Raw genomic sequence first — 227,624 nt, 5'->3', positions numbered from 1 at the left:
GGATCCATGGTAACTCCGGGTAGGGCAGGAACACTTCCTGGCTGAAACCCTGGAGGGTGGCTGCCAGCCCAAGTCAACAATACTGGGCAAGATGGACCAAGGGTCGGACTCAATCTAAGGAAGCTCCTTATTCTCCCTTTACTCTGACAGCTGCTTCAGAACACAGTCCATAAACCAGGAGAATCTATATGGAATCCAACTCCTGGTTTATGGGCTGTGTCCTGAAGTGGCTGTCAGAGTAAAGGGAGAATAAGGAGCTGCCTTAGATTGAGTCCGACCCTTGGTCCATCTTGTTTATACATTCCAATCTATACCCCTCCCATTGTTTATAGATTCCAATCTATACCTCTCCCATTGTTTATAGATTCCAATCTATACCTCTCCCATTGTTTATAGATTCCAATCTATACCCCTCTCATTGTTTATAGATTCCAATCTATACCCCTCCCATCAGATGCTGTTGGATTCCAACTTCCTTCTGCTCCTGTCAGGATGGCTGATGGTCAAGGACTCCAATAACATCTGGAGCACCACTGTGACAAAATGATACTTTATGTTATTGTTTATACTTGTATATTTCAGTGTTTGGTTCAGGTTTGGATTTGCTGTGGCCAATTCTTTTATTTTCAGGAAATGGTAAATAAGGGGGAGGGGGAGTTAGAATGGTGAGCAGTATGAATGGTGTCTGATTGGTTGGTTGATTTGAAGTAAGTGTGTGTGTGTGTGTGTGTGTGTGTGAGAGAGAGAGAGAGAGAGAGAGAGAGAGAGAGAGAGAGTTAAGGAGGTTTTGGGCAGTTAGAGAGAGTCAGTCAGGGTTATGGAGTTAGTGAGAGTAGGAATGAGTGAGATTTAGTAGAGGTTTGTTTCAGGATAGCATAAAGAAAGTGAGGTTATAGGATTTGGAGGTGGTTAGTTGGGAGGCTGAGGGAGGTAGATGTATGTGGATAAAGTATAATAAACTTAAAGTGTTTTTTAAAATGTTTTTTCTATATGAATAAACTTTAATCTTATTTTGTTTAACAACCACGTCTGTTCAGTTATATGCATTACTTCAGGTGGACAATACTCTCTCACTCTCTCTCTCTCTCACACACACACACACACACAGAGAGAGGTTTATTATTCCCTCATTTTAAAATGATAAAGAATGGGGTGGTAGCAGCGAAGGAGAGGTTTAAAAACAACCACCATTTTTCTTCAACCCTGTTATAGATTCTGCCCTCTGGTGATTCTGCCCTCTTGGGGGAGTTGTTGGGTTTGTGTTTTTAACTCCCTAACATTCATTTGAGTTGAAAAGATTAAAGCAATCCAAAAGTCTGAAAACCAGGGAGACGCATACTGACTCTTATTTTTAAACAGACCGTCCCACACTTTCTAAAACAGTAACTTTTTGGATGTTCATAAAATAAATTATTTATTTTGAAGGTGAGGTATTTAATAACAGTTGTAGACCAGACACTAGGGAAAAGTATAACAATTGGAAAGCCAAAATGCAAAGCCTTGCAGAGACGAGATCCATGAAATGAAAGAATCCAGAAACAAGCTAAATATTTAAAACTGAAAATTCTCATTGTTTAAATAAGGCATTGTGCAAATAAATAGAAAACATCTGTTTAAATTGTATTCAGTACAGCTTGAGGGGAGAGCATTTGCTATTGGTATATATTTAAAAGCCACACGCATGCATGTAATACAAGAATCAGCGCTGGATCTAATGCTTCACCCACCCACACAACTATGCATTTGAATGCAGCAGCGTATCATCCTCGAGAAAACTGTTCTTCACAGAACTGTTCTACCAGGTGAGCTGTTAGGTGGTGGATCGGTTTTCATTGGTGTGTAGCATATTGAGGTACCTGGATTCTTAAGTGGTGTTCACACAACCAGAGAGTTCCACTGAACAAATCTGTTACATGTGTGGATTAGGGTTGCCCACTGCCTGGTGGGGTGGGGTAACAGCCAGTCCTGCTCATTTGCCTGGAACAACAGCTGTATCTGTAAAAAAAATATTAATCAGTAAGTAGAATTGTTCACAGCAGAGAACTAGAGACAAGCCAAAAGTTTGATTGATTGATTTTAACTTTCAGACTGAATGGGGGTGGGGTGGGAGCTTTGGAGGGCACTTAATGGCAGTGCTGTATACAGTGGATACATCTTCTTTTTAAAAAAAACAAACTCCACAGTGTCATGCCAGGGACATTTGGATGTGTGTTTGTGGAATCAGTGCTGTCCCCAGGCTTTTGAGGACCTTTGGGTAAGACACCCTCAATTGGCCTCCTCCCTCAGTGAGTCTGCCTTCTCACCACCATGGTCACCAGCAGCTATTGCTCCTCCCCCATTTCCCATGACTGCTACCAGTTGGCGGGCAGAGAGCCAGTGAGCAAGTAGGCAGGGGCATCTAGTGCTCCCTCTTATTACCACCTGCATGGTCTGGGCCAGAGCAAGAAGCAAGTGAACAAGCAGGTTGCAGTGGAGAAGAGGAGGATAAAGTCCAGGGAGTTCTTGGCAGTGGTCTCCTGCTGGGGTGAGGAACCTTGGCAAGGACCCTTGGCTGGCCCTGACGGTAATGTCCTCATAAGTATGTATCCACTGCAACATTTTCCCCAATTGATCTCTCTCTCTCTCTCTCTCTTTCTCCTCTGTGATATGTGTGTCCGGAAGTTCACATACGGAGCATCAAGCTGATGCTCTATTTGTCTCCAGCGCCTGCTATAGAGTGCATCTGAACAGGGATGCCCTTTAATGACGGCTAACAGCTGTTGATACGCCCATCCTCCACAAACTTGTCAAATCAACTTTTTTAAGCCACCTAAGCCATGTTTATCCACTGGTGTTGGTTTGAAGCCTATTGGCCATATCAGTACTATATCAAAAGAAACAGCTGTGAGTTTAGCAAAGCCAAGTGGTGCTCTGCCCCCTGGTGGTGCTGTGGTTTTATTATGTACCAAAACAAAGCCTTGTCAAACCTCTGGTCCACTTTTGTAGAAAAGTCACTTTTCTAATTTGAAGCAAGAAATAAACTTTTTGATGTGTTATTCTGGATCTCTGAACAATCCGCATATCAATGGTAATAATAAAATAAAATAAAATCTAAAGAAATGTTTATATCAAAACAAAAACAACTTTTTTCTATCCTTTCATAGAATCATAGAATAACAGAGTTGGAAGGGGCCTACAAGGCCATCGAGTCCAACCCCCTGTTCAATGCAGGAATCCACCCTAAAGCATCCCCGACAGATGCTTGTCCAGCTGCCTCTTTAAGGCCTCTAGTGTGGGAGAGCCCACAACCTCCCTAGGTAACTGATTCCATTGTCGCACTACTCTAACAGTCAGGAAGTTTTTCCTGATGTCCAGCTGGAATCTGGCTTCCTTTAACTTGAGTCCATTATTCCGTGTCCTGCACTCTGGGAAGATCGAGAAGAGATCCTGGCCCTCCTCTGTGTGACAACCTTTTAAGTATTTGAAGAGTGCTATCATGTCTCCCCTCCATCTTCTCTTCTCCAGGCTAAACATGCCCAGTTCTTTCAGTCTCTCTTCATAGGGCTTCGTTTCCAGACCTCTGATCATCCTGGTTGCCCTCCTCTGAACACGCTCCAGCTTGTCTGCGTCCTTCTTGAATTGTGGAGCCCAGAACTGGACGCAATACTCTAGATGAGGTCTAACCAGGGCCTGTTATTCCATCATCCCCAGCCAGCCTGGTCAATGGTGAGGGAAGATGGGAGCCGCAGCTTATCAACATCTGGAAGGCCAGAGTTCCCCTGGCCTTCCATTACTGCCAGCTCCAGTTTTGAGGACTCCTAGGCAAGATACCCTCAACGGCCTCCCTCAGTGAGTCCACTTTCTCACTGGCGTTGTCATCAGCCACTATTGCTCCTCCTCCTCCTTTTCCTTATCATGGTTCCCACGGCTCGCTTGACAGGTGGAGAGTCAGAGAGCAAGTAGGCAAGGGCAGCTACTGCTCCCCCTTCTCATCACAGAGCGAGAAGCAGGTGAACAAGGAGGTGGCAAGGGTGAAAAGGCAGAGGAGAGGCAACTGCAGGGGGATTCATGTCAGTGAGGTGTAGGCCCTTGGCAGGTGCCCAACCATGCCCACCTTTGATGCCAGCCCTGAGTACAGCTACTCCAATTTATAAGAATGAGGTGCAGAGTACCATGAAAACCTCCTCATGGTACTCTGACACAATACAGTCCCTTGCAATTTTGTTATGACTTTATGGATATTTAAGAAGCACTGTTGCTTTGGTGCCTTTAATGGCGATGTGCAGGGGGTATAACTGAGGGGTAGCCCAGCCTACCTATTTCTTTAAAATGGTAGGCCCAGCTTACCTAATAGTTATTATTTTGGAGTCTCTGTATTTCACTTTTTACTGCTATTAGGTTCTCAGTATTTATTTTTTTACTTGTGTTAGGTTAACAAAAAAGAACAGAAATATTTAGAGCTCCATCAGACAAGTGTTTTATGGCACGCTCGTTACTGGGCACTAACGGATTTTTGCAGGTTCCTCTCATGATGTCATCTGCCTCCCGCATGCCTCACACCCCTTCTAGCCTTCTTTGCACCACAAAAAAACACCCGTCCAACTTATAAGTCCAACTTATTTTTAAAGACAGAAGTTGCTGCAATCTCCTGCTGTGTGCAGAGGAAGAAGCGTGATCAAAACAGCCCACTGAATGGGCCATGTGCACGTTGTTTACTTTCTCTTTCCAAAGAGGAAGTAATGAGGGACAAATGCTCGGGCGGAGAAGCGACGGTAAGCAGTCGTGATTTGCCCCTGTGTGATGATGCTCTTACAAAAGTGTCACTAGTATATTCCATCTGTAAAATGGGTACGTTTTTCTAGCTTGTCTTCCAAGACAGGCTAGAAAAATGTATCTGTCTTACAAATGTGCAATTCACTTGATAATATGTAGTTTATGTGTTTGTGACTTGACATGTAATCCGTGAATGGGATCATGTGCTTGGGTTATTGGCTCTGCACCTAATTCTAGTTCTTGTTTTGTGCTTGTGGCACACTGTACTAGTCAGGAGTATGGCAAATTGAAAGCAGTGGCCTCGTGTCATCTGTGGAGGCCTCCTTTCTTCTTGAGTTAGAAACCCACTCCTGGCTGCCTGCCAGACAGACATTCAACAGGTATTTTCCCCTAGGCATGGAATGATGAGCAAAGGTGCAACTTTAATTTCTGCCGTACACTTACTTGATTAGAGGCAAATGGCTTTTCTCTGGGAGTGGGTAGGGTGGTAAGGTAACAACCTTAGCAGAAAGAGCTAACAATGGGAGGGAGAGGGATGGAAGGAAAGGAACTGAAATGACCGCAAAGCTTTCCCAACCATTCCTTACCTTTTGCAGCGTTCTGAGCCTCCAAAGCTTCTTGCTTTGCCCGGGCTTCCTGGGCTCTTTGTTTGTTCTTCCTCTTGTTTTCATCAGCTTGCTGACCGGCAAGTACAAAAAAATAAACATCCCGGAATTATTCTTGAAAACAATCACTGGCTAATGAGAAAAACAAAACTGACCATCTTTTGCAACATCCTTACATTTTGCAGTTTCTTCTTGAGCTCCAGGTTCATAGCCTGGTACCCTTTGGATGTAGCATTGAGATAGTAGATGCTCAAGCTAAAGGGAAAACAAAAATCACAGAGGATATCTACGTTACAGGATGCTGATAGCAATCAAAGGCCATTGAAAATGTTTGATATAATAGCCAACCATCTTCATTCTCAGAGGCAGATACAAGATAATGGGACCTTATACAGAACTGTGCTTTAAAGTCCACAGAGTGCTTGTAGTAGAACATCAACCACCACCATTATATACACCGTCTTACACACAGGCAAGTGCACACTAGCTGGTGTTTCTTCCTGGATGTACATATCTCCCCAGCTCAGCCCAGCCCACCCAGTTCTTTGCATTGACTGTGCTGTGAGAGGAAGCTGGCAATAAAGTATTTATTACTGATCTGGTGGCCAAATTCACCTTAGCTGCCAGTAAAGCGAGAGCTAGACACCAAGACTCCCAACAAATTTCATAATAGAGAGCTGGAGATTTTGTTCTGATAGATGTACTGATCTAGTTCCCCACTCACGAGTTCTTAATGTACATTAATGCAATTTTTATCTTTATATTCCAATTGTGTTCATTGTTTTAATTTTACTTTATATTATCCATTTTTAACCTATTTAACTTATTTATTTTAGCTTAGCTTATTACTTGTTTTTATTATGTCAAATTGTGATGGCTTATCGCTTTTAGCAATAAAATTTCATTCATTCATTCACAGCAATAGCCTTAGAATTCAGAGGACATGACAAGTGAAGAAAGGAGAACACCTCACCCTCATTCTCTTTACCTGCTCTCCAGCATTTCATAGTTATATAGGTTCGTTGTCAAAGAATGGCCAGGGAGGGGGGAGGGAAATTCATACTTTCTTTGAAGCATGGAAGAGCCATGCAGTCTACCTGTAAAAGTGTCGGACTGGGATCAGGGAAACAAGCTCAGCCATGAAACTCACTGGGTGACTTCAGGCCAGTCATGGACTCTTGGCCCAACCTACCTCTCAGGGTTGTTGTGAGTATAAATTGGAGCAGGATAGGACCAAGTATGATGCCTTGAGCTCCTTGGAGGAAGGGTGGGGTTTAAGTGTCATAAATAAATAATTATAAATAATATTATAGATATAATATTCCCACAGAAAGCTAAGCATGAATGCTGTACATACACCATCAGCAGTATGAAGGGTAGGATCACGCCGGGGTTTGAGGCAAGATTAAAAAATTTCCGAAACCATGAAGGGAAATCATGCTCCAGGGTTTCTCCAATGACCTCAAACATTCTGTTTTTTCCACTGTCAACACACAGAAAGAAAGAAAGAACTTTTGTAAGAACAGCATTAATATGAAATAAATAATATCAATAGCAATGCCAGAATATAATTTCATCAGACTGTACTGTTACCAGATTTATTACAGGATAAGACTCATGCAGGTGCAATGTAAGATAGGGTAGAAGGAAGAATTCTAGCACATACAGTTTCTCCTCACTTCAGGGCTGGTCCACTGCTGGTAGGGTGGCCACATGTCCTCTTTTACAGAGGACAGTCCATTTGAAGGGCTGCTGGAGGACTTCCCGCTAGTTTGAAGGTGTTCTCTATTTGAAAGACAGTCCTGCCCAAGTCCAGTATAAAGGTAAAGAACCCTGGAAGAGAGAGCTGTGCTTTGAGGTTGCCTCCAACAGCACCTGGACAGCGGACTAAGCAAGGCACGTAGGTCACCTGGTCACAGTTGTCCACACTGTGGTGAGACGAACTCTGTTTCTATTATAATAACTATTTCTAAATTTACATGTATTCATATAAATTAGTATATGCAAATGGATGTCCTCTTTTTGGGTGATTCACAAGTGGCCATGTTATGTAGGGGGCACTGTCTGTGTGAGCTTGCATCTTCTCCCCATGGCTGGAAAACGTATGCAGCCATCCCAAATCCCAAAGTCAGGACAACCACATAAGCACCAACGGTTGTGGAGACATTGATTCTCTTGTAAGCCTGCCCATACGCCAGGCCACCACCCTTGGAAGTTTGCTTCCCAGGAGATTGCCTGGGAGCAGCTATAATATGCCTGGACAGGTCCTAAGTGCTCCAGTGGTGGAAAATCTTTCCCATGCCACCATTTATCCACGTTGTTGGCAATAGTTATTCACCCATGAAGAAAGTATACATTCATTGATAACAGTTTATTACTCTGTCTTCATCTATACTCAGGCAGTTCTAGGAGTGCACTTACAGAGATTCACCTTTAGATGTCACCCATGGTTTTCTGTCATTGTAAGGGGAAAGCTTTCCTCAGCTTTATCTATTTTGCTGGTATGTAACTGGGTTATAGCCAGACTTATTCATACTCAGAGTAGACCCATTGGAATCAATGGGGCATAATTTGTCACAACTAACTGCTCTTAGACCCAGTTCACACATAGATGACAATCATGGTTTAATTAACCCACAAATTGCTGTGGCCAGTGCAGTCTTCCACTTTCAATTATTAACCTATGATCACCCGGTCTGTAGGTTGTTAGTGTAATGAAAAAACACAGACACTCTAGTTATTTATGGGTTAAATAACCCAGAGTTAACACAACAACAAAGTTGTTTAACTCCTAAAACAACCCAGAGTGTCCAAATACATCATGCTAACAACCTATGAACAGTGCAATTGTACGTTGTTGTTAATTGAAAGCAGAAGTGATGAGCGCACCAGAGTCAGCACACTCACTCGATCCTGTTTGTGCCTGATAAACCATGGTTTAAACAACCCATGGGTTGTTATGATGTACAAACCATCACTTAGCATAACTAAGTCTGATTTGATCTCTGAAGCCCTTGGCAGGGGTCACATATACATGGGCAGTATCTACACTACTGCTTTAAAACAGTTTAAAACAGAAGTGACAACTGTTGAGGCCCAGGACACACTCCACATACAGTTTTCAAAACATTTTCAAAGTGTCATATCCTGCTTGGTGTAGATCTGGCCATGGTAAACCACAGAATCACAATAAATGGGTTCTTTTATAGGATTAAAGATAAGGAACATGACTTTCTCCTTCTCTCCTCCCCACTTGAGCCCTCTGCACCACCTGAAAATCTGCTCTGGAGGTTTTCCCAGCCCTCTGGAGCAGATTTTGAGGGTGCAGGAGGGGCTGCAGGGGAAGGGTGAATTCCCCCTCCAGTTCCATCAGCAGAATGACACCACTGGATCTAACCCTTAAAAGATTCCTATAGAATATGCTCCTAATGCCTGTATGGTGAGCAAATAAATCAATGGACAAAATTTTACCCATGACTACATCTCCATCTTCGGAAAACCTTCATGAGTAAAATTTCTGCCTGCCTCTCAGCTGTTAAAGGGGCAAGAACCCTGCCAGAAAAACACCTTACTGAAGAAAGGAGGGAAACAGAAGAAAACAGCTACTTCGTGAACTAGTGAGGACCAAAATTGTCTGGAACATGTTCAAGAAAGAGGCATTTCTGAGACCAAGAAGGAAAGTTGAGGAGAGGGCGTGGGGAGACCCTTTGACAGGCTACAGTGTCAGTTATATACCTGAACTTACCCAAGGTTGTGCACCCATTTTACAAGATAACTCAGAAGTATAATGGGACTTGAGTTCAATGGGATTTACTCCAAGCTTAAGTGTGCATAGGATGCTCAATCCTATGCATGTTTAGACTGGGAAAAAGTCCTACAATTCCCAGCATTCTCCAACCAGCCATGCTGGCTAGGGCATGCTGCGAGTCATAGAACTTTTTTCTGTCAAAACACACATGAGAATGGGCCTTCAGTTGCGTTAATTTTGATGTGAGTTCATTGTGCCTATCTGTTATAGGAGTGCACTGACCCAACATCTATAGTTATCTTTTTGGCAGTCCCACCATCAGTCAGTAAAGAAATGGATATGAAAAGCAATAGACCTGAATGGACCGCAGTCAAAAGATGGTGGAACGGAGACAACAGTGTAGACAACTGGCAGGGTGGAGAGGAAGAGAATAAACAGCAGCATGGCCATGTAGAAGTTGTTCGATCTTGAGGCTTTGAAAACTCGTGCATGGGGGACATTACAGCACATCACAGCCCAACACTGCAGGTACATGGAAGTATGGAGACGAATGACATTGATAGCTGGGAGACAGGGTGCATAAAAAGAGCCCATCCTAGGAACACAGAAGAAGACATACTGTCATTAAAAAAAAGGAAACAAACAGGCGATATGCCAACCACTACTGAGCTTTTGTAGTCCTTTGCTTTCCCAGCCACAAACCCTGATTAGTAACTCAGACCTTATAAAATATTGTTCTTCACCACTCTACTAGTCCACATCATTTGACTCAACAGTATATGGAGATGTGTACACAACCTATTTCCAAAGCATTCACCTTCATAGTGGACCAGTTAATATTCTTATTCTTATTATACCTCATATAAAGAATCATATTTACTTATTTAATAGATTTATATACCACTTACCATGTTTGAAAGTATCTCTAAGTGTTAATATAATATTAATGAGATGCTCTGTACATTCATAATATTTTCTTTTCTTTCTTTTTTACTAATTTCGCTTGAGGTGAAGACCTTTTCCACACACATCCCCCAAGGCCTTTTAGTTCTGCCATTTTATAGTTTTGTCTTATGCTAGCATTTTTCTCTGCTACATGAATTGTATTTCTATTTTTATAGTTTTTTCATCTGTGTTTTTTTAAAAAAAATCTTTTTAATTTCTTTCTGCTCCCAGAGTGCTTGTTGGATTGAAGAGCAGGTATTTTTAAAAAAAAAAAACTTTGAAAACAAAACAGTGCTGGCATAACTTTACAATAAATAATGCGTTTTTAAACCTGCCTGCATAGCCAATCATCTAACTACAAACAGATATTCCAAAAGATCACAGCCATCAATAGAGTTGACAATCTACAATAATGCCTTTATAACAGGGGTGGGCAACCTGTGGCCCCACGGCTGCATGCAACCCTTGGTCTAATTTCTTGCAACCCTTTGCCTAATTTCAAAAGCCCTCAACAAATGATAAGACTTCTGGCAATAGGAATCCGTCCATCCCCCCCAACAACCTGCTGGACAGGGAGGAAGAGGGAAAGAAAGTGGGTAGCAGAAAGAGAGGGGGAGGGAAGAGGTTTTGCTCTGGATTCTGCCCTGCCCAGCTCTGCAGCACCCAAAAGGTTACCCCCAGGGGAATGGAGCCTTTGACGGTTAAAAAGGCTACAATAGCATAGCCTATGCATTGCATTTTTATGTACTACAGTTTTCAGATCATTGGCATTGCTCCCTGATGGGACTTGTATTTCACTTTCCCCTAGTTAGTATGATTCTTTGGCAATCATGATAAGTAGGAGTAATTGATAACTGCAAAATTGTTAGATTAAACTATATGTTGCTGATGGACTTCTGTTTGCTCCATTTCTCTCCTGTGTGATAAAATAATTATCTAAAGTGAACTGGGATCTAGTAAAGCTGAAACTGAATTGCATCAAAAGAAAAGGAAAGGAAAAGGATGAAAACATAGGTTTCAATTAGCAACATGGATTGCGTCTGAGGAGATTCCTCTAAGGGACGGGGTTTGGAGTCTAAGCTTGGCCCCCTGGAGGAACTCTAAGACCCTATTCAGATTATATGATAAACCACAGTGGTTAAATATTTTGAGATAAACATTATGGCTTAGCATGCTGTGTGAACCGTTCTTAACCACGGTAACTACATAGCCATGGTTTAAACATGCTCACTAACTATTTGCTGCAAAAAGGTTAGCGGCCTAACCATGTCTTAGTGTGTTGTCTGAACAGGCCCCAAGAGGCTGCTCAGCTGGATTGGGGGGCACCATGGGCCGGATAAAGCCTGGAAGTTCTGCACCCCTGAAATAGGAATCGTCATAACAATCAGCGTTTTCCCGAAATTTTATGAAATCCTGGCAATTTTCACCTTGCTTTGATAGTTGATCTCCTGATTTCCAGAAATGTATATAAAATCTGATGTCGGAGCTCCCTGATCAATATTTGTATGATGTGGGGTGAGGAGTAATACATTTCAAAAACAATATAAAAATACAAGAAAAAATCATTAAAACCACTATTCCCCCTACCCTGACTATTATAGCTGAAGTGTTAAAATGAAGTCACAAGAGTATACATGTTTATAGTATGGATTGCACTTGAAGCAACAAAGCCTCTGACACTGATTGGCTGAGTGAGTACAGTGGCACATAACTGTTTAGTTGCTCAGTGAACTGAGCAGTTCGTAATACAGCTGCTGTGTGGGATGGGAAAGTTGTCGGTTTGGCTGTGATTAAACTTCACACAGGCTACAGACTAGGAAGAGACTAAGAAGCCAAGGGACAGCAGGGTAGAAGGTGCATTGCTGTGATCCCAACATATATGTATGCAATTGCTTCATTGTGAAATGATGATGTAACATAAACACAGCAAGATAGTAACTTCAGCAGGAATCCAGTACTTCAGGACAGGTCTTATAAACATCAGAGCTTTTGTCTTCCTCCATCAGGAAAAACTTAGGCTTGCAGCCTTTGTATTCTGAAGGCTGCACAGTGGTGCTTGCCAGTGGTAGACTTTAAAGACAGGGATCCTTTTTGAAAGAAAAAAACCAACTCACACAGCCATGAAGTATTATTATTATTATTATTATTATTATTATTATTATTATTATTATTATTATTATTATTATTATTTCCTGAAGTTTGATTTTGCCCTGTAGGGCAAGCTTTTGTCACACTGGAAAGGTGACACCCAACATCCCTATATTGTCAAAGGAAGAGCCTTATTTCTGTTAATCCCAGTTTATACCAGTTTATTTCACAGCATCCAGTCATGGCTTCAGTTGAGTCACGCCACCACAATAAAACTGGTACAATGAAATGGAGCATCAAGACAAGAAATGAAAAGTGTGATTTTTCTGCATTTACATTAGAGGCCTTGTCATGCTGACAAGCCTTATCCCAAGCGGGTTGTACAGGTATGTCTTGTGGTGTTGCTTCAAAACACACTTACCAGATCATGCCTTGATTGAAGATCAGACCCAATACATTTCCACTAATATCAAATTCTGAATATGAAGGCTAAGGGAAAAGCACAGAAGATGCTCTTAGACTCGCAATAAATATTTGAAATGATATGCGACGATTAAAACAGTCATGCTGCAATCATTCTGCATTATGAATTTTGTTTCCTTGAGCATATGAACAAAACCCCAGAATCAGAAGCAATAATTCATATAGTGTGAGACAAATATTAAATTTAATATCCAATTGCCATCTCATTGTAGTTTTATTTTGTATTATGTTTTGTACAATTCTAGGTCCTCACAGTGCTGGTATAGTTATGATTGAATCCAATGTTTGATTTTTTATATAAAAAAATGTTTGTTTTGTTGTTTTAATTAAAGAAACAACATACTACATAAATGTTGAATAACATCAATATCATATCTATATAACATAATCAAACTTAACATATAAGTGCACCCCCCACCTCGGGATCTCATTCCTGATTCCAAAATCTCATACTTTCTTCTGCTGGTGGTTTCCCACTTCCCTTAGAAAACACAAATATTAGGAACCGTTTCCAAATTCCTTCAAAATCATTTGTTTTAGCTATACCTCTTCTCCATTTAATATTACAAGTCAATTTATCATTAATAGCTATTGGTTTGTTTTTTAAAATCACAAAACATGCAATAACAAGCTTTTTTTTACATTTCAAATTACAGACTGTGTTAGAAAGTTCAAGATCAGTTGAAGATTACAATCGCAGAACTGGGTTTTTCCCTCTTCTCTCCTCCCTCTTAACATTGCTACACACAAATCTCACACGCAACAGACTTCTATTTATTATCGTTGCTGAATCCACATAGGTAGTAAAGTACTCCACAAAGAATAGGTTACATGTCCCTTTAATTTGGGTTAAATTAAAGGGACATGACAAATATTCGCAGTGCTGATAGTGTGGAAATGGGGGCAGAGTTCCAACCTAGCACCACTTCTAAAAGTTTTGGTTTTTTAAAGTATGTTAGAACTCAAGAAAGAGGTGTAAACAGCCCTTTCTATAGCTACCAACATTTTTCTGGCATGGATTCCTGTGCATTGATCAACTGCATGATAAGCAAAAAATAAATAAATCAGCAGATGGACTTTTTTCCCTGGCATGCGGATGAAGTCTTGGGGAAAAGTCCATCTGCTGAATCTCTGCTTTTCACACTGCTGCAAATAAACCCACCACAGGAGCCCTGCCAAAAAAGTTATTGTCTGTAATAAACCTAAAATGCCTGCCTGGGCTCAGATGTTCTGTGTTGTTGGACCAGCACAAAGATTGTCAGAATCCCTTGGTGTATAATACTTTCTTAATTGTGATGTTAGAAACTGAGCGAATCATAGAGTCGTTACGCCTCGAATAAGGCATTAATCAATCATTCTGGGCTCATTTGGCGCCATTAAAAGGCAAATGCTTTGTTAGCACTGCACAAATAACAAACAATGTGCTGATAAAGTAAAGGCAAGGTGCTGCCTATCACGGAATCTTTCATGGCTCTCATTAAGAATATTAGCACCAAGAATGGCTTGAGCCAGAAGCAGTGGTGTCCTGGAACAAAGGCTCATAGGGTCGAAGCACCAGGACATTTGGATTAGAAGGGACAATCATGAGGTGGAGGCTGGTGGCTCTGATTTCGGTGAGCTTTGATCCCATCCTGGGCTTTAGTCAGAACCAGCAAAAGCTCTAAAGGAGCTATCCAGGGTGCTGAACCCTTGTGTACGAATGGGACGTGTGAATGGGGCATGGCTGCATGAATGGAAGTGTGTGTGTGTATGTGTATGAATGGGAACTTGCCTCATTCCACCCCAGTGCAACCTGAAATCTCTTCCTGCCCACTCCCATGACTATAACCAGTGGAGGCTGGTGGCTCTGACTTCTGTGGGGCTGTGAATCCATTCTGGGTTTTAATCAGAACCAGCCAGAACTCTAAAGGAGCTATATACGATGCTGAATCCTGTCCCCAAAAGCACCTTGGATGTCTGTTTTGACCCTTAGAGCCTTTCTACCCATGGCATTTACTGTGCACTCATCATTTCTTACACATGGTCATTTCCGAGGAATTTCCTAAACAGGAAAGTCTAGTATTGTTTCTGAACGGCATTATAGAAATGTAGTGTTATTGTGCAATAGGGCTACACCACAGTGGTTGTGTAATGGAACTTATGGAGAGGAAGAGAGGAAACCCCCAGAAAAAAATATATGTAAAGGAGCCAAAGAAGGTGCAGGTTAAAGGCCTCATGTAGAAAATCCCTTAAGTCCCATTCATGACACCATACAATACAAATCTTTTTTGGAGTTGGCTTTTGAACATGGAGTTCTTCCAATAAAGATTTGAATACCAGGCTTTTAACTTTGAAGGAGGTTTTCTCATGCAGTATTATTCCACTAAAGATCAGCTCATAGCATTACATTCCTAAAGAAGGATTGAAGTGCCCAAGTTACATTGCTCAGGGTTGTGAACCTGGCCCATCTCCTATTCATTCAATACAGAACTCTTCACATACTATAGTGCTGCATACAGTAACAATTGATCATAATGATAATTTCAGGACAGATTTCTTAGAATAGTACTAAAAAAGAAAACCAGAAAGTATGAGACAAGAAGAAGTTGAATACTTACAAAGCCATATTCCAAGTCCCAGCACCAACAGTAATTGAAAAACCTGACAAAGACAGCTTTTAGGAAATCTCCAATTAAAATGGTGACGTAGGTCGTCACAGTGTCAGAGACTGTTAGCCGCACAAATTCCTGCAGAAACAATGTTTTCCATTTTTTAGAAGAAGCAGTGCATTGGGTTGTCTTTTCTATTGGCAAACACCAAAAGAACAGCATCACAACTAACTCCCATTCATTTCAATGGGTTTACTCTACATAGGACTAACATTGGATACAACCCATTGTTTCAAACTGGCCATCGGGATATTATAAAAGAACATCAGCTTCTTCATGTAAACTCTTAAAGTATAGTGTTGAAAAGTGTTTTGTCAGCAGAATCATCTTACCAGTTTCTGTAAAATTTCAAAAATATAGAATACATAACATTCTCCATAGCCTTCGCCATTCTATTTTTCAGAAGTGATTAAATTTCTTGTGTGTTGTAGTAGATCACGGGTGTAAAACCTCTTTCTGCACAAGAGCTGAATCCCATTTTGGAGAAACTCTTTGGGGCCGCATTCCAGTGGTGCACAGGACCAAAGGCAAAAGGTGCAGGGCCAAAATGCCCCCAAATACCAGCATATTTTAGCTCAAAGTTTTTGCTGCCAGTAACTAAGCCTTAGGCATAGGTGTGCACACAGGGTGTGCCCAGGCACACTCTAATTTCCCAGGGCCACCTCTGATTTCCCACACACCCCACTGCTTGAATTGGTCTCTTAAGGAGGATGGGAAAGTGTGGCCACTATTAGCATCCCCAGGGAACTACACACTTTCTGGAGGCTCCAGAAAGCATGCTTTCCAACCCCCCATTGTTCGAGTTGGGGCTGGGGGGTGGGGGCGGCGAGAAAGCGTGCTTTTCCCTCCTTTGCTCCAGTTGTGGCTTTTAAAGTGCACACCCTAAGGAAATGAGCTGTGCATGCCTATGGCCATAGGAAAGCCATTCAAAGCTTTCAGAATGGGGGGAAGTGTCACAAAAGCTGGAAAACCACCCAAGAGTATGCAGATAGGGAAAGGGCTGGGGCCTCCAGGAAGGACTGATTGGGACTCTTGGAGGGCCAGATTTGACCCCCAGGCCTGAGGTTCTGCACCCCTTAACGATGTCATGGCCAAGCTGGACACTTGTAAACATTACAGGCAGGGCAGTGGGAATCACGCAACACGGAGAGATTTTTTCAGTAGCATCCCCAGGGGAATTAGAGTGTATGATCTGATCCTGTGCCATGAGCCAAGAAAGCATGACTGGATCACCTCAGTTCAATGTGGGGCTGAGCGCTGTCTGGTGCCCAGTGAGAAGCCATTCCATGTTAACCAGGAGAAAATGTTTGGGCCGGCCCTACCATCAGGCAGAGTGAGATGGGTCAAAAAGGGCTGTGGATTTGGACTGAGAAAGTGGCAAAACATCCTTGCTGCTTTTTTCCAGTTGTGAGGATGAAACAAGAGCCCATGCTGTGCACAGGTTCAGCGCTCTGCAGTTCCAGGCATAACGAAGGATGGTATGAGAAGCTGAGACCACGAGGTCATATTCTTATGAGTATAAGGAAGCAAGCATCATTCCCAAAGTCTCACAGCCTTACCTGACCAACCATGGTTTCCCAACACGGGCCTCTCGGGACATCTGCAAGGTTCACATGGACGGGAGGACCAGTGACGTTTTCTGGAATTGTCCCATTGTACAAGTTGGTTAACCAAATGGTCATGTTCTGCACCACAATCTTCTCTTCTTCCAGCTGGGAAAAATTAAACACGAGTTTTCTCCTTCAGCCCAACAGCACAAACCCAACTAGCTCATATCACACAGAACTAGGATAGGGTTGTAGCAAAGAAACTGACTATAAACTTAGAAGTCCAACGTTTAGTTGATTTCTCTAATGAAGTTCATAGGCTGAATTAAGAAAGCTGGTTTCACTCACCCCTCAGTTCGTCATGTACAACATGGGAACAATAATACTGACCTATCATTGGAGTAATAGTACTGATTATTACCTTAGACAGGTATTGAAAGGATTATTGAGATAATGTATCAAAAGCAACAGAAGAATCTTGTGACCTTTTAAAGACTAACACCTTTATTATGGCATAAGCTAAGCTTTTGTGGATGTGAGTCCACTTCATCAGCTGCATGAATTCCTCCTTCTCTTACTGCAGGGGTGTGTATGTGTGTGTGTGTGTTGTATTATATGTTTGGAGAGGAGAATTGTAGCAGTAAGGTCAGAAGAAAATGAAGTGGAGAAGTACCCCCACCCCCACCCCACTCAGCCATGTCTATCTATCTATCTATCTATCTATCTATCTATCTATCTAAGGGCTCATCTACACCAAGCAGGATATTCCACTATGAAAGTGGTATATAAAAGGCAGGAGCCACACTACTGCTTTGTAGTGGTATTGAAATGCATTGATAACTGTTGGGGCCCATTGAGACATACCATATACCACTTTCATACCAGTATATCCTGCTTGGTGTGGCTCCTGCCTTTTATAAACCGCTTCCAAGCCGCTTTCATAGTGGAATATCCTGCTTGGTGTAGATGAGCCCTAACACACACATCTGCCAACTGAGGATAACATTTCATGCATCTCTTAAAGTGCACTTTGGTCCATAACATGCCATAATAAATGTGTTAGTCTTTAAGGTGCCACAACATACTTGGTCACAACATAGGGCCTTGCTAGACCTGTGTGATAATCCGGAGGAGAGGAGGGGAGATCTCACGTTAGGAATAACGCGAGATCTCGCCCTTATTCAGACGGGAGCCGCGAAGAGCTCTGGAGGAGAACCGTCGCGGCTGCCATTTTTTAATTTTTTTTTAAGCGGCAGGAGCCACAAAAGGTAAGTAGGGTTTTTTGTTTTTTTAATTCTCTGTTCCCATCCACCCCCCCCCCACAAAGTCCAATCCCCGCCCACCCACCCAGGCCCCGTTCTCCGCCCCCACCACCCATGAAGTCCGATCCCACCCATCCTGTGGAGCACTGCGGCCTGTCCGCTGCTTTTCCCGGCTAGTCAGGAGTAAATCTGGTAGCCAGGAAAAGTGGCGGACCTGGCTACATGCCCGCGGTCCTGGCCTCAGCCCGACCTGAGGCCGGGACCACGGGAAGAACCACGCTACCAGCAGTTCCCATTAGCGCGGTGCCAGGGCGGCATGACCCCTGCCTGAGGCCGGGATCCCCTGTGTGTGGTTTGGATGCACAGGGACGAGCACAGTCCTCGCACCGGGCTAACGCCTGGTCTAGCAAGGCCCATAGACTAACATGGATCCCGTCTAGAAACTATGTACATCATCATCATCATCATCATCATCATCATCATCATCATCTCTGGGACATCCCCTGGAAACCATATAATACTGGTTTTAAAATCTTAAAGTGCTGGTTCTCACCCTTAAAGCCCTACATGGTCTTGGTCCACAGTATCTTAGGCAGTGCCTCCTCCCCGGTATTCTAGCCTACCACTGAAGGGCCTTGGGGAGTCATCTGCTGCGACTGCCTAATGTGAGATCGGCACTCACACGCCAGAGGGCCTTTTCCTCTGCCGCTCCTCAGCTGTGGAATGACCTGCCGGTTGAAATGCGCCTGCTGACCTCTTTGAATGTCTTTAAGCAGGCACTGAAGACTGTATGATTCTGGCAGGTCTTCCCTTTTTGGAATCTTATTGCTGACTGTTATATATTGTTCTTTATGCTGAATGGTTTTATTGATTGTTTTATCATTTTAAATTGTTTTCACTATTTTTATGCTACTCATGGTATTTTATTGATTGTTTTTATCATGTTTTAATTGTTTTAATTTTGTATGCTGTCTAGGGTATTTTGTTATATAGGCAGGGTATAAATTGAAATTACTATTACTATTATTATTATTATTATTATTATTATTATTATTATTATTATTATATTTTCTTGCTTGTGGCAGTGTTTCTAGACAGACATGACAGGCTTTGCCAGATCATGCTGTCTTTTACTGATTCAGGAATTTCCTGACTATTGAACAAGTTTTAAGTATGACTGCTTTCTGGATGTTGGTGTGGATGTATTTTGGCAGGCCCAGTTTCTGAAGGCTCTCTATAGTTTTTTGATGGGATGCTAGTGACTGATGTGACTAATTGGATAATTGTGACCTTTTCCTGTTGCCATAGCTCTTTATTGTTCATGGCCAGTGATGCATATTTTTCTCTCTTCTCCTCTTCCTTTTCTAAAGCATTTTTTGTCATTAGGTATTGCTATGTCGATAAGGTATTGTGTTTTTCTTTTCTTTTTTTGTCTATAACTGTTATGTCTGGTCTGTTGCAAGGTGCTGTCTTGTCCGTATGAATTGTTCTGTCCCACTATATTTTATGACCTGCATTTTCCAAGATTGTTTCGGGTGACTATGTATAATATGATGTAGGTCGTTTGATGAGGATGAATTTGATGGCCAGTTGTTGGTGAATTACTTTTGCAGCTATATTGTGTCTGTCCGGTTTTTTTGCAGCTGTATTGTGTCTTTTATTTATTTATTTATTTATTTATTTATTTATTTGGACTCACATCCTCTCCCCCGAAAAAGACTTTTCTTCCTTCTAGGCAGGACACATTGGTGAAGCCTTTCACATTTAGCAACAGAAGAATTCAAAACATGATGTCCCCAATCCAGATGAGCCTTTCATTGTGTCATTGCCCTGCCTCATTCACAGATATATATTTTTCCCCAGGGGCTCCAGACGATGCCATTTTCAATTTGCAACCCTCTCATGCTTTCTCGCCACTTCTTCAATCTTTTTTCCTTACCCTCAAAAAATCCACAAAGGAGGAAAAGACAGAAGAGCTGCACAATGTCTTTGGATTTCTACTGCAAGGAGCCCTCCATCTTGGGAGCAGCCCAGCTAGTCAGAATTGTAACTGAAACAAGTTTGTCTCTACTAATATGTTCTACTGGTTTCACTGGAACGTATTCATAACCTTCTGGAGTTCAAAACATCAGACTGGTGGAACCTGCGTCTTACTTGCCTTGAGATTGATTTCATCCATGAGAGCAATAATGAACGTATATAGGTTGCCCAGGAAAAGAGCGAAGATGCGTCCCAGCTGCCATCGGAGAGCTATTCGAGGGTGATAGTTTTCCAGGGCACTGATGACATCAAATACAGTGGGGCAGAACATTCCCAGAAGGGACATGACCATGTTCACCTGTGGGGATTGCAAACAAGGTTTTTAAAAAATCCCATTACACGCTCATACGTCATTCCACTGCTTTTAACTGATGTAACACAACGGTGATTTTTACTCTAAGATACGCATGTTCAACGGGAATAAAACTATGGCCATCTGTTTTCTTATTTGGTACTTATTTTCATATCTGCAGGATACTTTAGCCCCCTTAACATGTTACATGCCCTGAGGAGGTCCATGCCTAGGCAAGGAGAGGGACTGGATTGCTGACCCTCCCTCAAATGTTGCGCAGCCAGGCTAGCACTGCACTCTGATGTCTACACATTAAGTGCTGACATCTGAAGGAGAGCCCCTGTGTAAGAACAGCTTGCTTTCATGGAGGGGTTACCCTTCATCAAAGGCATGTGCATGGGGTGTGCTGGGTGTACCCAGGCACACCCTAATTTTCTGTGGTTACCTCTGCTTTCCTGAAACCCCCCCTGCTGGAATTGGGGCTTTTAAGGAGGACGGGAAATATGCCTTGGAAAGTGTGCTTTTCCTCCACCCATAGCTCGAATCGATTGGAGCGGGGGGGGGGGGGGAGAAAGCATGTTTTCCCCTCCTCCGCTCCAGTCGGGTCTTTAAGGTACACACTCTAATGAAATGAGCTGCACACGCTTATGCCCTTCATACATCCATCCCCGATGAGTGGACATCCGGGTTTGGGGATAGCCTGACTGTGTGATGTTTTCAAAGCACTTGAAGAAGGCTTATGTGCTATTTTAAAATGTGCAGAAATAAAAACCGAATAAAATGAGCCATGATGACTAGGGGGACTTCAAGCGAATTAATGAGAGCTACTTGTTCTCTGCCTCACTTTCAGCCAGTGACTAAATGAAATGTCTAACGGAGATTATTTTAGTAAGGAGATACTTCAGGGATATGGATTGTTTGGGAGGGAAGCTCAGCTATATAACACAAACAAATAATTTATTGTTTGGAAAATCTCCTTAGTTACAATGCCTGGCCCAAGATGGGGAAAGTAATAATCTGTTTGTGCTTGCTCAGTGTTACCCAAGAGTATGGGATTCAGCCTTGATGGACAAGTTTACTGAACAAGTTCAGGAGTTGGGTGGAAAAACACAGCAGCAGGCCTGGCCCAAGACATTTTGAAGCTTGAAGCAAAGAATAAGATGGCTCCCCTTTCCATCCCATATACAAAAGCCGACTGGACTGGCAGTTGAATCTTACTCCAATACTGACCATGGGACAGTATCCTCCACTGTGAAGGCAGCAAGCTAGCTTAGCAGATGCAGGGAGGCTGCCTGGCACACAACTTTCACCTCCAAGACTTTGCTGCTGCCTCCCAGCATCTGAGGTGACCGTCCCTCTGCCTTGATTAAGGATGTCAGAGGAATCCAATTGTGGGGAGGAGCCACCTGGACTCCGTAATTCCTTCCACAAATTGGCCCATCTAGGTCTACAGCAAGTCGGAATAGCTGGCAGATTTTCTATATAGTATTTATTTATTTATGGAAATAAATAAATAAATAAATAAATAAGTCAAGGCAGATCTTTTGGAAGAACAATTAAGGATTTTGTATAATTATTAATTCAACAAAGATCTGTCTTAATTAATTACAATGTTCAGTTTTTGTTATGCATTTATATTGTACTTTCAGTTCTTCTTTGGATTTATATTTTTATTTTGTTTTATTTGGCTATATTATTTATTTTTTAAAAATGCAATTAAAATATCAAGGGTGGGGGAGATATATATCTGGACACTATCAGAGCTAAACATTCTTCCATATGGAATTACTCTAGACTAAACACCTACATTTTTATCTGTGATGAATGAATTAATAAATGAATTAGTCTCATTAATAATTAGTAATCTAGTCCCTAGTACCAATGAACCAGTAACAATAGCTGAGAATGCATCTTCTGAAAAAGAGGTTAACCACCATCAAGCGAAATCCTTAGCAGCAGACTGTGCAAGCTGGGAAATTATTGTCTATAAAGCCACTGTGATTTCTCAGCTTCGAAGTGACATTACGCTTTTTAATAAACAAGGCTGAGATTACAGCCAAGTCTAAACACTAGCTCTAACCATTCTCCAGCTTGCCAGCTCCATAAAGAATGTTTAATCCTGACTGCTTGCCATTAAAATGATATATTCATTACGAATGAACTGCTTAGTGCATATAAATCATGCTCTCCCTTCCCACGCTATGTGTGCAGTAATAACAGCCTTGTCTAACATCCCTGCTGCAGAAGGCAACTATAAAAGGCTATCTTTCATGCTAACATATTTTCATTTTTACATAATTAGCAGAATAATTAGAGGGAGGGGGTTATTTATTCATTGCAGTTGCAAAGCTTACATAGAATTCAAAATGAGCAGTGGCTAAATAGCTGAAGACCTCAGAATAACACAGTTGTAATACATTATCACTTTGTCTACTGCGAACTCAATGAGGTTTTTAAAGATCTTCTCATGTTATCCGAATTTGTTACCTGGCGTATTTTATTTATTTTCTGAATATAAAAAAAAAACAAAGACAGATCTCTTCCGGCAGGCTTACCCAGTCAAATTTTAAAATGTCTGGCTGTTATTTTAATAATGTATGAGTTTTATATGTTTTAATCAGTTTTATGTATTTTATAATATTTTTGAATTCTATGTTGTTTCCCGCCTCGATCCAGAGGGAGAGGCAGGTAAGAAATAAATTTATTCTTATTATTATTAAGCATTTATATCCTGACTTGGAATAAATATCAATAAATAAAGGCAGCTTACAACAAATTATTGGTTAACAACAATACACTGATAAAAAAATGTAATAAAGCATTTGATAAAATATCAGTAAAACAGCATGCTAAAATAGCAATGCAACAACAAATTAAAATGGAAGGAATCTAAAACAAAAACATAAACACACAGCCTGCATTATGAATGCCCCCCCCCCAAAAAAATTAGCACCCCCCTGGGCCAGATTCCTCTGAAGGATCAGCCTCCTCTATGCCAGGGACCTCTGCAGGCTTCTGGAGATTTGGATCCAGAGGCCTTGTTCTGCTAGCACAGGGATGCCACCTGTGGAATGGGACTTCTGGGTCCTCTTTTTCCCCTCTGCAGTCCCCCCTCCCACGTGCCCTCCAAATCTCCTCCGGAGGGTCCCCTGGAGTAGACACGTATTGGGTCACAGTCTAATTTAGTCCGGTTCCAAACCCAATGAATAACTTGTAATTGTAAATTTCTATATGTCCACTTTGGAAGGGAAGCTGAGTAATTCATAGCAGCCTGGCATAGCTGAGCCTAAAGAAGGACACCCCCCAAAAAATTTGTGATGGAGATTTTCTGTTCCTCGAATTCAGTTTTACACAATCTATGTGCAGCCACTATTCCCCTGATTAATCAAAGTGATTATTGTTGGTAAATTACGCAGACAAAATTTGGAGTTCTCTTTTGATCAATTTGTTTTCCAACTCGTAATTATGGGTACTTCTAAATGAGGCTTTTAGGGTGTCCTTGACCTGCCTCCTTCATGGAGGTTTACAAGGGGTCCAGGCATCGTTGTCTTTTACTCGTGACCCTCCCATGTTTTCTTACCACTTCTTCTGCTTTCCCCCCCTTAATGCAGAAGATCTGTTAAAGAGAAAAAGATGGAACATCTGCACAATGCCTTCCGACTGCTAGCACTAAGAACCCTCCGCCTGGAAGCACCCTGACAACTCTAGGCCCATGTCTTCTAATTACATCTATTTTAGAAAGCAAAGTGTGCTGGAACGAACTTCATTTCTCTCCCACCATCCATAGTTTTCAAGGCCTTCCAAAGCAAATTGTTGGGATCGCCTCACAACAAAGTAGATGAGATAACCACTTCCGGCCAGGGTGCAGAAGGCGAAGAAATTCGCAAGAACCCTCAGGAATCGGGTCAAGTGGATGTTCTCTTCTTTCCGGCTCTCCTGTTCTTCCACAATTGCTTCCTGTACTTATTAGAAACAAACAAGAAACACGTTTCATTGTAAGTGAGCAAACCGAGAAGGATCATGATGGAAGCCTTCATGATCCAGGGCCAAAGTATTTCAATGTCCTCACTGTGGACATTCTTACGAGGATTTGCTCTGTGTCACTTTTGCTTGAGGGGTTTGGCTGGGTGGGATTTGGGACAGAGCCTTATCAGAGCTGGAACCAAGTTTGTAGAACTCTCCCAGTGCCTCATGGAAAGACCACTAGGCTTTGTCTCTTATGGTCTTTAAGCAAATCGTAACAACGTTCCTGTTTGGAAGACATTCTTTAAAGTCTGCTGCTATGGACTGTGTTATGGTTATCTAGCTCTAAGGGCATGTCTACACAACTCGTTATCCTGGGGATTGCCCCTGGATCATCCTTGTGCATCCACATGATGCACAGGGGATCCTGGGGGCAGGTAGGGATGATCCCTCCCTTTCCTCAGGATAACCTGGATGGCTTTAATCCTGACTTTTCCCATAGTTCTGTAAACCGCCCAGAGAGCCCTGGCTATGGGAGCGGTATATAAGTTTAATAAATAAAATAAATAAATAAATAGTCTCAGGATTGTCCCGAGACCGCAGGACGTGTGGGCGGCCATCCCAGTTTCTTCTGGCTCCTTGCAAGTAAATGTGAGGAGCCAGGAACCGGGCACAGGGCTCCTCAGGAGCTCCATGCCCATCGGGGGTGGGAGGGAGGGAGCAGGATACTTTTTTAAAAAAACAACACCCTACCTTTATCGCAGGAGCACTCGTGCACTCTTTTTCGATTAAAAAACACAAAATGGTGAGTGCAACATCCTCTTCCTCCCAGGATGCCACGCACCATGTGTGGACTGAGGAGGAGGATCTAGCCATCACCATATCACGAGATCTTCCCCTTCCCCTCCCTACATCTAGACATGCCCTAAGCCTCTGATATTATTTGCAACTTCATTGTATAGATTTACCATGTTTACAACTCTGTAACCCTGGGGCTGTCTTCATGGTGCTGAGTTGGCACCACCCTCCCCTCAAACCCCATGGTTTTATTTACTGGGGTGGTGTAAGGTAATCCCAATGCCAAGGAGGGAGCATGGGGTTTCCAGCAATCATCTGGGTACTTGAGCCCCCCCTTCCTGGTGGAAGGCAACCAATAACTGGTTGCCTTCCATCAGGACCACCCACCCCCTGGATCGGCCCTGGAGGGAGGTCAGATGACAGAAGAGCTGTACTGACCTCGCTTCCACTGAAAAAGTTGGGCTAAGTCCCTGAGATTTTCAAAGCGCAGCTTCGCGGAAAAGCCCTGTGGTGGCTACGAATCTGCAGCTGCGTCATAGAACTGATGCAGCTCAGATTCACAGACACCATGGAGCTTTTCCCAATGTACACCCCCCCCCATCCCATGACAAGATATTATTAAATGCTTGATATCAGACTGAGCAAGCAGCGGGCCATATATTACCTTAAAGCTCGTTGTAATCGATGCAAACTTGTTATCTGCTGTTTCAGGATTGCCAATCAAGTAATCCCAGCTGGTGAACATTTTCCAGCTGAAGTTAAAACTTGTATCATCTCCACCGCCATCGTCGTGTGCATTCTTTGCCATTCTGAAAAGGCCAAAAACAGGTTTCATAACATGATATTTTAAACAATTTTTTAAAAATATATTAAGCATTCCTGAGAATACCTTAGGAGAGAGTGGAGGAGTAAGGTGTTCTTCAGTTTATAAGGGCTGTCAACTGATTAAAATGTTTGAACTGATTAATCAACTGCCTTTGACTGATTGTTTAATCAATCAATTAAATTTAATTGTATTTGCATATTGCCAGAATTTCAATATATAAGTGCCTTTTTAAGAATTGAATGAAGTATAAGATAAGTTACCATAAACAAATGCCACACCAATTAATTGAGCCCCATCAATCAAAAAGTTTAGTTGATTAATCTATGGATTAAACAGTTTCGTTGATTTATCTAATGGATTAAACTAATATAGGCTGCAATGCTATATTCCCTTTTCTGGGAATAAGCTCTACTGAATACAGTGGAACATACCTCTGAGTAAAAGAACAGAGGAAGCTGTCTTATTCCAGGGCAGAGTTTTTGTCCATCTGGCTCAGTATTGTCTACTCTGGCATGCAGTAGCCCTCCAAGACAGAGCTCTTCCCCATCACTTGCTCCCTGATCCATTTAACTGAAGATACCTGGAATTGAGCCTGGGACCTTCTACATGCAAAACAGATTCTCTACCACTGCACCACAGTCCCTCTGGAATGTATAGGACTGGGTGTCACAGCTTGAAGCCCTTGACAACACCCAGCATTTTTCAAATGTCATTGAAATTAATTGGGTTTGAGCAGGAGAAAATGATGTAACTTCACAAACTGGGACGTATCCCAAAGAGAATGAAAATAATGTCACATCACACCTTGCGTCACCAGAATTAAGACCGAAAGGTAATTCTCTTGGGCTCAGAAATAGAAAGATGGAAATGTTGACGGTTGATTTATACTGTAATGATTTCTGTCCATGTAATGTCAATGCCTTTTCCCTTTGTCTCTCCTGCTATCTATTCAGGCAATTGCAGGGGGGGAAATAACCAAACAAACACAACGCCCGCCATTACATTTGGAGTTTTGCACTGATCATATTGTTTTCTGTGAAATCATCAACCAGCCAAAGAATATAAGAGGATTTACTGTTAAGGTTATCTAAATATAGATCAAGATTATCTTGTGGCCAGATGGAAATTTAGCACATACAGAACATGTTCACCCAAGGGTATTCCTTTTGTTTTGCCCTCCGGGATTGCACTGCAAGGATTAAAAAAAAAATCAAAACAAAACAAAGCTGGGTGACTGGCAGCTACTCAGCAATAATTCCCTGGGAGGATTCTGTAGGAAGAATCTTCACAAATACAGTATCAAAGAAATATTTTTAATGGCTCCATCATAACTGGGTCAGAAATGTGTAACTTCTGCAGTGAATTTATTTATTTACTTATTTAGTCTCTTAATCAAGCATACTTGGGAACATTGGAAGTTGCCTTATACTGAGACAGATCATTGGACCATCTAGCCCAGTATTACGGACACTGACTGGCAGCAGCTCTCCAGGGATTGAACTTGGGACCTTCTGCATACAAAGCAGATGTTCTACCGCTGAGCCAGGGCCCATCCCCTTGGGAAGAGAAGAGACTGCAGGTCTAGTGTCAATGTATTTCAGGGTCATAAACAAAGAGATCCAGTCATATTGTACCCTTTGACCATATTCATTCTCAGTGTGTGTGTGTGTGTGTGTGTGTGTGTGTGTGTGTGTGTAGGGCAGGGGTACATAACCTGTGGCCCACAGCCCATATGTACCCTATAAGGCCTCTCTCAAATTTAAACATGAACTGGAACACAGCTAGACATTGAAATGCAAATGTCCCTGAAGTTGTAATATTTTTACACATCCCCCAAAATGCATATCCAAATTCATGTATTTGGAAGAATGCACACACAAAAATGCATTCGTTGGAAACAGTACATACAAAAAAACAAACCCTGTGTATTTGGGGAAATGCACACAAAAACACTTTATCCAATGGAACAGTTGCTTGCAAAAAAAACCCATACACACTCTTGAAAAAGCGTTTACAAAAATGCGTACATTTGAAATAAAATATGTACAAAATATGTGCATATTTTGAAAATGGCGCATGAAAGTATGTACACATTTTCATGTGGAGTATAAAAAAAGAAGAAGCAATCCGATGTCAACAAAATGGAATGGACCTAAGAAAAACCTAGCTTGATAGATCAGCCCATTCCTAGCTACAGCCCTTTCTCTTATCATGCCCAAAGTGACTATGAAACCAGTCTCTACAGCTTTGAATTTAATATCTTAAGTATGGCTGATATTTTTGGACTTCTAGCAGTGTGTACGGCGGCACTGCATGTGGCAGAATGTATAAATGAGGGAAAGTCCTCTTTAGTTCATACTGTGGCAAAGAATGGTGGGACCAAGCTTTGGGCCATCACAGTAAGCCACCCGTGGGGCCACATTTTAAATATGTCAGTGACGGCTTGTCATATCATGGGAACCCAGACAGCAGAAGCTTCCATATCCAAAATGTTGGCTGGTGTGCATTGTGGTGCCCTGTGGCTGGATTTAATCCATGGTGGCTAACCATGACATGTGAACTGACCAGGTTCAGATGATCGTTGCCACCCACAGTGGCTTAAATAAGCCACTGTGGTTTGTGGCATGTGCCAGTGCCCATGGGAGCCCATTCTGTAACCCACCCACCCCTGTATCATCTGAACATCGTGAAGGGGGGTTGTTGGCATGATTAACAAACCACCCACAACCCTAAATCAGCTCATGGCATCTGGGTGATTTGTTCATCACGACAGCAACCCACCCTCAGTTTGTTTGGCCAACACAATAACCTACGAAAGGGGGTAGGTTACAGAACGGGCACCTGTTGGCACCTGTCACATGCCACAAACCACAGTGGCTTTTTGAAGCCACCCTGGGTGGCAATCAACATCTGAACATGATTTTCAAGGAGAAAGCACATGTGGAGTTTATACTTTCTTCTATAGCACATTAATTCTTTTTACACCTCATGGTACTAATGTTCGAAAACAACTGCTCAAGGAAGCATAAGCTGACCATTTCAATTCTTGCAGATAAGCCATTTACTATTCATTGTGAGTTATGATTCTTCACCATATATTCCTGCCGTTCCTTCCTGCCACCCACCCCATCCCAGCCATCCCACTCCCTGCCTTTGCAAGGGAAGATAAAGAGGAAGGATTGTAATTTCTGGGTGTTACTTGGCACTACAGTAGATAGGAAGCTTTGTCAAAAAAGAAAAGAAACATTGACATCACTACTGCCTTGGTTACACATTTGATTCACACTTTTTTTGCTGTGAGGAAAATGTGAAGCTATTTTAGTAGAAGTTCTTTCCCCCAACTCTCCCAAACTGTGAAATTCTATCCAGTATGAATAAATAAATAGTTTTTGGCTTTAAATGATAAATAACAGCAAAATAAATTCAGGACGTCCTGCTCAGTTTCCATCCCCTCCCACCCACCCCTCTGGCAACCAAGGCTCATCCGTCCTGCTGTTGAAGATGTGACTCAAGGAAAATGTATTAATATAACAATATTCAGGAAAGGCCTTCCACAAATCTTCCTTTTTGGGTTGTCATTAAGCTGACGCTGGGAAATGGTTACATTTGAATTTTAATCTTTTGCGATCTGGTGGGGGGGTCTTTATTAAAAAAAAATTAAAATGCTCAGAGAGAGCTGATTTTATGCATTTAGGTTTAAATCACTGTGAACTGCCAAGAGCCTTAGGGATGGAACAGGAAGGATAGAGTGGTCTAGCAGTTAGGTAAAAGTGCAGTTCGGGGTTATTTGGTGAAAAACAGATTGAGATTAATTCATTTAAATGTGTCCATCAGTTTGAAGACTGAAGTTCCACCTTCATCCCCATCCAGTCCATAGCTTTCCGGTCAAGAGGGTTTGAAGCCAGAGTTATTCCCGCGGAGAACAGAGTGTTCAGACTCCTTCCTCCTTCTAGCGGCTCTAGGGGTGCACCATGGTGGTAGCTGTGCCTAGTAGGGCCAGCAGCTGTGGCTTCACTCAGATGGGTCAACTCTGCTCAGTGCAGAACTTTGCTTGAAGGCTTTGCTGTATCACACTAAGGGTTATTGTAATTCTTGTGAAGCCAGCTACGTCAGCTAGCAATGAATAAACAAACAGGCACAGATCAATCAGACAATATGTTTCTCATTCGTTAGTACAGTCACACCAGAAGAAACTTACGTGCGGATGACAACCATGAAACTGTAGGCGATGCTGCCAACGCCAACCAAAAAGTAGGACAAAGGCATTCGGAACTTCAGCCACCCGATTGTTCTCTGGTTGTTGTAATAGCCATAAAAGAGCACAGAATATTGTGCGAAGCCCTGGAAAGTCAACAGCAAGCAGCAATTTAGGCATCTTTGCTTTGAAAAGCTTCCGTGTGACACTCTGCGGCACCCATGGGCAGACTGCAGCCTTGCAGGAACAACTTGGTTTTTGAGACACCAACCTGAGCCAGGTGGAAAAGAGTGGCCAGGGAGGTGGAATCAGTTACCCGCTGCTGCACCCCATGAGCTGACCTGCATGGGCTGGGGGCCTTTTGTTGTTCTGATTGTTAAACAGTGGGCTGCTGAGCCCCAGATTTTTGGAAGAAGAGAATCAAGCCTCCTCTTGATTCTAGGCTTTATTTGAAAGTACATCTTCACCATTGTCAAGTCTTGTCTCAGGTTTCTCAGCAGGAGCACCAGGAGATGGCAGCACAAATACAACCTAGAGATTGTCAGCGTGTTAAGCACTCAGAGAAGGGGTGCAGAACCTCCAATCTGGTTCAAACCCTCCAAGGTTCCCCATGTTGCCACACACCTTCACTGGAACTTACTAGGGGAGGAGGCATGCCAACACTTTGGTGCCACCACTAAAAACGCCCTGGCCTGTACACCTGCCCATACAACCTCTTTCAGTGACAAGACAACAAGCAGGATTCCGAAGCTTTGGGCTGGTTCATACGGGAGTTAAGCTCTAGATCCCAGGCCATTTAGGCAGTGGTGTAGCAGAGCCAAAGCTTGCAGGGATGAAGACTCAGCATTTTTTTAATAGCACGGACTCTGATGCCATCTGCCACCCACACCTTCCATTTCCCTGATCCCTCTGAGCTTAGCTGCAATCCTCACAGAAGCTGCCAGGAAATGAATTTTCCAAGCATCAATGTATTGTTCCATGTATTGTTCCATGCAAAGTATTTTGAGGTGTCTTAGGCCATAGCTAGACCTAAGGTTCATCCCTGGATTGTCCAGGGGTCAAACCTGTTCATCTAGGTGACCCACAGGGGATCCAGTGCTCAAGCAGGGGCGAACCCTGGATGATCCCAGGATAAACCTTAGGTCTAGCTGTGGCCTTAGTCTCAAATGGGCAATTAAGAACAATTCACTTTACAACTCTGTTGCTGGTGGAGAAAACTCCTAGAACTGGGTTGCTGATATGGATCAACACAGCTGCCTGCAGTTTTGGACTTGCCTTGTGTGGTGTGGCTATGGAGACCATCATGATGAGTGCCTGCACTTATGACTATACCACTCCACCACTGCATTTAGGGCTTTAAGATTAATACCTGCACTTTAAGTTGAGCCCAGAAAAGTTAGGCAGCCAGTGTAGTCAGTAGAAGATCAGAGTTATACAACCCGGTCTCTGGGCTTCAGTCAACCTTGTGACAGATGCATTGTAGCTCCAGTTCCTTGCTGGCTTTAAAGGCAACCAGACAAAGGGAGCACTGTAATCCAGGCTAGGTATAACTGGGGTATAACTGGTCGATGCTAGGTCTGATTTCTCTAGGGAAGCCTGCAGCTGGATAAGAGAAGCTAGCCAAAAGCACTCCTGGCTACCACCCCAGGAACACCCCGAGCATCATACCTGGTCCTTCAGGAGGTGCTTGCCTCCATCCAGAACAGGCTGTACATCTAAACCCAGATCTGTAGAACTCCATCAAAAGCACATCCCTCTTATTTATTTATTACACTTCTATACTGCCCAACAGCTGAAGCTGTCTTGTCCAATGGTCATCGTTTAGTTGGAAGGGGGAAGGAATGAGCAAACATCACCTGAGCTCACCCTAGAGGCAATGCATTGCTTTCTCCATCCTTTATGGATGTTGGGCTTTCAATGCATTTATGCCTCCTGAAGAACAGGAGAGCACATCATTCCATAAGCCCGAAATCAGCAACTTTTGGGAAACTCAAACCAGTATCTGAAAACAGTAATTCAGGGTCAATTAAAACATTGCAATCTCCTACAATTAAAACATTGCAATCTCCTAACATTGCAATCTCCTAGTAGGAAATAATGTATAACGTACTGAGTATGGCATGAATGTGCTTCTTGTCGTGAGTATAGAAATTGAACAGGCTGGGTTGGCATGATAGCGGGGGTAAAAGAAGAACCCATCATTGGTTCTTTCCCTACTCCTGTGCATGCCAGTTGTGTGACAGTGTTTTACGTTATTACTGATGATGCAGTGTGGATTCCTGTGTTGTCCCAATCTGGAACATGGTGTGGAGGGGGGTGACTTCATACTCACTCTACAACCCACAACTTGCAATAGATATAATATGGACGCTACCATCACTGTACCGTTCACCATGTTTGAACAACACAAGCCACACTGCATCATCGGTAATTATGTAAAATTAATCCATACGACTGGTACGCATGAGTAGGGAAAATACCAACAATGGGTTCTTTTGCACCCAGGATTGTGTGAACCCAGTAGATGGAATAGATGCCCCATCTGTGTATTTGTGTAGGATTTCATATTGTTATGCCTACCCTACTTCTCTGAGTGGTGAGGAGATGCAGGGGTAGGGTAGCCACTTAGGCATCAACCCCAAAAAAGCAGAAAGAGGACACAGATGTACATACAATTTGCATCTGCTCTTTTATATGTGCAGATCTGAATTTGGAAATAGTGTCTCTCATTTAAATAGGAACACAGTACAACTCACCTTAGTGCAAAATACTGTGAGCAGGTGACCTGTAGGCCTGCTCAGTCTGCTGCCCAGGTGCTAAGCATTGATGGGCAACTTCAAGACCTCTACTCTTCTGTCTTATGATACGTTATGAATCAAATGGGCTTGGACTGGACATGCACAGGATGCCTTCAAACAGAAGACCTTCCTCTGATAATCCCTTCAAACTGAAGATTGTCCTCTGTAACATAGGACACATGGCTATCCTATGGGTCCAGTGCTTACCCAGGGTTGTCTTCCTTTGGAAGGAGATCACTGGAGAATTATTGGTGTTTTGTCACATTTGCGGGTCAGTTACGTGTAATTTCCCTAACAATGGAAATTGTTAGGGAAATATGCCCTACTACCCCTTAGTAGCTGTGCAGTGGCGCTGCATTGCTTGTATGACGCAGCTGCCAACTCGCAGCCACAGCAGTGTTTTTCCTTCAAACCTGCTCTTTTTCATGATGTCCTTTTACCACGACTTTTGCTGTGAGGCCACCACATTGTTTCTCCCATCTGTCAGTGCTGGCTTCAGTTCGGGGGTCTTCCCAGGAGCGGGTCCCAGTCCAGGGTAAGCCCTGGAATGCAGGGAATTGGGCAGGGGGCAGGCTTGACAAGCAGGAGGGCCTCCGGAAAGCCCATTGTCCCTCCTGCCTTCCAGTTTTAGCATTCGTGCCCTGCAGCACCAATGCTGCAGGGTTTGGGGGAGAAGCAGCTGCAAAGCAACGGAATATAGACACCCCCAATATATCTTTTCTGCAACTTAGCCAGCACCACAGGTCCTTCAGAAATGTTTGCAGTCATCCTGATGCCATTAACCCTTGCGTCTCTCAAATCCCAATCTTACAACAATATGCTTTCAGCAGATGCACTCTTTCCTAAGTGGAGATTAAGCTCTCCATAAGAAATTGTAACATATGCTCTGGGGTTCATTATAAGAACCAGCCACTAGATTTTATTCATGCAGTGGATATAACAGATTAACCCCCACCCTGAGTCGAGGGCACTCTTGATTGATCTGTGCGGCATGGAAGGGCCAAGCCATGCGGGGCTTTATAAATCAAACCCAGCACATAGGCTGGTGTCTGAAAATCAATAGGCATAACTAGATCTACTAAATGATATGCCACTAGGGGATGGATGGGTAGTTAGTTAGATAGCTATCATATATAAATCATTTTATAAATGAAATCGCGGTTGCTTTCCAAAATTAAGGAATAAGCTGAAAATGCCTGGTGAAGGCAAGCAAAAATAATTGACACGACTGGATAAGGATTTCCTCCAGCCCTTTTTGTTGCTGCGTTGTACCAGCGGGAACCGCTCCACCTCTACGGAAGACCACTCCTTGAGGAACATCACATAGTTGCCAGGCTTCCAAGTGGCCATAACAAATTCAAATCAGACAACAGAGTTCAGCGTGTGCCCTCCTAATCTGCCAATGGCCTGAGGATGAATTGGAAAGGGTTTTAATTGACTGTGGCAACGCAGAGGGGCTTAGATCTCTCACAAGCGAAATGCATCCCCTGCCCTTCCCTTCTGCTGTTTAGCTGCTGGTTATTTCTTAAAAGTAAACCATTAGTAGATTAAAATGTCAATAGGCTAACATCCTTCTGTTTCATTTAATCGCCAGCCATGCATTTGATGTATTGTGACTGTCAGGCTGCCTGAGAGGAGTCGCAGGGTTTGCCTGCTAAGCCTCATTTGCAACCCTGGCTGTGGCGAAAATGAAATATTAACACATGACAAGTAAATATGAATAGATTTCTGCTGTGATTATCAATCTGTTTCCTCAGTTACGCTGCTGCTGACAATGTCTCCACTGGGGAATTATGAGACTCTGAGGTCGTCAGTGTTTTAATTATTTGCCGAACATCAACGGTGTGTGAAAGGCATGCCAGAATTGCCACAGAACCAGTATTATTATTTGTCTGGTGCCTGACAGTGCCCTAAACAATCATTACCCCGGATGTATCATGATCGGGATGAACTAGAGGCTGAACTATACATGACATCAAATGCATCTTTACCCTCAGTTCTTTTTTAAATGATCAGCCAGGGGGTGGGGGGTGGGGTGGAGATGGCAGTGTGCTGATATTGTGTTATTTCATAGACACAGAGCATACAGGATTGTGCTTGGCTTGGTTTTAATTGGTCATTTTGGCCTGTAGTTATTTATTTAAGCTCCCTACCTTTCAGTTTCCGAACCTTTCAAGAGAGACTACCATTTCAGAATAACAGCAAAACAACACAGCATTCCAACATTAAAGACTACAAAAATGAAACATGAATAGATGAGACAGTAAGCCTATATACACCAGTTGCTTGGGAACATGGGCAGGAGGGTGCTGTTGCACCCGTGTCCTGCTTTCTTGGTTCCTGGTCCACAGCTGCTTGGCCACTGCATGAACAGAGTGCTGGACTAGATGGACCCTTGGTCTGATCCAGCTCTTCTTATGTTCTTTTGATATGTCCTGCCTTCGAGCCTTCAGATCTAGGTTGTTGCGACCCTCAGGATTTGACTTCTTGCCTGCCTCTGGTCCTTTTGACTAGAAACTGACCTGTGTCCGCCTTGGACCTTACTGTCTACCTTTGGCCCCTTCAATGGACTCCTTGCAGGTCTGAGCTTACTAGGCCTTAACAGTTGGAAGCTTAGAATCTGGCTCTGCTTTCCTTTCCTGGTTCACTAAAAAATATGGCATCCAAAATCACTCTTGCTGGCGCAACTCTCAAAGCTGTGCCTTGCTAAATGATGTGTTGCCAATTCACCAGCTCCCTGGGGCAGGTTTCAAATCCACATCTCCTGTTTGCTTTGTCCCAGGAAGCTACCAGGAAGCCCCTGATGCTGCCTTCTCCTGCAAGTTCCTTGTCCTGGAATAGTAACTGCTGTTTTTTGGAACTAAAGGATTACTCTGTAAATATTGAATGGTAATGTCAGAAACAATGTCTGTAATCAGCCAAGCTTGCTTATGTATGCTTGCACATGGGGTCATGTGTATGCAGTAGATTACAAGCACGCACCCAGTGGTGCTTTCATAGCCCTTTTCCAAATTGCAACCCACACCGGCCATATCACAAATGGTGTTTTAAACTCCCATTGGCCTTAAAAAATCATCTTGCTGTGGAGTGTGCAAGAGCAGCTTTTTCAGGGGGGAATATAAACGAAAGAATGTATGTGCATAGTTCTTCCCATCATGCTTCCTTGGATCACCACTTCTATCTTAAGTCATGATTCTCTGCCAATACCCTTGCTGGCATTTGTCTTTAGTCAATCCCTGTTTAATGTGCAATTAGGAGCCAATTTTGATGTGGTGTTTTTACTCTACTAGGGAACAGATGTGACAGAGATTACATCAGAATGTGGCTTTTATATGAAAGATCTGAGAACGGATTACCACATTCTGGCCAGCTTCTCCTCCCAGATCTTTCCAGCCATAGGAATGTGTTTGTTTGTTTTTCATTTTGACATAACATTTCCTGTGTGAGAGAGAGAGAGTGTGTGTTTGTGTGTATAGTAATTACACAAGCCTTATTCAGGCATGAGTCTGTTTGCGTGTAGGGTTAAACTGGGTAGGGGGATGTGGTGGGGCACAAAAGCCCCTTCCCCAATGTCCCCATGCAGCTGGCTTCTGCGTAGACCTTCTCATGGTAAGCGCAAAAGTCTGAAGAGCATTCAAATGAGTGCACTTACAGAGTTCCTGTGATCAGAAATCCTGATAAGGCATGAATGTGCTTACACAGCCCTCTTCGGACCGTCGTGCTCAACATGCAAAGGAAGCAGGGGGGTGCTGGGGAGGGGCTTTCACGCATACCTACACCCCCCTCCCCAGTTTAGCTACACACAAGTGGGTGCATGCCTGAATAGGACTGCACATACAATACAAAAGCATTATATAGAATATAATTGGCCTTGAGTACATTGTTTTCTGGGCATTACGACTTGGCTCAATATTTAATCATGTCCTGATGGTTTTCTTTGCCCTCTGTTCTCCTTGTTCATTCCAGTTTAACTAGGAAAATGCCTGAACATAATTCAGAGCATCCAAAGTTTGCCTCATAATTAGGTTCCTTGGGTGACCATATGAAAAGGAGGACAGGGCTCCCGTATCTTTAACAGTGGTATAGAAAAGGGAATTTCAGCCGGTGACATTTTTATGCACCTGTTGAAATGCCCTCTTCATCACCACAGTTAAAGTTCCAGGAGCCCTGCCCTCTTTTGCAACTGGTCACACCTGCAGCTTTAACTGTTGTGATGAGGAGGGAAATTCACCAGGTGCTGCATGCATACAAATGACACATGCTGAAATTCCCTTTTCTGTCATCCTATCCAGTTAATTTGTATCTCCTTTACCCTCTACATTCTTGATGCACACATGTGCCCTGATAAAGCACTATCCAGAAATGAAAACAGTCTTCCTTCGTTGCTCATATGATTGCATCGAGGTGCTTTTTGTGCAGTGTTTTACTGATGCACATGTGTGCTCTTTCACACTGGTAAAAAAAAACCCACACAAAAAGAAGACAAAACTCTAAATACAATCACATCACATTGGCTTTAATGCAATGTTTTTCATAACGTATACAAAATATTGAGGGAAAACATGAAAGACCTGAAAGGCATGGTAAACTATGCATGCAAAATTCAGAATTCTTATTCCTGGGGTTTCTAACGTGGTGCCCGTGGACACCAACATGCCTGTGGGCATCTCTCTTGGTGCTTCTCAAGCTCCCTGCTTCTCCTAATGTTTATTTATTTCTTAAGATGTGTTATTTTTTTCCAATTACTGGGAGGCTGGCATGCTGCAAAGCAAAGTGATGTTCTCCAGCACTGTGTTTATTTGTATTCAGAAGCCTGGGTTGTTGTTTTTTTGAACCTCAGACCCTACGCACATCTTGTACTTAGGTTCTTCAGCAATTGACTTTTCCTGTAGCCTCATCAGTTTGCCTTCTGGGAAATAGGTGGTTTGTGACCAGTCATTCCCTCCATGTTCTCCATGTCATAATTCAGCAAGCCCCCCCTCCATGGCAGCCATTTTGTGAAAGTGCCCACAACACTCCCTCAAAATTCCAAATGTGCCTGCCAACCCAAAAAAGTTGGGGATGCCTGTTTTACACACTATTAAAAATGGAAATATTATTACTACTACTACTACTACTACTACTACTATGAAGAAGAAGAAGAAGAATTAAGAATTCCTAGTGCATTGGTTCCACTTCAAAAGCAAAACCAGTAGTGCAGTTAGATAATTTTAAACCCTGGATGTCATGCTGTGATGCCCTTCTCTCCAGACTGAGTGGTCTTATGGGGGAAGGAGGTGCTCTTTAGATGGTAATATGTATTGCTTCACTTACTTCAAAATTTGAAATGCCAGCCCTGCTGTGTTTAGACACCTTTCTGGTTTTTCTGCTGAGTGAAGAAGCCCTGAACATCTGCCCCAAAGTTGGAACATCAATTTCCAAGGACTAAGCTCAGATGAGGAGAAGTTTAGAAGCCTCACTATCCTCAACAAGAGCTCTCTTGCCACCTCAATCCACTGTCACATAAAACTGAGATGAGTTTACACTACTTACAGAGCAATCCTAAAATAGTTTACTTGTAAATTGCATTGTTCTCAAATGGGCTTAATCCCAGGGTTGCCAAGATAGGACTGAGCCATAGTCAAACTTGTGAGTATACCAAGTCTTGGGCTATTATGGCTGCATTGTAGGTTGACTTGATCAGATGTTAAAAATTACATTGAAGGATTTCGATTATTAAAGAAATATTGTACCACAGAAACAACCTTCCACTAGCAACATATTTGATGACTATGAATAAAGCACCCTACTTGACTTTATTAACCACAGATGAATCTACTGAATTCGTAATCTACTGAATTCTGAATTCCTAGGAAAATTAATGATACTTATTTGACAGCAGTTTATGTCTTATCCTCAGGGACAGGGTGGGACTCTCAAAAATATGGATATGATTGTTGATCCTGTATATCTGTTTTGTATAAAGACATTTTTACCGGAGTGTCCAAGCTCTATTATGAAACAATAGTTAGGAATGAAGAACCTCAGATATATAACCTGTTGCTCCTACACACCAACACACACATCCTTGGAAACATCTCCAGTTTTATACAAGATTGCTGGATGCTTACTTGCACTCCTCCTCATCTTTCGCAAACATCTAGATTTCAATAGTGCAACTAAGGTAGGGGTAATAGGGGTGCTTGCCTTGGGCACAACCTGAAGAGAAACACACAATGACCTTTTTGCTAATATTACATTAGGCAATGTTTTCCTTTACAGAACATTTAGGCATGTTTTCAAGTGGTAGATGAAAAAACTAGGAAGCTGTATGTTTGGAAGCTTAGTGAGGGCACACACTAGAGGCTATGGCACTGATCACTTTTACCTGAATTGGCTGCTGAGAGACTTTTCCCAACAACTAAAGCAAGTCCCCTTTGCTATTTGACCTAGCAGTGAAAGCATCAAGTTGGAACCAAAGCTAGCTTTCAGAAGTAAGCCAAGAGATGAAGGCCTGGAACCACAACCAAGATACACACACACACACAACCACACCAGAGCCAGGAAGATATTGTTACTCAGGTAAATTCCCTACCAAACCGAAAGTATTTTATTGCCTTTCTTGTCATTGACCAGCCTGGTCCGTTGGGGCCAATCCAGAACCTAGGAATGTTTGACTTCTAGGAAGATATTCCAGCTACAGTTCTCACTACATGGGGCAGCTGTGTACAGAAGTAAAGGTTCCCCAGTTCTATCCTTGAGTGTGGCCTGCTTTCTCTTTTGCCAACCTGTACAAGCAGCAGGTAGCAATATGTGTAAGTAGCTGCCTCCCCATTCTAAATCCCAGTGGGGGGTATGGACAGAAGCAAACACTTAGTTCTTTTGCAGCTCAGAGCACACTGGTTTCCATCCTGCTTTTCATGTAAAACAGGTTGCAGCAAGTATTTACTGGAGAGTTTACAGGAAATGTGGTTGCACATGTCCTGCAGGAAAATGCTCCCCACAGCACCTTAAACTACTGCAGGAAGTTCCCACAGTAATTTAGCACATCCTGGTAAGTAACTTACTGTAAATCCCACAGTAGTTGTTGTTGTGAACAATATCCTTGACCGCTAAGGGGGGGAGGAGGAGGAGGAGGAGGAGGAGGGGGAGGAGGAGGAGGAGGAGGAGAAGAAGAAGAAGAAGAAGAAGAAGAAGAAGAAGAAGAAGAAGAAGAAGAAGAAGAAGAAGAAGAAGAAGAAGAAGAAGAAGAAGAAGAAGAAGAAGACATGATAGTTGCTCTATCTCCTCATTTATCTGGCTTTCACTCTCTTGCCACTGCCAGTTTTCAGGCTTGTTATTTCATATAGACACAGAGGGGCAAATTCTTCCTGCAGCACAGCTCCACTGAACCAAAGCCACCTACAATGTTTTTGTACATCATGAAATTGGCTCAGAACGGCTCAACATGGCGGCCCTTGGGGGTCTGCTTTATGACACATCAACTCAATAAATATAAGGCAACATGGCAGCTGCTCAGAAGCACACAGAATAATTTGTTGAGCTACTTTCCATCTTGTGCGTGTCAGAAATCCCAGTGGCAAGTCAACATAAGGGTTTAGGGTTTCATCTCTTTTCACAACATGAGTGGGAGTGTATATCTTTTCATTTTATCTACTTAAGTGCTCCATACTAAATGAGTGAACTTGAGCAACGAATTGCTGAGGACTGAAATCAACATTTTAGGGTGCAGATGGAGGGCTCCTAGCACTACCAATCAGAAGAATAGCATAGCTATCCAGCTGTTCTATCTCCACCCCTTGCCTCTCTTTTTTTCCTAGTAAGAAAAAACGATGGAAGAAGTGATGGGGTAACACTGGAGGTTTATGAGTGAAAGACAACAATGTCATTGGGACCTGCCATAAAATTCAATGAATGAGGCGAGGGTGTGGGTGTGGGTGTGTATGGGTGTGATAAATGTCTCATCTGGACCCCCCTTGCAAAGTAAAGCAAACAAACAAAACAAAACACGGTGCATACTTACACTAAAGTCATACAAAGTAGCAAAGTTCATAGCAGTTGCTTCCTCTGCTCTTGGCACAGTTTTTCTGGCTAAAGTCCCATACGGTTTCCCCATCAGTGCCTGTATTCAAACGTAGGGCAAAGCGTTAAAAACGTTAAACACAACCTCAACAAACGAAAGGCCAATATGCAATGTTCAGGGCAAAATATGCTTTCAAGCTCGCTCGGAAATGTTTTATTGTTTTCCTTCTGCTGATTTAACATTAAACTTGATATTGAAATTATTTATATGCGAAATTAGAGCCTACAAAAATCATTAGTCTGTCGAGTCACTGAGATCTCAAATATGCAGACTTTTGCATCTTGGACTATTGATTTTGCATGGGGGGGAATTTACTGAGAATCTTGCAAACCACATTTGTTTCAAGCAGGTTTAAGGATGGATTCATTTGACATGTCATTGAAGAATGGCTGCTTTGATACTTACAGCACACTGGCAGAGTCCAGGTCAGTTGCTGGTCATCTGCAGCAACAGGTCACATGGTGAGGTTGACCTTTCTACGTCCTTGATTCTAACCCATGTTTCCATGCAGTAGTGAAGGAAGGCTCTTGAGTGTAGGCTTAAGGCCTGGATTCATATCTCACTATAGCCTTGGATAGGGTTTTGGCAAGGACAAAGTGCCTCGGACATGTTGCTTTATCTCTTAGCCTCAATTCCATACTGTAGAATGGAAATTATACCTCACAGCTTAGGTCTGTTATGCCCCCCAACATTTCACAGATAAAAATACAGAGAAGCTCATAACACTCCAACTCTCACTGCCAATATTGCTAAAAGCTATACATTACCTTCTGTACTGCTGAGTTAACCTGCAATAGCCTGCCCTGCCCTGATTTAAAAGCCAAGGGATTGTTGTTACTTTGGGTTAAAAGTGCCCTAGAAAAGTATAAGTATTCTACAAGATGTTGACCGAGTCTGCACATGATCAAAATTACTCATGGGTTGTTTATTAATTAATTTATTTGATTTGTACCCCATCTTTCTACCAGGAGAATGGTACTCAAAGTGGTTTAAACCATGGGGATTTTTGAATGAGTGGGAGCTTCTCACCACCTGATTACTCCTGCTGAAACCAAGCAGAGCTAAACAACCTAGGCCTGCCCTATCCCTGGGTTGTTGATCATGCTGTCCAAACTAGGTATGCTGGGTTGTTGGGGGAGAGAGAACCCAGAGTTGTAACCCATGGTTACAACTCTAGCTTGTCTTTTCCCCAACAACCCACAATTCCGGGTTTGGATGTCACAGTCAGCTCAGCAGGGGTGGGCAGAAGCCAGCACACTTGATCATTGCTGCTCATTCAAGATTAGCTGTGGTTGAAACAACCCATGGGTAGTCATGATATGAAAACCAGACCGTTGTCAACACCTCAAAATCTATCTCAGCAGCTACAGTGAGTAACATGGTAAACTGGGACAGATGGAATATATGTTGCATCAATGAACAAGATAAAGGATTGTGGGAACATTGTGCATTAAAGGTGTGATATAATTAATTACCACTATAAAAGCAAAATACATGAAGGCCAGCAAGGGGTTTCTATCATCATTTAAATCCTACTAAATGTCAGTGTTGCAGCTTGGCCTGGAAATAATTTTCTTTGTAGTGAAATCATTTCAACCAGTCTAAAACACCAATGGAGGCTTTCTTTAAATGTATGATTTCAGCAGGGGAAGGGCAATTCCTCCCCCCTCTTTGTTTTTTACATTTTAGAATTTAAATTCACAGTGTTGGGGAGGGGAGGGTTAGCCCTTCCCTCTCCAGCACACACAACCTCCTGGAAAATGCCCCCCTTGCTTCTATTAGCCTTTTTAAAAGCCTCTATTGGCCACATTGGTGGCTTTTAAACAGCCCAAACGCAACATGGGCAAGAGAGCAAGGAAATTGCCTTACCTCCAATCAGAGTTTGGAGATAAGGCAGGGAAGCTGGTGGGCTGGATTGAGATTCCCACAGGCCATGTTAGGCCAACAGGACAGACATTCCCCATCCCTGCTGTATGACATTCAAGCCAACAGTGAAATAACAAAGCAGGCTGGGCCTATTAACTGAGTCATCCTCACCTCAGGCACCATGATGAGACCAAAGGTCAGTCCAAACAAAATTACATTTATTCCATACATCCAGCGCAAAAATATGAAATAGGATGCAACCGAAGAGCCAAAATGACCTATGAAGTCAAATGAAAGGGCAAGTGAATCATTCTTTATTGTTCTCATAGTTCAATAAGAAGAAGCAAAAGGACACAGAATATTTTTGCTTACTTAACATACCATATATCACTGTTTAACCTTTTCTTCCCCATAACTATATATTACCAACTATCTGATCTGCTAAAACTATGGGAAGGTACTAATTATTTCTTACATTGCTATGATATATATATATATATATATATATATATATATATATATATAATTACAAAGGTTTTCCACCATCCTTGACGGCAGTGTATTTGTATTTAACAAAAGTTTGGTTTACGAGAATAATTAAGCCACTTACAAATTTATTCATGCTTCAGAAAGCAACTGCAAGTTAAGGCACTTTCCATAACTTCCACACCTTGGGCCACTATCCAATGGGGAGCTGCACCACCACCTATTCCATTGCAACCCTGCTGCTTCTGTTCTACTTGCACTACGGAGATTTAGGGCTCCATCACACGTAATTCCCCAACCCCCCTGCTTTGTCTTCGCGTTTTTTTTTACCTCTGATGCTTTTTTGCTTGTTTGGTCTTCCACTCCACCCCACCCCTTCTCTTTCTCCCTCCAGTTCATTAGTTGCTCCTCCCTCCCCCCTTTAACAAGACAGGTCCTGTCAGATGAGACCACCTTTCTGCCCAGCAAAATGGAATGACCCTTTAATCTGGCTCTTTGGGGGCATCGAGGGAGTACAATCCTGTCTCTGCAGAGATTTGGGCATTGTACAATTTTAAAAAAATGCTTTCGAGCCTGGGATGAAAGGTTTGTGTTTTCTATTGAGGCTTGGAGCCAGCTGCTGGGAGAGATCGCTTTTCCCTGCCAGGACCTGATGCAATCCATTCAAGCCAACAGCAAGGCTCCCCTCTCAGCACATGCCCCCAACAAAGGAAAACGGACTTAGGGAAAATAATCCAGACTTTAGGTGTTCTAGGAAAATATGGAAAAGGCTGGGGAAGAGGTGGGGTGTCAGCAGGACAGGCATGGCGTCATGCGAGTACCATGCTGCAAATCTGCACACCAGGCATGGCGAGAGTGCACTAAATTGCTGGTGTGATGATGCTCTTGGAGCTTTCAGGAGCAACTGGAAACGAGTGGAAACATTCATTTCTGGAATGGGGCAGGTCAGCAGAGCTTGCATAAGGGAGTTCTGCCAACCTGTCCCAATCCAGGAACCAGAGTTTCCGCTCATTTTGGGGCTTCCTATAGGAAGTGTTAAATCTCCATTGCACAATTGATGGCTCCCACTTGAGCAATGGAATCAGTGGGAGAGGCCACTTGTGTAACAGCCATGTTGGATTCTGCCCTCATGTAATCAGATATTCTACAGTCTCACATAGTCTGCCTACTTACAAGTGAGGCTTGATGTGAACACACTTTTTCCTTTGTCTTCCTGTCCCAATCCTCTTCCCCAGTTCCATTAAAAAAGAAGAAATCCAGTCTCAACCAAGTGAGAGGCAGTAAGCTTCCCAAGATTATTCAGTGAGCATCATGGCTGAGCAAGAATTCGATCTGAGGTCTTGACAATAAAAACTTAACTGTCCTCATTGCACTATGTTGGCTTCTGCATCTTGTACTCTTTTGGGCATCTAAAATTATAGCTATTGAAGATTCTATTTAGTAACTAACTAAGATGGATTTGTAGAAGGCCATCTAATTGGGAAGGACAATAGAAGTGAAGATGCTTTCCACCCAAAAGATACTAGATTCAATCCCTGGGAGGGCTCATGTTGAAACCCTGGAGAGATGCTGCCAGCCAGTGCATCCAGTACCAAACTTGATGGTCTGATTCAGTATAAGGCAGCTTCCTCAATATTAGGGGTGACATATGGTGAACATTTTCTTGGAACTCTGCCTTTTTCATTCAGTCATGATTCCCAGCAACATACCAATTATTTCTTTTTAAAAACAACAACAACACCCTGTCCTGTCCCCCGCAATCACTTACTTTCAATTTCTTTTATTTTCATTTCCCAGGGGATGCAGGCTGTCCTAAAATTCTCAAAATCACGTTGAAATTTCACCCATTTCTGAAAGAGAAATGACCAAAGTTAAATAGGACAATGAGGAAAGCCAAGAAAAACACTTTCAGCTGTAGAAGAGTTTAACCCTCTGCTTGTACAATATCTCTATTTGCAAAATATCCATAAATCTACATGCAATCTAGTTCATAAGTATGGTTTTGGAAGGGATGTTGAAACTGAGGGTACAGGAAATACAAGTATTGTATGTCTTCTGTCTCTGCACTTTTCTGTCTCATTCAAAATAGCATTTCCCCATCTTTACTAGCAAGCAGATACACTAATCACCCAGAGGTGGGGAACATATTACAGTCTAACTTTCATTTTGGAGAGTCTCCCGGGGTGGGGGTGGGGCCATTCTAGTGGTGGCCGGGACTGAAGACAGAAACATATCAACACATTTTAGTTTATAGCTCCCTTGTACTGCCAGTAACAAAGCAGCAGGAGGGGCATTTCAAATGGTGGGGGGGAATTGCAGAAAGGCAGGGAAACAACCAAGTGATCAGTGGTTGGGGGCAGGGGTGGGGGTTGGGGGCAGGGAAAGGGGCCATGTGGCCCTCTGGCAAATCTGGGAGGGCCAGGTTTGGCCTCTGGGTCTGAGATTCCCCACCCTTGCACTAACCATTGCCATATTGTGCATTTTCTTGCTAAGAAATACCTGAGAGAGCGCCTTCTCCCTTACCATCCTGCCTGATCACTGAGGTCATCAGAAGGCATGCTCCTGATGGTTCCACGTGGACCTGTGGCCTGATTGGAATCCACCGGGAGAAGAGCCTTTAGTGTAGTGGCCCCTTCTCTGTGGAACTCCCTGCCCCTCGAGGTTAAGCAGGCATCAACAGTAGGCTGCTTCCAGCACTTCCTGAAAACAACTCTGTTTCGAGAAGCCTTCCTCAACTGACTAGCCACTGTTTCTCTGGTTCCTTTGTTTTTAAATTGAATAATTTTAATTTGCTTTTTTATCTTCTTTTATTGTTTATACCTATGTTCACCGCTCCGGAATCTGTGTTAGATAATTGAGCGGTATATAAATATTGTAAACCACCACCACCACAACAAAATGCTAAGTTAGATGATATGGGGGAGACATGAAGCAGAAGGTTTTCTTGCTTCCACTATTCCTAGGGTGACCAACTGTCAGGATTTCCCTGGATTTGTCCTGGTTTTTGTTCTTTCCATGGTGGCAGGGGGGATTTTCTATAATTTTCAATAATGTCCTGGAATGACACACCTTCCCCTTTAAGGCTGCCATTAGCATGGCAGGAGGGAATGACATGCTTTCTTGAGGCACATCATTCCCCCACCCTGAGCTCCAATTGAGGTCTTAAAGGGGAAAGTGGGTCATTCGTGGACATTATAGAAAAGGCCCCAATTGGAGTGGATGGTGGTGGTGCAGAATGAAATCCTTTCTCCTCCTCCACTCCAATCGGGTTCTTTAAGGTGGCGGGGGAATAACGTACTTTCTGCAGGACTCAGAAAGCTGCTTCCCCACACACACACTAGGTGTCCTCTTTTTTGGTTTCCCAAATATGGTCACCCTAACTATTCCCCATCTATATCCTTCATCAACTGAAGCACTTTGAGTTGTGCTTGAACTCAATCAAAGCAGAAAGACCTGCATCATGGCCCATCCCACACATCTTAACCAAGTGGTTCACCAAGAACTGTTTACGTATTTATTATTTTTATAATGCTTCTAGCCTGCAGACTTCGGGGAAGTGTGCTGAGGACTGCATCTCTAAGGGCACAGTGAAACATTTCATCCCAGTGATTTAAATGAGAACCAACCTGCCACTATGTGGATTTCCTGCAATGTGATTTTCCTAAGCATCATCGGAGTTTAATACTTTCATTTCTTTGCCATTTGTCATTATTCTGAATGCCCATGTGGTGTTCTATGCTCCGCTGACTCCAATCAGCACTTGAGCACTCAGATTTCTTGTATTTATTACTTTTTCATGCTACAGTATGAGAACACAAATGTATTTAATGTTTAATATAAAACTAAAATGGTGTTTTGCAGCATTGGCAGAAGTGACACACCGAGAAAATCGGTGTGCAGGCATGTGCGTGAGTGTGTGTTTAGGACAAGTAAATGTGATCCAAATGAGAGTGAAACCATTCATTTTAGAACAGGTATTTATTTATTTTTATTTACTACATTTCTAACATTTGGAAAGGAGGGGCTGACTTACAGTATAGCTATTGAGCTATTCCACAGAAATAATGCAATGAGCCTTACTTTCATCATCATCACTTTAAATGCATACCACTGCTTCCCTTTGCCTTTGCCAAGAGCTCCTTCAAATTTTTCCACAAACCGTTGAGCTTCTCTGAAATATAAAAACCAAAGGGGGACTTGTGGGTTTATCCTGAAAGCAAGCTTTCTCTGATTGTCTCTTCTGCTGAAAAGTCGAAAAACATTTATGGCATTCATGGGAAATAAAGATGGCAGTGGCTGATGGATCTCACTTTGCTTTGAAGTGATCCCAGTTACTCATTTAAAAAGTGTGGAATTTTTTTTAAGTGGAAAGGGTAGGACTTCCATGTCTGGAGGCACGCTGGTGCCTGCAAGCACCATCTTACCTACCCCTGCTACAGCAGGTAGGTGTGACATCACAGGAAAAGTAGCATCAGGAAGATCAAAGGAAAATAAAATAACAGAATGCCACAGCAATTCAAAATAGTCAATATCAATGAGGAGGAGGAGGAGGAGGAGGAGCTGTTGTTTCATTGGCTGCTATCACAATCAAGCACAAATATTCTCCATCAATATTTGGGTACTATTCATTTGGGCGTTATCATCCATGGGGTGCTATTCATCCACAGCACCCATGGAATATTTGCATGATAAATTCAAATAGGTTATTTAAGAAGGATTTCAGGAAACATCTCAGTAAGCATTTGGTTTTACAACAGGGATCTTTTAAACAAAATATATGAAAAGCAACTCTGCTGCTAGAGTAAAATATCTCAGAAGATGGCCAGTGGGTAATGATGCAAAAAGCCCACATGCTCTCATGTTCAATGAGCTAATTGAAACAGAGTCTTCTGTGCTGCTGCAGCAATCAAGCAACTACTGCAGAGTGCTTCACCTCAAGTTGCCTCCCCTCGATACAGACTGATTTTATATGGCATCGACTTTGTTTGTGTGAATCATATTAACTCTGCTTTTTGCCCATATAGGAATACAAGCTGACTCTGATCTGCGCACAAGAGATATTCCCAGGGCATTTTCCACTTTAAATCCCCAACCCATGGGGGCCTAGATTCGGGGATGCTGCAGTCACATTTAGTTCCCAAACTGCAGCAGAGTAAACAGCCCTCAACAGGAAAGAATCATGGCATTAGTCCTAATCATTCCAGTTCAGTGAGTTTAACATTCTTATTGGCTAAACCAATAACACTTCTCTGCTTAAGAAAATCCATAAAGATGACATTTAGGCTTCACTCCCTGTCTTTGAAGTAGCTGCCAAACCTGTGCGTGCCTGTGCGTGTGTGCGTGTGTGTGGGGCATGTGTGTTTGTTCTTAAGGACTGTTGAGATAGTGGGTTAGATCCAGACTTAGGGCAATATCCCATGGTAGTCCTACTTCAATGTCTCTACTCGATGTAGGACTACCATTGGATACTACCCTTAGTTGTATTTAGTAGGCATGTGCTCCACTCCGATTAGAATCGGAGAATCAGTAGCGAATTGGCCTGCTCTGCCTTGCCCAGAGGTGGAGTAGAAGCGGACCGCGGACCCTTAGAAGCAAGGCAAAGAGAAGCACCCATAGGCGGAGTGCTTCTTTTTTCGCGGAGCGCTCCGATCACCATTTTGAAAAATTTCGCCCATAGGATTGCATTGCAGAAAAGAATAGGGGATAACTGTGTTGTTTTTAAAGCTATCTTTCTGAAATTTCTTGTGCTTAGAGAGTCGTGGCTGGGGGTCATTTTGAGCCTACTCTCAGCTCTCTGCGTGGTGCAGTTCGCTTGCTAGAATTTTTTTAAAAAATTGGGTAAAAAACCCGGGAGATTTACCTTTTTGAAGTGCTATGGGGCAGAGTCAACTCCCAGTCATGATCACATGATCCCAAAGTTGGAGGAGGGGATAGGCAAAACGGGATATTTGGGATACTGGGAACTTCTCTTTCTTAGTCTGAATGGACTTTTCCCAGTGTTTTTTAAAACAGTAGCCCCACCAAATGCACAAACACAACCTGAAATCATATACTAAGCAAATAAATGACAGATAGGAAACACAGCACTGCTACCCACCCTAACCTTGGTGAACAACTGAATAGATGTGGTGCAAGGGGATGAGGTCCCCTAGGGCATGTGGACGTGCCCAGTGCACAAACTCTCCCACCCTTGGAGGGTCATCAGAGCCCTCCAAAGAGTAACCAGTGGAGAAGCAATGCCTATCATGAGTTGAAGTGTAAGTTTGCTTCTTAGACAGGGACAGTCAAACTGGCATTATTTCCCCCTCCCCCTGGGCACGTCCACCTCCCTCTTACTGGTAAAAGACAGATATAGCCTTTTTTTAAAAAATTCTTCTTTTTGTTTATTCAGCAACACTGCTGCTTTTAATTCCATCCCTCCTTTATTTATTTATGTATTTATTTATTCCATTTTATATTATTTACACCCCATAGCCCAAGCTCTCCTGGCTTTTTCTCTTCAGTGAAGTCAGGCAGGCTTTCATTGTGGTTCAACTCCTTATTGTTGTTGTTGTTGTTATTGTTGCTATTAATATTAATTAGTACTGCTATTAACATTATTATTTTGTTGTTTAGTAATGGCTGTGATCACAGTGCAGTCAGAAAAGGCATCTCTCTGTGCTGCTCCCACCTCACAGGGATGGTTTGCATTACTGGCTTTGAAACTATCCTTGGCTCACTTCTTTATGCCCCCAGAAATGTCTGCTGCCTGCCTGCCTTCCCTCCCTCCTCCCCTGCCCGCCTCGCAGGGATGGTTTGTGTGTGTCTTGCTTTGACTCAGGGGTTAAGTCCTTCCTGCGCTCACTTAGACTTTTGGAAGTTCCAAATCAATTTTTCAAGTGTGGAAGAAGATTCATATAGTTTTACCTCTACTCCCCAATTCATGGCATGTTGGGATTTCCTTTGAAATGGCCCCATTGACCTGTCTGCAGCTTTAAATCCCTGAGATACTGGGGTGTCCGATTTTCATAAATTCCCCAAAAATCAGAGGATGATGGGATTGGCTTGAGTCTCGGCATGCCTGTGTATCCATAGATAATCTATCATGGTGCCGGGTTTGAGGTTTCTAACATGAAAATTGACATAGTTCTAGCATGGGACTTGATTTGGGGTGAGTTAAAAGGTTTAAGCCCCGCCAAAAATCAGGGGATGATGGGATTTGCTTGAAACATGGCATGAATGTGGATCTAGATGGCATCTGTGAGGGTGCCTGCTTCCATTTTTTTATCTGTCAAAATGTCAGAGAACAGTCCATGTCTGAAAATGGGGTGTCCGATTTTCATAAATTCCCCAAAACTCAGGGGATGATGGGATTGGCTTGAGTCTCAGCATGCATGTGTATCCATGGATAATCTATCATGGTGCCAAGTTTGAGGTTTCTAACATGAAAATTGACGGAGATATCGAAAGGGGTGTGAATTGGGGTTATGGGTGGTGCGTTAGAGGTTAAAGCCCCGCCAAAAATCAGGGGATGATGGGATTTGCTTGAAACTTGGCATGATTGTGGATCTAGATGGCATCTGTGAGGGTGCCCACTTCAAATTTTTTTATCTGTCAAATTGTCGGAGAACAGTCCATGTCTGAAAATGGGGTGTCCGATTTTCATAAATTCCCCAAAAATCAGGGGATGATGGGATTGGCTTGAGTCTTGGCATGTGTGTGTATACATCCATGAGGTGTCATGGTGCCAAACTTGAGGTTTCTAACTATAACAGAAAAAAAGTTGTAGACTTTTTTGGATTTCAATGCAAGCCTATGGGGGGGGAAAGCGGAGCTCCGATCCAGATCCGGAGCTCCGCAGCAGAGCGGAGCAGACTATAGGCGGAGCGGGGCGGAGCGAAGCGGCCTGATGCACAAATTGCAGATCTGGAAGAGAAGCAGATCGGGGGGGGTCCGTGCACACCCCTAGTATTTAGAGTAGACCCACTGAAATCAATGGAGTTTTAAAGGCTATGTATGGCTAAGTCTGAATCCAACCTAGTGTATCCAGATTTGAAGGGTACCAGGGCTGAAGGCCCTCTAGTCAGTAGAGGCTGGTGGCTCTGGTGTCAGTGGGGCAGTAAATCTGCTCCAGGTTTCAATCAGAACCAGTCAGAAGTCTAAAGGAGCTATCCAAGGTGAATGAAACCCAGAGCAGATTAAATGCCCCGCTGAGATTGGAGCCACTAGCCTCCACTGCCTCTAGTATGCCTCACCACCACCATGTTGGTTTGCCCCCTCCAGCCTACCTGGAGATGGTGACAAGTTTTTGGAGTCACCATTTTAACTTCCCACAATGCACCCATGTAGTGTCGCTCTGAGACACTATGGGAAATTTAAATGACAGGCCCTGTAGCAGCTGGCTATTTTATTTTCCCACAAGGTATCAGGGCAATGTTCTATAAGGGGCTTTATAGGGAGTTAAAAGGGAAGCCCCAAGCTGCATGGCGTAAGGGACCCAGTGGGCTGGAGGAGTTAAGGTAGCGGTGGACCATGGCAGAACACCAAGGCCCCAGCAGCTGTCTAAGGATGCCATCTGAACATACATGAAGTTGAATGTAGCACAATATACAAGCTAGACATTATCCAAAACTGCCTGTCTTTTTACCAAGCAATTCTGATAACGAAAAAACCAAACCTTGGACGTCCTTACTCAAAGATGAGAAAGTGTCAAAAACACAGGAAATACAAAACTGGGTTTTGTAACCAGTCAGATCATGTGTTATAGGTAAATTATCTATAACACAAGTTAGGCCAAAGTGTTGCCTCTTTGCTAACCTGTGAGAGCTTTATTAAATTCAAAGAAACATTAATCTAATTACCAACGTAAGGGGCATCAATGTTTCATGAGCATGGGTATTATTGTTCTTAAATGGCCTGGCTTAATAATTCATGGTGGGTGTGGGGTTGCAGCTCCCAAAGTGCTAGTTGCACTGTCGTTGGCCTGTTTCGAGCTGGCAAAAGGAGGGGGATGAATTACTGAACGTAAAAGGTGGCTGCTGAAGAAGAGGAAGCCGATGGATTGCTCAACTTTTCAGTAACAGGTCAAGATGGTTCCAGGCACCAGCTCCAACCTCATTAAAGAGAAATGTGGTGTTAATATTGATCAGGTTGGACTCCTCCAAGTCGACTCTTTAAAAAGATTGGGTTCTTAAAATGCCAAAAACTCAGTCCTTGCCAGGTTGCAGCTCCATGAGAAGTGAGACAGGAGTGCAGTCCTGGGGGGATGTAAACAATTTGTTCATTTAAATACAGCATCCGTGTGGCCTTGTTCCTACATTAATAAACACAAGACTACCCACCCTAGGCAGCAATCCTATATCTACTTAACTAGGAATAAGCCACACTGAACTTAATGGGACTTACTTCTGAGTCCCTATTCTTGTTTTAGGGCCTTTTCTGGCTTTCTGCTCATAATTACAGGGGCTAAAGATTTTTTAACCAATTACTCTGAGCTGGCTCACCCATGCATTTGCTACCCTAGAGTTTTCAACAGTTTCCCACTCAGAGCTGAATGTATGAACTGGCTTCATTTTTCATTGAAGCAAAATCCACAAGACCTGTGGAACCTGAAGGACTCTCTGCTTTATTGTTAATTGAGCTTTCGTAGCAGTAGCCAACCCCATCCAACACATGTGTTTGAAAGGATGTCAGGTATGATGAATGTTCCATGCAAGTGTGAACCAGTCCTTAGACTGATATATAGGGCCAAAGATGTAAAGAATCAGTAAGACACCATGTTTACTTTCCCCAAGTTAGAAAAGGTCTATCAAATAACACATAAAATGCTCTTATTCCTGAGCCTGGGTTAGCCATAACCTGAGAGAGAAGAAATGTCTATGTACATAGGAACATAGGAAGCTTCCTTATATACTGAGTTAGACCATTGGTCCATTGTTGACATTGACAGGCAGTAGTTCTCTAGGGTTTCAGCAGGACTTTTTCCAGCCCTACCTGGAGATTGAACCTGGGGATTGAACCTGGGACCTTCTGTATGCAACACAGGTGCTCTACCACTAAGTCATGGACCCTCCCTATGTGTATTACCTATGTGTATAATATGAAGGCTGCACCCTGGGTGCCTCGGCCACAAGGAATGGTGGTGACAGAAAGGAGGGCATTTTGGTGGTGACACACTGGGTTGAGTTCAATTATTCTGCATTTTTGTTTTCAGCTTTGACTTTTTATTGTTATTTTATATAACAAGAAAGTTTTGGCTATTGGGCAGCACAGAAATGTAATAAATATATAAATCAATACATCAATTGTTATTTATTGTAGATGATGATGGTGACAATGATGGATGCTGATGATTGTAAATGATATTTGAATCATGTGATGAAGGGTGATCTATTTATTTATGTATTTAATTGATTCATTGATAATATGTAAGTAATATATGATTAATGGTCATAAGGTACAGATATCAGATTATATATGAGCCATCTCTTCAGATACAAATATAGCATCTATATCAATGTGCAGGGCCACCACAAGGCTCATGTCTTAGCAGAATTCACATGGAGACACCATTGATGAGAACCAGCACCTCCGTGCAGGAATTGTGAACAGGACTGCTATGATTTGTATGATCACTGTGACTCAAAAACTGGGCTTTGGCAACTGCTCTGATCATGGCAGCTTTATAGACAACTCCCACATGGAGGCGCCGATTTTCTCTAAGGGCACGTCCACATGTAAGTAGTGCAAGCAATGGCTTGGGTGCATGTATGAATGAATCACCACAGGTCAATCACCAGCAGCAGAACCTGTGATCACGTCCAACACAGTGCTTTTCAGTGAGTGAACAAGTGCTGAATAATCAAGTAGCCACAAGTCCAAGAGATGTGTGTGCATGTGGGAACACACCCTACTTACGACTTATTACATGTTACTTATTGCATGAACAAGATCATACCTCAAGACTTGCAGTTTCTTTTTCATATTCCAGGGCTTGGTTCGTAAAGTGGTGATCAGCTTCTTTTTCTCTTCTAGTGCTTCCTTCAACTTGGCCAGTTCCTCCTCTGTAAGCTCATCTTCTGAACTGGAATCAGAGCTTTAAGGGGGGGAAAGGGGGTGAAAAGGATATGGGAGCGTGGCTGATGGAGTAGCTGATTATTGTTGTTTTCCCTAGAAACATGTATGCTTTATTAACCTTTAAATAAACTTACTATATAATATAGTACAATATCCTCATAACTTGCAGCTTCTGCTTGTGAAACCTGAGTCACCCTGATGCAGTCTAAACTTGGATAATATAACTGAACTTGTTGGGGGGGGGTGTTAAAATGTATTAACTGATATTCTGCTTTTCTTAGAATATGCATAGTGTTTTCAGCATTGCAGTTTCTATTGCAAAAATGCCAATGTGGCTCGCAAAGAATAATAAAGCATAAACCTGGAGAGTTATCCTGAAACCCAAGATCAGCTGAAATTCAAAGGACATATTTTAAACCTTCTCAGCCAGCTATTAAATCTAAACAATGTCAGTCATCCGAGGGCTCCAGGTAGGAAGGAATCCCACAGGATTCATAAGCCCATCTGATGATAAGGTCTTCCCTAGTCAATCAGTGTGTGTGTGTGTGATGTTCTGAGAGGTACTCCCTAGAGCTAGCTGAACTTGCATTTGGCTTTCAAGACTTTAAACCAGGATGCTGAACTGCTTTTGGCCCAAGGGCATAATTCAATTTCAGAGATGTTCTCATGGGCATCATCCCAGTGGTGGGCAGAACCAAAAATGCCAGGATATGGTAGCTTAAAGCTGTTAATGCCAGTAACTAGGCCTTAGGTGAAGCATTTCATCCCCTTAGAATGGGGAAAGTGCACAAAAGCCTGGACACCACCAAAATCAGTGGTTGGGGGAAAGGGGTGGGGAGGGGAACCATCCACTCCCCCTGAGGACCAAAATGGGACCCCAGGCAGGATGGATTTGGCCCGTGGGCCTGAGGATCTACAAGCCTGCTTTAAGATATGCCCAGAAGCTACCAGACATCCAATGGGGTTCATATAGTATTATGTTATGTTATGTTATCTTAGCATCCTCTCCCTATCAAGAAGGAACAAGAAAGCTGTTCTATTCTAATCCTTCTGAAGCTCCATTTCAGAATGAGTAAAAACCCTGACCACAAGAGATTCATTTGCTGCAACATGAATACACAGGAACAAAGGAGTCCCATTCATATCATTCAAAGGTGGGAGTGGCTTAGCTCTCTCTAACAGTGGCAGCAGGAGGTGAATGTGATGGTCATTTATTTATTTATTTATTTATTACATTTTTATACCGCCCAATAGCCGAAGCTCTCTGGGCGGTTCGCAAAAATTAAAACCATGAAGAGCATAAAAGACACATACAGCCACCATCCCCCCTACCCCCCGAACATACCAGGCATTCCGCTCTTTTGGTCATTCTGGGCACTGGGTGTGTTCTCAGAATGCCCCGGAATGATGCAATGTCTGGGGCATTCTGGGAAAAGGAAATGATGGTCACCAGTTCATTCTGCCACTGCAGGCAACAGCGAAAATATGGTTAAAGGAAAGGAGTAGAAAACGGGGATGGATATCCATAATGAAACAAATGTAATCTTAAGGAATCGAGAACAGGGCAAAATGCTTCAATTAAATAACAAACAGAATCTAAGGGTCCACATAGACTTGAGTAAGATTTACTCCAAGAAATCATTGAGGAACCGAATGGTCTTCACACTATGCCTAAAGCTGGCCTGTTGGATTTCCCCAGAGGGGGAGTTCCGCAGTTTTAATGCCACCACTGAAAAGACCTGTGCTTGGTATCTGCCAATTAACTAATGATAGGCCAGAGAGCAGAGTCTCCAAAACCAATCTCATAGCTCTAACGAGTTCATAAGGCTGTGAATGGTCGTTCAGAAGACCCAGTTCCCAGCCCAAGACATTTTGCTTCCTAAAGTGAAGGACAAGACGGCACCCCTTCCATTCCATATACAAAAGTCAACTAGACTGGCACTTGAGCCTTTCTTCAATCTTGGCAATGGGTCAGCATCCTTCACCACACCTGAAGGCAGCAGGCAAGCTTAGCAGGTGCAAGGCAGGCCATATGGCCCACAGCTCTCTCCTGCAACACCTTGCTGTGACCTCCCAGCATCTGCTGCCTGAGGTAACCACCTCATTCAGTCTATGTTAGGGTGCCAGCACTTAAAACTGAGCATGGAAACAGATTGATAAAACAGTATGGTTGATGTAGGATTGGTATAATATGAGCTGACCACCTTCTTCTTAGCAGCATCCTGGTGGCTCTATTCTGGACCACTCGTAATTTCTGAATAGTTTTTAAAGGCAGCCACATGTAAAGAGTACTGCAGTAGTCCAGCTGAGATGTCATCCATACATGGGTGACTGAAGCTAGGCTTGCCCCCCCCCCCACCTCCAGATTGGGTTGTAATTGGAGAACCAGTCAAAGCTGGTAAAAGGCATTCCAGGCCACAATAGAATAGTACCACTATTCTTTAAAATGGAAAAGTAGTCTTTATTGAAACAGGTCTACACAGATTCACAAAAGAGTTTCATCAACTTTGCTGGAGCAATCTCTGAATCACTGCTGTAGTGCTGATCAATGCCTGGATCTTTCTCTATTCTCTGTTTGGGCTGTCCTTAAAAATGCACATTTCTATTCTATATAAAGCTGTCTGTTCCATAATCCATTTCTAAGCTTTTCTTCTCATCCTTTTAACTGTATTATCATTTTAGGCTTCAAGGTGTCATTTTCAGACATACTTTCTGGAGGGAGAGAAAAACTGGTGATGAAAGTTTTTCAGCATCCCACAGATCTTATCTTAGCGATAATATTTTGGTTGTCTAAAAAACCAGGTCAGGGAAAGCCTACAATCTCATTAGCTACCTCACTAATTCTAAGGAGGCCATGTTTCTAGAAGCAACTCAACAGTACTTTGATACCTTTAATAAAAATAATAATAATCTTCAGATAAAATCAAAAGTTATGTTTGGGGATGCTAGAGGTTCTTCATTTAACGAGAGTTCTCACTCTCCTTTTTTAAATCTCAGGCCTTCACAACCCCAGAGAACATAATTCATGACATTTAGATCCATCTTTTACACTTCCATTAGAGCTAGGATAGCCAAGTCTCCTACTTTACACAGGACAGTCCTCTATTTAAAGGGTTGTCGGAAGACATTTGTCTAGCTGAAGGTGTCCTCTGTTTGAAGGGCTGCCCAGTCCAAGTCTTTCTGAAGGTCTGGTGAAGCATTGCCTCTTTTTTGGCCATACTAATTAGAGCTGAGTCTTCTTGCAGGACCAAACTAGACATGGGGCAGTATCCAATGGGGCTCTGTGCCCCCCACCGCTTCTGTGACACCCCCGCTAATTTTGTTCTGCAAGCAGCTCCTCCGGATGATTCTGTTGCATGGGTGGGACCCACTACTTGTGCAACGGAGATTTAACGCTTCTTAGAGGAAGCCCTAAAATGAGCAGAAGCACTCATTTCTGGATCGGTACAGGGGAGCTCCACTGATCCGTCCTATTCCAGAAATGCATGCTTTGGCTCATTTCTGCTCATTTCCAGTTGCTCCCAGACATGCTAAATCTCTGTCATGCAAGTGTTGAGCACTGCAGTGGAATCAACAGGAGCACAGCACTCTACTGGAGACCCCCTTGATGTTAAAGGTGTCATTGCATAAACTGTGCAAGGTATGGGTGTGTGTGTGTTTAAAGCAAACTGCATCAGCTGGGGGACAAGCTCATAATGGCCACGTTCAGAAGTCACTTTAAGCTATGATGGGTTAATAAGCTACTCACAGTAGCTTATTTTTAAAATAAGCTACCAACGTTCCCCAAATGATCAGACAAATAAGCTACCCACTATAGCTTATTAAACTACAGTGCATAATTTGAGCCCCCTGTCCTGCTGCATTTGCCAAGCGACTCTGTAGGCGACCAAATAACCCACTGTAGTTGCCACACAACACAATAACCCATGATGGGTTAAATAACCCACTCTGCAGACCATTGATGATCAGAGTGGGTAATTTTGGCTTAATAAGCCATCATGGGTTAAAAAAATTCCCAACAAGGTGACATAAAAACCCATGAAGGGTTAAATAAGCCATTGTGGCTTATTTCACCCATTGTAGTTTGTTGTGGCATCTGAACCTAGTTAATGAATGGAATCAGAGTAGGCATGGAGGGGCAATTTATTTAACCTTTTCCTCCCCTGCTATGGTGCTGAGGAAAATCCCTCCTCTGAAGCCATTTTTCCCATTGGTATCAAAGATACCTTTAATGTCAAGTGTAATTTGAACCTGAAATGCCACAGCATTGAGGTGTGACTTTCTATGGAGATTTTGGTGCAACTCTCAATTGGGAGCCTAAAAGCAGTCTCCAGTCCACTCACCTCTTGATCATTAACAAGTTAAATAGCATCATTCCTGAAATACAAGACATCTAACCCAAGTGGGGAATTCTGTAGCCAAGTAACTTGTGTGTCTGATTAGCCTGCTGTCCAGGAGATAACTGTGGACATGAACAACTTCAAGGCTCCAGCTCTGCTTTCTAATCATACTTTAGATTTAAAATGGACAGTGAAGAGGACACCTTCGAATAGAGGACTGTCTTCTTTAAAGGAGGACACATGAACACCCTGCCATTCATGCATCTTCTAAACGCCAAATACCTTGACCTAAATGGGACTATAGAGCTCTCTTGGAAATAGTCCATTTTTATGAGTGAAGAAATTTTGTAGAACTGGTCTTCAGAGCTCAAGGAGTCATAGAGCTTTTCTACACAAGACTGTTAATTGGCTGCATCTACTTCAGTTTTGTCACAGAACTGAGATCTGATCACAACATGAGGAGTGTTTCCTTTCCTGCTTTTCCACTACCTCTAGGTGGCACTATGGTATAAAGGAATAGCACAAAAACAGAACAGGAAATTGCTCTTCCTTTCACTTTCACAATGAAATGCCATATTTTCCCTGCTCCAAAGAAAATCTCAGTAAAAGTGTTGGTTAGACACAGAAGCAAAACTGGAAGGTCATGACACTGTCTAAAGCAGTGGTTTTCAACTGGTCTAGACCCAAAACCCACCTCGGCCTCCCAACCTGAAACATGGGACCCACTTTCACAATTTTCTCCATGCACAACATGACAGCAATAGCTTTGCCACGACCCATCTGGACTGATCTTGCAACCCACTATTGGGTCACAACCAACCGGATGAAGACCACTGGTCTAGAGAACCTGTAAACTACCATGATTAGGAAATGACAAGCGCACAATAAATGTCTTATGCTTTTTTATATTGAATTTTGTATTTGTGCTTTTAACCTGTTGGTTGTCTTACTATGGTTTTAATTGTTGTGAACCGCCAGAGAGCTTCGGCTATTGGGTGGTATAGAAATGTAATAAATAAATAAATAAATAAATACTAATTTCAGCTAGCACATTAGCAGAGCTTATAACAAAAAGAAGCAATCATTGCCTTTCAAGAGATCTAAAGAATCTGAGTGCATTACCTTGATCCTTTTCTCTTTTTCTTCCCCTTTCTCCTGCTTCGTCTGGACCCAGAATCATCATCATCTTCTTCACTGGACCCATCCCTGCTCCTCTGATTTACTCTGTTCTTCCTGTTTTTGCAGGCTTCTCCATCAGATCCACTGCCTTCATTTTCATCTTCATTCATCCGACGTCTCTTGTACCTTCGCCTACGTTCTGCAGCAGTCACTTCTTCTTCATCCTCATCCCCTTCCTGTGCTCTATTCTTTCTATTTGATGTTCCTTTCTTCTGCTGAGATTCTTCCTCTTCATAATCAGAAAAGAGAACAAGAATCTGTTCACTCTGGATAAAGGCAACCTTTTCTCCTGCCCCCATGCAACCCACCCAGCCCACACAAAATTATTGTTTGTTTTCATCATTTCAAGGTAAACATGATGAATTAATCTCTGACCAGGACAAAAGAGGATCCAGCCAGTCATGGTGCAATGGCCAAATTTTTGACCATGGAAGTAAGAAATGTAGGCCCCAACTCAGGGCCAGCCCTACCATTAGGCAGAGGGAGGCAATCACCTCAGGTGGCTGATATTGGGGGGCAGCAGTAGCAGCCTCCTGATCTTCCCAGCTGTTCACTTCTGATGGAGAACAGAGGTGTCTAGGACACATAACCTGTCCTGGAGCCCCTAAACTATCCTCAGGTGTGGTGGAGGACATTATCCCATCACAAGGGTTAAGTAAGTTTCAACTGTCACTCCAGCCAACTCCTGTACATGAGATAGGGAGGAGGACACTATATTGTCATAATGTCTTGGCTGGTCCTGCCTTGATCCCTACTTAGCTATGAACCATAACAAGTGACCTTGCATAAGCAACAGCCTAACATGCTTCACAAGGCTATTATGAGGCTAATATTCCACTTTGTGCTCCAGGAGAAAGGATCCTATACAAAAGTAGCAACAACAAAAATAAGGTTTTAATAAGGTTTGTCTCAGGGCCTTGCTAGACGATGGGTTAGCCTGGTGCGAGCCCCGGCTCCGCCCCTGTGCATCCAGATGACGCACAGGGAATCCCGGGCTCAGGCAAGGGTAAACCTCCCTTGGCCCGGGATAACAGGCACCGCTTGCGGCCTGGTATTTCGTGCAGTCTCGGGCTGAGCCCGAGACCGCGGGTGTGTAGACCGGTCCGCCGCTTTCCCCAGCTATCGCAATTACTCGCGAGTAGCCAGGAAAAGCAGCAGATGGGGTGCAGTGCTCTGCAGGAGCACTGGGCCCATCGGGGCAGGGGGAGAGATCGGGGGGAGATCGCAGGGGGGAAGCGGAGATTGCGGGGGGAATTGGGGAACCCTTTTTATTAAAAAAACCCCACCTTACCTTGGTCGTTGTGCGCTCCTGTGTACCCGGCCCTTTAAACAGTAAAACAAAATGGCGGACGTGATGGGGCTTTCCTGCAGCCCATCGCGTCTGACATGTGGATAGGAGCGACAGCCTGCACTACTTGTAGCGCGGGCTGGCCGCTCCACATGCTCAGATTTTCAGGTAGATCTAGCAAAGCTCTAAGTCAGCTAATTGTTGGAGGTGTTTCTTTTAAGCATGTGTTTTGTCAATGTCCATTACTTAGTCCTTTTGGGGAGGAGGTTGTTATATGGATAAATTTTGTATTGGAACACTTCTTAACTTTTGCTGATGTGCATGCTCTTTTAAATTATCTATCTGCTTCCTGGAAATTAAGACATGTCCAGAGCAAATGGATTCTCTGTGCCTTTTTGACAGCTAAAAGGCTGATATTTTATTTATTTAATTAAAATATTTAAATCCCGCCCTATATCACTAAGATCTCAGGGCGGCGTACAGATAAAAACATACAGTATAAAACAATAAATATACACAGTTAAAAACAAAATAAACCATAATCCAAGTTAAAACAATATATAATTTAAAAGCAATAGATGCAGTTAAAAAAATGTGCCAGCGAGTTTAACCATCAAAGGCTTTGTTAAAAAGCCAATTTTTTACTTGGTGTCAAAATGCAATCAGTGTTGGTGCCAATCGGGCCTCCAAGGGGATATTGTAATATTGGAAGGATAAACACTCACCTCCTCTAATGCAATGGATTTAAGGCCTTACAACACTTTCATCATTTGAACGGGTGTCATACAGGCACCACCTGAGAATGGATACGTATTTGAATATATGGCCTGCTTTTGTTGAAGTTTATGTATAGTTCTCAGAAATCTGTATTTTCATATATAATTGTGTACATTTCATATACATGCATTGAAATCTACATATTCTATGTGCCCACATTTTTCCTTTCTTTTTTTCCCCTTTTCTTTTGTATTTTATTTTAAAAATAATAAAAATAAAAGGTGGTAGTTTTCTGGGATACAGTCTTGGGGGTCAGGTACTGTGTACTATGTACACATTGCCTACCTTGTTTTAGAGCATGTCACTTTTATGTGACATTAGAGACTAGTACAATTACCTACATGCCAAGTCTTTTATAATAGCATTGGAATGTCCCAGGTCAATGTTTTCCTCTAGAGTATGGTGACATAATTTCAGCACAATGTTCAATTGTATCAAAGAGGGACCGCTGAGTTGGGAAATCCAAAGCAGAGCATTATCATAACTTTGGCCTCCATCCAAGGAACAGTAAGCACAGCAGAAAGCTGCACATTTGCCTAAGATGTGGTCAATATTCTCAAAGGTAAAAGGTAATATCACCTATTAAGTGACAGAAGAAAGCACCTGGGCTGATTATTGGGCTTCGACCCATTCACTACCACCACCACTATAGGGATCAGAACTATCAGATTTAAAAACAGAAAAAGATACCTGTTGGATCAGACCAAGGGCTGTATTTAATGTTAATCCTACTTAAAGTAGACCCATTGATATGAATGGGGTTTAAGATAAACAAACATTGGATCCAACTCCAAAGGTCTATCTAGTCCAGTATTCTGTTCTCACAGATGCCTACAGGAAACCCACAAGCAGGACATTCCTTTAACACAGTATTTCAAAGCACTAAATTGAAATAATTGATTGCTCCAGTATTTGTTAAGTACCACACCAAAATGAGATGACAGAATCTTTTATGTATGAAGGCCTCTCTGTTCTTTTGCAACATGAATAATTGTGTACGAGGAACTGACCTGTTATCCCTCCTACCTCGTTTTTATGTCTTTAAGAAGGCTTACAGAACTGAACCTGTTCACCCTAGAGTTACTTTGAGGATCCTTACCTTCTTCACTTTCAGCAGCGCTACTTTCTTCATTGTCAACTTCAATGTCCACTGTGGAGGAAACACAAACATTCGGTATGCCATGCCATTAGGGTAGCCACTGACATATTGCCCAAAAAGCGGACAAAAGAGGGAGAGATTTGCATAAAATTTGCATGTGCTAACTTTAGATGTGTAGGTGCAAATTTGGAAATAATGACTATAAATTAAATAGAAAGATAATGCAGATCACCATAGTTGGGAAGGCTGTGATCAGTCTGCTATCCATGGGTTAACTGATGGGCCTTAAGGGCCATCCTTGCCCTATATCCTGGTGGTTCTTCATCTTCTTCTTTTTAAAAATGTTATTATAAATTATACATACAATAAGAGCAATACAATACCTGCTATATAAACAAGAAGAGAATGTTTCTGTAAGAGAATACATACTACAATCGATAAGACATCACTTCTCCGGTTTACTAGATTAAGGTATATACATTTTCACATTCATATTTTATACATTCTATGTTTCATATGCAGAGTCAAAAGAAGGAGGAGGAGGAGGAGGAGGAGGAGGAGGAGGAGGAGGAGGAGGAGGAGGAGGAGAAGAAAGAAAGAAAGAAAGAAAGAAAGAAAGAAAGAAAGAAAGAACGAACAGCTGGAAATTGTCATCCACTAGGATGTTACTAGAGTTTTATTGGAGAAGCTCATTGCAATCAAATCAGGGTCTTGACATCCAATGGCAGATCTTTAAGTGAGAATCCACAAAAGCCAGGATGAGGGTCAGTTATCATTAAAAGAAAAGAAAAATAACCAGAATGGAAAACCGAGCAGTTTTTGGACTGCCTTCTCTTAAAGGAGCATATTCGGTTAACTTGATAATTTCTGCTACCTTCCAGACTTTTTACAACCATTCTTTTAGTGTGGGGATAACATCAGTCCTCCAGTTTCTGGCAACCCAAATTCTAGAAGCAATCAAGAGATTCTGAATCATCTCTCTATATATGGGGTCTATCTGCTCCTCTACATAGCCAAGCAAGACTGTTAGAGGATCACAGGATATGTAAACATGTGTAATTGTAGATATTGTACATACAATTCCCCTCAGAAATAGTTACTTGAAGGGAACTCCCACCAAACAGGTATAAAAGAGTGGCAAAGAGCACCTTTTATCAGCTTAGGCTGATATACCAACTACGCCCTTATCTGGACAGAGATAGCCTAGCTACAGTTATCCATGCTCTGATAACCTCTCGTTTGGATTACTGCAATGCGTTTACGTGGGGCTGCCTTTGAAAACGGTCTGGAAACTTCAGCTGGTACAAAACAGGGCAGCCCATTTACTAACAGGGACTGGCCGGCGAGATCACATCACGCCAGTCCTTTTACAACTTCATTGGCTGCCAGTCCAGGTCCGGGCCTAATTCAGAGTGCTGGTACTAACATACAAAGCCCTAAACGGCTTGGGGCCAGGTTATTTGAAGGAACGCCTCCTCTCATATGTACCTGCCCAGACATTAAGATCATCCACAGGGGTCCTTCTCCGTGAGCCCCTGCCAAAGGAAGTGAGGCAGGTGGCTACTAGGAGGAGGGCTTTCTCTGCTGTGGCACCCCAGCTGTGGAACGAGCTCCCCAGAGAGGTCCGCCTGGTGCCTATACTGTATTCTTTTCGTTGCCAGCTGAAGACCTTTTGATTTTCTCAGTATTTTAACACCTAAATTTAAACTTTGCTGTTTTAATTCTGTATTTTAATGCTATATCAATTTCTGCTGTGTGGTTTTATCCTGGTTGTGCTTTTTATATTGTATTTTGTAATTGAGTTTTTAGATTGTTGGATGTTTTATTATGCTCTTAATGGTTTTAATTTTTGTGAACCGCCCAGAGAGCTTCGTCCATTGGGCGGTATAAAAATATAATAAATAAATAAATAAATAAATAAATAAATAAATTAGTGTTATCATTTCCACATCACCAACACTGGCCTTCACAGTTCCTGTAAATATGACTCAGTCAATGTGGGATCAGATAGTATTGATATAGCATTTTATAATTATTCTTTTTCAGGTTGATACAGGAGGAGCATGCTGGGCCTTGTAAGAATATTTTCCTCCACATCTGTGGTGTAATTGTACAACCTATTGCTCTTTCCCATCTGATTGTGGCTCTATTACCCTGCGACACAGGTCACCTGGACTGTGACCAGGTGGCCTGTGTGGCTGCTCAGTTTGCTGTCCATGTGCTAAGGGATGATGAGTAAGTTGAAGGTCCTCCTTGCTCTCCCTCCTGATGGTTCTTCATTTTCAGTCCAGACTTGGAATGGACAGCCCTTCAAATAGAGTGGGGGGGCAACCTCTATTGGTTTGAGGCCCAATGTCTTCCCAGGGAACCCACTGTGGGGTACATCCCTGCCCCCCCCCCACTGCCATGCTGCTAAAATTCAGCAGTGTGAAAGCAAAAAAGGGTCAAATTTTCTTTAAAATAATGAGAACCAGCACATTTTTGTTGCCATGCTACTGAATTTCAGCAGCAAAACACTGCTTGTTTTCTTAAATTGTGCCCCCCGCCACCATCCAATAGCTGTTTTTAAGTATACATTTTTTTAAAAAAAAAAAAAAGTCAAGAGAGCCAATCACAGATCTACCGAGTCACATCAACTTTGGCACTCAGATTGTTCTCATTACAGAATGACAGATTCATCATTTTCTGGTGGACCTTTTGAGACCCTCCCATATTCCTTCAGTAAGGTCAGATGTACACCAAACACGATATAACACTTTGAAAGCAGTTTGAAAATGGTATATGGAGTGTGTCCTGGGCCCCAACAGTTGTCAAAACCATTCTAAACTATTATAAAGCAGTAGTGTAGATGCTGCCTTGCTCTCTATTTTCACTCATCATTTGGAAGAAATTTGCTCTAAACTCTTTTTTTTAAAAAAGAAAAAAGATGACGTACATGTTAATTGACAAACCTCTAATGGAACCAATACTGCTTTGATAAAGTAAGAGGTTAAAGAACCGTAAAATAGGTAGTGCCATGAAAAGAACAGCAACACCGGATCTTATTTCCTCACTGTGCAAGAGGTTACTCAGCTGCTTTTCAAAAAGTCATGTATGCAAGAAGCAAGAATGCTTTCCACAAAACCAAAAACATGTTCTGTCATTTCCACCGACATCTGCATAATCTTTCCCCTCCCCTAAGGATTATGCAAAAAATGTTATTTAATATCAAGAGTGGAATGCGAAAATGACTGCTCTTTTGTTTGTTCTGGATATATGCTTTCCTTTGGAGGCAGTAACTGGATCCACATTATACAAAGATCATTACAATTGCTCCTGAGCTCTTGCAGTGATGAAGACAAATACTTCTGAAAAGATGCTTTGCATGCTAGATTAGGGCATCATCTTTTATTTGCAAGCAATGCCTTTGATGATCTTCTTTCAGCCAAAGAGAAAATGCCCATGGAAGAATTCTAAAGATATGGGATTGGCGGCAAACTGGATCTGGAGAGGGCAAGAAATAAGTGAACAGCTGGAGGTTTATGATATAGATGGGAAAGTGCATTAAAGCAGAAAGTATATATTCTGCGGAAATCAACATGCTTATAGCTAAACCAAATAAAACCAAGGCACTGTGTGTAACTGGGGCTTAAACACATCATCAGTGTAATTGACTGAATTTAATTAAGCACAGTGGGGCACAATGACTAGCAAGCTAAACAGACTCCAATGGTCAAGATCTTTAAAAAGCAGCATGATTATCCACCTGGTGACCAAATGGGGAGGGAATCCAATTTCTTCCAAGTAATAGAAAGCCAGTGTGTTTGTCTAACCAGCCAACACTTAAATAGCAAAAGAAAGAAAGAACACAGCTAGCAGCAAACAGAATGAAGCTAGCAGCAAACAGAAGTGGATATTGCTCTGGCAAAACAAAAGGCTGAAGAAGAACAGTGGATTAACCCAGAATCATAAAGCCAGAGTGTACAATGTCAAGAACATAAGCTCTAGGCAAACCTAATATTTTCACTTTTCTTTCAAGACATTTGTGATGGTGTCTAACAGATTAGGAACAATTTACAGCCATAGGGGTAGTATGCGTTGGGTACTACCCCTGGCTTGAACTAACATTGGATAGTACCCGTTGAGTAGGGTGACCATATGAAAAGGAAGACAGGGCTCCGGTATCTTTAACAGTTGTATTGAAAAGGGAATTTCAGCAGGTGTCATTTGCATATATGGGGAATCTGGTGGAATTCCCTCTTCATCACAACACTTAAAGCTGCAGGTGCCCTGCCCTCTTTTAAAACTGGTCACTCTGGTATAGCTCCTGCAGCTTTAACTGTTGTGATGAAGAGGGAATTTCAACAGGTTCTCCATATATCCAAATGACACCTGCTGAAATTCCCTCTTCTATGCAACTGTTAAAGATAAAGGAGCCCTGTCCTCCTTTTCGTATGGTCACCCTACTGTTGAATAAAATAAAACTGCTCTCTCCCGTTAGGAGGACATTTATGCTTGTTCTCCTGGAGTTATTTGCAATTGCAAACGTTAATGAAATTGTCCATGAAACACAGTGTTTCATGGACAACTTCATTACTTCTTGTTAGTAATTAAAAAGTTTATTGTTTCTACCCTTGAATTGTTTATTTGTATGGCTCTTCTCTTCTAATGTTCTTAGGGGAATTGATAACGTTATAAAGATGAAACATCGAGAAAATGTGAGACAAGGAATCATATTTATATCTGATATAATTCCTTACCTCATTTTTTCTGATGTTGCATTTCAATTTCTTTTTGAAAATGGTATTGTTTTTTCCCAAAAAAATTGGCAGTATAATCAAACCAGCAATTACAGATACTAAAATAAGTGGATTCGACATATCCTATCCTTCCCCCCAAATCAAACAACTCTTCCCTAGTCCACCTTAACTTGATGTTGAATTTCTTTATATTAAAAGTTGGGGCAGGAGAAGTGAGAGGAGGAAGGAAGGGAAGGTAGAGTCAGTTCACAGCTAAAATAGGTCCACAGGCCAAAGCTATTGCTAAGTTGCTGTAATCTCTTATTCAAAGACCTCTAAATGGTATTTCCAGATTGGTTTGGGTGTTCCAAATTTATTGTAAGCATTTTCCTCCTTTTATTCCTTCATCTAACACATCATTGGTCCAGCAGTCTATAGAAAGAGCTTTCTTAGACTTCAAATCTTACCAAAGCTATATGCAGTGCCATAAAAGACACTGTAGATGTCCATTCCCCATACCATTTTGGGACAATCCATGCTGCTAACACATAGCCTAAAATAAGATAGTTGAAGGAGAAACATATATGGGTTGATAGAACCAGGTTAGCCCTCCATTCCATTTCATACCAGAATGCTGTCATTTGAGGGATTGGTGTCAGGTACGTGCCATATCCCATCTATCTTCTTAACAATCCCAGGAATTAGTATTGTCATTTGGTAGGTAGGGGAATTGAAGCTGGGACTTGTTCTACACTCAAGTGCATCCATGTATATATTGGAATTGTATTCCAACTCTCCCAGTTCTACATAGGGTGGCCATATGAAAAGGAGGACAGGGCTCCTGTATCTTTAACAGTTGTATAGAAAAAGGAATTTCTGCAGGTGTCATTTGTATGCATGCATGGGGAAATTCCCTCTTCATCACAACAGTTAAAGCTTCAGGAGCACTGCTCTCTTTTGTATCTTCTCACTCTAGTATAGCTCCTGCAGCTTTAATTGTATGGGTGGTGGAGGCATCTCAAAGTTCTATAATGAAACCTGGAGCCAAATAATGTAAATATAGAATGTGATGTTTTACATGGAACCCTGTATTCAGGGCTGGCCCAAGACATTTTGCAGCCTGAGGCAAAGGACAAGATGGTGCGACGCGACGCCCCCACCCATTCTAAGTACAGAATTGTTGAATCTTTCATCAATACTGATGAGGGGACAGCATCCGCCACTGCACCTGAGGAAGGAGGTTAGCTTAGGGGACTCAGGGAAGGCCACACATATACACAGCTCCAATCCTTTCCTGCTGCTCTCTGCCCCCAGTATCTGCCAACTGAAGGTGGCAGCCTCAGTCTGCTTCATGGTGGGGTCAGTCTGCTATATTCTACCACTGATGGTTGTCCCAATAAATCATCCATAAAGAGAGTAAGGTGACCTGTGTAGTTCCCTAGGATGCAGTTCAGGGCTGGTATCAGTATGCAAGCATCTTGGGACAGCAGCTGATGTCCAAGCACCCGCCCCCCTCCCCATCAGGGGCCACCATTTCAATTTCCCAGAATTCACAAGGATAGTGCTACTTCAGGACCATTGTGGGATCTTTGAATGGTTGTTCCAAGCCACCCAGTGCCAATCATACTACTGCTACCACCAAATAAGCCTGCTGGGGGCTCTGACACAGGAGGGTAATTTGCCAACAGTCCATCAAACCTGGAGCCAGTCATAGTTCAGCTATCAGGATGGCACAGCAGAAATGGAGAAAGACCTATTTGTGCTTTGGGCTGAGTGCAAGATGAATTTATGATGTCCTGTATGCCACTTGGCAGGGACCAGACATGTCTGCTTTTTGTTTAAGGTTCATATGTAGCATGTAGCTAACATGCGCCATTCTAGTATAGTAGAATTTTAATTGTGATTTCTTTTGATTGTTGTTCAAAAATACAGAAGGAAGGCTGAACATTTCTAAGTCTGCTCAGGTTGCAAAAATACCTAGAGCTCCATCAGACAAGCGGTTTATGGCATGCTTATTACTGGGCACTCATGGATTTTCACGGGTCCCTCTCATGATGTCATCTGCTTCCCACATGCTTCCCGCCCCTTCTAGCTTTCTTTGTACCACAAAAAAAAACCACACTAGTAAGTCTGACTTATTTTTAAAGATGGAACTTGCTGCTATCTCCTGTTGTGTGCAGGAGAAGCAGTGCGATCAAAATGGGCCACTGAATGGGCCACGTACAAGTTGTTTACTTCCTCTTTCAAAAGTGGAAGTATTGTGGAATAAATGCATGGGTGGAGAAGCGATGACAAGCAAGCGCAATTTCCCCCTGTGTGATGACACTCCTAGTTAGAACTGGACCCTTTTAAAACAGCATTGTGTTGGATTTCAAGTGCCATACTCCAATGATGGGGATTGTAATCTAATGCAGCAATTTTAGAACCTGAGTCCCACCATGATGGAAACAAAAAGCCCACTTTTTCTGAGAAAGTAGTAGTATTTCTAAAAAAATTAAAATACAAACAAATAAACAAAATAATTCCCTTAGTAGTTAAAAGGGTTACTACTAGCATGCCAACAGGTCACAGATGGATAATCCATGGCAGGTAGGGTCAGCCAGAGACACAATGTCACACTTGCAGGTGGACATGGGGATTGAGAACGTGCAAATTCTTAGTAATTGTTATGAAAGCTCCAAATCTCATCCAGATGATTTCTATGTCCACCAGAGGTACACATACCACCAATTGAGAACCACTGGTCTAAAACATCTGGAGGGCACCAGCTTGGGTAATACTGAAAAAAGGATTTTAAATCAAAATCAAATATGAAAGTATATAAAACTATAAGGATTTCCTGACCTTAAAATCACAGATAATTTTGTGTGTGTACGAGGCTGCATTTATGCTCTAGAATTAATAGATGGCACAGTTCTGGGAATTCAGAATCTGGTTCAAAATTTACTTTTGAAATTAATTTCATAATATCCACATGACCAATATGTAAATAATAAATTTCTAATTTAATATGAGCCAGATTATTAACCATGCATAGATTAGAAGACCACATAACAATAAGATATGGTACAGTTCCTGGTTCCATGGAAAATTTAAATCAACATTTTGTAAATATTCTTTTTAATAGATTGCAAACTCCTGATGACAACTGGAGAGAATTTCACAAACAAAAAAATGTTAGAAAAGCAGCTCAAGATTCTGCAAAAACAGAAGGCTTTTAGATTAAAATCAATTTTTATCATATCTCTAGTTCATATATTTTTGTGGGCATCAACATGTCCAGAGAATCTCAAGAAATATTCTCACAAAACTACAGAGAAGGAGTTCATTTCCTAAATGTGAGAGTGGTACATTTCCAAAGTTGTGAGGTGAAAATCTTTGAAAACAAGACTTAAAAACAACGGTTTTTGGTACCAGCAGTAATAATGTGGAAGAAGTGCTAAGGTTTCTCCAGAAGACTGAAAACTTAATTGTGTTATAGTAATATATGAAAAAGTAGACAATTTGCTGGAACTGAGTTTCCAAGATTAATCCAAAATTCTGTTTTCTTCTTCTTCTTCTTCTTCTCTCTCTCTCTCTTAGCTGTGATACAAAACAGAGAATGCTGAAACCAGAGGTTTGATTTACAAGTTATTAGTTAGACTGTCAAAACAAAAGGAAAAAACTAAAAGCAAACAAAATGGAAGCAAATTTCAGAGAAAAAGTTGAGTTCTCCCAAGGAGAAATGGTGCCAAAAAGGAGTTCCTGTAAACACTAGAATTCTGCACCCAAAGAATGCAGGAATAAGATGTATAATTAAAATTGTCATTACCATTACTTGGTGATGCAGTTGGCTTTTCACATTTAGGCATCTTGGCTGTCTTTCACAAGGCAGTTTGAGCTCCAGGCAGCATTAGCAATTACCAGGATATGTAGTTTGAGATAAAGTATCTCGCACATCAGCATACTTTTGTCTGTCGGCGAAAGGCTGCTGGTGCAGTTTCATGCTCTGAAACATAAGGAGGTACTAATTTCCTAAGTCATTCATTTTTCATGAATGTTTAGTTTGCCATTTAGGGGTGGCGTAGCAGGGTCAACAGAATTGGAAGTTTTGTTTTGCCCTGTTTCTCCCACCCACCCCTCCTCAAACAGGAACACTTTTTCTAGAATGGGAAATCTTACCAGAAGTTGCCACTCAAGGGGACCAAGGATGAGAGAACCCAGGAAGTTTGAGCTCCTTGCAGTACCCCCCCCCATTTTCAGCTCTGAGCTCAGTCGACCTTATTCCTGTAAAAGTGCACATTTCAGTGTGCACCCAAATGCGCACTTTCCCTCTCACAGGTGTGAAAGGCATTGGGCTTTGCGCAATGTAGGACGTCTCTTGTTGGGGAGCTGGCCCTTTCTGAAGATCTGGGATACATCTACACTAGTGCTTTATAGCGGTATGGAAGTGCACTGCTAACTGTTGGGGCACAATCCACATTCCATAGACTGCTTTCTTAATGCTATATCCTACTTTTTATTCCACATCTGTAATGATTTTACACAAGATGTAGATCTGGCCCCTAATGGTGGGAACTGAATTGGGCTGTCCTTTGAAATGTTTAAGCCATACCTCCACCTATGCACAGCCTCTACATAAACACTTTAAAAAATGGCCTACCCTACCAGTGGCCTCTTTGCAAAGAAACTGAACAAAGCAAAGGGCTGTGCCCCTCAAACTTCTCACCCCTCCAACTTCTCACGAGGGGAGAACATAACCATAAATGATGGTGCTTTCCTTCCCACAGAAGATTGAATTCACTACTTTAATGTACCAACAAAGCTTGGATCTTCTTTTGGTACTAAAAAAAAAACTTCAAAAACAACAACAACAACAACAACCCAACCCTATTCTCTTTTTGGTTAAAAAACAAACAAAAAAATGACTCTCTTCTTTTCTTGATCAAACCAACCTTGAAACCCAATCACTTCATCTCATGTCATCAGCTTTTCCTGCCCCAGCCAGAGAATTTCAACAACTCCTTTTGTCACAAACTGCTGTCGGCTCAGATCTGGTAACGGCAGTGCTCAGGAAGATAGCGGTTTCTCTAGCGCAGCACTTCTTACCCTGTCTCCTTCCAAGGATGATGAATGGGAACTCCCATAATCCCCAGCCAGCAGAGTGATGTCATGCTGGCTGGGGATAATGGGAGTTTTAGTCCAACACATCCAGAGAGACCCAGGTTTGGAAAGACTCGACCAAAAATATGGAGACCATGGCTCTCAGTTAAACAGACAGATGTATTCTATTCTTTATTTGCTTCTTTAGAGCTTTAAAATGACAAGAACACATCATTGGTGAAAAGATGATTTCAAAGGTCTTTTTAAATTCTTACTAATGTATGTTTGTGACAGCTGAATATCTTTTCACTTAAACTGGCAGAATAAATTTGCCAGTCCAAAGCAGGAAGAAATGAAATCCTCAGTCCTGGGTGCCAATTTACCAGAAAAAAAATCCCAGCCTGGCCAGGTCTTGTGCCTTTAACAGCAGCTTGATCTGCTGAAATCAGCAATTGCACTAATTAAAGTGTAGTTCCAGAAGTGTGACAAAAAGTCAGCAACCCTGCTCAGTTGGAATACTATACTTATCAAAGATGGACATAGAATCATAGAATAGCAGAGTTGGAAGGGGCCTACAAGGCCATCGAGTCCCACCCCCTGCTCAATGCAGGAATCCACCCTAAAGCATCCCTGACAGATGATTGTCCAGCTGCTTCTTGAAGGCCTCTAGTGTGGGAGAGCCCACAACCTCCCTAGGTAACTGATTACATTGTCGTACTGCTCTAACAGTCAGGAAGTTTTTCCTGATGTCCAGCTGGAATCTGGCTTCCTTTAACTTGAGCCCGTTATTCCGTGTCCTGCACTCTGGGAGGATCGAGAAGAGATCCTGGCCCTCCTCTGTGTGACAACCTTTTAAATATTTGAAGAGTGCTATCATGTCTCCCCTCAATCTTCTCTTCTCCAGGCTAAACATGCCCAGTTCTTTCAGTCTCTCTTCATAGGGCTTTGTTTCTAGACCCCTGATCATCCTGGTTGCCCTCCTCTGAACATGCTCCAGCTTGTCGGCCTCCTTCTTGAATTGTGGAGCCCAGAACTGGACGCAACACTCTAGATGAGGCCTAACCAGGGCCGAATAGAGAGGAACCAGTACCTCACGTGATTTGGAAGCTATACTTCTATTAATGCAGCCCAAAATAGCATTGGCCTTTCTTGCAGCCATATCGCACTGTTGGTTCATATTCAGCTTGCAATCTACAACAATTCCAAGATCCTTCTCATTAGTAGTATTGCTGAGCCAAGTATCCCCCATCTTGTAACTGTGCATTTGGTTTCTATTTCCTAAATGTAGAACTTGGCATTTATCCCTATTAAATTTCATTCTGTTGTTTTCAGCCCAGCACTCCAGCCTATCAAGATCACTTTGAAGTTTGTTTCTGTCTTCCAGGGTATTGGCTATCCCACCCAATTTTGTGTCATCTGCAAATTTGATCAGCGTTCCCTGCACCTCCTAGTCCAAATCATTAATAAAAATGTTGAAGAGCACTGGGCCCAGGACTGAGCCCTGTGGTACCCCACTCGTTGCCTCTTCCCATTTTGAGAAGGTTCCATTGGTAAGTACTCTTTGAGTCCGATTCTGTAGCCAACTGTGAATCCACCTAATAGTTGTTCCATCTAGCCCACTTTTAGCTAGTTTGTTAATCAGAATGTCATGTGGTACTTTGTCAAAAGCTTTGGTGAAGTCAAGATATATGACGTCCACAGCGTTCCCACGGTCCACAAGGGAGGTTACCTTATCAAAAAATGAGATCAAATTTGTCTGACAGGACTTGTTCTTGACAAATCCATGTTGGCTTCTAGTGATCACCGCATTGATTTCAAGGTGTTTACAGATTGACTTCTTTATAATCTGCTCCAGAATTTTCCCAGGGATGGATGTCAGACTGACTGGTCTGTAGTTTCCAGAGTTGGAAGGGGCCTACAAGGGCCTACAACCCTTTTTGCCCTTTTTGAAGATAGGGACAACGTTAGCCCTCCTCCAATCATCCGGCACCTCACCCGTCTTCCATGATTTTGCAAAGATAATAGACAAAGGTTCTGAGAGTTCTTCCGCTAGCTCCTTCATTACTCTAGGATGCAGTTCATTGGGCCCTGGAGATTTGAACTCATTCAAGGAAATTAGGTGTTCTTTGACCATTTGTTTATCAATCTCAAACTGCAATCCTGCCCCCTCAACTTCTGCTTAACTTTTTCCAGGGGGGTCATAGAGGCAAAGTAGGAATTGAGCACTTCAGCCTTTTCTTTGTCATCTTTTATCAATTTGCCATCCTCATTAAGCAGTTGAACCACCATTTCTTTCCTCTGTCTTTTACTACTCACATATCAGAAGAAAGCCTTTTTATTGCTTTTAGCATCCCTGGCTAATCTCAGCTCATTCTGAGCTTTAGCCTTCCTGATGCCATTTCGGCACTTCTGTGCCACCTGTCTGTACTCTTCTTTTGTAGCCTGGCCTTCCTTCCACTTCCTATATGTATCCCTTTTTGTTTTCATGTCATCTCTAAGCTTTTTGTGGAGCCACATTGGTTTCCTCTGTTGTCTTCTATCTTTTCTCCTTGTTGGAATTGTTTGTAACTGTGCCTTTAAATTTTCCTTTTTTAAATACTCCCACCCATCCTGCACTCCTTTTCTCATTAGGCTCATTTGCCACGGGACCTTACTTATCATAGTTCTGAGTTTATTAAAATCAGCTTTCCTAAAATCCAGAGTACGTGTATGGCTACACTCAACTTTTGTCTCCTTCATAATCAAGAATTCAAGTATGACGTGGTCACTTTCTCCCAGAGTTCCCGTAACTGCCACTTTATCCACTAAGTCATCCCTATTGGTCAATATCAAGTCAAGGATTGCCGATCCTCTAGTTCCTTCCTCCACTTTCTGTAGAAGAAAGTTATCACCCACACATGTCAGGAATTTGTTGGAAGGGCCACTTTTGGCAGTATTGGTCTCCCAACAGATATCAGGGTAGTTGAAGTCCCCCATCACTACTACATCACACTTCCTTGAAACACTGGCAATTTGTTTCTCAAAAGTTTCCTCCTCGTCTTCTCCTTGATTGGATGGTCGGTAGTAGACTCCGATTATCATGTTCTTTTTATTCCTTGCCCCATTTATTTTAATCCAGATGCTCTCGATGGGGTTCCCAGTCTGATCCGCCTGTATTTCTGTGCAGGGATAGGTATTTTTAACATATAGTGCAACTCCACCTCCCTTTCTATTTCTTCTGTTCTTTTTGAACAAGTTATATCCTTCAATTGCTATATTCCAGTCATGGGAGTCATCCCACCAAGTTTCAGTTATACCTATCAGGTCGTATTTGCCTTCATGTAATAAGAGTTCAAGTTCATTCTGTTTGTTTCCCATGCTCTGGGCATTAGTATATAGACATCGAAGACCATGTGTTTTATAGTCTGGCTTTGTTCCTACCTTGTAGGAACATTGTTAGCCCTACTTACAGTAGACCTACTGAAATGACTAGGGATTTTGGCCCTTTCTACACCATCCGTTTTTCAAGGGATCATCCCTGGATCATCCCTGTGTGTCCAAATGACGCACAGGGGATCCCGGGAGCAGGAAGGGATGATCCCTCCATTTCCTCGGGATAACTGAGACCTCAGTTATCCCAGTTTTACCTGCAGTCCTGGGACAATCCCAAGGACTGCATGCAGTGTGGGCACCCATCCCGGCTCCTTCCCTCTTCCCCGTCAGTAGCGGGGGTCATCAGAGGGAAGGAGCCGGGACGGGGGGAGTCCAGGGCCCTCAGGGGTGGGGGGGTTGGGGAGCAGAGTCAGGACTTCTTTTTAAAAATAATCTTAATTTTCGCTGGAGCGCAAGTGTGCTCCAGCTTTTTCTCTTTAAAAAAAATGGCGGCCATGACAGGTGCAACGCCAGTGACATCATGTGGCCCATGTGAACTGAGGGCGACGATCCTGGAAGCAGGTAAGTCTGGGATCTCCCCCTCTGCCTCCCTCTACACCCATAGGTGTAGAAAGAGCCTAAATTAGATTAACTTTGGATACAACGCTATCTCTCAGCTTCACAAACAGGGTAACCACTTAGGTTTCACTAAAAAATAAAGGAGGTCTTGCTGGTCATTCCAAAACAAATGAAGAACTGCTGCTGGGTTTATTTTAGCTTTGTGTGGTATTTTAAAAAAATTAAAACTTTATATTATGTTTTCAACTGCTGTATTTTATGGTTCTAATCGTGAACTGCCTAGAGAACCTCAGCTATTGTGCTGTATAAAAATGTAATAAATCAATAAACAATGACCCTGTTCAGATGACCTGCTCAGCCACAGTAGTTCAGCATCTTGAGCTAAACATTATGGCTTAGCGCGTCATGTGAACCATTCCTAACCATGGTGGCCACATAACCATGATTTAAACACACTCACTAGCCATTTGCTGCAAAAAGGTTAGCGGCCTAACCATGGTTTGGTGTGTTGTCTGAACAAGCCCACTAATAAATAAAAAGAAGAAGAAATGCATCACAAAAAAAGATGACCAAAGAGGCCACAGATTTGCATACAATTTCCATATGCTAATTTACAGAGATGCACATTTGGAAATAATGGCTATCATTTAAATAGGAATACACTACAGTTCACCATAGAGGGGGAAACGGTGCCCATGACCAGATCCACACCAAGCAGATTATATAGCATTATGAATATGAAAGCAATTTGAAAACATAATATGGAATGTGTCCTGGGCTCCGTCAATTTGCAAGTTAGAAACCTCAAACTCGGCACTATGATAGCTTATCCAGGGATACACACGCACGCCAAGACTCAAGGCAATCCCATCATCCCCTGACTTTTGGCGGGGCTCTAACCTTTTAACTCACCCCAAATCAAGTCCCATTTTACAACTACGTCAATTTGCATGTCAGAAACCTCACCTTCGGTCCCATGACAGCTTACCCATGTGTCCACATGGATGCCAAGTTTCAAGCCAATCCCATCATCCCCGGATTTTTGGGGAATTTATGAAAGTTGGACACCCCAGTATCTGCAGACAGCTCAATGGGGCCATTTCAAAGGAAATCCCAACATGCCATGAATTGGGGAGTAGAGATAAACCTAAATATGAATCTTCTTCCACACTTGAAAAATTGATTTGGAACTTGAGCACAGGAAGTACTTCTCCCCTGAATCAAAGCAAGACACACAAAAACCATCCCTGCGAGGTGGGCAGGGCAGGAGGGAGGGAAGGCAGGCAGGCAGCAGACATTTCTGGGGGCACAAGGAAGTGAGCCAAGGATAGTTTCAAAGCCAGTAATGCATATAAAATGGAATAAATAAATAAATAAATAAACAAAGGAGGGGTGGAATTAAAAGCAGCAGTGTTGCTGAATAAACAACAAGAAGAATTTTTTTAAAAGGCTATATCTGTCTTTTACCAGTAAGAGGGGAGTGGACGTGCCCAAGAGAAGGGGGAATCATCTGCCAACTTGACTGGTCCTGGCTAAGTACAAGTCTTTAAGAAGCAAATGATCACTTCAACTCATGATAGGCATTCACTTCAGTGATTTACCTTTGGAGGGCTCTGATGGCCCTCCAAGGACAGGAGAGTGCACAGGGCATGTCCATGCCCTAGGGGAGCTCATCCCCTTGCACCACATCTATTCAGTTGTTCCCCAAAGTTAGGGTGGGTAGCAGTGCTGTGCTTTTTCTATCTCTTATTATTGGCTTAGTATATGATTTCAGGTTGTGTTTGTGCATTTGGTGGGGCTACTGTTTTAAAAAACACTGGGAAAAGTCCGTTCAGACGAAGAAAGAGAAGTTCCCAGAATCCCAAGTTACCCGTTTTGCCTATCCCCTCCTCCAACTTTGGGATCATGACGGGGAGTTGACTCTGCCCCTCAGCCCTTCAAAAAAGGTACATTTTCCCGCTGTTTTACCCGATTTTTCCAAAAATTCTAGCAAGCGAACCGCAGCACGCAGAGAGCTGAGAGTAGGCTCAAAATGACCCCCAGCCACGACTCTCCAAGCACAAGAAGTTTCAGAAAGATAGCTTAAAAAACAACACAGTTATCTGCGATTCTTTTCCGCAATGCAATCCTATGGGCGAAATTTTTCAAAATGGCGTTCGGATCGGTCCGCGGAAAGAGAAGCGCTCCAAAAATGGGCGCTTCTCTTCGCCTTGCTTCTAGGGGTCCCCGGTCCGCTTCTACTCCGCCTCTGGGCAAGGCAGAGCAGGCCAATTCACTTCTGATTCTCCGCTTCTAATTGGAGCGGAGCACATCCCTAGAAATAACCTGTTTAGAGTTGCTAATATAGAGAGGGAGTATTGTGGGGAGAACATGATTTTGGTCTTCTGAAAAACTGATTTATTTATTTTTAAAGGAAGGAAATGGAACACTGAGGTCATCTGAGGCTCAGAACCAATCACTTAAAAGTGTTTGCCTTACAAGTGCTGGAAATACCCAAATTAGCCACCCGTATGAAAATGTACCAGAACTTTCCAAGAATTACTGTACAGCCACGTGATACATTAAGTGTGTTGGATGACTGCAAAGCTCGTATTTCGAAAGAGAAACATGGTTCACCTCTTGTGATCTATGCTGATACTGCTAGTTGGCGCTGGTTGTAGGAAATGGAATAGTCTGATGATGATACAGTTTCGAGAAAGTGCATGTATAACTGCTTCCAGAAGGTGGCAATACACAGCATTTATTTCTCACAGTTCAGGATTAGCACCAATCAAAAATTGGTTTATAATGCAGTATAAATTCACTGCAAGCTAATGTTTGGTGTGAATATAATGCAAATGCATATAATTGGGGAAGTATCAAGGGTTGTGATGATTATGAATTACAGTCCTTTGTTTCTTTCTTTTAACTCTTGTTTATTTTAGGGTATTTTATATCGTTTTATATTTTATATTTTATCATGGGTTCCATCTAACATAATCTTGCCATTCTCAGAAGGGCTTTTGATCTAGCAGAGGCTTCTGCTAATGGAAAAGGAAACCTGCAGCCTCCTACAGTCTCCCAAAATTTTCTCTGGATGCTTGGAGGACTCCCAGAACAACATGGGAGGTGGCACATGGGGCTGCAGGAGGAAGGGGGAATCCAAAAAGCATTGCGTGCACCCCCACTTCCATTAGCAGAGGCCTCCCTTGGATCAAAAGCCCTCTCGTGAATGGAAAGGTCCCTTCGGTTGATGGAAAGGCAACTTTGAATGTAATCCCATGTTTTTATTTATTTATTTATTTATTTATTTATTGTGTTTTTAAAGCATCGTTGTAAGTTCTTGATACTTGTGCCAGATCTACACCAAGTAGGATATAACACATTGAAAACAGTATCTAGAATGTGTCATGGGCCCAACAGTTGTCAATAATGTTATAAAGCAGTAGTGTAGATCCTGCCTAGGATTCCACAGCAAACCCTACTCCCACAGGCAGCCTTAGGTGACTTGTTTCAAGGATGCCTTCCCTGGAGCCCGGGGGATCCCATTCAGCCCCATCTCAAGCTCTGCCTCAGTTCCCGACTCTCCTCGTCACCCTGCAGTTCTCCAGAGCAAAGGGTGACAGACAGTGGAGGCTGGTGGCTCCGATATCAGTGGGTGTGTGAATTTCAGTCAGAACCACCTCCATGTTTCAGTCAGAACCAGTCAGAACTATAAAAGAGCTATCCAAGGTGCAAAGCCATCCATGGTTTCTAACTGAAACCTGAAGTGGATTCATTGCCCCCACTGACATCGGAGCCACCACCCTCCACTGGCAGTGGACCAGGTGGGAGACTTGGAGTTGTCATTGAAGTCAGACTGGAGATCCTTTTGCCCGGGTTCTCTTCAGGAACCAGGATCTATTTGGGAGGAGGGGAGAGTCCAGCTGCGGACAATGAGAAACAGTCCTGGCTGCAACTGCTGAACCAGGAAGAGAGGTAGCTGATGGCATATATATAAGTCTCCACCCAGACTTTTGCTGGGTTAAGAGCTCCTTGCTCATGGACAGGCTCCTGTTGAGGCCCAGCCACAAGGCCTGGGCTGATTCTCAGAGCTCCCTAGCTCCACTCCGCCTCTTCTGCCTCTTCGTCGCTCTTTGTTCAACTGCCTCACCCCAGTATGCAAACAGTGACAGGCGGAAGAGACAGCCTGGGAGTAGGGTTCCTTCCTCTCCTCCATGCCCCTCCCTCCCCCAGCCTGCTTCTGTACTTTAACCTGCAGAAATTAAGCAGGTGGGACTTTTCTTGGGATGGAGATCTAGGCTCCTGCTAATTCCTTTGACATTTCTATTATCACTGAATATTTTCCTAGTATCTGTGTCATCATCACACACTTTGCTGATTCAGCCTGCCGTTTTCTACATTGCTTCACTGCTGAATGCTTACAGGCATCGATTAGGTAAGCCAGGAAGGTTAGCTGGCAGCAATTTGAAACAGAGCTGAGGTGCTAATTGCTGCCTTAGCAATGGAATGAAACTCCATTTCATAGCAACCGTGGCTTCCAGGTACAGCCACGTGTCCCATTTCAAACTCTGCGGCTCCTCCGATTCCTTTTGGAGCGTTGAGCAGAACATGCATTCAAGGTCAACTCCCCAGCTTGTTTTCCTTCTCCTGTTCTACTCAGTCAGTTCTGCTGAAATGGTTAAAGAAGCACTGTGGCGAAGGGGCGATTTATTGGCCACGAAGCTGTGAAACTTGAGAAGTGCAGGTTCCCAGAATCGCAGGGCATATAAGCTCCAGCTACGCAGGATCAGGTAAACTCGTGTGAACTTTAAACCGCTTCAGAACAGCCTTTCGGGTTCATCGGAATCCACCACCGAAACCTCTCTGTGATAATGTCAAGGAAAACCCAGAGCCTTCCCTTAGTCTTAGTCATCATGTGGTAGGTAAAGCAGCCCAGTTTAAACTGCTGGCATTTGAATTCTTTGTTGGAGATCTGATTTCAGCCAGCACTTCTCAACTGTGCTTCCAACACCTCATCTCAAAAACAAAGCAAATAAAAGGAACATTGCACCTCCGCCGAGTATTACAGCTAACACTGTGCACTTGTAGCTGGCTTGAGAAATGTCAATGTGGTCTTCGCCAGTATTTGCTTTACGTTCTTCGATTATTTAAAAAAAAAAAAAGGAGGAGGTTGGGCTCTCTCCATCTTCAAGGCCATGAGGTAGTTAAGGTGGAGATTCCGATCAGTGCTCTTGAAGTGAGATTATGTTCTGTTGCTCTCTGGATGGCTTTCAATAAGTAAGAAGGTCTATTGGCTCAAGTTACTGCCCTCTGATATGTCAGAGGAATGGATGATACTGAAAGACACAACAGTCAATCATAACATTAAGTTGAGGCAAATGGAAGGAGAGCTTCAGGCCTATAAAGCCTTCTCAAGGCAGTTAAAAATAAAAAGGCAGAGGCTGAGTTCAGACGACATGCTAATCAACGGTTGTTTCCCACAGTTCCTATTACCACCACCCCAGTTGATTAGTGTGTTGTCTGAACCCAGCCGGAGAAGGTTAAAAGAAAGATAAACAGACCAGCTATCACAATAGAGGTTTATAAAATTATAAATGATGTGGAGAGAGTGGCTAGAGATACATGTTTCTCTCTTTCTTGCAAATGCTAGAGAACAGAATGTCTTGCTTCTCACATCACAGCAGCCAATCATTCATCGTGGCTGTGGTTATAATTGTTAGATTGGCTTATGTACCCTGGGTGCCTTAGAAAGATTTAAGTGGGAATTTTCTTTTAAAAGGTTTTTTCTCTTCACCTTGAGAATACAGCTGTTAATGATAATTACTAGGCTGATTAGCAATATAAACTGAGTTTCCTTTGAGACTCTTCAACCTAGGCTTGTTGTATGGTATGTTATAACTGAGGCGTAGAACTGTAAGATCTAACTGTAAGTACTCCTTATCTATTTGTTGATATGTGTATACATACCAGTATTGTACATACCAGTATTGTACTTGAAGTGCAGTATGTTGCTCTGAATCTATGACAATCCAGCCTCTCTTCAGATGACTAAGAGCTTCTTTAAATAAGCAACTTACAGCACGCTTGTTACTGGCTACTCACAGATGTTCACAGGTCCTTTTCACAATGCAGTCAGCCTCCTGCACGTCTCCTGCTCCTTTTCTCACTTTTGGCGTCACAAAATAAACCTCAGACAACCCAACTCTTTTGAGGCTGTGCTATAAAATCCCACTAGAGGGTGGTGTCCCATTTAAATATACAGGCCGCATGGCTGTTGCTTTCTTCTCCATGCAATTGTGCTCCTTTCAAAGATGGAAGAGAACCAGGAAGAGAGCAACGGCAAGGAAACGTGATTTTCCCACAGTGTTCCAGGGGCCTATCACATTGTCCCCTCATACCTAGCCTCTAGGGAAAGGGGGTGCAGGGAAAGCTGCTGTTCAAATGTGAAAATGCAGAAGCCCTTCCTAAGCAGGCACACCAACTTCAATGGTGAGATCTCAGTGTTCAAAGGAAGTCACGCATTGATTTTATTTTGTATTCAGCCTCTCATAACACCACCTTTGAAAAAGGATGTTGGGTGGGTGGGGAGTCAAGCTGGTATTTGATATTGAATGTAGAATTCCATTCCAAATGTTTGTGTTAAATTTCATTCTGAAATTTCAGTGTTCAGAGGAATTATCACCTATAAACAGAATGCTGTATGGAGCAGCATTGTATATGAAGGGCAGTTTATAAATTTTTAAAATAAGTAAAAAAAAACCAACTATCTCACTTAGCCACATAGGATCAGATAAAAACAAGAATAGTATTAAAAAAAATAACACTCTATCAGAAAAAAATACATTGTAGACTGCCTCCTAACATTTCTTTTTTTAAAAAAAACAAAAACTTTCTTTTAATTACATTGCTGCAAATCCTTAGAAAGTTATAGTAAAAAAATGGGGCGGGGGGATTCTTCATTTTGGAGAAGGAAAAATACAAAATACAAAACTCTTAAGCTGAACCATTTCTTTAGCTAACAATTTCCCTATATAATCTTAAATTATTGAGAAATAGTATTGTCCATTCGGATAAACCCTCTAACAGTTATAAAACGCAATACAGCATGACCAGTTTCCCATGAATTTGCTTCATCTTTGGGTTTTGTTCAGGAACTCTCATACAATCTGCTTACTGTGCCATAAAGGTTAAACCCCTCATTTTATCTAGCCGTTCACTCACTGAAGGTAATGATTGTGATCTCGCATTCGTTGCATAAAATGAATGGGAGGAAGTCAAAGTTCCTGGTTCAAATCCCACAGACCAGTTTCACCTAAAATAACACCTCTGTCTTCGTAGTTGGGCCTGGGCGCTGGTCCGCTGGCCCTTTGGCCTAAGAAATCTGGCGTCGGCAACTTTTTTGGGTGCTGGCTGCACAGCTGGCACCCAGAAATTGCTCCCCTACACACACACACCAGCAGTCTCCTTACCTGCTGCCTCTGTTGCCATCTTTCTTCTGGTGGCTTCTGGTGCCACTGGCGGAAATGACCGGAAGTAGGCCATGCGATTTTAAGATATTGCGCAGTATGGCCACCGTAGTTTGTGACCATGGAGGTACTAAACTGGTTAATCCCTCTATGGCCACAAACTACGGTGGTCATAGAGGGACTAATCACAGCAGAGGCCATGCGATATCTTAAAATCGCGCAGCCTACTCCCTTTCATTTCTGGCGGTGGCACCGAAAGCTACCAGAACCAAGATGGCAATGACGGCGATGGAGGCAGCAGGGAAGGAGACTGGGAGGGGGGGGCAGCTTCAAAGCGCTGAGGCAGCCTGAAGCTTCACCCAAACTGCCTCGGATCAGTGATTTGGAGGTCTGAATCCCCCCCCCCAATCCACTTTGGATTCGGGATTCAGATCCGAGGTGGTACACAGCCCTAGTTGGAAGCCATCATTTCTTCTCCTGTCAATTGTATGCAGAGCATGGTAGGTTTTGAATGCCCTGTGGGCAAGGCAGACTCCTGGAGCATCAAAGCAGCACACCCACTTGAACAGTGATCCCTTCATTAATGTTGATATTTGCAATTAGATACACAAAATCAGCTGGACAAGGGACAGGTAAGCTGGTACCCTCCAGATGTTTTGGACTACAATTCCCAGCATTCCTGAGCATTAGCTGTGATGGCAGGGGCTGATGGGAGCTGAAGTTCAAAACATCTGGAGGGTACGAGGTTGGGAAAAGCTTTTAGACCATCGCAGAGCTCTTTAAAATCACTTGGCTATGCTGTGGGTTTTGAACAGATGGAATTAATGGTTCAACGGGGGAGATTTGGGGGCATACCAGTTCAGGAAAGATTATACATTTGTGGGGCAGCAATACTGGAGGATTTGCCTCACTACATTTTTGAATGTCATCTATACTCTGATGTTAGAAAAAATTATCGAGAGCCTTTATGTAAGGAAATTTAAGTCCTAGAATGTGAGAGGAAAAATAAGCCTTCTCCTACAAGGAACTAATCAGTACGTAACTTGGGGAGTAGCTTCCTTTGCAATAATGGCTTCCAGACTTAGAAAAAAATATTTGGAATCCATCTCAGTTAACTGTGGTGAAGATTCTGAGCTTTGAGGATATCAACTCATGTTGGTATGTACTTCAATTTTAATTCTTACTCTTTTCAAATATCTTAAGTCATCATTCTTAGTTTTGTTTTAGTCTAATCCAAACACTAAATCCTGTCCTATGTATACTTTTATGTGAAGTATTTTATTTGGGTTGCTTTTAATTTGGTCTATGGTCTTATGTATTATTTTTACATGTAATTTTAAATGTATTTTACTTTTTTCTCTTTTGATATGGTCTGTGGAATAATTCAATAAATTCTATTCTATTTTATTCTGTAGGTTAATTACAACACACTTCACATAAACTATGTTACAATCAGAGATGTCAGTCCACCTTTAGACGTAATATGAAATGCCTTTATGTTCTTGCTTTTAACATACCTTTAGGGAAGATAGTCTGAATCAACCCTGACCTAATTTTATTGGCTTTGTTTTCGGCCTGAGTCAGGAGGGTTGAAACACCTTGCCATGAGAAGGAGCCTACTTTTAATTCTCTTGGATTTTCCAAGGTTGGCAGGTCCTCTCTCCATTCAAATGATGCAAGAGTGGAGTCACCTCACTGAAGGAAGCACGGTTGCTTCTGCAGGCAACTCCTACAATGTCATCAGCATAGTTTCAGAGTAACGGAGGATGCCTGTCCTACCATCTTGATGAAAAATAATAATAATTAGCAATGGATTTTCATTAAAAGCATTTCTTTCTTGTTGCAAGTCGAGTGATGTCAGACATTTAAGCATGGAAAAACTCAAAGGGCATTGATTGAAACAATAATGTGCTTTTCTTTTACAAGTGATGAGGGGGTGTTTAGTCTTTTATGAGTGGTGAGCAGGATTTTGGCATTTTACAAGCAAAAGAAAAGGAAAAAAGAAAAGTTTAACCCAATCTGTTGCAAAACCTGCTAAAGGCATGGATTCACTAAATTCAATTTAATTTTTGTAAAACTGACCTATGAAGGTCTGACCAAGAAGATCTTCTGCTCTGTGTGTAGGTCCCCTACTCAGTTTAGAAACCTGAATGATCAATGTTCTAAATTGCCCAGGGGCCTACGATATCTTATTATGCCAGACTTGATATTTTATGTGAAGGACACATTTCTAGACAAAGTGACCTTAACCTTCTAAAACCATGTCAGTTTTTATATTTCAGATGTTGGGACATTTTTCCAGTCAAAATTTGGGACATTTTTCCAGACAAAATTTGTTGTTTTGTCCCAGACAAAATGGCACTGATACATTATAACATAATATGGAGGTACCTTGGTGCCCTTTAAAGTATCCTAGGAGCTAATTGTTTCATTGCTTGATTATTATTATTTTTAAGAATACTCCTGTTTCTTACATGCACAATAGTTGTTTGTCGAAACAGTTGAAGATGATGCACCTTATGACATCAACAAAGCCATCATGGACTGAGATGGTAGTGGAGCCCTTTCTCTCAAGAAACCCTCCTTTGCCTATTGGAATGATAGGCTTTTCCTGTATGCATAATAATACCCATGTTGCTATTCTCCACCAGGGCCAGGGGCATTTGTTGCAGGCCCGATGCTACGGAATTCTATTTCAGACTGCTTTCTTTCTGGAGGCAGGTAAAGACCTATTTAGGGTGCAGTCCTATGGGATGTGCCCTGGGTACTTGTAAGTTCCAGAACTCAGGGACATATGAGTATCCAATGCAAGTTCCTCTCCTCCATGTTCCATCTGCCCTGCAGTTGTTGCTAGACACTCAGTTCTGAGTCTACCCAGCAAGCTTCGCAGTGGGAGGGGGAAGGCCATGCATTGCATGGGAAGCTGTATAAAGCAGTTTCTGTGCTCTCCTCCCCTGCCCTCCCCTGGGAACGCCCCCTTTTCTCCCTCCCCATGCTCGGTTTTATGAGCACAGAGAGGTGCACTCCACGCTGGCTGAGAGAGAGGCTCCAAACTCGGTGCACTGTCTCTCAGCTGAGCTAGAAAACCGAAAAATCCTGTGTCCCCCCAATTGCTGTCTAGGGGACATAGGATTGCTCCTCTTTTCTGTTGAAAATCTGAAACTGACTACTGGATTGTATTGTTTTTTTGACTATCTTGTTTTGTTTGCTTTAATGAAGTGCTGCTTTATTGTTTGTATTCCTGTATTTTAAATATGTAAAGCACTATGTTTTATGAGCAGTGGTATGTAAACAATCGTAAAAGCAATTGTAACATGAGAATCAGCCAAATTCACATGTTACAAAATCCATGAAACTTTGTACATGAGGCTGTGTATGAAACTGGGACATGAAAAATGGCCTTATGTACTTCTTAGCTTGACAAAATGTGTGTGTGTGTTTTGCAGAAAATGAAGAGAGGACAAGAGGGAGGTGATTAATTGGAGCTACGCTCGCAGAATCCTTCAGGGTCTGTGATGCTTGATTTTCTGGAGCCTTTATGAGACAGGTGAATGCCTGCACAGTGAAAAATTATTGGATCTCTAGTCATGCAACATGAAACCCATCGGAGTAGAAGTCAAAGCTGCAATGTTTACACACACACAAGCTCACAAGTTTTCCCCAACAGTTTCATCTGTCTGAGATAAATATAGCCTGGAGCAGAAGAGTGCATGATTCATGGCATGACATGGAACGCTGGAGTAGCTCTCCTTTTCTAAAACAGCCATGAATCAAAGGGGATTGCCTAATGAAACTAGTAATTAGGGAGTAGCAGTTCAGCATCAGACAGATAGGGGTGAAAGAAGCAGCCTTGGTGATTAAGAGTCCCATTTCCTAGCAAACCTGGCCAGAGTACGCAGAACAATCCAGTTCCTGGAGTGGTTGAAGTGCTTGCTCTGTGCGCCTGACCTTTAAAATGGCAAGAGGGCCAACCTTAGCTGAACTGCATAGCTACACCTAGGGTGTTCGATTGCATTTAGGACCACTCGGAAAGGATGCCAAAAATAGGCTAAGATTACATATTTTGTCTACCTGCACCTTTACCCAGATCCAGGGTTTGCATGCATGCCCAAACAAACAACACTCAAAGACCACAGCATCACTGACCACCACCCCAGCCCAGGTGCACCACTAGGTAGGGATGTACGGATTTAGTAAAATCCATTCCTCTGTGTGTTTGTGGATTGTCAGATGCCTTTTGTTCCATTGTCCACTTATCGGGGGGAATTGGATTTTCTCCAGTTTCCCAAATTTGTGCACATTCGCCTGAGTGCAAATGTCTGCTTGCGAAAATGCACAAATCCCCTCAAATATGCATTTTCATGCTGTAGCCTATAGGGGAAATGTCCATTTGTGGCCAGTGTGCTTTTATTTAATGTGTCTTTCTATGACTAAGTTTGCGCAAAATTCCAGAAAGTTTTTTTTAAAAAAAAATACAATGGTCCGCAAGTCTACGCAATCTGCGTAGACTTGGGCAAAGCTGCGGCATCTATGGGTCATATTCATAGACATCTGAATTCATTTGATTCCATTGCAGATTTCTCTAACATCACTACCACTATGTACCCGCTCTCCCAAGCAGGACATCCAGCCGTGCAAGCCTAGCTGAGACCATGCAAGGCACATCATCCATTCCCTTCTTGGCATTGTGGAAAGACTGGCAAAACGAAAGTCATGGTGGCTGAGTCTGTGGAAGGGGGGGAACATGGTGCGGGAGGGGGGGTTCCCTACAGCCCCTAATATGCCCCATTTGCCTTGCTGAGCCAGGGCTGGGAGAGAGGAGAAAGGAATTGCTGTGTGCATACATCTTTCCCAATGCATACGTAATCAAGGCAGCATAGTAGTTGTTGATAAAAATGCTTCCCTGTAACACAGTGTTGCAGATCCCATAGAGGAAGCTCTCCCCTTCTGACAGTCGCCCTCCACATGTATGGGCTGATGAGAGGGACAGGGCTGGAGTGCTCCCTCTCCTCATGTGTTTAAACAACATGCTTTCCGAATGCCTGAAAACAAATAATATATAAGTGGGGGGAAATAAAACATCACCTTGAGAGACTATAGAATATGTGGTGATAAGAGATGAAAGCTATTATATTTCTCTTCCCATGGAGGCACATTTTAATTAAAAATTAAGGGAATGTCTTGTGATGGGCCTCAAATGGGGGGAAAAACATTTAATCTGGTTTAGGATTTTAGGATAAAGTGATTTGTTCACAGAGACGAGCGTTGTTTCCTGATATCAGAGTAACGCGTTTCCTTAGACAATGAATTTAAGGCATTTGAGATAAACATACTATAAACACAGAGACAACATTGTGGAGCAACTTTGTGAAACCAAGTGTTGTTGATCAGTAATCTTCCTGACTCATCTAAACCCATGTATCACCTGAGGCACACCTTTTGCAATGCTGCAATCAATCAACCTGGTAAGCAACTACTTCCTTTTCCTGCTGCTATAACTGTTGACAACAGCACTGAAGCTTTTATAATACTTAACAATATTTTGGCTTAAAACGTGCATTCCTTATTGGGAAACAAATCCAGCAACAGAGAAGCAGGAGATCGCACAAACCTGCACATCAGCCTCCACTCCAGGTCACATTCAAGTTAACTTCCCAAGGAGGTGTTATGATGCTTAACGTGGGTGAGTTGTGGAAGGTGAATCAGCTAACAACAATACCCTGCTAAGGGGAAGGTCAGGAATTACAAGGGTAGCTATGATCTCCAGAGGAAAAGAGGCAAGTGGGCTTTTTCAAGGCCTTTCCCAGATCGGTTTATCGCACACCAGACGTATGGTCATCACTCATTAATTTATTAACCTGGACATTTTTATCCTGGATTTAAACTAGAGCTGGGCCAAATCCTGCCCTCTATTTTTGGGAACTTTCTCTGTCCCTGCGAAAGAGGCATTATTTTTTCTGCCTCTTTCGCAGGGTGTGGGGGTTGTAATTTGGAGAATTTTCTCCTTGGAGAGATAGGGCCAAGGTTTCCACATACCTTTTTAAAGTGTAGTTGGTTGCTGATTTTTTTTTTAGTTTTTCTTATTTTTCAGTTTAGTTTTTTCCAAAAACACACACACACTTAATTTGGCATTTGGAGGACCCCAGCAGTTCTAAGTAAATGCTATTGGAGACCATGTGACCTTGCTCTCTCCAGTAAGCACTCAGGAAGAACTCCTGGGCTCCTGCAAGTCTTGGGGATGTTTTGAAAAAGAAGAACCCCTCAACAACTGGCTACATTTGAAGAGGTATGTGGAAACCCTGTCCCTTCCCTGAGAAAATTATCTGAAATTCTCACCTCTCCCAGCCTCTTTTGCCTGAGTTTTCTTCCCCCCACACACCAGTCCCACGAAATGCCAAAAATGGAATGGTTGCATTTTTTGTCCCAGTACTAATTTAAACCACAGTGCTTAACCAAAAACAGCTAACAAGGTATAATCATCAGCAACAGCCAAAGTTTGTGGCAAAAATTATATATTTGCAAAACGTTCAAAACTATTGGAGAATCTCATTCCCACACTCATCCTTCTCTTCCTCTCTCCATGATCCTAATCCCCAAACCCTCAAAAGATGACTTTTTGTAATGCATAGGGGACCATATTCATCTTCTCAACCCTTTGTATATTTGTTGCTTGACCTTTAGGCTTTTGATCCCCCAAAGGTAAACAAAGGTAGCGATATTTCAAGATTTTATCAAGAGTCTTGCCACTCTGTTTGTTTTGTTTTTAATCCTAAAACGTATGAGATTTGTGAAATTCACAAGTTACAAAGTGACTCAAATAAGTAAAGAAAATTCAAGTTAATACAAATTCAGTCCATAATGTGGGATATTCATACAGTAGCAACTAAAGAAACCTGCTGGTGGTGTAGGTGGAATGCTGAGTGATATCATAACTCAGTCGGAATCCATTCATTAATCGTGTAATGTAGGAACCTTTAGCAGTTCCAAGGAGGTTTGAAAGGGTAGTCCAGCTAGAACTGTATTTATTTAGATTTGTTTTAGCATACTGTGACCACCCCCACTGCTTATTTAGGCAGGTAACATTTTAGCGGCCACATCAGTGATGCTGCAGTGGGAGAGTGGCAAAGTGCATCTCCTCTTCAAAAACTACTTTACATTTTTCTCCCTAACCCGACTGTACCAGGATGTCATTGCCACATCCCACTGGCTCTTTGGTCCATTTCATGGCATCTTCAATCCCAAATGGATTGTTACTTCATGAAATACTGCAAGCTAAATAGAGTTGATGCTGATTATTTGGAGGGGGGAATCCTTCCCAAGCGCACTCAGTAGGTGACGCTGCTTTGAGTCAATGCTTACAAAACCATGAAAAGGAGGTGGTGATGAATAAAACCATTTTACTGTTGATGAATAAAACCCTATCTGAGAAGTACCCATGAAAGACACTACAGTTAGAAATGTGGAACTGGGCTAATTGCAAGATAATTTGGTTATGTTTAATTGAATGACACATCCATCTCTAATTCCATTTCCAAAACTAGTATTAATTTCATTTGAAAAGTCATGTCAAGCTTCTGTTTATTCCACACGTCCAAAGAACTGTTACACAAGTACATCACTTGGAACTTTGTGTCCTGAGGGGTCTCAGGGGGGATTTAAAAGCAGACAGAGATCTGGAGAGAAATCAGAGATTGGGGGGGGGGAGGGAAGAACCTGGACTGTACGTGATGCAAATGGAGACACCAAACAGAAAATGAAGGCATTCCCAATGGTCAAAGGACACGGCTTCATTGCTGGCATGACCATTTGTGCCTACTCCTTGTCTTAAAGCTTTTTTATTGTATTTTATATTATGGTTTTATACTGTTGTTTTATATTATGAATGGTTTTAATTTTTGTGAACCGCCCAGAGAGCTCTGGCTATTGGGCGGTATAGAAATGTAATAAATAAATAAATAAATAAATAAATAAATAAATTGCCTGTGAATCTTGTTGTCGACCACCTCCCAACTTCTATGCCAGGGGAGGGGAAACAATTTTGGGGTAAGGGGCCACGTTCCCACAGCGATAATCTGTCAGGGCTTCTGAGCCAGCAGTGAATGTGGCCAAAGCTGAAACTGAGCGGTTCTTCTCCAGTGGAGGCGGATGGCTCTGATGTCAGTGGGGCTGTGAATCCGCTGTGGATTTCATTCAGAACCAGCCAGAGCTCTAAAAGAGCTACCGAAGGTGCTTCTGCTGGTCTTCCTTCTCTCTCTCCCCTCACTTTCCCTCCCTGCATAGTGGGTGGCTGCAAAAAGATCAGAGTTCAGAACTCAGAGTTCTGAACGTGGAGAGGAACTTGGAAATGAAGCTGAGGGCCCCAAGTTGCTCAACCTTATTCTGTATCCGTTTTCCTTCCCTCTGTGCTTTCCTTGCCCTTGAGGGAAAGAATAGAATTCCAGATCTACTGGAAATCTATATTTTCTTGAAAGTGCAATAATATATGCAAATAGTTGCATGCCGGAATATATATTCTGATTGGATTGTTTGAACACACAGTTCATGCATGCCAAAATTACTGAAATACTCTGCATCTCGTTTCTGCATGAAACTGATCGGTGTTCCTTTGATTCCATCATTCAAAAGTAGTTTGCTCCCATTCAGGTCTGCTCTTTCTTGATGCCTTGCACCTGGAATTCCCTCTCTAAGTGAACACATCTCGTAATACCTTTCTCCGTCTTTTCTCTCACTTCCTCAAATTCTAAACTCTATTTCCCTCTTACCCAGATGTCTCAAGGAAGACAGAGCTCCCAGCAATTGTGTTCGTTCAGGCCTTATTCGCACATACATGCTCACTGAGTGATGACTGCAACATCAAGTGATGACTTGCAGATCTGAAAGAGCAACGACTGTAGGTCAGTGATAGAGCATACGTGTAGCACGCAAACACGTCTGGTTTTGAGACCTGTCATCTCCAGATAGGGCTGCAAAATATACCTGTCTGAGCTAAATGGATTCTGTAAAAGGTAGCTTCCTATGTTCCTATCACAGATCAAACACTATAGACACAATGGCAGGAATGCTGACATCATGTGACTGGATCTTCACTCATGGGACAAACCCACTGGCAGAAGAGGGAGGAGATTTTGGTCAATTCCCCTTGCGCCCTGCAGCCTCATGTCCCCTGAGAACTCCTCCAGAAGGCTCGAGGATCTTCTGGAACAGGTCGGGGGGGGAAGGGGAGTAGCCATCTGGAGGGCCAGATGGGGACCCAAGGTGGGCTGAATTACTCCTGGTGCAAGGACTAGAGGAGATGGGGGAATTGATCAAAACGGCTTCTTCCTTGCATTAGTGGGAGCCTCCGCAGGATCAAAGACCCTTCTGTGGAGCCCTCGGGCAAGTGCACCACATCAGAACGGAAGATGCCTTTCCAGAAGGGCAACTCAGAAACTCAATTTTCAGAGAAGTCAGCTTGCACACTCAGTTGTGAGTTCTGAAGGAGCAGTCCCCATGTTTATGTGCATCTCTTGATTTCCCCTACATTAGATGACTGTACACTTGATTGCTGGCACTTGAACATGTGAACAGATGTCTTTCTGCTGGGGCTATGTGAAAGGTCTTGGACTGTACATTTGCCCGTGCAAGTCATCCCTTGGTATTGCACTAATCAGGTCATGACCATGCTTCTGTGAACCAGCCCCAAGTGTTGAGTAATGAATGGATGAAGGCATATGCATGCATGCATGTGTGATGCTGTCTTGTTCTGCCTATATCCTGTGTCCTTATCTCCTTTCCAGCACATTGCTGATGTTTCTTCCCTTTTTCTAGGCCTGGGGCACATCTTGCCATGACTCCTGAGTCCAGCAGTGACCTGGACTTGGATTCAGAGGCTGAAGAAGGAGTGGTGACAACACAGGAAGCTCCAGGCCCATGCACCACTGTAGAAACAGAGACCCCGAGCTTGAGATGCCAGAGATCCCTGAGCCTGGACCAACATCTGTGGACCCCGAGCAGTGGAGTCTGGGGGGGGGGGGGAAGGCATAAGAGGCTCCAGTCTGGGCTCCAAACTTGTTGGATCAAGTTGCTCACAAGGCGCCCTCCTGGGTCCTGCAACCTCTGGCTTGCATCCTTACAGCGACACCCAGGAGCTCCAGCTCAGACCAGAACATAGCATGTCTTCACAAATGTTTTGAAAGGGTTCCAAAAGTATCCCAATTTCCATATATATTTTTTACAAATCTTGCAGTACACACACATCTTTGCCAGCTCATATGTTACCAAGGCAGCATAACAGCTGTCCAAACCCCCCCCCCCCACTTCACTGTAAACTAATTCCATATTGCCTAGGTGACCGTTTCGAGGTCCAGTTACACAGAAAACCCTCCTCGTGCTTCTTGCATGAGCATCTCCAGCCCACAGGGGATGTTTGCTTGTTTCTTCCCATGCGATTGTATAGATTGAACCAAAGAGGAAGCAAAAGCCATGGTAAATCTATTGTGATTGTATATCTTTAGCCATAAAAAAAATGCTTTACAGAGTATGGAGCAATGACGAATTAGGCCTGGTGTTGTTTCAGAGCAGGGCTGGGCAACCTATGGCCTCCAGATATTTTAGCCTACAACTCCCATCAGCTCTAACCACCCTAGCCAATGCTGAGGAATGATGGAAATTGTAGGCCAAAACAGCTGGAGGGCCACAAGTCACCTATCCCAGTGATGGGGGGAAAAGGGGGGTGGGGAAAGTAGACCATTGTCTTATGAAACTACCTTCAAATCAGGGCCTAGCTAGCCAGTTGCCTGAAAGGAAAATACAAAGAGTCCAATGCACCAAGCACTGTTCCTTGATACCATATGATGGAAGCTCCGGTTGGGATCCAGGTGAAGACGTAACAAAAATATCTAGTGTGGCAAAGCAGCAAATAAAGCAGAAGAAACCCAAGCTAATATTAGCAACAAGCTGTCCGGGCACCCATTGCTACGAGTATTTGGCAGTATGGTGGGAGGTTGATATGATGGTGACAGTTACCAGACAAATCTTGTTGCTATAATAAGCCCTCTCTGCGAAGATGACTCATTACGAGCATCATCTCCATTACATTTATCCTGTACACAAGGCCACTGGGTCTGTTTATGGCTTGTTGTGCTGGTTCAAGCAATGCCAGCGGCAGCAAAAGAAGTTTCACCTCACATGTCCTGGGCTCCAGTCTCATGTTGGACACTTTGGATTAGAGGTGCACCAAGGAAATCATTTCCCCTCCCCCCATGGAGCTGGAGCTGCAACTTATTTGGGCTTTATTTGATCCAGCTCAAAACCTGGAACATGTGAAATAATGTTTTTTTTTAAAAAAAAGGGGTTCATCTGAGTATGTCCAGACAGAATAATCCTTAACACCAAGAAATAGCCCACCGGCATAACTGGGATTAGGAGATGATGCCTGTCTGGCACAGGAGTAGCTTCAAAGCACACTTGTGTATTATCTCCTTTTAGACCAGGGTACAGAACCTTAGGCCCAGGGGCCAAATCTGGCCATAGGGGGTGGGGGCAGACAAAACTCTCCAGACTTGGCATCTAAATGGCAAATGCTAAATGGTAAAATGATACACATTGGGGGGAAAAAGCCCAGATATAACCTGATAGGAGCTGAGCTAGCAGTGACCAAGAGATCTTGGGGTTATGGTGGGCAACTGGATCCACATCAACATGAAGTGTACAGCTGCTGTAAAGAAGGCAAACTCCATGCTGGGCATAATTAGGAAAGGAATTGTGAATAAAACTGCCAATATCGTACTGCCAGTATATACATCTATTTTGTGACCACACTTGGAATACTATGTACAGTTCTGGTCACTGCAGATACTGTAAAGCTGGAAAAAGTGCAGAAAAGGACAACTTAAATGATCAAAAGGCTGAAGCATCTCCCCTATGAGAGAAGGTTACAGCAGCTGGGATTGTTTAGTTTAGACAAAAAGTGAGTAAGAGGAGACCTGGGCAGAATCTACACTACTGCTTTATGATGGTTTATAATGCTATTATCTACTGTTGGGACCCATGACATTCCATATACCCGTTTCAAACCTCTTTCAAAGTGTTATATCCTCCTCGGTGTAGTTCTGGCCATGATAGAGGTGTACAACATTATGTGTGATGTGTGGAGAATGTGGATAGGGAGACATCTTTTGCATAATACTGGAAACTGGGGTCATCCATGAAGCTGATTGGTGGGCGATTCAGGACAGATAAGAGGAAGTACTTCTTCACACAGTGCATAAGGAATTCACCACCACAAAACGTAGGGATGGCCACTAATTCGGATAGCTTTAAAAGAGGGTTAGACAAATTCCTGGAGAAAAAGACTATCAATGTATATCAGTCCTGATGGCTATATGCTACCTCCAGTATCAGTGGCAATATGCCCATGTACACCAGTTGCTGGGGAACATGGGCAGAATGGTGCTATTGCACTCATGTCCTGTTTATGGGTTTCCTCTGGGCAGTCAGTTGGCCACTGTGTGAACAGAATGCTGGAGTAGATGGACCCTTGGTATGAACCAGCATGGCTCTTCTTACGTTCTTATGTTATGTTCTAAAGTCTGGTAATATTTCGAAATGGTGGAATGAGAGTCTTTTGTAATTTCACAATTCCGCTATACTGCACGCCATACCTAGTGGTTGTATAATGAAACCTATAGAACGGCAGAGAAAGAAAGCTTGAAAAAAAGCACATGTAAAGGAGCTGATCTTAATTCCGCAAAGAATCTGGAAGGTAAAAGCTCCATATAGAAATGCTCGCTGTCTCCCTCATTTAGAAGTGTCCATTAACCACCCATTCATTTCATCACAGGAGAGAAATAGTATGGATGGTCGATGTGCAACTTATGGGGCCATCCAGCTATCATTCCTTCCTGTCTTTTATTGAAATTCCAACCCTGACCACTGCATCGTCAACCTCATTCTACAAAAGATTCCTTTCCTTTACATCAGCTATTCAGTAGAATGATGGGTAGAGGGGACTGCAGATACAGCTCTACTATAAATTTAAAGCGATTTAAATGGCTGATTGATCTGTGATGGCTTCCCACAAAGAATCATGGGGATTATAGCCTTAGAAAGGTGCTTAAGGGCAGTTTTTAAGTAGAGAACTGCAGCCCATCCATGGTGGAATTATAGCTGCCATAGTCCCTCATTCAGTAGCTGTAACAAGGCCACTTCAGTGTGGTATATAGTTTTACAAGGCTGTTGAAGTGTTTCTAGCTGAACCCTTGACTTTAATGGATTAATTGTTTCTAGATACATTTACAAGAAACCAATGAAAGTTAATGCACAGTTTTTATTGTATTTTGTTTTGTATTGTTGATTGTATTAATTTATGGTGGTTTTTTAAACCTTGTATTGTTTGTTATCTTGCTGTCATTTTAGGAAGGTTCCATCCTTAAAGGTGGCCTAAAAGTTATTTTAATTACAATAAATAAAATTAAACAGGGTTGAACTCAGCTGATACCTGCAGTGCATATAGACCTTATGAAAATGGCAAAGTTCATAAAGAACGCACACACACACACACACCCCCCAAAAATTGTTATATTTTCCCATGGTAGATTAAACTTAGAATGGGAACAACAGTCTTTGTAGCTATTTAATAAATTGGAGGCCTCTTGGCAAAACCTCTTGTATAATAGAATTATCAGTGCTATGCATTCTAGTAATGTGAAAACTTGAATGCTGCACATCACAAGAAAATACAAAGGATAAACCCACTGTAGTAAAAATAGGGTGACCATATTTGGGAAACCAAAAAAGAGGACACCTAGTGTGTGTGTGGGGAAGCAGCTTTCTGAGTCCTGCAGAAAGTACGTTATTCCCCCGCCACCTTAAAGACCCGATTGGAGTGGAGGAGGGGAAAGGATTTCATTCTGCACCACCACCATCCACTCCAATTGGGGCCTTTTCTGTAATGTCCACGAATGACACACTTTCCCCTTTAAGACCTCAATTGGAGCTCGGGGTGGGGGAATGATGTGCCTCAAGAAAGCATGTCATTCCCTCCTGCCATGCTAATGGCAGCCTTAAAGGGGAAGGTGTGTCATTCCAGGACATTATTGAAAATATTAGAAAATCCCCCGACACCATGGAAAGAACAAAAACCAGGACAAATCCGGGGAAATCCTGACAGTTGGTCAACCTAGTAAAAAGAAGCCCACAAATTTAAACACTTCTTGTACTTTAAAAAAAACAACCCGCCCTCAACTGACCTAAACTTAGTTATTTAGGAGGTAATTCTCCTACACTAATGCTGTATAACTTTCTAAGATGCTGTATCCTGGTAGCTGTGAGCAATAATAGCCTAGCTGAACAATTCTATCTGGTCCAGGCAGAACTGCCTGCAGTTATTAGGATATATAGCTTAGTGGCACATTATAGAGTCTGGAAATTGTATTACATTTTTTCAGACAGGGATAAGGAATTTATGAAGGCTTTGGTTGGTGAGTACTATTGCTTTTTAATTCTAACAACTTCATTATTTCTCCCCAAAGCATGATTCAGGGTTTAACTTTATAGTTCCCAACGGTAGGCAGGACAAAAATTAAATATGTGAGGCAACTCTTAAAAGGAGCCCGCTGAAAATGGCATTCCCCTGCCCCCACAGTCCATGTATGTAGGCTCTTAGTACGAGCCATTCAGTGCTATGGGCAGTCTGAGGAGCTAATTTCAACACATGAAGCCTGTTCTGGCTCTTCTCCCCAGTAGAGAAAGTGGAGAGACAAAAGCTGTTCAAGAGGAAGCAAGCATCTGAGCAAAGTTTAAAGGACTGTTCCTGAAAACATCCCAGATTAACACTGTAATCCTATTTACTTCCCAGAAGTAAGTGGGTATAGGATTGCAACCTAAATTACAAAACAAAATAAATAAGAGGTGAATATTAAAAGCATTTGCTGCATTTTTTTATATATCTCATGATACCTATAGCAATGTTATCAGCCTTGATTGGCCACTTTATGTAAGCCAGAGGTGGGAACACACAGCCCATGGCCACGTGAGGCACTTGCTGTTGCCAAGTGGTGGCAAAAACAAAGGCAGTTTGCCACTGAGTTTAGGTGGCAAACTGACACAGAAGCCAAACATGGCCAAATCTCTCTTGAACAAGCAAACTTTTACTGTTTTAGGCTTCCATCGCGGTTTGCAACAAAATTCGTCGGCAGCAAATTCCTGATTTTATTTTTATTTTATTTTTTATTTTGTTGCCTCTGCCAAATTTGTTGGTGTGGCAGCAGGAGTGCAGCCTATGGGGAGGATCTGGGGGTAAAAATGCCCCCCGGGCTCCCCAAAGATGCCCACCCCCTATTTAAATGAAAGAAACATTTGATATGCATAGATATTAGTATTTATTGCATTTCTATGCTGCCCAATAGCAGTGCTGATACACATGTAGGTTGGTGTCCATCTCACAGTGCTCCTCCGGGTCCCCTGGCCAGATGAGTGTTTTGATGTGAAAGAATTTCCCTAACTGAGTCAATCCATGGGTGAAGTTAGCTAGACGTATACTGGCTGCCTATTGGCCACAGGGCCAGGTTTAAAGGTTTGGTACTAGTGTTCAAAGCCCTAAACAACTTGGGATCAGGATACTTGAGAGAGCGCCTTCTCCCTTACCATCCTACCCGATCACTGAGGTCGTCGGAGGGCATGCTCCTGGTGGTGCCATGTGGACTTATGGCCCGACTGGAATCCACCAGGAGAAGAGCCTTTAGTGTAGTGGCCCCATCTCTGTGGAACTCTCTGCCCCTGGAGGTCAGGCAGGCACCAACACTAGGCTACTTCTGGTGCCTCCTGAAAACAACTGTTTCAAGAAGCCTTCCTCAACTGACTAGCCACTGTTTCTCTGGTTCCTTTGTTTTAAAATTGAACAATTTTAATTTGCTTTTTAAATCTTCTTTCTTATACTGTTTATACCTATGTTCACCACTCTGGAATCTGTGTTAGATAATTGAGTGGTATATAAATATTGTAAATAAATAAATAAATAACAACAGCTGGATTGGAACCATGCGAACACAGTTAATTAAAAAAGCAGGCCTTCCTTTCTTTACTGATAAGCACTGGTCAACATATTCTTCAAATCTTTGAAAGGATGACCTACTGACTACAGGGAAAGCCCACCATAGACTTCATATAGGCTGAGGTTTTTGGGATTCCTGAATAGTATACCCCAAATGTCCTGAACAGCATACCCCAATCAGCAGAGGTTTCAGAAATAGTTCAGAAAGTTTTTTCTGCTTTTCCCAATTATTTTCTTTCCAAATATACAATGAGTTCATCAGCTGATGACAACAGAAGATACAGGACTAATTCATACATTACATCAGCAGCGTGGAGATTGCTTGTCCATCCCACACCACTCTGGTCAGGTCAGAAAGCTGGAATCACACGGGATAAGCAAGTCACATTGGCTGATATTCAAGAATTGCTGAACACAGGGTAAAAGAATTAAGATGCAACCAGACAGCATTCCTAAAGAACTATTACTCATTATCAGAAACCAAAACAAAATTATTGAGTGCCATGAGGTTTGAAGGAGAGAAAAACAGATTTAGTTGTAAGCAATTTTCTTCTGGAGCAGATGCTGGTACAAACCCTGAATTTACACAGTTCTCATAGGTCCACTGATTTACAGATTTTAATGCAGTTGTAACTTTATATATAACCACCTTTAAAATGCTTCCAGGATTTTTGGTATGTATCACCATCACTTGAGGAGGGACCATATCTCAGCAGTGAAGCAGACTTTGTATGCATGACATCAAAGATTCAATTACTGGCTTCTCTAGCTGAAAGAATCCAGTAGCAGGTGATATGAAAGATCCAGCGCGCAAGATATTTTGTGGTCTGTGTTGAAACACCAAATGCCATCCATCCATCCAAGTCTAGGTTCATAGGGCAGAATCCAATGGAGTGCTCATGCCTCCACTGATTCCTTTCCACAAGTGGTGTCCCACCAATCCCATGGTGCAAGTAGGACCAACCATTTACATTAGGGGTATTTAGCACACTTAGAATCATAGAATCATAGAATAGCAGAGTTGGAAGGGGTCTACAAGACAATCGAGTCCAACCCCCTGCTCAATGCAGGAATCTACCCTAAAGCATCCCTGACAGATGGTTGTCCAGCTGCCTCTTGAATGCCTCTAGTGTGGGAGAGCCCACAACCTCCCTAGGTAACTGATTCCATTGCTGTACTGCTCTAACAGTCAGGAAGTTTTTTCTGTTGTCCAGCTGGAATCTGGCTTCCTTTAACGAGCCCATTATTCCGTGTCCTGCACTCTGGGAGGATCGAGAAGAGATCCTGGCCCTCCTCTGTGTGACAACTTCCTAGGAGAAGCCCTGAAATGCCCATTTCGAGTTGCCCCAGAAGCGCTAAATAGCCATTGCACAAGCGCGGGGGGGGGCACTTACAAAAGAGAATTGGTGGGGGTGGAAGAGAATTGGCAGGGGTATAAACTATGGATTCTGCCCATAGTACCCAAAACCAAGTAAGTTATTTTGGCACGTGAGGCAGAAAATCCCACAAGAGTCTCTCCTCATCCATGGCAGTAAAAATACAGTGGTATCAAATTAAATAACTAATAATTTGCTGCCCTTTCACGACACCCAAAATTGGCTGCCTGGAGTGGCTGCTTAATGGTCAATCTGCCTAATGGTAGGGCTGTAAGCAAGTAATCTTCAACAATAATATTAGTAAAAGTTTTATTAAAGTGCCAGGTGCCTACGCGTTTCAAACACGGTTGTATTCTTCCTCAGGGCTTTATCTAAAAAACAAAGAAGTCCTTTGTATCATAATATTTACAATTAGAGGCATTTTAAAAGTATCTGTACCTTAAAAAATTATACTATATAGTTAGAAAAACTTTAAAACAATATATATAACAAGACATACAAATTGCAATAAAAAATGTGTAATACATCATCATTCAGCCAATTGGAGTATCTATGCAAAATATAACAACCAGGAACAAACCATCTGTGTTACAATAATAAACAACAGTATTTACTTACAACATTCGTGCAGTTGTCTGCAGAAGCTGCTAGGCTAGCATGATACAGGAAGAAGTGAGATATATAGGGAAAAGAGACCTTAACAACTAGTTGGAAACAGCTGTTTCTTATAACAATGCCGATAGTTCCAAAGACTCATTGAGGCCAGAGGGACTGATCGTATTAAGCCTGATGATCCATCTGGCCTCTCTCTCTAAAAGGATCCTATCAGATTTATTCTTGATTATTTCTATAACCCAGAATGATAAATCTTTTAATTGTGATTTCTCTTTCCAACGGTGAACTAATGGTGCTCCTTCTATTCCACATTTGATCTTGCTAATATGCCTACCTATCCTGGTTTTAACACTTCTTGTAGTTTTGCCAATATATAGTTTATTACAGGGACAGATTATGCCATATACTACAAATCCTGTGTTGCACGTGGTAAAATCTTTCAAAGGATACTCTCTGTTATCTGTCGGATTAACAAAGTGCTTTAATTTGAGAGAATGACTGCAATATTTACAATGTCCACACGGAAAATGTCCTGCAGGTGGACCTGATCCTGGTAGGAGGGACTGCGTAGTCAAGGTTGTAATTGTTTTAGTTGTGTTACTTCCAATTATACGGTCCCCTATGCTTTGTGTTCTTTTGTATGCAATATAGGGTTTCTCATGACAACCCATGACATCCTTCACTAAAAACCAGTATTTATTCATAGAGTGTCTTAAAGACATACTAATATTGTTGAATGGTAAACTGCATATCAATCCGTTATTAATCTTTTTTGGTTTAGATCTCAAAAGGGTGCTTCTATCTATATTGTCTACTTTTTCTTTTGCTCTTGATATGCACTTTTCTGAGTAACCTCTCTGTAAACACTGCTGTTGTAAACTCCAAGATTCCTTTTCATAATCAAATTCCCTAGTGCAGTTTCTTCTAATCCTAATCAATTGGCCATATGGGATATTATCCCTAATATGTTTGGGGTGTGAGCTGTCATATCTTAAGAGCTTATTTTTATCTGTGGGCTTTCTATATAGTTTGGTACATAATTTCTCACCTTCTTTTTCTACAGTTATGTCTAAAAAATTAACTTGTTGTACATTACTGTTCATTTCAAATTTAATAGTGTCTGTTCTGTTATTTAACCATTTCCAAAATAGGATCAACTCTTCTCTGTTCCCTTGCCATATAAGAAACACATCATCAATGTAACGACACCAAAACTTGATCTTATCACAAAATGGTTTGAGAAGTATACATATTCCTCTTCATATTTTCCCATATATAGACAAGCGAACTCAGGTGCCATAGGAGAACCCATAGAAATGCCATTGATTTGCCAATAAAACTGAGAGTGAAACTTAAATTTCTAGATAGAACAATTTCAGCTATATCCATAATGTAATGAGTAGGTGGTACCATGTTCTCTCTTGTGTTCATTATTTCCTCTACACATATCAACGACGCCTCCTGTGGGATATTCGTATACAGAGAAGAGACGTCTAGAGTCACCATTATATCATTTGAATCAATATTGTTGAGTGTATTTAACTTATTAATGAAGTCCATTGAATCCTTTATATATGATCTTAACTTGGTTACAAAGGGAGCCAAAAAGAATCTAACATATTTTGATAATGGTTCCATTACTGAATTGCTCCCCGACACTATAGGTCTCCCAGGCGGTGGATAGATATTTTTATGAATCTTGGGTAATATATAGAATAAAGGAATTCTAGGTTCCTTGTTCCACAGAAAATCATATTCCTTTTGAGTCAGGTAACCAAGGCTTATGCCTTCTTCTAACAGGATTCTAATTTCTCTCTGTATCTTCCCTTTAGGATCCCCATCACATGATCTATAAAATTTTTGGTCATTTAATTGTTTATACACCTCTTTTTCATAATCAGTTTGATTCATCAGTACAATTGCTCCACCTTTGTCAGCAGGTTTTATAATAATTGTTTCATCTTTTGCTAAATTGTCTAATGCCTGTCGGTCAGTGTATGTTAGGTTTTGCCATTGTTGTTTATAAGTTTTTTCATAGGCTTCCAAATCTTTTAACAAAAGGTTTTCAAAAACTTGAATACAAGGCTTCACATTACCTGGAGGAATAAATGTAGATTTGGGTCGAAAAGGTGTGATGGAACTATATTCTGATCTAGGATAGTCCTTAAAGAAATCTCTGAGTCTTATATTTCTTATGAGTTTATATAATTCAATTCTAGTGGATAGTGGGTAGTATTTTGGTGTAGGTACAAAAGATAACCCCAGGTTCAAAACATGACGTTCGTTACACGTAAGTACTTCAGTAGATAAATTTACAATTAAGTTTTCCTCCTCCTTCATGGGCATTGATCCATATTCTCCCGTTGTCATGAAGGTCCTCTGCCGAAGACCTTGGAGAATAGCTACCAGTCAGCGAAGAACAATAGGTGGGCAAGTAGTCTGACGTTATATAAGGCAACTTTCAGTGTTCCTTCCCAATTCTGCAATTCAAAAATTATCGACTAGTATCCAATGCTGACATTCCACAAGCACTAATGGCAGGCTGGGGGCCACTGGTGGGCTGGGGGCTGCTGTGGAAAGCTGATGTTTCACTCTGGGGGCTTCCCAGAGAGAAGTACTGGCCCACCAGTGTACCTGGCATGGCTCTCCAGAGAGCCCGTCTGACCCAAACATCAGTAGCACTAGCAGAGCGCCAACATTGGATACTTCCCAGTATTATATATTTTGAAGCATAGAAAAGAAATTGGCAGTGATCCTGACATAATTGGTAAACATTTTAACATTGGTATGTGTGTGTGTGTGTGTGTGTGTGTGTGTGTGTGTGTGTACCCAGATGTAGTGGGCTATGTTAATGATTCTTTCTGTTAGGAAAATAGAAACCTTCTGGAAACTCCCTATCGTTTCTTTTGATTAGGCAGAGCTGAGTGGTTGTTCAAGGTTCAGTATGAAGAAATTCCCTCTGAAAACAGCTCAACAGCTGTGGAAAATGAAACTGCCTCTTTCCTAGCAGGATTGTGTGCCGTGACATGACACTATTTGACCTCACGCTCATTTCTTGCCAAACACAAAAGGCAGGTCACAATGGTATTGGTGTTTTGAGTGCCTCTTTCAGCACTAGCAGAGAAACACCCAGCCATTTCCTGCTTAGGGTCAGGTTTGCATTGAGATTTGTGAAATGAACTGGGGTTGGGGAGGAAAGTGTAGGAAAGGCATAGACTTGTTGCACAGAAAGGAAAGCACTCGTGACTCGGGATGTGTCACGCAGACATCAGAGTGCACATGCAGCGTTGGATTGGGATGACATACTTCAACATTTAAAATCCAGGATGATTCATATAAACCTTTTTACATATCAGTCCTATGGAATACTGGAGAAATGGGATGTTGCTATAATGTTAAAGCCAAGCATATCTCATCCCTGCCAATATCTGTCACATAAAATCATATTCATTAAATAAAAAACCTAGTTTGCAAAACAACATTAAGGCTCAACAGTTTTCAACCAAGCACCAAAAAGCAGGGAAATTGGGAGTTAAGGCTCAAAAGCCTTAACGCCGCATCCTCCCTAAGGAGGCAGAAAGGGCAGTGAAAGTCTCATTCTCCCAAAGCAGATAAACCATGAGGACAGGATGGAGACTAGGTGACAGTGGAGTTGTGGAAAACTAATGATGAACAACTTAGGGCCAACTACTTCTCTTTTTTTGTTTAGAACACCCCTTCCCCATCCTGGTGCCCTCCAAAGTTGTTGGACTACAACTCCCATCATTGCAGATCAGTATGTCCCATAGTCAGGAATGCTGGGACTTGTACTTGGCACCATGGTAGTACCTCTTAAGTAGGGCTTTAGCCATGCCAAGTTTGAAACAGATCCATTCATCCCTTGAACTTTTAAATATTCCTAAAAAATCAAGGCTTGAGCAGATCTGCTTCAAACTTGACATTGGAATAAACAGCCCATTATAGCCTAGGGAAATTAACCTAAATGCTTACAGCTCCATCATTTTAAAGATAAATAGATGAAACTTGGTTCTCCTCTCCTCCCATGTAATTCAGCCCATATCAATTGCACCAAAGAACCAGGAAGCACAACAGCCCCGAGTAAACAACATGATTTCCCTTAATGTAGAGATGCTCAAAAAGGGAGTGAGAAAACCTCCATTGCCACCAGTGGGATTCTGGGAAGGTTTAGAGTCTTATCTCTCACCTTGTACTGGCCACTGGGGAAAGGTCAGAATCAGTGAGAGAGACCTGCACTAATTCAGACTTTCTCCATCTGTTACAAGACCGGGGGTGGGGGCGCAATTATTTTTTCCTCCTGGTGGACCTCTCTGTTAGAAGGGTTCCCCGGTAAAAGAATATCTGATAGGCTGCCACCAATCAGAATGGACCCCTTGACACACTCTCGTCTGTCCAGCCACTTGAGGAGTTTCTGAGCTTTATTGCTAAGGGTTCCTTTCTTCAGCCTAGCCCTAGGGGGGGAAAACAACAAAAAGGTGCTTGGGATTTTCCTTCCTGAACCCTAGACTGAACCTTAGGCTGACCATATGTAACGGAGGACAGAGCTCCTGTATCTTTAACGGTTGTATTGAAAAGAGAATTTCAGCAGGTGTTATTTGTATGCATGCAGCACCTGGTGAAATTCCCATTTGATCACAACAGTTAAAGCTGCCAGAGTATAGCTAGCATGACCAGATACCAAAGAGGGCAGGTCTCCTGCAGATTTAACTGTTATGATGAAGAGAGAATTTCACCAGGTGCTGCGTGCATACAAATGACACCCACTCAAATTTCCTTTTCAATACAGCCATTGAAGATACAGAAGCCCTGTCCTTTTCATATGGTCAGCCCCAGGGTTCAGTCTAGGCTTCAGGAAAGAAAAAGTCAAGCAGAAACATTGCGCGTGTTAAGCACAAACACTGATTGACATCTGGGGATGCTGCTAGTCACTAAAATGAAAAAAAAAGTTTAAAATCAAGTACCATAATAATAATAAAAAGTACTATTGTGGTTTGGTACTATTCTATACATTAGTGGCTCCAGGTTTTTGACGGCCCTTGGGCAAGACACTTTCAATGTTTCCCAACACCTTCAGTGAGTCTACTTTCTCACTGCCATTGTCAACAGTTGCTATTGCTCCTCTTCCTCGTCATTGCTACCACTGGCTTGCATGACAAGCAGAGAGCTAGTAAACAAGTTCACAGTGGCATCTCCTGCTCCTTCTCACCACCATCATGTTCTGGCCCAGAATGAGATCTTAGTGAACAAGCAGGTTGCAACAGTGAAGAAGAGGTGCAAGTTCAAGAGCTCTTGTCAATGGCCCCTGGCTGGGTGTGTGCCCTGGGCAGGTGATCAACCGTGCCTACCCTTGACGGCAGCTCTGGTTCTGTAACCCATTCATTAGGTTGAGCTAAGTAATCTGTCCATTATAAGATTAGCCAATGTGCACCTGACAGCAGTAGGCTATTATTTTGTCTAGCTGCGGACAGAAATGAGTCATCATGATCCCATACATGACGCAACTTCAAAATACTGGCACAATGAAGGAATGGCACAGTTATCCTGAGAGCAGGACATTCGATGTCATGTTTGGCCTAGATCATCTCTAAACAAAACAAGTTGTTCATTCATTGTTGACCTTATTGATTGCAAGAAGGTACATTTATGAAATATCTGTCAATACAAAGTTTCAACACCTGCTTTCAATATCTGCATTTTGGCTGTCTTCCCAACCTAAATCCATATGTTATATTAAATTATACAATTTAAATGCATTTACAACTAATGCTAACATATCGGGTAGTATCCCACACGGGCTGCTATGCGCCTGCTGATTCCGTTGCGCAAGTGGCACTTACCACTTGCGCAATGGGAATTTAGCACTCCATGAAGCAAGCCCCACCCCCAATGAATGAAAATGTTATGTGAGCTCCACTGTTCTGCCCCATTTCCAGTTCCTATCCAAAGCTCTAAATCTCTTTTGTGCAAGCTGTGGGTTCTGCTGGCACTTGGCAATATGGGATACTGCCCATGAAATTAATGCTTTTCAGAGAATATATAAATTAGGGGCAATGTTTTGTAGGTGTAAGGAGGATATAACGAACCAGGCTTTTAACAGCTTCTATCCATAAAGCAATCACTATCATTCTAGTAGTATCATGATTCTAGCTATTTACTTAAATTCACTGGCCATGATGCAACCAAGGCTGAGCACATTTCAGTCTGAAGATTTCTCTGGGAAAGTTAGGCACAGGCTTCAGTCTGTCCCACTGAAACCAATAAGACTTAAAAGTGCTTTGCTTTGGCTGTACCACAGATAAATAATAATAATAATAATAATAATAATAATAATAATAATAATAATAATGTTGCATTCTGTATTCTGAATCCTTAAGGCAAGTGAAGGCAACTGTGGCCCTCCAGATGTTTCAGCTTACAATGCCCATCAGCCCTAGACACCATAGCCAATGGTGAGGGACCATGGGAGCTGTAGGCCAAAATGTCTGGAGGGCCACAAGGTGCAACCTTGGCCTTAAGGTGGAAAAAAAATCTGTTTTCAAAACATCCAGTGCAATCATGATTTCATGATTGTAGAAGAACTGGAACTTTAATGCAAGACATATCCAAGATGTGAACACCAAATGTTCCTGATGTATTTATTTTTATATTTCTATCCCATCTTTCTTCCTGGAAGTACACATACTGTACATGGGTCATCTCACAGGAAGAAGGACAGTGACCTACCCAACTCCACATACTGAGCTGCTTGGCTAAACAGGAACAAGTGGTGCAACTAGGGCTGGACCTTGCAGCCAGAGCCCAGCTTGCACACACACCCCACTACCACTCAGAAAGCAACATGATGAGGGCATCAGAGTAGCAGAAGCAGACTTCAGTTTCTTTCTATAGTCATGATGCATGATCTCAGAGCATTTAATATGCAAAACTGTGCATGCGCAAAGTATTTATTTATCTTTTAATCAGGGTTGACAAACAGTTTTGTTGTTTTTCTAACATATCAGGAGCAGAAGCATTTGTAAAGCGTGGGATGCTGGTTAGGAGTGAAGGGAAATGTTAGCTGTGTGCGTTACAACTGAAGTAACAGGCATAGACCTCTAAAGGGTGCCCACATAAAATCATTTAAGTCCAAGGCCTGAAATTACCTAGCTGCACCACTGAGTGGAATTAGAAACTTGAGGCCCAATTTTATCCAGATAGTTGGCAGCCTCCAAAATTAGAGGCTGCCGAGTATCCAATGCAGACCTGGAGGAGAGTGAAGGCGATCCACACTTCACCTGCCATGCATTTCTGCTAGACAGGTGATTTAGCCCATCTATCAGTGATGCCTCAGTACCAGTGGTGCCACAGAGGAGGTGGGAAAGAGGCTGGTGGCACTGTAGGATATATCATATGTCCACCAACTCCAGCCCTGTCTTGTCCCATCCTCTTCCCTCCCCTCCCCTGGGAATGCCCCTTTTCCCTGTCTCCACACTCAGTTGTCTGAGCACGGAGAGGTAGCTGGTGTGGTTCTTTCCATACCAGATATGAAGGGGAAGGGACAGAAAGCATGGTTTTTGGGTTCCAACCTTGGATCAAGGAAATCGAACTAACCCTATGCCCTCCGAGATGCTGTCGGTGGGGGCATAGGATCACTCTCTAGGTGTTCCACATTAGAGCAAACAAACACTTTTAGCCAACATAGCAAAGAGCTAATGCCAATGTGGCTGTTTGTGCTGTGCATACGAACTGTGGGCTGGATTTTGTGCATTCCTCTTGCCTTTGCCTTCAGAAATCAATTGTAGTTTCATCTTCCAGAAAGGGAGCTGTCATTTTGGCTTTGCAGCCCCAGACGTCCTTGTGTGCCACAGGTTAACAGCTCTATTGAACACTCTTTGGCACATATGAAGTAATTGCTGACAGCAATCCAAGCTTTCAAATGACACCAATTTGGCTGGCACTTGGATTCCTCATCTTGATAGCAAGTTTTGACTGATGAAATATGAATCATAGAAATTAAAGGCAAAGAAGGTCTATTAGCTCATCCACTTCAGCTCCCTGCCAGATCAAAATTGTTCTTTGCAGATAGTTCCCTAGTGCTTGTCTAGACCATTTTCAAAGGGCTCTGAAAGGAGGAACCATCACCTCCTTGGCAGCCTCTCCACTCTCTTAATAGATGTCACTATACGATGCTTCTTCCTTATGATAGTGGCAGCTGGAGCCCTTCGGAGCATCCTAAGCAATGCCTTCACATTCAATTCTGATCTTCATGTCTCGGCCTGCTGCTATTGTAGTTGACTTTCTCATCTCAGTGAAATAGGCAAACTGACTCCTCTTTCAAAATGATTCAGCAAAGGAAAGCACCCACATCTAGCAGCAAATGATATATTTTAACATCTCTAGGCATGGTTAAGACCACGAAGTGCATTTTTTTTTCATTCAGAAAGTAAATTAATATCCATTTGGGGTTAAGCATATGCATGATAACATATGAGTCATGGTGGAAGAGTTTTGCTTTTAATCCAAGCTCAGGGTTTTGTTTTGTTTTCATCGTTTACTGAGTGTGTGGGATATTACTGTATTAGAATTCAAAGTGATCTGATAAAAATTCTTTTAATATTCATAGTTCCATGACATCTTGTAATATATTTCTTCCCTTATTTAGTTGTTGTTTTTAATGATAACTTGGGGGCATTTGGGTGACAAAGATCCTTAGGAAAGGAACAAAATAATTAGCCTTAACAAGTAGTCTGTACAGCACCATGTACATTGATGGTGCTATATAAATAAATAAATAAATAAATAAATAAATAAATAAATAAATAAAAATAATAGTCAAGTTAGAGTGCAATCCTGTACAGCATCTGGGAGACATGGGATAGCACCCTAACTTGACTTTAGGCTTTTTGATTTCTGAGATCTGAGGCCTAGTACTACACATAGTAGCCTGTGTTTTCAGACTCTCCAGAGAGGAAGAAAATTATCCCTCAACTCTCTGGAGCAGATGGGTGTGTGTGTAGGGGATCGAGGGAATTTCTGGAAACCACACTCCATCCCATTCTGTGGAGAGAAATCTTCTGTTGGCAGAGGGAATTAGTTGGATGCTGCCCTGAATTTATAGAGGTTTTAGTAAAGTCTAATGCTGAGGGATTAAATATAAAATCACACCAGTTGGGATCCCTGCACACATGTAAAACATAGGGTCTGCTCTTCGGTATTTCACTAACTGAATTAACTCTGGTGCTAATGTAACCAGATCCCAGGGGGGATCTACACTACTGCTTTTAAAGCGCTTTAAAGCACTTTGAAAACATTTTGAAAACTGTATATGCAGTGTGTCCTAGGCCCCAACAGTTGTCAAAACTGTTATAAAGCGCTTTAAAGCAGTAGTGTAGATCCCCACCCCCCTAGTCTCCTCTGACTTCCCAGCCTAATAATGCAGGAGTCACAAGCGTCCTATATGCACAGAAGGGGTGCATTTTATGAGAAAAGGGCTGTTTTCAGAACTACACAATGTACACAGAGTAAAATGTTTAGCTACATGGAAGCCCCACACGTGTTACAGCCTAGCCCAATGCAACAAGCTCCTGTGTTGACATGACAAAAAAATTGAGCCAGTGTAGGTTACTGAGCCAGAGACACCAGAGTTCAAATTACTGTTAAGTTATGAAGCTCAATGGTTGGCCTTAGGTAGCCATTCCCTCTTGGCCCAAATGGTAATTGTAAAGGGCATAGTCAGAAGGCCCATGAGCCAGCCACCTTACTGAAGCTAAGCAGGCCTGGGTCTGGTCAGTTCTTGGAAGGGAGACCACTTGAGAATCCCACTTGAGGTCCATGATTCCAGAAAGGTGGGATATAAATGTAATCAATAAATAAACCCTGAAACTTCCATGAATTGGGGAAAGGATGTGGAATACAAATATGGAAAATCAAATAAAAGCATATGTATCTCTGCATATGGGAGATACCTGCCATTGCCCCCTTCTCTCTCATGGCAGAGAGTTCTGTATGGCTACACCACAAATAAAAGACTGAACGGAGCAGGTCCTAACAGAGCCTAACAGGGAAAAGGACCATTGCAGCACTGACACCTCACAATTAGAGGCATTGCTCTGCCACCTGGAACCAAGCAATGGCATTATGCTTACTCAGCTGCTTAAGTCCACACTATGGGCTTATTTTTTGGGTTACAAAAAATTGTGAGCTGCTGTGTATACATTTCTTGAGAAATCATTGGAATAAAATTCACACACACACACAAAATCACCAGACACAGCATAGCAGTGGTAAACAAAGTCATTAACTGGCATAGACATGGGTAGTGAGAGAGAGAGAGAGAGAGAGGGGGCATAGGAGGATATGGCAGAAGCATGACTGGAGATGGCTCATATAGCATACTGAAGGCCTTTGGGTCACTGCTATTTGGTTTACCCCTATGATCCTGGTGTCTTATAGTAAACAGATTATAATGGCATAGAAAGTGGCAGGTGGTATAATAGCATAAATAAATACACCCCACCTGGCTCATGTAGTAAAGTAACAGTGAGCCAACCTAGAAGTGATGTTAATCATATGATTGGACCTTGCATGCTTGAATTTTAATTATGAAATAGCACTATGGGAGCTGCCCACAAATCTGTATCAAGACCACAGCATAGAGGGAGAGGGGACTTAACTCTTTCCACCCACCCTATGGTCCCGATCCAGATTGGGGGAGGGGCATGACTAGGGAAGGACCGTAATGGGCTGCCACATTGCCACTGAATAACAAGTGATTATGTATATTGTGTTAAACAAGTCTTTGCTGATATGAGAGGGCCATGGAGTGGGGGCTATTCTGGCTACACATGTAGCTAATAATTGTTGAAAATGAGAGAGATGGTGGGAAAATGAATGATATGTAATTTCTTTGATTCTGAAAGAAATGATCATCCTTATAAATAGGGTTACCTAATATCTGTATATGTTGCAATAAAATAGCAAAGACACAGAATTACAATTAGAAATGTATAAATGAATAAATAAACCGACAGACATATAATCAGGAGAATCTAAATAAATGATTAAGTATATACATACACACGCACACGCACACACACACACACACACACAGTCTTTTCATTAACATTCTGACAGGGAAAAAGAAACCTCTTCTTCAAGGTTAAAGAAAATTAGCATAATCACACCTAATTGATTGCATGTGTTAGAGACAAACATTAGTTACACTTTTCATAAAGGTTCAAGTAATAAACTGAACCTAGACGGAAAGGGTCAATGAAGGACCAATATTGATTTGAATAAGTGGTCCAGTAATTACCACAATCCTTTGCTTCTAAGCAAAGCTTCTTAACAATGAAGTTTTACAGTAGCTTGCTTTCATACATGCTGTTTACAACTATAATATATTCATGTGTAGGGAGCTCTAGGATCCACTATAAAAACTCTTGTTCTGTAACATTTTCTTAAAATCCCCCAGACCAACTACATTTAGAGGAGTTTTGAGCTGCTGGTATCTATGGATCTGAACCACAGGAGCACATGGCACCTGCAAAAGAAATGCCGGTCCATATTCTACTGCAGGAAGAAAGGTGCTGTCCTGGATTTCCAGCTGGAATTCCCAAGCAGTAAGGTCAGCCCTGTCTGGTGGGGTAAGAAGGAATGTGGATGTTTGAAGCTCTTTCACCAATGGTGCAGTGGAGGGGAAATACAGAGGAGTGAAGTTTTGAGACTTCTTTTCAGAGCACGAGAGACCCACAATCAGTGCAACTGACAGATCCTCCTTGCTCTGGCAAGTTAATGAGATGATAACGGCTTTCAAGTTTTACTATTGCTTGTGACAGATTAGCATAGAAGAAGTTAGAGAATGGGGAAAACAATTAAGCATAGGCTTGATATTTCCTTCCTTTTCTTTGAGTTCCTACTTCACACTAGCAGTTTAAATGGCAACACTTCTTTGCAAAATTGTTTGCATTTCTAATTAAAAATGGAAGTTGCGTTCCAGCTGGTTCAAGATCTTTTGCGAAAGTCCAATGGGTTTTACAAAGCGGACCTAATGCAATCAGAGGACTGCCAGGTACTCCCAAGGAGGGTTGGAGAAGAATGTCATTTGATCTGCATTTTTAACCCAACCAATGTAAGTTGCATTTCCCTGACTAATATGTGGATTGGAACACAGCTGTTCTTTGGATTGCACATGCCTCCAAATTTCATGGTGCAGTTCTCAGCTCAGAAATTGCGTATGAAAATGCATATATTAAGAAAAGATGTCTACAAAATACACATATTTGGGGAAATGATTAGAAAATAAAAGCACATTTGCATGTGTTTGTGTTTGTGTTAAAAAAGCAGAATGAATGATGCAGAAATTGGATGGAACAGACTTGTGAACAAATAGATATGAAACTGACAGGGACCCGATATAGACCAATTCATCCATCCCTACTCCCAGGTAATTGTGCATAGGATTACAGCCGTGCCTTGTAAACTCCACTGAGAAATTTTCTTAGTTATTTGTTTTGAACGTTTGTGTTTTATGATTGAGTTTTTAACCAGTACTACCTTCTACAACTATAAAGAACTGATATATCGATATCTATACCGATACATCTAATTATCGGGATTTGGAAATGACTACGGATTTTCCTTAGTGGCTGGCTATGGGGATTGCCATGATGAACTCCTGCAAAGCAAAATCTATCAATACATTTCTGCATACTATACAGTCCTTACATTTCGCTACCCCTGATATTACAGGGAGTAGTCTAAGAAGCTGGAAGAGAGAGATGCAAAGGGGAAAAAACATGTTCTTGCTGCTTCAGGGTATCCCCTACCTATTCCTTCCCCACCCTCCTGTGGTTCTTTTCCAGAGATAAGAGAAAAGCAGTCAGTCTCTTCACAGCCAATTGGCTCTATGGCTACCAATCAGAACAGGATTACCTCAGAAGTGTGTCAAGGTATGTTCACATCAGCCATCGTTTGCAAGTTGTCTTTTCAGATTCCAGTTTGACCCCTGCTTGCACAGACCCTTCCATTCTTATCAGTGTTGTTTGTGCACTGTGGAATTGCTTGCCTGTGGTTGTTATTATTATTATTATTATTATTATTATTATTGACACAGATCCACTCCCCACAAAAGTGTGGAAATCTCCGCAGCCTTTCAAGTATCAGGGTGTTTGACCTATGTTGGATCCTCAGATTATACAAATGTGGACTGAAACATGAGCTTGAGGGAAGAATATCTCTTACAAAATCTTACACATTTCACATGGACATTTGCTGCAAGGGGATACAGTGAATGTGACCATCCACAAAAATGAACACTTGAGGGTTAAAGTGCAGCAAAATATCACACCAAACTGAAACCAGGCTCTGGAAGGCTATTATGATCAATTCAAGCAGCTGTCTTTGGTTCTGGACAGAGCCTTAAATACATCATTCAGCACCCTTTTTATTTGACTATACTGAAACAGACTTAAGAAGAAGATGTATAAACCCAACTTATGGAACTGCATCTCTTAACTTCATACATATTTAGATTTATGGAGTCTTAAAATAGTTCTACATTAAAGATGGTATCAGAATAATTCTGCATAAATAGGGTATATGAGTGCAAGAAGAGTTAAAATAGATTTATAGTTTATTTATTGCCTCATTTTCTCCCTTCTTATTGCAAAGGCAGTTGTTTTCATTTACCCACCTGACTTACCATTACAGAATACCATGAATCTGTAGCCAGGAATGTTAATGACAGGCTGATATTGCATTTATTTTTCTTGTTTCATCCCCACAAAAGGATATCCTAGTACCAATGAGCTAAGATTAGGGGGGGAATTGGCAAATTCTCCATTTCTTCTAATTAAACCTAATCACAGCTGACAAGCAACTGTAGCCCTGTGGGGTTTGCAAAGTCTGTTTGAAAGTCTAATACCAGATTAAATCAAAAGCACAAGCAGCACTGAGAAGCATCAGAGATCATCATTAGATTAGTAAAACATAACAGCCGTCTTATAACCATCGACATATTTCATATCTGCACAGTTTTTCCCTTGCTGAACCCCATGTTCAATGTGTGCCCTCCTGTCTTTTGTGAGGAGGCCGAACAATGTGTTCTTTCTAGGGCTGTGCACAGACACACACACACACGATCCGCTTCTCTTCCAGATTCGCAACTTCTGGATCAGGTCCGCTCCGCCTATGGTCCACTCTGCTTTGCTGCGGAGCTCCGGATCCGGACCAGAGCTCCGCTTTCCCCCCCATAGACTTACACTGAAATCCAAAAACGCCTACAACTTTTTTTCTGTTAAAGTTAGAAACCTCAAAATTGGCACCATGGTAGCTTATCCATGTATACACATGCATACCAAGCCTCAAGCAAATCCAAGCATCCCCTGATTTTGGGGGAATTTTTGAAAATCCGACACCCCATTTTCAGAAATGGGATTTACTCTGACATTTTTACAGCTAAAAACTTTGAAGCAAGCACCCTCACAGAAGTCATCTAGATCCACATTCATGGCAAGTTTCAAGCAAATCCCATCATCCCCTGATTTTTGGCGGGGTTTTCCCCTTTTAACTCACCCCAATTCAAGTCCCATGCTAGAACTCAATCAATTTTCATGTTAGAAACCTCAGATTAGGCACCATGACAGTTGATCCATGTATACACATGCATGCTAAGCCACAAGCAAATCCAAGCATCCCCTGATTTTGGGGGGACTTTTGAAAATCTGACACCCCAGTATCTCAGTGATTTTTAAAGCTGCAGACAGCTCAATGGGCTTTCTTTCTTTATGGCCTTTTCAAAGGAAATCCCAACATGCCATGAATTGGGGAGTAGATAATCATACATATGAATCTTCTTCCACACTTGAAAAATTTATTTGGAACTTCAAAAAGTCTAAGTGAGCGCAAGAAGGACTTATCCCCTGAGTCAAAGCAAGACACACACAAACCATCCCTGCAAGGCGGGCACAGAGAAGGACAGGCAGCACTGGGAGCAAGCATGCCAGAGGCTTGTGGGGTTGAACCACAAAGCCCATCATGTAGTACAGCTCCCAGGCACCAGGTGGGCAGAGAGGCAGGCAGAGATGTACAACTATGCCAAAGATCTATGGGGAAGTCAGTCCCAGCAGATACCCCAAAACAACAGCACCCAGGCAGAGGCGGGAAGGCAGGCATGGGGCAGACATTTCTGGGGGCACAACAAAGTGAGCCAAGGATTGTTTCAAAGCCAGTAATGCAAACCATCCCTGTGAGGCGGAAGCAGCAGAGAGATGCCTTTTCTTTTGCATCCCATAACTAGGAAGCTAGGAGGATAAGAGTAAAGCTTTGTGATCCTTGCTTCAGAGTTGATTGACTGCATTGTGATCACAGCCATTACTAAACAACAACAAAATAATAACATTAATAATAGCAGTACTAATTAATATTAATAGCAATAATAATAACAACAACAATAAGGAGTTGAACCACAATGAAAGCCTGCCTGACTTCACTGAAGAGGAAAAGCCAGGAGAGCTTGGGCTATGGGGTGAAAATATAAAATGTAATAAATAAATAAATAAATAAATAAATAAATAAATAAAGGAGGGGTGGAATTAAAAGCAGCAGTGTTGCTGAATAAACAACAACAAGAATTTTTTTAAAAGGCTATGTCTGTCTTTTACCAGTAAGAGGAAAGTGGACATGCCCAGGGGGAGGGGGAACTATGCCAATTTGACTGGCCCTAAGTAAGTACCAGTCTTTAAGAAGCTACCTGACACTTCAACTCATGACAGGCATAGCTTCTCCACTGGTTAATCTTTGGAGGGTTCTAATGACCCTCCAAGGACAGGAGTGTGTGCACTGGGCACGTCTACATGCCCTAGGGGACATCATCCCCTTGCACCACATCTATTCAGTTGTTCACCAAGGTTAGGGTGGGTAGCAGTGCTGTGTTTCCTATCTTTTATTTATTTGCTTGGTATATGATTTCAGGTTGTGTTTGTGCATTTGGTGGGGCTACTGTTTAAAAAAACACTGGGAAAAGTCCGTTCAGAGACTAAGAAAGAAAAGTTTCCCAGTATCTCAAGGTACTAAGTATCCCATTTTGCTTATCCCCCCCTCCAACTTTGGGATTGGGGGATGCTTCATCAGGTGATCATGACTGGGATTTGAATCTGCCTCTCAGCACTTCAAAAAGGTACCTCTCCCACTTTTTTTACCCTATTTTTTTTAAAAAATAGCAAGCAAACCACAGTACGCAAAGTGCTGAAAATAGGCTCAAAATGACCCACAGCCACTACTCTCTAAGCACAGCGAGTTTCAAATAGATAGCTTGAAAAACAAAAAAGTTATCCACTAATCTTTTCCGCAATGCAATCCTATGGGCGAAAAAATCCAAAATGGCAGGCGGAGCGCTCCGCGAAAAGAGAAGCGATCCGCTTATGGTTGCTTCTCTTCGCCATGCTTCTCCAGCCCCCCGATCCACTTCTCCTCTGCCTGTAGCGGAGGCGGATCACCCCGATCCGCTTCTGCTTCTCCGATCTGAGAAGCGGATCACACCCCTAGTTCTTTCATTAAAAGAAAGCCAAACAAACTAATAAAATTGCTCTTGTTGGAAAACTCTACCCTCCCACTCACTCTGGGTTTCCCTTTTTTCCAACATTTGCTTTGCAATGTATGTTTTTCCTTTTTGCCATTCCCATCATGCTATATTCTCTATTCTCTCTCTTTTCTCTCTCTCACACACAGTTATTTCATATTGTGTCTCACCAACTATTTCTGCTGCCCTGCTACTTTTGCACTGGCTGTTGACTCCACTGAAGAAGATCTTGGCTCTTTGGCTTTTACATCCATGGAAGTTGTCCGGTGCAAAGATATGATCTTCATACTGTAGCCTAGCACAGAGTATGGTAACATTGCTGCCAACGTCACATGAAAAGTTTTCCACTCATGCAATGGGACTTCCCCTACCTCTCCTCCCACCCCACAACACCTGCCCTGCGGAAGGTTTCTCAGTCCTCTGGAGAAGATTGCAGGGGGAGAGAGGAAATCATGTCTGCCAGTGTGTTCATTCCATTAAGGTGGATACAACCCAGTGGGTGGGATTGATGTCACACTAAGCCACTCCGCAAATAAACCATGGTGGGTGGGTTGTTCGGTGAACAACCGATGGTATATGCCCAACAGACAATCAGGCCTGCTGTGGCTTGTTCTTCCCCATCTTCCTCCTCAATCTTCCAGCCTGCTCTGGCATGTATCCCGGGCACCATCATGGCAGAACTCCTCGCCCTGTCTCCCTCCCCCCCTCAGATTGCTACCCCTTTTGATTTGCCACTTTTTAAGTGCTTCAGAAGTATGCAATTGTGTTTGCAATTTTATCTCCCCCCACTCCTTTCTTTCACAAGTGCACAGAAGTGCACTTCCACCTGTCCAATATATGTAGCCTTTCCTTGTCAATTTCCTTGTATGTTTCAGCTGTCAAAGGGAGTGCCTAAATGGAGAAAGTAATGTTCAGGTGTGCAAATGTTTCATCCATGTACGCCCTAGGCCTTTCGATTTGAGCAAATTTCTTCTCCATTTACTTCTTAGCTGTTAAATTTGCGCAAATATCCTTGCCAGTGAAAAAAATCAATAACATCCTTAAAGGGGCGGGCTGAATGGAATGGAGAAAACGGGGCTCCCACACCAGCAGTATTTATACACACACACCGGGCCCCATTCACTCTGTCCCATGCAGTCGCCTTCTCAGGAATTTTTTTTTAAAACTGTCTTGGAGATGTGCACATATCCATTCAAGTGCAGTGAGTGCAGCAGTAACTGCTCTGAAAAGGAGCTGCAAAAAGTGGGGGAGTTAATAACTCCCATTTCTGGACTAGTTGAAGACTTGGAGAAGTATTGAATGGGAGGAGGACACTGGTAAGTGTCAGTTTAACACTTAAAAGTGAGATTAGTTTGACGCCGGGGAGATGTTGTCCTCTCCCCTTTTTCATGCACTTTGTCCATTCACCATTTTTGTCCATTATTGTGCTTCTGAATTACGCTACTGTATTCCTCCTTCCTCTTACTATTATTTCTCTCCTGGTTCTTCACAAATTAGCCTATATGCAGCCTCAGCCTGTCAATTTCCTTGAATGTTACCTACTTGCAAAAGAAGGGGGAATAATAATTTTAAAGATTACAAATACACTTATATTCTCCCAAAGCACCAACATATCATTTTACAAAGGTGGTGAAAAAGTGATGGTCCATACAAAGTGCCATTTTGGCATTGGTGAAAAGTCAGTCACTGATGAGGGAGGCTAGAGGCGGCACTGGCAAGATTGCGAAGAGAGACATAGGCTTTTTTGCTGTTCTTGCCAAGTGGCTTTGTAGCCAATCCCAGCAACCCATGATAAAATTGCTTTCCTGCATTCTAAAGACACAACAACCCTAGATCGCTCACAAAAGTTAAGCCACCCTGTAGAGAACACACTGTGTTCAGATGACACAACAACCTCCCATGACTGGCTGCTCATGGTTATACAAACCCAGTCTGTGTGTCCTTTTAGAGAAGTCAAAACATCAGAGTGCAAAATCACTGAGGACAAGCCTGACACAGTTTAATTGTGTGTCACACATGCAAGTTCATTAAACCCTACGCAGCATGAACTGATATTTTGAATGTGTGAAACAGCTGACACAGAGCAAATACCATGGATGTAACTTACATATCATGTCCAGGAATACTTCACAGTCAAAGCAGTTCACACATTAGGTGCAAACATTGACTAATGAGATTTCACATATATTAATCAGCTCTATGTTTGGGAAATGTTTACCAGAGGAACAACAACAAAAAAGCATTAGCTCCTAACACTGGGGACATGTAGGTTCTGCATGATGCATGAGATATAGGGAAGTCCAGCTTATCAGGTGGTGGACTCCAACCAATGAACAGAGTGGTCCTTTAGTTAAGGTGAGTCACACAAAGAGGAAAAAGGTTCCATTATAAGAGTCAAAATTCTGCTGCTTATTAAAATGACGCCTGTTGAGCTAATAACCTGAAACTTGGCATCCATGATCTACCAGATAGGTCTACTTGTGTGCAATATTTCAAACCAATCCGATAAAAATTGCAACGGGTACAGCAAGCTAAAAAAAAAAAAAAATGCTGAAAATTGACACCTTTTTGCTTTTTCTCTCCAAGCTATTACTTTCAAATTTTGGTGAAAATTACTGATGTTACATTGTAAGCAACCACCTTTACACAACATCATCACTGATCATGTGAGTTAAGGCATCAGCTTCCAATTTCCTGGCTTTGTGGAGCTTGATCCAACATGAGGTAACCTTGTGATCATTGAATATATTATGTAACAGGTTTAAAATGACCAAAAGCTCTGTGTGCCTTGTCAAAATGGCTCTTATTTTTATAGTAATGTGTAACTTGCCTAAATTACAATTTCTATCAAAATTCATGGAACTGTTTTCTGAAACCACTAGATAAACAATGACACTAATTATAAGTTGTAAAACTCAGAAATGTGTTCCATTCCCCCCAAATCAAAATATTTCTTTTCATCTGCATTGGTTTTAACAACACTGCAGTATTGTTTCAGAGAGCTTAGGATGCAGCATTTTACAAAACCAATTATAAACTGTCATATGAATATATTGTGCGATGATCATAATGGCTTTTTGTTGCTGTTTGAAGGAATATAATATATTCATATATGTTAACATATACTGGATAGATCTATTCATTTAAGAAGCATCCTAGATCCTATAATTTCTCACAAATAAACTGATTGTGCAATCCAAGTTTGGGATGTATTATGAATTAGCAGAGGTTATCAGAGATTCCCAAACTATTTTGAAAAGCTCCACTACAGAGGCTTAAGTAATGGGATCTGAGCTGGCGGTGACTGAATAAGAAAAAGATCTTGGGATTGGGATGGATGCTGTAAAGAAGGAAAACTCCATGTTAGGCATTATAAGAAAAAGAATTGAGAATAAAATGGCCAGTATCATACTGCCCTTATACAAATCAATGGTGCGACCACACTTAGAATACTGTGTACAGTTCCGGTCTCCTCACCTAAAAAGGATATTATAGAGCTGGGAAAAGTGCAGAAAACAGCAATTTAAATGATTAAGGGGCTGGAACATCTCCCCTACAAGGGAAGGTTACATCAACTGGGATTGTTTAGCTTGGAAAAAAGAAGGCTAAGGAGAGACATGATAGAGGTGTACAAAATTATGCATGGTATGGAGAATGTGGATAGGGAGACATTTTTCTCCCTCTCTCAAAATACTAGAACCCGGGGTCATCACATGAAGCTGATTGGTGGGCGATCCAGGACAAATAAAAGGAAGTACTTCTTCATACAGCGCATAGTTAAATTATGGAACTCAGTACCACAAGATGTAATGATGGCCACCAATTGGATGGCTTTAAAAGGGGGTTGGATAAATTCCTGGAGGTGAAGGCTATCAATGGCTACCAGCCCTGATGGTCGTGTGCTATCTCCAGTATTCGAGGCAGTAAGCCTGTGTGCACCAGTTTCTGGGGAACATGGGTGGGAAGGTGCTGTTGCACCATGTCCTGCTTGTTCATCCCTGGCCATTGGCTGGAGTGCTGGACTAGACGGACCTTGGTCTGATCCAGCCTGGCACTTCTTATGTTCTTACCTTCCAAACATATATTAGAAGCAACAGGGGGAAAGCTGGTGAGAGAAGAAAACACAGAACAATGCAAGAGTTAAGCACCTCTCACAGTCACACCCATCCAAGTCCCCTTCCTGTGGATGATTTCCCTAGAAAAAGCAGTTGTGATTATTCTGTTGTGCGCAAATGTACAATGTGCTTGTGCTGTAGGAACTATGGCAATTTTCTTCCTCTGAGGGAAATATCCCAACCCAATATCCTCCTAATGTTTCGGAGTACAACCAGCATTCCTGGTCATTGGCCATGCTGGCTGGGGAGGAATTGAAGTCCAAAAAATCTGGAGGGCACCAGGTTGGGAAAGACTACTGTAGGGCATGTGGCGAATAAATGAGACAAAGAAGTTCTACAATACATACTAGTGTGGCCCTGCACCAAATTGTTACAGTGTGGAGTGTTCAGGGTTCCAGCTACTGCATTCCAATCCTACCCCTGCAGTTCTCCTCTTTCCCTCTCTCGTTCTCCAGCTGTTGGTCAACATTCCATGCCCACTGAGTATACCCAGTCCTTAGTTTTAGGGTTTTCTGCTCTCCATTTGTGTGTGTGTGTGTGTGTGTGTTGGGGGCGGTGTTTCGGAGAGGTGGACACACTGGTTCTCAAACCAGCTCCATTAAAATCTTGGATTTCTCTGTTGATTTTTCAGTAATTACATTAATTACATCTGCAGAGGAGGTTATAATAAGTATGAACTTTGTACTGAAACAATCTATAATATGGGATAATGTGCAGGTCCTCCTAAATTACCTACTGGCTTCTGGGAAGTTAACACATGGTCAGCACAGATGATTCTTCAGAGCCCTTATGACAGCTAAAAGACTTATACTATCATATTCGAAGGACAAATCCACACCTCCCATAATGCAATTGATTGAGGACCTAATAACATTATCAACTTTTCACCGGGTGTTATATAGACGCAACTTGCAAGTGGATAAATATACGGATAAATATACTTTTCTTGAAACCTTTGCATAACTCTCTCCCCCCTTTTTTTTTAATGAATGGTACATATGATGGAAAATGACAATAATCTTATATATGCAATGTATGGTTTTCTCCTCATTTTCACAATGTATTTTCTGTTCTGGTTTGTTGATATTCACAATAAAAAAAACACCTCTGCAGAAAATAAGTAGGTCATTCTACCCTTTTAATAGATCTATGTCCCTCTATCCAACTTCCTTTTCAATCTGCAACATTCACTCCCTTCTTCCACCAGGTATACAGACTTTTTCCCATTCAGTCTCTCAACATTCAATGTAACTAAATACTTTGAGGGCTGTTTGGGGAGTCTCCCCACTTTCCCCCCTAAATATATATTTGTTTTTTTACGTTTTTGTACCCCAAAGCCTGCTAATACCTCCCGCTTGTCAATGGGTGATAAGATTTTGGCTTTAGCAACACAAGCAAGGGAAACCACACTTTATTAGTATATATTATTACAGGTACTAGGAATTCCATTATTTAAAGAAATGAAATCAACTGAATATTATAAGACATCTGTACAGTCTGATTGCCTCTAGATTGCAAAGGCTAATCAATGGAGTGTTGATACACAAACAGTCCTCCTTTGCAAAGGATCAAGACATGATGCTAGATGGACTTTGGTCCCTTTCTGCTTTGTAATTGCATCAAGCTGCCTGCCAGGGGCAGGGCATTTTCAAGTAATGTCAATTGTTTCATCAGCAAAACATATACTAAGGCCTTAGCTAGACCTAAGGTTTATCCCGGGGTCATCCCTGCCTGATCTCGGGAGAAACCTTAGGTCTAGCTAAGGCCTAAGATACAACTCAAAGCAATCTCCAAAACAACCCAAAACAAAATGTAATGAAAGTCACTGATATGTAACTGGAACACTTTTGGTTAAATCTGCCCCCTCCTGCCATCACCATAGAAGTAAAAGAGGTGAGAAAATGCAGTCCGTGGAAACTGAACTAAAAGCATGCCTCTTTAAGGGGTACATGCTACAGCACAAGGGCACCGGGCATCATCGGATGAGTGTTTTATTGCACACTCATTACTGAGCACTCACTGATTTTCATGGGTCTCTCTCACGATGACGTCTGCATCCCGCGTGCCTCCCACTATTTCTAGCCTTCTTCGCAGTACAAAAAACCACCCCACTAAGTCTGACTTATTTTTTGAGATGTAACTTACCGCCATCTCCTGCTGTGTGCAGGAGAAGCAGCGCGATCAAAACGGCCCACTGAATGGGCCATGTGCACATTATTTCCTCTTTTGCGAAGCGGTGGTAAGGCGGAAAAGCAACGGTAAGGAAATGTGATCTTCTCCCGTTTGATGATACTCATGTTTACTCATTCACTTCTCATGTGACTCTCCCAAAAAAACAGTGCTGACCAGTGTATTCCTGCATCCAATTAACCTCAACTGTACATGGGCAGCTCCATTTTAGCTGTACAGTCCGAACTTTGTGCTACGTATTAACATCTTTATTGTCTTCTCAGCTATGCCTAGACTATTTAAGAGTGCAATCAAACCTACGCAGTGTATGCAGCAGTGGCCTATTGAGGATAATTGTGAAAAATGCAGGGCGGTATCCAATTAGCCCCCTCTGATGAAACAACTTCCATCAACGAATGGGGTGGTGCAAAATTCCCCATCCCATCTGCAGCCCCCCCCCTGCACCCCTCCAAAATATGCTCTGGAAGCCTGGGGGACCCTGTGGAGCAGTTTGGCAGGGGGGGGGTGTCTGTCCCACATGCACAATATTGGATTTCATCCACAACTGTAATTGTTTCCCTCTTTCCTTTAAGTATAGCCCACCTTTTTCTGTAACAACAGAGGCTAGAAAGTTTTATTTTAAAAAGTTAAACATTTCCCGATTTGAATCAAGAATGTGTTGTACATTAATATATTGGAGCGAGCGGAGTGGGACATGTTCTGGCATACAAAATCCTTGCAGCTACCTCACTGATTTTAATCTAGAACTTCAGAAACATTTGCTCAGGTTAAACATCCTCATTCTTTTAAGATTAGGATGCCACTTTTGCATTTCCAAACCAGGTCTGTCTGTTTCATCTACACCTATCCCTTTCTGAGAGCGAATTCTACGTATTTTCTATTTGTGCAGTGTGGTTAAATCCTCCCTCACCCCAAAAGGTTATACACAATGATTTTACTAGCAGAAATTGTCTTATATTCCTCAGCACTGGCTACCAGAAGATTGCATTAAATTAATGTTAATTCAGATTGTACACATCTCACATGTTTTTTCGTGCCAGGACTCAAGATTGCCTAGAAGCATTACCTTCGAACTTGGCAGCCTGTCCTGCGAAACCCAAATGTATGAGAGCTGGTTGTGCTTGCTCAGTGATCTGGGTGCCTCAAGACACAGTACCTCACATGTTTTAGGACTGAGCTCTAGAATTAACATCAGGTTCTAGAGCTACACGCTACTGAATCCTGAACAAGATTAGCCCCTGGCCTCTTCGCTTTCTATTACCAGACTCCTGAATAGATCTTAGTCATATTCCGTGGGAAACACACTTGTAGGTATATTTAAGAGAAAACAGACCGCATATATTGAAAATGACAAGAGTTGCATCCATTCCTTTTTATTTGCCTTTATAGTACAAAAAACCAGCAGCGCTATGAAGGAAAAGAATGTTGAACATCAGCATTCATGTGCTGAAGAGCCTTATGTCAACACAGAATATTTTCAAATCTGCAGCTATGTAACAGCAGCTTCACAGCCAGGAGGAAAAATGTTGGAGTTATGAATATGATTGTTCTGACTGATTTTTCATGATTAAAGAAAGCAATATATTAATCCTTTCTCCAATAATTCAGGCTTTGAAATTATATACTATGCTGTTAGAAGTGAGTGCTTGATTTCAGGCTGGTGAATTCAAATAGTTTAAAATGACCATTTTCTCCTTTCAGCCAGTGAGTGACAATTTTTTTGTTGCTATTTTTATAATTAAAAAAAACAACTATGGTAGATATGACTGCTGTTTTAAGGTAAGCTAGCTGACAGAAGCAAAGACTAGGCTAGTAGCAAGTGTTAAATATATACTCTTTCCCAAAATAAAGATGATTTAATTCAATTTTCTTCCCAGCAGATTTAACGGGGCTTCACAAAAGCCAGCCTATGTCATAATGTGCATTAACCAGGTGGTGCATTCATCTTAACCTCATTCAGCTAATTCAGTTATAAACAGATGTTCATCCCTACTGCTAGACAAGATGGAATTGCCTTTGTACATATCTCATCACAGTCCAGAAACTGCTTTAGGCTTATCACTCTCAAAATCACTCTGGGGTGACTTTTTCAGTATTCATGAGACACGTTAACCAGATTTCACTCTAGGGTCCAACACAGGCAGCTGCTATCACCTTATTCCTGAACTTCCAGGAAGGTAGAGGCTCTTAGGAATGATCAATCAAAAGTTTAGGTAGTAATGTAGATCTACTTCATTACCTTCCATTTTACCACCTAATGTGGTTCAAATGTTTGAGCAAAGCTTTTGCGGGCTAGCTAAAGCTTTGAACAATCCATGGCAAAGAAGTGTTAAGAGTAAAATGTATACCCTGCTCCCACCTCCCCAACAAAAACCTGTACATAATTTTAGGCCTATCAAAAGGAAATATAGCAGGATGGCAGTGACTCAATCAAGGAGGGAGCCAGGAGGCAAATGACTGGGCCGTGTAAGTCCGCTTATTTATTATTTATTTATTTAAGCCATTTTTATCCTAACCTTCAGCTGAAAAGTGTCCCGGAGTAGCTCTCAGTTTGACATACATAATGAAAGCAAATGCAATAAAGCCAATGATAAAATCAGTGATAAAACACACTCTACGAACAATTTATAGTTCTATAATGCAAAATAATGGAAAGACACATGGAGAAAAGCAAGCATTTCTAGCAGAGTAGTTTCAAATATACTAGCTGTGTTAGGACAATTGCAGTGGGGGAAGAAGCCATTGTCAGTACTCTCTCTGCTCAAGCTTGCCATGCACGCAACCGCCATTTGCATTGGTATGTTGTCCAAATCCAGCACGCAATGTGGTGGGTTGGGCTTTGTACTTACCCTTCAACGTCTACAGCATGTTGTGGGTTGTAGGGTGGATAAAAAAGGATAGACTGCATTGACTCAGTAGTATAAAATCACAGAAATGGGCCACAACAGGCAAAAAAACCCACCTGATCAGGAACCTACAGATCTCTCTATAGGATAGAAACATTTGCATGATCTGTGCATGAGATCCATGCACTGCTCCAATGAAGAGCTAAGGATTCTATATTTTTCACAAAACCAAATAGCTATTTCAAAATCTATTTTGTTTTAGATGCCTAATCATGTGATTAGGAAAGTTTCTTAAGAACACAGTGACCTGGTTTGCACATCATGACAAGAAACCACAGGTTTATTAACACTTAAGGCAATGCAGAATGTGACGGGCACCATTTTGAACATGCAAGCTCCAACCACTGGTTAGTATGTCATGCAAATTTGGGCAGCAGGGACTGTAGGAGGGTTAAACAACCCTCACATAACCCATGGTTCCTTCTAGGGTTATGGGACAGTTGTTTAACCCTCGCACAATCCCTGCTGCCAGGATTTAAACAAACCACAACTGCCGGCTTGGGCTTGCATATTCAAAATGGCAGCCAGCATATATTAAGGCTTTGCAGGGACCCCCCGGATCCACCTCAGAGCCAAAGCCGAGGTGAAATTCAGACCCTCCAAGGCGACTCAAGAGTTTTCTTGGTGCCAGCTGCACAGCCAGCACCCAGAAAACTGTCCCCACTTACCTGGTGCCTCTGCCATCCGCCGCTGCAAATGGCGTAAGCACCAGGTAAGCCCCTTCCCGCCTTACCTGCTCTGCCGTCTGCCGCCGCCACCATCTTTGCGTCCGGCGGCTTCCACTGCCGTCGACGCATAAGACAGGAAGTAGGCTGCGGGGACGTACATAATCCTCCTCCTCTCCACTTTATCCTCACAACAACCACCCTGTGAGGTGGGTTGGGCAGAGAGTCTGTGACTGGCCCAAAGTCACCCAGTGGGTTTTCATGGCTGACTGGGGCCTAGAACCCAGATCTCCTGACTCCCAGTCCGACACTCTAGCCACTACACCACACTGGCTAGTATTAGTGCTGCCTTTTTCAAGATTTATAGTTTACACAAAAATGAATTAGCTCCGTCTGCCAAAACAAAGAGGTAAACAAAAAATGGAAGTTGCTGATCAGTGAGCTTCACCACACCAGGCTTTTTATTTTGCAACTTATCGGGGCTTCTGCTTCCAGATTCTTTGCAGGGTTAAGATCGGTTCTTTACACAGCCTATCTTATCTCTTATCTTTCATTTACATTGGTAGGTGGAGCCTGATGGGATGTTATCAGATGTCAGCAGCGTTATACGCCTTCTGTCCATTATACGCCAGCATTATACGCCTTCTGGACCCTTCCCCTTTTCTGCATGATTTTTTCCATTTCGACATTCTTCCCTCCCCTTTTCACTCCTGCTGCCTCCGAGCCCTACCTTGGCCACAGTACTTTCACAAATTCGGAAGTCTACTTTCCCCCACCCTTCCCCAAGCAAGCAGTTTCACTTTTCTCACTTGTTTGTATGTGGCAAGATTGGGTGGAAAGAGGTTAAACTTCTCTGGGTAGCAACTGCAGAGCAGAGTGATCCCTACGATCCCACTGTGAAGCGCTGAAAGGAGGCATCTGAAAGTGGTTGCATGTATAGGATCCACAGTACTTTCACAACTTCGAAAATCTGATCTACACCTCCCCCACCCACCCACCCAAAACAAGCAGTTACACTTTCCTCATTTGTGTGTAGTAAGGGGTTAAATTTTTCTGGGCAGCAGCTGAAGAGTGGAATGAAGTACCAGCTACTATTCCCTCACATCCCATTATAAAGCGCTTTGGTCTCAGGCATGCCCCATTGCCGCAATGCTGCTCTACTGCGCTTGCAGAGTCCCCCCCCCCCCCGCCCGTGTTGTGTTCTGCAGGACACACAGTAGCAGAATGGCAAAGAGGCAAAAGGGCGCAGGTGCAACAAGGCAAGGCAACACTAGGGTGACCATATGAAAAGGAGGGCAGGGCATCTGCAGTTTAACTGTTGTGATGAAGAGGAAATTTCACCAGGTTCTCCATATATACAAATGACACCTGCAGATGCCCTGTCCTCCTTTTCATATGGTCACCCTAGGCAACGCTCCCACCCTATCGTCACCATTAGTTCCAGGAAGCCTTCCCTTGATGACCAGCCACGGTTCACTTTGTATTTTGCTTTTTTAAAAAGACCTATTTCAATGTGTTTTTATTTATTTTTATCTTGTACATCACTCTGAAATTTTGAATGGGGAGTGGCATCTAAATATTGTAAATAAATAAAGAGTGACATCATCATAACCATGCCCCCCAAGAACCGCTCACACAAAGCGGCGCGTTGCGCAATGGCAGAGGTACACAGGCAGGCAATGGCAGTTTAATAGCGCAGCTCAAAAAATACTGCATTTTCCCCATTCAGAAGTAACACGGGAGAAGCAGGAGGAAGGTGCATGAAAATGACTGGAGGACAACGTCATGTAAATTTCCCAGAAAATACCAAGCATGAGGAATAATGATCACACAACAAAACTCTGGAGTACAGATCCCCAGTGACAGTCCAGGCTTTAGGGAGCTCAGAGCAATTTTGTAATAGTGAAAAATACAGCACTAACTTTCAAAGAATATTCTCTCTGAGCTACCAACTGCCCTCTGCAGCTTTTGACCCTTGGATTATTGAGCAATTAAACCTACCCGATGAAACAGTAAGTAAGCTGCCAGCTGACTAAGGATCAGGGAAGTATTAATAGTGGACCAACATCATCAAAAGACACATTGTGAAAGGCAAACCTGCTTCTCAAGATCTGTATCTGAAAGAGACTACACTATACTATGAATTGGGGACATCTGTACAGATATAAAGTGGTGTGGTGTTTAATTTCTAGAATGAGAGGCACAGAAATCAAGCCTGCATGCCCTAGAAGATCTCCTCCAAATACCAGTTACATGTGGGCTAACTATGGTTACATTATGACGACGGAAAGTACTCTTTACATGCTCAAAGGCACTCTGCTCTTTCTTTGTGAGTTAGTCATGACTAAACTGTCCCATCAACTTCAAAGGATGTCTAACTTTCTTTGGACTGAGGCTGAATTCTTACTAAACGTTAGGAAGTACTAGGGCTAAGCTTTGGCACAAGCTGAACTTCAAGAGAATATAGATGTATATTGTCCATAAATACTCTTAATTCTCCAAGTGACACAATTAATACACTTAAATAAATTATTATAAATCAAACAGTTCAAGGCTAGATGGTAAAAGCCAGTGTGGGGTATTGGTGAGAGTGTTGGACTGGGATTCAGGAGATCTGGGTTCTAGTCCACACTCAGCCAAGCTCAACTGGATGATTTTGGACCAATCAATGACTCTCAGCCTAACCTACCTCACAGAGTTCTTGTGCAGCTAAAATGGGGAGGAGGAAAATCATGTAAGCTGCCTTCAGTTCCTTGAAAGAGGAAAAAAGAGGGATATAAATGTAATAAATAAATTAAAAACTCAAAAACAAGATTTCATATTTAAAGATCGAATGATTTGTCCACACTTAGAACAGTGTCATGGGCCCTCTTAACCATTTTCCAAGTCTACATATGTAGCAACAGGTAAGGTAGGCAGTAAACGGAAGATTGTTTCCTCATTCTGGAATCGGTGGTGTGTAGAATTTTCATCAGCTCTCTTCAACATTCATTTATTTATTTCAGAGAATTTCTATATCAATTTTGATTTTTTTAAAAAATCCCAAATTTGTTTACAAGAGTTTACAAACACGCATGCACACACGCACACATATATACACATACACACACCCCTCACAAAATCATTGCTGAAATTTGGCAAGATTTCAGCAGTGGCAAAAAAAAGCCACATTTTCCCTTTAAAACAAGTTGTTTTAAAGGGTGTGTCATTTTACTCCATAATCACACTCACGAAAGCTGCAGGGTATGTAATGTTGCATTAAACAAGTTGTGTGGTTGCCATGTGGCTTATTTTAGAATAAAAATGTGCCTTTTTTATGCTGGTCGGGAGGGGATGCATGCAGCTCAAGGGCTGTGAGTTGCACATACCTGGAGGCTGTCTAAATGCTCTGAAAGCCCCAGGGTGGGTGCATGGCGATGTCGAGCGAGACGAGGATGTGTACGCCGAAGTTAAGATAGCCCCTTGCCTTGCGGGCCCTTGTGGAAGGTGACCTGGAAGGGGGAGCAGCTCCAGTCCCCAGATGGCCACCCAGAAACCCAGCGCTCCCTCCTCAGTGCCAGGATTACCCGATGTCACCCTGGGGGAGGAAAGCTGCAGGATTTCCTAGGGACATAGCGCCAACCCAGCAATGTCAAAGCACCACCCCCCGGCTCTAAGAAATCAGGCATAACTTCCTACCTGCCACTCCTTTAGGAAATTTCTCCCAATAGGGTGAAGGAATTTAAATTAATTTCACCATCACCCCAAGATTGTAGAATCAAGATTACTATTTTAAATAAATATGTTCCAGCAAGATGGCCTTATTTTCTGTGTCAGGTCACATTCAGGTCACTATGTGCATGCATTGAATACAGATTGCAATAATGAATGTGAAGCACTCTGAACACTCTAAGGTAATAAATGCTTATTATGATTATTAACTCCATCCACCTCTTTAAATCCCAGACAATGACTTTGTTACTGTTTACATGGCCATTTATCAGATGAAACACAGCCAAGCATCTAATTAGCTAATGCAATTTTTCCTTCCTACCAACTTGTTTCAACCTTCTTAGATTAATAACTTCTTCATGTAAGTAAATCAAAGACAACATACAATTTAGAGGGGGATCTATCTCAGAGGTAACTGATTGCATAAAGAAGACCAAAAATACAAATAAAGGATTAACTGAAATTATCCATTATATCATTTAAAAATTATATTATTTGAAATTATATCATTTAAACATTACAAAACACATGAAAAATCAAGTCAAAACCCTAAAAATGAAGGTCGGTAAAATCTGTCAATATCCCCATTCCATTTCCTTCTTTGGAAGTGAAAGCTTTTCAAAGGACCAAACAAAGATAACATTTCTGAAATGATGAATAAAAAGATGCACAATTACATTTCTTAGTAGAGGTCAACAGTGTGACTTCTGCTTAAAATGCATTTTTAAATTAGTTAGGGAAGTTGAAGCATCAAACCAGACTGCCTGAGACAACATTACATTTAAGTATTGTATTCCACATTAACACTATCTTATTGGAGTCAAGCTATTGCTTCTGATCTTTTATAAGGGATATTTAATGTTATGTTTCTTGTACAAAGAGGACAAAAGGCCAAAAAATATGCTAAAGTCATAAAATTATAAAGTGAAGCTTTCAGGCCAGAAAAGAATGGAAGAACAAAGAAATCTCAGACATAATAAATGGTGGCGAGAGAGATAAACTGAAGCGTCTCTGGGTTCACTGTCCCTTTAGAGCATAAGAAGAGAATTGGTTGATCTGGTTCAGTAATTTTACATTCTCATCATCTGTCATACTGTGATCTGGGCAGCTGTGTGTAGGCGCCTTAAATGAGCCCCTTGCTGTAATTTGAACAGTCATATGGGAGCTTAAATACTGTAAACGATGCAAGACTTTTTCATGGTTCTAAGGAAAGAACAAGGATTCCTATAGCTATGTCCAGATGTTGGGTAATCCCAGATTCCATCATCTGGTTAGAAGCCTTTAACGTCTTTGAAACATGCATTTTTAAGGTTCAGAAGGTGATGTTCTAGATAGCAGACTAGTCCTAAGAAAATATTTCACAACAAATTCAGAATTCCACTCAACACCAATAATATTTTCATGTTGCAACCCATCTATATTTTTAGGATATATTCATGTTGCAACCCATCTATATTTTTGATCAAATAAAGAATAAATGTCAATTAACAAAATTAAGGCTGCAATCCCAAACATACATACCTGAGAAAAAGTCCCATTGAACTCAGTGGAGCTTACCTCTGAGTAACACATATAAGACTGGGCTTTAAGCCTCTCTTTAATGTCTGACCAAATCATAGCAGGAATCCAAAGAAGGGTTTTTATTTATTTTATTGAATATATTTCTCAGCTGCATTTCAAGATCATGGTCTCCCCAAGGTGTCTATAAAAGAATAAAATTCGTTATCAAATTATAAAAGCACCTAAAAAATTAACTAGTTTAAAAATAAGCCAGTTAAAATAAAATACAATCTTAAATATCTAACAGCAGCAAACAACATAAACCCTTTTCAGTTAAAAGCCAGAGACAATAAGTATGTTTTTAAAGGCATTCAAAAGCAGTCACAGATGGAGTCAACCAGACATCCCCTAGGCTAGGGGCCACAACTGAGAAGGCCTCTCTCTAGTCCCCACCAAACAGGTTTATATGGACAGGTGCAGAGGCACACAAGAGAAAACAGAAAGCATAGCTGAAGCTGTTGTCAGTTGCAGTTACAGCAGCAAGCAAAGCTGTCTCCTGTGCACAGATGTCACTAACACATAAAAGGGGAAAAGTTCTTGGCCATTCATAATATGTCCTTTGCAAAGTAGAACAGTTTTAAACATCCTCAGCCATGTGCCCCAAACTAGGGTATGAAAACATTTTACAGGGGTGGGGGACATGATAGTAGTAGTAGTAGTAGTAATAATAATAATAATAATAATAATAATAATAATAATAACAACAACAACAACAACAACAACAACAATAATAACAATAATAATAATGTCAGAATAACAAAATATCAAGAGCTAATACAGAATTCATCTCTTAACTACAAAAGCTAATTGGGGGAAAAGATCCCCAGATATAACATCAACAAATATAATGGTCAAAACATGGACCTTTTTTTCTGACATACTTCCATTCTTATTTCATTTTAAAAAAACTAATCACATCTCTAAACCTCACAAAACTTTAAGCAGGCAAAAGAAGAAGAAGAAACTAAATTATCCTGTTAAGACAATACAAATGTCACAGGGACGTTGTGCTAAAGAAGTGACAAATCATATTGTGGAATACCGGTAACGCAATCTATTCTTGTTATTTATTCAAAAAAATTAGTTGTGGCTACAGTTGTGCAGATGTTTCTATCTGCACAATGATTCTATTCAGAAACCATAAAAGACCAACATTTTCTGTCCTTTATGGCATTAGCAAGGCTGCAGAAAATAAATAAAAATGAGAGAAAACAAAAGAGTCAAGAACCAATGAGGACCTTCCACTGTTCCAGTGCGCACGTAGCCCTTATTGTAGCACTACTAGGGGCAAGCCCTGAAATGTTCCCAAACAAGTCCCTTTCAGAAATGAGCATTTCTGCACTTACATCGTGGACATCAGCAGTAGGGGCCATACATAAACACACCGGGACTAGCAGGGTTGGCCATGTGAGGAAGGCTTCTGTTGGATCCTGCCCAATGTTTTCAATATTTGTATTCCAAGAAGAAGCCCCAAAGAATCCAAAGCGTTTCTCACGGAAAGCTATGTATATAGGGGGTATCTATCTTATAAGCAAACACACAAGCTGACATGAAAAAAAGTTTTTATTACTGTCTCTCAATTACGGAACTGCCTCACACTGCAAACTCATCAAAGCACAAGCAAAGTACATTTCAAAAGTATTTTAAGATTCAATTATTTGGGCTGGCCTTTAGAACTCAGGAAAATGTAACTGAATGAGATGATATAGGAGAAAAATTAATTGAATTAGGTCAGATGCATTGTTTGTTCATTTTTGCAGAATTTATATTTTAGGTATAGTGCCACTTCTGCACATGGTACTTTCAGAGTAACAAAGGCAAGAAGACATATATACCTCCTTAAGAGCTTACAGAGGTATATATGTCTTCTTGCCTTTGTTACTCTGAAAGTACCATGTGCAGAAGTGGCACTAGACATATATACCTCCTTAAGAGCTTACACTCCAGCAAAGGAGATCGTTACCTTGTCGTGGTGCTGGAGCTTGAGCACTTCAAGGATGCCATGAGCTAAACCGTGCAGGGACACCCAAGACGGGAAGGTCATGGTAGAGAGGTCAGACTAAATACGATCCCTGGGAAAGGTAATGGCAACCCACCCCAGTATTCTTGCCATGAAAACTAAATGGATCAATACAACCAGAGATATGTCGGTATACCATCGGAAGATAGGACCCCCAGGTCGGAAGATGGTCAAAATGCTACTGGGGAGGAACAGAGGATAAGTTCAACTAGCCCCAGACGTGATGACGCAGCTAGCTCAAAGCCGAAAGGACGACTAGCGGCTGACGGTGCTGGTGGTGAACGACGAATCCGATGTTCTAAAGGTCAACACACCATAGGAACCTGGAATGTAAGATCTATGAGCCAGGGCAAATTGGACGTGGTTATTGGCGAGATGTCAAGATTAAATATAGATATATTGGGTGTCAGTGAATTGAAATGGGCCGGAATGGGCCACTTCACATCAGATCAGCACCAGATCTACTACTGTGGACAAACGGATCACAGAAGAAATGGAGTAGCCTTCATAATTAATAATAAAGTGGCTAAAGCAGTGCTTGGATACAATCCAAAAAACGATAGAATGATCTCAATTCGAATTCAGGGTAAGCCATTTAACATCACAGTGATCCAAATATATGCCCCAACCACAGATGCTGAAGAAGCAGAAGTAGATCAGTTCTATGAGGATCTGCAGCACCTACTGGATAATACACCAAAAAGAGATGTTATTTTCGTTACAGGAGACTGGAACGCCAAGGTGGGTAGTCAAATGACATCTGGAATTACAGGTAAGCATGGTCTAGGAGAACAAAATGAAGCGGGACATAGGCTGATAGAATTCTGCCAGGACAACTCACTGTGCATAACAAACACTCTCTTCCAACAACCAAAAAGACGGCTTTAAACATGGACCTCACCAGATGGCCAACACCGAAATCAGATTGACTACATCCTTTGCAGCCAAAGGTGGCGGACATCTATACAGACAGTAAAAACAAGACCTGGAGCTGACTGTAGTTCAGATCACGAACTTCTTATTGCACAATTTAGAATCAAACTAAAGAGAATAGGGAAGACCCACAGATCAGTTAGATATGAACTCACTAATATTCCTAATGAATATGCAGTGGAAGTGAAGAATAGATTTAAGGGACTAGATTTAGTAGATAGGGTCCCGGAAGAACTATGGACAGAAGTTCGCAACACTGTCCAAGAGGTGGCAACAAAAAACATCCCAAAGAAAAAGAAAACCAAGAAGGCAAGATGGCTGTCTGCTGAGACACTGGAAGTAGCCCAAGAAAGAAGGAAAGCAAAAGGCAACAGTGATAGGGGGAGATATGCCCAATTAAATACAAAATTCCAGAGGTTAGCCAGAAGAGATAAGGAATTATTTTTAAACAAGCAATGCGCGGAAGTGGAAGAAGACAATAGAATAGGAAGGACAAGAGACCTCTTCCAGAAAATTAGAAACATCGGAGGTAAATTCCAGGCAAAAATGGGTATGATCAAAAACAAAGATGGCAAGGACCTAACAGAAACAGAAGAGATCAAGAAAAGGTGGCAAGAATATACGGAAGATCTGTATAGGAAGGATAATAATATCGGGGATAGCTCAGACGGTGTGGTCAGTGAGTTAGAGCCAGACATCCTGAAGAGTGGGGTTGAATGGGCCTTAAGAAGCATTGCTAATAACAAGGCAGCAGGAGACGACGGTATCCCAGCTGCACTGTTTAAAATATTGCAAGATGATGCTGTCAAGGTGATGCATGCCATATGCCAGCAAATTTGGAAAACACAAGAATGGCCATCAGACTGGAAAAAATCAACTTATATCCCCATACCAAAAAAGGGAAACATTAAAGAATGTTCAAACTATCGTACAGTGGCACTTATTTCACATGCCAGCAAGGTAATGCTCAAGATCCTGCAAGGTAGACTCCAGCAATTCATGGAGTGAGAATTGCCAGATGTACAAGCTGGGTTTAGAAAAGGCAGAGGAACTAGAGACCAAATTGCCAATATCCGCTGGATAATGGAGAAACCCAGGGAGTTCCAGAAAAACATCTATTTCTGTTTTATTGACTATTCTAAAGCCTTTGACTGTGTGGATCATAACAAACTGTGGCAAGTTCTTGGTGGTATGGGGATACCAAGTCATCTTGTCTGCCTCCTGAGGAATCTGTATAACGAACAAGTAGCAACGGTAAGAACAGACCACGGAACAACGGACTGGTTTAAGATTGGGAAAGGAGTACGGCAGGGTTGTATACTCTCACCTTATCTATTTAACTTGTATGCAGAACACATCATGCGACGAGCTGGGCTTGACGAATCCAAGGCTGGAGTTAAAATTGCAGGAAGAAACATTAACAACCTCAGATATGCAGATGACACCACTTTGATGGCTGAAAGCGAGGAGGAGCTGAGGAGCCTTATGACAAAGGTGAAAGAAGAAAGTGCAAAAGCCGGGTTGCAGTTAAACCTCAAAAAAACCAAGATTATGGCAACTAGCTTGATTGATAACTGGCAAATAGAGGGAGAAAACGTGGAGGCAGTGACAGACTTTGTATTTCTGGGCGCAAAGATTACTGCAGACGCTGACTGCAGCCAGGAAATCAGAAGACGTTTACTTCTTGGGAGGAGAGCAATGACAAATCTTGATAAAATAGTTAAGAGCAGAGACACCACACTGACAACAAAGGTCCGCATAGTTAAAGCAATGGTATTCCCCGTAGTAACCTATGGCTGCGAGAGCTGGACCATAAGGAAAGCTGAGCGAAGGAAGATAGATGCTTTTGAACTGTGGTGTTGGAGGAAAATCCTGAGAGTGCCTTGGACTGCAAGAAGATCAAACCAGTCCATACTCCAGGAAATAAAGCCAGACTGCTCACTTGAGGGAATGGTATTAAAGGCAAAACTGAAGTACTTTGGACACATAATGAGAAGACAGGATACCCTGGAGAAGAGGCTGATGCTAGGGAAAGTGGAAGGCAAAAGGAAGAGGGGCCGACCAAGGGCAAGATGGATGGATGATATTCTGGAGGTGACAGACTTGACCTTGGGGAAGCTGGGGGTGGCGACAGCCGACAGAAAGCTCTGGCGTGGGCTGGTCCATGAAGTCACGAAGAGTCGGAAACGACTGAACGAATAAACAACAAACAACAAAAGAGCTTACAACCTAAACTTTGACTGAGGGGGAGAAGAGACAATGAAGGGAAGGAAATTCAGAGGCAAGAGTAACAGAGACATAATTTATGGGAAGGTTTAACTGCCTCAAGCTGTTAGGATGGGGTGGGCTAGAAATATACATAAATACTAATTTATGTAATTAAAATAATGAGAAATAAACATGTGATTATAAAATTGGCTTCTTTCCAAATAGTCTCTGTATCTCCAATATATGATCGATATAACAGACACTGTTGCACATATTGGTGTTTTAACTACTATTAAAATACCACCAGAAGCTCTCTTAGGCCTTAGCTAGACCTACCGTAAAATCCGGGGGAGAGGAGGGGAGACCTCATGTTGTGAATAATGTGCGATCTCATCCCAGTTTACACGTAAGGTGTGACGACCTCGAGAGGCGTCGTGCCCGCCATTTTTTTAATTTTTAAAGGGCCAGCAGCACACAAGTGCTCGAGTGACTCAAAGTTTTTTTTTAAAAAAAATCCATGCTCCCCCCACCCTAGCCCTGATGTGTGTAGTGCTCCTCCCAGCTTCATGTGATGAATCGCGCGGAGCCGGCTCAAGCCGCGGCAATGGGCCACACCTTCCGCGGTCCCAGGCTGAGCCAAGGACCGCGGAAAAACCGGGACCAAAGTGTAGGGCTGTATTCCGGGGCCAGGGAGGGATGATCCCTCCCTGATCCCAGGATCCCCTGTGTGTCATTTGGATGCACAGGGATGATCCCGGGACAATCCCGGGATATAGGCCTGGTCTAGCCATGGCCTTAGTCTGCAATCCTATGCATGTTTAGAAAGAAAAAAGTCCTACAACTCCCAGCGCTCCCCAGCTATCCACACACCTTTTTATGTCTAAGCATATATAGGATTGCACCCTTAATTAAATATGGGTGGGGGAAGAAAATACATGATTTTCTTGACCAGAACTGCTTGCACACTAATACGCTTCTCATTTTAAAGGATACATCCCCGATTTCAAGGGACATGCCACTGATTTCAAGGGAATGTGTGGACAAGTGATTGTTTATAAAAATCATAGTTGCTACAGTTTATGATGTAGCAAATAAGTTTACTGTACAGCATCTCAACACAAACATTGGCTGCAACAAGAAATTTAAGCTGTTTATTTTGGGGAAATCTACTACCTATCCATTTTGACCCCATTTTTTAAAAAAACCCACAAATGTATTTCTAGACCAAAACTATATGACATTCTTGCATAAATGAATAACTGGCAATGTGTTCTCAAATGCTTAAATCTCTGTGACTGACCTAAGCACAAACCATGTCTCATTTGTTAGCTCAAGAAAATTTATAGTCATATAATTCTGGAAAGCTAATTTTGTAAACAAAATCAAATCTCTGATCTTAGGAAACAAATCATGAATCACCACAACCTCAAGGAATTGCCCCTCACATCACTTTGCAACATTTAGTCAACACATGGGAGAAAACTGTTTTATCTGACTGTAACCCTGTTGGTGAGCTCATACAGGAAGAAAGAAATGAAGTCATAATCTGGCCAGGAGACTAGGTTAGAGGAAGTAGATTGGGCTATATGATCTACAATGGCTTTCATAATATATCTTTTGTTGTTTACTTCACTCATCTTCATGGATAGCAGCGAAAACATATTCCTTGTTTGCTTCTTGCATTCTGAATTAATGAAACTGGGATGTTCAGTTACGGGATGATGGTCTGTGAACATTTGCTTGCATTAACCCTGATATAAAAGAGCCAGTGTGGTGTAGTTGCTAGAGTGTTGGACTGAGAGTTGGGAGATCTGGGTTCTAGTCCCCACTCGGCCATGGAAACTCACTGTGACTTTGGGCCAGTCACAGACTCTTGGTCTAGCCTACCTCACAGGGTGGTTGTTGTGATGATAAAATGGAGAGGAGGATTATGTATACCGCTTTGGGTTCCTTGAAGGCAAAAAGGTGGGATATAAATGTAATAAATAAATAAATAAAATGGTAAAAGGTCAAAATTGAAGGTCTTTCCTCATGAGCTACTGAGTAACAAAAGAGACAGCCAAGACAGGAGAGAGGACATGAACCCTTGCTAGCAGCATCACTTCTGACAGGTGAAATGTCAGAGAAAAGCTTAGGTGACTGGGAATTTGAATGTAAAGACATAGTAAAACACATGGGGAAAGATAACAAAAGCAGGGGAAAATACAAACACATGCAATCTTATGCATTTTACACAGAAATAAGTTCCATTTAGCTAAGCAGGACTTACTTCTGAGTAAATAGGCATAATAGACTGTGTTTCACAAAATTCAGGTTTGGGTCCAAATACCCTGCTGCGCGAGGTTATTAAAGAGGCAGGGGGGCAACAAGTGGGAGAAGTCACTGCATAAGCAAATACACCTTCTGCTCACACACTGGGATCTTTGGATGCAACCCAGTAAGCTCTAGAAGGCTTTGCCCACAGCTACTTAATCCAAACATGAATGTTACACTCCTAGCTTTGCACAGTCACCGCAGCTGACCTTGGGGAAATAGCTTCTCTCTTATCACTGTTATAGTAAAAGGCGCCCCATTCTGTGAAAATGCCAACTGGCTGAGTGAAAGAACCAACTGGTTTATCCATGTTTACATCTTAGCAGCACAAGCTTACTCACAGAAGTAGGAAGCTGAAGACCCAACACACCTATCCATTGCAACACTTGGCAGTTCCAGGCACTAAAAGTGTACTTACAATGAAACTCTAGCATACTGTGAATATCTGCATCAATTAAACTCACCTCACCCCAGCTAAAAAAAGGATCCCAGTTAAACGAGAATAAAATGAATGAGTTAGGTCCCATCTTGAACATATATACCACGACATATACATGCAGGACAAAGGTCACATCTGTTCAGCAAGCAGGAAACACAAAGCTCCCAACCCAAGTCTATAGATCCTTTTAATTTTCTTTCATTCTTTCACTCTTTCAACACACAAGACACATTTTATCTATTCCACTGGTATTAATAGGCCACCTAAAAGGATTTTACAAAGAGAAAATATATCTAATTATTATTTACCTTGATATTAGTACAGTGACTTGGATTTCTGCTGAAATAACTACAGTAATTAGGAGTTGTGATAGAATCAAACATTAGCAGAGATCAAGAAATGCTCAGCTATGGGCACCAAACAGCAGAATTTTCCTGGGATGAAATATTACCTAGTAAACAACTTCTCCGAAGAAAAACAAACCGCTCATCCTGTTCAGAAGCATTACTCTGGCACAATCATAATTCACATGTCTGAGCCTTGTGCAATAAGAGAGTTGAATGCATTGTGACGATAGTCAACCCACCTTGGAAATTCAGATACTACAAAAACTGAATTTCTGAATATTCTTAATTGTAAGCAATTGGAAAATCAACTATCAAAACGGAGTTATCATCTCTCCGAGAGAAATAAGAGGGCCATAGGGCATTCATATACATATTTAACAGATGCAAATTTAAAATGGCTTTTGGCTCACATGGCATAGAAATTGAGTTGGGGGCGGGGAGGACTTATCAGACCAGTTACGAAACAACAGCTCCAAAACCAATGTTATTATCCCATTCAAATCAACAAGAATAACAGTAGTATAAGGGAACTGTAAGAAATAAGACTGTAAACACTGTCATATCATTATATACACAGAGAGAGAGAGAGAGAAAGCATTTATATCCCATTCTTTAGCCAAAAAGGCTCTGACAGCAGCTTACAAGTAGTATGACAGTCTCTGGCTTACAGTAATATTTAATATTAATACAATTAATAATAATTATGGAAGCTTAAGTCCTTGTGGCCATTCTTCATCAGTATCCTAGATAGATAGATAGATAGATAGATATACAGTTTGAGGCCAACTCTACATTCACTTTTCTTCCATGATCAAAGCTGCAAAATGAGGTGGGGGGAGGTGTGGTTAATGTGACGAAGCTGCATGATAAAACTGGCAACTGGGCACACTCTGTGAACATCATGTAGAATACACAAAAATGAACAGTAGGAATTCAGGATTTTTAGTATTTCTAAGTCAAAGCTCATAGTCTCTGAAGGATGTCACAGTGAGAACATGTAGAATATCCAACAACGGTCTTCCAGCAACCTTCCATCAGGTGCAGAGAAGGAAAGCAAGGGCCACCATCAAGCCCTGCTTAAATGCCAATTCCACCAGGTGTTGTCTACCTCCTAGCCGCGACCCAGCAGCCATTCAGTCAGGCTGTAGAAGAGGGAGAGATAGAAACAAGGCCATTTCCATCAGCTGAAAGGCAAGCAATGTTTTGCTTCTCTTTTTTATTTATTTCTGTTTCATCTGGACAGGATAAGGCGGCCAACAATGTCTCACCGCATTATAGCTGGTTGTTATAAGACACATAAAACAATAAGAACTGGTTCTGGTTCCGGGGACTGTCTTGTTTTCCTTTCCCCTCCTCATTCCTTTTCCCTTGTCTCTTTTTTTAGGTTAAGCCTGAGGGCAGGGACTGTCTTGTTTTTATTGATCTGGGAGCTGCTCTGGGAGCCTTTCCGGCTGTACAGAGGGATTTAAATACTTTCAACAAATAATAAATAAGCCATCAACAAGTTGTTTCAACATACATACATACTGAAAAACAAGGGCCACTTGAACCCCTATCCGCGTTCAGGGACGGTTGTGTGTAACGCTCATCTAGTCCAGCACGACTTGGGAGGTTGTGCATATTGACCAGAAGGGCGTCCCTATAAAGCCGCAACCCCAAGCAACACAAGTGAGTCGCCTGAAAACCAACAGGCCATCCGGATAAACATTCTAAAATCCGTATTAGTGTAATGAGGGCCAACCAAAAGATCGTTAAAAATGCACAAAGCCTTTTTATGATTGTTTGGCTGGCGAGCGAAATGAAGGGATTTGGATTTTTTTTTTCCCCTTAAGGGTCAACACGTGTACCTTGGTTCCTCCTCCCCCCACTAAAAAAAGGGGGGGGTTCTTCATGCCCTTTCCCACTTTCTCTCCGCCTCTAGCACTTGCTCCTCTCTCGGTTTCCGAAACGAATGAAGAAATGCAAGCAAAATTGCACAGCGTACGAACGTAGCCCCACCCTTCGCCCTCGCCCCGCCCCCTTGCCATATTCCCACCCTCCGCGCTCCTCCCTTTCCACAGGACTTGAGCAGAGCAGGGAAAGGAAGGCAAGGAGGCGACGGAGAAAGCGCTGCTGGGGAATGACAGTGACGTTGACGATGACTGTTCAACTGTGAGGCGGCGGCGCCTGCGCCGTCGCTCTCGCACACGTCTCTCTTCCTCTCCGCTCACTTCTTTCCCAACGCGCGAGGGAGGGGCGGGATTGGAATGGTGACGTAGTAGGCCGCCCTTCCTCCTTCCTGCCCCTCCCCCTCGCCCACAACGAGTGCCCCCCATCAGGGCTGAGCGAGCGTGCTCGCGCCACTCAGCGCCAGAGAGCAGCCAGCCAGGCGGGCGGCCTTCCTTCCTTCCTTCAGAGCGTCTCGGCCGTCGACGCGCGCGCGCGCTCTCGCGTTCTCTCGCTACACAAGTGGCGGTTTGTGCGCGTGAGGCCGTATATTCTATCAAGGCCCCGGAGGCCCGTGGCGGCGGCGGCGGCGGCACGACCGCCGCCATTATCACCCGCGCGCGGCAAGGAACCATCTTCCTCTCGCTCCCCCCGCGGCGTGTTTGGCCCCGCGCAGCAGCACCAGGAACTCCTCCTCCTGTTGTTGGAACAAAGGAAGGAAGCGGCGGCTGCGGCTGCAGTAGCAGCAGCTCCGGGACTCCCCTCCCGCTAGAGCCGGGACAGCGGCGCCTCCCCTCCTCTCTCTTTGTCCCCTTCTCCAACAAGCAGGAGCCTCGCCAGGACCCAACGAGCGGGTGAGTCGCCAGGCCGCTTTCCTTTTATCGCCTTGCCCGACTCAAGAGACCTTGGTATGCGGGGTAGGTGGGTGGGATGGCGTGGAGGGGGCGCGACGTCCTTTGTCTTTCCCACGCAGAATGGCGGGGAGAGAGAGACACGCGTGGGCGGGGGCTCGTGGAGGGGTCGGTGCTTCGGGGGCTTGCCTCACGTCGCGCGAGCGAGGGAAAGCTCTTCGTGTGGGGGCGGAGGCGAATGAGAGAGAAGCCTTCCACGTCGTCGTCGTCGTCCTGTCTTCCTCCGCACAGAAGGAAGCTGGGGTGGAGGGGGGCGGAGAGGACAAAGGGCCGCTGGGCCAACTTCGCTTCGTGTTTCCGAGGGGGGGAACACACCCGTGAAATGCCTTTCCTTTCTCCCCACCTCGAACCTCGTTATTGTGGGGTTTCATGACAAATTAAATACTGGGGGGAGGGTGTCGCAAGGAAGGTAAAAATAAGTGAAACATGAAAGTGGCGGAGGAGCAGTGGGGGGGAGAGAGAGGAGGGGAAACAAAGAACTGGAAGCAGACAATGAGCTTCCTCCTCTTCCCGGCTTTGCGTGGGATCGAAGCTTCCCCTTTTTCTTCTTCTTTCTCTCTCCTTCTCTCTCTTCGCCCCACCCCCAGCCCCACAAGCCACCCCTCCCGTGTCCGAACAGAAAAGGCTTTCTGTGTCTTTGTGTCCGGGCGCGCGCGCGCGCGTGTCTGTGTTGACCCGGCGGGTGGGGGCGATGGTATGGCTTTCCTAGGCTGGTTTGGCCTTGCCATGACTCAGTGGTTTTTCTTTCACGAGGCCCCCAGGCCTTGGTGTCTGCTTGTCAGCTGGGTGGATGTGGATCGGCGGAGAGGGAGGGGTAACAACCGGACTCGAGCCCGGCCCTTGCCTCTTCTTTTCCTCTTACAGCCTCCCTCTCTCTAACCAGCAACCCACCCCACCCCCCAGTTTTGCAAAGAGAGTCCGCCCCGACCATCATCGCCTGCCATTTTCTAAATCTTTTTGGCTCAGCGCTTTTTATGTCCCCGAGTCCTTGGCGCTGTAGAGCGGATCTACTTCCTTTCTCAGCTTCCCCCCCCCCCCCCTTTCTTCTCCATACTCTGAGCTGCTGGCAGCTTCTTCTCCTTTGTTTCTCTCACTTGGCTGGTCTCAGTTGTGCCACTATGGAATGTCTATTTCTTGTCCTCTTCTCCCCCCCCCCGCCCCAGAATTTGAGTAGAAATAAGCTACAGCACTGCACTCTTCTTAACACACAACCTTGTTTACCCAACCTCCTTTATTGTGCGGGCCTTGCAGTTAACTATTTAGGTAAAGAAGTATTAAGGTGATAATACTATCATTGGTACAGTTTCCATGGATTTAGTAGTCACTTAAGATTAAAAACTCTTCCTTCCTTTGTCCACTTTTTAAATTCTGTTTTTAAAAATCAACATACAAATAATAGTGACCTGTGAAATTTGCAGTTAGTGAACTCCTTCCTATTGGTAAAAAAAGCTAAGTCTTTTGAGGCTTTATTGTAGCTTTTTTGACATGTAATTGAGTTCAGCATATCCATGCTGAGCTATTATTCCTCCATTCTGTAGCCATGACTTTTGTACAAGTATTGGTGGAGCTGATATGAAGCAGTTGTATAAGACAAGCTACGAAGTTGAACAAGGGCATCTTTATTTTAGGTTGTGCCATCTTTAGGTGGAGAACAGGAATCAAAGTAAACATATTTTAGAAAGAAGCCATCTGGTACTATAGTCTGTAGTGTGTATTTAAGAGTGGCAGAACGGCAGTCATCTGTCCTGTTTTCCTTTGCTGTTTCCACTACTCTTGCTCAGGGTTAAAATTAAAAATCATTGCAACTATCAGCCTTCTCTTTATCAAGCATCCTGTAGTCGTATTCAGCTTTTATATTTTTTCCATTGTAGTGAGTACATATTTTGTTGCTTTAGTACTATGGACTGTGCAGGAGCTGGGCAGCCTTTAGAGATATAAATAGAAGCTGATTTCAGAGGCCCCTGTTGACAAGGTTTTGTGTGAGCCTCTAGCTCAGCCTGTCACATTGCAGCCTTGTGACAAGCGGAAGCTAATGCACTCACCCATGTGACCTTAGCTTCTGAGAAATATTAAAGCAAGCGGACACACATGTGATGGCATTAGAATTTAACATTCCAGTGAAAAGCTAAAAGTGTAAATGCTAGTAGATAACATGAGGTTATAACATTTGATTCCAACTGGCCCATGGGGGCTACCTGGTTTTCTTTCTACAAAGGCCTTTGTTCAGCCATATATGGTTTGTACTTTCCTTACTAAAGTCATTTGCAGATGCAAACTTTTTTCATGATGATAATGGTGATGTCATCTCAGAGTTTTAAACTGAATGGAGCAAATTGCACAAGAACTGAAAATTGCATAGTTTGGCATTTATTGAGGGCAGTTTTGTCTTTATAGAGTATTTCATCAAATACTGTAGTCTGAATAGGCTGCTATTTCTAATTAACTGTAAATATTCTCCTTCAATTAGTTGGGTTTTTATATAGTTTACATGTACGATGTCTGTTTTACATCTGTTTTTAAAAGTTGATAAAATTTTGTGAGCGCACATTCTACCAAACATGGTATTTTAAAACTGCAAGCTGATTTCAATGGGTAGGATGGTCTTAATGATGAAGGTAGTGCTGGAAATCTGACATGATATTATTGGGCAAATTCATTTACTATTTGGGGAAAGGGAACAAATCCTATCTTAAATCCACCTTGAATATGCCTTAAGGCTGTAAATAAACATTCTGGAACAGTGCCCTATTGTATGCATGGTATTCCATACAAGACTCCCTTGCGGCCATGAAGGCCTAATCTACATCAAGCAGGATATTGCACTATGAAAGCGGTATATAAAAGGCAGGAGCCACACTAGTGCTTTATAGCAGTATTGAAGTGCACTGATGCATACCATATGCCGCTTTCATACCCCGAAATCCTGCTTGGTGTGGCTCCTGCCTTTTATATACCGCTTTCATCCTGCTTTGTATACTAGGCCTTAGAGAAAGAATTGCCTCTGATACTGTTTTCAATTGATTTTCTTATGTTTGGTATGAAATTGACTACCACAGTGAAAGCATCTTTAGTTGAAACAGTATGTCTAGCCAAAATACATACATTATGTATTTGCAAGTTGCCTGCTGTTTTACATGTATAATGTATTTAAACATTTGTTTTATTTGATGTTATTCATTTCACAGATTTATATCATACTTTCCCACTAATTAGAACTTCCAAATAGTATTTGTCCACTAGACCAGTATTGCATTGTTATCCAATTAAAGTACAGCCCTTGCTTAACTTAGCAACGACGTTGAAGTGTTTATGTTCCTAAACTGACTCTTGTGGCATGTACAGATGAGGGGAACTCTGCAAGTAGAAAAATATGGGCAGCTTGCTTTGAAAGTTGCAGCATTTTGCTGAACTGCTGTAAGATGAGTAATTTGCTTTCATTAATATATTAAGCAAGGTGTTTTTTTAAAAGGCCTGCTCCAAGTAAACTTCTGAGCTGAGTGGTTCTGGTCTTCAAGTAGTAGCTGATTTTGTATATTGAAGGATTCAAGCATGTGATGTTTTCAGTTAGCAAGATATCATGTTTCCTGCCCAAGTTGTTTAATGCCTTGCACTGTTTTCGGAAGTACTGCTATGGTAGACCTCATTCCTACCAGCTGTGTTGCCCAATCTCCTTTTCTCAATAATTTGTATAAAAACAGACTAGCATGCCACTTGAAACTAAAACTAGTTCCTAACCTGCAGGGCCTATTAAAAAATAATAGCCAGAAGTGACTTGTATACTCAAGTATACACCTATTCTGCAGTTTTGAACTTAATTAGGGTAGATAGTAACTGAAAAGCTGTGTATTCTCAGTGACAACTAAAATTATAGTCAGTAATCTTAAATTCCAGGATTGGTATTTACATATTGTGGCCTGACATATCTACGCAAACATCTATGAATCACACAGGAATATTGATAAACAGGCATGGATGTGCAGGACATTTTCAGTTTCTGTATTTTGTTCCTAGCCTTGTTCTTGTTGCATCTCACTCCGGAAGTAGGGCAGAGCAAAATGGAGGAAATGTTGTTCTTAATTCCCTCTCTGTCCACCCTCTTCCTTCCCAATCCAACAAAGATCATGGTGTGGAGAAACAGCTTTAAGGCCATGTATAATGGTCTCATTCAGAAATTATGGGCCTAATTGAAATAAGCATTTAAGTTCAGATGCTGTCTTTCAGCACTGAAGTGCTTCAATGGAAGAAGGCACTCTGATGCACATCTATGTATACTTTTGCTTGAGAGTAGTGCAGTCTGGGCAGACTACATTGGCACACGGATGTGCATTCAATTTACCCTTGGGTCTTTTAAGCTGCAATGGAGATTCCTTTCTACAGGAATGGTATCTCCTTCCTTATGCCTTAAGCTGAAGAAACCAAGGCAGGATCTACACTACTGCTTTAAAGCGCTTTATAACAGTTATAAAGCGCTTTAACTGCTTTAAAGTGCTATAAAACTGTTATAAAGCACTTTAAAGCAGTAGTGTAGATCCGGCCCAAGTGGTAAGCTGATGACTTCATTTCAGCTCCTGCCAGTTTGACTAGCAAGATAATAGGAGCACTCAATTGCAACTCTCCATCCCATCTGGGGTTTGGGAGGTGCCAGGGTCCTTCTCTCCCCTCCCCTTTTTTTTTTAAAGGATGGAGTGGAGGGGGGAAGCATTTCTCCCCTCAAAATGTCAGTCTTCTGTCTGTAGGGATCTCCTCCAGTTCTAACCCCCAGTTCTAACCCCTTCCATACTCAGAATACCTACTCTACAAATATGGGGAGTGATACTATGTGATGTCAGTATTTTTGATGGCTACTTCATGTGAAGTGATTATGTGCCAGTTTCTAATGCATTTCCTCCTCTATTTACAGAACAAAATGGCTCAGGAGACCAACCAGACCCCAGGGCCCATGCTGTGTAGCACAGGATGTGGATTTTATGGGAATCCTAGAACTAATGGAATGTGTTCAGTCTGCTATAAAGAACATCTTCAAAGACAGCAAAATAGTGGCCGAATCAGTCCAATGGGTATGTGTTGGAAGAACATAACAGCTGAAGTTCTAGTTGTGGATACAATTTCAGTAATAACCATTTGCGTGAACACTTGCATCATACTAGCCTTCCCAACTTTGAGGTATTTTGTGTTCTTATAGTCTGGATTCACTCCCAACTAGTGTGACTTGGAAGCATTTAATAACAACTCTAACTTATTTGTATCTGTTGAAGTGGACCGTGTCCACAAATGTCATAATTAATTTGTTAGTCTTTAAGGTATCAGAAGACTTTTGTTATTCTTGCTACTACAGAGTAATATTGCCACCCTTCTGAAAATTCTAACATTTGTATATTGGGATTTCTACATTTCCAACATATTTGCTTACATTTTTCTTTTTGTTGTTCAGGAACATCAAGTGGTTCCAACAGTCCTACCTCAGACTCTACATCTGTACAGAGAGCAGATACTAGTTTAAACAACTGTGAAGGTGCTGCTGGCAGCACAACAGACAAATCAAGGTAAGAAAAGTATAGAATAACACAGTGATGGTGAAATAAGTTAAATCTGTGAGATTGTGTATAGTAAACTCTTGACCTAATAATAATGCAATAGTTTGCATTAAAGCTAGTCTATAGAGGAAATAACCAGTGTTTGATTATTCCTGAAATTAAGAAATATTTGGGCTTTGCAATGATGGAATGATAAAATCATATCTTGGATTACTGTAAGGTTAGATTAAAAGAGCCCTTGGCTGTTACTAGTCCATTTCATCATATTTTATCACCATTAAATTCAGTAATAGTTATCAAGCGGAGCTTGGAGTTTTTAAATTTTAGCTTTATATTAGTCTTCCTAATAGCACTAACGGATTGCTTTCATTTCACTGAATGCAAGCAGAAATGTGCCTGTTGCCGCCTTGCCTGTAACTCAGCAAATGACAGAAATGAGCATTTCAAGAGAGGAGAAAGTTACTCCGAAAACAGAGACAACAGAGCCAGGTATGCCTTTTTAAAAGTAACTTGAGTGCAGTTAGTTCAGTGGGACCTGGCAGGTCTAAACCTCTTATAACCAGGGAGAAAAAAAATATACTTTGCTATTCTTAAAATACATTTATTCACTTTTTATAAAAATGATCACACTGCTAATCATATCAGCAAAAACAAATAAATTAAGTACTAGGGATGTACTGATTCCTGCATTGAGCAGGGGGTTGGACTCAATGGCCTTTTAGGCCCCTTCCAACTCTACTATTCTATGATTCTATGAATCCATCCATGTGAATCCTGGGAACATCTTCAGCAGCATTTGTGTTACATCACAAAAGTTTACAAGCTATAGAAGCTCCTTTGGGGAATCTAATGATCTTTCAGTAAAGTTTCTTAGCTACACCTTCATTTTTACACCCTTGTTCTACTGAGAAATCAATTTTCTATATAGCGGTCACTCAAATGTTTTTCTGCATACCAATTCCAGTTCATCTAATGTAGAGAAAAATACCTCCATACAATCATTTATCATTGTGAATACTTCCCATAGAGTAAACTCTAGCCCCTCCACCACATGTTTTATTCCCTCTAAATATGGAATGTAAGAAAATACATTCTAAGCAGAAAAACTGAATATATAGAGAAGGGACATTTCCTGCCCACCCTGTGAGATCATTAGCAGTAGAGTGCAACCTGCTGTAACATTGACTGAAGAGTACTTAGATCTGACCTACACATACAGCAGAATAAAGTGGTAGAATAGACTTTACCACTTGTGACTTCGTGAGGGTGATCACATTTCTGAATGTTCCCCTACCTTAAACTTCTTGTAAATTAAAACAAAAGAATATGCAGCATTCAAAGGCTATCTCCTGTTGGCAAGTAGTTGGTTTTTCCCCCTTGAGTCCAGTTTACTACTAATAGTCCAGTGAATAGTCCATTCTACCACAACTATCCTGTATGTACAGTCCACGCCTGAAATTTCTAAGAGAGATGAGTCAGATATTCATTAACCATCACTGAAACTGCGTTTTGGGTGCTAGTGAAGACTTTGTGTTTTGAAAGACCCTGTAGTACTTGTAAAGAGAGGATGTATTACTACTTGCTGCTTAATAAATTCACAGGATTGAAATACACTGGGCATTTTGCATGGATGTTTGTGTATTTATTTACATTCAATACATTCCCATTGAATGCATTGGTTTGTGCTAAAGTGATTAGTGATGTGGACATTTATATTAATATTATGGATTCAACCTCCCCAATCTAATGCCTTCTGGATATTTTGGGCTCATAACCCCCATTATCCCTGACCATTGGCAATGCTGGCTGGGGCTGATGGGAGTTGGATTCCAAAATACCTGGAGGGCACAAGCTTGTGGAAGACTGGATGAACTCCTATTCCAAAAACTCACCAAAAAAGTGGTTTTCAGTAATGCAATCTACTGCATGATTTCATCTCTTAACCCTTCTGATACTATACACAAGGAGGATTACTGGGGAAAGGCTTAGACCTTTCAAATACCAAAAAGTAACTCTAACTCTGAATTTGGGCATGGGGTTCATACAGAATATAAGGTAAAAGGATGCCCCATATACAGACCTATTAATGAACAGCTTTATATAGCAAGGTGACTTTTTTTGTATTTTTGATAAATTTTCAGGTAGAAAGTAAGTTAAAAGTTATTCAAATTGCAGTCACATCCATACTTTGGAATATTGATATGGCTTAGAATCAAGTAACATGATCAAAAGCTCCTCAACCTGAGTAGGAGTAGTAAGAAGAAGCAGTATGCTGCTTAAACACAAATTTTGGAGTGCGTGCAGTCTGTCTCCCCAGTTGATACTTAATGTGCCTTTCGCTAAAATTATTAAAATGCACATTTTAAATATAGGTAGTAAGTGAAAGGGAAATTTTGAATAATATCTCCATCTTTATAGATGTCTTTGTCTTGAATGTGACAAAAGAGCATCTGCAATTTACTACATACAGTAAAATTGTTTTATAGGCTTGCAGTCTTTTGTAGTGAAAGTACAATATCTGAAAGATATACACACAGAGATGAAACACATCACACTAGAATGTTGAGTTAAAAAATGTGTTTCTGCTTATAGTTCTCGACAAGTTGTGAGCTGTTGCAACTGCTGTTTAAAGATGATGTGGTGGAGGGGGGGAAATAGAAGAGAACTCCATTCAAGGGATATATATTTCAGGCAAAGTAGTTTGGGGTTGTTGTTTTTAAGTGATGGCACTTGCTGCAGAATATTAAGTGAGACTACCATAGAATGCAGGGAAATGCCCATCTAAAAATCTACATCTTTACCAACTATGCTCTCAAACGTCTATTGCTGCCCTATTTATTTATTGCATAGCTATACCATCCAGTTAGCTGAAGCTCTCTATGCACAGGCTTTCTGCAATCCACTATTTGTCAACCACTGCAGCATGTTCTGGGTTCTGCTTTTTGGTGCCCCTAACACGGCTCAAATGTAAGAAATGCTTTCTTAGCCAGCTCCAAGAAACTGTTATTCATCTTCTAGAATTCAGTATCATGCTATTGTGCCAGAACTTGTGGCCCTCCTTGCTGCCCAAAAATCTGCAGGGTTTCCCAGCCTATGGAGCATATTGTGAGGTTGTGCAATGGGGTGTAGGTGGTGGTGAGAATTGCCCCCCTCCTGAATCTTCTCATAGAACTGCTTCCGTTGGTGGAATGACATAGTTAGATACAGCTGTGTTAGTTATAAGAGAACCCATTACAGAATATGGGTTCTCTTATAATTAACCATGAGATAGATAAAAGAAAAAGAGATATGGAGGGGAGAGAACATCCTTGAATGTCTGAGGCAGTTTATAAACAAGGTAGCATTAGATGTCTAAGAACTGTTTTCCAGAAACTTACTCAGCTGCTCTTTCTAGAAATGATGATGCCTCAACATTACAATGTATGAAAATCAGTGCAAATTAAAACAGTTTGAAATTAAACAAGCACAGCAAATCTAATCAACTTTTTTTTGGGGGGGGGATGTTCTTTCAGTTGTTACTCAACCAAGTCCTACAGTCACTCAACCTAGTACATCTCAAAATGAAGAGAAAACACCTGAAATGCCCAAACCAAAGAAGAATAGATGTTTTATGTGCAGAAAGAAGGTTGGCCTTACAGGTATGCTGCTGAATTCTGCATTATACACACTTAACCAGTCTTAATCTAGTTGTTTCCTAGATTTTGCTTTGGAAACATTTAAAGCTCTTCAGGGAAAATCTTGGAGTTTAGATTTGTTGTGACCTTATTTACAAGTCTTTACCATATAGTATTTCAAGTGATGCTTCTGTGTCTTCACAGGATTTGACTGTCGATGTGGAAATCTGTTTTGTGGACTTCACCGTTATTCTGACAAGCACAACTGCCCATATGATTACAAAGCAGAAGCTGCAGCAAAAATCAGGAAAGAGAATCCAGTTGTTGTGGCCGAAAAAATCCAGAGAATATAAACTAACCTACTTGCTGAAAAGACTGACTTTCTTTGTTTTTATTTTAAAATATCCTAGGAAAACATTAAAGAGCAGATGCATGGCCATTTTCCTTTGATGTTCTCCAGAGTTTTTCTTTAGTCTGTCTTATTGATTGATATTTTAGGATATTGTGGGTGTTACAGGCAGAATTGGATAGATACAGCCCTTTAAAATGTGTACATGCCCTCCCCAGAATTAATTGAAAGAGTAAGACCTGCACTGGAAAACAGACATGCACAAAGGACAGAGTTGTCTAGTTCACATGTGCCAAACAGATGCATAAAATCTGCATGTTTGCAGCAGATTTGCCTTTTGGGAATGAAATTGAGGTATATCATCCTTGGATAGTGCTACGTGCCTGTTTGATTAAAAGATACACCAGGAAAAAAATGAGTCTACTTTTACCATAGTTAAACTTCGTCCTGTTTTAATTTCCACAATTCATTATTTTGAAGCTGAGTTGCAGAGGAGCCACTTTCCTAATGAGAATGGGTGTTCAGGTGCCATAAGCTGCAATTTAAGGTTACCTGCTAAATGAAAGCAAGAAATCTTGAGTCTGAAGGGTGAAATCCTTGGAACTGATAAAAATTGCTCAACTATTAAAACTGGTTCCCAAAGGAAACTTCATTTTCAGAACTTTATGAACTAGCCTACAACAGAAGACTTGTCTGCTTCTTACTCTTATGTAGCTAAATAAGTTGTGTAGCACAATACTACAAGACTTTGTTTTACAGTTTACAAAAAGGCTACTTTTTAAAATAAACTTAATCACAGCAGCTCTGTTAAGTAACACATGCATCTGATGAACCTAGTTTGCAAATGTATTCAAGCATTTAATTTCTCATATGCATTTTATGTTGAATGTGTTCTGGGTTCAAGAGAATGTTAGCTCTTAATTTTTATAGTTTTCAAATGTAGTGAGATTGCACCATTTTGCATGGAAAAAAATCATACCCAATATGGCTGCTGTAGACTTTAAGTGGTACCTGGAACCACTCTGAGGGCTGCTTTATCATTTTAATAGTACTTGGGTGTAGGACTGTAGTGTTCTTGGGTGTATTGCATGGGCTGCATTATCTACAGCATTGTACAATAACAACTCTAGAAAAGGCAGTATACTTCACTGATGCTTGTCTGGTAATATCACTTCTGTGTTATAATGGAAGGTTTTTTTGTGATGTATGAAACTTGTGTTTTTTATATAAACAAGTACAGTTTAGACTAGTATAGTGGTAATGCCTGTTCTCATCTGTAAATAGTTGTGTATACATAGGGCACTACTTCTGACTTCTATTGCAGTGTTCAGTCTTAGTTTTTCTTCATTAAAAGCATCAGGTTTTTGCTTTAAACTTTGTTCTCAGTTGAGTTATTAGATATACAAATGTGTACAGATAGTTCATATTTATGTATTGCACATAATCATGCTACCCGGCATCTATGCTATATTGTATTATGTAAATAATAAAATCATGTACAGAGGGATATAGTTCCTTTTGTGATGGTTCATTGGGTTTTAAGCTAATTGATTAACCTGAACTTGATGCTATGTGTGAAGAGATGGTTGCAATTAACTATTCAAGAATTCTCGGTTTCTAATCCTGTTCCCTTCACTTCATCCTTTTTCCCTTCACTGGATTTTATTTTTATACATCGACTGAGCATATAAAATGGAATACAAATATGATACCTGGATAGAAGTTCAGCAAACGACAGCAGCATCGTGGTTGAAAAGGGAAAACTTCTGCATACTTGCGGGTCTTAGTTGCTTTGTTCTTCAAATTTCTCCACTTGGAATCTCTTCTACCTGCCACCTTGGCAGCAGTTCTCTGGCCAGATTCATTGGCTTCAACCCTGAGTTATTGCCTGAATGTGGATGCAGGTTGAATGGTTCCTTATGATTTGAAAAAAGGAATAGCAAGACAGCTTATACTATGCACAACTACTGAAGAAAAGTACAGACATCTGGGGGGGGGGGGAGGGGGAGGGACTAAGACAGGAGTGTGATAACTTTCGATGTCCGTTCTACCTGTTGCAACCTTTACACACTCAACAGATAGGGATTAACATTCATTGTAAAGTAAATGTAATCTCCAGTTTTATTTTCATAAATCAACTGTACTTTTAAGGATCTCCCAAATGTGAGAGATCTGGTGGGAAGTAAGATTTGCTGAACTAATGAAGATCAGAACATTTTTTGGCCTGGTGGACATCTTAGATGAATAGCAACTGAGGTTGAGAGAGATTGAATAAGTATGCCAAAACTACCTTTTGGAATAGTTGCTGAATGAATAAGCATGTAGTAAGAACACAACCAGTCAACAAAAGTTTGAGCTCCTAAAAGTACATTAACTCCTCTGTAATACATCTTTTTTTTTCAAAGAATCTGACCTCTCTCAACTCAATATTCTGATGAATGAGGTCAGTGTTCTGTTGCGACATACCTGTTTCCTCCTTGCTGTTACCAGGCCAAACTCTTAAGAGAAAAGCACTGCAACAGTAAAGGATTGCTGTAGCATGGCTGATGGCTATTCCTTATTGATAATACATTAGAACAACAAGTAGAACCTTCCTGTCTCCTTGTGTAGCCAGAAAATCCTTAGCACAGATTCTCTATTTAATCCAAGAAAGCAACTGCATGTCAGTGTTCTGACCAAAAAAAAAAAAAAAAAACCCTGCAAAGCTAGCATGGTTGTTATGTAAGAAGTATAATAGGTATCTTCCTTGTCACCAGTAGTATCAACTGTATCACCTGTTGCTTTATGATACTTTAAATTGTTTGGAAGCAACTCAAGTAGTTGCACAGGTTAAACTAGCTCAGACTTTCTAGTCTTGAGATTTTTTTTCACAATGGCAAAAAGCTAGAAACTGCAAAATTGCCTTCCAAAAAAGTTCTGATTTACTTGACAATACGACCTCATTTAGGCAATACATGTTGATGCATTTAAAACTGCAGGGTGAGAAGGAAACATGTCCTATGACCCCTGAGGGTTCAGTATGTGCTTAGTGCTTCCTCCAAGCCAAGACACTGCTCTTGGCTTTCCTAAAATCTTGAGAGCATTATATCAGCTTCTTTCTAGCTGCCTAACTCAAAAACATGCAAAGATGATATGCAATGAGCAAGCAAAATGTATTAGGAGATGAAATAGTCCTCAAGCCTTTATTGATGTGGAAATCCCACATGTGCATTGAATGGGATGAGAGGACTTACGGTGTAGTTTAAATAGCTAATTATCCTGTTGAAATTATAGGGGTTTTTAAAATTTATTTTTACTGTTAGAATGGAAGAAATATGACACATTCATTATTACCCATCTAAGTAGATGATAGTATCTTACTATTCTAGGAGATCCAGATATAAGCAACATTCATATCTTAACAATATTGTTATGGAAGTAGAAAGTAATGTCAAAGTTGTCTTCGAAAGGAATTAAATAGCAACTTTCTAGTTACAGAAAAGGTGAAATGTGTAATGAGTCTTGATTATAGGAATGAAAATTATTCAGACTAGATCCCTGCACTCCCTAAACAAGTTTTATATTGTGATACAATCAACATAATTCTGGGATTATTTTTTGTATGGGAGACCAGTCATTGGGTCTTAATTAGAAGCCTGGTGCCTGATAAATCACTCGGGGTGGGGGAGGGAGGGAATAAAAAATTATTCACAAGTAGTGTGCCTAGGAATGAGAAGGATAAAATTATTGCAGTAGTCTGTAATGCTTTTGATTGCATTCAGTTTTGTTTGCCTTAAAAGAAAAATATTAAGGCCTATACAATATGGCCAACGCACATGTCGTTTGGAGTACGGCCCTATTGAGCCGCTTGCAGCAGTCCATTGTTTAGGAATCCTTCACAATGAAAGATGTGCCTTTGGACCATTTTTGTCTTCATTGCAGTTGTGAAATACAGTTATCCTGTGGTGGAATATTATTTGCATAGTAAATATCAAGTCATACAGTGTGCAGATTTTCCCTTCGTTTTCTAATTGTGTTTATTCCAGTAGCTTCTAACTAGAGAAGATGTAAACAACCCATTTTTCTGGTTGACTTTTTCATGAGCTTAATTTTCAGTAACCTCTTATGAGGACTATTTTGGCAGCTCTTTCCATGGAATTTGATACCTCTCACTTCTAGCTCTGTTTCCCGTCATATCTTTGTGGCAGTGGGGAGCAGCAGCTGCAAGATGTGGGATAAATGTGTGTAGATCTGCCCTGTTGTAGCTGGCAATGATGATAACTATTTCAGAATTCAATGGGATGTAAAACTAGCACTATTCTCTGTAATACTTAACAGTATTGAAACTTGAATTTCTTACTGTAAAAACAGGTTCATTTTCAAGAACAGATTTTTAAAACTAGCCTGGAACTTCTGGTAGCTTTCTCATTGAAGTTGCAAATTAACCTTTTTCATTAGTTCGTGTGTGTTTAATAAATCATATACCAGTTACAAACATCCCAGGGGGTGGGCTATTAACGACACCCTAATCAAAGCTTAGCTATGCATCTGTCTTGCCTGTGACACTGTAGTTTGAGAACTTGCACTTTCTTTAACAGAGGCCTAAAATTATCTTCAAACAGATGTGCTATAAAACAGTGTTTACAGCCTATTACCTCTATTATTAGGCTCAAATGCCACACGTGTGCAGAGCTGATGCTTATCTTGTTGGTTCTCCCAGTATGGAATCATTTGCTTTGTTTCCTGATGTAATTTTTTCTCTCCCCCTATGCTTAGTATTACTGTGTCTGCATACACTGCCATAGGGTCTTATTTCCCTTTGGGTAGAGAAACTATTGTCAGCTACAAAGCATCAACTGTGAAACTGCAGAAAACATGTTTTATAGAGTGTACTGAAGCATGGGTCCTAGACCAACCATGTTCTCCCTACATTCAGAAAATGTCCGGATACATGAGTCTTGTAATAATTTAACATCCTGACTTCCGCTCAAGATAGGGATGTCCGGATTTTGGGAAATCCATCCCATATGTATTTCATGGGCTGTGTAGTGTTGTTCGTTCCAGCGTCTGTTCACAGATGGATTTGATTTTTTTGCCCATTATGTGGAAAAATACGTAAATAATTCTGTAAGAAAGTTTGCAAAAATTTACTTATTTATGTTAGTAAGTAACGTTTCATGTATTGTCCCCCATTCCATTCGACTTTTGCCACGTATATTTTCTAGCATGACATATGTCTCAGCAGAAACGTGTGTATTCCTGTGTAAATTTTGGGAAGGTGAAAACAAAAATTTGGAAGTCCGCGGACTCCATGTGGTCTGGAGAGGCCAGTCTACAGAGGGTTCCGTAGGTCAGATGCTTAGAAACCTGAACTCATTTTAGTCCCATCTTGAATATCTCCAGCATCCCAAAGTCTGAGGACAGAATAAGCAACATTCTAAACAGTGAGTTGCTGGTCCTTCCCTAGAAAAGAGTGTTTACTGCTTGGTTCATTGAAGCTGGATCTTATGACTTCCATGAAAGGCTATTGTGGTCAATGAGGGTCATATTTGTAATTGGAAAGCTTTGGTACCCAAATGTGCTACTCTTCCCTCCTTTTCTGTAATGTCGCTTAGACTGTAAGCCTGAGGGGCAGGTATTGGGGCTGTTTGTGTATAATGGCAGAAAATCTTGGGTTAATTAACCCACAAGTTGTCACGGTGTGTGCTGGGCACATTCTGCAGCCGGTTTGAATATTCAGTCACCGACGGAGGGTTGCTATGTGACGTGCAAACCCGAACACTCAGTTTTTAGAACATGAAAACTTGATAGGGATGTCAGCTTATGAGTTAGGAGGCAACTAAAAAAGAAGCTCAGCTCATGTTTTCAAATGCTATACAATTCGTGCTGTTGTTTACACATACTGAAGATATATAAAAATACAAAAGTGGAGAACAACTGTTGACTTTTCCCACTTACAGATTTCTACTGCATTTCAAATAATTGTGTTTTGCCTTGCAAGCCCTTTGTTCATTTCCTTTGTAGCTAAACTTAATAAGATAAAAATGTGGAATATCTTATCTGGTTAAAGAAGTTAACCAGATAAGTTTGGAGCTTTGGAAGAAAGGAAGGTGTTTGTGCGAGAATGATTTAAATGCTTCCCTTGGGATTAAAGCCCCAGTGTTGCACACTGGGCCATAGCTAGACCTAAAGTTTATCCCTGGATCGTCCGGGGGTCAAACCTGTTCATCTAGGTGATACACAGGGGATCCAGTGCTCAGGCAGGGGCGAACCGTGGATGATCCCAGGATAAGAACTGGGCATGTTTAGCCTGGAGAAGAGAAGATTGAGGGGAGACATGATAGCACTCTTCAAATACTTAAAAGGTTGTCACACAGAGGAGGGCCAGGATCTCTTCTCGATCCTCCCAGAGTGCAGGACACGGAATAACGGGCTCAAGTTAAAGGAAGCCAGATTCCGGCTGGACATCAGGAAAAACTTCCTGACTGTTAGAGCAGTGCGACAATGGAATCAGCTACCTAGGGAGGTTGTGGGCTCTCCCACACTAGAGGCATTCAAGAGGCAGCTGGACAACCATCTGTCAGGGATGCTTTAGGGTGGATTCCTGCATTGAGCAGGGGGTTGGACTCGATGGCCTTGTAGGCCCCTTCCAACTCTGCTATTCTATGATTCTATAAACCTTAGGTCTAGCTGTGGCCTTGGTGAGCTAAGAAGTGCAGAATAGTGTTTCTCACCAATAAGTTTGAGCTTCTAGGTAATGACTCAGATTTTATTCTGATTGCAAAGACACCATGGACATGTTGACTTCTGAGTAAAATTAAGCAACACTGTTAACAGTAAACAACTGTGCTGACCAATCAAGTAGAACGGCAAGACGTAGGAATGATATTCTGGATGGAAAATGCATTTTTGTGAGTGCCTTTTTAAAGTAGGCTCACTATTACGGTTACTGAAGGTTGTTTGTTTTGTTTTACTGGTCACCACTTTTAAAAGCAAGCCTGTATTTTGTCTCTACATTTGTTTTTGTTTTTTGTTTTAATTGTTGTGACGGCTATTTTGCTATAAAAATAAAATTGACTGGCACAAATCGAGTAGGTGAAGCTTTCCCTAGTGTAAAGACAAGCAGTGAGAAATGCTTCACAGGCGGAATTGCTTTCATGTTGGGGAAGCCATTAAGGACACAGGACCCATGGGATCCCTAACTTAAGTAAAAACAGTAATCAATGGCTTTTCCCCTGTACCTAGATGTTTATGTTTTGGATGGTGGGCAGCAGGTGAAAGGGTCCGAACAGCAGAGGAAGCATAAATGACTGTGCCAATAATTGATATGGAGGGCTTCTCACTCCAAAGTGACTTAACCAAAGGTGCTACTCTTTTGGGTGGGTGTACATATACACAGAGGCATGCATATGTTAGGGTTACCATATGGAAAGGACAGGGCTCTTATAACAGATACAAAAGAGGGCAGGGCTCCTGCAGCTTTAACTGTTGTGACGAAGAGAGAATTTCACCAGGTGCTGCATGCCTACAAATGACACCTGCTGAAATTCCTTTTTCTATACAACTGTTAAAGATACAGGAGCCCAGCCCTCCTTTCCATATGGTCTCCCTAACATACATTTAGCTGCTTCTTTGAAGGTACATGTAGCTTAAGAGTGTAAGGGCCTTGCTAGACCTGGTGGAAAATCCGGGGGAGAGGAGGGGAGACCTCGCATTATAAATAACGCGAGATCTCACCCTTATTCACACGCGAGCTGCATCCGCAATCTCCCCCCTCCCTGGCCCCTTTCTCCTTCCCCCCATCCGCAATCTCCTTCCCCCTGTTATTATTATTATTATTATTATTATTATTATTATTATTATTATTTATTTATATAGCACCATCAATGTACATGGTGCTGTACAGATAACACAGTAAATAGCAAGACCCTGCCGCATAGGCTTACAATCTAATAAGTTGTAGTAAACAATAAAGAGGGAAGGAGAATGCAAACAGGCACAGGGAAGTGTAAACAGGCACAGGGTAGGGCAAAACCAACAGTGTAAAGTCAGAACAAGCACGATCTCCCCTCCCGGACCCGTTCTCCTTCCCCTGCCTGCCCCCCCGCCCGCGATGTCCGATCCCCCGCCCAATGTCCTCCATCTGCAATCCCCCCGATCTCCCCAGCCTCCGTTTCCCGCCCCCCCCATGTCCCCCCCCCCCATAGCCCTGATGGCTGCAGCGCTCATGTGGAGCGCTGCGGCCCATCCACCACTTTCCCAGCTACTCAGGAGTAAATCCGGTAGCCGGGAAAAGCAGTGGACCTGGCTACATGCCTGTGGTCTCGGGCTCAAGTGGTGCCGGTTACCCCAGGCCCAGGGAGGGTTCACCCCTGCCTGAGCCTGGGATACTCTGTGCGTCATCTGGATGCACAGGGGTGAGCCCGGAGCTCGCATCGGGCTAACGCCCCATCTAGCAAGGCCCTTGATGTCAGATATATTACCTGTTGATGGATTCTTCCCAGTCAGCTCTCTTTCAGGTTTATTATACCTTGATGATAGGCCCTTAACTTGCTTCAAAAACCAATGGATTTGTGCAAGCAATAGATTATTCTGAGAGGAGTTTAAAATGAGGACCATAGGGCTGCACTCAATAGTGGGCATGTTCAGAAGGCACCTTAAACCATGGTTTTAACCACAATGGTTAAGCCAGAAAGCCGGGCTGTGTTCAGAAGACACCTTAAACCACAGCTTTAACTATGGTGAATAAGGCTTTTTGCTTTATTCACCATGGTTGAAGCCGTGGTTTAAGGTGTCTTTTGAATGGGGCCAGTGTCTTTCTGCCAGCAGAACAGATACTGCTAGTGGATTGAATTACTGCCTCCTGCAGTCCTCTGCATGCCCACTAGATCTGCTCCGGAGGATTGGGGGATCCTCCAGAGCAGATTTGAGGGGCTTCAGTGGGAAGGAGGACAAGGGGAAACAGCTGCTTGTGTAATGTTGGTTTTAGCCCATAAGGACCCTTGGGGAAGTGGCTTGGTACAGATGATCATTAAAATAGGGTGACCATATTTGGGAAACCAAAAAAGAGGACACCTAGTGTGTGTGTGGGGAAGCAGCTTTCTGAGTCCTGCAGAAAGTACGTTATTCCCCCACCACCTTAAAGAACCCGATTGGAGTGGAGGAGGGGAAAGGATTTCATTCTGCACCACCACCATCCACTCCAATTGGGGCCTTTTCTATAATGTCCACGAATGACCCACTTTCCCCTTTAAGACCTCAATTGGAGCTCGGGGTGGGGGAATGATGTGCCTCAAGACAGCATGTCATTCCCTCCTGCCATGCTAATGGCAGCCTTAAAGGGGAAGGTGTGTCATTCCAGGACATTATTGAAAATTATAGAAAATCCCCCCTGACACCATGGAAAGAACAAAAACCAGGCCAAATCCGGGGAAATCCTGACAGTTGGTCACCCTAATTAAAATAACCGTTGCATTGTTATCACAATGTAGGGCCAGTACATAGAATATAGGTGCAGCCTCATTCCCCCAATAGCCTTCTTCATTAGGCAACCTATTTGTGTGCAGCAGCTTGTGTTGGTCTTGACTCTATGTTAATCTTGGTTGTTAATATCCAGCCTGCCTGACCGAAGTGACTTCCATTAAAAAAAAACACCAACAACTCTGTTTTGGAGAGACAAATGCCTGTCAGCCTCTGGTCTGTGACATTTTAAGTGATTCACATCACTGTTCTTCTGTCTTCACCAATTTTCTAGTCAGCTAAGGGGCAAATGAGACATGATATTAAAAGTGTGAATCTGTGTGTGTGTGTCCCACCTTCCCCCCCGCCCCCAGGAACCCAAGGTGGTGTACATAACCTTCCTGCTTTCCAATTTATCTTCACAACAACAACCCTGCGAGGTAGGTTGGGCTGAGAATCTGTGATTGGCTGAGTGGAAATTAGAACTCAGATCTCCCAACTCCAGTCCAACATTCTAACCTATAAAAATGCTATGGAGATTGGGAGTGATCGGGCTTGTGGTGTGCCGGAACAAGGTGGGGGTTAACTGTTTCCTGCTGAAACCACACATACAGAGCTGCTTTTATTAGGGTGGCCAATTACACACTGCCAAAGAGAAAGAAAAGAGGAAATGAATCACAAAACAGACACAGATTTGCATATAACTTGTATGTGCTGATTTATACAAGTAGATGCAAATTTAAAAATTATAATTTAACTAGAAATGCAATCCAAATCCTGATTAGAGGCACCTTGCAGCTGCTATTAAAGAGGCAGGGGAAACAAGACAAGTTAGATCTGTTTTGGCTCTAACAAGTATAGACCCAAAAAGCTTTTTTCTTGTAGCATTGAAGAGGCCCAAGTCTCACATTTGCTCTGTATGAACTCTGTATGTGCCCCTGTTGCATGTCCCAAACTCCTCTGCACCAAGGATTCCATGACCCTGGCCAATGCTTAGGAATACCTGAGCAGATGATCAGTGATGAAAGTGTGGAGATGCAGCCCAGTTTTCCCAAGTCTTCAGTTTAAAACAGGCAAGATCAACGTTTGATAAGCTTGTCCTTGCTCTGTGCCTTCATATGAGCAGTATGGGTTACCTGTAGATAGGCCCAATTATTTATTTAATTTATTCCATTTCTATAGTCCAATGGCTGAAGCTCTCTGGGCAGTTTATAAAACATGCTAAAGACACAAAATCTAAGAACATCTGCACAGCTGTGGCCAACCCCATGGCTTCCACCTTTTTCACCCGGCTCCAGTTTGTGGACCTCATGGTTGTCATAAAAAATAAAGGAGGTCCCTCTAGTCTCTGGTCTGTGCTTGACAATGAGGAGTTTGCACTTGTATTTCTCTGTGTTATGAAATGTTTGTCTGTGGTATGCAATACTTTATATGAGGGGCAATTCGGTTTCACTTTTTTCAGGACCCTGGTTCTCAGACAAGCCAAGGCGGAGTTGGGGTCTAAGTTCTCAAACACAAATCACACTGTTGAACCCAAAAAAAGATGGTGCTGGTAGATGGTTTGGTTTGCAGCATGGAAACTTCCCAATTAAAACAAATGGGGGGGGACCCATAAAAATTGAGAGGGGCAGGGAGCCTGGTTAGTAGCAAGAGAGGTCTGCATAGGCACTGGTTGAGACTCCAAAGGAACATGGTAGAGGGCTGATGAGGAAATTATCATAACATACAGTTGTGAGATTATAGAAGCTGCTGTCGACCTTATCTTTAAAACTTTTTTTTTCAGAGATGCACCAATTTCCAGTCTTCACTTTTATTGGAGCTGCACATGTTAGTTAATGATTTTGTGCAAATACCCAACCAAGATTTAAATCTCCAGTTCAAACTCCCCTCCCAGTTCATTGGTGGGCCTGACCACAAACACAGACCTGAGAGTTCAGAATTCTTGCATCTGCCACCATGCTGGCTGCACAGATGTGCTGGATTGCATCTCCTTGTATCAGACTTGAGGGAAACTTAAACATCGCTTTTCTTTCCAATTTATATCCAAAGTTGGCACACAATGAAATGAATGAATGAATTTGGAATTCAGGCTGAAATGGTGGCTTACATCTAAAAATAAGAAACAAGATGACCGAAGCCAGACAGCACTCATCTGAAAGCAGTGTCATTATGTTTTATGTCTGGTCTGGATTTTCCACAACAGCGAGTTTGTGTATTTTGTTCGTTTTGAAGCCTGTGTGTGTGTGTGTGTTCGTTCGTGTTCTTATCCTGTGAGAAAATATTCTACAGTCCAACTTTGATGAAGAAAATATTGATGACAGACTTCCCAGCGAGAGATAATTTTATTAAACTAGATCAGGGGTGGTGAAGCTCTTACACCCCAAGGGCCAGTTTCAATTTCTGAGAAGCTTCTAGGGTCTGCATTTCTGTGGTGGGAAAAGCCAAAAGCCACAAGCTGAAAAATACCAGCACATTGTGGCTTAAAGTTCTTACTGCCAATAACTTAGGAGAAGCATATCAACATTTTAGAATGGGGGGGAGGAATCTACACAAAAGCCAGGAAATCACCAAATGATAGCTGTTGGAGGGGGAGAGGCAGATCTGGCCTCAAGGCCTGAGATTCCCCACCCCTGAATTATATGATTATTTAAGAAACTGCCCTTTTCAGGAATCTCCTAAAGGTGAGCCACCAAAGTTTTGCAGTATTGGTTAAGTAAATCTTGACCAATTAATCATTTTAAAGGTATATTTATTATTTCGTTGGCATGCAAGCTTTTATTAGTTAGTCCCACTCAATTATATACATTGGTAAATGTGTGTCTGTGTATGAGGGCAAGAACTATTTGCTTTTGACTTGAAACTTGCAGTGAAAACCTGTGTTGCAACTCATCCCATGGAGTTCCAAACGGTATCCAAGGCAGTAAGCCTGTGTGCACCAGTTGCTGGTGGGTGGGTGCTGTTGCACCATGTCCTGCTTTGTTGGTCCCTGGTCGACAGCTGGTTGGCCACTGTGTGAAGAGAGTGCTAGACTAGATGGACCCTTGGTTCTGATCCAGCATGACGCTTCTTATGTTCTTATGTTCTTAAGTATCATGCAAGAAAAAAGAAGCATATGTTTTGAATGGAAAGAGATTCCAAAGGTGAGGGATGAGAGAGCCAGTTTAAAGTTCTTGGGAAAAGAGATGTTAGAAAGGGCTGCTGATGGAGAGAGCTTGTCTGCGTTATTGGCATTCATATCCCAGAGGCAATGAATCATAGCAATAATCACTTTGGATATTATTATTATTGTTCCTTTTCTCGCTCATGGCGGTTTTTTTAGACAGACATGACAGGTTTGCCAGGTCATGCTGTCTTTCACTGATTCAGGAATTTCCTGACAATTGAGCATGTTTTAAGTATGACTGCATTCTGGATGTTGGTGTGGATGTATTTTGGAAGGCTCGGTTTCTGAAAGTTTTCTGTATAATTTTTTGATGTGATGCTGGTGACTGATGTAGCTAATGGAATTATTTATTTTATTTATTTGCAATATTTATGTACCACTCCCCATTGAAAATTTCGTAGCGGTGTACAAGATAAAATAAAATAAAAACAGAATAAAACACTTTAAAATTGTGACCTTTTCCTGTTGCCATAGTTCTTTAACTTCCATGGCCAGCAGTGTATATTTTTCTCTCTTTACCTCTTCCTTTTCTGCCATATTTTTGTCATTAGGTATTATATTATTATTATTATTATTATTATTATTATTATTATTATTATTATTATTATTTTATTATATCTTTTTCCCAATACTGGGACTCAAGGTGACATTACAAATTTAAACATATACAATTAAAATATATGGAAGGGGAAAGTACAGGGAAATTTAGTGTTTGCATAAATTACCATTTTTATTATATCCCCTCTTCATGTTTGAAAGTAGCACTCTCTCACAATACGCCCCAAGGAAATACAGATTTCAGTGTTCTGATTAAACAGATGACCAAACGAACTTGAATATGATTTCCCCACCTCAGCTACATATCTTTGCACAGATGGGACAAGTATTTCACATCCAGGATTATGGATTTGCAGGTTGAAAATGCAAACAAAACACACTCCAATGTTTTCTAATTTGTAAAGCACACTTCGGTCTCAGCTCTATTCTAGCTTGCATTGGGTTCCACACAGATCTGTTTTGAATCCATGCATCTTACAGTCAGCACTTTCCCTGACCTTGTGTGCCATCTACTAATTTTTTGCATCATTGTTGCTGGGGCCCTTGTCACAGGCCTGCTTGTGTCTTACGATTCTTGGTCCTGCTACTTCCATATATGGTCATGGCTCCACCTTAAACTCTCCTAGAACTGCTTTCTGGACCTTATTCCTAATTGTTACTGCCCTCTCCATCCACAACCTGCCACCTTATTCCCATTTAATGACGCATTAAATCCTTTCCTGCTAATGCCAGCATCTACTGTGCCATTGGCATATCTCATTTTTCATTCATCGGGCAGAGGAACAGCAGCTGCAGGCAGCTTGCTTCTTTCTGTCAGAAAGAATACTCAGCTTCAACTTCCAGCACCCTAAGACTGAGGACTTTTCTATAGGAGTCATTTAACCCACCACTTTTTTTTTTAACCGAGGTTTCTGTTTCTAGATCCTTTGCAGCATTAAGTTTGGCTCCTTTACACATGCCCCACCCACCCCAAGGTTTGAGGTTTTTCTTTCTCTTCCTTTCCTTATGTTTTATTGATGAATTGTGAGGGTTTTGTAAACTGCTTTGAGCATCATACAATCCAAAGACTGGATATACATTTAAATACATAATTTAAACCATGTCTTATTATCAGCCCAATGCTCATATTCTGTGAATCTTTACACTCTCATCCTAGCCTTTGACTACCCAAATACCTCCCTGAATTGTCCTGGACTACTTTCAAATTGCATGATGTCACCTCCTCTCCTACATCATAAACTCAATGTATTTAAATTCATGCAATCCCCACAGTGATTCATTCATTCTCCTCAACTGTTCCCTGCTTTCATATCTTCTCCACAGATAATCTGTTCTGTCTGTTTTATGTTGATTTTTAGTCTATTCTGCTCGAATAATCTCTGCCCCCAGATCATGCAATTCCTCTTGATATTCACTCTACTATTCATTGTTATCAGCAAATAACTACATTACATGGTGTGCTTCTCTGGATCTGTGCAGCCAGCTCAGCCGTTACTTTGAACAGGAATGGAATTGCTGCTCTTCGTTGATGTGCTCCTAGCCCTACCATTCCAGAGAGATATCTTTGTCATTGAACATAATACAATTTCACTTATCCAAAGGCAGGGAGAAGATTCAAAGAGCCAGTGTGGCGTAGTGGCTAAAGTGCTGGACTTGGAGTTGGGAGATCTGGGTTCTAGTCCCACTCAGCCATGGAAACCCACTGGGTGACTTTGGGCCAGTCACAGTCTCTCATCCCAACCCACCTCACAGGGTTGTTGTTGTGAGGATAAAACGGAGAGGAGGAGGATTATGTACGCTGCCTTGGTTCCTTGGAGGGAAAAAGGCGGGATATAAATGCAATAAATAATAAAATGATAAAACTGCTGCTGCCTCTACTACTGCCTGTTGTTACACTGATAGTTATATAGGAAATGCATAACAAGCTGAACAATTGCATTTGTTTTGACTTTTCAAAGGTGACTTTTCTCCAGCATTTGCATGTGGTGATAGGACAGTGAGCAGGCTATAGAAAGGGAATTTCAGCTGGTGTCATTTGTATGCATGCAGCACCTGGTGAAATGCCCTCTTCATCACACAGCTAAAGCTTCAGGAGGCCTGCCCTCTTTTATATCTGGTCACTCTAGTATAGCTCCTGCAGCTTTAACTGTTGTGATGAAGAGGGAATTCAATACCAGGTGCTGCATGCATACCAACGACACCTGCTGAAATTCAACTGTTAAAGATACAGGAGCTCTGTCCTCCTTTTTATATGGTCACACTAAACTGATCCTTGCCCCTGACACTTGAATTTGGAAGCCTTCTGATCTTTTCAACATCCTCTTCTTAGCACACTTGGCACAAGATGCTCAACTGACCACTACAAATGGGTGTTTTTGGATGATTGTTTCATGTCACATACATGCGCTTATTTCCTATTATGCCACCTTTCCCTTTTCTGCATGTGTCACATCTTGGGAACCCTTCTGGGTAGCACTCAATAAACAGATGGTCTTAAATATTAATTGGTAATGAAAATTAAATTTAAGCAAGCTATTCCAGAGTCTCGCACCAGTGAAATGTGTTTGGTTTTATTACAATTATTTATATCTAGACTATCAGGATAAAAATCCTCCCAAGGTGGCTTACAAGTAAGACAACAACATATTAACGAAACCCACTATAAACAATATTTAAAAAATAACAATACATAAGGATCCGTCCCATAGTCCATTGATGGTATAAAGCCCTGTGGGAGAATGGAGGAACACTGGAGCAGGGACCTGAGGAGATCTTTGCCTGCCCGCCTCTCTCTGTGTGTCTTCAAGACCCACTAATTTGTGAATACTTAGATATCTCATATTTCAACCACTTTTCCACCAAGGAGCCCCGAGCAGCACACAAGGTTCATTAGAACATCACAGTTATTTTGTGTGGTAGGTTATGATGAGAGACAGTCTTTAATTGCCTAAGGCCTCCCAGTGAATTTCATTTGAAACTGATTTTCCCATGAATACTCAACCCATTCCACCACACTGGTTCTATGAGGTGGTCTCTGTTGAAATGAAGAATTAAAGTAAGGTAGACAACAGTTTTGAGGGAGCCTTCAACATTGTGTGACAACACACACACCCCAAACACCACATTTCCCCTGGAATATTTTGAAGACTCTGGACACAACTGAACACTGAGTTCAGTGTTCTTTATCCCGTTGTTTCAATGGGAATTCAGTGCATCTAACTCTATTTGATTGTGGTCACGTATCTCCACATTCATGGCGGCTAGAAACATGTTTAAAAACCTGATCTTTTAGGAATCCAAATATTGTGATAAATTCCATGAGAACAGAATTGTTGGAAATGAATAGGCCCAACTATAAACCCCAAATGAATAGATCCAAGCTATGTGCCTGCTACACAATGTAATGCCATTGAGATATGGGAAGCTCAGAACACTGCTTTAGACAACTACTTATTCTTCCTGTGTGGGAGAGCTGCTGGTTATTATTTTTTGTCTCTAATGGAAATTGGCTCATTCCAGTCAGTCTTTTTCTCTAATGCCTGAGCTGCCTTCCAAGTTCCAGCTTGAATTGCAAAATAAATATATGAAAATGCCTTTGCTCTGAATTCATCAAGAGGGCCGTGTCCCTGCTATTTTCTTGCAGCTGATTGCTAAAGACTCTGACAACAAAGAGCAAGTTTGCAGCACTTCCTTCCCAGAGGGAATGGTGTGACACTAATGCAATTTGAATCCGTTTTTATATCATGTGAAAAACCGTGACACTCAAGGAGATTGTAAACAGGCTGTTTTCTAAGGAGGCAAGCAGAAGTCCCTTTCCACTGATGGTTAGTCTGGTCTTGTTGTGGTTGTTGTTTTTAAAAAATCATTTAGTGATATCACCAGTGTGTAATTTTTCAGTTGTTCCTAGTAAAGGTGTTGTGATACTGCTCCTATTTGAATTCTTTTGATTGGTTTCCATTCCTATCAAAGCAGACACATTTCTACAAATATTATTTGCATGTGTATCCCATCCTTCCCCTATTGAGCTCATGAAAAGGGGGCAACGGCTGCAGATGTTCCCCCCTCCCCTGACTGGTCAGCTATTCCTTGCTGATCAGCAGAGCAGGGTGGAAGGAAGAGGTTTAACCCTTTCCTCTCCCCACAATTTGGATGAAAATCACCCCACCATCCCCTGGTGCTGCTATAAAGCTTAAGAATTATTATTATTATTATTATTATTATTATTATTATTATTATTATTAGCAACACCAGGGAGGGAAATCTACATCAGGTTTGCAGGAGAAGGAAGGGTTACACAAACACACCACGCTTCTCAGTTGACAGTCAGGAAGCAGAGTGTGTGTATGTGTGTGTGTAAATGTCAGGATGTGTAAAAAAGAAAGGAAAAACCTGTGTGTGAGTGTACCACCATCTTCTCTTTCTCTTCCACACCCACAAGAGGCTTTTATATTGTATTTTATATTATGGTTTTATACTGTTGTTTTATACTATGAATGGTTTTAATTTTTGTGAACTGCCCAGAGAGCTCTGGCTATTGGGCGGTATAGAAATGTAATAAATAAATAAATAAATAAATAAATAAATAAACTTCTCCCTCCCTCTCTCTCTCACACACACAACTCCTCAATCAAACCCCCTATCCATACACAAAGAGTAGCCAAGGCAGTGGAATAGAATGAGGTGGGCAGTTTATTAAGGTTGCAGCCGGTGGGCTGGTTCACACGTCACAATAAGCCACCCTAAAAATAAGCATTGATGAGTTGGTTGGTTGATCGCTAACCCATGCTGCTCCTGACAGGGACAATTAGGTGCTTATTTTGACCATCTTCTTAGGTTTGTCTCCAGGGACTAATTTATTTGTTAGAGGAGGCCACCCTAAATCTAACCATTAGTCCTGGCACATGCCAGGCTCAAAGTTCTCTCTAAAGGTTGTTCAAAGCACAAAACATTTCTGCAGAGGGTGCCACTCCTGGTGGATTTCTCTGGAGGGTTTATTTGCTCCTGCTGAAATTTTCAGAGTCCAGCGCATGATGCTGCAAAGCATAGATGGCAGAAAATTCCTTCATGGTCTGAGAGCATGTATGCAAATCACAGATTCAACCATCCTTCAATTTCCAGAATGCTGGGGAATCTCCCCCCTCCAAAACAGCAAGCATAGAGATGCAAACTAATTAAGGGTCTCCCTAAAGTCTGCTTGGGTTGGAAAGGGCAGCTTTTCTAAGCTTAATGGGAGCCAATGGGGACTTTTTTCCTAAGCGGTATAACTGCATGGCAGGGTCTTAGTTCCTGGTGAAGTGGAGAGAGGAGAAATAAAGCTCCCCTCCCTTCATGCTGCCTCTCTGGTATGGATCATGCCCCTGCATTTCTGCAATTAATAAGGAGACAGAGCTACAGGTTACACATCAAGTGTAATATGTAGTTTAGCCCTCATTTCACCAATATGTAGACGAATAACATTGGGGGAGGGGGAGAGAATTATAACTCATTTGTAATAGCTAGAACCCTCCCCCCTCCATGTCTTCTCCTTCAACAATTACCTTTCCCCATAACCCAACAATGTGTTTCCTATTTTCCCCCAATCAAACAGTCAGATACTGGTTTATGTAAACATGGCCTCTTTATTTTATTACATTAGCACAACAGTGCTCATTTAGCATAACTGACAAGAAAGCAGTCAGAACACAGAGCAACAATCACTATTCCAAATGCATTTCTCATTCTGAAGAAATGGAATCAGAGGAACATAAAGACCTGGCAAGAGAATTTCAAGATGGTTTCTTCAAAAATCGGATTGACTCTTCTACAAAATGAGATTAGAGCACTGTTTCACACCGGCATTGATTGGAGAGAGAGAGAGACGCTGCTCCTCTCCGCATAGTTTACATGAATCCAGCCTCATAAGCATTTTAGTAGCTTGCAAAATCTGTTAGTGGCATGATCAAAACACCTGATGTCCATGTATGAGTTGATTTAAATACATACAAAGTTAAAATGATGGTGTTCTTCGTTTTGTTTTGTTTTTCTTTTATTGACTTCAAGGCTAGACAAAATTCCCCGGTGACAACAAGAGCTGGTTTAATACTGGTTAAACATCCTCCCTTCAAGGCTGACACCAAGGCCCTTTCTACACCTGAGGATTATCCCAGGGAAATGGAGGGATCGTCCCTGCCTGCTCCCGGGATCCCCTGTGTGTCAGGGACGATCCAGGGATATAGGCATGGTGTAGATGTGCCCCATGAAATATGAGGAAGAAACTGCAGGGCACGAAATCAGTAGTGCAGGTTCTTCCCAGGAAATAAAAAGGGAAAAAAATACACTCTTGTTCCAAGTAAATTAAATGAAAAAAGCTATGGCTTTCCAACTCTCTGGCCTGATTTGTATGTCATGGCTACCAAGAGTAAACCCTGGCTAGCTATAGAATGAGTGGGAGCAGCAGGCTGGCTTCCACCCACCCACCAGCCCAGTCCCGCTGAATTAAACAGCTTCATCACTGGGTTCCTTGTGATATCTGAACCTGGAATTGGATGTTGTTGGGAGAAGAACAGCTCAGACTTGAAAAATATGATTTGTTGTTACAAGCTGGGGTTGTTCTTCCCCCAACATCCTCCAATTCTGGTTTTGGATGTCATGATAAACAACCCAGAGATGGAATAGTCAACTCAGCAGGAACAGCCAGGTGGGAGCCAGCACACACTCACATACTTCCACTCATCGCAATAACACTGTTAACAAACTGTGGGTTGTTTTCGATGTGTGAACCAGGCCTCATCCCTGAATTTTGTGGTCTTTATTAACAGGGCTGGCGCTGCCATAGAGGCAGCTAAGGCGGCGGCCTAGGGCGCCAACCAAAGGAGGGCGCTGAATGGCACGCCCAGAAGCTGCTCTCCTAGAGCGGCTTCTAGGCGTGCTATTCTGAAGCCGCCACCCCACCCCCCACCCCCAGCATCATGGCTTTGAAGCCAGCACCCGCTCATGGCTTTGAAGCCAGGACGCTGGGGTTGGGGGGCGGGGTGGCGGTTTCGGAAGGGTGCGCCTGGCTGGAAGCCGCTCACAGCCTAGGTGCACTGAATACTCTGGCACCAGCCCTGTTTATTAAGCAAATCCAATGCTGTTGAGTTTGGGTCATCTCACTACCTTTCCTCCATTTCTGTTGAGGATTTAGACTACTTTTACAATGCAGGAGTTCTACATTTTTGGTATAAACTGACAGGGTGGAGTACTTTAAAAAAAAATTATTATTATTTTGCTTTCTTCTTGTTACAGCAAAAATGTACTGGCTCAGTACCCTGAAAAAGCATCCAGGATAAGTCAATAATGTGAAGCACCTCTCCTTAGTTCACTAAGCTATCTGCTCTCAAATACTGCAGAACATGAATACTAAGCCAGGGTAACATTTTAAAGTGCAAGCTCTACTCACCATGTGGGAATCATTTAAATAACTGTACAAAGCCCAGGCAATACTCAGTTTCATTAACATCTTCAAACAGAAGGTTAACAAGTGGCACACTAAGATAAAGATAGATTTATGCATTTAAATCAATTCCATTTGTAATAAAAAGAAAGTGCTTGTTTCCACAAAGTGCACATTTAAACATTTTACCCGCAATAAGCTTTATTTCCATAATCTACCTTCTTCCTCTCTCTCTCTCTCTCTCTCTCTCTCTCTCTTTTTTTTTGTCTAAATTTCATGCTGACAAAGAACATAAGAAAAAAAAAGACACATCCAGTATCAAACATCCTAACAACGAAAATGGTGGAGAAAGTGAAACTATTCATCAGATACTCTTCCTAAGGTGTTTTTCCAAAGTAGCAATTTGGGGACAGGTCCTTGGCTAAGTGAATGTGGCACCCTTTGTTACACCTTGTGACCAGCCTAACGGTGTGTGTGTGTGTGTGTGTGTGTGTGTGTGTTTTCTGCTCTGCCTATACAACTATGAACAATAGTGAGTGAGGACCTCACCTTTTTCTACTGAGAATCTCCCAGACCATCACTGCACCATAGTAATTAACCTAAAAGTGTCCTACAAGTGTGAGAAGCCCTGTAAGGATCAATAGAAGGCACACATCCTCTGTCCAAGCTGGATACATTTGCACTTGCCAGTCTGTGGGGCAATAACAATTCTTGTAACATTAGTGTTTCTAGAATACTTTTTCTAAGTACTTCACACACATTACACATTATTGCACTAAAACATCTAGGCCAGTACCATTATCCCATAATACGACAGGGGCGGGGAGAGGGGGGTGGACTGAGGTTAAGAAACACTGTTTTGTCCAAAGCCACCTAAGTGAGACCATGGCTGAAATAAACTTGGAACTAAGAACCTGCATCACATTCCTCATGCCCTCATCCTCTATGCCCCATCAGCCATTAAGTGACAGCGCTCTTTCAATGAAGTGCACTTTAGATTGACAAGGAGGTATGCCAATGAAGGTGAAAGCAGCAAGAGATGCTTCTTCCTCCGAACCTGAGAGAGGGAGACTCCTCCCACATAAATGGGTTCCTACCATGCCTGATTTATTTCACCCAGTTATAATTCCAGAGGTAACTTGTTTATTATTTAATTAGAGCATTTTTATTCTGCTCTTCAGACAAGGCTCCCAGAGTGGCTTACAAAGATTAATATTAAGACATTCCAGGTTCTGAAGAATATGGCTAATTCTGGGGCTTGCAAATCCTCCATGCAATTGCGTTCCATAAGCCAGGCTATTGATACCCATCCACCATCTGACTGAATACTTCCTGAGGGCATCGTGAAATCAGTGTATGAGGCTCTAGGAGAACAAGGTGCTTCTTCCCATAGCATTGGGTCTATTATTTTACCTTTCCTGGCAACTTCTATTATTTGGGGGCAGGGTAGATTTGCAAGTAGTGCAGCTTCTGTGTAGATCAAAATTGCAAACCTCTTTTAGAATATTTTACTTTATTGTTTATTTAATGATACTTATGAATTCCTCACATTAAAGGAGTTTCTAACCAATGCACAATGACAACAAAATGTCTTCATGCAGAGGACAAGATTACTTTCATGGGAATGCCTGTTGGAAAACGTATAATTTCAATAGGTGCTGAAAACACAGAAGGGTTCACACCTGCCTAATTTGCAGTGGTAGGGGGTTCATCTAAACCAGGGGTGGAGAATACATGGTCCATGGGCTGCATGTAGCCCCTGCCTGCCAAGCCAAATGTCACCCCTGCTCTCCCCTGTCCTCCCCTCCCCAACTGAGTAAAAAAAGAAAAACATTGGCAGATGAACCACTATGGAGGCTTACTAAAGACAAGTTTAGCTTGATTTCAAGGGGATTTCACCACACCACCACAGCAAGAGTGCAGTCCGGTTTGGGGTCTTGGGCAATTGGCCATCATAGTGCCTGAAGTTGCCCATCTCTGATCTAAACACTCACATTAAAAGTATATTTCCAACCAGGGATCTATACTGTTCTATAAAAATAGAGTGGTCCCCAAAACAATGTATTATAGAGATGTCAAGTGGATCTCCTTCTCTTGCCATCCAACGGAACATGATCCTCTCCTCACAAACTTATGGGACACGTAAGAATGAATTGTCAGGTGCAAACCGAATCAACGAGTGCATGGCCTGTGCCCTAGAACGCTGCTCTTGCAGTCAAAGTAGATGTTGCTTGCAAATGTAGCCATCATCATCCTGAGGCTCTGGAAACTGGGAAATGCTGTTTCCAGAGGGTTAGTGGGAATAAGAGATGCAGCAGGGTAAACCCCTTTCCCCGCCTGCTGTTTCCAAGCAGCAAATCTCCCCCTCGCCAGCAGTGAGTTTAAATGCAAGCAAATATATATCGTCATGGGGGGATTATTTGGAAAGGGGAAATAAATGGTGCCTTAGAATAGAATGAAACAGGTACTTGGATCTGCAGCAATTTGGGGTATGGTGTGTGTGTGTGTGTGTGTGTGTGTGTGTGTGTGTGTGTGTGTGCGTGTGTTCTGCTGCAAATGTCTGTGGAAACAAAATCTATGGTAAATACCTATATCTAGCAGTGCTTATAAGAAGGAAGTAGGACAGCAGAATGTGAACTTACTGTTAACCTTTGAACCTCCCATAAAAATGCTTTTTGTGGGAGGAATGAAATAGACGTTGCAAAAACACAAGAAATGGTTACAAACTGGGATGACTGAATAAAACTGGGATAAAATTGCACCTGTGCTCAATTTTCCCTGGCCAATCTCCCTCTTATGTATCCTTGCCCTATTATTCCTGAGTAGTTTCTATTGTCCTCAGAGGTGAAACTAATGGGCTTAGGTTTCGTTAGCAATTATGTTTTGCTTTGCTCAAACAGAATGTGTAAATAGTGACCAGGGTCCAAAGATGTTTTGTGTACACACACACCAGGGCTTTCCCAGCATCCTTTATTCTTCAGCTCCTTGAGCCCCACGGAAAGCAACAAGTGGGGATTGGGACCCCTCTGGAGTGGCCTGTGATGTCCACAGGGAGAGGGATGCAGGTACGTTGGGGAAATCAGCAACACCCACACACCCAGTACAGAAGTGGTTTGGATCTCAGTCATGAATAAGGATCCCAAAGTTTTGTGGGATAAAAATTTAACATTAGGGCTGTTATTAATATATCTCAAGAGGGCAAATGCATACTATGAATTTACCTGCCAATTCTTCTTTATATGTGCGTGAAGTGCTCCTGCACAGTCAAGTTTGTTCTTATTTTAGATACTGTGGTCTCTCTTCGTCTTGTACAAATAGGATACATTTTGGCACAATATGTGTGTGTGTGTGTGTGTGTGTGTGTGTGTGTGTGTGTGTGTGCATCTGATGAGATTTACAATGTTTTTGTGCAAATTTAAAACCTACTAAACAAACTGAGCATGGCATCATCACAACAAGGCACCGCATTTTCACCCACTTCTTCCAAGCTATAGAGTTACCAGCAGAGCATTTTGCAGAAAGGGGGATCTAATTTTATACAGAACTTGAAAATGGAACCACCAGTTTGCCAGCCACATAAACTTCTTCGATATTCCTGTCGTCACCTAAAATCACAAAGATGAAAGAGATGATTACCCTTTAAGCAATGCATCCTAAAACACTGTTTACCTTGAGATCTGTATTTTCTAAAGGCATGACCACCCTGTTCTCCACAATTGAATTAGGAATTGATTCACCTGCTTACAAGAACTCAGAACTGAATTTGACACCTAGGCCTTGTTTATTCCATTGATTCCCCTAGTGCATAGGGTGACCATATGGAAAGGAGGACATGGCTCCTACATCTTTAACAGTTGTAAAGAAAAGGGAATTTCAGCAAGTGTCATTTGTATGCATGCAGCACCTGGTGAAATTCCCTCTTCATCACAACAGTTAAAGCTGCAGTGTCCTGCCCTCTTTTGTATCTGGTCAATGCAGCTTCAACTGTTGTGATGAAGAAGGCATTTCACCAGGTGCTGCACGCATACAAATGACACCTGCTGAAATTCCCTTTTCTGTACAATTGTTAATGATACAGGAGCTCTGTCCTTCTTTCTATATGGTCACCTTACTTGTGCATAGAGGAAAGAGAGCACAGAGCAGCATATCCTCATCCTAATACAGAGATGGGGAAACCATTTTGGTCCACCAGTCCAATCAGCCTTTGTACATGGAATGGAAAGGGGAGCCATCTTGTATTTTGCCTCAGGCAGCAAAATGTCTTGGGCCAGCCCTGCAAAAGACCCTGCATCACATTGGAAGACATGGGTTTGCTGCCATCACATGTAGTTTGGACCTAATACCAGGGCAGTTCACATATAACAGTTTTCCTCCATCCAAGCAGTCCTGAGCTTTCAGAGATATGCTCTTGCATAGGGAAATGTCCCAGCAGCAGTTCTCATGACGCCAGCCACAGTCACAGGAATTGCAGCTGACTATATCGGTAAACTTCTGAGTAGCATGTTGTTATGTGTATAGATGCAAGTGCATACGCAGGGAACGCTGGGACTGTTTGAATAGAGTAAAAGTGTTCTTTGTGGACAGTCCATGAATCTGAACATATAACATAATAATTTTGGTAAAACATATGAGTCCCTTTCATCGCAGTTTAGCTCAGACATCATCTTCTTTTGCCTGCCCAGTCAGCCACTTACTATGAACAGATGTGCACTAGCTTTTAGTCTCTAGAACAGATATAAAAAGCTGTACAATAACTGCTTATTTGGGCCAAGACAGTGATAGCACGTCATTCTGTGTAGACTAGAAACCTGAAATATTTTAGAAAACATCCTGGCCCTAATCCAGCTGTAATTCATAAAAAAAGATTGCATGCAACTAGAAACGAGTGGGGATAATTAATCTGTGTGCAATAGTACCAGACAGTGCATGAAGACAGCACTCCTTTCCACTTCAAGGTATAAATGGTAATGTCTACATTCAAACACATTATGCCAGGGCAAAAATAAGGCAATGCATATGAACGTCCGAAATTGCACATGCATCCTGACCCTGCAGATTTGGAACAGTTCCCACATGTATAAATCAGTTTTCCCATATGCAGTACCAATGTTCATGTGAGCAAGCAGGCCTTTGGATCTACCTGTATTGCCCACAATTCACAATACAACTTTACATGTGCAGAGCATCAATTCCACACAGGCAGTCATGTTGTCATGTGGACAAATTGAGGCTGGATGGGGATGCAGGATGGGCTTGTTTCAGGTAAAGCATTTTAAGACAATACTTTGTTTCCTTGTGAACAGAGATTTTTGAATTCGAATAGATTCACTGTGCGATCCTATACATGCCTACTCAGAAGTTAGCCCCAATGAGTTTAATGGCCTTTATTCATTAAAAATTCCAAGCATAATGAAGTTAACACCTGTTGCTTAGCAAAGTTTACAAATTCTAACCATATAAACATAGATAGAAAAATACATTTTAAAAGGAGATAACAAAAGCAAAGGGAATGCTTTAATGTTTGCAGCAATCAGATTAAAACATCTGTATAGGAAGAACTGGTACATACCTTGGTACAGGAATTTCTGGATAATATCCTAAAAAATACAGGAGAAAAAGCAAATACTGAAAAAGTAGTTCCTTCTTAATATAAGCAGTCAGTAAAACACCAATTGCAGTCTATAGTATCAAACAAATTTAACATTTTAAAAAGCAAAATCCAAATCCAGAATGGTTGACTTTAAATGTAATCTAAGTTATCAGTATTTTAAAGTGTTGAAATACTACTATAAATGATTCTCAGTTGTAAATACTTTTCATACATATTATTATTTCCCATTTCATATTCTATTGTTTCTAACATTGCCATATTATCTGTTTCTCCCTTTCCAGGGCAAACTTTTAATTTTCAACGTGCAGACCCTTATCCAAAAGATAGCCCTAGGTTTGGGAAAGAGTGTTGTGCCTGAAGGGAACTGATCCAGATTCTTGTCACAATTTCTCTGTAGGAACCAGTGCTGGTTCCAGGCCTTTGAAGGCCCTTGGGCAGGACGCCCTCAATGGCCCCCTTCCTCAGTGAGCCATTGTCATTAGCTTCTCCTCATCCACATCCTCTTCTTCTTCATTGCTACAATTTGCTTGCTTGACAGGCAGAGAGACAGTGAACAAGTGGGCAGGGGCATCTTCTGCTCCTCCATCTCACCACCACCATTGTTTGGGCTAGAGAGAGAGCAGCAGGTGGACAAGCAGGTTGCCATGGTGAGGAGGAGGAGGAAGAGGAATAGCAACTTCAGTGGGCCCCTGCTGGGGTGTGGATCCTCAGCACGTGTCCTACCATGCCTACCCTTGACGCTGGCTCTGGTGGGAATGTTCAAGAAACCTTTCATTTACCACATTAAATGTCTCCTGGGGAAAAAAGGAAACCCCCTTTCTCGTCATTCCTACGGACTCAAAACCTGACCAACGAACTCAGGACTGTCATTGTTTATCTAGCTTATTTCTCTGTAATGGCAGTCTTGAAGAAGGGCTGCCAGGCGTTCCACAGGGTCCTTACACAGAAGGAGCAACCAGAAAGTCATGAAGTCCATCCCATTGAACGATGAGCAACATATTTTCATGGTGCAATATTTGCTTACCTCAGAAGTATCAGAAGCAAACACATCGAAAGGGCTGTCTGATGCTTTTGCGTTGATAAGCAGGGCATCAAATTCTTTGCCGACCTCAAAGTTTCCAATCACAGTATCTAATCCTAGAACTATGAAACAAAGTCAAATAATAAATCACCCACACAATCAAATTCTGCATCAACAAGATGCAAGTATGACAACTTGCAATGGAAATAAATGGAAATGACCAAGGTTTTTGTTGTTCTTGTTCTTGTTGGGGTTTTTGGAGGTTTTTTTCTTACACATATGAGCTGTCCTTGCGGGTTTTTTCTGTCATCATTCCATGCTGGGTAGTGTTCCACTCTGACCAGGAGAGGGCAAGCTATATCAAAGATTTTTCTCAAGACTTTTTCCTTTGTTTTTTTCCAGTTTAGAGCCAAATAAAAGTCAATTATTATACCCAAGCATAAAATGCAACAGCACACAATTATTTTATTATTTTAAATGCTGCACTGAACAGCAGCATTTCAGCCACAGAAAATAAAATAGAACAAAAGGCGAAACATATTTTAGAAACGGTAACAATGCTATCTTCATAATATTGAATGTTATTAAAGCTGCAGTCCTATCCACACTGACCAGAGGATAAGTCCCATTGAATTCAATGGAACTTTACTTCTGAGTAAACCTGCATAGGATTGCACTTTGTAACTCAAGAAATGATTGTATCTCTTGGCATAGCTTCCTACCCATGGGTTTGATTTCTCTCTGTGTGTGTGTCTTTACTGCAGTTTCCATATTAAACACAAGAGGGCGGTAGGAGATCAAGAGTCTGGCCTGTCAGAACTAATCAGAGAAAGCAGAAGAGAACCAAACTAGCAGTTTATACAGAGGGCCCTTTTTAACCAGGAAAACCAGGGAGCTGTCTATACACCTTCAGAGTCCTGCAGTGGCTGTGAATTGGCACTGCGTCGGTTATACAATGTAGCCACCGATTGGCAGCCACCACACTGCAGTACAAAAACGTTGGGGACTCAGCCCGACTTTTTCCTTGGGAATGAGGTCACCACGGCTCTTCCACCAGGTGACCTCCCTCCAGGGTCGATCCAGGGAGTGTTCTGCGGCAGATGGCAACCCTGACTGGTCGCTGGATGCCAGGAAGAACATGGGGGGTGGGCTCCAGGACCCAAAAGCCACAGGCCCCCTGCTGCGCAGCAGCAATAACACAAACTTTCAGCAGCATGAATAGGCGAAGCGGAGCCGTGAAGATAGGGCCCAGTTTAGCAGAGAAGGGGTTAGGATTATAAAAGGAGCTAAGAGAGAAAGAAGGTGTTAAAGCCATTTTCAGCACTGTTTCCTCTTCTCCAAATCACACCCACCCCAGCACCTTATTCTTTACAAAATACTCTCTCTCTCTCTCTGAGCATCTCTACATTAAAGAAAAAACCTGCCCCCTTATCAGATTTCCCCCCTCAGACTTTTCTGCATTCACTACAGGCTCCTTCAGATGAGACCACCTGATTTGTAATTGAAACATTCCCCCCTCTGGCTGATGTTTCATAAAGCTCAATGAAACAGCACCATCTAATGGCGGAGTTAATCCTGCAATTATTTTAGATACCGGATTATCTCTGGATTATCATTTTTTAGCGAGATTTCTGGGGAAGCCATGAGAGACCGCCTGGAGATTTACAGTGTCATATAATGGAACCACAAATATCTGTGAGTGGCCAATCATGAGCATGCAATAAATTGCTAATGTAGAGAATCTCGCTTTCGCTCGCTCACACACACACAAGGAACCCTTTGAGGGAAAAGCCTCTGGGAAGAGCAATTTGGAGCAACGAAACAGTGGGTGGAGAAACAGTTAAGCTCTCCCACCCTCACTGCTGCTTCTCCAATCTTGTTCAAGCTTCCAGAAGGGATTTTTCCAGTTTGAAATGGGCTTTTCCGATAATAGTATCTGTATCGGCATGTAACATTTAGTTTGGCTCCAAGACAACACTTTGGATTTTGGATTCTGTACTGATGTGGAAATATAGCAAATGCTACAAACTTTAAATAAATGCTGAGTCAGGGGAAAAAATAATTTCCATGTTATAGTTTTGCATTACAGGAGTGCTTTCCGGAAATAAAAGTTTTAAAAATTATATTTCCCCCTAAAACACAGTTGTTGTCACCAAAACAACTCACGCAGGTTGATCTTCTCTTTCCAAAATGGAAAATTCATTCAGAGCTAAGTTCAAATATCAAACATGAAATTCAGATTTTGAGAACATCAGTAATCAGACAGCCACATGGAAATTTTATCATTTAAAAATATGAGAGAAAATATTTCCAGCGTTTATTTTAGCTCTAGCTTTGTACAAGAGCTTCCTTGATAAAAATAATCCTAAACTTTGATGGGTGCATTTTCTATGACAAGGGACTTTAAAAAAAAAAATAATAAAAAAAAGTTGGGGAGAACTTTTTACCTTCGCTCCCTCCAAGAGTTGCTAGTCGGAAAACTTCCTTCAAAGTTAAAGCGCTTTCAAGCTCATTATTAATATTAAGAATGTTAGATGTCATAACGGCCTTTCTGATTGCATCAAACATGGAAGATGAGTAGCCACCAGCAACATCTATAATAAAACAGATTATTAGAAATCAGCCTGCAAGGAATAGACTGTGAGTGAAAACATGAGTTTTGTTCAAGATAGCAGGTCAGTAGGCAGGCAGAGGCTCAGTAGTATAACACAAAGCACTTCCCTGGCAGTATTTCCTGTACAGTATCCTCCTAGCTACAGGAGAATAGCCAAGCTGCAAGTCATTCTGCTTTAGGGTGGGTGAGCACACCTGAATGTCAGCTGCACTGTCAGGCCTGCACAATTGTATGAAAGCACTTGAAGGCATCAGAAGCTTCTACCTAGTTCTGGGTTTGCTGGTCATTTCCAGGGCTGTGTTTTATTATGGTGTCCATATGGAAAGGAGGACAGGGCTCCTGTATCTTTAACACTTGCATAGAAAAGGGAATTTCAGCAGGTGTCATTTGTATGCATGTAGCACCTGATGAAATTCCTTCTTCATCACAACAGTTAAAGTTGCAGGAGCTGTGGAATTCCAGGAATGCTGCTGCCAGAAGTGCTAGGCTCCTGTGTCTGTGAGATGCCATCTGATGAATCCTCCAGCTCTCCACCTGGCTCTGGCTGTGGCACAACTAGCTGGCTTTCTCCCTCTTCCTCCGAGGAGGAATCCTTCTCAAGGTGAGGCACAACGGGCAGACTCTATGGTCGCCCCCATTTTCCCCCCCCCCCAATTTTAGCATGCAAAAATACCCAAGGAGTTTCCATCCCACAGCACGGGGACCACTAACTCCACTGCAGCGAGTGGATAGTAAGCATGAGGGAGGATCTTGTGCCACACATCATGCTAAGCCGCCACGGATCACGTTTTTGAGCGATCCACGGTGACTTAGTGTGCCATCTGAAGAGGTCTGTGATTGGTTTATCAGCTGTGTTCCGCTAACCTCTCTTCTCATTATCTCAAAGAAATTCCCAACTTCATCAATTGAGCCATGACAGGTGAGCTGAAGAGGAAGGATATTATTCTGACAGTAGTCTTCTCTACAGAGAAATACCAGTCTATCTTAAGTTTTAAATGTAGTTGTTTTTTAAAAAAAAAATCAAGAAGAAAAATATGGAGGACAGTGGCATGCTTGTTAGCAGATATAGTGATAGTACCATATGCGAATTGTTCCCAATTTTGGTCTTTTCAAATAATTATTTAAAATAAGCAGTTACACAGTAAATTACTAACCTGTGCCAAGGCCAAGTTTCACATTGTGCTTCAGAATCTTTTTTGCATTGAAAAGCCCACTACGCAATCTGGATTGGAAGAGGAGAAAAGAAAAAGTCATCATCTTTACAATTAAAAAAGAGGGTGTTGAGATGGATGCCTTGTCACATTTTGCCATTAAAAGCCATTGAGAAAGTGCAAGTCAAAAGTCAAGCCTATAAACAAAGGATAAAAGTATTATGAATGAGCAGCCTCACTGTCATTTGAGGCAGGCATGGTCCCAATGCCTTGGCTCTAGGAATGTCCACGTGGCCTGGGAAAGGTAGGTCTAGTAAAGGTTTGGACATTCAGGGCAATAAAGCACATGCACTGTCCTCTTTTGACGTACACAACAAATCCAGTCCTATGCAATGGCCATGAAACCTTCAGAATATGGAGAGACCTTCCTCCTGCCCAGTTCCTAACCCAATCAAGTCATTGGCTTCCAATTCACTCCAGAATCCAATATAAACTTCTCCTGTTGACCTTCAAAGCTTTTCACGGTCTAGCTCCTGCCTATCTCTCCTCTCTCATCTCACACTATTGCCCCGCTCGTGCTCTCCGCTCCTCTGATGCCATGCTTCTCGCCTGCCCAAGGGCCTCTACTTCCCTTACTCGGCTTCGTCCTTTTTCTTCTGCTGCCCCTTACGCCTGGAATGCTCTTCCAGAACACTTGAGAACTACAAACTCAATCACAGCTTTTAAAACTCAGCTAAAAACTTTTCTTTTCCCTACAGCTTTTAAATATTGAGTTTGTTCTGACTCTATACTGTTAGCTTCACCCCACCCGGTGCCTGTTTACACTTCCCTGTGCCTGTTTGCATTCTCTTTCCCTCCTTATTGTTTACTACAACTTTATTAGATTGTAAGCCTACGCGGCAGGGTCTTGCTATTTACTGTGTAATCTGTACAGCACCATGTACATTGATAGTGCTATATAAATAATAATAATAATAACAATAATAATAATAATAATAATAATAATAATAATAATAATAATAATTGAAGGGACACTACTTCCTCCTCCCTCCCAATCCCCTTTCCTTTTGTGTCATGTCTTTTAGATTGTAAGCCTGTGGGCAGGGACTGTCAAGAAATACTTTTGTAAGCTGCCTTGAGAGCCTTTTTTGGCTGAATGGCGGCATAAAAATGCTTAAATAAATAAATAAATACTGTTTGTCCATCCAGAGCCATAAAGATGGAAAACTCCATGCCAAAGCATTGCCACCACTGATAAAAACAAATTAACACTCATTAGCATAAATAAATAAATAAATAAGCATCTGTTAAGAGGGTCCCACATCCAGAATTCGCACACAGACTGAAACACAGCTCTAGATAATTTAATGCATACAGGGCTTGTTCAGATGTCATGTTAACTAAGCCACCGTTGTTAAGGGGTTTGGACTAACTATGTTGGCTTAGTGTCTTGTGATGAGCAGACAAAAATGGGACCACAGTGGCTATGGAACCACCCTGGCTAACCATCCCACTGCAGTAGGGTTAAGGAACTGCAGGGTGGCTTACCGTGACATGTGGTGGGCTCTCCAGTAGTATAAAAAAAGGCTCTGGGAGGATAGAAGGCCATGACCATAGAGATAGCAGCCTAGAGCATCCCACAGTTCCAGCAGTGCTCTAGCTGCCACAGACTTTTCTATGGTCATGCGGCCCCTTCTTATGGGTGTCTCCCCCCCCCCAGTATTTTTGGAACAGAGTGGCCGTCAGAAGCCCATTTGCATTGCGGAGCATGCTGGGATGTGCCCTTACTACAGAGGGTGGGTAGATAGCAAAACAGCACAGTGCTGCATGGTTCTGCTGTCGTGTGGGAGGCCCACTTGCAGTGGGTCCACCAACCCTCCCCTCTCTGTAGTTGCTCTAACTACCACTCTTTCTCACGCGTGTGACTGGGGCCTCATAGCAAGTCATACTATTTTACTTACGATATGTTTGAATTCGGACAATGTGCAATGGCAGCTCCTCTAAGACTAAACACGTCCAGCTCTTCATCAGAAAGAAAACAGCCATGAGCCATTATGGTCTAGAGATAAAAAACAGTGTAATTTACTTTGGGTTTGTGGTGAATTGTTGCCATTTCTTTTCCGGTTAGGTTTTACTTCAAATCAAATGCTAATTTGAGGATGACTTGTGAAAATTCAGCAAGAAAGGGGCAGAAAAGGGCATCCAAAATTATCAAGGGGCTTGAAGAACTCCTCTGTGAGGGACGTTTGGGGGCTTTGAAGGGGTTTAGAGAAAAGTTTAGCTTAGAAAAACAGTAAAAGGTAACAAGACACAGGTATATAAAATTATGCATGGTATGATGTTTTTCTCTCCCTCTCTTATCATACTAGAACCTGGAGTCATCCCATGAAGATGATTGGTGGGAGATCCAGGACAGATAAAAGAAAGTACTTCTTCACACAGCACATAGTTAAACTATGGAACTCACTACCACAAGCAGTAGTGATGGCCACCAATTTGAATGGCTTTAAAAGGGGGTTGGATAAATTCCTGGAGTAGAAGGCTATCAATGGTTACTAGTCCTGATGGCTAAGTGCAGTATCAGAGGCAGTGTTCCTCTGCATGCCATTACCTGGGGAACAAGAGCAGGAGATTATCTGGTAGCCCACTGTGTAAACAGTCTGCTGAAATGGATAGGCCTTTGGTCTGATCCAGCATGGCTCTTCTTATGTTGTTGTGTTAAAATCACTGATAAGAGTTTTTGGCACTACAGCGTGACACTGCTCAAACCTGTTTATAAGATTTCTCGGTCCTTAGTATATGAGACTTATTCTTTTTGATCTACGAAATGAATCCTATGTATACACAGGTATGTTATGTGCCAAAAGGGCCATCTCTCTGTGTTGCATGTGTAGTTCATACTTTCCTTAATTTTTTTTTTTTGCCTTTTAAAAATCCATATAGCCTTGATGCATTTTATCAAAACAACTAAAATAGAAATGAAAAGTAATAAATCTGAATCTATGTTTTATAGTGGTTCTTAAACGCTTTCTTAAAAGAAAGATATTCCTTACAGCAGAAAAGAATGTTTGCTTCTCAGATAACGAACATACAGCTGTATATGAAAACCCAGCGTAGCAGGGCATTGCCATATGCAAACCTGAGAATTGTTGGTAGTAAACCTTTATCACCAATGTCTTTATTTAGAAGCATAGCACTTAGAGTTGAATCTCATTAACTTGATTAATGCTGTGTACACAAGCTGCTAATTGATGCTAATTCAGCTAATAAAATGCTATGCAAATCAGAAAATCCAAAGGGAGCTTTTCAAAGGCAAACTAATCAGATTCCCCTAAGATTTTCAGTGGCACTTGAAAATGTCTTGCATATCTTTGTTTTTAAAAAAACAACCTCCCTCATAAGATTTTTTTAAAAAAAGTTTATAATGTATGCCTCAAAGTCAGGTTCATAAAACTGCATCCACTAATGAGGACTTAATTTATTTCATGGTGGTAGAGGGAAATCAGAAGAAAACTGCCTGAAAAATCTGGAAATTAACAGCAAAATTAATTCAAATACACACAAATATACTCCATTTAGTGTATTGGGGTTTTGCATACAACTTTAGAAGCACCATAGTAGTATTTGAAAACTGGAATGAGTTGGAATTTTAAAACAAAGTGGATTTGGTATTATGGAACAGGCCTATCAGGGGCCGCCTTGACAGCGCTGAATGGGCGCTGCGTTCCCCCTAAGCCCCATGGTTTCACTCCTGCTGGGGGGCTCTTAGTAATCCCCGTTCCAGGAGGGAGCACAGGGTTTCCAGCAGTCATCTGGGTACTGGAGCTGACCCCTGCTTTCCCCACCCTCATCCTGGCTTCTGGCGACCAATCCGAGGTCACCTTCAGCCAGGGAACACCTCTGCAGCAAAGCTGGAGTGAGGTTAGACAGTGGAAGGCCTCGCTAGGGCCCCAAAATGTCAGGGTAAATTCCTGACTTTTTTTTTTTATTCGCAGCTTCACAGGAAACAATGGGAGTTGTAGTATATAACATCTGGAGAGCACCAGGTAGCCTACCCCTGGGTTAGAATAGAGGTTTCAATGGCAGGACATGATGTGAGGGCAGACGATGCAATTTCTGTACCAAAGCTAGACAGGCCTGGATTTAATCAGTGCTTGGCTGGGAAACTATCAAGAAACCACTTTGAGTTAAGCCTATTTTGTTAATTGCCAGTTTGATTTTTTTTTTAAAGCAATATTTTCTCTTGGACAAAGCATAAGACTTACTCATATCCTGACCAATAAATCTGTTTATCCTACCTTGTTTGTAAGAAGCTTGTTTTTATCATACAACTCTGTATAATTTTTATATGACGGAAACATTTGGTTTACAAGTTTGAGTTCATCTTTACTCTCACTTATGTGGCTCTGTAAGGGAAAGGAAGGGGAGAAAATGGTCAGCATTTCAATGTGTGTGTACTTGCTTGCTTATTTATTTATTTGTTGAAATTTATTACCTGATTTTCATTATGAAAGCAGGGTTGCTCAGTTTAAATAACAGAAGCAGCAGCAGGAAGAAACCAATCCTGATAAGTGAGAGCTTCTCTCTCTCCCTCTCCCTCTCCCTCTCCCTCTCTCTCTTTCTATATATATATATATTTAAAAACCCACTGCTTTCTGCCTCCATTTCTTTCTGGGATTGCAGAAATTCAATTACTCGGGCAGCCACGTGGTTTGGATTGAATACTTCCCATCTCTGCGTCCTCCATTCAACTCAATAAAACAGCACCATCTAGTGGCAGAATTATAGCACAATGCCAACTTTACACAAGGCTGATTTTGCTGATTTTTTTTGAAAAAAAATATCTCTGTGTTTTCAGATAGCAGGATAAGGGTGGGTAGTGTAGGAGACATCCTGTATATTGATAATGTCATGTAATCGACCCGCAAACTTCTGTGAATGGCCAGTCATGAGCATGCTATAAATCGCTCATTTAGAGAAGCCCCGAAAGATGGCTTCAGTCCAACGAAGCCCATGAGAATTGCCTGGTCTGTTCACTCTTCTTGAAACTGTAGAATCTCATATTCATTCAATCATTCATTACATTCCTATACCGCCCCGAACTGAAGCTCTCTGGGTGGTTCACAAAAATTAAAAACCATTAAAAATACGTTATGCAGGGTGTAAAGCTATTTACATAAAATATATCAACAGACAGCACTTAAACAGACTAGTTTTTTAAACAATCAACCAAAGACAATCCAGGAGGATCTATGCTGTACAGGAGAAGATGAAGTTAGGGAGAATAGGTCTGCTACAAAGATGAACACCACCCAATATAAAGAACAATGGAAGAACCATCAAGCAGTTTCTCTTGAAGTGACTGGGTTCAGATTGTTGTTGTTCACAAGTGTGCACAACCACACTCACGAAGGACAGGGGGGAAAGCAAACCAATTTTCTCCAAATTCTCCACCCTATATGTGGGCAGAGAAATTGGGGGCATAATTTCACCAAAAAAATTCCCAAGGAAACATGTGAGGAGCAGGTGGGAGGACTGTGGGGAAATCATCTGTCAGGAGTAACCTGGATTAGCAAGCCAACTACCAGCCCAGAGTGGCTTATTTTCAAGGTTGCTTATCATGACATGCGAACTTGCTCATTATAAATACAAAGGTTCCCTATGCTAAAACTTGTATTGTAAGGGAGATATAGAACATTCTCATGCTTCCAAATTTCTCTGGGTGTTTTTGAATGTACATTGCCCTTGGCAGAAAAAAAAAATACTTGAAGCTGATCCTATGAACCTGAAGGAAAATTTCACTGAGCTATTTCCCATATATATCATGAGTGCAAGGCCTGCCTTCAGAGTGAATGAGCTAAGCAAGGTTGCTGTTGTTTTAAGACATTTCAAACTGCTGAATGGATGGGTTTTCACTAAATACAATATGAAAAGACTTACCTGCACATGAATATCATGAGTTTTTGCCAAGTTACCAAGGTTACTAAGTAATTCCTCTGTACAGGATGGTCCAAAGCGGGGTGTTACTATGGGATGCACTCTTGGATACTGTGAATATTCAAATAATATCAAATATAGACAATAGATATTTATGCACAAAAGCATGCTGAGCAGTACCTATTATTAGCTTGTTTCTTTTGGAATTATTAAAAGAGCAGCATTGCACAGATTGCTTTCCCTAAAGTTCATCTTTTCTGTTCTGCTGTGGCAAAACTGCAATACACACATACCAAAACAATGACATCAGCTAGCAAGCACAAAGCACCCAGTATGTGCAAATTCATGTTTTAATTAATCATGATTTACAAGGAGAGTGCTATTTAATTATCAGAAGTCCGTCTGTTGATTCATATTTGGCACAAAGTCACTGTGTATTTAAAATGACATTGTTTTCATAGATAGATAGATAGATAGATAGATAGATAGATAGATAGATAACCACAGAGAAATATATAAAATACAAAACTGTGAGGAAAATGAGAGAATAAATGAAGGAAAACTCACTATTTTGAAAGCAACAAATATGAATAATCTTAAATTATTTCCACTAGCTAAAGGCTAGATCTACACCTTGTGTCAAATGATTACGATCCCATCATGGTAACAGTAATAACACTTTGAAAGTGGTATATGGAATGTGTAATATGCCCCAACAGTTATCAGTGCATTTTAATACTGCAATAAAGCAATAGTGTATATCTAACCCAAGTATCTTGTTTGTCCACATGGCAATCCCATTTTACAAAAGTAAATTACAGTAGAAGCCAGGACTTGTCCATGACTAATGCTTAAACTAGATATTATGATGACAGTCTTAACTATTTAAATAATATCATTTAAATACTAGAGCTGGGCAAGATTCAGGCTTGGCTTTGGAATTCTGAGGCTTCAGAGGCCATTTTACAGAAAAGCCGCCACATCGTGCACAGCCCTTGCGTCCAGTGAAGAAAAGTCCTACAACTGCCAGCATGCCTTGCCAGGAGGGACATACTTACCAGGTCTGGAAGTGACAGGCACTCGTGACATCTTTGCTGCTGATCCTGGTGGATTGCCCACCCGGTCACACGATTGGGGCTGCCTGACACCCTGCATACACTGCCAAAGGGTCCCCGAGAGCCCTGTAGCCATCCGCATCCTCTGACAGCCACCAGCTTCCCCCTGCTCCTCGCCAATGCCGGGCCCTGAAAGTGCGCAGAAAGGATCTGGTACACAATGGCCGTAAACCAAACAGTTCCTCAAGGCCCCTCTGATTTTGTGAAACTGGCTGTTTGGTTTACGGCCATTGTGTGCTAGGTCCTTTCTGTGAGCAGGTGATTGCTGTGGCAGCGAGGCCATGAGTGCCCACCATTCCTGGGGCCCAGTAAGCGTGCCCTCCCAGTCAGTGCATGCTGAGAGTTGTAGGCTGTTTCTTCCTTATAGAGTCCTAGGGCTGTGCATTAGAATGGTGGTTCCGTCATAAAATGGCCTCCATGATTCGGATTTCTGAATCCGAGGCCCGAAGCTTGCACAGCCCTAGTTCATGGGGCTTCTAATTGCTCTAATGTCCTCACTGGCTGTGTACCCTCCCAAAGTTAGCAAGATGATTGGTTCAGATTGCTGCCCCACACACTAGGGGGGAATATTGTGATTTAGAATGGCACGCAGCGGCAGCCTGGACTGGCTAATGCAGCGTTTTCCTTTCCTGCGTGCCAAGCTTTGCCTGGACACTCATTTGGTGCTCTTGATCTCTCGGTGCTCTTGATCTCTCGGTGCTCTTGATCTCTCGGTGCTCCAGGCGATTGCTCATTTTGCCTCTCCCTAGGAACGGCGCTGCTCATGCCCCTTTGGCCTTGAAAAGTGGACTTCTAAGCCCTAGTTTTATACATGATGGGGCAAATCAGCAAATTAGCGTCAAATCTAGTTTGGCCCTAAGTTGAGACCTGAACTCCCAAGCACAGTATTTTACCAGCAGTTTGTACTGTCTAACCTTTCAGGTAGGAAAACATCCTGTCTTTTTTCATATTCAGAGGAATACATTGGAAGCAAAGCAAAATTAATTATTGCTCAGGGGAAGAAAATGCAGTTCTACTTACTTTTTTCCCCAATACTCCTCTAACAAACCTGAAAAGATCACGGAGGGGAGGTAACATATATAAAAAATAATATTAGTATTGCATTTTAGTATTTAATATATATGTATATTTGTATATATACACACAGAAAGAAAGAGATTCATGTATTATGAATCATCTGATAGTGTGACCTGTGTGTCCCTCAGTAAATTAGCATTGTTTTATGGAGGTTAATAAGACTGTGCAAATGTACACCAGCTAAAGTTTTTGACCTCAAATTTGTACAAGCTGTTGGTAATTAACATCAGACAAGTGGTCATTAGTATGCTTCCTGTGACAACTAAATGGATAACATGCAAAATCAAGTGAATGCGTAATTATATACGACCGTGACAGTATTTTTCTTTTAAAGTAAAAACTTAATTTTGGCTCCGTATCACATACTGAACGTGTTCTATTTTTATAGTCCTATTTTTAGATGACCTAATCCTGCTTCCTTTACAGTACTTATGTATATCGAAAATTTTAGGTCTAATTTTAGCTCACCCCTTCATTCACTTTTTTGATACTGCAGCTGCTTTTACGAGCACTTGTTTGCTTTTAAAGTATGTAGGAAAATGATACTTTTCTTATATGCTTATGAAGGTAGGGCTAACTTTATTAACAGCAGGGTTTTTTAATACTATTGGTGAGTCACAATCACTGGGGTCTTGGTAGCTGCTCCAAATCGTTTTGATGTACTTGAGGACACAGGGTCCTTACTAGGCGTAACCCAGGCCGTATCTACACTACTGGTTTAAAGCGCTTTATAACAGTTTTATAGTGCTTTAAAGCAGTTAAACCAGTAGTGTAGATCTGGCCCCAGTTATGTATATGAGCATACCCAAGACTGGCTGTTTTGCATGCCACGGAGAACCATCCAAAGTGTGGAAGTTAAAAGTAAGTTTGCATACATGGCAGTGCCTGCATATGCATGCAGAAACTTCAAGAAACCATTAACACAGCTAAAACATTGTGTGAACTGGGCCTATGCCTCTCAAAAGGACACACCAATTAGTTTCCAGGCGAAGTATGAAGTGTTGGTCATTACCTTTAAAGCCCTATATAGTTTGAGTCCAGGTTACCTGTGGGATCGTCTTCTCCTGGACAATACAGTGTACACACTCGGGTCCTCTGGGAGAACTTACTTCAGTCAGCCAAAACTAGGCTGACAGCTGCTAGCCCCAGGACCTTTTCTTTTGTCGCCCCAAACTGTGGAATGGCCTGCCAGAGGAGAGTTGAGAACTTAACTCTCTCTCCGACTTTAAGGCAGCTATAAAGACTAGCCTCTTCTGGCAGGCCTACCCAGATGAATTTTAAACCAAGAATTTTAAGACGTCCTGATTTTTTATATATATATTGCATTGGTTTTATATGCTCTTTTAATTAATTTTATATATTTGATTTATATTGTATTGTTGTACTAATGTTGTTTCCCGACTCGATCCAAAGAGAGAGGTGGGTAAGAATTATTATTATTATTATTATTATTATTATTATTATTATTATTATTATTACTGTTGTTGTTGTTATTCCAAATCATAGGGCTTTTCAGCTCCTTATTGCTAGCCACTGATGAGATGATTAGTGTTGAACACTCATTCTTTGAAAACTTCAGTTGCCCAACAGTTTTAGAACCAAGTCAGACATGATGAGGAATCTCCTGGACCAGATCTACGCCTCGTGTCAGATCGATACGATCCCATCATGGTCACGCTATATCCCTCCTGTGCATTTATACCTTGCAGCACACACAATAACATAGAAAAGTGGTATATGAAATATATAACGTTCCCCAACAGTTCGCAGTGCACTTCAATACTGATAAAAAGTACTACTTAGATCTAGCCCTGGATTATGGAACTCTTGGGGTTTATTTTATTTTATTTTTCTAATTAGCAGCCCCAGGCTTGGGAAGTGGTGTTGGGGGAGGGAGGGTTAACTCTTTAACCTCCCACATCATTTCCCCTAACCTGAATCAGCTCATCAAGCAAAGGGAAATACACAGGTCTCTTCAAAGTTCTCCAATTAATTCAATTCTAGTCTATGGTTTTGCACTTGTGTGGGTGTTGCAAGCCTCTAGTAGTGTTATGGTGATATTGTGCAGTGCTCCCCGATACTGAAGCACATATCATTTGTTTAATTTTATAATGGGAGTAGGAACAAACAGCCGTATGGCTATTCCTATATCATAGTTGTTCCTCTCTAGAGCCTTTTTCACCCTTGATCACAATTTTTGCTATGTAGGTAATGGAGATTTAAGGGATCACAGCTCAGTGGTAGAGCAGTTGTTTTGCCTGCAGACGATCAATCCCTGGCATCTCCAGTTAAAAGGATCAGGTAGCACCTGATGGAAAAGACATCTGCAGGAGAAATGCTGCCAATCAGAGTAGACGATACTGGGCTAGGTAGACAAACAACCAGACCTAGTACAAAACAGTTTCCTATGTTCCCATTAAAAACATGGGAAAGCCTAGGAACATAGGCAGCTGCCTTACTCTAATTCAGGCCATTGGTTCATCTAGCCCAGTATTGTAGACACTGTATGGCAGTGGCTCTCTAGGGTCTCAGGCAGGATTTCCTCACCCTACCTGGAGAAGCCAGGGATGAAACCTGGGACCTTCTGCAAGCAAAGGCTGTGCTCTATCACACTGAACTATACATGTGGCTGAACTTACACCAGTATGTCTCTGTATCAACCAGCCCTTAAAGTCCCTTTACAAAGAAGCTAAATACATTCCCTTCAAAGCTTTGAATATACCCAGGGAACATTATATTCAAATCAACTGTGCTACATTGCACTAACATGTTGTGGTTATTTCTTTAACTGTCACCAGCTGGAGTACTCCAATTAATTCAATTAATTAACCAGCTGGAATTCTATGAACAATAGTTGAACGAATGACAGGAGTGGCGTAGGGGAGCTAGGTCTTGGAGGCATGCGGCACCTGCGTTGTTGTTGTTGTTTTAAAATATTAACAGGGATGCTGACCCCCTCTCAGAATTCCCTTTTCTCCCTGAGCTTAGCTTCAAGCCCCACACAAGCTGGAGGAAACTGAATTTTCTCAGCAACAATACATTGTTCCCTGTTATAATACATAGTATTTTGAGGTGGCTTGAATGGGCAATTGAATGCCTTGAATAGGCAATGTACACCCGGTGACTGGGTTTACACAACACGCTAACCCACACTCAGTGGTTGAGTGTGGGTTGTTGTTGAACTGTGGGTTGTTGCTGGCCAGTGAGTTATCATGTTGTCTGAAGGCAGGCAATTTTCTGCAGGGTAGCAGAAACCCAACTATAACCCACAGTTCAACAACAACCCACACTCAACCACTGAGTCTGGGTTAGCTTGCTGCATGAACCCAGCCGTTAGATTTACGAAAGACCTACTCCTGGTGGAGATGAAAACTGCTAGAACCAGTTTACTGATATGAATAACACATTGTGGTTTTCACCTTTCATTTTTGGACTCTCCTTGGAGGTATGGCTATGGAACTGTCATGATGAGTGCCTGCATTTCAAAATTGACCACTACACCACTGAATGGCAATAGGGTGAGACTTTGAAACAGTGGAGATATGGAAGTCAAGGGGTTGACTAGCAGCTTAGCAGGAAGGCTAGCCAGGACATTAGTAATCCCACCACTACCAATATGGAAATGTATATTATCCCATTTCTCCTTTACCTCTTTGCTTCTCTTTCCTCCTTTGTGTTTCTTGTTCTTAATTAGATGGTAATCATGCAGGCAGGACCTTATTGTTGCTTTTAATCTACAACATCCAGTATATGTATTGAGTACTTTATCCTACTGATACTACTATTACTACTGATGATGATGATAATAATAATAATAATAATAATAATAATAATAATAATAATAATAATAATATGGTGATGAAGGAACCTAAAAACAATGCAGTGGGAACATAAGTTTCTGAAACTTAAAAATATGTGAACATGTTTATACGTGTATAAATAATCACCAAAACCTGTCTGAAATATATCAGTATGTTTTCAAGTAAACACAGGCACAAGATTCTTTAACACAAGGGTACTGCCAGATGGAGGGTGCCTAGCGCTACCAATCAAACGCATTATGCCTCTATTCTTTTCCTCGTGAACAGATTGCTTTTCTGATTAAAAATAAAAAGACAGAAGAAGGCGGTTGGAAAATATGAGAAGGTTACAAATTGAAGACAATATCATTTGGACTGCCTGTAAATTTATATGAATGAGGCAGGGCGATTCCAGGATAAAAGCCTCATCTAGAAGCACCCATGATCTCCATTAATTTTTAACAGCCTAATTTCAACAGTGTTCTTTGAGAACTGGATTTAAGGTAAATCCCAAACAGTGGGAAGTAGTTTCATCTGAAATATGGAAAACAGAGAGTGTTTAAAAATGTAAAAGTGCATCTGAAAGTATATTCAAGAAGAAATGTGTTTGTATCAATTAACTTCAGTGGTAGCTATTCAGAAGGATGTTACATGGGTATAACAATTGTGGTAACAGGAGAATCAAATTCTGTGGCCATGTTAGCATTTGTGACAAATGCATTGTTCTAATCAGATCTTACAGCCTCTCTTTCATTACATGAAAACAAAATACGCTGACTCATTTGTCCAGGAAGAATGATTGGCATTTTACCTTTCAGTCTCTTTGATAGATTCTGTGGTGGTCTCCTTGTACTCTGGAAAAATCTCATTGTGATCCATGCAAACTTTGCCCACAAATGCCCGCTGGCCAAATTTATCTGAGAGGAATAAAAGGGAACAAAACCCAAAAGAATATTTTTCCATCCACACTGCTAACAAGATGTTCTTTGGAAAGCATGCTAATAAATTCTGTCCTTATAAGAAGACTTTGTACCTGCAGCACCCATCCATTTGGAACACAACTGCAATGGAAGACCACAACTGCATGTCATCAGTAATTTGTGTGGTCCAGTTCCCATGCAATTTAGGTGCCTTTTAGCCATACCAACACAACTCCACCTCTCGAAACAAAAGCTGACAGTGGTGTGGAATCCAATGGCCACAAGTGTGAACTGTGAATTATGAAACCCTCCGTTCAAAACCCAGCTGTGAACTCCCTGGATGCACAGAGGCAAGCCATGGCCTCTCTGGTGGTAGATTAACAACAAAAACATGCATAGTAATGTAATCATTACCACAAGATACAGTGACAGCCACAAGCATAGATGGCTTCAAAATAAGGAGACAAGTTCATGGAGGACAGATCTATCAAGGGCAATTAGCTACATCTTCCTGGAACCTTCACTGAGCTAAAGGAAATGGCGTAAATGACTGTCTCAACCATGCTTTGCTTGTGAGATTCCTAGAAAAATCTAACGGACCACTGTGGGAGACAGAATGCAGAATTAGGGTGATACTGTTCAGCTGACCAACAATGTAATTCTTAAATTAACCATGTGGGAAACGACTTGAGGAGTTGAGTGGGTTATGAGGAACGCAGGGGAAATAATCTAATATACCAGTCTAAAACTTCAGGTATAACCTGAAGCACACTTAGAGCTCTTGCAGACTTCCCATTCCTTTCACGGGCAGGATTCAATTGAAATAGACCTTACACAATGGTACTTTTGAAAGGCTACATTCATCATTCCATTTGCACTATACTGGCCAGAGCCACAGACACAAAGGATTTCTATAAGAATCATTCTGTTGTTAGGAGAAATCATAGCTAAATTGGTTTCATCTTACAACAAGACTTCTGAGAAATCCTCTAAAAGCCTTCTATAATTTTACCTGTAATGTCAGCAAGAAGTAAAGAGGCATCTGTGTGAATTGTTGCAAAGTAGCAGGCTGTAGTTGTGCCATTCTTGAGTGTTCGTCTCTGTAAAAAGAATTCAAAAGTTCAGCTATTTGCAAAGAGACTCATGCAATGAATAGTATTAGACAACAAAACGTTTTGACCAGAAGCCACAGTCAGAAAATAAATAAATTAGTGTGTATACGTTGTAGGCAATAATACCACTGCTACACCACCTCCAACACACTTAAAAATGTTTCTTGGCTGTGAGGTACTTTTATAACATACTTCTCATTCTAAGTTTTCACCTTCTGCTTCTTTTCCTCCCCTTCCTCATTATTCTCATACTATTTAACATTTATTTAGTACCCAATGTGTGCCAGGTGCTGTACAAACACCTTCCCATTTTCTCTGTCATAATTTTTTTACCTTGGCTTCTTTTTATCACTTTGCTCTTCCTTTTGTTTGATCTTCCTTGACTATGTGCCTCCTTTGGGTCTTTCTTTTCCTTTTGCTATTAGGGTGCTTCCAGGTATATCGCTCCTAGCACTCTTACTCAAAGCTACCAATTGTGAAGCTATTCCGTTTTTCCCTCCTTAGCAGATTTTAAGGGGCGAAATGGAAGAACCAGTGGGGAAACACTAGTAGGTTACAATTTTTTGTTTATTTATTTTATATATTTATGTCCGACCTTTTCCTCTAAGGAGCTCAAAGTGGCATACAGGAACATCCTCCTCTCCATTTTATCCTAACAACAACCTGTGAGGTAGGTTAAGTTTTATCAGCTCAGGCTGATATACCAGCTGCGCCCTTATCTGGACAGAGATAGCTTAGCTACAGTTATCCATGCTCTGATAACCTCTCGTTTGGATTACTGCAATGCGTTATACGTGGGGCTGCCTTTGAAAACGGTCCGGAAACTTCAACTGGTGCAAAACAGGGCAGCAAGGTTATTAACGGGGACTGGCCGGCGAGATCACATTACGCCAGTCCTTTTACAACTTCATTGGCTGCCAGTCCAGGTCCGGGCCCAATTCAAAGTGCTGGTATTGACATTTAAAGCCCTAAACGGTTTGGGGCCAGGTTATCTGAAGGAACGCCTCCTCCCATATGTACCTACCCGGACCTTAAGATCATCTACAGGGGGCCTTCTCCGTGAGCCCCTGCCAAAGGAAGTGAGGCAGGTGGCTACTAGGAGGAGGGCTTTCTCCGCTGTGGCACCCCGGTTGTGGAACGAGCTCCCCAGAGAGGTCCGCTTGGCGCCTACACTATACTGCTTTCGTCGCCAGCTGAAGACCTTTTTATTCACTCAGTATTTTAACACTTAATTTTAACTTAACTTAAATTTAAAATTTAAATTTTACTGTTTTAACTCTGTATTTTAATCCTATATCAACTTTGCTGTGTGGTTTTATCCTGGTTGCGCTTTTTATACTGTATTTCGTAATTGTGTTTTAAACTGTTGGGTGTTTTACTGTGGTTTTAATTTTTGTGAACCGCCCAGAGAGCTTCGGCTATTGGGCGGTATAAAAATGTAATAAATAAATAATGTAATAAATAAATTAAGTTGAGAGTCAGTGCTGGTGTTGAACTTGGGTCTCCGCAGTCCAACAGTCTAACCACTACACCACAAATGGCTCTCAAATGGACAATTGCGACATCTAGACCTCCATAAAATTCCCTGAATGAGGCATGGTGATTGTAGAATAAAAGCCTCACCTGGATGTACTCTTCCTGTGTTTGAAGTCATTCATACAAAATGTGTAATGTAACATTGTCACATAGGGCTAAACTACATGATTTTTGGTTTTACCTCAAAGTAAGCATGTGGAGGTCCGATCCTGATTGTGCGCATGTTTAGAGGAGGTTTAAATGTTTCCACTCAGCCAAATTTCCTTTAAAGCCCCCAATCCCCACCCCTCAGTGCAGGGGCAAAAAGAAAATTTCATTATGCTTTATTAATCTGGGTTTTGACATTGGCACAGAGGTCAGTGACACAAATCAATGATTTCAGAGTACTAAAATATTTCAGTTGGCAATATTTTGTCCATGAATTGTTCATGGATCACCAGAACTGGAAGGTTTGGAAAGAGTCACTATTTTTCATTAAAGATCGGTTTCCACATAGTTGGGGCCCCATGGCAGAGAGTGATCATGCTGCCTCTTGCCCATTTGCTGCATCTGCTTTGCCTCAGCTTTCATAAACAACCCAGGAATGTCCACATTCCTGTGTTGCTTGATGCGATGATGTATGAACCCAGAGCTCTAGGTTGTTGAGATCAAACAACCCAGAGTTTGAACCCAAGGTTTGTTGTAGGCTTAAAACTCTGGGGGCTTTGCTAGACCTACCTTGGAGTCTGTGCAGGAGGAAGGGTGAGCCCGTGCTACAAGTAACGCAGGCCGTCACCCCTGTCTACACGTACGACGCGACGGGCTGCAGGAAGGACCCGTCGCATCCGCCATTTTTTTTAGTTTTAAAGGGCCATGTGCGCAGGAGCACACCAATGATAAAGGTAAGTTTTTTTAAAAAAGGGGGTTCCTTGCTTCCCCCTGGCTCCAATGTCCCCCCAATCTGGCTCTGATGTGTCCCCCCCTCTCCCCATGGTTCCGTTTCCCCCATCTCCTCCTGGCTCTGTTTCCCCCCCCGCCCGCGATCTCCGATTCCCCCATCTCCCCCTGGCTCCGTTTCCCCCCCATCCCCCCTGGCTCCGATTTCCCCCATCTCCCCACCCTGCCCTGATGGCTGCAGTGCTCCTGCGGAGCACTTTGCGCCATCCACCACTTTTCCCGGCTACTTGCAAGTAAATGCGGTAGCCAGGAAAAGTGGCAGACCGGTCTACATGCCCACGGTCTCGGACTGAGCCCGAGACCGCGGGAAATACCAGGCCACAAGCGGTGCCAGTTACCCCAGGGCCAGGGAAGTTTGACCCCTGCCTGAGCCTGGGATCCCCAGTGCATCATCTGGACGCACAGGGACAAGCCCAGGCCTCGCACTGGGCTAACCCCTCATCTAGCAAAGGCCTGGGTTGTTTGTTCCTCAACAACTCAGATTTCCGGGTTTGCATATCACAAACAACCCAGGATTGGCGCCACCTCCCTCTTTCCCTCTCCTGATGCAGCATTGGGTAATCCTGATGCTAAAGAGGAAGCACAGGGTTTCTGGGCAGCCATCCAGGGCCCCAAGCCACCCCCGCCCTCTTCCTGGTGGAAGGCGACTAATCACTGGTTGTCATCCACCAGGCTCTGCCCTCAGGTTGACCCTGGATTGGCCCCAGAGCGATGTCACATGGCGGAAGCACAGTGTTCAAGTTGCTCCCTTTGTTAAAGTCAGAGTAAATCCCTGACATTTTCATATCACAGCATCGCGGGGGAAGCCCCACAGATGGCTGCGAAGCTGCGCCTGCGTCATCTAACCAATGCAGTGCAGATCCACAGTGACCTGGTGGCCTTTCCCCACATATAGTCAGTCCCCATGATTGCTTGTGGCAATGGATGCAAAGTGGATGTAGTGAGCACGTGGGAAGCGAAGTGCTCGCTTGCTTGAAACACAGTTCCACCAAAGACACGCTCTTATTGAAGAGGTATATGTAGCTCTCAAGAGAGTTAGATGGGTTGTCTACGTTTCAGCAAACTCTCCCCAAATGCTCTTGCTTACAAAAATGCAATTATAACAGTGAGGAAAGAAGTTACTTACCACAGCTCTAGTGTAAACTTCTCTAGCAAAATCAGTGTCTTTGAATATGGCCTCTGTTGGGAAAGTGTATTTCTTCAGCCAGTCCAAGAGTGTCAGTTCTAGTTGTATTCCTGCAAAAGAATACTGAGGAGCATGGATGTGCGCATCAACCAAACCCGGCATGAAGAATTCACTGGGGAAGAGAAGCATGACAGAGAAAAATATTATTCTTATCCATAACTTAAGTCTTTGATTCCTGTGTCTTAATAATATGCCTGTGTAACATTCCTTAATTTGAGAGAATGATAAAGCATAAAAAACCCAGCATCTAAAGATGCTGTCCAAATGTTACTATTGGACAAAAGAAAAAAATCCTTCATCCCCTCCAGCCACTAGGCAATACTACACAATTTGGCTTCAATTGACTTTTTCACCTAGTAACTAATCTCTCGCTTTGATAGTATAAATACTGTCATCTTTCTGCTCTCTGCCTATTCAGAAACCAGTGTGTTTCACCCAAGGCAAGAGAGAGCTCTGGATTACAGTTAGCTGTTGCTTCTTTGTCTCAGAATAATCTGATATCTGTAACTCCTAGCAGAGACTAATTTATTCAGTTTGCAGTCTCCGCCCCCATCTTTATGGCAGTGCTTTGGCACCGTGAGGCGCCTTGCAACCACACTTGCGTTCCTTCCCGGCATCTGCATGGGAAGGAAGGCAAGTGTGAATTTTCCAGCCCCGCATCTCTGGAAAAGTAAAAAAATCTAAAAATGGGGGTGAGGAGAGGAACAGAGCCTTTCCTCCCACCCTTCTTTTGATTTAATTTTATAATCTGCATCTGCAGAGCTCCACAGTTACAGATAATAAAATTAAAAATGGGGGAAGGAACGAGGCAGCAGAGGAGAACGTGACTGGGAAAACCACGTCTCCTCCCTCTGGCTGCCCATTCCCTCCCCCCTTTTTTAATTTTATAATCTGCAACTGCAGAGCTCCACAGTTACAGATAATAAAAATAAAAATGGGGGAAGGAACGAGGCAGCAGAGGAGGACGTGACTGGGCAAACCACGTCTCCTCCCTCTGGCTGCCCATTCCCTCCCCCCTTTTTTAATTTTATAATCTGTACCTGCACAGCTCCGCAGATACAATTAATCAAAACAAAAATGGAGGGCATGTCTACACAAAGGGTTTGCCCCGCGGTTGCTTCACAGTAGCGGTAAATCATCTACATGATGCAGCCGCCATTGCGAAGCCATCCGGGGCAAACCCTGGAAACTTCACTCCAAAAAAGTCGGGCACTTACCCTGACTTTTTTAGCAGTGGAGCCCATGGAGCCCCCTGATTGGTCACCATGGGTGGTCCGCGCCTCTGGAAAAGTACAAAACATGAAAACGGGGGTGGGGGTGGTATTTATTATCTATATCTGTGAAGCTCCACAGATACAGATAAGAAAAAGAAAAAGAAATGGGGGTGGGTGGGGAGGAACGGGCAGCCAGAGGGAGGAGACGTGGTTCACCCGGCCCCTCTCACATCTACCTCTGGCTGCCTCGTTCCTTCCCCACACCCCCATTTCTTTTTCTTTTTATTATTTACCGCTACTGTGAAGCAACCAACCCTTTGTGTAGCTGTGCCCTCCACCTTGAGACTAAAATGCAGGCCTCATGGCTGTAACATCTGGCCTAATTTGTTTCTTCCCCCATCTTCTGCTTCTTGTACTTCCTTTTGTGACGTTTTGCTTGATCTTAATAACAGTATTGCTCAACTGTGGATTTTGGATCCCTTTGATTATTTATTTACTAGTGAGCAGACTTGGCTTTGTACGAGTTAGAATAGCTCATTGTTTGATACAGTGAAGTCCTCAAGCAAAGTTGCATAGCTGTTAGAGTTGGAAACTTTGTGCCTGTCCTGTCTGAGTGAAGGCACCTCTGCAGGCACCCCTAGGCACAGCCCATACCATGGTGCACCCCAATAGCCCCCGGAGGGAGGGATCTGTCCACTCCATTCCCCTAAGGGGTGCTGCCCCAGAGCAGTGAGCAGAGGAAGCCGTATAACTCTGTCCCTCTGCCTACTAATCTGCTGTGGCTTCAAACTGTATCAACTGCAAAGCTATGCAGTGGTTAGAGATGTCTGCCACCTAAGTTACCGAAGATGCTACTGCAGACTTCAAACACATTAACTAATAAATGCATTTAAAAAAATAAAATAACTGCAAGGTGCACACCCCAGGATTCCCTAAGTATGCATACCAAGTTTCAGGTATCTAGGTTTCACAACCTTGGCACTGACAGACAGACAGATAGACATGCAAGTGGCATTAAAATTAAAGATCAGCAAAATATTAAATATCAAAAGGTTGTCAGAACAGGGCAGTTTTATTGCCCGTCTAAAGCAGAACAAGGAGGGAATCAACCTCACCTCTCTTGTAAGGGAGTTCCACAGGGTGCTGCTATCGAAAAGGCTGTTTTGAGTACCCACCAACCTAACCTCCCTAGGTGGTGGGACATATAACAGGGAATCTGACAATGACTGTTAGACAGGGCCAGTGCCAGGCTTTTTTGTGCCCTAGGCAAGGTGAGCTGCTTTCACACACACACACACACCGTATCCCCCCCACCCCAGGTAGGCGGACACAGGTTACCTGTCCCTCGCCTGAAGTCCTCCTGGCTTGGCAGGACGCTGCGGTGGGGTGGGCGGGCAGCTCTAATTCCGTCCATTCGCCGCCGCCGCCCCCAGCGTCCCAGCCTGTCTTTGGCTGGGAGCCCCCAGCCGAAACCAAGCCGGGAGCTGGGGGAGGGCAGTCAGATGGCTCCACGTTCTGACTTTCGGCATGCACCAGAAGTCAGAACGTGGAGCCATTCCTTCCCTCCCCCCAGCGTCCCGGCTTGGGTTTGGCTGGGAGCCCTCAGCCGAAGCCAAGCCGGGAAGCTGGGGGAGGGCGGTCAAAAAGCTCCATGTTCTGACGTCCGGCGCGCGCCGGATGTCAGAACGTGGAGCCGCCCGCCCCCGCCCCCCAGTGTCCCAGGTTGGCTTCGGCTGCTGGGCGGGTGCCCAGCTGAAGCCAAGCCAGGGACGCTGGGGAGCAGGGCGGAAGGCTTCGGAACAGCGCACCCGGAAGCTGCCCTCACTCAGCCAGAGTGGCTCTGGGAGTGGGAGGCGACTTCCGGGGGCGCTGAACTTGGCGCTCTAGGCGGCCGCCTAACTGGCCTTTATGGAAGCGTAGGCCCTGCTGTTAGAGGTAGTCTTTCAGATATCCTCGACTGAAACTGTTTAGAGTTTTGTAGGTCAAACCAGCACCGTGATTTGTCCCTGAAAACAAACTGAGTAAGATTGTTCCAAAACTGGTGTAATGTGGTTTACAAATTGCACTCCAGACAAAAGTCTAGCTGCTGTATTTTGCACTAGCTGTAGTTTCTAAACATTGTTCAAGGTCAGCCTCATGCAGAGCATATTACAATAATCTATAGGAGAGGTGATTAAGGCATGAATCACTGTGACCATGAATCACTGTGTTCCTTCTCCAAGAGAGGGTGCAGCTGGCATATCAGATGAAACTTTGTACCTGATCTTTCAGTTACCCCATCTAGAACAGGTTGTATTCCCAATCCTGGATTAGGTTGTCTACTGACCATCATGGCATCCATTTTGTTAGTTTGTTCACCCACATCCAATCCCTCACTGCATCCAGGCAATGGTTCAAACTTAATTGTTAGCCCTGAGGGAAGCTGTTTCAGAGTTGAAGAGCAGGGTAGACCAATGTTTGTTTTAAGAATGAATAAATGAAAAGACAGAGTTTGAAACAAGCCAACAGAAGTTCAGGGCCGGAACCAAAAATGCATTTGCAAAGGTACCAGGACAGCCTTCCGGGGGCGGGGGGGGGCGGGTGTCTACAAACAAGGCACCATGACCGACCCTCTCTCCAAGCATTGCCCCACTCAGATGGCAGGGGCACCCAGAGTAAAGCCCCGGAGGTGACTGCAGAGAATAAGCAGGCTGGTGTGGGAACAGATAGTGGTTCAGGTACCCATTTCCTAATGGCAGCTGCATACCTGTCAGCCACATGGTGGGTTCAATGTAGGATCTGCCTTCCGAAAGAGAAAGGGACCTTCCACAAAAGGAAAGGTTCTGCTCATGAAAGGTCCTTCTGCCCAATTTTTGGTGACCCCCTCCATACACACACACACACACTCACACAACACAGCTCCCCCCATTTAGCAAGGTCTCCTGACTCTCTGACCCAGTCTGTAGAATCCTGGCAGCTCATCACGGTTTATCTGAGCCACATTGTCTGCTGGTGGCCATTCTGAATATCAAAGCGGCGCTAAGTGGTTGCCGTAGCTTAGCATGTTGTCCAAGCCTGGTAAAAGTGGGTTGTTGGTGTGGTTAACAAATCATCCATAACCCTAAAACACTACCTGGGTTGTGGGGGAGGGGGGTTGTTAACCACACTAACCCGGTCTCTGTGCAGCACATTCAGAGGACTGGAGAGCCTGCTATGGGAAGGAGGGAGCAGAGAAATCAACTTCTGCCAGCACAGTTGATCCACCTTAAATCTCAATCCAGCCCAGTATCTGGCTCCAATGCAGGGCTTGTGTCACAGCTCACTAGGCTTGGAACATATGAAGTAATTATTAATGAAAGTGCCTGTAAAGAGATTCAGAATAGATTTCCATCATTAAGGAGTGAGTGAAGAGAGTTCCCAGACATCATGGATGTGGGAAAGATGAGAGTACATTATTTTCAGGCTGAACTGAGCCTGCATGCCTGGGGTTTGCCATGGCTCTGCCACCCACACTGGCAGGCAGAATTGGGGAGAGAATCATATAATCCCTTGTGATTATATGATTATATTTTGAAAATTATTCAAAATCCCATAATTTTGAACTTTTCCCTAGATAATTATAATCTAACATTTGCTTGGTGTTCGTTAATTCTATGAGTTGCTTAATACTGATTCAGCTCTCTGGGAGATGCCTACTTCTGTTGCTATCCCACACATCATATATTATTCTCAGAATTTAAGTCTATTATTGTATGTGATTCATTTACGTTCCAGCAGCTATTCAAGCCTGTTCTGCTTGTATTAATTCTGCAGCATCCCAATTAAAAATGAACCCACTTTTGTATTAAGCACAGTTAAAGGTTTTGCTTTCCATGGATATCGATACTAGTAAATCTTCACAATGCTGAGATTTGAAGGGGGGAAAGTGAACAGATTACAAATATGACAGCATCAAAATTTATTATTTAATTTTAATGAACTTTGGGTGACGTGTATGTGAATATGTTACTCAGCTGGATTTCACCACTGTGAGATGTACACACATTCCTCTCACACACCGAAAGAAATTCTTTCTGTGGCACAAGAAGGTAAAACAAAGAGATATCATGCTGTGTTGCCAATTTCCTGCAACCCAAGACAACCCACACTTATTTACTCAGCTGGAGTTCACAGCCAACCTGTTCTGGCAAAGCTTTTTAAATGCTGCAAACTACTAAAGATGAAAAATAACAATTTTTTTGTCCACGTTAAAAGAATGTTCCGTCTTCTGTTCAGACTAACACCCCCCCACAACTCAATGCATATCCTTGAAAGTAAGCCCCATAGCCTACGTCACCCACTTTGTACAAGTACATATTGTTCCGCCGTAATGGCTGTAGGGTAAATGGTTTGGACATGGCACATATCTAAAGCTGCACACTAAAATACCTCTTGTAATCATAAATAAAGCAGTGGCAGCTCCAGGTTTTTGCGGATCCTTGGGATCCGCTCTATGGATCCCCCCTATCCCTGCATCTACCTTTTCACCACTATGGCCACCAGCTGCTATTGCTCCTTCTCTTCTTTCTAAACATGGCTCCTGCTTGTTTCACAGGCAGGGAGCCAGTGAGGAAGTAAGCAGGGGAAACCGCCGCCATAGTCCAGGCCAGAGTGAGAGGCAAGTGAACTACCAGGCTGCAAGGATGAAATGGAGGTTTAAGTACAAGAGACTCTTGCCAGTGGACCCCTATTGGGGTGCAGGCGCAAACCACAACTACCCAATGTACACAGTCATACGACAAAAGCAAAGAAGCAGCTGGGGGGGGGGGGTGAGGAAGGGATGGCTTTGGAAGAAAATGGGAAGAGAAAAGGGGGGGGGCTATGAAGTGCAAAAGTGATGAGATTGGCCTACCTGTTGTATGTGTTCCTTTCAAGGACATCCTGTATCGTTAATTTCAACATGTAATGACAATTGTCATTAACATTTATAGAGCATCAGTGTCAGCTTCAGTGTTATCCCCCAACTTGCATGGAAAGAGGAGGGGGGCTGACGAACCAAGGCAAACGGTGAGTACATGGAGGTTAAGCTTCAAACTAACACAGTATGTGAAACCATGGCCCCGTCTTGACGGCAATGCATCAGCGCCGCGAGGCCTCGGGCTCCCGCATTGGTGCTCCTTCCCGGCATCTGCATGAGAAGGAGCACCAATGTGGAGTTGCCACCACTGCCAGGCTGAGTACCAGGGAGGGGGAAGGAACAGGGCAGCCGGCTCTCCTCCCTCGGACCTCCCTTTGGCTACCTCATTCTTTATCCCCCCAATTTTTTTTAATCTATAGATGTGAAGGTTTGCATCTACAGATTAAAAAAATTAAAAAAATTAAAATGGGACAGGGAGCAACGGGGAAGCCAAAGGGGGAGGAAGTGAGGGACGTGCAGCGCCCAAACTGGCTCTCTTTCAGCCGATGGCAACCAACCAGGGGTCACCATCGGCTGTGGCACACCTCTGCTTAAAGAAAGCTGGGGTAAGTGCCCAACTTTTTTAAAGCAGAGTTCAATGCCACTCTGAATCCACTCCAGGGCAAACCCCTCATCAAGACAGAGTCCTGTGTCTGTACTGCTGTTAAGAGGGAGAAGCCAAACAGTAAGACCTCCGTGCTTTTTAAAGTAAATTTGGAAAAGCCTTAACTTAAACTGAAGAGGTTTTGATCCCAGTCATTCCATGTTTCTTGAAAAGGAAATGTATGAAATTGTTTGTTTCTTTGTTCATTTACATTTCTATACTGCTCAATAGCCAAAGCTCTCTGGGCAGTTAGGGTTCATTTCCTGTAGCAGAATCAATGTTGATGTCATTCCTAAACATTCAGGGGTTCTTCCTTTCATCCCACACTTCCTCATTCCTATATTTAATTTCCCTTTTACACATGAGACAAAAAGAGGGAAGGTGGATTCCTGCATTGAGCAGGGGGTTGGACTCGATGGCCTTGTAGGCCCCTTCCAACTCTGCTATTCTATGATTCTAAGTTAATATAAGAACTACCCTGATGGATCAGGTAAAGGGTCTAACCCTAACCCTAACGCAGCTTTTAAAGCTCAACTAAAAACTTTTCTTTTTCCTAAAGCTTTTAAAACTTGATGTTGTGCAGACTTATACTGTTAGTTTTACTCTACACTGTGCCTGCTTACCCTACCCTGTGCCTGTTTGCATTCTCTTCCCCTCCTTATTGTTTCATTATGACTTTATTAGAATGTAAGCCTATGCGGCAGAGTCTTGCTATTTACTGTTTTACTCTGTACAGCACCATGTACATTGATGGTGCTATATAAATAAATAAATAAATATTATAATAATAATAATAATAATAATAATAATAATAATAATAATAATAATAACCCTAGCCCAATGTCTTGTTTTGAACAGTGGCAAATCAGATACTTGTGGGAAGCCCTCAAGCAATAAAGTGGGTGGGAGAAATCACCCATTTACCTGCAAGTTTCCCTGTTGTCCCACAGTAGGAGGGAGCTTTGGGGATCCCCCACATGGCCCCCACCAGCACCCCCCTCCTTGCCATAAAAAAACAGGTTTGTCCCCAGGTCAGGTGAAAGATATTTCTCATGGTTTGACTGTCAAAACTCAAGCCGTGAGAAAGATCTTTTCCCTGACTGGGGAAGGGGACTCAATACACGCTTAGCCCTCCTGCACTCTTGTATGATTGCCAAGTGCAACATATAGGTGTGCAAGGAGGTGCAAGCCAGTATCCTTCAATTTCCTGTTGTTGCACACCTGCACACTGCTGCAAACAGAAGGATTTTTTTTTAAAAAAAATCCGCACATTCCTTGGGCACGGAGAAGTGCAAAAAAAATTAAAAATAAAATAAAAATCCAGTCCTATTTTTACATAAAAACAGGATGGGGGGCAGGAATTAAAGGGTTCCAGCCATGATCAACATCACAATCAGAGCTGGGAAGGGAGACTTAGCACCAGACTTGGCACCAGACTTGGCACCACCAGGTCCCCTGGAATGCCAAGTAGAAGGCTGTGGGGCAGGGAGGGGATATAAGGGGACAAACAAGCAATGCAATTTTTGTGAACCACCCAGGGAACTTCAGCTATTGGGTGGTATAAAAATGCAATAAATAAATAAATGCACAGTGTCTACTTTGTCTGATCATCTGGGGGATGACCTAACCACATAGCAATTCACCCATCATGGGCCAATGTGATGTGTGAACAGCTGCACTGTTTGACCTTAGGTAAACCACTATCTCTCAGCTTTTCTTACCCCACACTCTGTAATACAGGGATAATAAGGAGAACCAGTATGGTGTAGTGGTTAGGGTGTTGGACTGGGAATCAGGAGATCTGGGTTCTAGTCCGCACTCAGCAAGGGATATTCACTTGGGTGACTTTGGGTCAGTCACAGACTTTCAGACCAACCTACCTCACAGGGTTATTGCTGGAAGGATAAAATGGAGAGGAGGAGGATTATCTATGCTGCCTTGAATTCCTTAAGGAGGAAAAAAGGTGGGATATAAATGTAATAAATAAAGTAAACAAATAAATAATTGTCTTTAGAAACTATTGTAAGAATGTAAGGAGAAAGTGTAAAATACCTAGAAGACTCAGATAAGTGTTCTATAAATAGAATTATTGTCATAAAAAAAGAAGAAAATATCTGATGACGAAGGGAAAATAAAACAAATGCATACTTACTTATTACTGAGCTCTCGTATGTCAGACGGTTTGAATCCCCATTCCTTTACCAGCTTCTCTTGTTCTTTAATTGGTTCCAAAAATGCAATCTAAGACAGGGGGAAATTAATACAGTACTCAAATGTATATGTCTGATATCCCTCTACGTGTGTGTTTCATGTTTACTTTGGATTACATGAAGGCAAATTAGTAAAGGTTTTCTTTTATATATATATATATATATACACACACACACACACACACACACACATTTAAGTTCATTTCCCATATCTTTTCTTATTATATATCATTTTAAGTTTATTTTTCTGGTCTCATCCAGCAAGTCAACTCTTATATTCAGATGGCATTTGAATGACTGAAAATTAGTGCTGTCACCCAATTAAAAAATTGTAAAAACAAACACCCGAGTACCTGTAAGCCTCCAAAATTGGAGGCTTATGAGCATCCTATGCAGAGTGGTGGGCATGTTGTTTAGTGGAGGGTTAGGGTTGGGCAAGGAAGGAGGCTGCGGTGGTGGCCATAGGATTCCTCGTATGGCTGATGGCCCTGTCTGCTCCCCTCCCTGCCACCAGGAATGTGTCTTTTTCCTGAATCTGTGCTCTGTTGCCAAGCACAGAGATATAGCTGGCTACATTGATGGTGCTATATAAATAAATAATAATAATAATAATAATAATGGTGTGGAGAGAACTGCACTGGGGCGAGTGGGGGGAGCATGGTTTCTGGACTCTGAGGTCAGAGTCCTACTTCTGCCCTTGGAATCCATAAACTGAACAATCCTATGTCTCCCCAGATGCTGTCTGGGGTGCACAGGATTGCTCCCTAGGTGAATTAACCATACCAATTTTAATTCATTCATTAGCAAATTAATAAATTAATTCTGAACACATTTCTAATGAAAAACGGCTTCTTTGCATGTGGCTTCTTTGCATGTGGCTGTGCATTCACTTCAGACAAAGTACTGTATAAAAGTATAAATCCAAGACAAAATGTCCTGCTTTAGAGATATCCAAGCTGCCTCCAAACTAGGGGTGTATGAAAATTCTGTTTGTGGAGGTGCAAATTCAATGGATTTTTCTGGCTCATCCATGCAAGTTTCATTCCGTTTCCCCCTGTTGGTGTCGGCTTGATCTGTAGCAACTCAAGCCGATATGAGGATGGGGTTGGATGGGGGAGTTAATGGCAGCAATTTGCACAATGTTTGGTGTGGGGAGGATATTGAGATTTTCATGGTGACATAAAAGTTGTAGTTTTTTTTAAAAAAAAATTGGGTTCTTGAACAAGTACACACAATTGCAAATCCTCCTGTCCCCTATGAAGTCCCACAAAGGCATATTTCTCTTGTCAATATCCTTGTCAGTTTCATCCTCTCCACACACTACCTGCTCCCTTCCTTGAGGAAATGGAAAAATGAAATTTAGAAGCTGTTTCACAAATATGGGCTAAGACTGTGCTGGGCTAAATGAAGAAGTGAGTGGAAAGAATGAAATTGACAAGAGGGGAATCTGCCTCTGCCAGGCTATTGAAATTTTCTGCACTTACCCAATATTGCCAATATTTTTTTAAAAAAAAATTATGACAGCATTTCACAAATTTCAAGATTCCCCTCCCCAACCATTTTTTAAAAATGCAATTACAATCAGCACAAATTGTGGAATCGGGGGGGGGGGAGAATGAAGTCTTTCCAGAATCAGGAGGAAAAAATATTTATTTATTTATTTATTTATTTATTTATTATTGCTTTTTTTTATATTGCCCAATAGCTAAAACTGCCTGCCGCTTACTGCATTTCACAAAAATTGCTACAGTCCCCTGCTGCTTACTGGAACAGAAATGCTGAAGAATGCCATTAGGATTACAAACAGAATGTAATCTCCAGCATCACACATTCCTGCTCCAAACCAAGATGATTCTAATCCAAAGTGGTCTGAATAGAGATGTAAATTTTCTGGAAATTCTGAAGTAATGGAAAAACTGGAAATTGGGGGGGGGGTGATTGAAAAATAAGCAATATTTAGGTTTTTAGCACTCTTTACAGATCTAAAGACACTTTGTTGCTTTAGGACAGCCTTCTCTAATCAGGTGCCCTCCAGATATTTTGGACTTCAGCTCCTATCAGCCTCAGTCAGGATGGCCAGTGGTCAGGAATGTTGGGCACTATAGTCCAAAATATCTGTAAGGCATCAGGTTGAGGAAGGCTGCTTTAGGAATGTAAAGCAGCCTTTATGTTCTAAGTTCTATTATGGTTCATGTGGTTTGCTCATAAAATTATTATTATATTTGAACACTTTAAAAAGTGATTTCAGTAGTAAATGTGTAATTATTGTCTGAATAAACTATACTTTTAAATTTTAATATACCAAATATGTTAATTTTATGAGCAAACCAAGTTATACCTAATATATTTTATGTCTGACCAGAGGGAAGTTCAGCAAGTATACTCTGAAACATCTGAATCATCCTAAAAGTTAGAAGAAGCAGGAAGAATTTAGTAGGATCTACACACTGCTTTATAATGGTATATGTGGCTAAAGCGTTGGACTGGGAGTCAGGAGATCCTGGGTTCTAGTCCCCACTTGGCCATGGAAACCCACTGGGTGACTTTGGGCCAGTCACAGACTCTCAGCCCAACCCACCTCACAGGGTTGTTGTTGTGAGGATAAAATGGAAAAGAGGATTATGTATGCTGCCTTGGGTTCCTTGGAGGAAAAAAAGGCAGGATATAAATGCAATCATGAATAAAATAAATAAATAAATAAATAAATAATGGTATTGAAGTGCACTGGCAACTGTTGGGGCTCATTACACATTCCATATACCGTTTTCAAACCGCTTTCATAGTGTTATATCCTGCTTGGTGTAGATCTGACCTAGAGATGGAAGAAGACAAGTCCAGAAATACAAGACTCAGTAGAACAAAACCCAAACAGCTAAGGATGTACATTTTCCCCATGTTATGCTGACTCTATTCACATGTTGGGAAATTGAGCATGACTTGGAGCATCCCAAAATGTTGATCAGTAAAAGATACACTGGATCAATACTATTAATAAGAAATTGGGGGTGGGGGATAACTATGCTGAGAATCTTACAGAGATTATTAAAAAGCATATTTCCCTATGGCTTCATTATATCCAGACATTTTATATCACTAGTCTACAAAAGTCTTTTATTACACAGTTTTTAGAAATCATTTGTGGGGGGTAAAGGCTTTGTAACAATTAGGGCTGTGCACCACCACCCCAAACTGGTTCGGGTCGATCCGACCCCCCCCCATCCACTCCGGAACCGGATCCGGATCCGGATCCGGAGCGAGATCCAGAGGGCCAGATCGAGATTCGGCCCCCATTTTGCCCCACCTTCCCCACTTACTTGCCTCCATGGCAGATGTCGGAGGCAGGTAAGTGGGGAAGGGGGGGTAAAATGGGGGCCGAATAGGTCCCCCTCCTCCCTTACCTGGCTTCACTGTCCGCCGCCGCACGGACCACGGCGGTGGAGCCAGGTAAGCCCCCCTCCCCCACTTACCTGGTGCTGCCACCACCGTTGCTGCATTGACAGTGGCAGTGCCCCCTCCCCCCACTTACCTGTGTCTGTAGCGGTCTGGGCGGCGGCTTCAACTGCGGCCCAGGCCTCAGTTGAAGCCACCGCCCGGACTGCAATGGACACAAGTAAGCCGCCTGCCCCCTTACCTGGCTCCACTGCCATAGCCACATTTACTGTGTCCAGAGCTTTGGAACGGTCCGAATCACTTTGGATTGTTCCAAACCGCATCACGCAAATCTGGACCTCCCCCGATCTGCTTCAGAACTGGGCTTCAGAGGTCCGGATCAGCCTGCTCTGCTTCGGATTCAGGGATCCAAAACGGAGTGGAGCACAGCCCTAGTAACAATATATAAATGCCTCATCTAAAAAAAAGTATTTCATAATCCAAACCTTTTCATTTTTTGTGGGGACACACACAAATGGTCCTTGGGGAAAAATGGGTGGGTGGGAGGTTTCCTGATATATATTTTTTTCTCCCCCCCCCCTCCAGTCCTTCACATTGCGAGGTCTCAGCCAAAGTGGATGGTCATGAGGCCTGAGATCTGCCTGGGAAAGAGGGGGACAATTTAATGCAGGGAAAGGGGGAGAGAAGAGATGTAGTTTTATGATGGACAGCTCTAGCTTCGCTAAGTCTCTTCTCTTCACACACACACATATACACACCATTCCTACTCTACTAGCGTTAAAGTTAATAATTTCAGAATGAATATATTTGTAGAACTCTGTGGGTTTGTATTTATTTATTTATTTATTTATTTATTTATTTATTTTGTGCCTTGCCTTTATACCAAAAAATGGCCCTCAAGGTGGTTTACAGAAACAATTAAAATTGATCAAAACAATAAAACAATACATTAAAATACAATAAAACCATAACAATTACAGAATTTTTAAAATCTCTGTGGTCTTTGTTGTGAGCATTGTGTGGCTGTTCAAACACACACAGTGTTACACACAGTGTTACTTCTGTGCACCAAGGATTACAATAGTGTACACTCTCTTTCTTCCCCCTTCCATGAATATTCTTTATTCAGATTTTTCTGATATTAACAAAAGATACACTTTAATACAAAACAAACTAACAAATAACATTACAGTTATACAATAACTGGTGTTCCTGATTCTTGTTACTCATATAGGCTAAGGTACGCAGACCAAATCTCTGAATATTCTGCAGCACAGAGCTGATAAAATGTTCTCTCAAATACAGCAGGGGCCAAAGGGCATAACATTGCATGACATATGGGAACTATTTATCTTTGCTTTCCTGGAGCACAACCCTCTCAGCAATCATAAACGCTCGCAAGTTCCATTTTTGGTGGCCATCTGGCAGTTCTGTACCACTGGCATATAATTCAAAAGTGTGTGTGTATCTGTAATTTTTAGCAAACTGTCCAAGACAAAATTAATTTGCACAACAACATCCATCCAGAAAGTGGCTACAACTGAGCAACCCCACATCATAGGAACCAGTGATGTGTGAATAACCACTACAGTGCCAACCCCTGTCTGATGCCAATACAGTTAACTTGAATAGATTCTGTGGAGTCCAATGTGTGTGGACCACCAGTTTCTGCTGTATTGCACATGATTTTCGTTTGGGGCACATTGTACGGAGGTTACAGCGTCAATGCATATGCCAATCTATTTCAGGGATGGGCAATTTACAGCCATCCAGATGTTTTGCCTACAATGCCTTCAACTCACTCCATTGGCTATGCTGGCTAAAGCTAATGGGATTTGTAGGCCAAATCATGCCACAAATTGCCCACTCTAGCTCTTGTTCTTTGATCACTTTCCCCTGAGCTCTTGGATATCAATTTTACTATGTATCAGTAGACTTTTATATATATAACTATTTAGGTTTAACCATTTGCATTGAGTCAGCACTGGAGGTTCCAAGGCATTCAAGTCCAATGATCCATAAACAGTAAATAACGTATGTCTTCATTGAAGATATTGCCAATATGCACTTTCAAATATCTGATACCTTTGTTTCAAGTCTGCAAATGAAAGAAATTCACTTTTCCCACTTATCAATTGGTCCAAGTAATAACATCCTTCTCAGCTGAGCCTTCAAAGAAAAGATTGCCCAGCAATTCTCAAGCCAAGGTTTTGCCACAGCCTAAGCTTGGCATGTGCAAAGGGAGTGAAATGCAGCTGGCAAGCTACTGTCTCACTTCTTTCACTGGCAGGACTGAAGGCAGGTTAACCCCCTCTTCAAGACAGGGTAACATGCTATCCGTTTTCACATGAGAAGATATGCTCTCTGGTAAGAATTTAGATCTAGGAATTTAACCCTTTCATATATTTCAATAACGTGTCCTGTCCTGTCCATTCATTCCATCAAGCCACAAATACTGTGGGTTGTTTTTTTAAAAACAAACAAACACATAACTTTTTGCACCTATTCTTCTGAAATTTTGCAGGGAATTTACCTACCTCTGCTTTGCATGTCATGTTAATGCAAATTACCCACTAATCCACAGAGAAGGTAGAGCATTTCTTTTTTTAAAAAAAAAAAGTCAAATTTTGAAGGCACCTAGCATCAAACCCCACTGCACGTCTTTGTCTGCAGTTTAGCAAACTTCATCCCCACTGAAGGGTCCTGCATATTTGAACCAATTTTCCCCCCAAATTAAAAAGTTGTAAGGATTTGTTCATTCTCCCATCAATGAGGATATACATCCAAGGTCTTGGAAAACAAGATGAAAGCAAAGCATGTTGTCAGTTCAAAGCTCCAAGCCAAAGTGCCCCCTTGATACAAGCTGGTGAGGCAGGTTCTGAACGATGGGCTGTATTTGAGTCACACTTTGAGTAGACTGTTTAAAATCAATGGGACTGGAGTTGGCCATCCTTGTTTTTAAATTTATTAAAACTTTCTTGAGGTATTGGGTAGTGCTCAAATGCAAATATTTGCCATTGACAAGAATAAATAGAAATTGTAGAATTATCCAGTATCAGTTCATGCAAGGCAAAAGTTGTGTTTATCATCATCATCATCATCATCATCATCATCATCATCATCATCTCATTATTGTTCTGGCATATGCATCTGTACTAACAAATTACTTAAAAGATGCCTATGCTTTATAACTTGGGTCTTTATTGATGAGCAATAAAAGAAATACCACAGAGATGCAGTAGTCAAACTGGAAGGAGAATGACTAATGCCACTTACTAAACACAAACTAGATAACTAGAACAAGTAAAAGAAAGACAAACATGTAACACCAGATGGCAAGTATTGAAAGCAGACTTGTTGTCATGAAAGATGAGCTTCCTATACAGTATTCATATCAAGCATTTTGAAATAGTTCCATTCTGAAGAAGCAAAATGCAATAGTATATTCATCATACAAATGTTATTTTATGAAGAAAATGCTAATCCATGGTTTATTTAACCCATATTAAGTTGCCCTGCCCAGGATAAGTCTGGCAGGTGAGCAAACAAATCATGGTTTGTTTTCTCAATTCCTGGCTTGCTTGTTCCCTCCTCCTTTGCCTGCTCCTTTCCTGTATCACAAATGCCTTTGTACCATTGTAGTACTGGCATGTAGAGTGACTGTTTTGTTTTCTGTTACTCTTGCCCACCACTTCTGAAGCCTGGCCAAAAAAACCACAACCCATTAAAAACCCACAGTTCTGGGTTCACACATAACAACAAGCCATGGGTTCTCTTTCTAGTTTGTCTGTGGTTAGCAAACCATGGTTTGTTGGTGTGGCTGTGTTCACAGATCACAACAGCCCAGAATTCAACATAACCCTATGGGTTAGTATTATGTGCCAAGTAGTTCAATATAAAGGCAGCAAAGAGAGAACAAAAAGTTATTAAAAACAAGATGTGAAATGTTAAGATTATGATCAGGGTCAGATCTTCTTCCATTGTACACCAAATCTGGTTGGTAATACTCAGCTAATCAGAAGCATGAATCAGGGATCAGTTTGCGCATGCATATTCAACGTCACTTGATTTCTCAATTGCTCATCGCTTGATGCTTCACAGCTGAATGCAGAAACTCACTCCACTGAAAGGCCTAGTGTTTGGTTTGGTTTGATGTGAGGAGATATGCAAATGTTACCAGTAATGTTTGATCTGTAAAGGCACATTTGCATACACAAGTTACCATTTGATGATGCAGTCACACAGCCATCTGTGAACCAGCTGAAAAACTGCCAAACTTTGATTCATGAGCCACCTGACATAAGTTTCTTAGGAGAAATCAATAAACTGAATAGAAAATAATGATGAACTACCTGGCATGCATATGCATCAGGGACACAAAAAGAGACTTGTCTTTGGAATTGAGGGATGTGTGTGTATAAGCAGCAGGGGCTGTGAGATAAATATTCAGATTGATTGGTGGTGGTGAAGATGTCCAGTCTTACGAGAAGTTGTCAGAAGGACATTTTTGTGGTGGTGGGATAGAATGTCATGGAGAAAGAGGCAGAGGAGGCTGTGGCTTTCACTCATATAAAATATTGCTAGATATTTGTATCTCTATACTAGTATCTGGGAAATCTGATGAAAATGCTCTACTGCAAAGCAATGAATGAAGTATGCCAGTAATGAAGCACAGAGATGAATTTATTGTAAGATATTCTACTCAACATGTACATAGCTCCTTATCAGTGGACATTTCAGTTCAAAAAGATTGTACCGGCTATTCCAAATAAAAAGGTCTCACATCACTTTTCAAGGCTCTGTCAAGTCTCCAGGGGAGCCCACTGCTTAATAGCAAGTAGGCAAGCTAATGTTTGAAATAGATTTTTTTAATTGATTGAAATATGTGTTTGCAAGCAGTTAAAAGGCAGACAAATTATCAGTCACGATTAGTGAGGAGGATACAAACTGTTCTTGTATTGAGCAAAGATAAGTACCAGGGTTGCAAGGAAGCAAAACAACAAACACAGGTCCTCAATTACAAAAACACTCCTTACCCTTCCAAGCACATTTACTTGGAAGTGATGAGCAGGGCTGGCCCACCCATGAAGCAGGATGAGGCAGCCACATCAAGCAGCAACAGAGGAGGAGTGAATTGCACTGCTCTGCACCCCTGCCTAGAGGTCCTGCTGCAGCAGCATACAGCAGGTGCTCTGGAGAGCCCCACCAGCAACTCTCACTGTGGCATTGGCCACAGCAAGAAAGCATTTAGCAGGGCTCACTAGAGCAACCTTACTTTGTCACAGGACCTATTTGAACTCCTGTGAGGTCCCTGATGCCAGTACTTCTCGGTATGTGGCTCTCCATAGAGCTGACAAAGCCACAGCAAAGGTAAAGATAAGGAGATCTTCCCCGGGACAGGGGAAGGGGATGGAAGCAGGACTTCCGCTACCACGTGTCTTCTCTTTCATCTCAGGCAGTGAGACACCTTGCAGCAGGTCTAGTGATGAGTTCTACTGATTTTCATAGTGCCAAGTATGTGTGCCTTAGATTCCTACTTCTTATAGGCATTTCTCTCATTATTAGGGTTCATTAAGGGCCACAATTTTATTTAACTGCATTAAAGGAGCTGCAACAGAGTTGTTGTTGTTGTTGTTGTTGTTGTTGTTGTTGTTGTTGTTGTTGTCTTTTACTATTCCTCCCATGGTATTGGTTAACTCCCTGAGATGACAATTCTTCTGAAGATGCCAATTCTTCAGTTACTTCACACCCACTTATGGGTGAGCTTTCCCTTGGCTCTGAGCTGCTGTAACTGCTCTCAGCTTCCATTGTCACACATCCTGTGAAGAGTTCAGGAAGACCTCCCTCAGTTGCCACCCCCTCCCCTGAGATCATTAGCTTTGGCTGAGTGAGACAGGCTTGCTCCAAGAGGCTTCCATTCCTTACACCCCCCAAGCCCACTTGCTCTGATAGGCTGGTCCAGAGAAGTCCCATTCACCCTCCACTTGATGCCTCAGTATGCTGACCAACATCCCCTTACTCCCTACTCTATTCCTGTCGGGTAAGCCCAAAGTAAATCTACCCAATTAGCAACAAGCCACCAGTGCAGAGGAGAATGCACAGCCACCAATCCACATTCCAGGGGTCTATTTGAGAAGAAAGCAAAAAAGACCTACTCAGCCCTGAAGTGACCAGCTAGTCCTACACTGGAAAAAGGGAAGGAGGGTGTGTATGTATGTAGCTGCACTAAACTGAGGCAGAGCACTGGGCTATGGGCTTTTTTTACCCAGCCAAAGTCTGCTTTCCATTGACCAGACCACATGAGGCTGCTGAGGTCAGCTCTTGAGGCTCTTCTGTTACCTACTCCCTTTGGCAGGCCGCAATATTGCCACCTGTTTCACTGTGGGTGGGGACAAGAGGTTTTAGCAAACCAAAATAAAACAAGGGCTATGAACATCTCTCATGAAACAAGCTCTAAGTGAAAAACCTGTCACCAGATACACTCCAATCCAACAAGCAGTACAAGTGGCTGCCTGAGGTGTCAGAACCTAAGATGCATCAGGCCACTCTGGGAAATGCAGAAAGGGGGAACATAATGCCCCCACTCCATTGCAGAATCTGAGGACGAGAGGGCCTTAGCTCAGAGTAAGTGTGTCCCCATGATTTTCCTCAACTACAGCCCTTCTCCTTGTCCAAGGTTGCAATCAAGAAAGCCCTTCAGTTGTGGAGGGTTTAGTGTAGCCACAACTCACAGGGTCAAAGCACTGCAGTTTTTTGAGTAGCTGGGACAATGATGTCATCTCCCCCTTCCCCATTTTCCCTGTTCCTCCTGAGCTTATTTGCTGTCCTCACAGTAGTTGGGTGGGGGTTGATTTTCCTAGTAGCAATATAATGTTATAGGTTATCCCTTTTGTAATGCAAATTATTTTGGGGTGGCTTGATCTCAAATAAGTAATTATGGCCTCAGTAATCCATGCCTTGGCAACCTCCTGGTTAGATTACTGCAATATGTTCTATGTGGGACTGCCCTTGAAGACTCCCTGGAAATCAAAGTAAGTACAAAAAGTAAGTATTGATTGGAATTCAATAACCATATTTATTACCATATTTCAACAGTACTGTATGGGCTCCCAGTTTGTTTCCTGATCCAATTCAAAGTGTTAGTATTAACCCATAATGACATCCATGGCTTAAGGCCACCAGTATCTGAAGGATCATATATGTTCTTGACCATGCCCCAAGATAATCATCTGAGGCACTGCTCTGAGAGTCCCTGGCTACTGAGATCAGGAGATAGCTACTTGTGAATAGGCCTTTTCTGTGGTAGCCCCTAAACTGTGGAATACTTTCCTAGAGAGGTCTGCCTGGCATCTGTTGATATTTTGATGCCAGGCAAAGACATTTCTGTTCTCACATGCCTAAAAAATGTTTTAAACTCCTGCTTATTTTGATGTTTAAAAATATGTTTAAAGCTGTGTTTTAAAACCATCTGTTTATGAATTGGCTATAGGGCAACTGATACATTGAAATAATAATAATAATAATAATAATAATAATAATAATAATAATTCAATCCATTAGCATTACAAAAGGCCTGCTCTTGATAGAGATGAAAACTTCTAGAACTGACTTGTTGATTTCGAGATGAAACATTTTTTTCCTGGTGCTGGGAAAAGTAACACCTAGAAAATATTGAGCTCATGACATTCCCTTTCTTGCACAATCTCAAGTATTTCCAGCTCTTTCCCTTTCTTGCACAATCTCAAATCTTTCCGGCTAGAGTTCAATATTCTAACCATTACACTGCCCTTTGTCATCTCACAACTGTATGACTATCAGCTGATTCTAATGAATTGAGCATGATGTACTCCATATATCACAACACATATAGATTAATACAGTTGCCAGCAATTTTGGGCTTTCCTTGGAACCATGGCTATGGGGACTGTCATGATGAGTATCTGCACTTCAAAACTTACTGTTTCCACCACTGTCAGAAGGGAACACAATCCCCCAGCCCTGTAAACAAAGGTATATTACATGGGCAGCAAAACTAGCTATGACTTACAGTAGCAATATAGTATGAGCTGTCCCTACCAGTGAATCCTGTGAAAGACCCCCTTAACACAGTCACTTCTGAAGCTCACTGGAACTTTCCAAAACCAGCCTTTTCCCTTCTTTCTCCTACTACCCCAAACATTTGGCTTTAGTCCCCTGATTAGCAATTAGATTTGCCAGAGGACCATTTTGAAAAAGGCAGTGATGGACCACCAGCCACTACTGGTGCAACACCAATAAGTCTCTTAGCTAAATTACTGCCTCTTGTCTCCACCACCTTTTATGTTTGAGTTGGCAGTTGAAAGAAATGTGGTACACCTCCTAGGACCCATCTGGTCCCAAAGACCACCTTAACCCTACACTAGTTCAATGAAGAGGATTATATATAATAGTGAGGAAAACCAGGTTGGAAAACAACCTTTACAATTGTATGAACGTGTCAGAAACAGAATATGTGGTAGTGTGTTAAAGAAGAAAGAAACTATGTTAAATGGTCTGTAAAATCAAGAACCACAAAGCAGGAATCGTTGCTATGCCAAATACACTCATTTATTACCCACTTCAATCATGCGTTCTCCACACACATTTGAAACTGTATGAGCTTGCACAATAATATACTCCATTAAGCCTTTAACTGTATACTTACCAATGAATGTGAAACATATAATTAGACATCTTGTTAAATGAACATCTAATTGCACAAGATTTTGCTGCTCTAAGAATACATAAGGCCAGGTGGCCAAGGAGGCAAAACCTGGAAGCTTTGGACAATATTATGTGTCTAATGGTTGAGTAAAAATTGTCCTTGCAGTTAGAATCAAAAACATGAATAGTGTTTGGGGGGAAATGTGCAAAAGCGTGCATGAAATGTCTTTCTGGAGCATTTAACATATAAACAGGGAATTAACATTAATTACACTGATAATATGATTACAGCAATATGGGTGAGCAGAGCAAGGCATAGGAAAAACTCTCCCAATAGTTATTTTAAAAACAGAGTGATACAATTGTTTATGTGATGTAAAGGAATAGTCTTTTAAAAGCCAATTTTGTAGCCATCTGATCTCTGAACCCCTTATAAAAAGAATTGCAGGTGAATCATCTCAATTTATTCTAAATCTGATAGGAAACAATCTCCAGAAGGTGTATAATTATTTGGAGCTACAGGTAGGATGAAGTCCACTTTACAGCTGCAAATATCAAATGTACTAAGCCTATTCAAATTATCTATGTACTAGCTCTAGTATCTCAAACACTTATAGCCAGTATATATCTGTCAACCAACACCCAGACATACCCTATAATAAACAACACACATGCACCACTTTCAGCACTAATCTCCTGAGAGGCATCTAACGTTTTCTGTCTGACATTTCCCAGCATTTTTACAGTTCTCCTTTCATCTCCCTCTCTTCAAGAACACCAGTAACAATTTATTCCTTGCAACTAATATACCAATACTATTATACTTTCAGTCTGTTTAAGGAGGAATACTCAAAACACCTTCATGTAGATTAAGTGATCTTTTAGGTGGTTTAATGTAGATTAGTTCACTCCTGTTAAGAACTTAAATGGATACAAAACCAGAATGGAAAAATAGTTATAATGGTAAGAAGTGCTCCACTCTCTCATTGCATATTTACATAGTAGGGTTTCTCATCTATGTTAGCAATTAACAATGCAGGATCTGGGAGCAGCAGCAACTATTATTTATAATTTCTTTAGCACTTTTCTAAGTATATGCTGTTTTATAGTTCCCCAAATTTAAAAGTCACTCAAAACACTCATAATGCATTGTGATTGATCCTAAAAAGATGTATCTTCATGTCTGCTTCCTAGGGCTATCCAGACACACTTTGGCATAACCAGTGATTTTTTGCACTTGGCGCAATCTACCTAAGCTCCCTGAATCACCATTTTAAAACTGTAACGTACTGTAGACTGTGTTTCCACCATGCTCTCTACCAGCTACCTCTTTATCTCCCATCTCCACCCACCATGTTGTTGTTGTTGTTGTTGTTGTTGTTGTTGTTGTTTAAACCCCAGCCTGAGGAAGATTTCTGTGAAACCTGAAAGCAAGCCCACTGCTTTGTGATTTTTCGTTGGCCCTGGTAAAAATACTGGCTCAGTGTCCCTATTTGGATATTATGTTTTCCCCGTTGCACTAAACTGCATTTCTGTGTTTAGTCCGCCTCCTGGGACCAAAAAGATTCCTGGTGAATTTCCCAGCTTTCAATTAAGCCTCGCCTCCCAAAATCTCTCCAACCTCTTTTTTCTTTCGCCACAGCCAGGCGTTATATAACCTAGTCTTAGCACTAACAGACGGGCTTGTAGCCAGGGTAGGCTAGGCGTGAGCTTCTGAGGGCCGGCCCCTTCTAAATTTTGCCTGCCCCGTATTTTATTTTATTTTATTTTTACAAACAAATAATTGAAAAACACTTTACAATGTTGTCTTAAAACGACCGGCAGGGCAGAATGAAACCACCCCCTACTTTTCTGGTCCTCTCCCACCCGGCGACCCACTCGGAACCTTCGGGCTGGCTACGAGCCTGAGCGGACACCCAACCGCACTTGTGCCTTTGGCACAGTCGTCCTCGGTGCGTCCCTCCTGCGTGTGTGTCGGGGAGGAGGCAAAAGCGCCCGCCTCGTCCCCGCGCCTGCCTTACATAACCCCTTGCGCCCTCACCCTTCTCCGCGCGACCTGCCACAGGCATCCTTCCCCTCGCTTCCTCAACTTCCCCTGCAGGGCGCCTGGCCGGCCCGCCGCTTCTTTGCCCGTCGTCCCCACCCTTCTCCGCGCGCCCCTCTCAGCCCTGCTGCCACCCACGGCCTCGTGCTCGAAGGAGCTCATCCTCCAGCCGCCCACGTGCCAGGAGAGGCAGCAGCCGGCACCTCAGTGCGCCCCCCTGCCACTCACTTTCTCTCTCTCTCTCTCTCTCTCTCTCTCGCGCGCGCGCCCTCCCTCCCTCCCTCCCGGGCTCACCTTCCCGCTTTCCTGTATCCCCAACAGGTGGCCCTGCAGAACGTCCATTGGTGAGGTGCGGCTGGAGTGCGCAAAGGTCCCTTTGAAGATGTGCGCGAGGGGCGAAGTCTGAGGGGATCCCATTGCGCGCGCTTCTTCGGCTGGTCGGGGCGAAGCGGGAGAGGGTCACCGCGGGCGCCTGCTGCCGCTGGTCTCACGCTCCCTTGCGATGGAGGTGGCTGCGGCGGCTGCTCCCAGGAGTCCGTCCTCCCTCGGTGCCAAGAGCAGCTCCCACAGCACCTGTCACCATTTCTCCTCCCCCACCACCCGAAGACTTTCCCCCTTCGGGGTGTGGTTACAACCAGTGCCGGCATGCTCAGCACCCTCCTCCCGCCCAGCGGAGTCTGACTCCACAAGTTGTCCTCCCGTTTCATCCTCCTCGCTGAGGAAGGGAGGAAAAGCGCGCGCGCGCGCCGCCGCCGCCGCCGCCTTCTCCTCAGCGACTCTTGAGCGCAGGAGAGGCAACGTGGCGGTGACTCACGCAGCCCTTTCTGCGTGTTTTTCTTTCTTTTTTTTAATCATTTTACTACAAGCGGTCAAGCAAGCAATGCGGCTGCTTTGTTTTTATTTAAAAAATCAAGATCATCATGAAGCAGCCATCTCTAGGGAATACTAGTGCTAAAAGGGTCCGTGTGCCCTACCTATTCCCTAGGAGCCTGGGTGGTGATCAAAACCACTTCACTGCCCATTCCTAACAAGTCCTGATAATGAAAGATCCGCTCTGTTGTGCGTGGCAGGTTTCTCTCTGTCCACCGTTACTTCAAGATCTACTAGGCAGGCAGTAAAAATATTCACCCAGGCATTAGTGTGTGCATCAGTTGCAGAACACGTGCCTGGAAGTTACCTGGATGGGAGATTATGTAAACTGCTCTAGGCTTCCTAGTAAAAGGAATCAAATGTGTGAAAGACATTTTTTTTTAAGTTAAGGAAAAACATCAGGTAGCAAAACTGAGCCTGAAAACTTGAGAAAGCTGCTGCAATAGGTGAT

General features: G+C 42.2%; 3 protein-coding genes across 5 annotated transcripts; 1 reads left to right on the top strand and 2 right to left on the bottom strand.

Moving 5' to 3' along the window:
• Positions 1–1,969: 1,969 nt before the first annotated feature.
• Positions 1,970–128,889, bottom strand: TMC1 (transmembrane channel like 1). The gene is made up of 20 exons (XM_063128759.1): positions 128,862–128,889; positions 63,143–63,193; positions 59,922–60,207; positions 54,341–54,478; positions 47,485–47,575; positions 45,173–45,254; positions 43,090–43,196; positions 40,993–41,091; positions 30,196–30,338; positions 25,836–25,980; positions 24,173–24,367; positions 20,237–20,416; positions 16,829–16,981; positions 15,219–15,347; positions 12,560–12,627; positions 9,461–9,700; positions 6,715–6,840; positions 5,534–5,612; positions 5,340–5,430; positions 1,970–1,995 (listed from the first exon to the last, which is right to left on the bottom strand). Exons 1-20 carry the CDS (start codon positions 128,887–128,889, stop codon positions 1,970–1,972), a joined length of 2,457 nt encoding a protein of 818 aa, XP_062984829.1.
• Positions 128,890–144,704: 15,815 nt separating this feature from the next.
• Positions 144,705–156,165, top strand: ZFAND5 (zinc finger AN1-type containing 5). 2 transcript variants are annotated; one of them, XM_063129341.1, is made up of 6 exons: positions 144,705–145,104; positions 150,062–150,218; positions 150,593–150,704; positions 151,084–151,184; positions 154,208–154,333; positions 154,514–156,165. In XM_063129341.1, exons 2-6 carry the CDS (start codon positions 150,068–150,070, stop codon positions 154,660–154,662), a joined length of 639 nt encoding a protein of 212 aa, XP_062985411.1. In that variant the 5' UTR covers positions 144,705–145,104; positions 150,062–150,067; the 3' UTR covers positions 154,663–156,165. The 2 variants fall into 2 exon arrangements, with proteins under 2 accessions (XP_062985411.1, XP_062985410.1); XM_063129340.1 differs by lacking the exon at positions 144,705–145,104 and adding an exon at positions 147,271–147,397.
• An 18,906-nt stretch (positions 156,166–175,071) lies between these two features.
• Positions 175,072–227,005, bottom strand: GDA (guanine deaminase). Of its 2 annotated transcripts, XM_063129337.1 has the most exons (15): positions 226,770–227,005; positions 226,598–226,737; positions 212,130–212,218; positions 203,185–203,356; positions 199,487–199,574; positions 198,366–198,471; positions 193,698–193,725; positions 191,566–191,673; positions 189,924–190,031; positions 187,587–187,684; positions 185,629–185,696; positions 184,308–184,454; positions 181,864–181,982; positions 180,798–180,825; positions 175,072–178,833 (listed from the first exon to the last, which is right to left on the bottom strand). In XM_063129337.1, the coding sequence occupies exons 1-15, from the start codon at positions 226,948–226,950 to the stop codon at positions 178,763–178,765; spliced, it is 1,551 nt and encodes a 516-aa protein (XP_062985407.1). In that variant the 5' UTR covers positions 226,951–227,005; the 3' UTR covers positions 175,072–178,762. The 2 variants fall into 2 exon arrangements, with proteins under 2 accessions (XP_062985407.1, XP_062985406.1); XM_063129336.1 differs by having other exon boundaries at positions 226,598–226,810.
• Between the last annotated feature and the right edge of the window lie 619 nt (positions 227,006–227,624).

The sequence above is a fragment of the Elgaria multicarinata genome, chromosome 6 (genome assembly GCF_023053635.1).
Source record: "Elgaria multicarinata webbii isolate HBS135686 ecotype San Diego chromosome 6, rElgMul1.1.pri, whole genome shotgun sequence".
Taxonomy (NCBI): Eukaryota; Metazoa; Chordata; class Lepidosauria; order Squamata; family Anguidae; genus Elgaria; species Elgaria multicarinata.
The sequence above is the reverse complement of the archived record's forward strand: the minus strand, read 5'-3'. Positions and strand labels throughout refer to the sequence as shown.

Bases quoted from the DNA above. Each gene is read 5' to 3' on its own strand.
- TMC1 (XM_063128759.1), bottom strand. From the start codon at position 128,889: ATGGTGGCGGCGGCAGACGGCAGAGCAG. The intron at 9,701-12,559 runs GTAAGTGTGTTT...CTGTGTTCCTAG, and splicing joins TTCAATCAAGGCATGATCTG to GATGGGCTCTTTTTATGCAC. The intron at 5,431-5,533 runs GTAAGGATGTTG...CTTGCCGGTCAG, and splicing joins TCAAGAAGAAACTGCAAAAT to CAAGCTGATGAAAACAAGAG.
- ZFAND5 (XM_063129340.1), top strand. The intron at 151,185-154,207 runs GTATGCCTTTTT...ATGTTCTTTCAG, and splicing joins AACAGAGACAACAGAGCCAG to TTGTTACTCAACCAAGTCCT. The intron at 154,334-154,513 runs GTATGCTGCTGA...GTGTCTTCACAG, and splicing joins AAAGAAGGTTGGCCTTACAG to GATTTGACTGTCGATGTGGA.
- GDA (XM_063129337.1), bottom strand. From the start codon at position 226,950: ATGCCGGCACTGGTTGTAACCACACCCCGAAGGGGGAAAGTCTTCGGG. The intron at 193,726-198,365 runs GTAAAATGCCAA...TGATCTTTTCAG, and splicing joins TCTATCAAAGAGACTGAAAG to GTTTGTTAGAGGAGTATTGG. The intron at 178,834-180,797 runs GTATGTACCAGT...TTGTGATTTTAG, and splicing joins CCAGAAATTCCTGTACCAAG to GTGACGACAGGAATATCGAA.